Source organism: Zosterops lateralis (genome assembly GCF_965231275.1).
Source record: "Zosterops lateralis genome assembly, chromosome: 22".
Classification (NCBI taxonomy): Eukaryota; Metazoa; Chordata; class Aves; order Passeriformes; family Zosteropidae; genus Zosterops; species Zosterops lateralis.
Window position 1 is genome coordinate 3,521,085 of NC_139782.1, and position 242,472 is coordinate 3,763,556.

At 46.6% G+C, this 242,472-nt stretch overlaps 6 protein-coding genes and 2 long non-coding RNA genes across 20 annotated transcripts in view; 4 read left to right on the forward strand and 4 right to left on the reverse strand.

Annotated features, from left to right (window-relative positions):
* Window positions 1-31,276: 31,276 nt before the first annotated feature.
* On the reverse strand, window positions 31,277-42,252 carry LOC310918111. Its single transcript, XR_014591590.1, has 5 exons — window positions 42,190-42,252; window positions 39,023-39,157; window positions 38,337-38,360; window positions 35,180-35,317; window positions 31,277-32,212 (listed from the first exon to the last, which is right to left on the reverse strand). It is a non-coding gene; the product is annotated as an uncharacterized lncRNA (long non-coding RNA).
* A 104-nt stretch (window positions 42,253-42,356) lies between these two features.
* Window positions 42,357-129,663, forward strand: KAZN (kazrin, periplakin interacting protein). 5 transcript variants are annotated; one of them, XM_083876884.1, is made up of 9 exons: window positions 42,357-42,403; window positions 102,960-103,060; window positions 115,973-116,164; window positions 123,668-123,804; window positions 124,187-124,357; window positions 125,118-125,307; window positions 126,550-126,680; window positions 126,935-126,985; window positions 127,596-129,663. In XM_083876884.1, the coding sequence occupies exons 3-9, from the start codon at window positions 116,029-116,031 to the stop codon at window positions 127,761-127,763; spliced, it is 984 nt and encodes a 327-aa protein (XP_083733010.1). In that variant the 5' UTR covers window positions 42,357-42,403; window positions 102,960-103,060; window positions 115,973-116,028; the 3' UTR covers window positions 127,764-129,663. The 5 variants fall into 5 exon arrangements, with proteins under 5 accessions (XP_083733010.1, XP_083733007.1, XP_083733009.1 ...); XM_083876883.1 differs by lacking the exon at window positions 42,357-42,403 and adding an exon at window positions 55,550-55,891; XM_083876885.1 differs by lacking the exons at window positions 42,357-42,403; window positions 102,960-103,060 and adding exons at window positions 74,096-74,267; window positions 74,379-74,534.
* A 5,024-nt stretch (window positions 129,664-134,687) lies between these two features.
* Window positions 134,688-139,051, reverse strand: LOC310918251. Its single transcript, XR_014591618.1, has 3 exons — window positions 138,952-139,051; window positions 138,122-138,288; window positions 134,688-135,515 (listed from the first exon to the last, which is right to left on the reverse strand). It is a non-coding gene; the product is annotated as an uncharacterized lncRNA (long non-coding RNA).
* Window positions 136,102-148,456, forward strand: TMEM51 (transmembrane protein 51). Of its 3 annotated transcripts, none has more exons than XM_083877101.1 (3): window positions 136,102-136,153; window positions 144,381-144,811; window positions 147,304-148,456. In XM_083877101.1, the coding sequence occupies exons 2-3, from the start codon at window positions 144,474-144,476 to the stop codon at window positions 147,713-147,715; spliced, it is 750 nt and encodes a 249-aa protein (XP_083733227.1). In that variant the 5' UTR covers window positions 136,102-136,153; window positions 144,381-144,473; the 3' UTR covers window positions 147,716-148,456. The 3 variants fall into 3 exon arrangements, with proteins under 3 accessions (XP_083733227.1, XP_083733228.1, XP_083733226.1); XM_083877102.1 differs by lacking the exon at window positions 136,102-136,153 and adding an exon at window positions 142,069-142,171; XM_083877100.1 differs by lacking the exon at window positions 136,102-136,153 and adding an exon at window positions 143,345-143,453.
* Window positions 148,457-154,551: 6,095 nt separating this feature from the next.
* On the forward strand, window positions 154,552-155,771 carry MRPS16 (mitochondrial ribosomal protein S16). The gene is given in 4 exon segments (XM_083876863.1): window positions 154,552-154,712; window positions 154,714-154,772; window positions 154,847-155,107; window positions 155,181-155,771. Coding segments are annotated over 4 exon segments (528 nt in total). The 5' UTR covers window positions 154,552-154,647; the 3' UTR covers window positions 155,324-155,771.
* Window positions 155,772-161,702: 5,931 nt separating this feature from the next.
* Window positions 161,703-172,415, reverse strand: SLC45A1 (solute carrier family 45 member 1; the record flags this gene model as incomplete). Of its 5 annotated transcripts, none has more annotated exons than XM_083876684.1 (11): window positions 172,396-172,415; window positions 171,317-171,393; window positions 170,288-170,387; window positions 169,137-169,543; window positions 167,988-168,080; window positions 167,323-167,547; window positions 165,572-166,311; window positions 164,234-164,390; window positions 162,922-163,098; window positions 162,059-162,264; window positions 161,703-161,984 (listed from the first exon to the last, which is right to left on the reverse strand). In XM_083876684.1, exons 4-11 carry the CDS (start codon window positions 169,528-169,530, stop codon window positions 161,703-161,705), a joined length of 2,274 nt encoding a protein of 757 aa, XP_083732810.1. In that variant the 5' UTR covers window positions 169,531-169,543; window positions 170,288-170,387; window positions 171,317-171,393; window positions 172,396-172,415. The 5 variants fall into 5 exon arrangements, with proteins under 5 accessions (XP_083732810.1, XP_083732809.1, XP_083732811.1 ...); XM_083876683.1 differs by having other exon boundaries at window positions 170,288-170,417; window positions 172,396-172,414; XM_083876685.1 differs by lacking the exon at window positions 172,396-172,415 and adding an exon at window positions 171,508-171,809 and having other exon boundaries at window positions 170,288-170,417.
* A 49,563-nt stretch (window positions 172,416-221,978) lies between these two features.
* On the forward strand, window positions 221,979-231,910 carry ERRFI1 (ERBB receptor feedback inhibitor 1). Of its 2 annotated transcripts, none has more exons than XM_083876732.1 (4): window positions 221,979-222,042; window positions 228,384-228,580; window positions 228,710-228,786; window positions 229,384-231,910. In XM_083876732.1, exons 2-4 carry the CDS (start codon window positions 228,459-228,461, stop codon window positions 230,577-230,579), a joined length of 1,395 nt encoding a protein of 464 aa, XP_083732858.1. In that variant the 5' UTR covers window positions 221,979-222,042; window positions 228,384-228,458; the 3' UTR covers window positions 230,580-231,910. The 2 variants fall into 2 exon arrangements, with proteins under 2 accessions (XP_083732858.1, XP_083732859.1); XM_083876733.1 differs by lacking the exon at window positions 221,979-222,042 and adding an exon at window positions 222,261-222,553.
* Window positions 231,911-242,388: 10,478 nt separating this feature from the next.
* Window positions 242,389-242,472, reverse strand: part of PARK7 (Parkinsonism associated deglycase) — a 7,738-nt gene continuing 7,654 nt past the window's right edge. For both annotated transcript variants that reach the window (XM_083876811.1, XM_083876810.1), the window contains exon 7: window positions 242,389-242,472. This exon is cut by the window's right edge and continues 383 nt beyond it. The gene's annotated coding sequence lies outside the window, so the exon portion shown is untranslated.

The following is a 242,472-nucleotide window of genomic DNA, read 5'->3' on the forward strand; positions in this document are numbered from 1 at the left end:
AGGAAAGGAAAGGAAAGGAAAGGAAAGGAAAGGAAAGGAAAGGAAAGGAAAGGAAAGGAAAGGAAAGGAAAGGAAAGGAAAGGAAAGGAAAGGAAAGGAAAGGAAAGGAAAGGAAAGGAAAGGAAAGGAAAGGAAAGGAAAGGAAAGGAAAGGAAAGGAAAGGAAAGGCCCTGTCCGTGGCTCTCCTATCCCTGCCCACCTGTTCGTGCCACGCAAGAAGGAAAATTCCCTTTACAAACACCAGCTCAGAGAGCTTTCCCGCACAGACACTGCCCTTTTCTCCACAGCCACGGCTGCTGCTCGGGGCAGCTGTTTCCAATTCCAGCTGTGTAATTGCAGAGCAGCTCTCGGCCATCGCAGCAAGGCAGGGCTGTTCCTCGGAGAGACGCCAGGAGGGAATTCTTGGGAATATTTCCCTTCCCTCTCTCCCTGCCCCACCATTCCCCAGGCCCCACAAATTCTAACTTTCACACACCCAGGGAGGAACAGTCATTGTTATCTCAGGACCGTGAGCCAAGGAGAGAAATGAGAGGACAAAAGAGCAGCTTGTTTTGTTGGGGTTTTTTGTTTCCACTCTCCAGCTCTATCATTCCTACGTTCCTAACTCCATCTGCAATTCCAGCCTGCTTCAGGATATCTCTTGCCAGCCACGGGTGCCCTGTGGGATTACCCTTTCTTCTCCATTGTCTTTGCCTGCTTTGCTGCAGATAATAGGGAATAGAGCATCTTGCATCACAACCGTGCTTGGAAAAACACTGTGTGTGCAGTGCCTGTGCTGCCCAGCAAGGGATGGGTGCTGGGGTGGCACAGGAGAAATGCCTGGGGTGCAATTGGTGGGTTGGTGCAGTAAAAACCTTGTCATTGCTGTTGGGGTTCCACTGGTCCTCAGAGAAACGTCACAGACACCACAGCAGCAGAAATAAAGGGGCAATTTTTATTTCTTGTTAAAGCAGATGTGACTGGGCTGTGCTTGGGGTCTGAACCCCTCAAACTGGGGGGTGAGCTGCAGGGTTTCCTTTAGCAAGGTCTGAGCTGTGCTTGGGGTCTGAACCCCACAAATTGGGGGAATGAGCTGCAGGGTTTTCTTTAGCATGGGTTTGGCTGTGCCTTTGTAGTGGATAATCATCAAGGAATGTTCATTCTGTGGTTCTTTCCCCTAAGACACCCCATGTGTTTGGGTTGGGCTGCTCTCATCCATGACCTGGCCCAGCTGTGCCCCATTTCCCCTGCCAGGAGGTGACACAGGGAGGGCCCTGCACACCCTGCACTGGTTCCCACTGCCCTGATCCCTGGGCAGCCTTTTCTCCCCGCTCCAGGATTCCAGGAGTGGTAAGTGGTGTGTTTGTCTCCTTTTAGAATCACAGATTCTAAAGCCAGTGATTAGAAATCATTAAAAGCAACAGATTAGTTATTAACAAAGGCTTTGTGCCAGCTCTTGGGGCGTTGGGTGACATTTTCCAGCCTGGTCTGGCTCTGAGCCTCCCCATCCCTGTGTGCACTGCCCTGGTATTTACCACTTGCCCGTGGCTCTGGGGACTCACCTGTGGCACACTGAGAACTCTGGGGAGTGTTTAATTCAGAAACACTTCTCTTTAACTTTATACAGCTATTTATTTCCCATCCTTTATTTATTTCAATTGCGATTTGATTTACTCAGGAAGAGATTTGGGGTTTTTCCCCTCAAACTTTTCATGTACATTTAGTTTCTCTGCTGGACCTGGGCTCAAGCTTTGCCTCGTGGTTTCTGGCAGGAGACAGGGAGATATGAAGAGGTCACAGGAACCATTTGCTTAATAAGTTGTGTCTTCCTACCTACAGCTGTTAATGTTATGCTTAGCCCCTGAACCGTGAAAGGTTATAAATTACTTGTTTATCTACCTCATTTCTGGATGTTTCCATTCTCTGCGTGACATTCAGATCCCTTTTTCTGAATCATTCTGCTTTTGGGCACTTCAAATCACACGATGCTGCTTCTAATGGATCATTTTGAAAGTAAATTCAGGGTTTCAGCAGCTTATTTTTTCCCCAGCAGTATCAATTTCTGAGGCTTCTTTTCTTTTTTTTTTTGGATGACGTGTGTTGTCTAGTAAAATGGCAATAAAAATTTGGGAGAATATTTAGGGTGAGGTCTTTTTCCAGGGTGAATCCTAAATGTGAGGGCTCAGGGGAAACCCAGCTGGGTTATCCCCAGCAGCCTGGGCATTCCCAGGCCACTTTTATTTTTATTTATTTTTTCTTTCCAGCCAGGATTTTACACAGTGTCTAACTATCCAAGTGAGCAAGGAGAGGGGGAAAAATTGAGTAGGTTGGAGGATTATGTGAAATTCAGAGCAAGAAGAGCAGAGGAGGAAGAACAACAAAGTGCCCCAAGGCAAGGGAAGAGGCTGCAGGCAGAGAAGAGGATACAGGGATATTTTATCATTTCCTACCTCTTCAAAATCTTATTTCTCAAAACCCACCTGACAAGTTCAGCAGTTTCACTTAAAAAAAAAAATAAATCCTAAAGCTGTGAGAGACAAGTGGCAAAATTGGCACTGGGGGTTGTGAGACTGTTGGTCAGGCCATGTCCTGGGAAATCCAGATTAGAAAAAGTCATGGTTTTAAAGGTTGTTCTGAACTAATTAAATGCCACCAAATCACTCCAAAACTGTTCTAACATTTTAATGGAAATACTCTTAAATTTTTAAAGTTCATCTGAACATCCCTAAGGATGTATAAACCGTATGAACAGAGGATGATGGGCAAAAAGGGACAAAACAGGTGTTTAATAAAATCAGGGACATTTTTCAGTGTCTGGTTATAATAAATGGGTCGTGCAAAAAGAGTCCCTGAATTTCCTAACCCTAAAACTAATGTGAGACAAACCAAAATAACCTGTTCACCAAACTGAAACCAGAAAATCAAGCGAAACTTCTAATAGAATATTCCATTTTCCTCTGGGTCAGGCTGCATCACCACAACCCAACCACCTGGTTGTTTCAGGGGATACATAAAAATCTGCTAAATACATTTTATTGCCAAAACATTTCAAAGCAAAGTTTATTTGCTCACATTCTGTTGCTAATTCCTCTTGTAAATATTGTGTGAAGTGTTTGTTGTTCTTTTAAACTGTGAGCAGCTGTAGTGGTCTGGGAGACAGCACTAATGAACAGATGTGTATGGCAGGAAAAAAAAAAGCTATTATCTTCCTTTTGTTCACCAAAACTTGTTAATTTGGGACTGTTTGCATTTCAAGCTGCAATTTTGTTATACACCAAAGGTGTAATAGTGGGCTTTAGAAGCTGAGATAGGGAGGGTTTTTTGCCTTTAGTTTTCTTTTTCCCTTATTTACCTATCTGTAAAATGAAAATCTATGAATTATCGATTCCAACCCAGCTTCCTACTGGTTCTTTATGGTCTGCAAGAAACTCACATAAAATAGGCTGGGGAGAACTCGGCTGTAATGAGAGGAAAATGAGACTTCCCAAAACCCTAAACAATTTACATGAGCATCACTTATATAAGAAAACACAATAAGGAAAGAATTTGGCATCCCTGAACTTCTTTTTTTCATGCCTTTAGCTGACTGTGGTCTAATTGTGGCCTTACCAAATTAAGAGAAGCTTTTCTGGTGTTTCAGTAGGAACAGGCTTGGATATTGTTTGGATGGTTGTGGTTGTTGCTGTTCCCCATGAGATGTTTGGAAGCTCAGGAGAGACCTGCAAGAGGCAGAATTAAAAGGTTTCAATCAGGTTGGCATTGCTGGAGTGATTTATATCTTTAAACCACCATCAAAAGCTGGAAATCTGCTAAAAATCCATGTACAAGTGGTGTTGGACATCTTTAGCTATGCTCAAGAAACTGAGTTTTTGAGATGTTAAAGTCCTTGGGTGGAGATCAGGGGGCTCAGTCTGGGAATGGCCTGTTAATGGATCCATAACAAGAGATTGTGCAAAAGAAAATCAAATAATCTCCCTGATAATCCACAAAAATCTCCTGCAGATCCCTTTGTACTGCCACGGTGTGGAAGTGTGGAAATCCATCTGAGCACCATGGATCCAGAGAAGTCCAAACCAGGGGATTTGCACTCCTTTCCTCAGAGTTTTTTTGAAGATAAAATATACATACACTTATAACCATACATATATATGTGTATATATGTGTACACACACACACACACATATATATGTGTGTGTATATATATATGTATGTGTGTGTATATGTAAAATATAAATATACGTATCACTTTGGGGTGTATTTCCCCAGCCTGAATCTCACTTAATTTCATCCCTTTTATTTCTGGCTCTTGTCCCTCTTCAAACCATTAATTTCCTCCCTGTCTTTGGCACTGACACGTTGTCACCATGTTCAGCCTTGTGTGTCACCCCACTGCACCCCAACACCAGGGATCCCTTTTAACTCTGCTGTAATTGAATATTCCAGTTACAGGTCCCTGGGGTGACTCTGCTCCACCACCGCGTGGAGGTGAGAGGATTTTAGGGTCACCCAAGACCAGGTGATGTCCCTCCCTCATTTGCAATGGGAACCTGTTATTATGCAGCTCGAAAACCTACAGGCAGTTCAGGCACCTGCCTCATGCTGCAAACTCATATCTTATTTATTGTCCACCATTTAAATTAAGTCACATTTACTGTGTCTCCGAGGCATCTTTTTCCCCCTTGAATCTCTGTTTCCAATTATTTTCCCCCAGATGTCATTAGCTGGTATTTGCCAGGTTGCATCTCATTTTGTTTTCTGTCTTTTTGCTTAATAACAAAAAAACACGAGGGGTCACATTGGGGCAGTGGAACTAATGGGCAATCACGGATATTACGGAAGCTTGAAAAATTATTAAGGTGATGAAATCTTTCTAGTGCTACATGCTAATGAAAACCCAGCATGGGGCTGTTTCTGAGATAATCCTATTTCTGGGCTGATTGAAATATCATTGTGAGTGCTTTCTCCTAAATACATATGTGCTAAGGATCCATACATTTGGCTTCCCGTGAAATTGGAGTTTGCTTTTCATGAACCCGCCTATGAAATAGATTAGGGGGATGCTTGTAAAATCTTATTAAGCTGCTGTTGCTCGACATTTTGTGCCTGTGATGGAGGGAGAGTCTGGAGTGGGCAGTGGGGTAGGGCTGGGTGTGCTGCTCCTCCTGCCCACAGCCACCCACGCAGGGCTTTGCCCACAACACCAGATGGGGCTTAGGAGCCTGCTGCTCTGCAAGGAGCTGAGTCCAGAGGATTTTTAAAATATCTTGGGAAATGGCCATATTAATGGCCCTATCAGAATATTTCCTCTTGCCAGGATGTCGTGGTAATGTGGGGGCTGTGGGGAGGGAATATTTGCTGTGTGATCCCAGTTGCAGCTCCCAGCAATCACTGAGTGGTTGCTAAATGGAATTGGGGTGGTTTTGTGGCACTTTGGTGGTTAACAGGTTATCCCTGCCATGCCAGGCACTCAGGCTCCTCAGACCTCGGCTCACGGGATCACCACGGGCTCCTCATGGCCAGGGGAGTATGAAATGAAACACAAGGGAAGAGCTTTTCTCTGCATGACCCCGTCTCTGTGCTTTGGGTGACTTTTATTCACTCCACGGGCTGAGTAAAGTCCCAGTCTGGGCTTGGCTGGGATAAACATCTGTGGCTGAATAACTGCACTAATGCAGGGAACACATGATGAAAAGTGGGGCTTGTGAGCAGGGATTTTTTATTCAGTACAAGGAAAATTCTCTCCCCAGAATGAATGGCAGCTATTCATGTCAATGAGAGGAGAGATAAGGAGTCAGGACAATTTTACTAACCCTTAATAAGGCTCCCAATCTATTTATAAATGGCCATCCATGTGTGGCTCCGCTTTCAGCTGAGGATGGATGGCAATAGTTTAGTTCAACCACTTTTTTTTCCCCTCAGTGCTCTAAAACCACTATGGACTTTGTTGCTTTGTTGATTTTCCTTCAATCAGATGCTGATGCTGCTGCAGCTTGGTCCCTCCTCACCCCAGGGATGACTGCAGGGCTCTTGGGAATGCCTTCCCCACAAAGTCAAGACCTCTTCTCCTCCTCCTCTTCCTCCTGAGGACCCCTTGTTGTCACATCTGATCAATCCCCCTTTGATCCTCACTAACCCTTTCACCTGCATCATTGTCCTTCAGCTTCACCTTTCCACACACACATCACCTTCCCTTATCTACTGAGTTTAAGTTGCATTTGAGTGACATCAGCACCTGGAAGGATGAATCCTGTGGGATTAACACCTCCAAGAGCTGCAGCAGCACAGGAGGAGATGGTGGGTTCCTCCTGTGTCACTTTCTTTCCAGCTTTAGGGATTTGTGAGCTTGAAACAGTCTCTGATTGTCCAACAGATCATTCCTGTTTATTCCCCCAGGAGCAGGTCCCTTGATGCTGCTGTGACTCCCTTAAACAACAGCTTTAACTCTCTAAGTAATCTATAAAATGATAAAAATATTAATGGTGTGTCAAAATGTGTCTGTTTTGATATCCCAGTGGCATCCCAGTTTGGTCCAGGTGAAGCTGTTGGTGGAGGTGGCAGTGCAGGATAATAATATCCACCATCAATGTGGTTTATTGTCACTGAGGAAAAGCTTTCATTCTTGACTTCATGTGAATTGTTGTTGGTTTGTTGTGGGGTTTTTTTGGCTTTTTGTTTTTAATATATTGAGCTGCATTCTCAGAAATCACCCGATGAAATCTCTGGCCTGTTCTCTGTCTCAGGCACCCATAATGATAAATTTGGGCTCTAAAACTGCAATGCTGTTATCATGTACATTCCTGTAGTGCAATTTAGTGGCTTCAAATGTCCCAATTGTATATTTCTTTTATTTTTTTCTCTTCTTCCCCATATCTATTCACATCCTTTATAGTGCAGAAAATGAGATTTGTACACCTACTGAATAATCCCATGCACCAAACCCCATGTGGAGGGAAAGGACACCACTGTTGTACCTTCCACAGACCTTTCTTGGGTGTTTTTGTACCAGGCTGCAGTTTGAAATATTATAGGGAGGTTTAGGAGGAAGAAAGGTTTCTGCTTGGCTGCTGAGATAATTTTCTCTGGAATCATATCCTGGGAGGCTTCCCTTGATATTTTACATCACATGAAGCTGTGACCCCTTTGCCTTGGTGGCATATGTGTCTTAAAAACACGCTCTTTGCATAAAAGCCTTGGAAATGCTCTGAAGCCTGAGACTGCAGCAAGGACCAAATCCATGGGATGTTGTCATAACAACAAACAATCATTTGAAATGCAGATTTTTCACCTCTACTCTTTGGTTGTGATTGAAAGCTGTGGAGAATGGGGGATTTGCTGCACCGAGATTGTTCCTATTAGAATAAGAAGGTGATAATGGGAGCTGGTGGGATGCCCGAGGGATCAGGAGGATGATTTGTCAATACTCCTAAACCATAACACAGCTAAACCAAGAATTACTTGTGTTTCTGTGGTGGCCTATCCAGCTATTTCTGTTGAGCCTGTGAGACTGGTGTGACCACCAGGGAGTCTCTGGGATCTCTGGAACAAACAGATTTCCTGCAGGTAAAACCCAAACTCGCGACCCTCAGATAAACCTGTGGAAATTGCAGCATCTTTGGTGATTGTTTCCAAACAGTGTTAACATCCCTTGGAGCAGGTGAAGGGAGTTTGCTGGGTTATTTACAAATAGCTTTTGCTGCTAAAAAATGGTGTTTTCTTTTTGTGAGGGAGGAGTTGTGTGATCCCCCACATCTGTCACTCCATCAGCCACAGTTGCTGTCACCTCCTTTGGTTCTGGTTCTGGAGGTCAGGCTCAGCTCCCAGCCCAGCCCATCCCACAGGTGTTCCCCACATCCCCTCTGTAAATCCACAGCCTTCCCTGTGCTGCCATTGAATCCACGGGGTGCAGCCCTTCTTCCAGATGTGGAAAAAGCACTTTTATCTAAATTATCTCATTTCTTTTATGCATTCTTCTCTCCACCATTTAATGCGGGATGCAGGAACAAGCCTGGAGAGGGAGGGGTGAAAATACAGCCCAGGGCTGGCCACTGCCTCACTTTAATATTTCATATCCATATAAGAGACAATCACACTGTGCACGTGAACTCCAGCCTGTTTTCTCTGCCCTTTCTGCCTTCATTCGTGCTCCTTTTGTTACCTTTCATGTTTCATGATGCCTCAAATGTCAGAAACCTTCTTATTTTCCTTGATAGGTTTTGTGATTTCCTTAGTCATCCATATCTGTCCTCTCTCTTTTCTTGTTCTAATATCTCTGAGCAGCCAACTCATTTCCTGAGCTTTACACAAGGGCTTTTTCTTTTCCTTTTTTTTTATTTCTAATCTTCATTTCCTTTGTCTGTCCCTGTCCATCCTCTTTCCACTCCCTCATTTCTGCTTTTCCTGTTACACCAGCACTTTCCTCAGTCTGCCTGGGTAAAATCTAGCCAGTTTGATTTTTATAAAAGAATAATCATAAAGTGAATACACTTTGTATATCAACAGAGGCAAGATTTGTTCTGAGCAGTGTAAACATTCTTGAGATCTCAGAACCCTTGAAATGAATCTTCCACCCTTTAGAAAGGAGGTGCCAATGGCATTTGTTGGTGCTCTGGAGATGCTGGGCCAAGCACATCAGTAGCCTGCAGCTATTTCAGACTTATATTACCACATCATCTATAGAAACAGCTGTTAGACAGAAAAAAGATGGGGAAAAACCAGACACAAGCCTTAGCTGCAATTATTTCTAGTGGCAGGTGCAATCTCCAAAGCTGCAGAGATTTCTGCTTGCTTCAGATAAGTCTCTCAGCTTTGGATGTCTTTTTTGGAGCCTCTTTCAGCATTGCTTTGCTGCAAAGTGCTGGGACAGCCTGGTGGCTCTGGCCAGCTGGCCCAGTCTCAGGTCCAGGGTCCTGCCACCACCCCTCTGCTTCCCCTGCAATGCCCCAGGCTTGATTTGCACCCCACAAATTCAACTGCTTAACTGCCTTGTCTTCCTTAATAATAATTCTGGAATGAACAATTCTTATTCAATAATAATTTGGTGTTTAGGACAAATCACTGTTGCTGCAGCAAGGGCAGTGGTTTCATTAGGAGATTTTTATATGTAAAGTTATACTCTGTGTTTCACTCCTCGTGGTGGAATTTATTCCTCCTTCCCTCCCTTGTCTGCAGGGTCACAGTTGCAGCCTCTCTCCCTCCCATCTTTCTTAGCAAATACCAAAGCAACACATTCTTAATATTTCAGCAACATCTATTTCCTCTGTCAGCAATCCAATCCCACCGTGTCTCCAGAGGCTACTTGAGTCTCTTTCAATGATCCTTTTTTTGTATTCCACACTTGGAAAAAAAAATGGGGAAAAACACTATTTGTATTTGTCTTGAGCCTTAGTGCAATTCCCAGTTTCTGTCTGATGCTGCAGCTCTAAGCCCCCTGCCCAACTCTCCCTTCACCCTGTGCCCCCTTTGCTTCTGCCTCTGGTGGGTCAGGGCCTTCTTTCCCCTTTGATTATTCCTCCACTTCCCCATTCCTGCACATCACACATTTATTTATTTATTGCTACGTAACTCCAGGGCTTGACTATATTTTTTTGCGCTATTTTCACCCCTTCTGTGGCCTCGGTTGTTTTCCCCAATAATTTCATCCTAAGGCATTTTTGTTGCTGTGTTTTGCCCATCAGGAGGAAATCACAGCCCTGGGCTAATGAGAAGTGCTGGGTTTGTGTTACAGGAGGTGATGATGGGGTCAGGGGCCCGTGGGCACAGGCCACTGTGTGTTAACCAGTGTAATTCTGTGACACGAGAGTATTTCAGCTGAGAGGTGGATACAGATGAATAAAATCAGCCACAGGGACAGAAAAGCTTGGCAGGTTTCAGGTTATGCACTTATTCATCAAGCTGCATTCACAGGCAGATCCCACCCAGCCATGAATTTCTACTCAAAAGGTAAAATGTCTCCTCCCAGTGAATAAGGCTTGTGAACTTCTGCAGTTCTCCTCACAAGGCTTGAACACACGTGGCAGAGTCAGTGCTCTCTGCAGTTTTCCTCATCTGGGATGGGAAAATGGGTGTATTTTTCAATGGAAAAAAAAATCAACATAAAATCTCAGCACAGACAACACGAGTCAAGATGTATAAATTCCTGTGAGTGGATCAAAGTAAGTACTAGACTTCCCATTAAGGCTTGCTTTAAACTAAAAGTGTGCATTAAAAGCCCTAACAGGTTTATTTACAAGTAGTTTGATAACACATCTTAAACCACATTCCTCTTATTCCAGATAGGATCAGAGAGACAGGGTTTTACAGCTGGCCCTGTGCTGCTCTAGCATTTCCCCTGGCAGGATCAGATCAGCCAGGCACCAGTAATTAATTCCCTTACTGTGAATTCCTGGCTCAGGGCTCTGGGAGCTGAGCATTCCGAGTGGGACACCCTGGAGGGGCTCATCTGAATTCACTGCATGGGCACCAGGAGTATGAGAAACAGTGCTTGGAAAAAAACAGTATTTCCTGATACCTCCTGGGAATGTATCTGAATTTTGGTGCTTTGTCCTCAAACCAGAATTTGCATTTGATGTCATGCCCAGGATGTGTTTGATCCCAGTGTGAAGCGTGACACGGAGCGAGGCAGCAGCCAGGGAGCCTGGGGCTGCTTTTCTTTACCCAGCTCTGTGTTAATAGTCTCTCTTTCAGCATTTTTGCCCTTTTCCATGTAATCAAGACACCTCTCCAGAGCTTCCTTCGAGTTTGTGGGAGAGTCCAGGTTAAAGCTATTAAAACTGGTGGGTTTTTTAATCTGAAGCAGCAGAATTCTGTGTTTCCTTGTGCCAGCAGAGAGAGGCATTTGGACAGGCAGTGCTCCACAGAGAGAGGCAGCAGCTGGTCCAGGCCCTGCTGAGCCCTTCTGATATTCCCTTGAAGTGAAGAGATGTGGAGAGGCATCCACTGGGATCACAGACTGGCTTTCCACATCTGAAACAGCCACGGATAATCCCAGCTGGATCAAACACCATGGCCAGACTGCACTTCTTCCAGATGCTGGATGCTGCCATGGCTAATCTGCTTCTGGGCAGTACCTGCCCTTTTAACTCCTTGCTGTGTGCTGGGCACTGCACATGTGGGATTGTGTTGGCCAAAGAGGACACACAGCATTCCCTAATCCTTTTGGAGAAGTGTCACAAGTCACTGAGAGCCACTTCACTGGGAGCTGTGACGAGAATTGTTAATTCTCCTCTTTGCAGCATGAGAGAATTTCAGCCTGGATGGCTCTATTATGATGCTAAGGAGTCTAAAATAACACATTTTGAATGCTGATGTCATTTTACATCAAATACACGGCATCATCACTTTGGTGGCAGAAGAGGGACAGGGTGTGAAAGTCCTGATGTCCTGTGCAGCCTCAGAGTGCTCTGCAGTTACTGGGACTCTGTGGAATATTTCTGGCACTGCCAGCAGGTCTTGAGCTTCTGCAGTTCAAATAATTTGTTCATCATTTGGAAAGAGAATAAAGTTAGGTGAGATATGACAAAGAAATTCCTGGCTGTGAGGGTAGTGAGGCCCTGGCACAGGGTGCCCAGAGAAGCTGTGGCTGCCCCTGGATCCCTGGAAGTGCCCAAGGCCAGGTTGGAACAACCTGGGATGGTGGAAGATGTCCCTGGCCATGGCAGGGGTGGAACGGGATGAGCTTTAACATCCCTTCCCACCCAAACCATTCTGGGATTCAATGATATTTCCATCCAGTCCAAGAGAAAAACTATTTTTAGTCTCCTTTGTTCTCGCAGGTGTAGCTGAGGTGCTGCTAGAGAATTCTTGGTGTGCCCGAGGTTGGCAGAGCTGCAGGCAGGAGGCTCCCGGCGCTCCCGCACGTTTCCTCGGGCAGCTCTTGACAGCACCACGTTTGAGACAAGCGTCGATTTGTCTGTCAGTAATTTTGGCAGCTTCACAGCTCCTTTTAATCAGCTCTTTAAAGGCTTCACGGCTGGTGGCCAAGCTCCTGCTGCAGATTCAATGGAGCAATTTACTCTTCAGCTTCTTCTCCTGGATCTATTGCACGATGGCACGATGTGCTCCGAGGGGTGGGACAGAGCTCTGCTGTCCCTGCATCTCTGTCCCTGCATCTCTGTCCCTGCATCTCTGTCCCTGCAGGTGTTGGAGTCCAGGGCATGGGTAAAACCCCTCAAAATGCCCTGGGGGGTCTGGGACCCCAGGAAAGCATTGCTTTTGACTTCAGCCCATGGGAAAAACTCCCAACACTTAATGGATGAAAAGAGAACAAGAAAAAAATTAAATTGGATAGTAGTTAGTTTGTCACAGGGTGAAAATTTGTAGTTTTGGTGTTTTAGAATGGAAGTAGATAGAGTCAAGATGGAGAATTTTGGGCAGTGCCTTAAGTTCTTCTGCTTCTTCTTCTGCTCCATGTTCTGCTGTGACAGTGGCACAGAGACATTCGTAGAATGTGGGTGATGTAGAGAATTGCATGTCTAGAATTAGTAGTAATTATTGGTACAAAATTGTAAATATAGTACGTTTCAAGAGTTAATTGGGTTAGAAGTCCTTAAGAGAGCTTGGACACCAGGTCTGGTGCTCTTGGCAGTGGTGTCTCTCAGTGTGCTAAGCCTGGGGTTAGGTGGTGCACTGACCTTCAGATAAAAAATTTAATAAACACCTTTGAAGACTGAAATGCAAGTTCCACTCTTCTTTCCAACTCTGACACAGGACTTTGAAAAGGAAAAAAATCTTAATTAGCGGGATCTTGGACTCAAAACACAAGATCCCTGCATCTCTGTCCCTGCATCCTCTGACAGCCCTGCACTGGCACAGGGGGATGCAGAGCTTTGGGGAACATCAGGGTTCTGCTGGAGATGGAGCCAAATCCAGCAGCTGGGAGACAGCAAAGCACAGGGTGCATCTTCTTTGGTTTCTCATGGAGATGGTCAGCCTGCCACAGGAATAAGATAACCTTATCCATCCCTCTCACATGCACCAGGGAACATATTTTGTTCTAACTTGTCATTGTCAGCAGCAGCCCTGCTCTCTACAGCCACCTGAGAGGAGGTGGGGATCAGTCTCTTCTGTCATGTCTCAAATGAAAGGACAAGAGGAAATGGCCTTAAATTGTAGTCAGGGAGGTTCGGATTAGATATTATAATTTTTTTTTTCCCTAAAAGAGTGGTCAGGCATTGGAATCAGTTGCCCAAGAAGGTGATGGGGTTGCCATCTCTGGAAGTATTCAAGAGGCATCTGGATATGGCACTTGGGGATGGGGGACTGTGCTGTAATCCAGGCAACACATAATCAAGGTCCAGACCCAACTCCGGCATTTAAACAGCTCTTACTCCATCTTAAAGGTATGTTGTAATGATCTTTACGTTTTTGAGGACCAGCCCTAATGCTTCATTTTGGATTTTCTGTGTTCAGCAGAACAACTGCTGTTTCTTCTGCTGCTGAAAAGCTTAATTTCTCTGACTAAAACAAACCCCCAAGTCCTGTCTCTCTGATCCTGGGCTATTTGGCAGCGTGCTGGATATCACTCTATTCACAGGAGACATTATTACCAGGAATACAAGCAGGTTATTATTACTCATGCTCAGCCTGGGTTTTGATGGGTCTCTCCAGGATCTGTTTCTGTTCACTGTTTATTTTCATTGGTGGTTTGAAGGATACAAGTGATGATATGGTTACAGAACCTGCAGATGATTGGGGTGGGAGCAGTTTCAAGCCCTCTGGAGTCCAGAACTGCGACTCAGGTTGACCTTGGCTCGTGGTGTTTCTGCTCTGCACAAGATGAAATTCAGTATCAGCAAAGTCTTTTTCCTTAGTAGGGCAAAATCAGCTCTGAAAAGTGGGGAAAAGGTGATCTTGGCAGAAGTGTTTGCTAAAAGGATTTGGGGTTCACTCCAGATCACAGTAAATCCCCCTAGAGTTTAATAACCCTCAGTAGGTGGTTTGGGGCTGTGGTTGGAGCCTTGGAGCTCCTCTGCAGGGTCTTTAGGACTTGAATAAGAAGAGTTTGTTGGAAATTGTGAAGCCCCACACACTGAAAAAATGGCTGCAAGTTTTGAGGTTGTATTTTAAAGATGTATTTAGAATTTTTATTTATGATTTACTGCATTGTTGAAGATGAAGGTTATTTTCACAGGGTGCATGGTGGGGGCCAGTGCTTCTCTCAGAATAAGACAGGTTTTTACTGCATTTCTTAGCTTCAGCCAGTTAGAGAAGGTTTCATTTAATCATGGCAGGACTGACCCTATTATTAGACAAGTCCACCTCTGTTAGGTTTTCACTGGAATAAAATAGCACCTGACCCCATAACAGATTCCCTTTCAATGGACTACTGGCAGAGCTCCTTGTGAAGGCTCTCGTTCGAATAAATTCTTGGCAGAGCTCTGGATAATGAGATTTCCATTGAATAAGCTGTTAGCAGAGCACCTTTTAACTCAATTCAGGGGGTCAGAGAGGAGCCCTGAGAGCCAGGACTGTCCCATTGACAGCTGGGCTGCTGCAGACAAACATTCCTGTCCCCAGGAGCTGAAGATGTTTCCAGGTTTACTGGAACTGATATGTGAAGTGGGGTGACCCTGAGTATAAATTTTTGGGTAACGTCTCTCTATATAATTAAAAATCTTCTTTCCTTTATTTTTGGAGTTACTCAGGATTATTCCCTCAATTGTGTCCTACCTGGAGAGGTGGTAACAAGTGTCCAGGCACTGTGAGCAGAATATAAATCTTTCCCTTCCCAAAGATCATTTGTTATTCCAGCTTCCCATCTGAGTTTGGGATTATGAGTGGTCAGCTTTCATGCTACAAATCTGTGTAATGGGATTAAGGAGATAAGGACATGTAGAAAATGATTAGTGCTCTCCTGGGAGCCATTAATGGTTTGTTAAGTTCCTCACAGCAGTAACACCTACCGAGCTGCGTTGTGCAGGAAGAAACTTGCACTTCCTCTAATACTAATTTTAGAGAGGCTGTGGCTCTCTGGGCAATGAGTATTGATTCCTTGGAGATCTGCTGAGAATTGTTAAGCAGATAGATTCAATCAGAAGTGGGATTCTGGTTGTAGTGCAGATAATACAAAGAAAATCACACATTTCATTAAGTTTTTGGGGATGAAGATAGGCAGGGAAGATGAAAAACCTCAATTCCCTTCCTTTGGATCCTGGGCTGTCTGCACCTCTGCAGGACCAGAAGCTGCCTCTTCCAGATAACAGATTTTTTGGGGATAAAATGGCCACAAATTCCCGTATTTGAGATCCCAAGCTCCTCTTCAGCCACACAGAGACAACCAGTGGGGGCTGCATTGGGGCACCTGTGCTGCAGAGCATCATCTGGAATGTATTTGGGGCTCCCAGTGCAAACCAGGGAGTGCAATGGGGAAAAAGAGCTCCTCCACAAAGACCTTATTGAACATGCCAGGCACTGCAGCAAGAGCCCTTTCTCTGAAGGCAGCAGCCATCCTGCTCTGCTGTAGATAAGAGCTGCAGGATTAGTCCCTCCCCAAAGGGAAACCTTCCTCTTGCTCTGAGGTTTTGGTGTTTGGCACCAGCTGCTCTGCCAGGGGTGAGATCTGTGCTCAATCCTGTTTGTGTTGCAGCCAACGTGGATTTGGGATGTTCATGGAGCACATCAGAAATGTGTGTCCAGCTGAGTTATTGCTGTGCTGGATGGGAATTACAGCTGAGCTCAGGCAGAGGGACAGGGACCCCCTCTTGCTCCCCATCCTACAATTTCATCAGGCTCAGTGTTGTGTGAGCTTTGGATTGAGACACCATGTGGAGTTCTGTCATCTTCTGCAGGGAAGTCTGATCATCCCAATTGAATTTGGATATCACACAGTTTAAAACTGAATATGGTTATATCAAACTTTACACTTTTTTACACTCCCTGCTTTGTGGTGAAGGATGGATGCACAGTAAATCATAGAACATCCTGAGCTGGAAGGGACACAATGAGGACCATCTAACCCATGTAACTTGGTGAAGCAGGAAATGCTTTAAAATTCTGAAAAGTTTCCTGATTGGAAACACTAAGCTCAAGTGCAGGGCATGACAAGAGCAACAATGGCCAATGGTGAACAGAAAAAAAAATAAACATCAGCCCTCCAGGTTGGGTCCCTGATGCTGAAAGTAGAGGCTCCTTGAGGAAATTACATGGCTGGCAGCCAAAGGAGCTCTCGCTTCTTCAAATGCTTCCTAATTAAGTTCTGGCTATTAATCTGTATTCCTGGGTCAAAGTTCTTCTATGAAATAACAAATTATTATGAATCATCTCGAGGAAGAGGCAGGAGGTTGGTTTGGTTTGAAATCGGGTGTCACCAGCCCATGTGAAGTGGAAACAGGCTGGTTTGTGGCTGAGGCAGAGTGAAGGCTTTGAGTCTTTTTTAAATTGATCCTAAAGCTGTTTGGGCTCCCCTGTTCTCCAATGCACTGATTAAGGGTGATGATAGAATTATCTGGGGAAAAAAAAAATACAGCTGAGTGTCATTGCCATGCAGAGATGTCCCTGTGTCCCTCAGTGCAGGCTCTAACCCTGAGAACGGCTCATCCCCTCTCATATTTTTCATGAAGCCACTGCCATGGCATTGTTATTTACCCAGATAACTCTGCTCATGGCTAAGAGGACATCTCTACCACCAGCTGTGCCCAGGCAGGAGAACTTTGGTGAACTTTGGGCTCAGCCTTTTGGTAACCGTCATGGTAAAGCCAAGGGATGAAACTCATGCTTGAAATTAGAGACTTGCTGGAGCTGGGGGGTGTTTGGGACCAGGTCTTTCATCTCCTTTGGTACAAAGTGGAGCAGGATCTTGGAGGTGTCTTATAGGCACAACCATAATTTGTAAGGGTGTAATGTGACTCCTACATAATTTGGAGTGAGTGAGCTGGTCAGGAGGGAGTGATTCAAATCTCCCACCCTTTCATGACTGGCCTGATGCTCTCTGCTTTGTTCCAGCACAGCAGCCACAGCTCATGTCACTGTCCCCATCCTTACTTCCCCTGTATCCTACTGCAGGAAAAAAACACCTCACCACACTTAAGGAGGAGCTGTGTGAGTGCAATTTTCTCTAAACACCTAATTTCCTGGCAGGCCAATTGCACCTCTCCTCTAATATGCAGCTGTGACACTCTAATGACTGGTAAAGCACCATCCTGGGTGCCCTCCTGTCTCCATGGTGAGCAGCCACAGCACTCACCACTCTGCTCTGCCTCATCTTCCCTGACCCAAACCACTCACAAAATCCTGCTTTATTAGGCAAGAGAACCTTGCAGCAACTTGGTTTTTAAGCCAGGTGCTTGTTGTTCATTATCAACTGCCCCAAAGCTGAGCTCTGCCTTCCAGAATAGTGGATCCTTATGAACAGTCACTTTTAATAGTCTGAGATTTGACTTGGGAGGCTCAGGAGCCCAAAGATGGACTTTTTTTTCTTAGGGTTGAAAATATGGATGGAATTCAAAAGCAAGTGAGGAAAGAGGCTATAAAAGACCTCGCTGTTATTCACTTCTATGGGGCAATACACGTGATGAAAAGCTGGGAGGAGGAAAATATATCACTGGTAATTGAGACAAGCTGTGTGAAGAGAGGAACAGATAGAGGCCAAGAGAGATTCTCATGCTGGATTAAAAAAGAAGATTTAAAAAAAAAACCCACCAGCAGAGAAATGAAATTAAAATAGAAGAATGGAGGGTAGAGATTTATACATCTCTCATTAGGAAAATGAGCATTAAAATAAGATATTCTGGGCAAGTGAGCATTGGTACATTTAACAGCAGCTTTGTGGAGTGGTTCATGTAACTCATGGATCCAGTGACTGTCCAGACTGTGAGACAGAAGGGTGGCCTTGTGGGTTCACCCAGTGGAGCTACCAAGGGAATCACAATTAAAAACTGAAGAGCTGGCTCTGAAAACCCTGCTTTTGTCTCCTCACCCCTCCAGCCCAGCCCCTAGGAGAGAGGGAACCAGTGCACCTCTCCTCAGCCCCAGAGGTCAGTTCACACCAGGGTAATCTCACCTTTCTGGGCTTGGGTACCCACTGGTATAGCCCCATTTCTCCTCATTTCCATGGACAGAAGTGAGAACCTGTGTCTCCAGGCCAATGAAAACTCCTGTGTGCGACCCCCTTCTGCCCATGCTGGGTGTGCAGCTCAGGAGGGGGCAAGGAAAGCAAACCTGTTTTCCCTTTTTCTCCACCTCCTGCTGCTCTCCCCATCCCTAAATGAGACCTGCTGATGGCAGTTTGGGGGAGGTGGGTAGAGATGGTGTTCATTAATCCAGCTGTTGAAGGTTCCTTGGGTTCTGCCTAATCCTTTGTTTGCCCTCGTTCTGTATCAACTGTGAACACAAGCCATCAGTTTAATTAGCAGGAAATAGTCAGGAGCAGCAACACAGAGCATGGTGGAGCTTCCCCTCCTCACTCTGAGCAGATCACTCCAGTCTGGAGCTGTATTTTGAACTTTGGAGAAAGTGATGGGTGATGAGATAAAATGCAGTTCTACTGTTTGATGCTGCTTTTAGTTTCCACTGCAAAGCTGCAGCACTGGAAGGCTTGAACTTGGGCACAGCAGGGGACACGTGGATGTTCATGATCGTTCCCTTCTGCTGGAATTTTATTTTGCAGGATATACCCCAGGAATATATTGTTGCAGTAAAGGCAAAGGTTTTGAAGCCAAGAGAGGGATGGGAGCAGTTCAGAAATTCCCTTTGTGGCCCCCTGGTTTTGGAGTGGAAGGAAAAAGCAGGGAAGGTGGGCGATGAATCCCTGCCCAGTGCACTGCTCCTTCTGCTGCTTTGATGTGTAAATAACAGATAAAGGTACTGGATAGAGTTTTCCTGAGAAAAGAGAACTTTCAAAGTCTGTGTTGTTCGGCTTTGATAACCATTCTTTAGCCTATACCCAGAGTGTCCAGCACCACAGCATCTCCTCAGCCTTAGCCCAAGGTGTGATTCTGTGATCAAAGTGCAGCCTTTAACCAGCCTGTAGCAGTGAGTTGTTTCTCAGCATCTCTTTCCAGTAACACTGTTCTCTTTTAGTGCAGGTTTGTGATTCCATCCATGCTTGCAGCAGGAAATAACCCAGGTCAAATCAAGCCTTGCCTTTGCCCCTCTGCATCCTCAGCAGCAAAAGTCCTGTAAATCTCTTACAAGTAGAGTTTCCTCCTTTTCATTAATCTTGTAGTTTAAAATGACTTTGTAATGAAACCTTTTAGGACTTCAGTTCATCATGATCTTTTGTTAAAGAGCCTAACAAACCCCCTCCTAATTGCCAAACCATGAGAGATTCATTCTAGTGGGGAAAAACAAAGATTAAAAAATATCCCCAAAGGTGTGTGTGTGTGTGTGTGTGTGTGTGTGTGTGTGTGTGTGTGTGTTAGAGCTCACTTGTGGGCCCATTCCAACTCAGAATGTTCTGCGATCTGGCAATAAAGATTCAATATTTCAGCCTCTGGAGCTGTAATTTTTTTTCCCCAAGTAAATAATTTGACCAAGCACATGTTTCTGGATCTGCTCTGGCACAGAAAGCACGTGGGAAGATGCTGCTTCCAGGAGGCTCACGTGGATGGAGAAGGGTTTGTACCATGAAATCCCACTCTTTCAGAAACTGCTCAAATGCCATTACAGACAGCACACAATTAGTGCTCTGACTCTGAGCTGTTTGGGTGTAGCAGGATAATTCCCAGTTGCCAACTTTCTTCTCCATTCCCAGGCTGACTTTCAGCATCTCTTTGTTTCATGCAGCACGACTTTCTGAGTAATAGGAGATGATTTACTGGATGTCACATCTAAGCTTTGATGAGCTCTAAGGTGAATCTTCAATAAATTAAATGTTTTTCAAGAGCACAAATCTACACACAAAACTAAACAACAAATACCACCCTGGGGTTGCTGCCTGCCAAGCTCTTGATTTCCAGAATGTCAGTCCCTCAGCAAAATGATTTGCACTACACAATATTCAGCTTAGTTAGATATCCAGAAATGGTTTTTATAGTTAATATGTTTATTTTTTATAGTTATATTTATGCAATATTTGTTATACATTGTTCTTTATAGAGTCTATCATGGTTGTTTAGTATATTAAACAATATTAAATATTATTTGTACAGGGTTGTCTGTCCCTCTTGGAGACACCCAGGAGTGACATTTTGCTCCTTACAGCCACTGTGGCTTCAGCATCTCCCCACTGGTTTTTCATGTCTCCCTTTCCCTGTGAGAGTCCCTGTATTCCAGTCACTTCTTGGTTTTCCTGGCATAAACTGAACAGATTAAGTAATTTAAAGTCTGGATGACTCTTGATTAAGGTTTTTAGGATCACGCTTCAAATATCCTCCCTCTTCCTTTCCCAGCACATCCGTGCTGGGCTCTGTGTGTGGGATCTTCATGGAATCACAGTTTGGGTTGAAAGGGACCTTCAGGATCCTGTGGTTCCAATCCCCAGCTCTGGGTGGGTTAACGGGGTGGCAAATTGAGATGAAGGGATCGATGTGCTGTGTCCATGCTGAGGGATCAGCCTCTTCCTCTCTGTGCTTGCACATACAGATTAGGTGTGTTACAATAAATCAATGGCCTCGATTCCTGCAGAGGCACTGGAGGAATGGCAGGGCTGCAGGGATGGATAAAGCTGAGGTTTTATCACTCTTTCATCAGTAAACATTGCAAATGATCGATTAGACAGGGAAATGTTTGGGACAGCTTTTGATTATCAGGTTGTCAGGTTCTTCAGCCTCCCTGAGCTGCTCTGGGGCTGCCAGGGCTGCTCCAGCTGGGAGCATCTCATCCCTTGGCACAGACCAAGGGCTTCCATCCCTCCACCATCCCCGAGGGTGGGGCCTTTCTCTCCTTCCACCCATTCCTGGGCATGCTGCAATTATTGAAATCAAGCAGCTCGAAAATATCTCAGCAAACAGCACGGGTTTGGAATTAATCACAGTTTTAATTTGACAGAGAGTGATCCCACTCCGCTCACTGCGACGTCTCCTCTCCCCTCCCACCCACGGAGCCGCTGCAGGGTGTCTGAGGGAAATGAGACGTGCAGCCTTGCCCTGCCTGGTAAAAGCCTGTTTAAGTGATCAGCCATAGAGTTGGTTGGAATATTAGGCAGTAAAACAGGTTTTCTAGAAAATGAGATTGCCCCTGGCACTGGTAAATCCATTCGGAGATTCACGGAAGTCGGGTGGATACGGTGACATTTGGGAGGCAGAAGGTATTTTTCTTTCTTAATAATTCTGATATGGAGGGACTATAAATTAAGTAGTTTTCAAAGGTAGGACCTGATCCTGCTCTTGCTGTCGTTTCCTACTTGTTTTGGTCTCATTGATTTCATAGATTTTAATGCAGGGAAGGAAAGCTGGGATGTAATTTCTGAAGTAACACTAAAATCCAACCATCTCTCCTGCTTTCTGGTGGGGTCCATGTACAGGAAGAGTGACTGTTCCATCAAAACCCTGATGTTTTTATGGGAGGAAAAAGAACAAATGAGTGTTTTACCCAGACCAGGGCAGGACAAGGTCTCAGACATCTTTTGGGAAGGATCCTCATCCTGGCAGCACATTGAAGACCCCTGGAGTGGGTCTCTATCCAGGCTGGCTGGTTTACCCCAACACTTATTTCTCTGAATGGAGTGAGCTGAGAGATGTGTGCAATGTGTCGTTTTAGTAAATTAAGCGTTACAAATGCTGCTGCCACCCTTCCCCCCTCGCATATGTTCCTGCTTTTCCTGGTATTAAAAAAACAAATAGTCTGCAGAGCAAAACTCCTGAATCTTATTGCCTCACCCACCACTTCCCAACCCAGGAGAAGTCTTGTGTTGTAGGTACCAACTGGATGCTCTTGGTCCTGGTGGCACAGAAAGGGTCCATAACCACAAAATTCTGCACATTTGTGCCTCGTCCTTGCTCGATTTGCTTTTACATATTGCTGTGTTCCAAGAGGAAGAAACAAACAAATGCAGAGCTTTTTCCCCAGGGCTTCAACAACAGTTGGGAGGATTTGGATTACTGTTGGCTGGGATTAAGTGTCTGGTGTGGGCTTGAAGAGATGAACCCCAGCAGTGGCAGAGGACGTGGCTCTGGCAGCCTCCTGGCCCTTGGGTGTAGGAGGGGGTGAGTCTGGGAAAAGCAGGGTATTTCTATTCCTTATATCCAATATTTTATTCAGAATTGGGAATGAAGAAAGGTAAAGGGGTTCTTCAGACTGGAGAAGAGAAGGCTCCAGTGAGGCCTTAGAGCCCCCCAGAGTGCCTAAAGGGGCTCCAAGAAAGATGGAGAGACAGGACACAGGGAATGGCTTCCCATTGCCAGAGAGCAGGGTTAGAATGGATACGAGGAAGAAATTCTTCCCTCTGAGGGTGGTGAGGTCCTGGCAAAGAGTGCCCAGAGCATCTGAGGCTGCCCCTGGCTGGCAGTGCCCAAGGCCAGGTTGGATTGGAGCATCCTGGGATGGTGGAAGGTCTCCCTGCCCATGGCAGGGGTGGAAGGAGATGAGTTTTAAGGCTCCTTCCAGCACAAACCATTCTGTGATTCTGTGACTTTCCAAGGGTGCCAGGGCAGGCCCTGGGCAGGGAGGAGAGGAAATGGTGCAGGGCTGGCAGGAGCAGAGCAAAGGGGCTCTCTGGGTATGAGGGGGATGCAGAGCAGGTGTGAAAGGCAGCCCAAGGCTCCAGACTTGCACAGGGGGAAAAGCAATTCCTTCAGGCATTCCCCCAGCCTGCTCTGCATTACCCACTGCCAAATCCAGGGCAGCTTCAGCATAGAGCACACCTGGCACCCCTAATGCTCCCAGGGAGGATTGATGCTCCAACAAACCTCTCAGAACCCATGCCCTGACTTTTGGGAAGTGCTGAAGCACCTCTGGCTTCAAGCACAACCCCTGTGAGCTGTGGGTGTTTGCACCCCTGGCTCTGGCAGAGGGAGATGTGCTGGCTCCCCGTGCTGTGCCCAATTTCCAGAGATATTAAGAGGCTGCTGTTGAGCAAACTGCTCCAGCATCACCCTTGGGATGTGTGCCAAGGTTCAGCCTGGTGCAGTCTGAAAAGGGAAGATAGAGAACCTGGGGAGTGGAGATCCATCACGGAAGCACTGACAGTTGCTTAACTGAAATATTTTCAAGCCCTGATGGCAGGATAATTTTGTATATCTGACTTTATTTTTAGAGCTTGATTGATAGTCGCAAAGAGGGAAAAGGAGAGCTGGAATTTTCTTCCAAAGGAGCCTGCAAGCCCAGGTTTCCTGTTGTGCCATGTTACAGTTACTTCCAATATGATTCTTGTTTCTGATTAAAATAATTCACCGTGTTGCTGCAGCTGGCAGGAGGTTGGAGCAGTTTGTGCAATGCAAAATGTAATAAATGTTTCGGAAGGCAGGGAAAAATATTTAGCAAATCTGGAGTCGAGTCCCATCTCTCTTAATTTGGCTAAACAAGGTGGTAGATAAGGCTTTGGCTTTTGCAGAGCAGGAATTTCAATTACTTGCAGGAAGTTTGCAAATTAAGAAGAAGGAGGTTAACAATGAAAATAATTTCCTTAGGTTTGGAGCTCTGCAACGTGATTTGGAAGTGATTAAAATGATAAGCAACTCTGTAGTCCTTGCCAGTGCCTGTGCACTGCAGTTATTTATGGCAGGGAGTGCTGGGGAGCAGGACTCTGTCCTCTCCCAGCTGGTTGCTGCTGTTCTGGTGCCTCATGTAGCACGAAGGAGCTGTTGGTTCCCATTAGGATTTTGGCTAGGGCCGGCAAGCAGAGAGAATATTTTAAAAGCAGAATATTTGGAGATAAAGGCTGCAGGAGTAAGACATCAGCCTGTGGGAGCAGGTCTGACCTGCTGCCAGCCCAGGGCTCTGCAGGGACAGGAGCACCACGGGGCAGCTCCAGGTTGGGGACAGGATTATTGGGAGGCAAAGGTCAGAAGCTTGGAGGCAGATAATGCTGGAGTCATTTTTCCTGTGTCACATCTCCATTCCTCCTGACCTCTCACCACTCCTGATGCTCTGCCCTGCGTTGTCCCAATATCCTTGCAGGTTCCTTATGTCCAGTGGCACATAAGGAGTGGGTGGCACAGATCAGGCCAAGATAAGCAGGGATGTCACCTCCAGCTGTGTGTCTAAAAGCAGCTTTATTTCCTTTTTCTGGAGTGCCACTGAACAGAAGGACTCACCTCTGCCTGTGAAGCCACCCAGGCACTGGAGGGAGGCAGACACAACAGGCTCATGCCCAGGCAGCTCCTGAGGAGGTGCCATCTCCAACTCTTCTAGAGCCCCCTGGACTCACCTGGACATATCCAACACTTTGGTATTCCCGGGGAAAACCAAGGGCGTGTCAGAGGTGACTGTGTTACCAACCTTCTTGCTTTGGGACAAGTTCAGCCCACGCAGAGCTGCTGATACCAAAGAGACTCTGTGGGAAGGTTTGATCCAAGCCTGGATCCAACCAGGGAGCTCACACTCCATTTCATCTGATAAAGAGGCTAAAATAAGTATTGTTCCAAAAAGCTAAACATGAGCCATCATATTTAAGAAAAACACACACACACACACACACACACACACACACACAAAAAAAAAATCAGTATTAATTTCCATTGAAATGGAAATTGAGTGATTGTATTGTATAAATGCACTTAAGGAAAGTGGTTTTTTAGAACCCAAAGGCCAGGTTAGTCTACATTTGGATCCTCTGGATACTCCCAGCAGCTTTTTACAGGGGTGAGGTTGTCCTAAGGGGGCTGGGGAGTCCCAGAGCTGCCCTTGACCCATTGTACTGATATCTCCAGCAGCAGCAGGATTTTTAGGCATTTTTAGGCATCACATTTGTGCATGAAGCCCGTGGATAGAAAGCTCGCAGCCAAATTAAATAAAGTTACCAATGTTTTCAGTGTTATTTCATTTATTTTCTGTTCTGTTTTTCCTCACTCTCTCATTAGGCAGCAGCCACTCTGTGGCCACTTTCATTCTCTTCACATCAGCTGGTTGCATTGATAATCAATCTTTTGAAGCACAGGGTGTTTTCCGGGTTTGAATTCTTTGGATTTTATTAAATAAATGTGCATTTGTCTAGAATGGAAACTTTGCTCCTTATCAGGATCATCTGTCTTGGTGAAATGACTTGGAACAGCTGTTCCATGAAGCAAAATCTGATAGAAACACAGGGGCTGGATATAAACACAAACATTAGTCACTATGGAAACTAAAGTTACTGCAAGATGCCTCCAAAAAAGCTGTGTTTCTATATGTTTCTCATCCTAACCAAATATTCCCAAGGGATTTTGCCAGCCACTTCATTTGAAGCCGTCTGGGAATGTTCTGCCTGTGTGCACATGGATCACTGGGGAGCAGCACCACAGCTTTGGGTACCACAGGGCTCTGCTGTCACAATTGATGGGTTATTGATTTATCCCGATTCCTGGAGGCTGGTGAAGGACAAACCAGTGTTTAAAAACATCAAAAGGCAAAGCTGAATCTGGGGACTTGTGGAAATGAGAGCTCAAGCTTTAGGCTGTGGGTTTAACCCACTTCCAGCCCCATATCCCATCCCAGCAGGTATCTCTGTGCCGTGGAGGGGCTGTGCTGGGCTGTAATCTGGATAATCAGGAGGCTTTGCTCCTCCATCTGCCATTCCTGTGACCTCTCCATGCATTTTAAAAAAGATATTGATGAAGGAAGAAGCTCCATCCCCTGCCAGAAGGGCTGTGATTAAAACCCAGTTTCTCTGTTGACAGAGGAGCTGCATCTTTAGGCAACCCTTGGAGACTGTAAAAATAAATGTGATTGCTGGATGAGACTGGCACCTTGCAGAGATGAGCCAGCACAGGCAGGAAAGGAAGTTTTCCAGGTACAGAAATCACCAGGACAGGGCAAAACTGGGTCTGCTTGAAGGGAACAACTTGTGCAGCCATGGGTTGTGTGATGGCCCTGGGGCCGTGCAGCATCTGAACACAGCCCTAAGAGAGACCTTTCCCCTCTGCTTCCTTGGGCCTTTGTCTCCTTTTTGCAGGAGTTTTAAGAAAATCCTTGGTCTCCATAGCAACTGCTGGCTCCGTGGCTGGTGTGGCTTCCCACGGCACACGCGGGGACTGGGCACCTCCAAACCAGGCTGGGGCTCAGCTCCCCCAGAAACACTGCCCGAGGCTCTGTCTTCTCACCCCTCATGCCCTGCACTCTGGGCACCCACAGGGAGGCTCTGGACTGGCACCTTTTCTCCCTTCTCTTGACAGCCTGGCCAAGGTTTGGGTGCCTGCAGGGAGCAGAGCTGCAATTTCACATCATTAATGCACTTTATCCACCCAATCCCCACCCTCAGGCTGTTGCCACCCTTCCTTATTTGCCTGTCTTGGGCAAGGTGGGGAAACTTCCCCACTGAAAGGATGGTCAGGCATTAGAGCAGGGAATTGGTGGGTTCACCATGCCTTGAAGTGTCCAAAAATGAGTGAAGGTGGCACTTGGGGACAAGGTTTAGTGGTGTCAGTGGTGGGACTGGATGATCTCAGAGGGTTTTCCCAACCTAAATGATTCCATGATGATTTTTAGTTGCTGAATTCCTCCAGTGGAGCTGGACACACAGCACAGCAGAGCAATGCCTGGGACACTGTGTGTGAGGGTCTTGTCTCTCCCTTGACCAGCAGTCACTGCCAAAATACAATTCCCATTGGAAATTTAGATGGTGGGAGTATTTCTCCCTGTGTCTTTCTTCATAATTATTTTATCACTCATTAGCTTTACCCAAAATCCTCTTTTAAACTCAACCCCTCCTCTACTGCTCACCCACACGCTTTAGAACAGAAAACCTGAGAAGGAAAACAATCCCAAGCTGGTTGAATAGCCAGTTCCTGCTGAATCCGGCGAGATTTGGGGATCTGATTCACTCAGACTCCTCTGCAAACCCAGCCTGGCTGTTCTGTGAGCCCATCCCATGCCAGGCCGAGCCGGCTTGGCAGGCACCGGGCTCAGAGGAATAAATTACCCCGGGCTGTCAGCTCTTTCCCCCCGCTCCTCACAGGGATTGACCATCCCTGGGCAGAGCAGGGTGCACTGCTGGGGGGTCTGGCCTGGGGACAGTGTCCTTGTACCCACAGCAAACATTTGGAGCAAATAACAAATGTCAGGGGCTGTGAGCAGCAGCCCAAGCCAGGCAGGGGAGGAGGTTTGGGGCACTCAGCCCTCCCCAGGAGCCATTCACAGAGTCGCGGTTTGGCTGGAGGGAGCTCAGAGATGGTCTGGATGCAGCCCCTGCCCTGTGCCAGCCTGAGGAGATGTTTCCTGCATAACTAAACATGTTCTCTGTGCCTTCGGGATGCTCGAGCTGCGGGGACACCGCGTCCATCTCCCCTCCAGGGATGGGCTGAGAATTCTGCTCCGTTTGCTTTGCCTTCTCTCTGCATTTGCTGGCCCTTGGTACCCCCAAAGAGCTTCCTTTACAAAACAAAAACAACAACTATATATACATATATATATATAAATTAAGCTGACAGTGTAATAATAATTAGACTATTAACAAGAATAAGGGTAATTATATTTTTTAAAAATGGAGTCTTAATTCATTAATTCATTTACCTCCTTTTTTTTGTTGTTGTTGTTTTGGGGTTTTTTTGTTGTTTTTGTTTTTGTTTTTTGTTGTTGTTGTTGTTGGTTTAGGGTTTTTTTGTTGTTGTTGGTTTTTTGGTTTGTTTTTTTTTTTTTTAGGGGGGTTGTTTTTGGGTTTGTTTTTGTTTTTTGAGGGGGGTTTGTTTGTTTGTTGTTTGTTTGTTTTTGGAGTAGTGTTCAATCCTCAGGGCCCGGCTGAGCCAGGCACTGCAGTGCCTGTTTCCTATTTCAGTGCATCCCTAAGGGCAGGAGCCTGCAGTGAGCTCCCAGGTAGGATCGCAGGTAATGAGGCAGAGGTGAGAAACATTCCCTGGCACATCAGGAGAGAAGATAACCCCACAAGGGAAGGGAATTGCTTCCAAGGAAATGGTCTCACAGTCATGGCTGGTGGCCAGCACAGTGGTTGATCTGACTGGAGGCTCCTGAGTGTTTAATCCTGGGGTTTGTAGTGATGGGTTCAGGTTAGACAGAAGGCAGATTCCCCAAATCCAGCATCATCGGGTCTTTAATGTGCTCATGAGATTCCTCAGCTCTCTTCTCCTTTGGATAAGGGATGGTACAAAAAGGAAAAGGAGGAAAAAAGAGGCACATGATGTGAATTTATTTGCATCTTGCAACAATAATCCAGTCATTCCACCCAGAAAATGCCTGTTCTGCTTAATGCCCCTTTATGCAATTTTTTCTTTCATGGTGCCCAAGAGTTTGTTGGTTTGTTTATTTATTTACAGGTTCCTTTTGCTGGGGCGGAAAATGAGAGGCAGAAAATGAGGGGCAGAAAATGCCATTCCAATTTTTAAATTCAATTTTATTATGATTTATTTTGTGGCTTGGTTGGGGGTTGTCTGATTCCCCCGGGAAGTGGGAAAATCCCAGGTCCTGAAGTCCCAGCTCTGCTGCTGCAGAGATCCATTGGAGCAGGTCCCAACAGCTCCAAAGCAATTCCATTTCCTACAGCAAAAAAATGTTGGGGTGGTCACTTCCATCCCACCTTTACACCAGCCAATACTCCAACTCCATCCTCAAATGCCCCCCAAATCCCAGGCAGAAAACTGCATGTAACATTTTGCCTCTTTTGCATAAATTTCATCTGGAAAAGGCAAAATTGAGAGGATTTTGGAATGGGTGCCTTATTTCAGCTTCGCTTGCTAGAAACGATCCTGTTGCTCCGAGTAATTACACAATAAATTTGTGAGAGGGATATAAAGCCGTAAAAGCAGTGGTAATGGTTTGCAATTTAATAGCTGAATTGTAAATGAATTTTCCTATAGCAGCTTTAATGCAGCGGGCTGCTACAATTAAGAGAGCATTCTTTGGGGTGCCTTTAATTTTTTGTTGTTGTGAAGTTCAGTGCCATTAATTCCCTGGTTTAAAGAAACCAAATCGTTAGCCACTTCAAGCTGTAAAAGCCAACAAAATTTCGTCTTGGAAAAGGTGTTTTTACCCCATTTGGCTCTTGTACTTTCTTATAGTAGTGAGTGTGGGGTTGCACCATGTATTGAGTTTATGTCCTTCATCCCCTTTTCATTCTCATCCATCTTGCTCCTGTGGTATGTAACATTGGGGTGGAAAGATTTGGCCATGCAGGGAGACCCTGCTCACAGCATTTAGCATCTCTTCTTAATTTATTATTTGATAAAGGATTATTTAAATGGGGTATGTGTGTTTTGCAGTGCCCCCCCTCCAGCCTTGGGGCTCTCTGGGCACGGGGGGGTCCCTATTTTGCCCCCAGTGTGAGGATTTCTGTGAAGAAATGGAGCTCTCATATGTGCAAGAGCTCATCCCCATCCACAGTTCCCATTCCTTCCTCCTCCCCTCTCCAACTCTCTGGATTTCAAATGTCATTCCCAAGCAGCTCAAGTTTTTGGAAACAATCTCCCTGGAGTGGGTGGCCCCAGCACTGCCCCTTCCTGCAGCAATGTGAATTTATTTGCCTCATCAGGCTGCTCTTCTCCCTCTCACATTCCCCTAATTGCATCTTTCCTCTGCCACACCAGCATCCCCTCGGTGGCCTGTGCTGGAAGGAAATGCCATGAAATCCCCTATCTGATCTTGGAAGTGTCTTTGGGGCAACTGAAATTGTTGCTAATTATCGGTGGTGTGTAATTACGTTGCCAATGCCACCTGCTGTCCCCACGGAGGAGGAGGGAGCTGCAGCACCAGGGTGTGTTACCAGTGCAAATTGACACAGGCAGCCCTAATCTGGCTGTGGTGGGTGACAAATAAAGGCACAGTCTGTGCAAGAAGCTGATGGAGACCTGAACCTGCTCCGAGGGGTGACTCCAAATCCCCTCCTCCCATCACTGAATCCAGATTAAAGGGGATGTGTAAAATAGTACCTGTCCTAATGTGATTTTCTCTCCTGTGCATCCTTATTGTCATAACTTGAGCCTCAGTTTCAGGGTCTTCTTCATCCCCCAGCCCTTAAGAGTTGGGGCTCTTTGTGCTACACTCCACGGTGCAATGTGTAAATGTAGGAACATCTATGGACGGCAGGGACAAGGAAATCTGCAGACATGAGATATTCTAGAAACACATGGGTTTATTACAAGGGTCGTAGGTAAAAAGGGCTTTGCCTTCAGTCACCAGCCTGGGCTGGAGGGAACCCCAAAGAGAGAAGGAGAGAGGATATGAGGTGAGAGAAGTAAAAGAGCTAAAAGAGCTAATGGGTAAGAGAGGTAAGAGGAGTGCAGGGGTCAGAGAGCTGGGACCTTGTTACAATACATTATATCTCCTTTTGTGTTGAATATTCTAATTTACAGTAACCAACCAGCGCAAGATACAAAACCTACAGACTTTGCATGCAGCCCATGAGAACTGCTATATCACAATATCATCCTATATTCTAAACTCTAAAGAGACTTTTCTTATCCAGCTTTTCCCTGATGCCTTGGCAGGGTGGAGAGGGGCTGCATTCTTGGGTCCTTTTGTTTTCTGTCCTTCAACCCATCTCCAGCTCATCCCCATCTTCCTGCCTGCCATGATCACATCTCAAAGCTGCCCTTCATTTCTATTTCATTCACAGGTTTTACATCTCCAGTATTTCTTACCAGGCAATCATATCCACAAGCCCTTCCTGTCCCATCTTTCCCAACATGGACATTCCTGCCCCACTCCCAGCAGTTATTCCTCCATAACCATTAAAAACCTGCTCGCTCCTTGTGTTCCAGGCTGAGGCAGGTAACAGAGAAAAATGATTTAGTTGGGATTGGCCTGGAAGTGTGGCCAGTCAGTGCTGGATCAAGCAGGGGTAGCCTGGCCTTGCTGTGGGGCACAGATTTGTGGGGTGCTGAGTGACTGAGCAGAACAGGGTTCCCTATTGCAGAAACTGCTGCCTAACCCTTCCCAAAAACCCCCAGAGGTATCTTTGGGTGAGCTGGGGGCAGCACTGCCCTGCACAGCTGCCACGGAGGGGTGGGAAGGTGTTAACTGCTGTGGGGAGCAGGGATGGGATTTGCTCCAGGGCCATGGAATCTGCTGGGGGAGGCTGGGCCGTGGGTGCAGCTTTGGAGCATTCAGAGATGCAAATGGGGAGCAGGGAAAAAGGAGAATGTAAGGATCCATTGTGGAGCCTAAAGGCACTGCTGGAATCCGAGCTCGGAGCAAGGGATGGAGTCTGTGCCAGAGGACTGCAGGCACTAAAAACCCCTCAAAACCATGTTCCTGATGCACTTTAAATCTGTCTCCATTTGAAGCACTCTGTGTGAACACACCCGTGTGAGCTGGTGCCATTCTCAACTTTCTCAACGCGCTAAGAAAAATTAAGAGGAAAGTTTTTGATTTTTTTCACCCAGTGAAAAAGGTTGACCTTGAATTTTGCCACCTGCCACACGAGGCAGGCCGGTGAAACCTGTCCCAGCTGTGTGTTTGCTGGGATGGAGGTAATTCCTGTAGCCTGGGACGGTGTTTGAACAGCACCTGGCAGAGGAGCACCGCAGCCTTTTTATCTAACAAGCGCTCCAACAATATAAATATTTAAGTACAATAAACAATTATGATCAAGTTTCTTGGGTGACTGCACATAGCTAGTGAATTTAAAATTCATTTCCCATGGGTATTGAGGCTTCACATCCACTTTCTGTGGATGTTCATGCTAATAAAACTTCATTGCACAGAAAGAGAACACAAGAGGGATGCAAATATGACAAGGGCAAATTTGCTTAAGAGTTCAAATGAATATTCACCAACTTTTTATTATTTTTAAGTATTCATTCCTATTTGCTATAAAAAGATTATTTTATCTTTACTCTCCGAGCTCAGTGAAGCGTGTTTGAGGTATAATATGTATTTCCTTGTACTAATGGGAAGGTTTGTTACCAGCAAGTAAGGAGTGCATTTAAAAATGTGCTTTATCTTGAGGAAATGTCACTGCTGAATCCACTACTGATTACCACCGTCCTGATTAACATCTGTACTCCAACACACTTTGCACCCTAAGGCTGGGATCTCCCTGGGTTTTCCCTCCTTTAAAGCTGCAGATCTCAGATCCAGATCCTGACATTATTATTTCCCTCTGATTTTCCTTGCTCATCTTTCATCTCACGCTGCCCCCAGTTATGAGGGTGCTGGGGATGCTTTTCCTTCACACAAACTGAGATCCCCTGTGGAAGGACTTGGGGGTCACCGTGGCTCCATTTTGCCTGAGGCAGGAGGAGCACAGTTTTGACATCTTCATTTGATTTCTGTCCTGGAATTGGAAGAGATGCAAATTAGCAATAATGAATATTTTCATTAAAAGTGTCTAGACATTACATCTGAGAACAGAATAATGATACTTCTCCTTTATATAAAAAAAGTCTGAAGTAGACCCAGGATGATTTCTTCTTTTTTTATTTTGTCAGAAAAGATAACATTTACTTTAAAAAAAATGTAATTTGGTGTAAGTGAAATTAGGGTAATTGCTAATTATGTAACTGTAAATGAGGCAGATCTTTATCTTGAGCCAAGCTGGTCTGCTGCAGATTATGAACTGTTACTTTTACGAGGTGGCATCAGAAAGCAAAAAAATATTAGTGAAACAGTCCTAAGTGATTTCTCATGATTATCAAGAGCTTTTGAATAGTGAGGGGTGTGAGGCATGAGGGATGGGGCATCAACCCTTCTCATTGCATGGGTTTTATTCCAGAATGGTTTGGGCTAAAAGGGACTTTAAAGCTCATCTCATTCCAACCCTGCCATGGGCAGGGACACCTTCCACTGTCCCAGGGTGCTCCAAGCCCTGTCCAGCCTTGGACACTTCCAGGGATCCAGGGGCAGCCACAGCTCCTCTGGGCACCCTGTGCCAGGGCCTCATCACCCTCACAGCCAAGAATTTCTCCCGAATACCTTCCAGATAGATAGATAGATAGATAGATGTCTTCCTTCTCCTCTGTTCCATTTGCTGTGTCAGAGCAGGCTCCCACCTCCAGCCCTGCATTCCCCACACCTCAGGCTCACATCTTCATCAGGATTAAAGTTTTTCCAGCCTTATTGTCCCACCCTGGGCCTCCAGCACCGTGACAAACGGCACTTAACACCCAACAAAACTTCATCCCAGGGTGCTCAATTGGAACAGGTTTTATTTTCCATATGTACTGGGAGGAAGTTAATAATTCAAAACCCACCCTGGAGTCAAGTGCTGCAGAATGAAGTCAGGAACCTTATAGGATAAACATATTATCCTCACACAAGCTGCAGTACGTGGCTATTGGAAAAATTAAATGCACTTGAATAGCTTTGCAGATATATATCTGTCTCCATGAAACCTCCTGACAGTGAGCAAACAGAGGAGCTTGGCACTTGTCCTGCTTGGTTTAATTGCCTTTGGTGGTTTTATATCCATCACCTTCTGAAAACCCCTATGTAAACAATCCTGGCAGCTTCTTGTCCTGAAGACTTTGGGGTGATGGAGATGCTGGTACCCACAGAGCTCCTGCATCCACTGGAGCCTCCCAACATCCTTAGATTTTTCTAAGGAATCCATCCAGCTGTGCTTTTTAAAAAATATATTATTTATTTAGCCTTTGGGGGAGGGTAAGGGGGACATTATATATTTGCCCTTTCTCTGAGACCACTCAGAGTGGTCCCTCTGTCCACCTTTCCCTCTGAGGGTGGTGACCCCCTGGCACAGGGTGCCCAGAGCAGCTGTGCCTGCCCCTGGATCTCTAGAAATGTCCCAGGCCAGGTTGGACAGGGCTTGGAGCCACCTGGGATAGTGGAAGGTGCCCCTGCCCATGGCAGGGGATGGAACAAAATGAGCTTTAAGATCCCTTTAAAGGACTTTATGGTCCTTCCAGCCCAAACCACTCTGTGATTCTATGACAAGAACATCAGTATTCCCTTGCTCCACCAAGCCATCATCTGAAAGCATCTTCCCATTCTCTGGAGAAAACTTCCCCATTTTCATGAAAAGCTATTAATATAAATAATATTAATAAGCTCCACCTGCATTAGCAGAAGATAATGCTTCGAGCCTTCTGTCTAAGAGGACTGAGCTCCTCCTGGCATTCCAGCTGATGACCAGAGCAGCCCATCTGGGCCCAGAGATTGCTCCCAGCAGCAGCTGGAAATCAGCCCCAGGGACTTGTGTCTGGCTGTGGCAGCTCACAGCTCATCAGCCTGAGACAGAACTTTTCCCCCAAGTGGAGGAAGGGATCAAGAAGCTGTGGCAGCTTTGGGATTCCCCCCAGCCACAGCTGGGCAGTGATGCTGCAGGCTGGGATGGGAGCCTGGCTGCATGGCCCTTCCCTGGGGCAAAAAGCAGAAAAGGCAGGAATAATGGGACCTATTTGAGGTTATTTTAAGTGTCAGATATCAGAAGCAAAGTGAAATGCCCAAATGAGTTGACAGCAGCTCAATTTGATCCCTGCCATGGACTGACTTAGAGCCCGAATTTTTCAAAGGCTGATAATCGCCTTGGAATTGATTTTGTACCAAGATACTTTATCACATTCGTGTATTTGGTGTGGTTTGATGGGTTTTTTTAAGAACTAATCTATGTCCAAGTTAAACAGACTTTATTAGAAGACACATGTTTCCTGCCTTTCTCTGGCTGGGTGTTCCTGTAAGTTAAATCATGGTGAGATGAAGGAATTGTTCCTGATTTAACAGGAAAGCCTCACTCTGTTTCAGGGGCTGCAGGTGCCCTCTCCCACTGGGCCTTGGTCACACCCTGTCCCAGCCCACCTGCCCCTCAGTTTCCCCATCCTCTGGAATGATACCTGCAGCATCCTCCTACCCAACCCAAGAAAAATAACACTTGTGGATTATCTGATGGAGAGGGATTTCTCTCAGCCCTGAAAAAATGACATTTTTCACAGAGTAGCTGACTCCAGCCAAAATGTTACAAACCCTTAAAGGAATGGACATCAGTACACTCCAAGCCCCAAATTCACAGAACCAGGGAATCCATACTGACACCTCTAAAACATCACTGTAATTAAAGTAATATGTATATGTAGAAATATAATGCAAATTTTTCAGCTGCCTTCTCAAAGCTGAAACTTTATCTCGGTGTATTTTTAGGTCTTTCACAGGTTAGTGGGGAATGTAATTATAGGTTTGTAACCTTGTGCAATACAGGATTAGTCCACCCTGCTGGTAGCATCTTGAATAAAATGAGGGAAAATGGTGGGGAGGGGGAGAGAAAGGTTATTTTTTATTGTTCCACACTCACCAGCACATTCTGTTGTTGTGAGAGGGCCTGGATTGGCAGTGATGGGGAGATGCCCAAACCAAACCTGACCCAGGGCTGGTGCCACTGACAAAACAAGGGAGGGTGATGGCACTTAGAGCAGAACGTGTGTTCTTTCACCTGAAAGGAAAGACTAAATTCGGTTTCACTCTTGTCTGGATTGGGCTGTTTTGTCTCTGGAAGGTCCATGGGAATTTTGTGGATGTTCATGTCCTCCCTGCCTGCTGGGTGCCAATGGGGACAGGTGCTGTGCATGTTATAACCCCTCTCTATTATAATCTGGACTTCTCCATTTCTGAATGAATTTTAGGAATATTTCAGAGGACTGAACCACCCTTGACATCTTGTCTTTCACTTACTTGACAAATATTATAATAAAAACAAACCACATTTCTCTGTAGCACCTCCCATGCCCAGGATGCTCCAGCTGACCCTTCCCATGTGCTCTGCCCCTGTCCCTGTTTCCAGTTCTGTTTTCTGGGAAGGGAGCAAAGGGCTGCTGCTCTTCCACTGCTTCTGCCCGGTGGGGTTTATTGCCACAGCTGAAACAGATGGGTGCAAATATTTCTTTCTGCCACCTGCCCAAATTAGGACAGTGATCTCACCCGTAATCCACCAGGCTAAAACATCTGGAGCGCCGTGAAAATGCAAAGGAGTCTGAGTTTCACTGCGCCTCTGCTAATGTCAAATCTTCATGGGAATTGACTTCCCAGGACAAAGGAGCTGTCAGATGAATGCTGATGCTCCATTAATGACAGGGTAGGGTGACCCACCCCGGCGTGTGATGGTTGTTGCTGAGGGAAACACGGAGGCAAACCCATAATCACCTTTCCCGAATCTGTCCCACTAACACCTGGTTTGAGTGTATATTTGTCTGCTGATTGATCATAGGATTTTTTTTTTATGGCATCTATTATCCTGTTCTCTGAGCGCTTCACATTCCCCCTATTCCCTGAGGTTTTCACACGATCCTCGTTAGAGCAGGAGGTAAATCGGGGTTGTAAAGCCAAGGTCTCTGCAGGATCCCCCTTCTCCCTTTCCCAAGAGGACAGGGAAGACTTCCCAAGGGAAGTCTTGGAGGAGCAGCAGGACCTGATCTCCCAAATCACCCTGACAGTTCTGAAAAAGCCCAATGGCATCTTTGCTCCCTAATTTGTGATGGGGAAAGGAGGGGGAAATGGGATTTCATACAGCCTTCACCTGAAATGACAAGACAACAGGGAGTAGTTCCTTTCTCAGAAGGCAGGACTAGACTGGATATGAGGAAGAAATTCTTAACTTTGAGGGTGGTGAGGGCTGGCATAGAGAAGCTGTGGCTGCCCCTGGATCCCTGGAATTGTCCCAGGCCAGGTTGGGCAAGGCTTGGAGCACCCTGGGATAGTGGAAGGTGTTCCTGTCCATGGCAGGGGGTGGAACAAGATGGTCCTTGGGGTCTCCTCCAACCCAAACCATTCCATGAGTGTAGAAAGTGCTTCTATGGGTGCAGAAATCCCTGGGTGGGGATTTCTGGGGTAGAGACCACCATAAATCAGAGGTATTTTGCAGGAAACAGGAATGATCACAGCGCATCATCACTACTGTGTCCATGTGCCATGAAAGGGAGCACTTCACACACAGTTTGCAGTGGGGAATGTGTTAAAATAAGAGGGTGAACCAGAGTTAATTTTTTGTCAAGGTTTATGGATTGACTGGTAAGGTGAGAGTGGGGTCATCTTAGAAATGGCTGCAGCACATCAACCTTGCTTGAATGTGTGAGTTTTAATGGCTTAATCCACCCTTAATCCCTGGCAGGGACCAAGCCCAGCCAGGTAGGAGATGCACAACAGTTTATCTCTCTCACACAGTTCATCATCAGGGAGAAAACACTCCAAACCTGCACTGAATACAAACAGTTTTATGTTTAGCAGAGCCCCTGAACCTCCTGGGCAATCTGCCTTTGACAAGAAAGCAGAACCCAAAAACACGTTCCAAGTTTTGGGCCCATTGCAGCGAGAGCTCATCACTGAGGCTGATACCTGCTCGTGCAGAGCTGGCTGCTGACGTCTTCCCAATAAACATTTAAACACAGGGCCGAGCACACAGGGATTCGTGGCCTGCTGTAATTCATTAAACAAATGTTGGGTTTAATAGCCCCGCGCCCAAAGCTGGTGCCATGGATGCGCTCAGCTGTGAAATATGCTGTGGAAGTCACTCGTTTGCAAAGGGGTCTAGAAATCTGCTTCCTATTAACATAAAATGGGTTTACTGCAGGAAAAAAAAAAAAAAATCTCTGGGATCACATTTTTCTCTCAGTTATCCCTTCTCAGTGGGATTCCTTGAGGTTTGTGCTGGGTAACTGAGATGTGTCTAAGCTGGGGGGTTTGGAGCTGGGGTTTGTTTTGATCCATTAAGCTTGTATCTTGCTGCAGTGATGTAATTCCCCCAGTCTGAGACACTTTATAAACATTAATGGGTTTGTTTTCATGGTCCCCAGGGATGTGCAGCACAGGAAGGTCACCAGGACCATTTTACCCGCACAGAGAGAGAGATGGGGAAATGTGGCAAGGCAGCATCAACGGGGAGAAACAGAATATTCACTCCAATTTTTAACCTGCCCATCCTTAGCTCTGTTTGATTCAGTTTTAATAACTTATAAGTTAGTAACTTGTAAGTTGATAAGTTATTACAGCAGTCTCACATCAGCAAGGTTTGCATGAAGGTGCTGCTGTATACCCCAAGTGAGGAACAAAAGAGTTGGTATTTTATGAGTGAGAGGGGGGCGAAATGCAGTTATAAACACACCTTTGCAGAGAGAAAAAAAAATAAAATGTAGATATTAACAACTGCTTTAGCTTTGATGGGAATTGCTTAGTGGAGATGTGCTGGAAGAGACTGTGGAAGATGGACCATGCTGTGCTTTTCCTGGGGGTTGCTGCTGGAGTTGCTGGTTTCTTTGACTGGATCTGGATTTTCCTGGTGATAAATGGCCATACAGATGCCTCTGGTGATATTTGGATGGGGCCAATTGGAAGCTGGCCCTACAGAGTGCCAGGGCACAACAAACCCAAGGAACAGATCAAAAATCTCACTTTGGAGATCTTTTTCCCATCACAGAAGGTCCATTTTCGAGGATGTACCAAAAGAAGCTGGTGATACTCACAGCCCCTGCAGCTGGGAATTGTTCCTGCAAACAGAGATACATGGAGCAGATGAGGAATTAATGTAAATATACAGACAGAAGGCAATTTTTTTTGGAGGAAGCGAGGCGGAGGCAGATAAAAAGCGATCAGCAGAATTTACATAAGCCTTCCCCATCACAGAGGTCATCATTCTGCAGGATGACACATGGAAATTCATTTTTATTAAATTCTGGATGATTATTTAATTGGAAAAAGAAAGATTTAATTGAATCAAGTCAAAGGGCCCTATTAGATTACGTTCAACCTTAACACAGAAGGCTTTTCCCATTTAGTTAAACTGGTTCCTTTGCATATTGTACATATTAAACTATAAAAAGTGGTAATCTGAATAGCAAATTAAAGGGTTTGGAAGGCCTGAATGGTACTCATGTGCTTCTCAGCCCTTTTTCATCTTCTAAATCCTCTCATATTCCTTTTACTGCACTCCTTAGGTTGTAACAAGAGCGAAGATGAAGGGTAGAACTCTCAAATCTTCCTCCATCCATGTTTATTCCATTTACACACTCTTGAGGAACAGCCTGCCTGGATGGCACTATTAGAACACATTGCCCAAAGCTGAGGGTGTTTTCCAGATTTTCCAGGCTCCCCTTGCAGCACCTGAACAGATGCTGAGTGTAGTGAGGGTGAATGAAGATTTGTGACTTACTGGCACTCACTCAGCTTTCCTTTGTGTCCTTAGGAAATGTTCCCAATCTCTTTATGCCTCATCTGCATGGCCAGGGATTCCCCCATCCCTTTGGGACACAGACTCCTTGCAGAGCTGTCAACCTCCTGGTAAAAGCTGGAATTAAAAAATATATATATATAAAATTAAAAAAAAAAATCATCAAAGCAATTTTGGAAAATAATATGTTTCTTATTTTGGATCTTTAATTAGATTTTAATTTCCTTTTTTTTTTTTTTTTGTTAATTTAAAACTAGGAGGAGAAAGGGATTGAGGCACAATTCATTTCCTAAAGTTTCATTTTATCCCAGATTTCCAGCAAAGCCTTGGCCTTTTTTCACTGGGAGCTGGCACATCCCAGTTGGGTTGGGAATGCCCCATCCTTGTGCCTTTTCCTCTGGCTGATATTGCTGGATTGCTGTGACATTCTGTGCTCCTTCCAGGCAGAAGCTCAGAGAACTCAAATTCTGCTCTGAGAGATCGAAATCAATTTTAATGGATCCAGCTGTTCCCCAGGAAGCACAGGAGGAGGCATGGGAAAGGGGAGAAAATCCTCCAAGATATCTTCATGGGATTTCAGGAAGTCCTGAAAGTAGTAAAGTTTTTAGAGTGAGGTTTTTAACTTCCCTGTGAGGCCACAGCCAACTTTAGGACACATTTTTTAAAAACCACATGCTAACGTAGAAATTCTCTTTGTCAGTAAATTAAAAAAATTCCAGCTCTGACAGCGCAGCAACTCCACCAGTCTATTATTAAAGTTAGATTGAGTAAGAAACATCATTTGGAATTTGCCTTAGCAGCTAAATGTGTTCTTGGAAGGTTCAAATCAGCTTTAACCTGATTTTTTTTATGATTTAGGAAAAAAAAAAAAAAAAAGTGCCGGTTCTTTAAAGCCAAGTTCCTTTTTGCTGAAGCTTTATTTTTATTCAAGTGCAATGAGTAAGTTTTGCATACACTGGGATTGCACACTCGGGTTATCTGGTTACATACATCATTCTCCCATTTGCAAACACGGTTTGCAGCACATACTCATGCAAATTAGGTATGAAACTGGGCATTTATCTTGATTAGAATTCAGTTTCTTTATAAACTTAGGGAACTTTATCTCATTCAGGGATGGCTGCAGAGATGATGGGGAAAGAATTTCAGAAATTGCATTTATTCTCCTCTCGGGTTTTTTGTTGGCCCTCTGGGCATTCATTAATGAAAACAGACCTTTCCACTGATACTCCAAGTGCCCTGGCCCAGCACCCAGGTTGGGTGGAAACTCTGTCAGAAATAACTGTCCCTTGCAAAAGCCGCTGTGCTATTTCATTAATAAATGCTGAATTTTCTCTGTTTTACAATATCCAGATGGATTTAGATGGATGTAAGGACTAGATGCCACTTGGCAAGGACTCAATCCTTTTGACTCGTGGAGAGCTGGCTGTACCCAGGATCCAGATCAGACCTGAGGTTTTGGGGGGGTCCAGGCTGCTCTTGTTGATGATTTTCAGCAGATTGAAACAGCAGATTTACCCCATTTCTGCCCCCAAAATCTGCCTGGGGACTCTGCACACCAAACCCCCTGCTCCTGCAGTCCCTGGATGTGTGGGATGGTGCTGTGCTCCTGTTTTACCTCTCCTGGAGCCATCCCTGCAGCTCCAGAGAACAGGAGCCCATTTCTATCCCTTTTCCTGCATTTTGGATCAGGGCTCTGCAGCGCCAGTGGTGCTGCACAAGGACACCCTGAAGTTCAAAGAACTGCCCCAAATTTTCAGCTTGTTCAGCCAAAAGCCTGATTTTAGGCAACTATCAGAGTGTTTAGCAAACTGTGCAGGGCTGTTTCTCCCCCTTTCTCTGACTTTTCCCTTAGCGAGAGTCCTCACTCACCATCACACACCCACTCCTGTTCCTGAGGCTCCCACCCCACTGCCATGGGGGCTCCTGCCCAGTTCCTAAACCCATTAGTGAACTTTCCCAGGCACGGGTGGCTCAGGAGACAACTCACAGCAGGGCTGCCTGCACATTTGGGATGGAGGGATGGGTTAGGGAGGTACAGCCACCCGGGCCATGGTCTCCAAAGCATCCCCATCTATGGGGCTTGGAGCAACCTGGCGTGGTGAGAGGTGTCCCTGCCCATGGCAGGGGGTTGGAATGAGATGATCTTTAAGGTCCTTTCCAACACAAATCACTCTGCCATCCTGTAATTTCACTCCAGTGAGGACGAAGCCGTGTGCACGGGCAGGGTGGCAGCTCTGCAGCCTTGCTGCAGCCCTGGCAAACACACAAGTGGATCCCTCTGAGGGATGGATGAGGCACAGGGAAACATCCGCGCTCCCTCTAGCAGTCGCCAGCGAATGGATGATCCCAATAATTCTCGATTTTTCACCCTGGGCTTGTGCCACGCGAACCGCCAGCGTTAAGAGCTCTCGCACCAGCGCTGCTGCAGTGCTGACAGCGCTCAGGTGGCTCTTTCCCCCCGCCCCAAAATCCTTCCAGGGGGGATTTTAGGAGCCCATTTTCCTCCACCTGCTGCAGGCTGAACCCGAGCGCGGTTAGCAGAACGGTCCCTCATTCAGTGGCGTTTGGAGCTCACGGCGGGCACTGCAGCATCCCCGCGGCGGCCTGAGCTCCCCGGGGGGCTGCGGGAGGGTCTCGCTGGCAGCGCGGCGGGGGCAGTGCAGGGTCCCCGCCCCGCCCGGGAGGGGAGGGGAGGAGAAGGGAGGGACCCGGCCCGGCTCCCGCGCCCACCGCGGATGCCCCCGGCCCAGACCCCACCGCCTCCGCTCCGGCCCTGCCCGGGCTGCCGGGGGGGGCAGCAGGTAGGGGGTACCCCCAGCCCCCGCACAGCCTGTTCCCCCTGTTCCCCCTCTGCACAGACCCCGCTGCCTTCCCGCGCACAGCCCCGTGCAGAGCCCGCTCCCCTTGCACAGCCCCGCTCCCTTCGCACAGACCCCCTCCCCTCATCCCCGTCCCCCTCTCAGGGTCCCCCTCCCCTCCGCGCTGCCCGCACAGCTCCCCCTCCCCTTTGTCCCCCTGGCCGAGCCCCCCGAGCCCCCTCCCAGCCCCTCCCCTGGCGCCGCCCCCTGGCGCCGCCCCCTCCCCATCGCTGCTCCCCTCAGGCAGCCCCTCGCCCCCTCCCCTCCCCTCGCCGCTCCCTCTCTCACCTCTCTCTCTCTCCTCCTCTTCCTCCCTCCCCCCAGGCCAAAATCCTGCACATGATGGACGACAACAAGCAGCTGGCGCTGCGCATCGACGGGGCGCTGCAGGCGGCGGGCCAGGAGGTGACGGCGCTGCGCGCGGAGCTGGCGGCCACGGGCCGGCGCCTGGCCGAGCTGGGCAGCGACCCCGCCATGGAGCACGGCCCGCACGGCGCGCAAGGTGGGTCCGCTCGGGGTGAGGGGACAGGGGGCTCAGGGCAGCCGGCGGGGGTCTCTCCCAGCCCGCTGTCTCCGGCTCGGTGTTATTGTTCATTGTTTATTTCGGGGGGTGCCCGGCTGGGTGAGCAGTGAGGCTGTTCCGTGCTGCGGCTGCTGCCGGCGCCTCGCTGGGGAGGGACCTCCCCAAGCCCAAATCCCCGCTGCCCCCCACATCCTCCCGCCGCCGTCACCGCCCCCTCCATTCCCTCCCCATCCCCATCCCCATCCCCTGGCCGCACCCCGCCCCGAGGTGCCCCCCGCCCTTCCCTTCCCTTCCCCGGCCCGGCCGGCTCTCCCCGGTAATCCCGCGCCCTCAGCCGGTTTCGTAATTGGGTAGGAAAGCAGCCATGTTACCGCTGGGATCCGCGATCTGAGATCCGCGATCCGAGATCCGCGCTCCGCCCGGCCCGGGGCTGGGGGCTGCGGGGGCTGCGGGGGCTCACAGAGCCCACCCTGAGCCCGGCACCCCCGGCCCGCCACCCTGGGACACCCCTGTGCGATGGGGACACCCCTGTGCGATGGGGACACCCCTGAGCGATGGGGACACCCCTGTGCGATGGGGACACCCCTGAGCGATGGGGACACCCCTGTGCGATGGGGACACCCCTGTGCGATGGGGACACCCCTGTGCGGTGTGCCCACCCCCTGTGCCCCCTCCCCTCCCCAGCCCTGGAAAAGTTGTCTCCGTGCCCCGGGCCCGCCGTGGAAATGGGGCTGCGGGGGAAAGGGAAGAGACTTGGTGTGAAGGTTACAGAACTGAGCCCGGATCGCTCCCGTAGTGCTCGTGCTGCTCTCGCCAGGCTGAAATGCAGTTTCCTGCTCATTAAAGTGTGTTGTCATCGCTGATACGTTTGTATATGAATGCTTTTGTATTTACTAAATAATTACAGGCTTGCATGACAATTTACCCCGAGCAGCCCTGGTGTCAGAGCAGAAATAGTGCGAGCCCTCCCCCTTTCCCGATAACTGAATTTACACTCGTGTGATAAAACCGTCAGTAGCTGTTATTTACTCGTTACTTATTTACTGTATCTCTTCCGAGGGCGGTTCGGCGCTGTTTTAAATAACAGCAGCATTTTGGTGAAGCTTTTTGGAGCTTTTGGCAGGGCAGAGGTGCTGCCGGCAGGGTCTAATCACAGAATTACAGAACCACAGAACGCTTTGGGTTGTAAAGGATCGTGAAGGTTATTTTGCTCCAACCCCCCCTGCCATAGCTGGAACTGCTGTGATTGCATTGCTCGGTGTGGTGTTGTTCGTGGCAAACTGATCTAGAGGGGTTAATGAGTGGGTTTATTCCATCCAGCTTGTATTTCACTGTTTTGGTGCTGGGGGTGTGGGGTGTGAATTCCACTCACTCAGCTGAGCATCCTGGTTGCTGCGGGGATGTGGGAAGTGAAGTTACCTGTGTGGCCAGGGATTTCCTGAAATGCTGTGCAGAGGAGCCTGTTGGGATAATCTCAGCCACCCTCTGCTGTACACCACAGCCAGGCTGCCGAGGCTCTTGCTTTTATAAAAATCTGCTGAAAGGGCAGAAGGAGCACGGCCAGCCTCCGTCCTCCCCTGTGGAGCAGGGGCATCAGGAATGCAGATGGTGACACGCTGCACAGGGCATGCATGTGGAAATGCAGGCTTCCAGCCAGGAGAGCAGGTAAAACCCTTCGGCTGCTCATGCTCACACTGATTTCTGTGTGTGTGTTCAGTGTCTGGTTTTGTTTCCTCTCCAGGACACTTGTGGGGAGATGCACATTTCTGCAGCGTGTCCTGGCAAGGGACAGGGGGGTGTGTTCTCTGAGGTTAGGGTGCTTTATTTTTGTTTTCCTCTGAGGTTTTCTAATCTGTTGAGTGATGAAAAAACTCCTCTTTGTGTTCCTTTACTATCAGCATGCTGGAAAACAGTTGGTGCCCTGTAAAGGTGCCAAAGAAATGTGCTCTGTTCCCCAAAGCCTGAGTGTTTCTGCTTAATAACTCTGATTTCATGTGCTTTAGAGTTATGGGGTCACTGTGACGGGGGGAAAAGAGTGGCCCCACCCTCAGCCTGGTGGGAGAGTGGTACCTGCAGTGACTGCTGGAGTTGCTGGAGGGTTTGGTCCACCTTCCCGCTCTCTAAGCCGGGAAATTTGGCTCAGCGTGGTGATGACTGGGAGTCAGGAGAAAGGATGCTTCTGCAGCAAGGTGTGACTGCATGGCCATGTGGCTGGGGATGAGTCTTTGTCTTTCCCCATGAATTTAATGAGCTGTTATTAAAACTGTGATCTATCCAGCCCTGTACCACTGCTGTTGTAAGAGAAGCAAATCGTTTAAGTGTAAAATTGTATCTGAAGAGTGTTTTGTCTGTCACACTTAGGAAGGAAAAGGGGGAGAGTACTTGATCTCTGCAAAACCCACCAAGTGGATTCACTCTGCTTTGTGTTTCCTTCCTAAGTTTGGTACTATTGTTTATATGCTGCCATAACTGCTCTCCTACATCACTCTGTGTTTGTGTAGACAGGCCCAAGATATCTATAGTGAGCCGTATGCTTTTCCTCAAGGATTCAGAGACGACGCTCAGAAGGATGGGGTGAAAACAAGAATCTCTGAATAGCTCTGCTGTTGTGTGTCTCCTAAGTAGGAGGGCTGCCAAGCTGTTTGATTTATGCAAATATATTAAAGGCAGGCAGGAGGATGGGGAATAGGGTGGCAGCCTGCAAGTGCTGATTTGGGGTGTGCTGGTGGTGCTCGGGTGACAGGAGGATGCGTGGTGGGGTCTGCCTTGGTCCTGGAGGAAAAGCACGTGGTGGAACCATCAGGTCCCAGGATGGTTTGGCTTGGAAGGGGCTATAAAGATCACCCAGTTCCAATCCTCTTTCACAGGCAGGGACACTTTCCACTATCCCAGGGTGCTCCAAGCCCCATCCAGCCTGGCCTTGGACACTGCCAGGGGTCGTGGGGCAGCCACAGCTTCTCTGGGCACCCTGTGCCAGGGCCTCCCCATCCTCACCCTCCTCATTCCCAGGAGAATTCCTTCTCTGTGGAGGGAAGGAGCTCATGATCACAGTGCTGCAAGCAGCTGTTCCAGGTCAGTCCCAAGTTGTGTGGAAGGAGGTGAATGTGTGTCTCTGTGCCACGCTCAATCGGTAATTAATACTGAGCTTGTCAGATGTGTTATTTGCGTAATTATGGTGCAGCTTGAGACAGCTGGAGGTAATAACTCTGCCCCTTTTTAGCACTCTGAGACTTTTCTCCACTACAATGAGCTATTTTTGCCATGGCAAGGTGTGTTTTGAGGGCCTCTTTTCCTTAATTTCAATCAATAGTGGAAGAATTCTGCTGAGAGGGAGAGCAGGATGGTGGGTGTGCGTAGGTAGGCAGGGCTGGAACTTGCACATTTTTCCAGTCCTCAGCGTGAGTGTTAATCATTCAAACCTCTCAGCCCTGACAGTCTCTTTTAACCGGTGAGTTTGCTGGGAGAAGTATTTTGGCTGCAGCCTCTGTCTAAACTTGGATGCAGATCAGGGTGGAAATCAATACTTCATGTCCCCAGCTCTTAGCACAGCAATTACAGGCAGCGCTCAGTAACATCTCTGCAGCCGTGTGTCAGCACCCTCGTGTTGGCATCCTTGTTTGAGTTAGTATTGCTTAAATTGATTGGGAGCAGGAGATGTGCCCAGTGGTCTGGGCTGGGATGCTGCTGATGAGGTGGGGATGCAGCAGAGCATGCCTGCAGCAGGTCCCTGTCCACGCTGGCTGCACCTCTGGGCTTTTGGCTTCATGGCTTTGCCCAACCTACACCTGTATTTTCAGTAGTTTGGTTAAAAGCAGTATCTCTGTGGAAGTCTGAAGTCTGGTGATGACTTGCTGTGCTGCATCAGGTGTTTGGTCCATTCAGCCTCGTGTTTTTGCTTTAGTCTCCTTCCCACATTAAATAGAAAACACCTTAATTAATTAATGTTGGTAAAGTGCTTGAAGACGTAACGCGCAATCAATTGCTAAGTGTTATTAATAACACCTCGCTCAGCGTTTGGCTTTTCTCATGTCTGATTTCAGAGTGGTGGTGGCACACTGTGATCACCACGTCCTGCCCCGTGGCAGTGAGGATTGGTGGTGTTTGCAGTGGATGCTGCCAAAATTCAGCTGGGGATGGGGCAGAAGCTGCACCCTGCTCCTGGAAGAAAGGGTTTGCTCCTTGCTGTGCAGCGTAAGAAAGATTTCAGTTGTATCTTGGTTTGTGGTGATGCCAAGGGGCCAGGAGGACCTTTCTGCTCATGACAGCCTAAAATAGAGTTTTCTCTTTTTCCCTTTGATCTCAGTATCCTTTCATAGCTACAATGCAAAGACTTTGACTTTTGCCCAGGAGGCAATCAGTTACCTCTGTGCTGTTGCTATTTTGTGAGTAATCATCTCGGGCTGTTGAAAATATACCATTTTCATCTCTTCAGAAATCTTCCCTGTTATTTGTTCTTCCAGAGCTGGAGAGCTGATACTGTAAAGAAGCCTGAGGAATTTGGGCACTGCTGCCCAGTCGGTTATCAGGAGCATTTTTGTACCATGCTTATCACACAATCAAGGTCTTGCTGTACTATTACACTTTCTAATAATTTCCTACTTTGTTTCCCTTTGTCCTGTGTAGCTCAGGGAGCAACTAGTTTCATGCTCTAAAACAATTGTCTGTGCTGGGAAATAAATCTGTGCTTAGCAATGTTCCCATGGTTGCTTTAGACACCGGGAACTGGCTGCTGATAACACTCCAGATCCCTGCTACATCTTAGTCTTTGAAGATGTTAATTTAAATCTTTTCTGGAGCTTTCCTATTCAAAAGCCTCATCTGGCATGGTTAGCATAATATTTAGATTATCATTGCTTTAGGCTTTGTCCAAGGGAGTTATAATGAAGCTCCTAAGGATGAGTAAGCTCAAGTAAACTGAAGCTGAAGGAGGGCTTAATCCAGAGCTTTTGACTCACCAGTTTGAAGTATAACCATGCAAATGGTGTTAGATTAGCAGGTGGGGAGAGGGATGTAGAAATAAGTCCCAGCCTAAAGTTGGGGAAGATTAAGTGTGATTTTGTGGGTTGTGTTCAGGCGCTCTCAGATAATCACTGTTGGGGCTGGGTGTCATCCAAGAGGACAGTCTGTCCTCTCATTACTTATTCTTTTTTCCTCCAGATACATCAGGGGACTTGGTGTTCTCTGCCCCTGGGACTGAATATGGAATTCTCTGGGATGCCAAAAGAGGCTTTACAGCCTTGGGCAGGGGCTCCTGGCCCAGCCTTGGGGTGCAAACACCTTTCCTTGAGCGGTCCCTGCTCCTCTCAGCGCTTTGAGTACATCACTGTACTCCAGGCACTGAGCACTAGCACAATGTAGAGCAAAAACTTCAGTCTCCAGCTTGTTAAAATTCAATCCTCACAATTCCTCATTGCCAGCAAAGCGTGAGATCAGCGCTCTGGTCCTGACGCAGCATCTGCAGAACCCTGTGCTCGTGCTGCAGCAGGGCACACAAAACCCTGGGGAATCAGTCACCCAGGGGCCTCATTTTTCAGGATAAATCCTCACCCATGGGATGCTGAAGGCTCAGGGGGCTGCTTCTTGTTGTTTTGCAGTCTCTTCCTGGTTTTCATTTCTGTGTTGTTTCACTTGAGTCTTTGTGGGTGATGTTTTTGGGTATTGAGATGGATTTTGTGGAACCTCCAGCTGGATTATTCTGGTGTTTGGAAATGTATCCTGTGGTAGCAGGAGGTAGGATGGGTTCAGCTTTTTTTTAAAGGAACAAGAAGCAGTCTCACCAGAATATGGAAGTGGAATAACTGCTTTTGAAAACTTTGAAGCCTTTCTGTAGTCAGTTTGTCTGCAGGAGTTGCAAAGGTGAGGAAAGTCTCTTCCCAAGGTTTTCTGTCTGCACCCACAGCCAAGGTGGGTAACTGGAGGCCTGGAGGTGTGATGGGGAGGGTTTGGAGGTGTCTCCCCAGCACAAAAGGCTGAGGTTGAGTGATGGGGACAGGCTGTGATCTGAGGGGACCTGAGACAGCAGAGGCTCTCCAGGAGGACCCTGCATCTCTGCACAACAACTTGGCAGCGACATTGATCATGATTGAGTGTGACACTGGCTGGAGGCCACAACTCCCAGGGATATCCCGATACCCCTCAGTCCAGCTCTACTTCCATAATCTGATAAACTGCTGATTCCCCAATCTTGTTAGTGCTGTCTTTCCCCAAATCCCTGCAAGGAGCCTCTGGATGGGGGCAGAGCTGACCACAGGTGATGCAGGCTGGCTGTTCCCACCCAGACTCGGTGTGGGTGGCTTTTGGGTCAGGTTTCTGGTTTTCAGCTGGACTTGATAAAGCGATGTGTCTGTGTCTAAAAATTGCTGAACTGCAGAGACCTCTGCCTTGGAGTGCACAAGATGAGCTGCAGCAGAGAAATGTTTTTGCACAGAGCAATTAGGAGAAATGGGTTTTTGTCATGAGGATTTCTGACACTTGCTTGGTGGGAGAGCTGCAGTGGGCAGGGCTGTGTTTGCACAGAGAAATGGAGAAAAAAGCTCTTTTGCTGTTGCTTTTCAGATATGTGGTCAGTGACAGATTTTAAGTACATGAGGCTAGAATTTGCTTTTGGATCTCCTGGACAATGGGAAAGGAGCAGAGATGCCTACAGGTGTGGTGGCATCCTGGGCCTCCTGTGGGCACCCAACAGACTCAGAGTTTGGGAGAGGTTCACCCTTACTTTAAAGACAGAAGAGGGACTGAGTGATGCTCTGCTGTCCTGTGGTTCAGGCCTGGGCTCATCCCAGTCATGGAGAATCATCCTTGTCCCTCATTGCTTCTGCAGATGTTTCTTCTGGAAAGCGCTTCTGAGGGCATCTGTAAATCCATTTCTCATCCTTCTTGGTCCTTACAGAGTCATTCTGGCTCAGATATTTTCATGTCATTTCTTCCTCTAAATTAAGATTTCACAGGTTTTAGAGGCTGTGTCTGGGGACTGAACCTTTGGCTTTATCTGACAGGGAGCTGAAGTGTCACAGCTTTTCCTGCTGTTGTCCTGTGCCTTCCCTTCTTTGTTGTCTCACTTTGCTGGGTGGCATTTGGGAGGAGAATCCCAAACCTCTCCATCATCACCTCTGACAGAATGTGTGAGTGGGGAGTTAAATCACCTTTGTGCAGAAAGTAGTGTGTATTGGACGTGGGGAAAATTGTTGTTCAGTGTGAATATGTGGGATGTAAAGAGAGCAAGGGAGCACAATGGTGTCCTGATGCCTATCTGCAGGTTTTTCTCTGACTCCCTTTTGCAGCAGCAATCAAAGCTGGAGAGCTGACATGGCTGGGAAGTGTTTTTTTGCAGGAAAGGTGAAACAGAGCTTACACCTCTGCTCCAGCAGATCGAGGCCATTGACCATGTTTGAAACCCAGAACCTAAAACTTGAATCTTTTGAGTTTCTTTTGCCTTTTAATTCTTATCAAATCATGGCATTTGCAAAAGTGGACTCTGATTACTCTTTAATTTCAGCCAGAACATGAACCTGCCAACTATTCCCTCAGTCACTGTACAGCTAGAGAGTTTTCCAGTGGTGAGTGCCTGTGAGTGTGCACAGCACAGAGATGGTGAAGGCTGGCAGAGCACCCACTCTGCTCTAGGCTGTTGCTTTTAACTAAACTGTCCATCATCCTCCTTGGAAATTAATTGGGAAAAGTGCATGGGATCGCTGTTGGCCATCATCAGCTGAATGAGGATCCCAGTACTGGGACTGGGCAGCAGTCATGCCATGGCTAATTTCCCAATAACACTCTCCTTGCTCTCTTTTAAGAGCAGAATATCCCAAATGCTTAGTTTTGGCCTCATTGGCTTTTTCAGGTGTGCACAAGAGTATCCCATAATCTTTAGGGATGAGTTAAAAGGTACTTGTAAGATTCTGCTTTTGTTCCTTGGTTGGTTGGAGTGGTCTCTGCCTTCCCATCATAAAATGGCATTTTTTCCAGGACATTTCCAATTGTTGTAAGACACGGTTGTGGGTCGAAATTTGCTGCAGGCGCACAAGCACGGGAAGTGTTTGCCTGTTTTCCAGGGAGATTTGCTCTATTAGGGGTGGAAAGCAAAGCAAATTGATTTGAGGAATAGATTTGAAGAACTTGCTTTGGATGCTAAAGATTTAGATAGTCTAGCCACTCTCTTAAGCTGCAGGAGGGGAAAAATAACATTAGAAGGAAACCTGGAGGGCTTCTCTAAACGTTCTAGTGGACCATACTGAGATTTTCACTAGGAAAACCTCCACATGCAGCTGCATTTTGATGAGCAGCTGCCCTGTGATGTGGAAGGCAGGAGGGCACAGGCAGGGCTGCCAGAGGAGACCCTGGGGGATCTGTTTGCATCTTGGAGCCCTGTCCCCCTGCAGTGTTTCACTCCTCAACAAGGGTGTGAGGATGAGCAGAGCCCAGCTCAGAGTTACTTGTTGGGCTTTTGATTCTCCCTTGAAGCTGAACAACATCTTTGTGTGATTTTGTGTAACAGCAGCAGATTCAGAAAACAGATTCCTCATCCTGTGATGGTAAAATAGTCTCTCTCTGTGTGTTCATCATTGTTTGTTCTAGCCTTAAATGCACCCAATTATTTGCTTTTATGTTTGTCAATTATTGCATTATCTACTCCAGCAAAACCTGTTGTTTTATCCACTGCAGATTCTTAACATTAATTCCTTGACCTTTTATATCCCCTATAGTATATCCAGAGCAGCTAAATGGCTTTGCCCAAATTTGTCTTTTTTTTTTTTTTCCTGCTGAAATGATGGCTCAGGCAGGAACGAGGGAACCATTTCAGGTGCAGACACGGTGTGCTCCCCACCACATTTGCATCGTGTAATTGAATCTGCAAAGATCGTTTTTGTCATCCTTGGGAAGGGAGCTTGTTTTAAAGCCACACAGGGTTTGCTCAAATGAGCTTTAGTTTCCTGCATGATCTCCTTTCGTGGTCAGGAGAGGTCCAGGACTGACAGCTCAGGGTGAGAGGGCTGATTAATGGGGTTCTTAAATTTCCATGAAAAGCAGAGGGAGGTGGTGAGGCCAAAGCTATGCAGCTCCTCTGGGGGGAAAAAAAAACCTGCTTTAAAAATATTAAGCTCATAGAGAAACCACAGGAAGGCCACCTATTTAGTGAAAAAGCTGTATTTAATATCAAAAAATCTGGTTTGGGGTAGCACGTTGTAATATAAGCAAAGACTTTTCAAGATTTATTAACTGGAAGGTACCCAGGCAGTTGCGTTGGCTTCAGGATGGATTCCTGCAAGGCCCTGGTGTGCTGAGGCTGCTGTGCACGGGTGCTTTGGGTGGGTTGTTGCAGCTGCTGGGAACAGAGGAGCTGAGTGGATTGTCACCAGCTGTGCCCTTGTGGGCATGTCCCCAGCTCAGTGCCCAGCACTGTCTGCCCCAGTTTAGGAGCTGCTGAGTGCACAGGCATCAAAGGGAGAGAACGGGGTGAGCAGGGCGTGCTGGAACAGGGCTTATGAGCTGCCACCTTGCCCTGCTTGCCCATGTTCTCATGCCCCTGTCATTGCCTGGCTTTGCTCCAGCTCTGGGACTTGCTCACACTCCCAGAAGTTGCTCACAAGCTGCTCAGTCCTGCTGGAGTTGTGTAAAGTCCTGCAGTGAACCAGGACGGGCCTGTGGCCCTGGACAGCTGCTACAGGTGCTCTGAGTGTGGCACTGACAACAATCTGCTGTTCCTCTCAGGCAGAGCAAACCTTTAAAAAAGGCACTTTGCATTTTGCCACCTTTGCAGAGGTCCTTTTTATGTGCTTTTCCTCCTTGGACATGCATAATTTCCAGGGTATTTTGGTAAATGATGTGATTTAACACATCTCCCATGCCTTGCTTATCGCTGTCATTTCTGAGTGCACTCATTAGGGACCAGTTTGATTTGGGGTGTAATTCCTCTGACAGGCACATTTACTGAACATCTTTGATTCAGCATTTCACGTGTGGCAGGGTTTAATGGAAAGCACTTTAGTAAAGAGGTTTGAATACCTTGTAGGTTCCTTAAAGATTTTTTTTTTCCCCATTTAAATGGAGCTGTATTATCTTGGGCTAGGGATTTTTTTTTGATGCTGTTGTGGTTTGTGGACTGAAGTGCTTCTTCCATTGCTGTGGACCAGGGTGACTGTAGATCCTGGAAATAGCCTGATACAAAATCTGCATGTATGATTACAATTATATTTATTTTATTTTGGTTGGGGAAACGCATTAAAAAGCTGTGAGAGCTCTACCTGTTAATTAGTGTGACAATAGCGTGGTAATGACCACCCTGCAGGACTAAAACCCCATATTCAGATAAGCATTAGCTGTGCTTGTTGGCAGATAAACCATGCAGATAATATCAGAGGAGCAGAGCTGGCTGGGCTCTCAGTGACAGCCTGTCCATACTGTGATGTCAGCACAGGTGCCTTTGACCTCATCATGATCAGTCAAAGCTGGCTTTGCATTTCCCAGTGGGTTGGAATATTGTTCAGGGAGAAATCAGGTAAATCCTTCATAGTGAGACCATTTATGAGACCCTTGGGAGCAGTAAAAGCAGTATTTACACCCCTGAGATGTAAATTTGCAGGGCTGTGCCTATTTTATCAACGTGCTGATAGACCTGGTTCTTGGGCACTTGGTTCTTGGTGCTGCTGCCAAGGTTCCTGTAATTTTGAAGGGTTGTTTCCATACTTTGGTACCATCTTTACACCAGGAGGTGGCTCAGGGATAGAATTAAGGGAATTTGGTGTGAGACACCAGTGGGAAGATGTGTGACCTCATCCAGTTCTAGGCCCTGTGTGGCTGCAGGGACCTGTCCCTTGTCAGGACACAAATAAGGGACTTTGGGATTCCTGCTGCAAGAACCTGCCCGGTGTCACCTCAGCTGGGTGCTGGAAGTCACTCAGATACTTTCAAAACTGCTGGTGTTGGATCCTCCAGTGTGTTCTGAGCTGGGAGCAGCTGAGCTTTTGGATTTTCTCAATGAAGGAAAATTATCCAGGCCTTGAAGACTTGCTGTGATTTTTTTTCCGCTTCCTTTTAGTTGCAGCTGTGCATAAAGACTCCAAATTGGGGGGTATTTTGCTGAGCTGCAGATATTGTGAGGTAGCTCTCATTTGCTAATTCGCTTTTGGTTGTTTCTGCCGATGTAAGTACAAGCTTATTCTGCAGTGATGTTTTTTCATCTTTCCTGGACTTGAATCAGCAAATGAGTGTTGATATCCTTGTGAGGCAATCTGGTGAGGAGAGGGGGAAGCAGGAGAATGAAGTGATGCACTGAGGATAATTTTGCTCATCCTTTTTTATATCAATGGCCAGAGCCACTCATCAAACCAAGTGTCTTGAGTAAGAAGAGAGATGGATATTGTTGGCTTCAAGTGGATGGGTGTAGTGCTGGAGGTAACTGGCAAGAAGGTATTAAATACACTGTGGTTCCTTTGCAGCACTTTTTCAGCAAATCTTAACTTTCTTTAAGTGCCTGTGCATGGTTTAGAGGGTAATACCATTAATTAGAACAACAGGGAAGACTAATGTAAGAGTATAACCCTCTTTAGTACACTGGGTTTATCCTTGATTAGCAGAGCTGCTCTGATCTTATGGAAATCTGTGTACATGCCATTAGGAAAGCAGGATTAAGTTGGTCATTAATAACACCAAAATGTTTTCATTGTTGAAAATGAGTTTTTATTAAAAAGGTAAGGAAAATAAACTTTTGAATATAGATAAAAACATGAAGGTTTCTCTTTATTCCAGGGTGGGAAGAGGAGGTAAAGGTTACCACAGATGCTGTGGCTGAGGTTCAGAGTGAACCAAGCAGGATGCCAAAGTATTGTCCTGTATATTACAGCAAATTCTTTGTGAATTTTGCCCAAAACACTTCTGGATAGGGCTGAGGCCAGCGTGTGCTGCTGCAGCATCTCTGTTCCCCAGGGAGAGGAGGAAGGGCGTGCGGAGAGTGGCGTTACTCACAGGAGACTTGTTCCGGCTGTTATTAAAAGTATTATCACCATGAGGTGCTGGTCAGCGCTGAACTCCTTAGGCAGAGCACGGTGTGTGTGTGTGTGACAAGTGCCGCTGCCAGCACAGAATCCTGATGAGGATCCTGGGATCCTGCACGGCAATTTCCTCCCCGCCTGTTTATCCAGGCAAGCCCGGGCTTGTTGTGGTGCTTATTTCACCTCTTGTAGCTGATGGCTGGCAGGGAAGATCAGCTGCTTTGTGATGAAATCTTGAATGTATACACGTATTCTATATAGTTTTTGTTATTTAAATTTTTTTGTTTGTTTGTTGGGGGTTTTTTGTGGTTTTTGTTTGTTTTGTTGTTGTTGTTTTTTTGTTTTGTTGGGGGTTTGGGGGGGGTGTTTTTTTGGGGGGGGTTTTGTTTTGTTTTTGTTTGGGGTTTTTTGGGGTTTTTTTTTTAGTTTTTTGGTTTTGGTTTTGGGGCTTTTGTTGTTTGTTTTTTTGTTTGGTTTTTTTTGTTGTTGTTTTGGTTTGGTTTTTTTTGGTGTTTTTTTGTTTGTTTGTTTTTGTTTTGTTTTTTGGGGGGTTTTGTGGGGTTTGTTTGTTTGTTTGTTTTGTTTTTGGGTTTTTTTTTTTGGTTTTTTTTTTTTGTTTTTTGAGAAGAGCACCACCAGATTTTTGCAGAGGATGGCACCTGTGCAGGAATTTTAATCCTTGCTCTTCAGCATTTCTTTCGAGCCTATTTGCACAAAGGCTGCGGTGCCAGGGGAGCGTTCCCGGTGCTGTAACCTGTTGCAGGGGCCCGCCGTGCCTTTCCCTGCTCGGGCAATAAAGGCGGATCACCGGGAGCCGCGGCTGTGCTCGCACAGACACAAAACACCAGCTTTTATCAGCGCCCCGCCGGCACACCAGGGCAACAAAAGCCTTGGCGGGGACCCACATCTCCTCCTTCACTCGGGAGATTAAAAAGCTCTTGAGGCTTTTGGGTTTGTTGTGAAAGTTAATTGCGAAGCGCTCGGAGCTTGGCGGGGCTCCCGCGGCGAGACTCGTCACGCCGGGGCCGAGCCGGGGCGGCGCGGGCGGGTCTGTGCGGGCACCGGGACCGGCTCCTCCTGCCCGGGGCTCCCCAACGCTCCACACACCGCACAGCAGAGGCACAGGGCCCCCGGGGCTGCTCGCTCCGCACCGGGGGTAGCTGAGCCCAGGGCAGCGGGCGGGATGGTCCCACCCATCACCCGCATCTCCCCCGCTGTTGTATCGCCGCTGGGCTGTGCTTGGGAAGGGCTGCCCTGCCGTGCTTGCGTCAAATCGTATCTGGAGGTGCCTGCAAAGCACCTTAAGGGTGTTCCCAGCAGTGCTGGTTGCTCAGTGCCTCTCCCTGGCACGCTCAGGGAGCTGCTGCTGCCAAGTCTTGGTGTCCCGGAGCATCCGCTGCGACCTTCTCTGGGTGTTGGGGTTGTGACCCACATCCAGAGCCCTGATCCCTGAGGTTCTGCAGGTGAAGGCACTGAGGAGGTGAGTGCTGGCTGCTGTGTGAACCCAGCCTTGCCCTGTTCATTAGCATTGCAATGGGCTCCCCATGGGAACCCTGCACACTGCTGCTGCTCTCAGAGGTGGCACCTTCTTCTCAGCCAGAGCCTGCCCTGCACAGTCTGAGAGAGAGGCACAAGTAAAAGTCAAGCCATGTGATTGCAGGGGGACAAAGGTTTGTTGTTTTAGTTTATTTATTAATTTTTAAGATGCTTTCTGATGGCTTCTACTTGTGCACCAGGTAGCTGAGGGGTCTGGTGGACCTTGGACAGGTGCTCAGGTCACAGGCGTTCATGCTGGACATCTGTGGTGGACACTCAGGCTCTTCTCAGCCAGAGCCTGCCCAGCACAATCTGAGAGAAAAGCACAGTTAAAAGTCAAGCCATGTGATTACAAGGGGACAAGGTTTGTTGTGTGAATTTATTTATTAATTTTTAAGATGCTTTCTGATGGTTTCTACCTGTGCAGAGCCTTGTGCACCAGGCGGTTGAGGAGTCTGGTGGACAATAGATGGGTCACAAGTGTCCATGCTGGACATCTGTGGTGGACACTGAGGCTCTTCTTCACAGCCAGAGCCTGCTCAGCACAATCCTGAGAGAAAGGCACAAGTAAAAGTCAAGCCATGTGATTGCAGGGGGACAAAGCTTTGTTCTTTTTATTTATTAATTAATTTTTAAGATGCTTTCTGATAGTTTCTACTTGTACAGAACCTTGTGCACCAGGTAGTCGAGGAGTCTGGTGGACCTTGGACAGGTGCTCAGGTCACAGGTGTCTGTGCTGGACATCTGTGGTGGACACTCAGGCTCTTCTCAGCCAGAGGCTGCCCAGCAAAATCTGAGAGAACAAGTCAAGCCATGTGATTGCAGGGGGACAAAGGTTTGTTGTTCTCATTTATTTGTTAATTTTTAAGATGCTTTCTGATGGTTTCTACCTGTGCAGCACATTATGCACCAGGTAGCTGAGGGGCCTGGTGGACCTTGGACAGGTGCTCAGGTCACAGGTGTCCCTGCTGGACGTCTGTGGTGACACCAAGGCTCACTGTGCTGGGGCTGGTTTGGACAGGTTGGTCCAAGGTGGATGGTAACCATCTGTTGCTTTGTTTTCATCACAGCTTCATGAGAGTTTTGTTTTGTTTTGTTAGTGATTTTATTAATGCCAGGGGCTGTGTGTGGTGTGTGTTGGGTAAGCACATAGGGGCCAGCTCAACCCTAGAATCAGAGATTGGTCGGGGTTTTAAGGGACCTTAAAAACCATCCAGTTCCAATCCCCTGCTGTGGGCAGGGACACACCTCCACTAGACCAGGCTGCTCCAAGCCCCATCCAGCAATTCTCCTAAGAGGGGGCAAAAGATCCCAAACAGTCTCAAGGACAACAAACAGAGCATTCCCTATTTTAATCTCCATTCTTCATTTAAAATCAATAAAAATACTGCCCTTGTGGTATTTTTCTACCCAAGCTCTGATGAAACAAAAGTAAATATTACTGACCTGGCAGCACAAATGAAAGGAGAATGAGAAGCAATGTATGAAATGGACTGTCAGCCAGTTTTTGTTTTTCTGTGTTGGTCTTGTGGCATTTCTGTGGAAGAGGCCAGATACAAAGTTCCCTTGCATAATGCTCACATCACTGGAGTATGATTGTATCCGACCGTCACAGATTTATGTCTCAGTGAATTTCATCCCTCAGTTTGTGTGTCCTCTGACCTCTGGGGAATATCACAAATCCACTGTTATGGAGTACAATGGCACATTTGATTTATCAACTCCATTAATGATCTGGTTGAAGGGAGAAACAACACATTAATTAAATTCACAACTGGTGATAAACTTGGTGTTGCAAACGTCGGGCAGGGCAGTGATTTAGGACAGAAAGGGCAGGCAAGGCAAGCTGGGAACCAAATGCCACTGTGCTTGTGGTAGCTGGCAAAAATGTGGACATTGGGGATTTAGTGAGAAAATAATTCTTAGAATAAATGAAAGTGTTGGGTTGTCTGCAGTCTGCACAGATTGTGGCCAGAATCAGTGTTGGTGCTGCAGACTTTACCCCGGTGTGCATGTGAAAGGGGCAGTGCTGGGTGGTTACCTTCAGGACAAATCAATAGTTATAAAAACCCCCTTAACTTACAGGTTGTAAGGCGTTGAGGATTTTGGCACTGCTCTGTGGATGGCATTAACATAAATTCAGGCTGACCTGAGTGCACTGGGATGAAAACAAACATTTACCCTCAGAAAATCCTCCAGCTGAATGTGAATTTCACCGTTGGCTTTGGGCTGTTCGGTGTTTTGCATTTCTTTTCTGTGGGTTTCAGTAATGAAAACAAACCACTTGGCTTCACCTTGGGCTGCAGTTAACTTCTCCTCCAGTCCTTTTCTCTTTCCCATGCACTGACACACTCAGGGGTAGAGCTGCAAGTAGGCAAAAAGTTGTTCATTTTCAGTTTGGATTGAAAATGCTTTTTCTCCAATATAGTGCAAAACGCCTGAATTAAAGGCTGACTCTGTTCTCTGGAAGGATCTGCACATCCAAGCATTCCTGCATGAGATTCTGTGCCCCACCAGTTCCAGGCTTTGGTGTAAGCAGCCACATGCTCCAAGTTAAATTATTGGGTCTTGGCCCCTGCCCATGCATCACCCCCTCCCCTCTGCTCTTTGGGTTGTATTCCTGACCTTCCTAATTGTCTCCAGCTGAAACCCTCCCTTCAAAGTGAGCTCAGATGAAAAATATTTTAGTGTGAATTGTTAACACACTCTTTTGAGAGAGGACATCTTTTGAAAGGTGGAGTAAGCTAGAACATTAAATAAAAAATGCTTTATTTTAGTAAAGGTACCCGTTGATCACCTGTGAGGAGAAAAATGCTGTAAACCCAGCTGTGAGTTGCAGTGTATTGACCACTACCAGGGACAGTTAAACCAAAAGCCTCTTTTCTTTTTTCACTTAAGTTGGTGCAGGTTATTGGAGGGGAACATTTGGGGATGTGTTTACAAGGAATGCCATTGTTATTGAGGGCTGAGCTAAATAAAATTAATTTTGAACCGGAAGTGAGTTACCCTGTCCTTGTCATAACCTCTAGTCCACATGAACAGCACTCAAGTTATTAAAAGGCTGTTTTAAACTGAAGAAGAACTTCATCTTTCTCCTGGGTTGGAAGGAGGATGTTATTTTAAAGATCAATGACCTCTGTTCAGGTGCTGTTATACCATTTCAAAGACATGTAGAGTTTGGGATTTCTTTTATTTATTTAAAAATTATTTTACAATCAACAATTTGGTGGAGTTTTTTTTTTTTCCTCTACAGCTTTTTTGGTTTCTTTTTGTGCTACATTTTTTCTTCTGTGCTATACCTTGGGGTACAATTAGGAGTGTGTTCTGCAGCTGAGTGGTGTCAGGACTGCAGCAAGCATTAAAGCCTTCGAAAGGTAAATAATGCAGAGGGTGGAACAGCAGTAGTCCTGGTGGAAAAAAAAAGAAAGCCAACAGCACTTTTGGACTTTATTCACCCCTTGATGTTTGAAGACTGCAGAGAGAGATTGAGGGCTTGGAGAATCTTGCAGGCCTATGGATTTCTGTTACAGAATCTCTGCAAATATCACAGAATCCTAGAATGGTTTGGGTTGGAAGGGACCTTGAAGCTCACCCCATTCCACCCCTTGCCTTGGGCAGGGACACTTTCCACTATCCCAGGGGGTTCCAAGCCCTGTCTAGTCTGGCCATGGGCACTTCCAGGGATCCAGGGGCAGCTTTTGGATAGTGAGGGGTGTGAGGCATGAGGGATGGAGCATCACCCCTTCTCATTGCATGGGTTTTATCCCAGAATGGTTTGGGCTAAAAGGGACCTTAAAGCTCATCTCATTCCAACCCTGCCATGAGCAAGGGCACATTCCACTATCCCAGGGTGCTCCAAGCTCTGTCCAACCTTGGACACTCCCAGGGATCCAGGGGCAGCCACAGCTCCTCTGGGCACCTGTGCCAGGGCCCCACCACCCTCACAGCCAAGAATTCCTTCCTCATATCCCATCTAACCCTGTCTTATGTCAGGTTGGAGCCCAAGATCCGTGTGTTGTGTTGGTAACCATGGCAGGGTGGATAAGCAAAGGGCCAGACATGGTATCAGGGTGTGTTCCACCAGAAGCAAAGGCTTGAGCAGTCCTGGGATGGGGAAATGCCTCATTGCCCATGGAGGCACACATGGGATGGAGAGCTGGACCAAGAGCAGTGAGGGACAGGTTTAATGAGTGTGTCCCTCACTGCCCTCCCCACCTGGGGCTGTTATGTAGGGCAGGGGCTGAGCCTGGTGAACGTGCAGCACCAAGGGGCCTGGTGATATTAAAAAAAAAAAACAAAACCTGATAACGCTTCCTGTGTGGAGTGCTTGGAGACATCCCTTGTTCCCCTGGCTGTTATCTGTGCAGCATCCCTGTCCCCCATCCCATCTCCTCTTAACAAAGCAATTACATGCTCAGACGTGAGCTCACTCCCAGTGAGGGGCTCACTCCCAGTAAAGACCCTCCCCAGACTGGTGATGTGTCCTGGACAAAGCAACTCTGAGCAGCAAATACAATGCCTTAAATACGAGTTTTCAGCTTTTTTAAGGCAAATTGCATTCACTGGTTTGTGATGGGCTTCAAAAGTTTGTGTTGTTTGATGTGTTGGAGGAGATCAATCGCTATTTTGGAACATTAATTTATACAATTCAGATCACACTTGTAGGGATTTTTTTTTGTTTCCCAGCGTTTCTTGTTTTACTAATTGCAATTGTTTCACGTCCTCTAATCTATTATACTTTTTAATAAGGCATATAATTCATTATTTAGGTGGTAGTGTTCTGATAATTAGATGGGTTATTTTTGTCAGTGCTGATTAGTTGGTAAGTACAGATTAATATTTGAAGACTTGATGTGGTCTCTTGCTATTTGAGTTTCAAAGAGGTGATGTGGCACTTGTTTCATGATATTCCCAACAACTTCATCCCTTCCAGCCTGAGGAAAGTGCCGACAATTTGTAAAGAGGCTTTGAAAGCCTTTGGATCTTGTTTCCCCTGTAAAACTCATATTAGAAAAACGCCAGTGAGTGTAGGCTGGGGGTGATACACTGAAAGTGCAGCTCCCTGAGCAGACAGCAGCACCAGGTGCCACTGGGGTCTGTACCCTAAATGATTTTTGGGTGCACAAGCAATATCCTGCACACTGCAGGGCAGGGACCTGGCGTTTGCTGGTTTGTCCTAGAAAAGCCTTGCCCCTTCACAAATAGAAAGCCTTGGCCTTTTTTTTTTTCTGCCTGGAGTTAATTGCAGTGTGGGACAATGTGGCCTTTGTGTGCCTGTCCCTCTGCTGGGGACTGTTTCTCCTCTCCCCCCCACTGCAGAGCTGGCAGTCATTCCAGTCTCTCCCTCATACAGAAGCTGTTTGCAGGATTGAGACTTTTTTAGTTCATTTGCAGCCGGGTTAGTGAAGGGGTGTGGTGGCTGAGGGGACAGAGTGGGCACCTGCAGGCTGTCAGCAGTTGGGTGTGGATGTCTGGGGGGTCCAAACATCCCAGTATTCCCATTCCCCTGCAGACCAGAGTGAGAGAGGCAGTGGGTGGCTGCAGTGTAATTAAGAATGTGTTTCTGGAGCTGCAGCTTTCTGCCATGTCCAGTATGAACCGTGCTGCTGGGAGAGATGGTGGTGTTGGAGCTGAGCCATTGCATTATTTGAGACCAGATCTCTGGGAAGAGGGAATAAACCAAATGATTTTTAGTCACTTGGTCCTCCCTACCAAGGAAACCACAGTGCTCTTCAGTGGTTCCTCTTTACTGTAGACTCCTTCCACCCTCCCTGCTTTAGCAGATGGCTCCAAACACAAATAAGCCTCAGGGATGCCTGTCACTGCCTGTGACCCTGGGGAAAGCAGAAACCACATCGGAAATGAGCAGGGATAAGGAGATGCCGAACATTTTTCTTGAGCAAATAAATGTGGCAGAGGGAATGTCAGGATAAACTCTGTGCATTTATCAGTGCCGTGAGCACACCTCGGGCAATCCCTTTGCACCACCCCATGGTGCCAGGGGAGCTTCCTGCTCCTTGGTGGTTCAAGGGCACTTGTGTTAATGGATGATCCCTGTATCCACAAAGATGTTTTGGGGTTTGCATGTGTTTCCAGAGCCCCTCTGCCTGAGGATGGGAGCTGAAGTCATGGACATGCTCCCCTTCAAGCTGTTAGGGGTGAATTTGGCACTCACTGTGCCTCTCACATGGAGATGCAGCTGTGAGCAATGGTGTGATGGCTGTATGGATTTGGTGATGAGTTCACAGCCTAGTGGAAAAGCAGGGCAAGGAAAGGATTTATCAAAGTAGAAACAGAGGAGGGATGCTGAGAGCTTCCATATTTCTCCTGGTTTCAAGTCTGCTGGGCTGTAGAAATAAATCAGGGGCTCAGCAACTGCAACTGGGGGACAGCAGAGTCTGCCAGGAGAACAGAGCTGGAGCGAAGAAGACTAATGATGTCTCCATTGCCCCACTGCAGTTCTGTCAGGCAGCCTGGGAATTCCAGCCCCAATTCCCTCGAGCTGTGGTGCTGGAATTGGCACATCCCACAATAAATGTCTTGTGTTTATGCAAGACCTCTCTGCTGCTGGGGAGGGGGGTCAGAGTGTAAGTTGGTTGAACGGCCGGATTGCCCTGGTGTGTTTGCCACAGGATAATGGAAAATTCCTGTGAGGAGCTGTGCTTGATCTGGGGCCAGAGGGAACAGGATGAAGTCTATTCCACCAGCAGAATGATAGAGGACTACGCTGTGCATCTTCCGGCGGCTGCTGCCAATGTTTTCATAGGCTCGAGATTTTATTTTGGAGGAGAAGAGTATCAGCATGCAAGGCCAACCTGCAGCCCGTGCCAACTCCTTGCCGTGTGTCCTCTCACCCTGCCTGGGAGCCTTTCATTGCCCTGCACAATTGTGGAGAACCACGTGCAAAGAGCCCGTGACAGCTTCGTTTTCTGCTTCCCCAGGAGGATGGGAGGAATTTAGAGCTCTGGGGGTCCCTGTGGTCCTGACACAGCACACGGAGCACGTGAGCTCTGCTGACACACTCCAGAGCCTTTCAAGGGCTTCAGTGGCCTTTGCATCCTCCTGCTTCCCCTCAGTGGGTTTGGGTCCATGCTGCTGCATGAATATTACTAATTATCATCAGAATTTGTGGAGTTAAAGGGAATCTTAGAAAATTAGTGTCTAGTAAAAGCCTATGCGAGGAAGTTTTAATATCTCTCAGGACTTAGTGGCATTTTGGTGTTACAAACCCATTTGTGCTGCAAGGCTTTAGACTGAGGGATTCAACGTGCTGTTCTTAGACTGTTATCACTAATAAAATGGCTTTGCACTTTGATAGCCTTTCACTCCAGGATCTAAAAGTACTTTAAAAATGCTAATGAATTAAGCTTCCTGATAGCTTTTGAGTGCAGCTCTTTGTACATGCATTTGGTCCAAAGCCTAGTGAAGTCAGTGGAAAGTTGTCTGTGACATTAGCTCTGGCAAATCCTGTAACCTTTGTGTCCCTGCTTGTCCCATCCTCAGCCAGAGCTGATGGCACAGACATCTTCTCATGCCAGGAGCCCTCATCCTTTCCTCAGTGGGATTTTTTCCTTGTTTTTGTGCCTGGTTCCACTGCTGGGGAGCATGTGGGGTAGCAGTACTTTGAAGATAAGGGAGGGGGGTATACAGCTTTAGGGTTGTCTGCTGTGTCTGGTGTTGTCCTCTTACCACATCAGAGATTTAGGAGGAATCTGTGTTGGAAATAACATAAAATAATTCCATAAAAGAAAGCCTGTTATCCCAGCAGCAATGCAATGCAAAGCCATAGCTCTGTGCTCTTCATTTCCATTGTGGAAATCGCAGCAGTGATGGTTTCCTGCAGTGGGGAGATTTCCAGTCCAAGACCATTCAGTGGGCTTTATTCATTCACCCATTTTCAGTTTGTTGGAGGTTTGCCACGGGTTTAAACATTGGGGATCATGCTTTGGAGAAGACAGTTCCTTCTGCTGTGGGATGTAGCCAGGGACAGGAGCAGGGGAGGGCTGGGCTGTGAGGAGGAGTGGAGTGGTGCTGGTGGAGGCTCTTTTGATCCAGTTCATGGCTGTCAACAGAACTAGCAGGGGAATTCTTCTTATTGGTGTATTAAAGAGGATAAAAGCAGTTCTGCCCCTGGCAAAGCCGTAGACACCAGACACTGTGAACGTCCTGACTCCCTTTCCTCTTCCAGACGTGTGATGGGTCGTGTAATGTCCTTATGTCTGATCAGCCATGACAATCTGTATTTTATGGATTTTCACTCCTTGTCACCCTGTTACAATCTCCCCTCTCCCCTACCTTTCATTAATTGTCTCTCAAAACTATCTTGTCGCTGCTCTGATGATTTTTTCCAGTGGATAAGCCTGTCAGAGATAATCTGGTTTGCTGAATTTCCTTTCTGCTGGGCAATCTCCTTAATAGCTGCCTCAGAGGATTTTATCCTGTTTGGATGTTTAAGGATGTGACTTCAGATAAATATTCTGTTTCTCCATGGTTCTTCTGCTGATTAAGGTCTGTTCTTTCTCATAAAATACTTCTGAGCAGGAAGAGTTTCATGTAGACTTAGTGTGTGTTTGGTACTTCTGAGCAAACTGTGTTGGCCAAGATCCATCCAAATTCACTGTTGATTTTGGATGTGTCATCTTGGGCAGTTCAGGGGCCAATACAAAGGGAAGAAGAAAGATGAAGGAGAAAAGAGAGTTTTTAATCCTTAAATGTGACATTGCTTGCACAACAAGGTTTGTGGTTGTTGGGGTTTCTCCATGGGACAGCCCAGAGGGGATAAAAGAGTGATCAAAAGGCACATGGATCCTCTGTTTATCCATTCCCCAACTATGCAATAATTAATAGCATCACTTAATCTCTTTCAGAATTTTGTCAAACGTCAGGCATTTGCTATCACTGTGTCTTTTGAAAAAGCTAATTTTCAGCACTTTAAAAAACAAATCCTTTTCATTTGTGCTTTGAGAATGCTTTTTCTTTTCCCTGTCCAAATCAGCTCTGGATGGAGGGTCAAGAGATTACAGTTCTTTTCCCAGAGTTGCCAGAGAGCTGCTGAATGATCTTCAGCAATTTGTTTGATCTTTCTGCACCTCATTCTCACAAATAAGGATGCTGGTAATAACTTTCTATTGTTAAAGCTCTGGTAATAACTTCCCATTGTTAAAGCTCTTAAAGCTCTTGTATGGAAAATGCTATATAGGGACTTGGGGTAATTATTGTCATAATTTACAAGCAAAGGTGCTGGAAGTAAAAATTTCTGCAGTAGAGGAACTTTATTCTTAATAAAGGAAATTATTAGAATAATTTTGGCTGGAATGACCAATAAAATGTGGCTGAGGCAACTGCCTGTATTGATTTAATAGTTGACCTAGGGGGGAGTGTGTGGGTTTCCATTTGAGGCATCGTGGGAATAAAGGAAAGCCTGTGCTGACTCCAGCTGAATTTGGTCATGTCTCTCATCTGAACCGTGTATGAGTTCCTTGGACATAATGGCAGTATCCCATTCTGGCCATTATTAATGAAAACAAACCAAACACAAGTCCAACACCAAAACCCCAGTAAAAAACCCCAAACCCAGGGGTGTTTGTCCCACCACTGCTCCTTTGTGGCTGCTCAGGTGTCCTCATGTGTGAGAGCACCTTGCAGTAGAGGCAGGTGTAACACTGACTGTGCCTGTGGTATCCAGATCCAGCAGTTAGAGGTGATTTAGGATAATGAAGATGTAGGTAAGTTTGCTTTACACATTTCTCAACTCCTGGCTCCCCACCCTGTCCCTCATTGCCTCTAATTTTTACAGCTTGCTAAAAATAGGTTTTGGAGAAGACTTGGAGCTGTTGAGACAGAGACAAAGCAAGACTGTAAATCACTTGACAGCTCATTTCCTTATAGCAAATGTCCCACTCTTACAACTTCATGTTTAGATTTAAAAAGGAATAAAATGTAGCGAGGACTTGGTTTGGTTACTGTGTGTTTCCGTTGTGTTTCTTTTTCCTTTAATAAATAACAACAGAAGAAAATACCAGTGGCACAAATCTTATTGGAAATGGCTGAATTGGCATGATTTTTTATCTTTTAGACATGTCAGACCTGGGTGTTTTGGGTGCTGGGGTTGGGTTTGGAAGGTTGTGCACAGCTCTGTGTGAGGAGCAGAGATGCCACACTGAGTGCCACAAACACAACTGTGTCACCTGGTGGCACAGGATGGTGCCTCATCTTGTCTGCCAAGTCCTTTTACCCTTTGTAGTCACTGACTCTGCGCTCTGCAACCTTTTCAGTCCTATTCCTGCAGCCAGTGGGAGCTTTGCCAGTAATTCCAGTCAGGATAGGATAAAGCCCTTGACGGTCATTTCCTGTCCTTAGGCACGAAAGGCTTTCCCCAATTCTCTGCAAATGCCCCTTGATCTGAGGTGCTGCCATTGGGCAGGTCAGAGCATTATTCAGTGGCCAGGTTGGTTTTATTCCCTTGGGATATTTGCTTTGTGCTCTGCCTTGGGTTGAGAAAACAACAGCCACAGCTGGGGATGCATTTTTGGGAAGGCATGGGCAGTTCTTTCACAAGTCCTACATGTCCACCTCAGCCCTTAGTTTCAGAGGGATCTGGTGGAGGTTTCCCTGTTTTGATGAGTGTTGAAATTCCCCTGGCAGTGCCCTCTGCTCTGCTGCTGCTCCTGTTCCCCATGGCTGAACCATGGCTGAGCACAGATCGTGCCAAAGCTCCGCCGTGCAAACACAAGGCACGGGATCAAGGCCGTAATAACAGGCTGCATCTTCTGCTGTGGCAATGTGTGCCTCACATGTGTGAAATTAGAGCCTTGTCTTGTTTATCAGATCCATTATCCAAAGGTTGTGCTCGTTGGTCACAGCAAATATTTTGGTGGTGTTATATGTGGCTGGGTATTAGCAGTGTTCAATGGCAGCTTGGGAGGGATGAGTCCTGACAAGAGCATGGACAATGCTGTTCTTTCACCTGAGCTGCTGTTTCCCAACCTCGACACCTTTGCACGAAAAAATGCTCTGTGGCAGCCAGGGGTTACGGCGTTGCCTTAGAGCTGTTCTATCTATGTGGCGCAACAACAAGAAAAAGGAGTTATCATTGTCCCAGGAGGCAGAGAACAAATTCAGGTCCTGGTCTTGCATATGCTTATCCAGCTAATTAGCTTTACTCAATGGAGCCCATTCAGCTTGTAGCACTTGTCCTTCATCTGTTCAGGACCATGTGTGTGAATGCTCATTGAAACACACGGTCAATCGTGGTATTGTTGCACGTACATTATTGCTTATGTTCTTGCTGGAAGCCGGGAACAGTCTCTCCATTGTAGAAACCTTTTTTTTTAATATATAATACAGCTATTGCTGTGAAATGATGGGCTCAGGTAAATTTATTCTTTTCAATTCCTGGGTCTGAAACCGCTGAGCTCGGCTGTTTAAACAGGAAACAATATTTGTCATCACTTGGGTGGATGTGGCTCCAAATTCGGGTGTTGTGCCAGTTCCAGGACTTTGAGTAATGGACACATAATGAGTGATTACCCGATTGTTGTCGGGTGATTGTGTATCAGGACCTTTCTGTTTTAGCAATTAATCTGCTCGTTGATGAACACTCAACCAGCTCCTGCCAGGATCTCTTGTCATTTCAGTCACTTGGCAGCAAAAATCGCAATGAGACTTGTATCAAATCTTGAACTGGATTTTTGCTGATGCTGTTTAAGGATATAGAAGCACATAAAAATGAGCAAATCTTGTATTCAGTGGGAGAAAATGAATGCTGAGTGTGCCGAGCCGGGGTCAGTGCACCAGCTGCTTTTCGTTTGCTTCTAGATTAAAACTAACTTGTGATAGCGACAACTGAGCTTAAAAACCAGAATTTACATAATGATTCTGTGTTAATGATATTAAACATAATGGCACTAACAACAGCCCGTTAAAGGCAAATCCACAGAGATTTCTTTTTCCATTTGACCTTGAGTGCTGACGTTGGACTGGCTCGGCATCGCATTTTTTTTTCCCCATGTTTGAACTTGAAAGGTTCTTTAATACTCAGCTCAATGTTCCTGTTTTGCTTTTTAAATTCCTTATTATTTCCCATGGCTGCAGTGCAAACTGATACCCCGTGCCAGGTCATTTCCAGGACTTGGACCTGAATTAGATTCGGTAGCTGGAAGGCGCTGGGCCTCAGAAATGTTTGTACATGATTCAGTTCCTGGAGGACAAAGACTCATCCTTGGCCGTGCAGCATCCTTGTGCTTCCAGGCACTGTGAGAAAGAGAATTGTGGAGGCAGGCTGTTCCCAGGATAGTCCTGCTTAAAATTTCCCGCCTGCATGGCTAATTTTGAGTTTGTCTCCTTTCCCAGCCAGTTTCTCTCTCTGAATCTTTATCAGATGCTAATTAGCATTCGTTCCCACCCAGCCCCGGGATGTTTATTAAGGTTTTTGGGGAAAGCTTTGCTTCTGGCGCTGTTGCAGCCTTGTCAATGAAATCTGCCATAACCTCTCCACACCTCAGCTCCACCCCTTGTGTCCAGTCACCCTGAATTACTGAATTTCAGCCTCTCTCAGCTCAAGCATCTTGTCACAAGTAAAACTCCAGGATTAACAGGGGTATGGCAGGACCTGCAGCACTGGCAGAACTTCCAGCTGGAGATGCTGCTGGTTCTGCAGAGCCCAGGGAGTCACCAGGGGTGGTTGCAGACCAATTTTGTCCTGTAGTTTGAAACTCTTAAGCTGCTGCCTGCAGGGTCCGTGCTGTGTGTTACCCAAGTCAGCAGATGCCAACAGGCACTTACTGGCTGTTGCTCCCCAACTATTTTTATTTGCATGCCTGGAATTCCTGCTTTCAGCTCAGCAGCAATAAATGAGCCATTTGCATAATGAATGGTTTTAAAATCTGCATCCCTGCAGTGGCTTGAGCCTTGCCCTTCAGAAGGGCTTGTTTGCTGGGAGAAGGTGGCATAATTTAAAAAGCTAAACTCCTCTGGGAAATGGATATTTGGTTGGGAAATAGGTTATTTTTCAGCTAATTTCTTTCGTGGTTGCATAGTTTGAAGCAAGCAGAGAAAAGGCAGCGTGTTGCCCTGTGATAGTGGAGCAGGTGGGTGGTGTGCTCAGAGACAGGAGAATGTGAAAGAGGCAGATGGGAAGGAGATTTGGGCTAAAAAGGTGCAAGCAGTGCACCTGCAGAATAGTGGGGGAACACCAGGGGCACAGGTGCTGCACTGGGGTCTCCTTTCCACTTTTTCCACCACACAATGTGGTGTGCTGGTGTCCAGGAGCACAATAATGCACTGATCTTCAGTGCTTGGGAGGTGTCAGTCCCTTCTCATCCCAAAAGGAGGAACACAGCTTGTTCTAAAATGATCCAGATGAGGTGGGAGCTCTCTTGTGTCCCTGTGGATCCTTTTGGGATGACCCCAGTTGACACCATGAGGCCACCAAATGTCCAAGACCTCTGTGTCCTCCACCTGAAACTGGGGCATCTCCCAGACAATAGTGAGGTACTTCACTCCTCCCCTTCACTGGGATTATGGAGCAGGAAATGGGATTAGGAAACCCACCACCCCCAAAAAAGCCTGAGCCCTTGGGCACAAGGAATTTTCTGCTGTGTTAGTGCTGCCAAGAAGCCTTGCAGCTCGATGGATGATGGGTTTCCTAATAATTCCTAATAAATACAAAGCAGGAGGATGAATAATGCACAGCAATAACTCTCTGCAAACATTAGCATCCCACTCCTGCTGATAAGACGTTGCTCTCTTTCAAGTCCCTTAAAATGCTTTGCGTGTTCCCGGGACTCTTGTTGTAAAAAATTCTGCAAGGCATCAGTTTCTGTTTGTTTTCCTTTAAACTGCTTTCAAATTCCTATTTGCCGAGTCTGCTGAACACGTAGCGAGGAGGAAGAGAAAGAGATGTGGGGAGCCGAGTCCTTAATGGAAAATAAATGTGAATCAAAATCCAGCCCAAACCCTGTAATCTCTGCCCCATACAAGAAAGCTCCACTTCAAGGAATAAAAGTTGGGAAAAAATAGGTTGGATTTAATTGCTTTGGATGCTGTGGTACAGCGGCAGAAGTGCGAGCCGGCGATAAAAGCTGCAATTTAAAGCTCAGCAGCGGCGGGTTGGAAACGCCAGAGCTGGTGTGTGCAGGGGGGGAGATGGATACTTTATCCCTGGCACATCTCTGCTGAGTTAAGATAAATGTTGAGCTATTAAGTTCCTGAGAGCATTAAGAGGCTGGGAGAAGGTCACGTACTGCTTCCTCTGTTTTGGCTTCGCCTCTGCGCTGGGTTGTTTCCTTTGCTGAGCTGGAAGGAGGATTCATTTCTCCTCTGAGACTCTACCAAATGAGCCCCCCAAAAATGCAGGGGAGCTCACACAGCCCAGATCAGGGCTCTGGGGGTTGTTTCCTCCCATAAAAGCTCACAAAATCCTGGCTGAGCCAGCTGTGCCATGTGGGCAAGAGAGGGGGAACAGCTGGGATCTGTCTGTCCTTGGTAGGATGAGTTTGAAGGGTTTTAAAACCCCTGTTCACTTTCTCTGAACAACACCTGGTAGAGTTGTGATGATCAGTATGGTCCAGCCAGGTGGAAACAGAGCGTGAAGTGCCAACAACATCCAAAAAACCTTTGGGTATCCCCATTTCCTCTCTGTCTTGTCCCCTGAGGTGGAAAGAGGCAGAACAGTGGGGAAATAGGACAAGAGGAAATGACTGGATGAGAAGAAATGGCCTCAAGTTGCACCAGGGAGGTTTAGGCTGAATATTACGAAAAATTTCTTCACCAGAAAGGTTGTTCAGCTCTGGCACAGCTGCCCAGGGTAGTGGTGGAGTCCCCATCCCTGGAGGGAAAAAAGAAACGTGTACATGGGGACATGGGCTAGTGATGCCCTTGGCAGTGCTGGGTTCATGGTTGAGGATGTTGGAGAGCTTTTCCAACTAAATTGATTCTGAGATTCCATGGAAAACGCATAGAAGCCAAAAGCTCTGCTTTGTCTTCCTGCTCAAATCCTGATTTCTCTGTCCTTGGGAGGTTGGGGCCAGATAAAAGACTGAAGTGAGGGCGGACAGAGGAGGGGAAGAAGATGAATCTCCTGCATTCGTTATTCTGTATGCAAAGAACATCAAAAGCACTAATGGAAAGGCCTTTTTATATTTTTCATCAAAGCAGTGGTTCAGATTTGGCAGGCTGAGTTCGGATTGGTGAAATATTTATGAATGGAGCAGCTGTGGGCACTGCTTTAGGAGGACAGTGAGCAGTGCCCCCTCTCTCCTTCTCTCCCTCTTCCCTAAATATGTTTTTCCACTTGGTTCTTTTTTCTCCTCCTCTGCTTTAGCTGTGTTACTCCTGTTGGAGGAACTTGTAGATGACTCAGGTCTGAGTTTGCACACTGCAGGTAGGAAGGTGTGTTTATTTTTTGCTTCACTTAAGTCAGGAGAAAGGGATAAACCAAACCTTAGGGGTGGATGGGAAACAGCAATGGAAGTTGTTCTCTGGTTTCTTCTTCTGCTGCTTCCATATTAAACCTGAAAACCTTTTGAGTTATTTCTATAGCTAGTAATTCATTGTGGTTTGTTTTTTTTCCTGCTAACAAAGACAATCACACTGACCCAAATGAGTTATATCTTTTATTCTTCCCTAGTAATTACACCTATCCACGTGTAGGGAGCGTGAAATTATTTATGAAGGTGTTTTAATCCCAGTTTATTAACTCCTAATCTAGATTTATTTTTATCCTTTCTAATTTTGCATCATCACTTGGTGAGTAAGGTGGTTCAGAAATCACAGAGGAAGAGCTAATACTCAGTTTGCATTGAAATATCAGGTAGTTAGAAACAGCAGGTTCACAGAGGGAAACCTGGAGCAGTCCTGTGGTTGGGATTGGTGTAAACCAATGTGTCTATCTCACAGGCAGTGATACCTTCAGTTTATGTTAATAAAAATAAACTGCTTTTCCATCTGGCCTTGCCTAGAAGTTGGTAAACCCAGTGCTGTTACAAATCTGTGTTTTTCACAGTGGTGCTGTCACTACCCTTCCCTCCTGGAGATGGTGGGCAGGTAGCCAGGTGTCACCAGGGATGCTCAGTTTGGGATGCAGGGTGCTGAGGTGGAGTGATGGCAAGGAGCTGCTGTGGCTTTGAGGAGAAAATGGGAATTCTGGAGCACCTCCAGTGACTCTGTGTGTGTGTGTGTGCAATGCCTGAGGAGGAACACAGCTATTTAAAATTTGAAGCTGCATTTCCATCAGGGCATTGTGTTCTTTAAATATAGATCCTTTGAAATGTGATAACTTTGGTCATTGAAGGATAGTAACAGTGATTGTATAAATATTTATGTCATGTAAAACAGCACGAATCAGTGGTGCAGAACTGGGACAGCTCTTTGCAATTTTGAAAAGTTGGCTTGAAATCTCATGTTGTGACCAGATGTGTAGGTGGATCAGCCCATAAAAAATAGGAGCCATTGTCTGGGCTCACTTCTATTTTAAAAAGTGCATTAATGCACTTGAAAAGTGTCAAGTTCCAGGCTTGCAGTTTATGAAGCAGAGTTGCAGACTGAGGTTCACATGGGGACAGTGCTCCCCAGTATTCAGAGGGGGCACCCAAAGCATTCTCTGTGTGAGTGGAAAGCCCTGCCTGGTGTCCTGAGGTGCCACAAAGCCCCATCTCGACATGGCAAACAGAGGAAACATAACAGCACTTTGTGTTTGCTCTTTTAAGGTTTCTTTTTTCTTTTCTGTTGTATCCTAATATTACAAACCCTCCTAGCAGACTTTATTTAACCCTCGTGTTGATTTATCATCTGGTCAAACACCCTGTTGTCACTTGCCCTGTCCAAATCTGCTTTGTTAGGATGAGTTCTCCATGGAGGGGCCCTCACTGGCCTCAATGACCACCAGACCTGTTTGGTTCCCTCAGTCATGGTAAAAAATATTGCTGGTGATGCTTTCCCAGGTGTGTGGTACCAAAAGGGGGAGCACAAGTGGTCACCCCATTCCCAACCTCTCCTGGTGTCAGCAGTGCCAAGTGGGAGCCGTCCCTCATGTCACCAGCATGGTCATGGAGAGCAGAAATCCTTCCCCCACCAACCCAGCCATAGCTGGTGCCTAATGAAGATGTAAAACCTCACACTCTCAGCACGGCATCGACTCTCCAGTCCCAACACGGCTTCAGCGGGAAGGAGCAGGGCTGTTAATCCTCCTGACATCCCCTTTGAATACCGTCATATTTCAGCCCTGTTAAGCTGTTGGACTGTTGTTTATGGGCTTCATGCTGAAAGGAGGAGCTGTGCTGAGCCTGCAAAATGCTGCTTTGCTTCTGGAATGCTGGTCCTTACTGCAGCAACCCAGTCCCAAATCCTGCTCTGTGTCCGGCTGAGTGTTTGCCCCATGCAAATCCCACATGGTCAAGCATCACCTGCTGCTTGGAAATAATCACAGCTTCACACAGACCTGCTTGCTTGAGGGAAATACCAGTTTGTCCAGGGTAACCCTGTTTCCCCTTCCTTTTTTGGGCTGAAAAAGCCAAGCCAGTGTGTTCACTGCCTTCTTTCTCCCAGCCATTGTCTCACTGTGTCCTTCAAAGACAGATTGATTGAATTTGATTTTCTGTGGAGTCGTGGGTTGGTGTGTTCATTAACCTGCACGCTGCTCTTCTCCCTACCCTTGCACCCTTTGCATCCACAGCATCTTCCACAGCCTGTGCTTTATTAGTCAGGTTTTATGTCTTCCAGTTGGCATTCCAAACCCCAGGGCTTTCTCGTGTCCATCTTGCTTGCACATGTTTTCCTTAGCCTGTGGGGAGGAAAAATGCCTGTCTGCTGTTCTCTGCCACGTCTCAGTGCCAGCTTGGACATCTGTGCTGGGGAAACTGAGGCACGGTGGTGCTGGAACAGGGGGAGGTGGAAGGGTGCTGCGTGGTCAGTTGTGTTACCAGGACAAAAGTTGCATTTAGCTCAAAGCCAGACTTTTCAGCTGGGCCCCACTGACCCCCCTGACAGCTCTGGAGTCACCAAGCTGCAGCCACATTCAAGTCATAGTTTTGTCAAGAGTTTTGCAGTGAGTTTGAGATACCGCCCGTGTGAAAGGTGACAGGGGTGAATCCCAGCTAAGGCAAAGTCCTGCTCAGTGAATTTGCAGGTGCCTCCCCAGGCTGCAGCTCGAGCTGCTGACAGGAGCTGCTGGCAGTGATTTGTGGGGCAGGGAGTTTTCCTCCTTCCCCCTGCACAGTCTGTAATTCCCTAGTATTATAACATGTCATTTTTCTAGCATACCTGAGGAACCAGGATATAATATCTGAGCCTAGAGGGACAGCAACAATGGAACCTCCAAGGAGGTGAGAGGTGGAGAGATTAGAGCAAGAAACGAAGGTTGTAATTTATTTCTCTTTTCCATCCCTCTTAGCCTGGAAATTGGCCACATTCCTGGCGATCCCTTTATTTTACAGCTTCGAGCTTGTGTGTTTTTTTTAAAAAAGCCAGCGGATGCTGCCAGTTCCCATCACCTAATCAAAGCTGCTCTGTGGAAGGGCCGCCTCGTTATTACATCCCATTATAGCCTCCGGCAGCGGCTGTACTTCATAACCTCCCAGGAAAGCTGACAGGTAACCAATGAGATGCATATTCCAGTGACAACCTCCTGCCCCCCAGGGAGCTGGGACCCTCTTCAGCACCGGGGCTGGGCTCATTGTGGCTGGGTGCTTCCTGGGAAGCAGCTGGGACCATTGTCTGCCCGGCCGAGCACGAGGCCATGGAGCAGCGAGGTTTGCTCTTTTGTTCCCTTCTGATTTCATTGTCCATGAAATGCCTGTGTGTGTGTGTTGGCTTGATGGGAAAGGGAAGAAGACTCGGCCAGAGATGTGGGAATGGCTGAGCCAGAGAGGTGGAGGAGGAGATGGGGGGAGCTGGGAGTCTGGGGACAGATGGAGATGGGGGGGGGGGGGGGGGGGGGTGTCTGGCTAAATAATTTTATCATTGCAGGTTGGTATTGCACCTCAGCATGGGCTGATGGAGTATTAATTCCTACTTCATTTCACTGATGGGATCCCGCCTGCAGCGTAATGAGCCCACCTTTAAATCAATATAACCCAGTGCATGCCAGGCCTTGGGCACCAAGGGAAAAGGAGTTGTGCTGGTTTTGAATCAGTGTCTTCCCTTTATCACTCCCTGTGCTTGTTGGTTGTGTGTTATTGCTTGTCATGAATTATGGAGAAACTGAAATATTTGGGTGTTTTCTATTTTGGGGCTCGTGTCAGGGGCAGGGTGGGAGTGTCAGTCTGGATGTGGAGGGATGAGGGATAAACTGGGATTGGAAGGGATTTTGCAGTTGGCTGGAGCAGAGTTTGGCAGCTGTGATAACTTGGTGGATTTTAGTTACTTTTTGGTTTATTACTGAGTTACTTACGGGTACTTATTTTTTTGTAATGCAAAATCCAAGCAATGCTGAGCATGGCTGGTTCTGGTCTGGAGGCAGGTGCTGGTACATCCAAGGATGGTGATGCAGCAGAGAGCTGTGAGTGGTGTGTCCCCACATGGGCCTGGGGGCAATACTGGCTGTGGCATCTCATTCTGCAAGGAATGGAGGTGTCATTAGAGCAGCCCAAATAACTGTTACTGAGCACCCTCAGATAAGACCTGTGCATCTGTCTTAGGTGGTTTTGAGCATCCTTTGGTCTGTGTGGAGAGCTGGGAGTGTGAGCTCAGTGCTGTAAACTGGGTGTGTGGACAAGTGGAGTCTTTCTGCCATAGAAGTGAATTTTGTCTTCTCTGTCATCCTCTTGTCTCTGGTGATGTGGCAGCCAGAGGGATTCGGGGAGCACATTTTACTCAACAGAGTTTGCCTTCAAATCCTCCAGCTCCTGAATGTGACAATGTGACAGCTGCTAAATCACCTGTTATTATGCAGAGAACAAAGCTGTCCTCCAGGAACAAAGAAAGGAGAATGGTCTGTGACTGGGGGGGAAGGCAGAGCAGGCTGTGGCAAGGAGATGAAGCCAAGAGACACCAGCAAAGCTGCCAGGACTCAATGGGTAGACAAACCTCCCAGGGTGTAAATAAAACCCCAGCTGATGGTTGAAATAATGTCTGGATCCATCAGCACTGCTCCAGACATTGCCTGGCCATGTGCTGCAGCATCTAAAGACCAAGAAGGAGCCACACCCAGGCTTGGCTGCAATTGCTCAGTTTCTTCAAGACCATCCTGTGTGGTTGTAAGGAAAAATTTGGCTTAAACTTGGATTTCCAGCTGTTGTGCCTGGGTTTGCTGACCTGCTGTTGTGCTTGGGTTTGCTGACCTGCCCTCACACTGTGCAGTGCTGGGCTGTCCCTCAGGGCTCTGCTCTCAGTGAAATGACGCAGACAAAACCCCGACACTGATTTCCCCCAACAGCCTGTTTAGTACCTGAGCCTTCCCTGCCAGCTCAGCCAGCAAAGCAAGAGCTGCCTTTTGATGCTGGGGAGTTAATCCCTGCTCCCAGGCTGGCAGAGCTGCTGGACAGGAGCACAGAGCCAGCAGGGCAGCCCGGGAGCTGCTCCAGGCGCGGCCACAGCGCCCAGCAGGGGTCAAGGCTTTCTCTTGCACTTCTGCAAGTGCTGTCTAAATATTATTAATAATTAAGGCCTCAAGCTGGGCTGGATATGCTTCCTGGGGGGCTGCACTTAAGCAACTGCACCCAAGCTGGCAGATGCCACCTCCTCTGCCTGAAGGCCTTGGCCGTCCCCAGCAGTGGCCGACAGGAGCGGCGGTGGCAGTGGGAGCCCTCCTCAATATTTAAACACTATTGATGGGCTGGGATGGTACAAAACAGAAGTGTCTAGACAGAGCAGAAAGCAGAGAGGCTGTTTTCTGTCTGTGCAGGAAAAAACAGGCCGCTTTATTAGTTCTTCCTTTCGTTTCCAATGAAAAATGTTGTGGGTTTGCTGTTGATGCTGGGGGAAGAGCGTGGTTTTGCAGGAAAAGCTGCCTGGTGACTCTGGATGCCTTCAGGTCTCCCATCTTCCCCCAGCCCAGCAGCAGTGGGACATCTTCCCAGTGTGTCCAAAGATAGAGTGAGTAGCACTTCACGTTTTGCTGTTTTGTCAGTAATAATTAACTGAGAACTAGGAGGAAGTCTTGCGAAATAACTCTGGAAACTGAGCTCTTCAAGGAATTAAATGCATTGATGGAAAGAGAGAATCATTAGTCTGGAATAAAAATAAATGGCTCTTCCTGTAAATCTGCGTTTCAGGGGCAAAGGCAGACTGTAAATTCTTCTGCCACTACTGGAGCAGACAGTGCTCTGAAATAAAGCTCTTGCAAGGGAAATACTGTTTGTGACCACTGTAATTTAGATTATATATGTTAGAGAAGAGAGGGAGGCAGCTGCTGAAAGCCTGGTCTAAAAGTCACCGCTGAGCATTCTCTGAAGAAGAGGCTTTTTAAAGTTGCTGTAAAACATAAGGATAAAAGCAATTGAGCTCATTTTTCTCCAAGGACCATAACATCCTTTAAGGCTTAATTCTGCTTAATATTTTGTCTGTCCTCTCTGGGCTGTGTTGTTATGGTTTAATCTGTTGCAGTGCAGTTTGGTGAATTCAGAGACGTTTTGAGATAAATTTTCTTTTTGTTCCTGGGGGCTTTTTTTTATGCAGGAGCAAGAAGCAGGATTTTAGTGTAAATATTAAATGACGAGTGGTGTCCTGCTTGGGTGACTCCTGCCTGCCCCAAGTGACCCTTGGCTTTGATTACCTGCTCGGTTATCCTGCTTTATTCCTTTCTCCTGTCCCCCTGTTCAGATGATGTTTGACTCTCCATGCTGTCAGGGCAGGGAAATGAATAAATTTTATGTATCTATCTGTGCTGTCAATATTTGTGTCAGGAAAGCACTTGTGACATTTCTGAGAGAAGTCACAGTCTCTCTTCACTGACCTTTTATTTCTTCTGTGGATGGAGAGTTTCTTCTCAAATATCCTTTGCAATCTCTGTTTCAGCCACTGCTCACTCTCTTATCACTTTTGATACACTCACTATTAATCTTCCCACTTTTGCATCCACAAGAGCCTCCCTGCTCTTTAACCCTTGAGGGGCTGCCCGTGGCTCCTCTTGGGGATGGTAATAGCCCATTCTGGGCACTTCTGCTGGAGGGCATCATTAACAGCTGAGAATATTCATTTATTTCAAAACTGTTTTACTGCCTAATTGCACTTGTCTGGGAGCAAAATGTGTCCTGCCTGAGAGCACCTGGCAGCCTGGAGAGGCAAGAGGACACCCCTGATTTCCATTGATGTAGCATTTTGCCCATCCCCGAGTCCCTTGGAGCTACTGAAGTGACATGAAATTGCCCTCAGATCCATGGCCAGGCTTGGATGATGGAGTGACTGCAGCAGGGCCACGTTGCCAGTGCAATGCTGTGGTTCCTGCTGTTGTCCCCACAGCACTGCAAACCCAGTGGCACTGCAGCCCTGCAGCCTGGTGGGCCACACAGAGCTGTGTCCTTAACTTGCAGAGCAGGAATTTCCTAGTAGATGTTTTTGTTCCCTTTCCTGCCTCTTTTTTTCTCAATTATTTTATTCCATTTATCCCCATCCTTCAGTACCAAGTCGGTAGGTAGGCTTCTTGTAAACGCTGAAGGAAGAAGGCATGAGAGACTGTACACAACATTTTTGGCAGAAAAATGTTTGACATCCCCTTTGGTTTGGCTTTTTTTATTATTATTTTTTTAAGAAGAAAGAGAAATTACTGGCTTTTCACTGAAACTTCAAAGCAATAAGGGTTAGTTGCTGTGGTGGCCATCCACAGGAACCAAGTTTTCCCGCATCTGGGATGGCCCTTTCTGCCCTCTGCATGCCACACATTCCTGGTGTCCAGATGAGATGGGCTCTGGGAAGTCTCATTAGCTCCTCCTGACCCCCATGGCTTTGTGCCACTTTCCCAATACTTCTGACCTTGGAAAAAATTCCCCTTTTCTCTCAGATCCCTCTGCTCAGCTCTCAGTTTAGGAGGAGGCGTCCTGACACAGGGCAGTGGGAATAACTTCCTTGACTTTAATGGAATTTGAGGAGCTGACAGGGAGTTTCCTGGGCTGCTGATGGGAACAGATCACTCTGTTCTCATTCAGAATCCTGATTAAACCCACCCCCAGTGACCACTGCAAATGTTACCCTTTGCTTTAGAGGGTGATGTCCACTCTGGGTTTTTGTGAGCAGCACTTCAGGCTGTTCAGGTGGCACAGTGGAGCCCAGTGAGAGATAACCAGGAGAGGAGCAATGATTTGTCCTTGGAAAGCTCTGTGGGCGGTTCATGAGGAAAGGGGAGATGCATTGACTTGGACAGCTACTTATAGAAAACAGATGTGCAAGTTAGGGAACACAAGTGATAAATCTGAGCCCATATGGCGGCTCTCTCACAAGCATTTAGAGTCACAGCAGCCATGAGGGGCTGCTCAGTTCCTCCTGTGAAAGGAGAATTCCTCATCTCCTGTAGAACACCAGGATGGGTTTGTTTGGGTGGGTGTCCCCCAAGCCCCACTTTTGCTGGAGACCCACACCCTTCAGATGTTCCCCATGGGGAGGGAAGAGCAGGAATGTGAATGACTGGGACAGATTTGTGTTATTTCCTTGCCCAATGCCAGGGCTGAAGGCACGAACCAGTGCAGGACCTGTGCTGTTTTATCTAGCTGCCAGGAGCTTTCAGCACCACTCACACTTGGGTTGGATTTTAAGCCTAATTTCTTGCAAAAGAAGGAATTTCTTGCTGTCTCAGGGCCCTCCAGAGCTTCTCTGCAAGGCTGAGGGGTTTCTGTCCCTCCCTGTCACAACAGGCAGGACCCGTCAGTGAGGGATGCCTCAGAGGATCCTCAGTAGGATTTCTGTTCTTCTGGGTGAAATTTCAGCCTTTTCCCTTTCTCTCCCCTTTCCTGAGCTTATAAGAAAGGCAATTTCCAAGCTAGCTGTGATTCTATTATTTTCCTCATAACCCTCTGAAAACTGCTTTTCAAGCAAGTTGGGACTTAGTGGGCTGTGTAACCTCCTCTGCACTGGAAAGGCTCTTCTGCAGTCCTCCACCTCCTCTCATCCTGTGGCATCTCCTCCTCATCTGCTCTTCTGAAGTCCTTTGTATGGGAATCTGTTGGGTTTTATTGGCTATTGTCTTAAGTGCACAGTTTGTGAAATGAGAGTTCTTCCCCCACAATATCATAAGGAGATTAGAAAGAAAGCCTGGAAACAGAGAACTAATACATGTAGAACCTGAAGAAAGACTGCAGGAATGTATCATAAGGAGGCATTTTAAACTTTGGATCCCACTTTAACCCAATGATTACCATTCAAGTGTGGATCGCTTTGTATTTTTTTTTCCTCTGGGATTTCTTTTACAGAGATGGCTGTGGTGCAGTTTCCATGGTTTTTATCATTACCATGGTCTTGCTGCTGATCCCCTGGCCAGCTGACATTCCTGTTAGAGCAGGCCTGGGCTCTTGTTTTATTTCCATCTCCTTTTTGATATATTACTGCACCCTAAATTAATTTCTTACCAATCACATTTGCAGCCCTGTGAAGTGAATGGCTCTCTGGAGGGGACTATATTGTTAACACTGACAAATTTCATGATATAGCCCTGCACAAACAGGCATAGCCCGGGAAAAGAAGTAATTAAGGAGCCTGGTGCTCTTTGCAGCCTGGCTGAAGTCCATGTTCTCTCCCAGTGCTTTCAGAGAGTCCTGGTTTAGAAGGAAAACCACAAAGCACTCACTGAGGCCACAGGTGGGAGGAGTGGTGGGGAATGAGGTCCCAGGCAGAGCTCTGCCTTGCCAGGGTTCATGTTACCCTGTGGCATCTCTGCTCAAACTCAGACCTTGCCTGGAAGCTGATGTGGGCTCATCCAGGGATCTTTTCCACTCCCAGAGCAGATGTCCCTGCTGTCCTTCAGTGCAGGTGGGGCAGTGGAGAAGGGCTTTAACCTGACAGAGATTTAGATGAGATATTGGGAAGGAATTCCTCCCTGTGAGGGTGGGGGAGACCCTGGCACAGGCTGCCCAGAGAAGCTGTGGCTGCTCCATCCCTGGAAGTGTCCAGGGCCAGGCTGGATGGGGCTTCCCAAGTCTCTTCCACTCCAAACCATTCTATGACTCTCTGATATATTTTTTATTAATACGTATCTCTAGGTCTGTTGCAAGTCCAATCTGCTGCCACTGCTGTGCTCGCCAACATTGCCTTGTCTACTCCTCCTTCTCTGCCACCCCTCTGTGTTAATTTGGCATCCCACACCTTACCCTGAGTCATTTTGGAGAGAAGCCACCTGTTTGTCTTGCTTGTACCCTGCTCGGGTGTACGATGCTGACACCCTGCACATGGTCCTGGGATGCTCCAGAAATTCCCACCCCTGGCCCTCTGGGGGCTGGAAAGGAAACACACGTGTGTGGCACTTGTGAATGAAGGCACATTAAACTCAGAGGTGATGACAGCTATGCCAAATTACCTGTTAAAATGATCTCAGTAATTATAACAAGAGAGCCAAATGAGGATAACGGGCCATCTAATAGCAGAGGCAAGGCTGTAATTACTGAGTGGAAGCCTTTTAGAAACTTGCAGGGCTAAGGGCTTGCCTGTGAGAGAGCCTGGGAGAGAATTGTTTAATAAACTTGGTGAAACCCTGTCAATTACCATATTTTTAAAGACAATTTAGCGTTCACTTTAGATAAAGGTAGCACCATCCTCAAGAACTGCTTAACCCTGGATTTTTCAGATACATTTCTGGCGTTGCTGTGTTTTCTCAGAGTGTGAAGTAGGATTTTGTAATGTAAGGGAAGACTCTTCTCTTGTGCTTTGTTCGAGTTAAGCAGGCTTAAGGCTGGCTCTGAAGTATCCCAGGAACCGAGATGATCCGGGAGCTCAGATTGCCCCAGCCTCTTTGGAAATCCCAGCTGCTGTGCCTCCTGCTGAGGAGAAGTTCAGATGCTTTGCAGATGGCATTAAATCAAAATTCTTGTGGTCGTCCTCTCGGGCTCGGTTTGTCGGTGGCAGCGGTTCACGTAAGGGCAGGAATAACGTGGATCCTCTGCATCCTGCCTGGCACCAGTGCTCCCAGGCCTTCCTTGTGGTTATTCCAGCCAAGGAGGAGAGCTGGGCACATGCAGGGATTGGTGTCAGCTCTCTCCAGCCTTTGGAAGAGCAAAGGCTGGTGGTTGATGTCCCAGATGGTTCGACATGTATCTTGGCTCAGCTTGGATCAAGTCCTCAGCTGTAGGGTTTGGTGGGCTCATCCTGGAAGCCACAGATCCAGTACTTTCTGCCTGCTTTCTTTGGCAGTGGAAACAGTAAGAAAGCATGGAAATGGTGCCATTGGGGAGGCAGCATTCGCCGTGGTGGCTGGCATTGCTGAGCTCTGTTTGTATTGATTGGAGCAGAGGCAATTAAGAGCCTCCCACTGCTTTCACTGGAGGTGTTTCCACATAAGGAGGCTTGAAGCAGAGGGGAGGGCCATTACAGCATATAAACACTGCACAGGCTGGGGTCTAGAGGCATCTCATAGTCTCATTGAAGTCTAAAATATTCTGTAGTGACTGGCCAGGGGGCCAGCATGAAACACGTCTCAGGATTGTGTCTCATTGGCTTTGGAGTGTGTGGCTGGGAAAGCAGCCACCTCCTCCTCCTCCAGGGGATGGAGTGGGGAAATAGGGCTGGACCCTCCTCACTGGGCTTCATCTTAAGGAGTCTTCCTCCAGTGCAAATTTCTCAAAAGTTCCTTATTCCTGGGCTTGTTCTCAAGTCGGCCCATGTCCCATGAAAGTCTTTTTTTTGGAGGGTGGAAAATTACTTCTGTCTGCGAGGAAGCTGAAGCTGTGAGAGGATTGTTTGCACAGAAGTGGGGAGTCGCATTGCTTATAAATTGTCCTCATGGAGAATTTCATGGTTCTTTTCTTTAATTGCTTCTTTCTGCTCCGTTCCAGGTTCTGGGTTGGGTGTTGGCGTTGGCCATGGGCTCCGTCCTTGGCCACTGGGACTGTTTCATTCCCTGCTAGGAAATAGTTTCTTGTGTTTCCTGGCAAGAGTTCACAAGTATGAAATGTAAGATTTGGAAAGGGTTGTAGGAAGTTAATTTGATCACTTGGCAAGAGAGTGGGGTGATCCAGTTCTCATGTGTTTCTTTTAATCTGTGTAATTTTGCCTGGGAAGAAGAGAGTGGCAGTGAAGGAACTTGGCTCTCAGTGCATTAACACATCCCTTATTGTCCTGAGCTTGAACATCTCTCTTTAAACATGATATTCTCCAGTGGCCCTCAGAGACCCCAAATCCTGTTTAGACAAAGTAAGCCTTGATGAACCTGGCTGTTTCTGATTCAATAACGTGGCTGGGAGAGGGATGGTGTGAAAATAGTGGAGAAAAGAGTAAAAAATGCAGCCTCCTCTCACTGGTGTTACAATAGTCCTTCCCTCTTATGCAGGATTACTTGCTGGAATTTAAAAAATTGTGTTTATTTTAGTAGAAATGGGGATAGTTGTTTGTCTGACTGCTCCTGCCATGGTGCCAAACTCTCAGAAAGGGCAGCAGAGCTGCAGGTGTTCCCAGAAATGCCTTGTGGTGGGAGAGGGGCTGCAGCCCTGGGGCCTTGTCAGACCTGTGACATCAGTGAGAGCTGGTGGTGATGGGGTGGGAATCAAAGAATCATAGAATAATTTGGTTTGGAAAGGACCTTCAAAGGTCATCTATTCCAACTCCCAGGGGAGGGAAGGGTTGGAGGAGGGTGTTAATGAGGCAGAAACCTTCCCTGGCTTTGGGAGAGGAAACAGTCCCGGTGTGCTGGGTTGGGCAGGTAGGATTTGGTTGTGCCCTCCTCCAGAGAAAGGAAGTTTTGAAATTCAGCTGGAATTACAAAAATGCATCTACATATTTGCAACAAAGCAAACCACCCAAGCTGCCTTTCATTTTCACATTAAAACGATGCCTTTAGTCTCGGTTCTAATTCTGCTGGCATGAAAACTTGTTTGCTGCTATAATTGAGAAAAGGTGGAAGAAAACACGTTTTCTTTTGTTTTGCCTTCTTGTGCATTCAACAGCTTTGGGTACAGTTTTCTCCTGTGAGCTTTAGTGTCCTTTTAGTGAGGGATGAAGAGATGGGGGTGATACCTGGGAATGCTTAAAACTCATCCTGGGAACCAAGGGCAGGTTGGATGGGGCTTTGAGCAACTGGTCTAGTGAAAGGTGTCTCTGCCCATGGGAGAGGAAGGATTTGGATGATCTTAAGGGTCTCTTCCAATCCAAACCATGATCCTGTGAAACTGAGGATGGCTCTGCACACAGGAGCATTCAGTTTGATTTTTTCTGCTTTGATCTGTGCCAGAAGAAACTCTGCCCGAGTCTAATACTGCAAAAAGAGCAAAAGAGAGGAAAATCCAGCTGCAGACAGTGCTGGGTGACCCAAAGGGCTGAAACCAGGGCAGGTCTCTGGGCTATGCAGAGGGAGCAGCAGGGGCTGGGCTCAGTGGCCTCAGCCATGGCCAGCCCCAGCCAGAAAATACAAAGTATTGGCACACTAAGCCTCTTGTTTGCTCTAAGCTGTTTATTTTGCTGCTGAAGGATTGTATAATCTATTTGTCTGAGTGGAAGCAGCCAGAAAACCTCATGCTCTGAAATTCCTACCTACCTGTACTACACATATATATCTACTCATATATAGATAGATACATATATAATTTACTAAGCATGTATTTGCTAAGTGCACGTGTATTTACTGATGGGGGGCAGGGGGTATTTGTCTTTGATAGCACAGTGGGGCACAAACCCCAGGTCTAAGGCCAGGTCAGCACAAAGCAGGAATACAAAAAGCTCTCTGGAAGGCTGGCTCACATCCATTACAATATTACTAAATACCATAATCCTGTGAGCCTTTGCCTCATAATACGATAATGAGTTATTAAAGCTAAGGAGGGTACTTTGGGGAGGGAGAGTTGGAGGGTTTGGGGTTTTTTTTCTCCCCTCCTGCCAGGTCTGAGCCATTTCTCTTGGTGCTTCTCCATTCATGAGAGAATGGCTGCAGCAGTTTCAGAAGTGAACAATTTTAAAGGCTATAAAAATGCCAGTTTCTGAACATTGTGTGCCATTTCCAGACAAGATGAACTGTTGTACTCTGTTCCCTCAGCTACCAGCTCATTCCACAGCCCTTAGCTCCTCTCCAGGAAAATACCCAAGGCATTAGCTCAGAAACAGCCACGCTCCACCAGAGTTTGTGATCACAGCGTGGGCGGTGGGATAGGTGTTCCCAGGGCCACACGTGTGCTCTGCCCATTGTCAGCACCCAGCAAAGGGATGCTCTTGGAATAAAAACATTGGAGGCATCTTGCAGCCACCTCCCTGTCTCAGGTCTGTGTGTGTTTCCAGGAAAATCCTGGAAATTGTGGTGAGGAAATTGTGTTGTGTGAAGTGCCAGGACTGTGGAGGGGGAAGGAGCCCGTTCTTGCTTGCTTGGAAAATACAGCAAGAATTAAAAAAAAAAAAAAAAAAATCCAGAGGAATGTGCCAGCCATAATTTACAAGCTTGTTCACTTTGGTTTTGGGAGCACTTGGCAGCTCTGGGCTATATCCAAAGCAAAGGCAGGCACATAACCCTTCCACCCCAGAGTGGAGGGAGACTTGGGTGCTTTTTCATTGTGAAATACCCTTTATTTACCTTCCTTTCCTCTGATCAAAAATAAACATCTTGCAAAGTTTAGGTCTGTTAATGGTTTTTGCTTTGCTTGGGGTTTCAAAATCTTTTGGATGAGGATGTGGCTGCATCCCTTGTCCCAGCAGCCACCTCCTCCACCCTGATGCTGCAGCACCGGGCACAGCTCTCCAAATGCCATTGTCCAGCAGCATGAGGATATGTATTATTAACCATCAGTGGCAAGCTGGAAGCTGATAAAGATCTTTATTATTTTACAAGCACTATAATTACTACCTAGAGTTGTTTTCCTATAGTTTAAGTGCTCTCTTTCTCCTTTGGATATCCAGGATATACACATTTGTCCTCAGCTCCTTGAATATCACTGTAGGAACCAGTATTTCTCCCAGCACTCTGAATATGAAAACTTCACCTTCGAGGAGTTGTTCTTCTTCTCCCTCTAACAGTCAATGAAAAAACAAATCAAAGAAAGGGCAGAGGATGAGATTTGGCTTGATTTGCTCCAGTAATTGTTAATTAAAGTGCTGAAGGATCCCTCCACTTTGTATCAGGGAGAAGACAGAGCTCTGGTGGGGGGTGTCACAGAAGGAACCTGTACCCTTTGTCTTATCAGGAGGGTTATCAGATGTAGCAACACGTGTAACACCTTCCCAGGCATTTGTGTTCTCCTCTTGGGGTGGGGGATATTCCCAGTGGAAAGTGATGGACGAATTACAAAGTCATCAGTCCAAGCCTGGCTGTAAAGTGATAGGTGGGAGCTGGCAAAAAGCAAGTTGTTGTTTTCCATACTAAAAATAATAATATTGCCCCTGTAAGTGTAAATACACATTTAGAGCAGTGATTTCCAGGTAAATGTGCACAGATGCATCCCTGGCACAGGAGAGCAGAGGTGTGTGGGTGTAGGAATGGCAGTGCTTGGAGCTGCAGGCAGGGACGTGGGAGGGAGAGAGAGATAAATCCAGGGCTTTGTCCATTGCAGGGATGTAGAGAGGGCATTCCTGGGCATCATTTTTGAAATGTTTGTGCTTTGACCTGCCTCTCCTGATAAGGGAGGTGAAAAAGAAGGGGATTTATCCAGATGTGCAGCAGCCATCTCACCTGGCTGCACATCTGGGGGCAGCATGGAGTTATCTCTGGTCCCCCCACGCACGAGGTCCCTTTTGTGGTCACAGGAGCTGTGCCATCATTCTCCTCCCAAGGCCATCCCCTTGCCTTGTGTGTCCTGGCATTTTGGGCAGGTACTGAGCAGCTGCCTTGGGCGTGGTGGAGCTGGAGGAAAGGTGGGAGAGCGTATGCCAAGGGAGAATTGAAGGGGACAGGAGCTTTGCAGAAGGTGGCACAAGGATGAAGATACAATGCCCATGTTGGGACAGGGCAACACTCCTCAATCCTAATTTTTCCATTTTTTTGCTGTTTTTTTATTGAAATACAAGTATGTTCTGGTTTTTCACCTCCCATGTCATCCTTGGGGCACAGCAGGTGCTGTGTGAAGGACTCTCTGGTGGGTTTGGCTGATGTAAATATTGACAGGGATGTCTTTACCATGGGATGCACCTCAACTGCCCCCAGGGCACAGGAACACAGTGAATACCAAAGAGTGGGTGCAAAGGGTGATTGGTTCCCTGGTTTGATACAGCTGAGCTATTCCTTCCAGCTTTCCAGGCTCTGCCTCCCATGGCAAAGGCCCTTGCTGGGCATCACCTGTGCCAGTCTTTCCCAGCATCACTGCCAGGGACCCTCACCACACAGGTGACACTTCAGATGCCCATTCCAGCTGAACACTGACATAAATACACCATGAGTGCATTTTTCCCTCTGGATTTCAGAGATGTGATCCGTGCTGTTACAGCTGGCAAATGAGCAGATCAGAGTTCCCCTGTGGTAATGTATCTCTATCAATTTATTTCTCATTAAAAATCTTATGCGCTGCAATAAAGGCAATTGTGAGTTAACAGTGGAGCTTTATAACCTGTTAATTCAGGCCTCTGTTCCTACACAAAACCATCTTAGGCTGCTGGATGGGTTTAGAGGGAAACCAAATCAATCCAGCATCCCCCATCCTGCAGCTGCACAGTGCTGGGTGCAGAAGAAGGGAGAGAGTAAATCACTGCCTTTAGTGATTCTTACTAAAGAGTTTGATGAGGGGAGAGGGATTGATCTCTGGATGATCGGCATTACAGACAGTTTGGGTTTTTTTAATTCCCCTCCCTGCCTTCTGTGCAGATAAAAAGCCAAAGAGGTTTGGATTTGATGGAACCTATGGTGAAAATCTTTTTAATTAACAGTGGATTAGAACTGGAGCCGTGTTTCAGCTGGAATAGCAGACACCTGTTTTTTTCTGGGCAGCCAGGCAGGCTCCTGATTCTCACTTGTGAAGGCAGGAGAGTGCAGGGGGTTTTTATCCCATCCCATCCCATCCCATCCTTCACCCCTTACAGCATTTATTCTGCTTGTGCTAAAGAGAATTTTCCCCTCACCATTTTTATTTGGATCAAATCTCATTCATTGCCTACTAAAGTTCACTTCTGCCCTTTCTTTCTGGGGGTAGGGCTTTGCTGGGCTTTGCTCTCTTTAACTCCTTGAAGTTAGAGCCAGGTGGGGATCAATCTCTTCTCCTACATAAATGTGTGATAGGGCAAGAGAAATGGCCTCAGGTTGTACCAGGGGAGGTTTGGGTTGGATTTTAGGGAAAATTTCTTCACCAAAAGGGTTATCCAGCCCTGGAACAGCTGCCCAGGGCAGTGGTGGAGTTCCTATCCCTGGAAGATTTAAAAGACAGTAAATGTGGCACCAGGGGACATGGTTTAGTGGTGGTGCTGGGTTAGTGGTTGGACTGGGTCATTTTAGAGCGATTTTCCAGCCTAAATGATTCCATTCCCTGTGTCTCCCCATCGGGGCTCAGGGTGGGAGCAGGGTGCCCCTGCTGCAGGAGGGTCAGAAATGCCGTGTGCTGGTGCCAGATGTCCCCTCCCTGTCCCCTCCCTGCCGTCGATTGGGCTCTGTCACGTCTGGGGGCTCTCACCACGGTCCCGCCTTGCTCTAAGTGCAAAGGAAGGAAGAAAAATCAATTCCCATCAGCTGAACAGCGCCCTTTGATTTATTGCCAGTGGAGGAAGAAATTCTTTATCTCCTGGAAGGGATTGCTTTGGTGTTTGTTATTAGGGAGCACTGCTGGAACATCCCCCTTCCTCCAAACCCTGGTATTTTGATAACCTTTTACCAGCTTGAGGACATGTGGAGCACAGAAATGGTCTCCCCATGTGCAGTGAAAGGGGCAGTGTTAACCTGGTCTGCTGGGGTGGTCAGGGCTTTGGCCTTCCGCTGGCTGATGAAATTACCTGTGTTCCCTCGATTTCAGAGTCTGTTTTCTTGCACCTGGAGTTACTTTAGTGTGGCTTTTTGGCCTGCAGATTGAAAAGAGCATCCCTGTGCCAGGCAGAGGGGTTGCCTTGGTCCTCCTCACCTTCCACCACCACTCACCTCTGCCATCTGTATGAGTTGTTGTGCTGCTGCAGAGAATAGAGGGAAACACTCTGAGCTACACCCTTCAAAGTTTCCCCCATCCTTCATCTTCCAGCTGAGCTGCAGAGCAGGAGCAGGAGATGGGCACAGCAGAAGTCAGAATGCCTGCAGGGCAATGTTTTAATTACCTGTAATTGCTGAAGCAGGTTAGTGGCCAAATGAGCAAGTGCAGATGCACAGCTGGCCTGATGTGTTGGCAGTGAGTGTGAGCTGATAGCCTGACAGGGTGATCAGTGCTGAGTTTGTGTTTCTGCCAAAAAAACCTCTTGGCTTTTTTGAGGTTGCTTCTGGTCTCAGTTCAAGACCAGCAGTGGTGGGAGATGGGTGGCCATGGCTTGGTCTCAGTGGAAACACACACTGAATATTCTGTGCTGAAGTTGCACCAATCAACCCCTTTCCTACAGGGTGACTGATTTGCAGCTGGTTTTGTTATGTGGGTGATGCCAGGATTGTGTGATTCAGGGAAGGTGGAGAAAATTCAGACCACCTCAATCCCACTTAGTGTCAAAAACAGCTTGTCTCCCCTTTCAGTTCCTCTGATAACATTTATTTGTGCAGCTTCCTAGGACATCAAGGTTTTACATCATCCGCAATCCATCAGTTTAATTCTGTCTTTAAAGCAGTGATCATGAGTCTTAAAAAGGGAAAAAAAAAAAAAAAAAAAAAAAAAAAAAACCAACAAAAAAAAAACAAACAGCAGCCTGATAGGCAGAAGGGAACTTGTTTCCAGCCTCAGGCAATGCAGCCTCAGGCACCAAGTTCTCCTGGAGGGGATCCACCTGGGGTGCTTGTGCCACACCAACACTCCAAGGTTTTTGGGGCAAATCCCAGGTTTTTTTGGAGAGGAAGCTCAGTGCAAATGAACTCCAGGGCTCTGTGAACAAAGAGAATTTTGTTACAAACCACCTGTGGGTTGGTTTTGCATAGCTGGAGGTGATATCGACCCTGGGCTTAGATGAAGGTCCTGATTTCCAGCAACTGTTTTGAATACCTTCCCCGGGGTCTTTCCTCGTTGTTTGTTAGCGGGTAATGGGGAAAGTGGGAACACTGGAAGGGAAGGGTGGGTTTGGGAAGACCTGGCTGGCAGAGGATGCTGCCCAAAGCTATGGGAAGTGAGCAGAGCTGCCTGAGTGCTCCCCTGTCCCTGGGCTGTCCTCTGAAATTGATGGCCAGAGGTCAGCTCAGTGTAGGTTTGTGACAAAATCTCAATGTTTTATGAGTTAGGCATTTGAAATTTTTAATAGAGTTGCCATGAAGATAAATGGAACACGAGGCTGGTGATCCCAGGGGGCCTGACCATCAGTCTGGGTTGTGGTGGTGGATAAACCTCACAAATCCGGGGCTAGTTTGGTTAGTTTGGGCTGGATTTCTGTTTGGGGTGGAACTCAATTTGAACTGTTGCAGCTGATTTAATCCAGGTTTCTTTTGTGGGATTTCATGTGATTTCTGGTTTTGAGGACCTTGTATTGTGGTCTTTGTTGTTTCACTGGTGCTTTCATTCCTTGTGCATGAAACATCCCGAATCCTGCCATGGTAACCATAGAGAAAACCCCAAAACTGTAAAATTTAAAGGGGAAAAAGGCCAGTAGAGTCCAATGGACTTGTGCAGAGCTTGGGCAAGGACCAGAACATATCAAATGTGCTTGAGGGCAAGTTTTTTTTCTGCAGGATTTTACAATGGAAGGCAATTACTGAGCTGAACAGCATTTCTTAAGAAGATTATAATTCTGCATCCAGTGTGGACCAAGGGCATCTCAATCGGGCTGGAGGAGCTCTCAGGTGTATTGGAATCCAACCAGGTCATTAGTGGTGTTGCAGCATTAATTATTCTGAAAGCAAAAGGTTAATTTGAAGTTTTGTGGGTTGCAGAAGGTACTGGGGAGAGCAAAGCCTTTAATTTCGTGCCATCGTGTAGATGAAATAGGAAATGTATTTTTGCACGAATGGTTGGTGGAAATGGTTGGACGTGCTGGGTGCAAGGAGATGCAGGGGCTGTGAACCCTGCTGCTTTCTGGAAGATAAAATAAAAGCAAAACTCTTTCTTGTCTTTATTTTCCTAGTGTATCCTGGATTAAAAAAAAAAAAAAAAAAAGGCAGGAAGGATGGAGACTTGTCAAAATGAATTATTAACAAAGTCATACTTCACACTTCCTTCCAGTCCGAGGAAGCAAAGCATGTCCTTTGCTATGATACAGCCACTTTTTTTATCTCTTTTTTCATTTCCAAGGTTGCATTTGCAACCAGTGGGTATCCAGTTATTTTTGTGCAGTAACTCAGGAGTCTTGAGCTTTCTGCCACAGATCTTCAGAGAACAGTCAGAATCAATAGATAGTGTTTGTTTATTTTGATACAGCCAAGCAAGAGAGGAAGAAATAATCAGACAGGTGAGGGAAAACAGGGGCTTTGGCATATTTTGTTTATATATAGAGTTGTTTGGCTTGTTTTGGAAAAAATAAAATGAAGGCACCCATCAGATTGGATTCAGATTTCCAGCACGGATTCCAAAGGCACACGATGCTCCTGAGCACAAAGGCTGCCTTTCACACAGCTCAAAGGGAAGATTTGTGCTTCTCTTGCCAGCACTCCCCGAGGAATATTTGAATTATTACCATTCCCACCTGCCACTTCTGGCCCTGCAAAGGTGGTGGGCACTGGGGAGAAAATACAAACGGTGTGGGAACCCTGGAGACCTAGACTGTGATATTTCACTGAGGGTGAGGGTGGTATTTCACTGACCTGTGCTAAATGCTGTCTAAAATTCATCCCTGCTTGCTTGGTGCAGGAGGAGCTGCTGTGGCTCCATCACAGGCTCTTTGGCTGGTCCTGTGGCTCATCCTGCCACAGAGCCCCCCAAACCAGCACCCCTTTGCAGGAGCCCAGTGCTGGTGAGAGGCAGCTTGGGGAGGGGGAGAAGGCAGAGACCTCAATGCTGTGGAGCATCCATCTGGCCGTGGTGTAATTAAATTAATGAATCAAGAAGTAAAAATATCTCATAAATTCACCTCTGTGTGTGTGTGAATTAATCACAGCCCCATTCAGGTTTCTGTCTGCTCACCCACTCACAGCCCAGGTTGGTGCCTGCTCTCCCAGTGGATGATTCCCAAACCATCCGTGTCAGTGCAGGTTTGACACGGGGGCTCCGTGTTTATTCCCTGCTGGAAGGGAGGGAAAAGCAAACAGCAGGTGCCTCCATCTGCCTCTGGATGTCAATAAGGCTATTGATCAAAATATACCAGCCTGGAGGAGGTGATGGAGAGCTGTGCATCCTCTCCTGAGCAGCAGGGGCTTGGCTGCTGCGCCTGTCGTGGGCTAAAATGGGAATGTGAAGGTGCTGCTTCAATGCCACATGTTCCTCCTGTTCAGCAGAGGAAGGGCAGAATATCCCCAAATCCCTTACACTTATTAAAACAGGAGTTTGCTGCCAGGTCGGAGCTAAGTTTAAACATCTCATGATGCTTTTGGGAGAGCTGCCCTTTAAAAGCTGATTTTTTTTTTTATTCCCACTGCTCCAGCCCCTTGGTTTTAATACCAGCTTGCCTGAGGAACATTAACCTGTGGAGCAAAGAGGAGCACACAGGGTTCATTTTCACCTGGATATACCAGGCATGCAGGAATTATCACCAATTAAAATGTATTTGACATGATAGAAGCCAAACACATGCCTTGGCACGTTCCTTCCCTGTGTTTTTAGAGAGGTTCATAGAACTAAAATGGCTTGAGGATGCAGGAAATAAATTGAGAGGGTCTGCACCCCCAAGAGCACTGCTGGCAGCTGCATCCCCTCTGCTTGCAACCTCAGAAAGGTAAAAATCACCCCAAATTTGAGGTGATGATGTGTTTGCCTGGGGGGATTTGCAGCACCCACAGCTGGAGCACTCTGGGCAGCTCCAGGACCTGCAGCTCTATCCATGAGTCTGGGGTGTTGCCACATATCCCCTGTGTGTTGTCCCTTGGTTTAAAGGTTTATCCTACACCAGGACAGGGCTGTGGGCCTGTGTGGAACAGGAGGAAATGCAGGGGAGTTTGTTGTACAACCATTAAAAAGAGATTTTGTAGATGGTGATCTCCACTTCACCTCAATGCTCATCCAGATAGAGCAAGAGGGGGGGGGAAAAAAGGAGAAACCTGAACTCCCAGGTCAGACAGGGAAGGGTTGGAGGTCAAACAAGTTGGAAGTGCCCAAATGGAAATTCCCTGCCCATATATTCCCCATATTGCAGAGCTGGGCTGGCTGGTGCTGGTCAGCATCCTCCCCAGCCCTGGGATTAGGACGTGTGCCTGCGGGTGTGTAGGTGTCTAATGACATTAATAAAACCCTTTAGGATTTAGGAAGGTGGCCGTGTTCAAAGGGACTCTCAGTGGGATTTAGCCATCTAAACAGCTTTGGTGCTCCTGATAATCCTGCTTAATCTTGAATCTTAAATAGCTGCTGAAAGTGCACCCTGAAGTGAGGGATCCCAGTTCTGCGGCACCTCAGGGCAATCAGCTTGCAGAGGTGAAATGGGGGTCATTCTCTGGGCCCCCCAAATTACCTCCAGGCTGCCAGTGGGGAATGAAACTGAGCTCCATGCCTGCCACCTTTTTCCAGGAATTTCCCCATCCTCAGCTCAAACAGCATCCAGGAAGTGGATGTATTCTTAATTCTTAATTTAAAATAATGTTTTTTTCCCCTTGGCACAGCTTTTCCCATTTATTCTCGCTCCCCTACATTATCTCCTTTTCTCCTGCCTTTTGGCTGAAGTGGAACTGTTACAAAAAAAAAAAAAAAAAAAAAAAAAAATCCCAAACAAGCAGGAAATTTTGGGATAAGCTGCAAAAATTGACCTTGACTGAATGCAGGGGGAGTGAGAGGGAGACCAAAACGATGCCAGAGATAGTTGTAATTAGGTTAATGGCTTCAACTGAACTTGGAAGCCAAGTAAAGAGGGGAAAGGTTGCTCTGGAAATGAAAGGTGGAACCGGATGGCTGTGGAAATTGCCAGTGGGATTTGGGAGCTTCCCAAGTGTAGTTCTGATAGTTCTGTGGAGCTGCTGGGGAGGGGGAGTCTCACAATAAGGGATCAGGGAGCTGATGTTGGGAATTGTGTTGTCCTGGATGTGCTTTTTCCCTTGCTGGGGCTCCAAGCAGGCACTGGAGCTGTTATTCCCACAGGAATAGCCCCTGGTGTGGGTTTGGAGTTCTGTGTGGGAGCATGTTCCAGCTGGAGGAGCAGAATACAGGAAATGGGGGAAAAATTAAATTAAAATCTAGAGCAGGGGGAAATAGGCTCTTTAGGCTTACTGAGGCTGGATGATGGGACTTTGTGCGTTGGCTGCTCCCCTTTCCCAGGATCTCTTCCCCTGTGTGTTCAGAACTTTGCTTCTGCTGTGCTGGGGATGCAGGGAAGGCTCAGCTGTGAGAGCTGGGTCAGAGGAAAGAGAAAATAACTCAAACAAGCCCTTTCCTCTGTCTGTTTTTTCATGTGTTTGATGTGCAGATCACCAAGGGGAGGAAAAAAAAAACACTTGTGGAACCACAAATGTGTGGTTTGGGCATTTTCAGGGAGTTTTGTTTAAATGATACCCTAGGCAAAGGAACTGGGGCGTGAGCTGAAAGCAGCTTGGGTTAAACCCAGAGTTGCAGTGTCCAGGAGCTGAGCTGAGCTTGAGCCAGAGCTGCAGGAAGACACAACTCCAGGGAGTTCCAGGTGCTGGCAGGTGGCAGCTCAGGCTGGGAGCTGGAGGACCTCTCCTCTTTTCCATCCCAAATCTAGCATGAGCTTTTTAAACCACGCTCTAGTGCAGCCAATTCTCCCCTTATTCCCAGCACCTTTTATCCCAGGCCAGGAGAGGGGCTGGGGTGACACCTCCTTGCCCCCTGAACTCTCAGACCCACACTGAGGTTGGGGTTTATTCAGGTGGAGTTTGTGGAGGTGTCCCTTTTGCAGGAACAAACCTCATACCTGCAGCGAGGCGTTGGGCACGGTCGCTGCTGGGTTTTATCTGGCAGAGGATAAAATATTCCTTTCCAATGCACTTGGCAAACAAATGAGCGAGGCAGAAATACAGATTGTGTTTGCTAATGGCAACAGGCTGCCAAAGAATGTATGAACCGCTATTCACTGGGAGGGAAATTCCTCCCTTTCATGTGAGATGTCGGAGCTGCAGAGCCTGGGACTGCAGCTCTGCTGAAAAGCTGCTTCTTGCTCTGTTTTGCTGCAGGTTTTTTTGGTGGGGATGGGGGGGAATTAACTGCTGTGCTGAGGGTGGGGGGCTGGAGTGAGCAGAGCCCTGGCTGATGCTGATTCATGGTGAGATCCTCAGGGCCCCAGCAGATCTTTGGGCAGCAGAGATAAATGCCAGGGGTCTGTTGCATGGAGAGGAATTAGCTCTCTGTCTGTGTCTGTGGTGCTCTGGCTGCTCTGGGGAGAGCTGCTGCTTAGCTGCATCATCTAGGATGATTTTGGAGCTTAATCCAGTTAGATGGAGCATTCCCCAGCTCCCCACATCCTCCTGGGGCTTATTTCTGGGATGTTGAATGTCTTACAGTGAGGAGCATGAAGTTCCCTGTCCTTGGGCAGTCCGTGGTGCTGGTTCAGCTCCCCAGCATTTTCCATGGGAACATACAGCAGTGTGTGTGTGTTTATGTGCAGGAGGGTGTAGGGGGGATTTTAGGGTGAGTGATCCCTGAGGAAAAGGGGTCTCACCAGTTCCTGGGACACACTGGCTGGGGCTGAGCTGCCCCTCAGCTCCCCACATCCCCTGGGGACCACTCCATGGGTTTCCAGCTGGGAATGGTGTTTGACTTCGAAGTTAACATTTGCAGCTTTGGGGATAGGTAAGAGGAGAACTGGAGGATAGGGAGATGATGGAGGATATTCACATGTGGAATTATCTCTTGTAAATATTATTTTTTTGGAATATGCTTCCTTTCCCCCCTCCCTCCTTGTGGGTATTAATTTAAAACATGCTTTTGACTTCAAATTAAACAATGCACATTAAAAAGGCCTCCATGTATAAGTGAGTATTGTTAGACTGCAAAAAATTATTTTGGGGAGCCTGTCCAGAAGATGGAGAGGACCTGGGAAGTGCAGAGCAGGATCCAGAGGGGTTGGGGGGAATGTGCACATGAGCTGAGGGTACGGATGTGTATCCTGGACAGTAAAATCCTACACAAATGAGTCCATGAGCAAGAAGTGATTGTTCTGCAGAAAACAAGGGGGGAACAATCAATTTCCAGCCTTTGGAGGGTCTGAGCATCCCCTTGGCAGCCTCCCTTGTCCCTCCCTCACTGGATGCTGCAGAGTATAAAAGGGCTGGAATTGTTAAAATGGTGTGTTCAGGGGAATTCAGCCTCTCATGTGGTTTGTCCCAGTGACCCTTCAGCAGCAGCTGTGGAAGGTGATTGGCTTTGAGGCAATGACCTGGCCTGGGAACTGCCCCATGCAGATGGTTGGGATTCAGGCTGGGAGCTGGGATGATTCTCCATGGTTTTGGTGAGAACACAGCAGCTCCCAGAAATGCTTTGGCAGTGCTTGCAGAGCCATCAGCCCATCTTCCCTTGTGGGGTTTGCTTCCTCCCTCACTCCTAATCCCACACTGGTGCTTGCTCAGGTCATCCCTGTGCTGAAGGAAATGCTGTCAGCACTGAGACCCTGGGATTGCCTCTGTGCCCCATTATTGCCTCTGTGCTTCATCAGGGCAGGCACTGTTACTGCTCCCTCCAAAAATCCTCCTGAGGTATCCAAAAATTAGGGTTTAATTCACGTTTGCAACAGGTTTGCAGTTCCTCTGGGTTTACCTGTATCTTTCCTCAAATACCTGGTGTACTCAAAAGCCCAGTAGTAGGTGAAAGAGACTCAGTATCATGTATGGATTTCTCTGTTCCTGCCTCACTCTGTGTTTACCATGTGCCACCAGTACAATCCAAACTCATTATTTTCCCCACATGGCTCTTTTGATCTGTTTTTCTTCCCTTCCTCTGCTGCAATGGCAGAGCAGAGACCATGAGAAGTGGCTGGAGCAAATGCCATCTGTCTGGTCCTTGGCTCCAGACAATTTGGATTAAAATACATCTTAAAATTAAAAACCCAAGCCTTAAAATATTGTTGTCTTCCCAAGGATACCCTTTTCCTCCCTGGATTACATTTGGAGAGAGACTCCTGCCTGTAAATCTCCTTGTGCTGCTGTTGCAGAGTGGTGAAGGTTTATAAACCCCCTTGAAGGGATAAATGGGACCTGTTGGTATTAACTGAGCCCAAACAGTGACAGCTGCTGAGGAGGGTGAGAGGAACTTGCTCCCAAATATGCAATTCCCAGAGAAAAGCTGGTTTTGGGACAAACCTCATTGTCCTGCAGCACATCCTCATCTCTGTTCAAGTTGAGGAGAGCTTTGTGTGGTGCTGCCCTCTCACAACCAGGCTCAGGGCGATGAATAGCTCCAGGGAGCTTGGTTGGTGACCCCAAATCTAAAAATAAAATATTATAAAAATTTTAAAAAATCTTTCCTCAATTGCAAATCATTTCCCAGTGGTTCCCAAGTGAAACAACTGTGTAAAGCATCACAGGTTACATCCAGTCCTGCCCTATTTATGGCTGTGGAGGTGAAGGAGAGTTTCTTTTGGACACATTTTCTCTGGAGATGCTGCTTGGGATGCTGTAAGGATTTCCCTGGAGGGCAGAGGGCACTTCCAGCCCTCCTGGGTGTGCAGCCTCCCCTCAGGGCTGTTTTCAGCCTGTCCAGCTTGATTGCATCCACCAAGGAAGGGAATTTATGACCCTTTGCAGGTGGTTTATAGATGCCTTTTGCCATATAATAAACCTTAGTCACAGGACACCCAAATTTCCAGGTGTGTTCTCCAAACTCCCAAAATGCAGGTTGCCCTGGACATCTCTGGTGCTGTATTTTGATTTTCTCTGCAGTTCTTAGAGCTGCCAATGCCTGGAAAAACTGCCTTTGCTGAATTCCCCTGGAGCCCTGCTTTCCTTCCCTGGCCAGAGCTGGATCAAATAATATCTCTGCCACACTTTGGAGATAAGGCAGGAGCTGAGCAAACCTGCTACTATCTCTGCTTTAATTTTTCCTTGCAAATAGTGTGGAGCCAATGCCTCTCCGCCCAGATCAGCTCCTCTTATCAGAGGGATAATAACTGGCTCACTAACCAACATAATTCCTCTATAACCCCCAGCAATCTTTTGGGAGGATTTTGCAAGTGGCTGAAGAACAAGAGGAAAATCTCTGGCTCTGGGATTAATTGGTACAAAAATCAAGGCAGTATTTGACCATGTGCTTAAAAAAAATTAAAATAAATAAATTACTTTGTGTGTATAAATACAGTGACTGCATTTGCACTTCTTCCCTCTTAAGTGGCCCCTCAGTGGCTCCTGCAGATGCAGAGCCTGGTTGAAGTGTGCAGGAAATGAAGGTGCACAGGACCATGATCAAGTCTGGGATTTCAGGTGTCCACAGCTCCCAGGGCAGTGCTGCAAGTCTGAGGGAAGTATTTTGTGCTCATGGGCCGTGTCTCACTGTGGATGCTCTGGGGCTGTTCTGCAGCTGCATCACCTCCTCCAGGCTGTGCCCTGCTGCTGCTGCAAACTCTCCCAGGCACACACATCCACGCCTGGGCAAGCCTGACACCCCAGGGGATGAGTTTGTCTCCAAATCTTGATTTTTTCTATCTTTTTGAGTTCAGTTTGCTGGCAGTTTCCTTTCCATGGGTGTTAAAAGAGAGCTGGGCTGGCTGGGCTGCCAAAGAGCTTTGAGTTTCTTTCTTGATCCTTCTTTATTTTTTTTTTTCCTTCCCTTCCAATCAAAGGAGATCAATAGCAGCGAGCAGCACCAAATCTCAGCGTGTTGCACCATCGGATTCTTGTCCCAGGAACCGGCCGGGATTATCGGCTGTCTCTGCACTTTGAATTTTAATGGCATTAACTCTGCCCTAGTCATGTTCTCTTCAAATCCCATTTAAAGTTGCCTTTGTGAGGCAGGAGCAGACACCGCTCTCGGGCTGTCTTTTTTTTTTTTTTCTTTTTTTTTTTTTTCTTTTTTTTTTTTTTTCCCTCCTCCTCCCTCGCCTGCAGGAAATCACAACCAGAATTAAGAGACAGATTTTGAAGGTTAAAACTTCCCAGATTGTTTCCCTCTCAGTTGTCATTTCGGGACGGTTTTGTTTTCTTTCTGATTGCACCAAATATTTGTGCTCCTGTGGGGACTGTGGTGCGAGGGTGAATTTCCCTTAAGAAAATAAAGGGATTTTTTCCATCATTTTTGTGGCGTAGCTGGGGGGGGAAGTTGGTGAAAAGAGCAGTTACCAAAAGTGGCTCAACGTGGGGCTGGGCTGTGCCTCTCCTAAAGCTTCTGAATTATTTAAGGCATTGCTGAGACCTTTATATTTAGATATTGAAATTGAGGCCCTTTCACCCAGCCTGAATTTTAGATGCTTTTTCTTGTGGTCTCACAGGCGGCCCTTGAGAGAGGGGACTTGGCCAGCATCTAGTCCCATCACAAAACAGCTGGGTTATTTTAAAAAATATCCCTGTTTTACCAAGTTTTGAAGAATTTTGAGTCTTTGAAAACTTTTGGGTGCTCAGCAGTGTCTGGTGTGTGAATGATCAGTTATTTCTTTAATTTTCCCAGTAATAAACCTAATCCTGGAGTCATTGGGGTGTCCCTTCTCCCATCCTGGTCCCACACACTGGTGCTTGCAGCAAGTAGAAAGAATTGCATTTGCCTGTGGCTTTTTTTATCTCCTCCAAATCCCCCCCGTTGCTTTGGGTATTTTTTTTGTTATTATTGGCCTCGTTTTTTCAGTACAACAATGTTTTTTCTGGGAAAATGCCCAGTGCTGGGCACAGCTTGGGAGAGGTCCTGTGAGGGCAGTGTAGAAAAGGTGGATGACTTTGGAACCTTTATGTGAATAAATAGCAGGAAATAACATCTTTTTTGTCTTCCTCAAGTACCACATTGAAAACCCATACTTGAATTATTACTCTTGATCATATTTAGCTTTGAGTTAATACGATTGCTTCTTGGGTACCTGTCTCTTAGGATCATGTATTGCTTATTTTCATTTTCTAGCTCTGGCTGTTTGGAAATCGTGGTTTGGGTTATGAGGTACATGTGGAAGGGATAAGGGTTCCTGCTACTGGCTTTGCTTGCTGAGCTTTGTGCAGCACATGGGGGAAAATGCAAGTCTTTTCTGTACTGGTCATGGAAATTTGTTTATGAGATTTTCATGAGTCTGAGTTAAAAAAAAAAAAAAAGTTTGGGAAGAGAAGAAAGAAAAGAAGAATCCAGATGCAATCGTTGCTGTGAGATTTGTGATGAAGTGATGAAAACTGGCAGCTGCTGTTGTCGCACATCTTGCTCCAGCAAACTCTCCCTTCTCTCCCTCTTTACTCCTGTCCCATGTCTCTTCCCTGCTGCCCCTGGTTTATCCCTGGATGATCTCAGGGAATTTCAAGGATGTCATGTTGGAGCCAGGATTCCTCCTCATGGCAGTGTCACTGTGCCCTGGCTCCTCCTGTGCAAGAGTGGCAGGAATTGTCCAGGTCACCCAGAGCAGCTGTGGCTGCCCCTGGATCCCTGGAAATGTCCAGGGACAGGGCTTGGAGCAGCCTGGGACAGTGGAAGGTGTCCCTGCCCATGGCATGGGATGGAACAGGATGAGCTTTTAGGTCCCTGACACTGTTTTACACCACAACGACACAGACTCTGAGATTCAGGAGGCTGAAAATGACTCCTTTATTTTTGGGATGTGTCTCCCTTTTTATACTATTTTACACAGACCAATTTGATTGGTTAAACAAAGGCAAAACCTCTTCACTCACATTGGTCCGAGCAGAGGGACATCAAGAAGAAGTCACTCCTTGGAAAAGGAATGAATAACAAAGTTGCAGTTACGAAAAGACTTCTCATGTTTACAGAAAATTCCCCAGAAAAAGAATTTCAGAAAACCAAAACACCTCAGGCACGGAACCAGGGCTACGGGTCTCTTCCAGCTCAAACCATTCTGGGATTCTATGACCAAGTAGAACCAGGGCATGGAAGGGTTTGTACATCCCCCTGTGACCTTAACTGAGCACTGGGTATTTCCTGAGGAGCTTGGGTAGGCATTTAGTGCAGTTTAAAAATCAATGTGATCGTTCCACCAGCTATTTCCAGCCACGATGCAGCATCTGGGGTCACTGGGATCGTGTTTTCTTGGAGCTTGATGTTCTCACCTGCTCCCTGCTCACTCACCTGGTGCTCTGCTGCTGCAGGAATTGCTGTGCTTCACTTCCATGGGCTCTCCAGATGGACATTGCAGAGTGGCTTCCCCCAGGAAGCATCACTGCTTTGCTTCATCTGGATGGAAATAAAACACATGAGGAGTTTTTTTGTTGGTTGGTTGGTTTTTTTGTTGGTGTTTGTTTTTTTCTCTGCTCAGCTGGGTTTCAGTGCATCCTCGCACCATCTCTGGGATGTGTTTTTCCACCCCAACAAGAGGGTTGATCCACAGAGTGTTGAGCTCATTCCACAGGGATCCAGCCCCACATTCCAACCCACATGTCCCCACCCTGATGCTGCCAGACCTTGGGCTTGTGCTGCTGGCTTTGACATGCAGCTTCTGTGCCTTCTGCTGCCCCCTTTGGTTTTATTTTATTTTATTTTATTTAAAATTTCGATTTTATTCTGTTTTCCCAGCCCCAGGTTTGCCTGGTGCAGTGCCCTGATAACTCCATGAGAGCAGCTCCCTGCTGCCTCCAAGGACTGCAGCACAAGGCAAGATGAATAAAGGGCTGTCACCTTTATTAACTTTGCCACCTAGTGTGGTGTTTAATTCCAGGCAGGCACCCAGTGCAGCCCTCCCAGCTTTAAATGGCTTTTCCTGCCTTTGGGAATGTGTGTAAAATAGATGAGGCAGCATTACACCACCCATTGCCACACTCCCATCCAGTAACACTGTGGATATTTCAGAAAAACAAACATATTTTTAGTACTGGTTGGCATTTCCCTCCTCATTTTCAGACTGGACAACCCCATTTCCAGTACTAATTTGGGGTCAGTGTGGGTTTTTGGCCCAGAGAGGTTGTGAACTCCTGATCCCTGCAAGTGTCCAAGGTCAGGCTGGATGGGGCTTGGAGCAACCTGGGACAGTGGAAGGTGTCCCTGCCCATGGCAGGGGTTGAAATAAGATGTGCTTTAAGGTCCCTTACAACCCAAACCATTCTGTGATTTTATGGGCATGGGTATATTTATTTCATCACAGTCAGGTGTGCCATGATATTTACTGTGGCAGTAAGACTTCGGTGGAAAAATAAAGTAATTTAAAACCTCCAGGTGTTCAGTTTTTGTCCTGAACCTCCTGGCGGGGCAGAAAAAATTTCGCAGTGAAAAGTTGTAATAAGCATGGATTAGAAGTCCAGTAAGTGGTGCAGAATAGGCAAGTAAAATATTATCTCGCGTGATTCTTGGACACTTGGAAAAACCTTCAAGTTTATTTCATTTATTTAAAATAAGCAGGGGGAAATAAGGTTTTTGAAACAGGACTCGGGTCTTCAAGCTGAAGGGCTCAAAATGGGAGCAGGATGCACTGGGGCACCTGCAGAGCCTGATGTGGGCTCAGCCTTGGCTTCACACCTGCCAAGACCAGCCTTATCCTGTTCAATCAATATCAGCCCCCTCAGCATCAGAACTGGGGGAGTTTTCCTGCTGTCAGCCCATCACCTGCCACGAAATCGATGGGCAGGGAGGAAGCTGCTCGTGCCATCCGTGTCCGTGCTGCAGTGCAGTTATTTTTATCTATTATACATTGTTCTCAGTGGAATTATTCTGGCCCCAGCCTGTAGATAAGGGCTGTAACTAAATGAATGTGAGCTCTACCTTGAAGGTTAAATTGCTGCCTTGCAGGTTGGCGAGGAAGGTGGGGAGATGTTTACCCTCCTCCTCTGAAAAAACCCCATGAGCTCCGGCCCTGACCCGGCAATTTTGTTGAGTACTACTTGAAAAAGGCAAGTATTGCACTGAAATGCTGTGTTTAGTCCTCTGAATTGGTGGCTCTTCTTGATTAAGATGCCCACCCGCTGCCAGCTCTCAGGTGGGATCCCTCAGCACTGGAGGAGGCTGCCAATTTCCCCATAAATTTGGGAAAGCTCCTCACAGGCATCCCCGGGATGCAGGTTACAGCTGAGTGATGGGGTATTCTTGGGTTCTCCTCAAAAAAAGAAGTGGCAGCTTCAGAAAGTTATTTTGGCTGGTCTCAGTGGCACCATCATGGTAGTGCTGGTCCTGTGGACTGGACTGAGCCCAGCCCTGGTGTTGACATCTCCTGGGTGTGAAATGAATGATTATTGGCAGCAATACACCCAAGGAAAATGCTGCTGGTCCTGCCCTGAGTCACCCCTCCCTAGAGTTTGGTGTGGAAGGGATTAGGGTGAAAAAATCAGTAGGAAAACATACAGAAAATGGCAGAAATGGTGACTGCCCTACCCAGAGGTTAATTTTTCAGTTGGCAACCAACTTAGCTATATATTTATTCCTGGCTTAGCCAACAAGGAGGGGGTTGGTGATTGGAAGGCTACCATGGGATACACTGGGTGGGTAATATTGGGATTTACTTTACTGGAGGCTTCTCCTCACATCCTGGAGTCATTTCTCTGTTACTGTTTATAACTCAGCTCAAAGGGTTGGCCACTTAAGTGAACCCAGCAGGATGCAGCTCACAGTGTCCAGGTGAGCCTCCCTGGCTCCATCCTGCCAGGGGATGCAGGAATGTTGGGCTCCATGCAGGAATGTGGAGCTGCAGCTGTGGAGCAGTGGTTTATCTGCAGGTCCCCTTGGTTAACAAACACGGTTGCTGCAGGTCTTTAGGAGCTGTTAGCATGAACCATTAACTCTTCCTTTTAATTATTCAGGTTGCCTCTTTTAAATTTCTTTTTTAAGTGGAGCTAATAGGCTTTGCAGAGGAGGCTTCCAACCACAGCAGTTCCTCCCTGGAGGAGCCCTGTTTGTGCATTGCCAGCTAATCTCTTTTCTTCATTATCCCTTATCTTTCTCTAGCTGATTAATTGCTTTCAATTGATTTATAAATATTCTGTTGATACACACAGTGACGGGAGGGGAACGGGTTATGTCCAGGCTCAGGGGTCATTGATCCATGCAGCCCCTTGGGCTTTCCTAACCTGCCTCACAAATCCCAGCCAGCCTTTATTTCCCACTTGTGTTTTTTTTGTCTTTGTAATTCCTGCAAGCATCCAAAAATTGTGCTGTAGCATCACTTGGAGTCTGTGCACATGAACAAGCCTTGTGCCCTGTGAGTGACAGGTTTTGAGTGTAAAGAAATGGGGTTTGGATAAGTTATGGTTGTGTTGATGAATGCAGCAGGTTGTGTGGGTGTCATAAAAACCTATTTTCTATACTGAATTCCCTAATACACACACACATATATATATACATATACATATATATATATATATATATATATATGTATATGTATATATATGTATATAGGTGGAGTGGTTGATGAAGACACCAATAGAAACTCCAGGGCAGCCTAAAAAAAAAATTTTAAAAGGCAATAATACCTGATTATAAAGGTAGTGGCCAATATCAGAGTGGAGCTGCCCACCTTCAGCCTCATTCCAATCACACATGACACTGAGCAAAGCCATTTTTAGAAACAGCAGCACATTTATGAACAGGGATAAATCATTAACTTTTCCTGACAGACTTCCCATTTTTCCTGATATTTCTCTGCGTGCAGCCTGTTCCCCGACATCCCTGCTGGGGTGGCTGAACTGGGAGGCTCTGGGGACACCATGGCCCTTGGTGGCCTTGCAGTGGCATTCCTGGATGTGCTGCGGGGGAGATAAGGCTTCAACAAGAAAATATCTCCCAAAGTTTGAGACCCACCACACAGCTTTGACTGTTGCCTGATTATTATTTTGCTATTATTATTATTATTATTTTCCTGCTGTTTCCCTGTACAGTGACTGGTGGCACAGGCACAACCCCAACACGTGGCAGTATAATTACACGTTGCTAATGAGTGATTGCAGCTCCTTTAGCAGCCCAGCCTGACACTTTATCGGGTATTTGCAGGAGTCATGTAATTTTTTGTATCATCATATATGGTAATATATTCACTGCAGCGTGACATGGGATGAGGTTCAATGAATAATGTAAAACCCAGAATAACGCTGAATCTATATGAGATGCGCTTTTCCCCACAGCATTGTTTTAAAAAGGAAAATATTGATTCTGGTGGGGTTCAGCGGTTCAAAGCTCTCGCAGAACTCACGTTTTGCTGATCGATGCCCACCCTGTCCCTCCACAGCCACAAACGTGCAGCTGCCTGAGCCGTCCCTCGCCTCATTAGCGCTGGCACAGCTGGGGAGGGCAGGGAGGAGTCACTGACATTTGCAGCTGGATCCAGATGTTGCAGAAGCGCAGCAGGTTCTGTTGGGTTCAGGTGCCAGGTGAAACCTCCCTCTCTGTTAATACATCAAATTTTTTTCACCAGTTACTGTCTTTGAATGCAAATTATGTTGGATAATTTGTTTTCCTCTTTAACCAATTTCCCCCTATTCTGATCTGTGTCATTTATATTTGCGGGCCATTATCTTAGCCTCATTACAGCCTTTTAGCATTTGAATGAAAATATTGTAAAGAGCCCAGAAGTTAGACATAAAATGTCTGTGATGATAACTATAATCCTCATTAAAAAATTAAGAAACACAATTAAGAAACACAATGGAAATAACAGTGATGAGCTCAGGAAGTTGTACCAAATGAGATTGGAACCAATATGATGATGTTTGCCCTTTCCCCGTTGCTTTTTTGTGTCTTTAAAACAGTTTTGCCATGCTGTTTTAAAGAGGGGGAAAGTTGCTGTGTATGGCCTGGGTAGGGAGCTAACAAAAAAAATTAAGATTTTTCTCTCTATTGAGGCTTTCATTAATAACTGCACAAACTCTTGGTGATGCACGTGTGATTTTCAGGAGCTTAAAATACTCCGGCAGCACCGGAGGAGGAGGTGCAAAGCGGTGCCAAGTTCCTCAATGAAAATTACTCTCACCGCCCCTGGTTTTTGGAGCCAGATCGATGTTAATTAATCCTTGCCTCACATGTGAAGTTCTCCAACCTCACCGCCTCGGATTTTAACTCAGGAGAAGCAGATGGAGGTTCCCGAAGCGCCTCCGAAATTCCCAGCCGAGTGCTCTCCTCGATGACAATGCCAATTTGTCATGAGTGAAATGTTTGACAAAAATCTGTCATTTTTGAGAGAAGTTTTTCCTTGAAAGAAAAACCAGGGGGAAAAAAGAAATCAGCTCTGTTTTGAAACATGTCCTCACTCTGTTATCTTTATTTTGAGAAAGAGGGGGATGGAGAGGGGGGTTCCTGTTGCCGTGGGAGAGAAGTTTTTAGGGAGTTTTTCCAGGAAGCAGGTGGCATTTTGAAACAGGAGACCTCGTATGAGCTCTCCAGATTTTTCTGTTCCCGTGGTTTTTATGGACAGCTCTGTCCTTCAGGTCAAATGTGGCTCTAAAGGGCCAGCTCCTGTCTGAAGGCATCACAGGGATGTCACAGTGATATCACACCAACGTCACACTGATGTCACGGCAATGTCACACTGCTGTCACACAGATGTCACAACAATGTCACAGCGATGTCACGACGATGTCACACTGATGTCACAGCGATGTTACTACGATGTCACACTGATGTCACAGTGATGTCATGGCGATGCCATGCCGATGTCACAGCGATGTCACAGCAATGTCACGGTGATGTCATGCAGATGCCACGGTGATGTCATGCAGATGCCGCGGCGATGTCACACTGATGTCACACCAATGTCACAGTGATGTCACAGTGATGTCATTGCTATGTCACAATGATGTCTCAGTGATGTCACACTGACGTCACTGGGATGTCATGCTGATATCACATTGATGTCACACTGATGTCACAGCATTGTCACAGTGATGTCACAGCAATGTCACAGTAATATCACACCAATATCACACCAATGTCACTGTGATGTCACAGAGATATCACAGAGATGTCACAGTGGGTTTGATCAGCTCCTGTTCCGTGTTGCAGGGAGGGAGAGCTGTTCCCTTTGGAGCAGCAGTGCTGAAGCTGAGTTGCTTTTTCACAGAATCATAAGATCATCAAGGTTGCAAAAGCTCTGTTAAGATCATCCAGTCCAACCAGCACTGCCAAGGCCACTAACCCATGTCCCCAAATGTCACATCCTCATGTCTGTTAAATCTCTTCAGGACTGCGGACTCCACCACTGGCCTGTATTGCCAGTCTCTGCTGGGCCCTGCCTTTGTGGGTGATGCTTGGGATTTTTGGCAGAGTTGGGACAAATTTTGGTGGTGACCACCTGTAGCTTGCTTTGCTTCAGAACCATAACCCTGGTGAGACCTCCAGGCCCAGGAAGCTGGAGATGGGACACACGATGCAGGTTTGTGCTCTGATGGGGCTTGGCAAGTTTGGATCAGCCTGCAGAGACCTTCAGAGCCAGGCTTGGGTGGGAAGGGTCTCTCCTGGCCCAGAAGAAGTGTCTTGGCTCAGGAGGGCTGAAGGAGGCTGGCCAGTTTGGAATGCAGGGCCAGAGCCATCTGCATGACACCAGCACTTGTACCTTCCCCAGCACCAGCAGCAGCCTGAATGCACAGGGAGTGACTCCAGGGACAGAAATACCTCCCTGGCCTCAGCTTCCCCCTGGCTGAGGGACCATCACTGGGCACACAGCAATGGCTTCATCCAGAGCAAGGAGAGGAGACCAAGCCCCAACCCCAATTTAACCACAGGCAGAGGGTGATGCTGCCTGTCACAGGGACACACTCAGTGCCCAGAGCCCAGCAGCACCTCACAAACCTGCATGAGCCAGGTTTGACTTGAGCAGCACCGTTTTGCCATGTCATTAATCACAAGGGAAAAGGGGCAGGGAAATCCTTGCGGGTCCATCACCGGGTCAAAGAGCAGCTGAGCTGTGGATGTGAGTAACTCTGCCGGGCCACTATTAGTCAGCAGGAGTGAGGACTGAGCCCAGCCCAGCTCACCGGGCTGCTCTGCCAGGGAAAGAGGCTCCAAGGAGAGCTCTGGCCTTGTGCAATGCCTGTGACGTGCACACTCTCCTCCCTCTCAGTTCGGGCACTGCACCTCAGCACCTTCCCGTGCCGTGACAGCTCAGCGGGCCCCCTTTGCTCTGGGGTTACACAGGGCAGGATTGAGCCGCAGGTGCCCCGAGCCCGCGGTGCTTCCCGGCTCTGGGGAGGCTCGGGCGGCTCGGGCGGGCTGTGACTTGATCCCCGCCGAGGGAATTGTGCGGACAGGCTGCCATGGCAGGAGGTGACGCAGGGTTTTCCTGGCTTTCCCGGAGCTGAGGTAGGTGATGCCGGGCCGTGGGAGCAGAGCCGTGCCAGCCCTGCCCGCAGCTGAGTTTGCTGCTTGTTGCACAACAAAACCAACTCCCTTCGCCTGCCCGAGCCCTGGGAGGAAGAACAGGAGAGGGAGGGGACACTGGGAGGGTCACAGGGTGGGTGACAGCCTGGTGTATTGACCCTGGCCGTGGGTGCATTCCTTCCCAGCCAGGACAGCTCACCCCTCCCGCTGTTACATTGTCACCCACTTCCCCAAAGCGTCAAAGCCCCTGGACACGGGGTGTGCCTCAGTTTCCCCATGCCTGAGATGCTGCGGCTGGGTGCCTGCCAGAGGCTTGGTGCTGTTGTAAAGTGGAATATGGTGGGGGTTTTTTTTGTCTTGGAGTGTGTTTTGTGAGCTTTGTGCAAGCGCTGCTTCCTGGGCAGAGCAAGAGGTGTGGGGGGCTGCCCCCAGAGCATCCCCACACCAGCAGCTGGGAGGGTAACAGTGTGGAGACAGGCAAAAATTCATAAACCCAAAGGGCTTCTGCCCACTTCTTCATCGTTTTGGCTGTTGAATAAAATGTATAAAGCAGGTCTGCTGTGGAGAGCTTGGAAACAGGCAGCCCAGGCAGGTAATAGTGCACCGTGGACCACAGGGAACAGAAATATTCGTGTTAGGAAATGTTTCCTCACTGAAGGAGTGGTGAAGCATTGGAATGGGCTCCTCAGGGGAAGTGGGGGAGTCTCATCCCTCGAAGTGTTCAGAAACCCAGCAGATGGGACACTGTGCCATGTGGTTTAGTGGCCGTGGTGCTGTTTGGTTAAAAGCTGGGCTTGATCTTGGAAGTCTTTCCTTAATGATTCTCTGGAGAAGCCATACGGGTGTGCTGGGTCCCAGAGACTTTGGTCCTTCTGGTGTGTTTTCATGTGGCTTTTCTCACGGAAAGGCAGGTGATCTCTGCATTCTGAACAGGTTTTGCTTTGTCTCTGCTCACGCCATCCCGTATAAAATAACTAACAACTGCATTGCGAGAAAAATACACCGCACATTGTTTGCCTGGCTGGCCCGAGCCCTGCCCTGCACCGGGGCCGCCTCGCCTCCCTCCTGCCTCAGTTTCCCGCAGTGCCGCGGGCCGGGTGTCCCCACAGCGGTGGCTTTGGGGGCGCCGGGTGTGCGCTGGGCGATTCCAGCCGGGAATCATTTCCGCCGTGGATTCCTGCAGGGCTCCTCCTGAGGGGGCTCCTGGGGAGGTTTGTGGGCCCCATCCCGCTCGCCCGGGCCGTGCGGTGCGGGCAGAGCCGCTCCTCCTCCTCCTCCCAGCCGTGACATCAGGCGGGCGGCGGGAGGTCACACTCGGGGCGCAGGTACCGCTGGCCGCGCTTCCTTCCGCGCCCGCCGAGCGCCCCGGGCCGGATCCGCCAGCCGGGACCCCCCCCGGCCCCCGGCCCGCCGTGCCCCGCCATGAACTGGGAGCGGGAGGAGGAGAACGAGGCGCGGGGGACGCTGTCCCGGTGCCCGGCCCATTGTCCGCCCGGGCGGGCGCGGCGAGCGGCGGGCGATGCTCCGGCCAGGGCGCTGTGCCCCCGCCCGGCCCGCGCAGGTAAGAAGCTCCCAGAGGGTCCCGGAGGGTCCCCAGAGGGGTCACAGCCCCGGCGTGAGCGGCTTTCCTTCCCCTCGCTTTGTGCTCGGAGCTCGCTTCCTCCTGGGAGAGACAAAACAACGCCGGGGCCGGGGGAGGGAGGGAGGGTGGGGGGGGGTGGCCGCGCTGTCCCCACGCCCAGGGGACAGCCAGGGGCAGGGGCGAGGGGCTGAGTGTCCCCCCGGCAGGGGCTGGGGAGGGCCGGGGGGCGGATCCCGGTGCCCCATAGCCCATCCTGCCTCCCGGAGCTGGCGGGGGGCTCGGAGCCGGTCCCGGGGTTCCCGCGGGGGTCGCAGCCCCTCCCGGCCTGGGGCTCTTTGCCCTGGGGCTCCTTGCCCCGTGTGCTCCTGGCAGCCCCCACAAGCCCCAGCCTGGCCCCCCGAGCCCCTCTGCTCACCCTTGGTGCCTGCACAGGGGTTTGGAGGAGGTTTTATTTACTTACATCCACTGTGAGACACCCCCCAGCGTGTGGCCAGGGCAGAGCAGAGGCTGCATGCTGGAAATAATCCTTGTTTTTGGGGTGGGGAATGCCAGGGTAACTTGGCAGGTAGGGGGTGTGTGTACATCCTGCCCCAGCCGGGTGATGGGGCATGGGTCAGTGTGTGTGTGGGGCTGGGGGTCCTGTCCTGGAGCTGTGACTGTGTGGGGATACAGAGGACAAGCTGGTGTCCAACTCAGGAAATGCTCAGAAGTGGTGTTTGCAAGGATTTGCTCTCACTGGGTGAGAACTTTACCCTGAAGTTCTTATAGATTGTCTGTGGCCAGGTGCAACAGCTCACTCGTAGCATTGCAGCAACAGCACAGGCTGGAAATAAAAGCTTATTTATAATTAAGAGATAGGTGTGCAAAGCCAAAATTCATTTTATTAACCCAAGAGGCTCTGCTGAGCACCCTGGTACCCACCAGGAGGGAGCACTGGGTGGCTGACAGCTCTGAGGCCATGGTGTGCCACAGGGCTGCAGACTGTACTGAGGGATGTGCCTGGGATGCACAGCAGGACTGGGCTGAAATGGTGATTTACAACTGTCAGGTCCCTGTGCTTGTCCCCTGGAGGAGGTGATGCTGTGGGGTGAAGAGGGAGCTGATTTTGAGCCGCTGTGAGTTGAGTCCATCGTGGTGTCCAGGTGTTGAAGGGAGAGGTTGGATGTGATGGCTTTGCCCCAGCAAGTCCTGGGCAGTGGCAGTAGCTGGGTCCTCTCACAGATGGTTTGGGTTGGAGGGACCTTAAAGCCCATCTCATCCCACCCCCTGCCATGGGCAGGGACACCTTCCACTACCCCAGGGTGCTCCAAGCTCTGTCCAGCCTGGCAGCCACAGCTTGTCTGGGCACCCTGTGCCAGGGCCTCCCCACCCTCACAGGGAAGAACTTCTTCCTGATATCCCATCTAAGTGTGCCCTCTGTCAGTGGGAAGCCATTCCCCACTGTCCTGTCACTTCAGAACCCTTGTCAGAAGTCACTCTTCAGCTTCCTGCACCTTTGCACGGGGGAAGTCCCAAGCTAAGAAGCTATTTAAAAACCAGAGGTGATGAGATGCTCTTTAAAATACAAACCCAGCTCATCCCTGACTCTTGAATCTTTATTTTTTTTTTTCCAGTAAAGTTCTTTATGACCCTTGCATTTCTCATCCTAGGACAGAGGTGTGTGTACATGTATATTTATCTTGCTGATGTTCTGGATAAAAACTCACCCTTGACTTGTGCCCAGCAAAGCAAAAACCATCTCACCATCAAACTCACAAAAGCGGCACAAAATGCGGCTTTCACCTGAGATACTGATTCACCCTCACGAGCCTCGTCATTTGTTCTGCATCCATTTTTAATATGTCCCCTCCAAAGGTAGAAATGCGTGTACAGCAATCGTGTCAGCTGAGTTACATGAAAAAAAAAAAGGCTTTTAAATGGATGTCTTTAAAGTGATGCCTGTTCCAAGGCCAGTAAAAAGCTTTGCTGCTGCATGGAGGGTTGGTCTGCTGCCCAGAGGAGTCCAAGATGGGATTTGCAGGAGCAGGAGTGGAAACTTCAGCCCCAAATGCTGTCTAGAGATGTTCACTTTTTTTTTTTTTTTTTTTTTTAAAATCTCATTGGCATTGTCTGTTAACACCCATCAGTGGTTGAAGCATAAAGGATGCAGCATCCAGCAGTGTCATGGAAGTTTAATGTGATCAGCTAAAATATAATTAACAGCCAATTATTTCAGTGGGAATGGTAGTTTTCATCAGCTGGTCTGGGAAATGTTTAATGTGCATTAGCTTCATCTCTGCCCACTTGCAGCAGGTTTGGAAGGGGTTGGAATGAGTGATGGGGCTTGTCCATGCAAGGCAATACCTCCTTCTCCTCTGGGTGGTCAGGAATTACTAAAGGCACCCAAGTTCCCTTCCCCCCCACCCAAAAAAAAAAAAAAAAAAAAGAGGAGAGAAAATTTAAAAGGGACAAAAATATTGGGGGAAAAGTGTTGTGGAAGGTTTTTACATTGAGGTTGTTGCATTTATGAGGGGATTCCTAACGGCAGATTTAACTTTGTACCCTGATACAGTGATGCTTGCAAGAGTGAACTGAAAAAAAAAAAAAAGCCTTTAAAAAATACTCTCTTCTCTTGATTGCTTTTGCATCATGTTGGGGGCGTGTGTGGAGTCCCTTGTGAGGGGCACTGATCCCTGGTCCCTGCTAGAGAGGGCTGATGCTCACTTGAAATTCCTTTGCAGCTTCAAATAGAGGCACAGCTCCATCCAGCTCATAGGAATTACATGGAAATCCTCCCTCAGCCATCTGTATGTGGAAGAAATAGAGGCTGAAATGAGGTTCCTGAATAATTGACCCCATTTTCCCAGCTATTGGAACTTTCCTGTAACGATCACTAAGAGCTGCCTGCAAACAGGGTGTTTCAGGTCATTTATTTAGGTACTTAAACTTGGCAGAGCAGCAAGGAGTTTTCTCCCCCCTGCTTTAAAATGAAGCTAAAATTTCCCTTTCAAGCCGAGTCTCTTAATGCAAATTATGCCAATAACATGGGATTTCTCCATAGGACCCTTGAGAGCAGGAGGTGCTGGAAAGGTGGGATGGAAGCTTGGAGGAGAGTGATGGAGAGCAGACGCTCCATGCTGGGGAGGGGAAAGTGCTTTGAGGTGGAAAATTGGTGTGATTTTGGTGGGCAAAATACCAGGGGAAGCATTGGAGAGATGGAAATCCTGTACATGAGTGTCATTACAGATGTGTGCTCAGAGGATTTGTGGCTGCCCCATCCCTGGAAGTGCCCAAGGCCAGGCTGGACAGGGCTTGGAGCAGCCTGGGATAGTTGAAGGTGTCCCTGCCCATGGCAGGGAGTGAAACAAGATGAGCTTTAAGCTCCTTTCCAACCCAAACCAGTTTGTGATTCCATGACATTGGCAGGAGCCCTGAGAGGGAGTTGGAAAGAGGGATTTTCCTATCAAACCCTGCCTGCATGGATTGTGCTTTCCAATTTTATACATATATATATTTAAACCGGATTTGACTTTGCCATATATATAAAATATATATGTAGCAAATAACTATATATTGCAAAGCATAATCCTTTTTTCTACAGATACATATATATATGTATATCTCAAATTATATGTCAGAAAAAAGCAACAGTTTTGGATATATGACTGATCAATAATTCAGGTTCTCCATAGGCTTTGGCTTGCAGCCAGCAGCGTGGGGAGCATGTTGCTGCATGCTTCTCTCCAGATTACATCTGTAGCTTCTCATAGATCTCAGATTTTAATCCTTCAGCAGTTTCTGCCTGAATCAGGAGCTGAGTACTAAGTGGGGATGAGATTCCCTTGTTGCCTGTTTCGGAGGAGAGATGCTGTTCAGTTTTTTCAGTGCTTGACCAGAGGGGATCAGGGCATTTTTGGAGAGCTGCACTGGGCAGTGCATTATAGCACCTTGGGCCATGCCCAAGGACCCCTCTGGATTTTTTTACTGCAGAATTCCCCCCGGGCTGGCTGTCCTTGGTCTTGTTTCCCAGATCACTTCCTGCCATGTGGGGACTTTCTTGGTTCCCACCAAAATGCTGCAATTCACAGGAATCTTATCGGGATCAGTGCAGGCTGCCCTGCCCTGCCTCCATCCTCATCTGCTCGTTAATTTTTTTTCCCAGGAACAGCCCTTGGTGAAGTGGCATGTAAGGAAAGGTGAAAATGACTTATTAGTGGGGGGAAGAAAAAAAAAAAAAAAGCTATTTGTTGCAGCCAGGGATATTTTGTGGGGCTGCAGGGGACTTTCTGTGCCTGGGGAAGGCACTGGGTGGGTTTTGCACAGTAAATACTCCACTATGTGTGAGCCCTTCACATCCTCTCCGGGTTCCCAGAGGCTGGAGGGGACACGCTGCATTTCTTCCATCCCCTGGGGAAGATCCTGTTGGCCTTGGCCTCCTCCAGTTCTTGCTTTTTGCACGGATTTCAAGAAAACTCTTCAGGCTGCACCAAACCCGCCCCCCCAGCGCGGAGCTCGACTGTTCCTCATTAGTGACTTTATTGCTAAATAATTTACAGAATGGGGCCTTGCCAGTTTTCATTCGGGAAGCATTTCAAGTATGTGCAGCAGATTTTTATGCCTTCCTGGTGCAGCTGCCGGGAGCGGGGAGCTGCCTCTCCCTGTCCTGCCGCCGGCGTCACCTCCCGGAAAGGAAGCGGCCCCTGCACGTGCACAGGACCCAAGGAAGAGCCAAGGGGGAAATCCTTGTGTTGTTCCATGCCCAGTTGGTGTCCTCCAGGCTCGCTGCTGCACAGGGGCACTGGGGAAAGGGCACAGCCAGGGTGGTTTGATGAGGAGGTGTTTGGGTTTCGTTTCTGTTTCATTTTCCGGGTGACTGTGACGTGTGTGCTCATACGGGTCATGTTTTGTCCCCGCGTCCACGGTGGCAACACAAGAGGATGTGGATATCCTATCCCTGGAAGTGTTCAAGTCCAGGTTGGACTTAAAGCAACCTGGTCTAGTGGGAAGTAGACTGACTTACCCTCTGACTATGGTAGAGTGTAAGACTGGATGGTATTTAAGGTCCCTTCCAAGCCAAATCATTCCATGATTCTATGAAATCAATAAGCCAGTTTGGGATGCAAAAGGGCTTTTCTCCACTTGTTTTTAAAGGGGAGAGAAAGCAAAGCCAGACTTGGAGGGAGGATTGCAGCAGCACCTGCACAGCCCAAAAGTGTTTTGCAGGATGAGGGTGATGGGTGCAATGTGGGAAGAGCAGAAAAGCACTTTATTACACTAAACCGTGGGTGCAGCTGTAGGAAACAAGGTACTGGAACTTCTCTCCAGTGCCTGCTGTGGAGGGGATCCCAGCTGGTTCTGCCAGGATGCTCCTGCAGTGTAGCTGCTTGGAGGAGTGAGCAGTCACTGGGTGTAAATCTGCAAAATTCAGGATTTGGAGCTGTGGATGGAAGCGTCATCTTCCCTTTTCCAGTCTCACAGTGGTTTTGTTGAGTGTGCCCTGAGCAAGTGGGTGGCTGGAGGCAGAGCTGAGAGGTGTGGGAGCTTAGGAGACTGTTGGAGACCAGCCCTGTCTTTGGGATAGGAAAATCTTTCTTGGTTTCTTCTTACTATTACTATTACTATTTACTATTACTATTACATATTAACATCTATTTTTATTTTTTTAATGCAGAAGCCATCACCATCACTATTACATATTAACATCTATTTTTATTTTTTCAATGCAAAGCCATCACTTCCATCAAAGCAGAGACTCCCCACCTCCTTCCTAGTGCCTTCCCCACCCATCCTCCTCCTTCCCCAGTCCGTGGTGCAGGTTTTGGGCTGTGCAGAGCCAGCAGGGAGGGGCCAGCCCGGCAGCATTTCCCCGGGGTTGGAGTTTCCAGCAGGGGCTGTGCCGGGAGCCGTCGCTCACTTCCTCACATTGTGTGTCCTCTTCCTCCAGCGCTGCTGCGGGAGGAGGTGGCCCAGCTGCAGGAGGAGGTCCACCTGCTCCGGCAAATGAAGGAAATGCTGACCAAGGACCTGGAGGAGACCCACGGCAGCAAGTCCCCCGAGGTGCTCTCGTCCACCGAGCTGAAGGTGCAGCTGGCGCAGAAGGAGCAGGAGCTGGCGCGGGCCAAGGAGGCTCTGCAGGGTAAGGGCTGCACCTCCCTCTGCTGCAGCACCCTCAACTTACCAAAAAGTTAATTAATGAGGAAAGCTGTGCTTTTCACTGGGAGTCTGCAGGCAGTCCTGGTGGGGGTTGGTGTCCCTGGGACCTCCCTGCTCTCCTGGTCTGGCAAGGGCTGGTGTGGAGCTGGGAAGGACTGGGGTGCAGCAGTGGGCTGGGAAATGGGATGTGAGGGCTGATTGCAGCACTGCAAAGGAATTCTCCACAGCTGTAGAGTAGAGCCAAGGCAGCAGCTGAAATGCAGCTGGAGGTGGGGTTTGGGTTGGATTTGAGCCCCTCAGACTTGTAGGAGGGGAGCTGTGAGTTTCCTGATGGCTGCAACTTTCCTTGTCCCGCATGGAGCTACCTCCAGGTGACTGCAGGGTCCCCTCCTTCCTTCACCCCTGCCTTTGGGGGTCTTTGTGGCAGTCAGGGCTGTGCTCTCCTTTCCTCACCAGCACAGCAAGCCCTGGGACTTGTGGGTGTGTGGAGCAAAATACAACATTGCAGCTTTTCCACCCTAAACCCAAGCTGCCAATAAATCCAGGCAGGATGGTTTGTTAGCTGGGGCCAGGGGATGATCCTGAGCAGAGAAGGCTCTCACCCATCAAACCCTGGCAGCGCTGAGGCTCTAAATATCATCTCAAATCCCCAGCACAGCCAGTGTAACTTGCACTTGTCAGCTCGTGTTTGCGGATTATGAGGAGAAGCTGTCAGAAGTTTTCAGGCTCACAGGCTGAGAGGCACGTGGGGAGCTGTGGGGCCTCTGCGTCTCCCCCTGTTTGGGATGCTCCGAGGCACAGGGAAATGGGCTGAGTCAGTGTTTGGGGAAAGGACTTCAGAAAATTTTGTTATCGCTCTCTGATGTACAGAAACATCCCTTTGTATCAGCAACAGCCCAAACAGCTCCAAAATCCTGCCTCCCCCAACACCATCAGTGCAGCCTCAGGCAGCAGGAAATGCCCTGGGTTTATAGAACTGTAATTGGAGGAGAAAAACCGTAATTAGGGAATATTTGCTCCATGTGGATGGGGCAGGAAGGGAAGTGCTGATAAGTGCAAAATGTAGAAACAGAGAACTGTTAAAATACTAGTTAGAAAAAGAATAAGAGTAAGAAGTCATCTCAAAAGCTGCAGTGAGGTCGTATGTGCTTCTGTGGAGGATAGTCTAGAGAAAAAATGAGTTTGGCTTGAAAATTGTGAGTATTTAAGGAATATAGTATTGAGGTTTTATTAGGCTTTCACTTGGCAATATTCAAGCCTCTGAGCTTGGTTTTCCAGGACTTGTCTGCAAGTGTGGTGGCTAGGAAGAGAGAATCTCAGTTGCCACTTGGATGGGCACATAGAAAGAAGCTTTTTCTCAATTGATGCTTCTTCCCTGTCCTGCAATATTAAGAAGCTTCTGTGATTTTTGCGACAATTGTTCAGGCTGGATCTGGAGGCTCTGGGCAGCAGAGCAGGCTTGGCAGTGACTTAGATGGATAACTTGAAAACGAGATCAGCAGCTGCAGAGGGAAAAAAAATCCTTTTTCCTTTCCATGAAAAATTGTCCAGAGAGAAATGTAGCCAAAAATGGAGGGAAAACAGTGTCTGGTGACTGGTGTCTGCCAGGGGAGACAGATCTGCTGATGGACACACTGGGGACATCATGGCTCTGTAGTAAAGAACTGCAGGATAAAGCCCTGCCAGGAGCACAGGGAAACTTGGCCATGTAGTTTAGGGATCTGTGTCAGTTGTGTCCTGCAGCCAGAGCATCTCCCAAGAGCAGCTCCTCCTCAGAGCCTGCATTCCTGCATCCCCAGTCCCACATCCTCACCAAAGGCTGCCCCACATCCAGCAGCACTGGCTGCAGCATCCCTGTGCCTGCAGCAGCCCACAGTCCGTGGTGGGTCCTGTGGAATGTCATTAGCAGATAAATTATATGGAAATCTGTCATCATTGCTGGCTCTGAGCCTGGAAGTGCAGCGCAGCTGGTTCAGATGGATCTTGGCTTGGCTGGGCCATGCTGCAGAGGGAGGCAGAGAGAGTTTGCTGGTCGGGGGCTCCAGCAGTTTTTAAGAGCCTTTATTTTGGACAACCACACAGGGTTTTGTTTGTGGTGGTCTCCGTGGAGGGTGGGTTCATTGTCCCCCTTTGGAGGTGCATTTCCAGCCCTTGCCAACAGCATTTGGCACAGGGATAAAGCTGATAAGCCTGTGCTGCATCTTCCCTGTGCCGTGCTAACAAGTCCTTGCTGTGGAGGATAGGAGCAGGGGTCTGGCCCAGCACAGAGTGCTCTGCAAGAGCAACTGAACCAGTTTCTTTATTTCTGTCAGCATGTGCTTTGTGCATCTTTATTCCACTTTTTCCTGGGCTAATTCCATCTCTTGCACTTTTTTTTTAATCCACTAACATCCAATTAAAATCCCACAGTGCTACGTCCTACTGCCCTCTCCTCTTCAGCCATGGCTGGGACTCTGAATTGTGCTTCCAGCATTAGAGCAGTCATTATTTCCCCCTGGCTGGAAAGGTGTGGATGTGGTCTGGATTTCTGGTGTGGAAGTCCCTGATGGGAGAAGTTGCAGACAGCTTTATTACTGCTGGTCCTGCTGAGGGCAGGGACTGTGCCCAAGTGCCTGGGGGACTCCAGGAGCCTCTTGGCTGGGTGACATCCATGAGTGTATGGGCTGATGGCAGAAACCCCATTTCTGGGAAGGTTTATCCAATATGCTGGAGTTTGCCTGCGGGATTATCACACAGAGAGCAAACCTGGTTTGTTTCATTTTTGAGTGCCAGGGTGGAAACCTCAGGCTGGCCTTGCCTGCTGCTTGGAAAGGCATGAACCAGCTTCTTGTCTGCTCCACAAATGGGTTGTAGCCTGGTTTCCTGCCTCCCTCACCTTCAGCTCAAAGCTGTGACTCCCCAGGAATAGCATTTGGACTGGGGAAAGCCTCCTACAGAGACCCACAGCACCCTCAACTTGCTGCCATGAGGGGCTGGGTAACAAAGAGATGTGTGGACAGGTGTCCCAGTGAATGGATCACCCAGAAGAAGGGGGCTGTAACAGATGGATATCCCAGAAGGATGTGTGACCTGGCAGATGGGTGTCCCAGAAGATAGGTGTCCCACTGGATGGATGTCCTGACTGATGGATGTCCCACCATGGACCCAGCCAACGGAGCCATCTCCACTCTAAGGATATGGATCTCTACAGAAAACCTGTTGTTCTCCTTTAAAGACTCACCTGGAGTTTTCAGAAGTCATTCACCACCTTGTTGACTTCTGGGTCAGGTTTGGAAAGCCCTTGGCTGTTACCAGGTAAACTCCCCCAAGGAGAATTGCCTCACCTGAAATTTGCCTTTTTCCTGAGATTTGACACTGGGCTCTAATTTCTTGCCTGCTCTGTACCTCCACACACCCAGGAGTGAGTGCTGGCTCTGCCTGACACCACAAAACATTGATGTTTTCAACATCAGGATCTACCTGCTGGCGACAGCTGCCCTGGGGACTGCACGTGCCTCTTTAATTGCAAAGCAAGGAGCAGCACTGAGATCCTGATTTTATGGGTTAGTCATGGTGACAATATTGGATTTCATGGCTGCGAGGAAGAAACAGGAGAAATTAAGTCAATGTTAATAGGACAGGATGGGTTTGCACATTGCTGTTGCACGGGGCATCCCTGGGGTTCCAGCCCTGCTCCCCGAGGATGCCCTTCCGTGTGTTAGAAATTAGTGTGTGATTCAGTAACTGATAAAGTCACCTCTGATTCTTTTCCTGGCATGAAAATTCACATTGTGTGGGGTGAGAGGACTTAGAAGTGGATGGGAGTCACGAGAAGCTGCTCTTTAGGGTTCAAGGGTGTGCTGCATCTTCTGCCAGTGCCCTGGTGTGTGTCTGGGCATTGCTGCCTCATCCCAGGAGTGTCAGACTGGGCAGAGATGCTGCTTCTGTGGTTCAAACAGTAGTTTTTCATCTAATATCACATAATCAAGGTAGTTAAACTAATTATTACTCATATGTCCTCCAAGGGAACCTCGGCTGGATGGTGGGGCCTCCACCTCATAGGGCCAGGGGTTGGATGTCAGTGATCCTTGTGGATCCCTTCCACGACAGGATGTTCTGTAATTGATATCCCCTTAATCTGATACTATTAATTGCAAAGAGGGCAGGCAGTATTTAGAGCAGCCCCCATCCTTGGGGGAAATGCCTGGGTTTAGGATACAGGAGCTAATTCCCAGCTGGAAGCTGTTGGATGTGAGATCAGACTGGGGCCATGGGGTGGTGGCATTGCTGGGTGGCTCCAGCCCTGCTGCTGTCCCAGACAGGCCTGTGCCTCTCCAGTGGAGCAACTGGATTTTGGCTCCTCACACAGATCTGGGAATAAAAGGCGCTGAGGGGGTGGATTTTTAATTGTTTTGGCTGCAGGAGGAGCCCAGCACGGGGCTGGTCCCGTTACATCTCTGTGTCCATCATTCTTCTCCCAAAGGACTGAGGGGTGGATCGAGTGGCAGGAGGTGGAAGCTCAAATAACAGGAGGGCAGGGTGACCTGGTGCAGGTGGGGATGGTGGTGAGAGCTGGGGGGATTCACCCAGCTCATCCCAGCCCATCTCCCCCATCCCCTGCTGCCAAAGCCGGTGCTGAGCTGCCGAGTCCACGGGGGGCTGCTGGGTCCCCCCTCTCCTTCTGCCATGTGCTTTGGAGGGGAGGGGAAAATTAATAATGCAAGTCAGAGAAGTACTTTCCACTCGTGGCCTGGGTTTAGGATTTCTTGCTTCTTTTCTTGGGTTTATGAAGAGGTCAGGGGCTTGGCCAGAGCCCACTGTGCCGATGGGCTGGGGGAGTTCATTTGGATACTTGTGGGGGTTTGGGATACAGAAACCTGGCCCTGGATCAGCAGATTAAAGGAAAAAGCCATTTCACCTCCTCAGATGGCCCTGATAGTCAGGGAAAATCTGCTTTATCCCTCCTTGGCTGGCCATGGATTGCAAAGGCTCGTTTTCCTCGACCCAGTAATTAGCTGGGCTTGTTTGCTAAGGATGAATTAAGCTGCTGCAGTAAGTGGGGCTCGGTCCAGGAGCTGCTGGCAGCCCTCGCAGCTCACTTCTGCCTCACTTTTTATTTTTCTCCTGCCTTTTTCAATTAATTTCCTATTAATTTGGTTTGGAATGAAGTTCTCAAATGACTGATAAATCTTATTTAAGCTTAGGAGCTAATCACTCTTAGAGGAAGGAGAGTAATAGAGGAGAGCAAAAAAAAAGGTGTGCTAATTTCAGCAAATCTCTCAAATAATAAATGCAACAAATGGTAAATTGTCCTGTTGAGTTAATAGGAAAAAATCTGCTTTTTCAATACTCAAACCTCATAATCCTTTTGACACACTGACATAAATATTGGTAAATATTTGTATATCAATGCAAAATTCAACCTTGGGAGATAGTTACCCTTCTTCTACTAGTACTTCAGAGCATTTTCTTTTTTTTATTTTATTGGCAAGTGATTAAATGTTTTCTGTAAATCTTTAAGGGCCGTGAACACTGCCACTAATTAAAGGAGTTTGTATGCTATAGGGGACTCACTATTTAATTAAATTCATTAGGATTCTTGTGTCGCCTCCAGCATCAGAGATTGGCAAATGTGACTTAAACTTTTATAAGAGCCTCCCAGTATCCTTTAGGAAATTAAATTTTACATATATAGATATATATGTGTCTTTGGGGTCTGGATCTCACCCCAGTATGGTTCGGTCAACTTATAATTAATTTTTCTTTTTTACCAAGTTTTTAGTTCCTGTGAAAGAACTGGACAGGGGAAAGTGGTGGTTAAGGACACACAGGCAGCGGGAAAGGGCTTTTTCAAAGACATGGGTGTGGTTGTGATTGTTTTTAGAGGATTTCTGTAGTAATTTCCTAAAATGGGAAAAAAGTAAGGGAAGTCCTGGAAGAGGCAGAGTTGTCCCAGGAGGAGTTATGTTCATTGAAGTGGGCAAGGAAGACTCCCAGGAGCTCCTTGTCACAGGACAATGTGATTTTTTGTAGCATTTCCTACCTCATTTTCTGGTTTTCGGTGTTCTGATTTATCTCCAGTGCTTAATGGCAGAAGAGTTGGTCCAAAGAGTTTCATCTCATGGATTTTAACAGATAAAAATCTCCATAGTCCCAAGCATCTCCCTCTTTCTCCACTATTTAGTTTGATTTTTCCCCCATCTTTTTCTCCTCTCACCTGCAAACCCCCTCCTTTCCTTGATTGATTGTTCATCTTATCCCCATGTGTTGAGAGGAGCCCAGAGGTACCTTTTAAGCCCCCCAGATGAAGTGACTGATTACAGGGAGTAGAAAACACAGCGTGGGCTGAAACACCCACTGTGTTTTCTGTAATCTGATGGAGAAAAGTTGGATGTGTGCATAGAGACAGTCCCACTCACAAAGCTGTGATTTTTGTAATCTGATTTCTGTACTCTGATAGAGAGTTCTGTGATTTCTGTAATCTCATGGAGAAAGGTTGGATGTGTGCATGGAGACAGGTCCCACTCATGATGCTGCATCATCTTTTGGCATCTTTTGTAGTGTACACAGCCCCTGGTGGCTTTGGGGTTGTTTTTTCCTGCAGAGTTTTGGGGGCATTTAGGATTTTTTTGATAATACAAACAACAACTTTCAAGAGTCAATGATTCAATACAATGAGTGCAGGGAGAGTTGGAGGGGCAGGGGATGTTTCATGGCATCCCTGAGCAGCACTTGCTCAGGGTGGAAAAGCAGGAATATATTAACTAAATATTTGTGATCTGATTCCTAAACTGGGCATTATTTTGGTGGGGTGTATCTGGAGCAGGGAGCCACAGGGCACTTCTGCAGCACTGCCAAGGGACAGGTTCAGTTCTGGGTAAAGCATTGATGTACAGAAGTGACCAAAACTCCTACATGAGATTTCTGATTCTCCCTGGATTTCCAGCCTTCCCCAGCTGCCCCGGGGTTGGTGGTCAGCCAGCATCCCTCACTGGTGCAGTGAGGAGGGAAAACATGAAGGTTTTGGGTTCCTCTCAGGGCTGTTGAAACACCCATGACATCCCACATGCCTCTGCTCCATCCCCTCATCCCAACACGGCATCCCTGAGCTGGAAGGGGACACTCAGGGAGCCGTGCCCCGGGCCCGTGGGAGCGCTCTGGAATCCGCCTCGCTGCTAAAAATAAACCAGTTGTGGTTTATTTATCCTGGAAAGGGAGCAGCAGGTTTTCCTGCACCAGGCCCCGAGGCTGAGGCTGCAGTTTTGCTCCCAAACCTCCTTTTCCAGGGTCTGAGCTGCCCCTTGGAAGGATGGGCAGTGATGAGAAGCCACAGTGATGACGTGATGGGCATTTCTAGGGGCGCAGCAATGGGGGTGAATTGGATATCTTCTCCCAGCCAGCCCAGCCCCTAGGACTGTAACTTTGGTGCTTTTTCCTTGAAAAATAAAAGAGATGGAGTCAAGGGGCTGCCTGGCCTCCTATGCTGGAGTCACCCTCTCTCCCACAGCCATGAAGGCCGACCGCAAGCGCTTGAAGGGGGAGAAGACAGACCTGGTGAGCCAGATGCAGCAGCTGTACGCCACGCTGGAGAGCCGGGAGGAGCAGCTCCGCGACTTCATCCGCAACTACGAGCAGCACAGGAAAGTGAGTGCAGAGCCCAGCACCACAGACTCGTGGCACAGAGGCCAGGCAGCAGGTTGAGTGTGGAAAAAACCTGGTTTGTAATCTGGGAAAATCCCGCTAAAGCCCCAGCTGGGCTCTTGCTGGAGTTGGGATGGACCACAGCAGGTTAAGGTTAAACAAACACTGGAGGAAATAGAGCCAGACCTGGGGGATTTGAGGTAATTTTAACCAAGTGCACACTCTTTTTGGAGACTGGCTGCATTCTGGATCTCCCCAAAAAGGGTTGACATTCCTGCCAGCTCAGGGCTCTCATGGTTGGGTGGTCCTCAAGGGGGTTGTGACAGGGGGGTCTTTAGTAGCCCATGGATTTTCCCTTCCTGATGGGCACCCCGTGTCCCGGCAGGAGAGCGAGGACGCGGTGAAAGCCCTGGCGAAGGAGAAGGATCTCCTGGAGCGGGAGAAGTGGGAGCTGAGGCGGCAGGCCAAGGAGGCCACGGACCACGCCAGCGCCCTGCGCTCCCAGCTCGACCTGAAGGACAACCGCATGAAGGAGCTGGAGGCCGAGCTGGCCATGGTGAGCTGGTTAATTGATACATATCTGAGTGTTTGCTGCAGTGGTGTTGTAGCAGTGCATTTCCACGCTCAAACAAATGTTTCCAAACAAGGAAAAGGGGGTTCTGTAACACCCATGACTTTGAAGGAGAAGCACCAGAACTTTCTGTGTTTCATTCACCATTAGTTGACCCAGTGGCAGCACAGGGGCACTGGTTGGGCTTTGGAAATGTTTCCCAAAACCTGTAGCTGTTTCTATTGGCAGCAAGTCAAATTAGCCCCCCTAAAATATTAAGTATTTAAGAAGGAACTCAGGTACTTTTTTGAGGTGTCTTAGTCAGGTGTCAGATCCTTCTCTGGCACCTGTGCATGACTTTTGTTCTTTTGTTCCTGCATTGTTTGTTATTTTCTCTTCTATTAAAACCTTTGCTTTACAAAACACACCCAAGGAGCCATCTGGCAATATTATTAAGCCACTCTGGGAGGTTGCAGGTCAACCCTCAGACTTGATACATCTTCACAGGGCTCATTACACTCTGGCCACGTGTAAGACTGTATCATGGTTGCATTACTGCAATAATGAGAGGAAAATATTCCATCTCTCAAAAAGAGCTTGATATCCTTGGCACAGGGAGCATCACTCAAAAATAACTTGATATCCCTGGCACGGGGAGTGGCACAGTTGGGAGAGTGGGTTTGCTGTGCAGCGTGTTGCTGCTTGTTCTGCTGCTCCAAGAGATGTTCACATGGTTTTCCACCACCACCTTCATGTCGTTCTCCAGGCCAAGCAGTCCCTGGCCACGCTGACCAAGGACGTTCCCAAGCGCCATTCCTTGGCCATGCCGGGCGAGACGGTGCTGAACGGCAACCAGGAGTGGGTGATGCAGGCCGACCTCCCGCTGACCGCGGCCATCCGGCAGAGCCAGCAGACCCTCTACCACTCACACCCCCAGCACTCGGCCGACCGGCAAGGTGGGCACCCCATGGGTCAGGATGTGGGGAGTTATCAGGGCCAAACCCCTCATGGGGAGGGAAGGAGATGGTCAAAACTGCTCCTCGCCCAAATATGGTTTTGGAAGTTGATTGCGGGAGTTCAGGACCTCTGGGCTACCAACCAATGGGAAGCCATTTATTGTTTATATTAAGCTATTTTTATATATATTTTATATATTCTAAGTCAGTGGTCAATATATATATTTTTATATTTTTCATTAGGCTATTTTATATATTCTAAGTCAACTGTCAATATATATATTTATATCTTACATTAAGCTATTTTTATATATTTTATATATTCTAAGTCAATGGTCAATATATATATTTTTTATATTTTTCATTAGGCTATTTTATATATTCTAAGTCAACTGTCAATATATATATATTTATATCTTACATCAAGCTATTTTTATATATTTTATACATTCTAAGTCAACTGTAAATATATATATATTTATATTTTACACTAAGCTATTGTTATATATTTTATACATTCTAAGTCAACTGTCAATATATATATTTATATTTTACATTAAGCTATTTTTATGTATTTTATATATTCTAAGTCAATTGTCTATTTATATCTTACATTGAGCCATTTTTATATATTTTATATATTCTAAGTCAGCTGTCAATATCTATATTTTTATATTTTACACTAAGCTATTTTTATATATTATATACATTCTAAGTCAACTGTCAATATATTTTTATATTTTACACTAAGCTATTGTTATATATTTTATACATTCTAAGTCAACTGTCAATATATATATTTTACATTAAGCTATTTTTATATATTTTATATATTCTAAGTCAGCTGTCAATATATAATTTTTATATTTTACATTAAGCTATTTCTATATATTTTATATATTCTAAGTCAACTGTTCACATGATCACGCATTATTTGATTGGAGGCTCTACACTGTCCACATGTTCAGCACTTATCCTTCAGGACATGTGATTGGTCACAGTCCATCACCACATCAGGCCTCCTTTATCTAGTTCTTGCATTCTTGGTATTCTCTTTCTCAGGCTCTTCTTTCTTAATTTAGCACTGTTTTCTGTCCCAGTAACCTTGACAAACTGAGAGCTCTGACGAGACTAACTAAAGACGGTTAGGCTGGTGCACATTGTGGCCTAAGCCATTCAGATACATTTCTGCAGGAAGTGCACCTTTTATCTTTGGTGGTGTTAATTCCCTGTTTCCCGCAGCGGTCAGGGTGAGCCCCTGCCACTCCCGGCAGCCGTCCATCATCTCCGACGCCTCCGCGGCTGAGGGCGACCGGTCGTCCACGCCCAGTGACATCAACTCCCCCCGGCACCGAACGCACTCGCTCTGCAATGTGAGGGCCTGACTGTGGGGGCTGTGATCCCCTCCTTTGGGGAGATGGGCTCTGGGGGTTCCGTGGGGTCTGCACTTCCCAAAACAGCACTGGGTTTGGAATAGGGGGTGGGTTGGGGCTTGGCTGACCTGGAGTGCTGGTTTATCCCAGCCCCACTGCAGTTCAGCTGCACAAACGTTGCCTTTTGCCCTGGGGGTGGAGGGTTTGGGGCTGTATCAGGGTTGATTCAATGGATCCATCTCCTTGTGCCATAGGGGGACAGTCCTGGACCGGTACAGAAGAACTTGCACAATCCAATTGTACAGGTAGGGCACAAATCCTGCTTGTGAGACCCTTTCCTGTGCTAGAAAGTTCATGGGGGTGATGGGTCAGAGGTACCAGTTTGGGATGAATGGAAGTCATCCTGAATTTAAAGTCTGGGATGTCTCATATTCCCATAATTTGCCCCAAAGTCCAGGTAATGCCATAGGCATTCACTGAGCTCGGGCTTATTGCAAGTGTTGATTTTTATAAGGTCCAGCCAGAGCATGTTATTCTTCTGTATTTGGCCTTAAAACATTGGGACATTTTTGCAATCCAGACAGATGCTCTGACTATTTATTCTCAGAGCTGGAATCCCGATCCAGTTGAATTAAAGAGGCCAAAATCCCAGAACTGCGGAGGGGGGGCCCAATTTCACTGCAAATTCCACCACACGGATTTCAGGAATATTACTGTATTTTGGTCCAGGACCTTTACATTACTTTGGGCCTGGATGAAAATATTTTGTGGGATCTGGATGCAAACATTTTTTGGGACCTGTACCTAAATGTTTTGGGATTGGAATCACATGGTCCATCATCCTTGATGTGAGCAATGGGGAAAAGCAGTGAAGGACAAACCATATGCCCAAACTTGTGTCTTCTCCTCCCACAGTCTCTAGAAGACCTGGAAGACCAAAAACGGAAAAAGAAGAAAGAGAAGATGGGCTTTGGCTCCATCTCCAGGGTGTTTGCCCGCGGGAAGCAGCGCAAGTCCCTCGATCCCGGTCTCTTCGACGGGACGGCCCCCGACTACTACATCGAGGAGGACGCGGACTGGTGACGGCGCCGGAGGCTCTCCCGGCCCTGCACATGTACATATCCCACATCCCACACCCCGTCCCACCCGTGGACGTGTTACCTGTTGTCTTGGGAGCGATGCAGCTGTGTCGTAACTTCAGTTTTTTTCCCCCTTTTTTCTTTTTTTTTTTTTTTTTTTCTTTTTTTCTTTTCCCAACCCAGTAACTCCTTTGTTGTCACTTCAGTTTGTCAATTTGGGTAGGGGTTTTGTTTTTTTTCTTGTTTTGGGAGAGTTTTTTTGTTTCTTTTTTTTTTCTTGTTCTTTTGACAAAACTTGAAACTTGAAGGACTGCTGTGTCTCTGTAAATACGAGAAATATTGTGCACTTTGTGCTTGTGACGTCTCTTGTCCGAAACCCGCTGTTTTCCGGAGCCCAGCCCGCGGGATGTCCTCGCTTGGGGACGAAGGACCTGCCCAGCTGAGGGATCTTAAGAGAGAAAACACACAAAAAAACAACAACAAGAAAATCTCCTTCGCTGTGATGTCTTCCTGGCCGAGCCCCGCGGAGGCAACCCGGGCTGGTTGTTACGCCTGCCGGTCTGGAAATGAGTGTTTTAACGTTCCTTTTTAGTTGTTTTAATTTATTTGCACAAAAAAACCAGAGGAGCTATTCTAACTAAATTATTGCAGAAGTTTTGGGATTTTTATATTTTTCCACGTCGGTTGGGAATGGGGCGGGGAGGAGGAAAAGGGGGTGTTTGTACTGTACTGTCCTGGGAAGTTGCTGTTGGGGGGGATTGGGGCTGTGGACCCCCCAGCCCGGGCTCCCTCAGCTGCCCCAGGAGCACTTAACGCCTTGGAAAACGCAAACCTAAACACGTGCCGGGAAATCAGACTGGGGCAAGCCGGTGGGAGCTTTGTCTGTTGTTTTTCCCTGCTTTTGGGGGGGCTCACCCTTTGCTTCAAGTAAAATTTAGGGGGATCCGGCACGAGCTGGGAGCAGGGGAAAGGTGATATCCCATCTCCCAAGACGTTATCCCAGATAGGGCCGGCCACCCCGCCCCAGTTTGGGGTGTCCCTGCCGTCAGAGGGGGCTGGGGAAATCGGTACGAGTCCCCACTAGGGAGGTTTTTCTGGCTCTGGGGTGATTTGGAAGCACAGGTGGAGCTTGTTTTTCCAAATCCCTTTTGGAAATGCCCACAAACCAACCCCCCAGCGCGGCGGTCTCTTCCCCTCTCCACTAACACGTGCCGCGCTCTGCTTATGCCAAGATAAGTACCTTATGCTTTAATGCTTACAATATAATTTTAAGCTCTTAAAAAAAAATGTATTAAGATTTATTTAATGAACTATAATAGTGTATTATTTTTCTTAATTCCGAAAACATGCGCCCTGGTTGAAAAGAAAAAAAGAAAAAAAGGGTATTTTGTCTTAAATCACCCAACTAAACCGATGCCCTCGCGCTGTGTATTCCATTCCAAGGGATGATGCAGAGAGGCCATGGAGGGGGTGACAGAGGGACCAGTCCCCCTGGGCTTTCCTGGGGTGGCAGGGCAGGCTTTGCCCCATGGCATCTTTTCTCTGCAGAGAAGCATTTTTATACATTTTGTTGGGTTTTGTTTTTTTTTTTTGGGGGGGGGTTGTTGGTTTTATTTTGTTCTTTTTGCATTTTTTATAATTTAAACTCTAAACCACCAGAACAGATGAGCGATCTCCTTGTTATCGAGTAGTTTCCTTTGCATTTCAGCTTTTTTGTAAATTAGGAAGTAATTCTAAAAATTACTAAGAGGATGATTTATTTAAAAGAGAACTTTGCTAAATAGCATATGAATTATGGGTAACATTAGATTTAACTTTTCCCCCTGTGAGCGGGGGAGAATCCTTGAAGGCATGGATGCAAATATAAAATTATAAAAGATCTAAATAAAGCTTATTTTAAAGTATGGATGAACTCCATGTGGTTTAATTGGAGAGCCTGGACAGGTGTTGGCATCTTTGTTGTGGCACCAGGGTGCAAAAATCAAAATGTGATTTTTGGGGGCTCCAAGGTGATGGGAGGATTCAGGAGAAGGCTGAGCCAGCTTTTCCCAGGGCCAGCTCCCAGCCAAATGCCTGCTCCTGGATGCAATAATGCTGGCAGGAGGCTGGGACTGTCTGCATCCCTGTGAAATGAGGATTTCAAGGGTTTAAGGTAAGTAAGGACAGCCAGGAGATGTCCTGCTCAGATATGGAAAATATAATGAGAAGGACCAAGAAGAGCAGAAGGGATGGAGAAATCAGAATGTTGTGCCCCAACTGGATAAAATATTATTATCAATGTACAGGTTGATTTTATTATTATTATTATTGTTGTTGTTGTTACTATTATTCAGATGACATTGGTCACCTGTAGGGCTGTGCCAGCACTTCCAGTGGGACCTGGTGCCATTTTGGGGTCCATGGCCGTTTTGCAGGCTGGAGCAAAGGCAACCTGCAATGAGTTTCAAGCCCATAATCAGGGTACAGATCAAGAGACGTACCTTTCCTTCTTTTTCCTAATAGAAGCAGCCTCCTGGGTTTGGGAGCAGCTGCAGAGCAGGTAAAAGCCACCATAATCTGAAATGAGGAGAGCTGGAGCAAAGAAAAAAAAAAATCTCAGAAGACAGCTGGCTCTCCAACTCGATCACCTGCAGCTGGAATCCAGCATTAATGGGAACTACAAGTAGCATTAAAGGGCAACTGCTGAGCACAGCAAATGAGCTGGCACAGACTGTGGTGGGATTTGCTGCACTTAGAGCAGTTCCTCGCTGAGATTTGGTGTTGTCCTTTGTGCATAGCATGGGGTGCAGGTGCTCATCCATCCCATCTGTGGTTTTAAAAGTTTGGGGAGCCTTTTGGGAGCCAGGAAGGTGTCAGAGTGCCACACCAGTCCTGGTAAGGCTTCTGCCCCTTACGCCATAGGAACCCTGTGTAGGGTGACACAGGGGTCACCTATACCAGAACCACAGCAAGCAGAGGGGCCACACTCTGTGATATCCTGGGCTGTGGGACAGTTGTGTGGTGGCTTTGTCCCCCCTAACCTGCTCTTCCCTGGCAGTGGAGGCTGCAGGAGCCCCATCCCTGCTGCATCCCCCTCATCTCTGCTGCATCCCCATCTCACCAGCCCCATCCCTGCTGCATCCCCCTCTCACCATCCCCATCCCTACTGCATCCCCTCTCACCATCCCCATCCCTGCTGCGTCCCCCTCACATCATCCCCATCCCTGCTGCATCCCTCTCTCGTCAACCCCATCCCTGCTGCATCCCCCTCGCATCATCCCCATCCCTGCTGCATCCCCCTCGCATCATCCCCATCCCTGCTGCATCCTGCTCACATCATCCCCATCCCTACTGCATCCCCCTCGCATCATCCCCATCCCTGCTGCATCCTGCTCACATCATCCCCATCCCTGCTGCATCCTGCTCACATCATCCCCATCCCTGCTGCATCCCCCTCCCATCATCCCCATCCCTGCTGCATCCCCCTCGCATCATCCCCATCCCTGCTGCATCCTGCTCACATCATCCCCATCCCTGCTGCATCCCCCTCGCATCATCCCCATCCCTGCTGCATCCTGCTCACATCATCCCCATCCCTACTGCATCCTGCTCACATCATCCCCATCCCTGCTGCATCCTGCTCACATCATCCCCATCCCTGCTGCATCCCCCTCCCATCATCCCCATCCCTGCTGCATCCCCCTCATCCCTGTTGCATCCCCCTCTTATCAGCCCCATCTCTGCTGCATCCCCCTCTCATTATCCCCATCCCTGCAGCCTCCTCGCCGCTCTGGTTGCTGCAGGACCGTGCTGCGCTGCTGCCACCGTGTGAGCAGTCCCCGATCTCCTGCGCCCCCGCTGTGTTTGTTTTAGGTGTGACTCGCCCGCGTTGGTGCACTTTGCACCGCACACGTTGCTGGGCACACGCTCACAAGAGCTTTTTCTCTGGTGAGGACTTTAGACTGAGAAAGGCAAATATTCCAACGCCACATCAGGGCTTGGGGTGTTGTGTGGGGTGGCCAGGGTACCCTGCAGAGGGGACACCCCGTGTCCCAGCACCCTCTCCTGGTGTGTGACCCAGCTGTGCTGGTCCTGGCATCACATCTGGGTGAAATTACAACAGAACTGGGTTTACCTGCCGTGCCACAGCCTTGCACTGGTAACCTGTGGGTCAGGAATGGGGTCAAGAGGTCACAGCAGGGAAACAGGGGTGAGTCTGGGACATTTCCTGCCTCTATACTGACTCACCCCATAGCTTTATCTGGTGATCTCCCTGAGCTGGATTTTTGGAGATGAGCTAAACCAATGTACCCCAAACAGATGAATAAATCATCAGGAGGTTGGTGAGGTTTGGCATGGGGTCGGTCACAGAGTGTGTGTGATGGTATCTCCCCAAAAGCTGGTGTCAAAGGCTGCTGCTGAGCCTGCTGGTTTATTGCTCAGGACTGCTGAAAGGCTGGGAATGTGCCTGTCATTAATTCACCTATTTTTAGTGTTTTCCCCGAAGGAGTTTTCCACTGGTGCTGCTTTGTGTGTACAAAGCCAGAACTGGAAGTGTCTTTGAGCCCTGGCCTGTGCAGCCCAGGGGATGCAGCAGTGCCTGGTGGTATCCCCCAGTGCAAACATCCTTTGGGACGTCCTGCTCTGCCACTGTCCCTGCAGCTGGCCCCACTTCAGCCCCTGTCTTTACCTTCCCACTGCCCTACACAGCCACAAGCACCAGCAGAGCACAGACCGAGAGGCTCCGGGACACTGGAGCTGCAATAAACCCTCATTTCCAGGTAAGAAGGTTTCCTTGAAGTTTTATCACTGCTAATGATTGATTTCCCAGCATTTTCCTGTTCTTGGGCACCAGCCCTCATTCACCATCTGATCCTGATTTTGAAAAGCTGCATTAATCTCTGCTCAGCCCTTTTCAATAACCAGCTGCACAACACCACCACAGCTCTTCTCTTCCAGCCGTGCTCTCCTCAAACTCTGGATCTCCTAATCCCAAATCCTGCCCTGGCCAGAGCTTCACCAACGGGATGCAGCAGCTCCAAGAGGAAGCAGCAGGTTATTTACTGTTATTCCTGTGAGCACAGCAGCTTTATTTACAGTTTTCCAGCTGCAGACGTGTGTGTGCTTGGAGCGCAGACGGTGACCTGGCACTGGTTGAACTGGTTGTACTGGAAGCACCAGGTCCTGACAGCCTCGGGGACAGCAGATCCTCACCCCACCAGGAGATGCTGGCAGGTCCTGCCCTTCCACCGGGAGCGTGAGGAAATGCCTCCCAAGTGCCTGGTTTTCCTCTTTTTTTTTCCCCACCTGCATGGCAGGTTCCCAGCCTGCAGCCCTGCAGGGACTGTAAATTGGGGTGCAGAAACTAAGGCATGAGGAAGAGAGAGAAAAGTATAGACCAGAGTGTGTGGGCTGGGAATGGGATCTGAGGGAGCCCATCATGGAGCAGGCTGGGATGGATTTTCATCCTGGGGGCAAAGCTGGGGCCCTGCCTTGTTCCATTATACATTATATATATAATATTTTTGGTGTTAATTAGCTGTTAACTCTATTAATCATCAAATCACAGAATAGTTTGGATAGAGAGAGACCTTAGAGAGCATCTCATCCCACCCTGCCATGGGCAGGGACACCTCCCACTGTTCCAGCTTGCTCTAAACCTCATCCAGCCTGGCCTTGGACATTTCCAGGGATGGGGCAGCCACAGCTTCTCTGGGCACCCTGTGCCAGGGTCTCCCCACCCTAACAGGGAAGAATTTCTTCCTCATATCTAATCTAGATCTACACTCTGCCAGTTTGATCTCATATCACCTTGTTCTATCATTACATGGCTTTATAATAATATTATAAAGTATAATATAAATGTGCAATCTGGTGGCTCTGCTGACCTGCCCCCCAGGAATGGGCTTTGCCTCTTTCAGGACAAGCCATGCAGCTGTGGGTATCCAGGAGTCACTTGGAGCAGTGCTCTTGGCTCACTGTTGGGAAGTTTTGGGGAATCCAGAAACATGTCCAGGCTTCCACTGGTGAGTTTAATATACATATTGAGCACTTTCAAGCAGGAAAAAAGCAGGGAGCAATTTCTAAGGCAGGATAATGTGAGCCCCTGGCACCCCTGCAGGTAACAGGGCATCAGGTGCCCCTCTGAAAGGCCCTTTTGTTGCCTGCTGATGGCTCTGATGGGGCTCCAGTTTCCTCCTTGCCATTCCTGTGCTCTGTACCCTGCATACCTGGCTGGATAATCACCCTGGAGAAGTCCCAGCCTGGGACTGGGCAGGGAGTGTTTGCAGGGGGAGGGTCTGAGCTGCCAGAGATAAATCCCCACATTGGGATGGCTGCAGAGCTGGAAAGGGAAATGACCCAAGGGATGGATGTGAATATATTATCCCCCAGAGAATGTACATCAGGGAGAGGCAGGTGCTTTAGCAGCCATCCAAGGGGTGAAGGCAAGCCCCCCTTCCTTGATCCTGCTCCACTGCCACTGAAAAGCCCATTCCTGGCCAATATTCAGCTTTGTGGAGTGGGAACCCGAGAAACCACATTATGAATGTCCCCTCTGTGCTCACGGTCTCCAGGGCCTCTGCAGGAGGTGACCTGGCTCGGGCACGGAGCTCTCTCTGCACCAGATCAGTGACAGGGGCTGTGGGAAGGGCAGTTTCCCCCCACTTTCTTACAGAGAAAACAATTCCCTGTTATGTCCCCTGACTGCCAGGGCTGCCAGAGCTGCCTGGGCTGTCGGGTTTGTATTTGACACAGGAAGGTGGAGAAGGAGAGGGGGGAAATCCGCCTGAAGTGGGGAGGACTTGCCTGAGCCAGTGGCCAAGCCGGAAAATACAAAACAATCCATCCGAGGGAAAAACAAATAAATATGCAGTGATGTTTAATAATGATTTCTTTTTATAGCACAGCTCTTGGAGTTGCCCTTTGATTAGAAGGGGGAGGTATCGCTGCCGTGCACCAGGGCAGGTGAGTCAGTGGAAAATACCATTGGCTCCGTGCAGGTTTGTGCTCACAGGGAGAGATGCAGGGAAGCAAGGGGGTATTTCCCAAGCATCCTGAACACCAGTGGCCCCAAGGCAAGGCTGTGGAGCTGAGTCATGCCGGGTGATGTGACAACTTCCCAAGTTTCGTTTGGTTCACGATGGTTTTCTGCCTCCAAAAGGTCTCACAGGGCTCAAGGGACAGGAAAAACTGCAGTGGCTGGTCCAGCAGCTTAGTGATGCAGGTTTTTTGCTTGGATCAGGAGAAAAAACCCACCCTGAGTATCATCTCTGACAGGATTTGAGTCCTTGGTGGTGTTTATTATTACAGCTGGGTGTGAGATGAGACTGGAAAAGCATATCCTCGTTGCTGCTGGGCTGGCAGCCAAGGAGAGGGGACACTGGACACAGCATTAGCTGCACTGAAGTTTGCCAGAGCCCAGCTTTGCTCCCCGTGGGTCAGTCTGGAAACCATGGGAATGTCTGGCTATGAGGCCCAGGCGTGTGGCCAGGAGCCCTGGGAGGGCCATGCCTGGAATGGCTCTTCCCAGCGTGTGAGGGGTTAATGGGAGTGTTTATAGAGGGCACCTATAGAGGCTGATAAAAAACACTTTCCAGGCTCCCTGTGAGTGCAAGTTTGGCTTTGCTCTGTTGAATGCAGTGATGAGCCTGAGTGATTGGAGCTCCTCAAAATGGGGATTCTGCAAACAAAACTTGGAACTGGTGCAGGAACCAGGAACAGCTCATTGCTATAAGGCAGATTTACAAAGCAGGTCCATTGCAAGATGGGTTTTAAACTGTAAAATAATAATAAAAAAAACTTTCATTAAGTGTCGGGAACAGATTTTTCCATGGGAGGGTGGCGAGGTGCTGGCACAGGGCGCCCAGAGAAGCTGTGGCTGCCCCATCCCTGAAAGTGTCCAAGGCCGGGCTGGATGGGGCTGGAAGGGACCTGGGGTAGAAGGAAGGGGTCCCTGGGAGTGGAAGGGGTCCCTGCCATGGCAGGGTGGACTGGGATGGGCTTTAAGGTCCCTTCCCAACCCAAACCATTGCAGGTTTCAAGGAAAGCAGCGATGGGCACTGAGATACATCGAACAGCGATGGGCACTGAGATACATCAAACAAACCGCTCCGAGGGGTGCCCCGATCGGCACCGCCGCTGTGCCCCACACCGGCTCTGGGGGCTCTCCCCGGGGCTCTGGGGGCTCTCCCCGGGGCTCGGGGGCTCTCTCCGGTGCTCTGGGGGCTCTCCCCGGTGCTCTGGGGTGTCCCCGCTGTTGTGGCAGTCCGCCCCGCCCCGCGGTGTCCCGGGCTCCCCCGGAAAGGCTCCGGGGCGGGTTCGGGCCCGGCGGGGCCGCTCGGGAGGCGCCGCCCCGGGAGGGCCGGGCCTGAGGGCGGCGCGGCCCCGCAGGACCCACCGCGGCCGCCGGCGGAGGTACGTGGGGTCCGGGGGCCGGGAGGGGACGGGAGCCCCGCTCTGGGAGCCTTTAGAGCTCTGGGAGCCTTTAGAGCTCTGGGAGCGGGAGCGGGGCGGGCTGGGCTCGGTCCCGGGGGAGCGGGGCAGGGAGCGGGGCAGGGAACGGGGCAGGGAACGGGACCGGAGCGGAGCCGGAGCCGGGTCCGGATCGGGCTGAGCTGGAATCGCTTCCAGAGCTCGGGGAAACACCTGCACAGCGGGGGGAAACACCCCCAAAGCGGGAGCAAACACTCACAGAGCAGGGACGCGCGTTAGAGAGTTGGAGCGGCGGCGTTTGGGGAGGGCAGTGCCTTGGGGACACCCCTGGGGACAGCCCTGGGGACACCCCTGGGGACACCTTGGGGACACCCTGGGGACAGCCCTGGGGACACCCCTGGGGACACCTTGGGGACACCCCTGGGGACACCCTGGGGACACCCTGGGGACACCCCTGGGGACACCCTAGGGACACCCTGGGGACACCCCTGGGGACAGCCCTGGGGACACCCTGGGGACACCCCTGGGGACACCCCTGGGGACACGTGGGCTGGGGGCACCTCGGCAGCCCCGGCAGGCGCTGGGGTGGCCGTGCTGAGGGTGGGGGAAGAGTGGCTGTGCTTTGGGGAACCATCTCCCGGCACTTTGGGGAAGGATCAGCAGCCGGGATGGGGCTGAGCAATCCCCCAAACCCAACCCTGGTCCCCACAGGTGACAGGAGTGTCACTGACCCCAGTCCCTACAGGTGACAGGAGTGTCACTGATCCCCACAGGTGACGGAGTGTCACTGATCCAGCTCCCCACGGGTGACAGGAGTGTCACTGATCCGTACAGGTGACAGGAGTGTCGCTGATCCCTCTCCCCACAGGTGACAGCAGTGTCACTGATCCCAGGCCTGTGGCTGGCGATGTCTGTCCCCGGGTGGTGCAGGAGCTGTGTGAGCTGTTGGGAAAGCAAACAAAGCCCAGGGGAAGGACACCTGCACAGGCCAGGCCGGTCAATGGGGGCTTGGCCCTTCCTGTTGTGACATTCCCAGCAGAGAATGAGCAGTCTGGAGCTTTGAGGGGCTCAGCAAACCTGCAGGTGTCTCCCTGGTGTGTCCCAGAGTTGTTGTCTGCTGATGTTGGTGTTTGATTTTTGGAGGTGACGTGGTGGGCACAAGCTGAGCTCAGCATAACTGGGTTTGTTGGGAGGTGTGGATGTGTCAGCAGAAACCAGCAGTCCCATGAGCGTGTCCCGTGTGAGATGGGCTGCCCTGGGCTCTGTGTGGTGGTTATGGAGCCTGCTGAGATGAAGCTGCACCAGGAGGTGTGGTCCTGGCTTTCCTGGAAGCCTCTCCAGCAGACCTAGGCCACTGCCAGAGGGAATGCTGCCCAACACATCCCTCTGCAACAAATCCAAGCATCCTGCCCTGTCCACAGCCCTGGATGTCCTGGCATGGGAGCCAGAAAGGGAAACCTCCCAGGTGTCAGCAGAGAACGTGTGAGTGTGGGGCTGGTGAACCCAGCCCTGGACTCAGGTGACTCGGAAGTATGTGGAACACCTTTGATTTTAGCTGTGTAATTACACGGGCTGGAAAACCCTTGGCAAGGGAGGTGCCTGGGGAAGGAGGAATGTTTGGCCATCGGTGCCCTGCAGAGAGCTGAGTGTTACTGCCTGGCGCCGTGCTGGTGCTCTGGGAGATGCCAGAGGGCCAGGGCTGGGCAGGGCTGTCTGCTGCTCCCCTGCCTGGAGCCTGGCAGGAGGGACCCCTCCAGCAGCCCAGGTATGTGTCTGTGTCTGCCTCCCCATGCTGCTCCATGCTTTTCTTGTTCCCAGTGTATTTCACAGGCAGAAAGTGATGTCAGGGCTCTGTGGAAGCTGCTGAATATCCTGTGTGAGCAGTGCAGGTGGCTTGGAGCAACATAATCCCCAGCAAACCTCCATCCACATGAAAATTCCTGTGCCCACCTTGTGGAACAGGGCTGCTCTGTGCCTGGCTGCTCCGTGTCCCCAGGCTGGCTCCGTGTCCTCCAGCATCACCCCTCACTCCCTTCCTCACCTGGGGGCTCCTTGGCTGTCTGCAGTGGGTGTTCTTTGTGGTCATACTCGTTGGAAAAGCATGGGGAGAGGTGATGCTGTGTTGGGGGAAAAAAGGTGTTGCTGGAATTGCAGGCAGAGGATGGGGAAGACAGTGCTGGCGAGGCTGATGGTAGCATGAGGTGCCAGGTTAGTGGCTTGCAGGAAGGGGAGTTAATCATCCAGGAGCTCCAGTGGTGGGACAGGAGGTTCTTAAAGCACTGCAGAGGGGCTGGGAGGAAGCAGGAGTGCTGGGTTCCGCTCCAGAGGACATCAAAAGGGCACAGGGATAATGTCTCCCCGTGCAGTGGAGGAGGGTGTGTTATCTGGGCAAGAGGTCCCAGAACAAAAACCAGGGGGAGGCTGTGGAGGAAGGGCTTTATCTCAGCAAAAACAGCAGATGAGAATTTTTTAAAAAATAGTAATTCCAAACTCAAGAGGGGCAAAGTGGAGTCCAAAGGAAAGCAGGAAGGAGAAGGAGTCCAAGTGCTGGGATTTTCCCAGGCAAGTGTGCTTTCCCAGGCTTAGGTGCACAGGGAATTCAGCTCCCTGGAGGGAAGTGAGCACCTCTGTTGCCTGGAAAATAGATCTTCCCAGCAACATTAGAGTGGATATAAAAGCAAACCTTTACTTGAAAGCTTTCAGGTACACAATGTGGTGAAAATCACACATGGTATAGTAATTCTACAATTTTTGTCAGGTTAGTTGATTAGTATACTTACCACATACTCTGCAATGAAAAGGTTGGTTGATTCAGTAGTAATTCCTGGATCCTGCTACACTGGAAGCAGTACAGAGGCTTTTTTTTTTTTTTGCCCCACTCTTGTTTGCCTGTTCCATATTCTGTTTGGAAAACAGAACATCCTTGTAGTCAGTTCTCTTCTTGAAATAAGACTAAACAGTATTTTGGGAAAGTGTTTCTAAGGTTAGCTTATTGTTCCTAAATGTAGAGAAGAAAGATAGGAAAAGTACTAGAAGTTACAACCACGCATTAACAATCTACAAAGCTACAAATATATGAAAAATATAAAAAGCTAAAACTCTCAAGCATCACCCCAAGCCCCCTCCCTGGTTTAGCAGAGCTGGGCCTGAAAACATTAATGTGGCAGCTGGTCCCAGTGCCAGTCCCAGAACCTGGAGCAGGAAAAGGCACCAGGACAGTGTTTGCACAGCAACCAGGACACAGCCAGGGCTCGGTGGCCACGGCAGCATTGTCCCCAGGAACAAATGGCAACGTCCTGGAACACAAATGGAAAAGGACTCTGTGTCCCTGTCCATCACCTCCCTGCAGCAGGCGCCGCTCGGGTGGATGTAATGGAATTATGGGGAGAAGGAGCCCGGAGGGCAGTTTCTGGAAGGCAGTTTCTTGTATCTCAGTGGCAAAGGCCAAGGTGGTGGCTGCTGCACGGTTGTGATTACAGCTCTGGAGTTTGGCTGCCGTGGCCTGTGTGATCAGTGCCACTTCAGAAAGCCTTGGCAACTGTGCCCAGGGTTCCCAGGGACACAGCAGAGGCAGATGCAAATGGCTTGGGAATGGTCAGGCACCACTTTGTGGAGATGGGGTGTTTTGTGAGCCCTGTCCCTGGTGTTCTGCTGTGGGTTGCATCAATCTGAGCCTGGGAATGGGCTTTCCTGTGACACTCTTGTTTTGCAGGAAGTGGCAGAGCTGGAGGCCCTGGACTCCCTCTGGAGTGGGAGTGGGGGCAGAGCCTTGGGCAAGGTTTGAGGAAAACATCACACTTCCCCCAGTGCTGTCTACAGGGTACTGCTGAGGAGGGGTTGTTAAAAATTAAATTTAAGAAAAAAAGATGGTGAAATACCTCTTACATGTCTGTGAGGAATGCTGGGGGCAGTGGAGATGTGACGTGTTCTTTTGTGCTCCAGACAGGAAGTGTAAGCAAAACGTGGAGAAGCCCTGATGGTCTGCATGGGGCTGTCCCTCTGGATTACTGTCCCAGTGTGGGATGCTCTAAAATGGGCTGGGATTTGTCCAAAAGATCACAAATTGGCTAAATCAGCAGCAGTGCTTCTTTTTGTGACTCAGCTGGATTTCTCTGGCTGGTCCCTGCATCCCCTGGGCTGCATCTGGACAGAAACATCCCCATTCCTGGGGCAGGGGGGAACAGGGCAGCAAGAAGGGACTAAAAGAGAGAAATCATGGCAGGGAGTTGGAAGTAGATGGTCTTTAAGATCCCTTCCAAACCCAAACATTCTGGGACTCTGTGAAAATACCTCACCTGTTGCTTTTTAGGCCCCCACATGGAGTTTTGTGTTCCTGGTGGGTCGAAGCCCTGTGTAAGGAGAGCTCAGCATGAGGTTGTGGCCATGGCAGAAATGAGCTCCTGAGGATGTCCCAGGCCAGCAATTAGCAGGGAAGGGGATTAATGAGCAGGTTCTCTGGCTGGAAGCATGACTGGGAAGGGAGAGCCTTGTAATCTAACACAGAGGAGACTGGATTCTTCGGATGGTTGGAGAAGGGGTTTATTTCCCCCCAGAATTTTCCAGAAAATTAGTTGTATGACTGGTGATGGAGTCACCCTCTGGTTTCTGGAGGCAGGTGAGGGGCTGTGTCTCTGTCCTGGGGGGTGAGGAAGCCCTGGAGCTCATCCCATGAGCCTGGTGACTGTTCCCTGGCCCGCAGACTCATCTCTCGTGATCCTGTGACAAAGGTGCTGCTGCTGGAGCGTGAGTGGGCAGGTGATGTCAGGCAGGGGAAAATCCAAAGGTTGTGGAGGGCAGAGCAGTGTGGGCGCTGCTGAGGGCACCAGGGCTCTCGGGCTTCCTCCTGAGTCACCGGGATGTGAACACGGTCTGGGCTGACCTGGGCTCTGTCCCCCATGGAGGGGAAGCTGTTCCTGTTCCTGCTGCTCCACCGTGCCAAAGCCTTCGGGGCGTGTAGTGCTGGGAAAGGCTTTATCCCGGACCTCCCCATGCCCGATTAATGCTTGGAAATGTCGCAAGAGCATCCCAAAGGCTCCGGCTGCCGCGGGAGGAGGGGAGAGGTGCGGGGAGCCCGGGGGAGGTGTGCTGGGTGCCCCCTGGGCTCTGCAGCCCTGCCCCAGGAGTTTAATGGTTCGGAGATCCTGCTGTAAATCATTGCCAGGGCAGGGCAGGGGCGAGCAGGGAACGGGATGGAGACAGGTCTGGTTTACAGGGAAGGGGCTGGAGCACTCAGGCATCACTCACCCACCTGATGTGGGGACAAACTTTTTACAGGAAGGGACAAGGGGGGATGGTTTTAAAGCAAAAGAGGGATAATTTGGGTTGGACATTTAGGAAGAAATTCTTCCCTGTGAGGGGTGAGGCTCCGGCACAGGTTGCCCAGAGAAGCTGTGGCTGCCCCACCCCTAGAAATACTCAAGGCCAGATTGGATGGAGCTTGGAGCAACCTGGGATAGTGGAAAGTGTCTCTGTCCATGGCAGGGAGTGGGATGAGATGAGCTTTAAGGTCCCTTTCCACCCAAACCATTCTGTTATACTGGGATGAGCATCCAGACAGTGCTGGACTGAGGCAGAGACAGCAGCAGCTCCCTTCCTGGGATACTGATGTCACTGTTGGAGCAGAGATAGGAACAGCTCTGGAAAGCCAGGAGAGCAGCTAATTCAATGGAGAGATAGACTGGAACAGCAGGTCTCCTGCTTTAATCTGATTGCTGGGCTGATGGGTAGCACTGCAATGGATCTGTGAAAAACTTCCAGGCACTGGGGTGACGTAGGAGTTTAAATCCTGCCCACTTCCAGCACTGAGGTGCCTGAGGGATCCACAGGGGCTGTGAGCAGGCACAGAGATTTAGACACCACGGGTAGATGTGACCAGCCCTGTGTGTGTTCTGTGCCCACCGTGGGTGCAGTGGGATTTTCCTGCCCCAAGGCCAAGCTGTTCTCAAGTCTTGGCTGGCTGATGTGTTTGTGGCAAGAATGGGAGCTCAGCTGGATCATCAGGTGAGGGAAAAAAACCCCACAGGGCACAAGTGGAGAGCAAAACCTTTGTGTGGGAGAGCAGAGGCCAGTGCTGGTACCACCAGTCAAAGCCCTTGGGTGGGAGGATGGCTCTTGGGATGCAGGTGAGGACATTCTGGGTGCAGAGTTTTCCACATCCTCAACAGCTGCTCACTAGGATGGAATTGAAGCTGGGCTCAGGGGATAGCTTCCCCCAGGAGCACACAGAGCACAGCCCCAAGCTGGAGCTGGGCTGGGCAGGGAATGACGGGCTTGCCCCTGCCTGCCTGTGGCAGCTCCCACTGGGTTGGGATCCACAGCTCTTGGCTGTCCCACAACCCCAGAAAACCATGGCAGACGAGACTTTACCCTGCCCAGACCCATGTGGGGCCAGGGATGTGTCTAGAGGGGCTGGGACACCCCTCTGGGAGTCTCCAGAGCCGTGCTGGAGCCCAGGCAGGGAGCAGGGAAGTTCCTCAGCAGATTCCTCCTCCTGACGCTTGCGTGCGTGTCTTTTCCTGCTGCAGCCGCTCCGTTTCCTGGGAGTGCTGTTTTATTCTGGCCCTTGACCCTGCAAACTGGGCGTGCACTCAAGCTAAACAAGCAAACATGAAGCTTTTGAGCTCAGGAGGGTTGAGCTGAAGGGTGTGTGGGGGTGTGTGGATATAGCACCACTGACAGCACAGACCAGAGGCACCTCGAGCCCAGCCCAGCATCAAGAAGCCGGGGAGGGAAGGAGAGATCCCTGACATGGCACATCCATAAATCTGCAAGGCTCACTGGGATGGGGCAGTTCTCTTGTGGGGATGCACGCTGCCCACCCAGGGACTCGAGCCCAGGGATGTGAGTGGGCAGGAGATGTGGCTCCTGTGTGTGATAATTTTTTGTAAATTGAGCACATTTCATCCCGGTGACTCGGCAAACATTCAGAGGAGGAGTTTTCCACCCATGGCCTGGCTGGTGGGGAGTGTTTGTGCTCAGACATCCCCCAGGGATGCAGTGGGGACACTCAGCTCCAGCCTGTGTAGCTCCAGGGAGGGCCAGAGCCAGCCTGAAGTGAACCAGGGGCCCTACCAAGGGTTCACCATCCCGGCAGCCTTTGCCAGCAGCAGCTGGGGGAAGCCACAGAGTGGAGTTGGCTGAGAGAGAGGCAGTTTTGGTTTCTGTTCTCTGGGCAGGAAGGTGTTCCAGGGCAGGCAGCCAGCGCCGTGAGGAGCCCTGCTCCCTCTCAGACGGGATAAGAGGAGAAGCTGTTCAGCTAGAGATGCATTTCTGGAATTTCCAGGTTGGTTTGCATTGGCAACAGATCTTGAAATGGATTTTGACAGCCTTCTTTTGGTGCTGTGAAGCTGTCAGTTATCACACTCCTAAGGAGAGGCAATCTAAGCCCTGAGCAAACATCAGTGATTTGATTGTTTTCAAAGGTTGGTGGATATTACAGCTGTAATATGCACCAACCTTTGAAAGGTAGCAAAGGGTGGGGATGGGAAGAGCCAGGAAGGAGCGCTATCCTGACACGCACTCCTGAGGCACGGCAGCCTGAGATCCCAGTGCCAGTTGGGTGAATTGGTGTCGTGGTGGCTGCAGAGCCTTTTGCTGTTTGCCATGTACTCACCTCTGATGGGTCTTACAGTGGCCGGAGTGTAGTGAGTCCCCTGAAGATGTATCAGGTCTGAGGGTTGACCTGCAACCTCCCAGAGTGGCTGGGGATAATATTAATTATATATTTATAATTATATAAATTATATTATTATTATTAATATTATAATTATTTAAAATTTAATAATATTGCAATACAGCTCCTTGAGTGTGTTTTGTAAAGCAAAGTTTTTAATAAAAGAGAAAATAACAAACAATGCAGAAACAAAAGAACAAGAGAATAAAAGCCGTGCGCAGGTGCCAGAGAAGGGTCTGACACCCGAGACACCCCAAGAAGCCCTGAGCACCTCTATTCTCCTTAAATACTCAACGTTTCAGGAGGGATGGTTTATTTTGCTGCCAATAGAATCTTAGATACATTTCTGAGGAGCAGCTAAAGAGACCTCTCAAATTGGCATTTGGCCAATTACTGTCAGGACAGGAAAGACATTTCTGGGGGTCATTTACCTTACAAAAACAGCCAGGGGCGAGTCTTAAACCTCTTCCTATATGGACCCACCTGCTGGGGCGTGCAGTGCCTTCCTACCCATCACATCTCCCTGTCTGTCCCCAGAGCTCTCATCCTGCCCGGGGAGGAGCCCACACACATGCCAGCAGGGCTGCAGCCCCCGGAGCCATGCGGTGACGTGGGGACCCCTCAGCAGCCATGGCCCAGTCCCGGGCCAACGGGTCCCACTACGCCCTGACGGCCATTGGGCTGGGCATGCTGGTGCTGGGCATCATCATGGCCGTGTGGAACCTGGTGCCCGGCTTCGGGCCCCCCGACAAACCCGGCGGCAACAGCAGCAAACCCGACCGCGGCTCCGGGGGCATCCTCAAAAGCAAGACCTTCTCGGTGGCCTACGTGCTGGTGGGGGCAGGCCTGCTGCTGCTGCTGCTCTCCCTCTGCCTCAACGTCCGCGACAAGAAGAGGCAGAGCCAGGAACTGGCCGTGGCCCACGTGCAGCGCCAGGTGTCCACAGAGCCCTCGCAGCAGGAGGACAGGTGAGGAGGGGTCTGGGTGTACAGGCTTCTGTGGAGGGCAGGGAGAGGGAACTCTGCAGAGCTGAGATGTTCTAGGAACAAGTGGTTTTATTGCAAGGGTCGTGGGTGAAAAGGGCTTTGCCTTCAGTCACCAGCCTGGGCTGGAGGGAAGCCCCAAAGAGAGAGGGAGAGAGAGGGTGTGAGGTGAGGAAGGTAAAAAAGCTAAGAGGGGTAAGAGAGAGGTAAGAGAGAGAGAGAAAACCTTATTACAATCCATTCTATCTCCTTTTGTGTTGAATATTCTAATTTACAGTGACCAAACGGCACGAGATACAAAACCCACAAACTTTGTATGCAGCCCATGAGAACTGCTATATTAGCATGTCATCCTATATTCTAAACTCTAAAGACTACTTTTCTTATCTGCCTTTTCCCTGATGCCTTGGCAGGGTGGAGAGGGGCTGCATTCTTGGGTCCTTTTGTTTTCTGTCCTTCAACCCATCTCCAGCTGATCACCATCTCCCTGCCTGCCATGATCACATCTCAGAGCTGCCCTTCATTTCTATTTCACTCACAGGTTTTACATCTCCACTATTTCTTACCAGACAATCATATCCACAAGCCCTTCCTGTCCCATCTTTCCCAACATCTGGGGACAGAGGGAGTGGGGCTGGGTGTGGGATGAAAGCCAAGAGCTGCTGTTGTTACTCAGGAAGGTCTGGGGTGAGGAGGGGAAGGCAGCTTGTGCTGAGATAAGGAAGCCACATGCTGTGATTTGTGCACGGGAGACACAGTTTTCATGTTTGGATTCAGTGTTTATTAATTCTTATCTAAATTCTTATCTAAAGTACAGTCTCACGTGTCGTGAGTTCTAACTAACAAAAAACATAGAAATAGGTATAAAATACCTATTTTAAAATTAAAATTAAATTATTAAAATACCTAATAGAAATAGGTATAAAATAGGTAGAAATAGGTAGAAAATGGATGCCTCTGCCTCTTTCCAAGGTCTTTTAAAGCATAAACTATCCAATAATGAGATGACACCTATATTATTTATAATATATAACCCAATAACTGACCACCCAAGGTCTGCAATGCAGACCCTGTCACCCAATTAGAAGAAACCACACAAAGCCATAAAGAAGAAGGTGAAAAAGAAGGACTTAGCCTATGCCCAAAATCCTCCATCTTGGTTTATATATATTACTTTATTCTAAAACCTTAAACTCTTAACTTTTCCACCCTGTGATATCACACACTTCTATTCAAACTCCACACCCACAATCCCAGTTCTATCACTCAATTTTGGAAGCCTTCTCCATGGCCTCAGGTCAGTTGCAGTGGTTTTGGAGGGGTCAGTGCCTGTCAGCACAGAAAGCCTAAAATTCTCAGTGCCCAGGGTTCCAACAGATTTATGTCCTGGAGATGGGACAGGAATGACTCCAGCTGTATTTATGTAGCTGTAAGTGGAAGGGAGCCTGTTGGTGTGTGAGGTGGGGTCTGCACAGAGCTGTGGTCAAGGCAGCCTTGGGAGAGGTGCCACTCCTGGCTTGGTTGGCAACAGGAGAGAGCTGAGAGAACACTGGGCACTGTGGTGGGGGACAGAGAGCAGGAGGCTCCTGCCACAGGCTGGGAGAGCAGCCAGAGGGGCAGGAGAGGGGCTGGCTCTGCCTCCCTGGGTGCAGCCAAGGTGCCAATCAGCCTTGGAGACTGGAGTTTAGACCTGGAGAAAGTCTGTAGGGCTCTGCTGTTTGCTCAGGGAGCTTTGTGGAGCAGAGCAAAGGCTGCTGCCAGAGCAGGCACAGTCTGGACAAACACAGGCACAGGGGAAGTCCCTGTCCACCAGCACAGCTCCCTGTGCAGAGGGAGGCAGGGGAGCACTGGGACAATGTGGGGTGCAAGGGGACAGGAGGGGACAATGGCTCTGCTGGTTCTTGTCAGGGTCTGCAGATCCTCAGAGATTTTCCATGTTTTAATGGAAAGGTAAATTGCAGCAACCTGGGATAGTGGAAACTATCCCAATAAAAAATAATTATCCCAATAATAAAGAATAACAAAGAAATGGCATGTATTGTGTGCAGGTACCTGTGCATAGATGGTGGCATACAGCAGACTTGAATCTCTTTGCAGAAAAACTCAAGGTACCCAACCCATAAGACATCAGAATTACAAAGATAGATAGGTGATGTCCTTTTCTAATGTATTTTGACTGATTTTTGAGAGTGGAGAAGAGAAACTGATGTTCTCCTGCGGGAAGAAATCACTGCTGGGCAACAGAAAAAACTCTGTGGGCAGAGAAAGTGATGATCAAATACAGCCATAAGCCACAAGGAAATAAAATGTGTCTGAACTTAGGTGGGGTCATGATTTATTCTGTCAAGCAAAAGGAAACTGGCATATTACGTAGAAGGGCAAAAACTATTTCTGGTGGGGCGGGGTGCTTTTATTCTTTACTCTCCATCCCCTTCCCAAAACGATGTGCTACCCAACCTTAACTCTTTCCCCTCCAGCCAAGAAGAGGATGAAGACGTCTCTTCCCAATACTACGTGCCCAGCTACGAGGAGGTGATGAACACGGGCTACTCTGAGCCCAGAGACTCGGACAGGAGCAACAGGCTCAGCGTCTCCCTGCCCTCCTACGAGTCCCTGGCGGGGCTGGACGAGGCCAGCCCGGCTCCGGGGACGGCTGGGGCAGAGCAGGGCACAGAGAGGACGCCCAGCCGGCACAGCTCCCGCCTCAGCAAGCGCCTCAAGCCCCTCAAGGTCCGCAGGATCAAATCAGAGAAGCTGCACCTGAAGGACATCAGGCTGAACCTGGCGCAGGGCAACAGCAGCGTCCCCATCACCATAGAGCCCCTCACCCCCCCGCCCAAGTATGAGGAGATCCAGGAGAAAATGCCAGTGAGCCAGCAAATGCCTTAAAAAAGAAGAAAAAAAAAAAAAAAAAAGAATCTGTGATGCTGCTTGGTTGAGGGTTTTCTAAAACCTCCCATGCCAAGAGGGGCTTGGTGTGTGGGTGCAGAAGCAGCCAGGGCTCCCTGGGAGCTGCCACGGGGAGGACGTGATGTGGCACAAGGAAGGGACTCGTTTTCCCTGGGACTGGGTTTTGCAAAAGACTCTGGGAAAAGAAACCTGAACACCACAAGTTCTGCTGCTGTGAAGTAAATGAAGGCTGGACGTGCCAAAACTCACTTGTGGTGTGTGATATGAGACCACCCAGTGCATCCTCTCATCTCCTCTCCCCCTCACTTCCAGCAAGACTTTTCCAAGCCACCAAACTGATACTGCAGAAGGATTTTCCAAGTGGAAAAGTGAAATGTTTCTTTTTTTGGGGTGTCTTTTCTTTCTGAGGAAGGGGAAGCGCGTTGCCAGAGCAGCACCACGGCTTTCCCTGGCTCCCAACTGGGTTGGGCTGGTGGCCCAGAGCCAGCCCTGACTCCTGCCAAGGTCTCTGCTGGCTGGTGGGAAGCAGCTGAAAGGGGCTCCTCAGGGAGAGGATGGATTTCTTGCCTCCGTTGCTTTCCCTCTTGTGTTTCGTGCTCCATTCGAGGCAAGTGGGTGACTCTGGGGGGGTTGGGAGCTGTGTGTGCCAGTGCCAGGGGTGAAACCACTGCTGAGCATCCTGTGCAGGCAGACTGGCCTGAATAAATGTTTTGTACGTTGTGTTGGGGTGTGTGTGTTTTGTACATTGTGTGTGAGTGTGTTGTGTTATGCTCTGTGTGTGTTGTGTGTGTGTGTGTTGTGTACTTGGCCCTTCCCAAGGTTTGTGATCCATGGGCAGATGCTGCTCCCTGGGCATCCCAGCCCTGTGTGGGCTTCCAGCAAAACTATCACCCACAAAATCCATCAGCCCACGCAGCCACGGGCTCCCTGGGCCAGCCTGAGGTGGGATGTGCAGGTGGCTTTGCCAGTGTGATGCTGATATCAAAATCCTGGGATCATGTAGGTTGGAACAGATCTCCAAGGTCATCAAGTCCAACCAGTGACCAGCAGTGCCGTGTCCACCCCTGAGCCATGTCCATGTTATGGCTCAGCAGAGGTTGGCTTGGTGCTGTAGTTGATATAAGGCATGAGAGGAATCTAAGTGACCAAAACAAAGGCAGAGAAGAGATGCTGGCCCAAACCACCCAACAGTTTCTCTTGTTAATTATTATTTCCTATTGCATCTCCTAATTTCTGTTGTTTTGGACAAGGGCAGGGAGTGACAGGGCTGAAGTGAGTGGGTTCAAACTGGCAGAGATTTGCAGAGCAGCTCTACTTTGCCAAATCTGCGCCTTCCGCCTCGAAATGAAGCATGATGAAATCTTGCAGTACTTGTGAGGCCAGATTGGGGTTTGGTGGTGGCAAGTATGACTTTTTCCCTTTATTTTCTGCTGTAAAAGGATGTGTGGCAGCCTAGGACCAAGGAATACTGATGGAGAAGCACTGAGGGGTGACAGCATCCACCTGACAGCAATGTTTATCCCCTTGCCTGAGGCTGCAAGACCTGTTTCTGTTAGTGTGTGAGCATGATATGTAATAAAAAAATAAGTAAAATTTAGGGCAAAAGGGTTCTTTGGCAGCCCTGGCAGTGGCACAGCCCTTGGGGTTTGGGATCCACGTCCTCAAATATGACCCCAGCTGATGGAATCGCTGTGGCCACGTCAGCACCGAGCTGTGTTGTGCTGCCAGGAAAGTTGCTTGGGAAAAGGAGAGGGAAAAAAAAACACCAAAAAACCCAACCTAAACTAAATAAAACAAACAGGAAAACACCCCCAGGCAGGCAGCAATGGGCTGTAACGTGGCCACGGTTTCCAAGGCTACTGCAGCCACTCTGCCAGCCGGGACACAGCCGCTTCTGGGGTCAGTTTGGACAATTCTAGTGCGTGAGTTGGTTGAGCCACTCGTGGCTCAGGTTGTGTCTGAATGAGAAGTTGGATTCAGGTGAGGGGGGCAGGCAAGGTGAGCCTTTCCAAAGCTCTCAGGGTGTTTCCAACCGAAATCCAACACCACGATCATCAGGAGCCTCAGAGAGGCCACATTGTGCTGCAGGTAGGGCCGAGGCCACTGAGCATCCTAAAACGGGGGGAGGGTGGAGGGAAGGGAAGAGAATGTGCTGGAGGCCTCCGTGCAAAGTGTGGAGGTACCAGTTTGTGCTGGGGTTGATAACCAGAAAAGGGGTTTGGCAAAGCAGGGAAGAGCCTGGAGCCACCTCCAGCAGCATCCCCTGCCTGTCCCTTGCTTGCTCCCAGTCTGCAGGTGTAGCAGCTCGTCACGCAGCCCTCGAATTCTCCACCTCAGACAACAGCTTCATCCTGCAGGACTTCAACTCAGGGTGAGCCCGGGGGATGTCCTGAGCTTCAGCACGGCGGGAGCATCCTTGGAGCTGGTGGTGGATGGGGCTGCCCAGGTAGGGCTGGGGATGCCCGGGGAAGTGCCCAGGGAAAGGTGCCCAGATAAGGATGGGTGGGTTCTGCTGCCCAGGGAAGGGTGACCAGATAAGGGTGGGTGGGTTCTGCTACCCAGGGAGAGGTGTCCAGGTAAGGATGGGTGGGGATGTCCAGGAAAAGGTGCCCAAGGAAGGGTAGGTGGGTTCTGCTGCCCAGGGAAAGGTGCCCAGATAAGGGTGGGTGGGGATGTCCAGGGAAAGGTGCCCAGCAGAGGTGGGTGGGTGTTGCTGTCCAGGGAAGGCTCCAGAAGCAGGAACTCGCTCCCAGCTCCTCTGTGAGCAATTCTCGGGAAAGGCGTGGAGGCAAACGAGAATCTGGAGCTCCCTCTGCTGAAGAAACTCGGGCAGTTCGGTGGGGAAAAGGAAAAGCACGGGACAGGGCTGCGTTAGCAAAGGTAGATCTGGAAAATGTCCTTTCCCTCTATTTGCATTTTATGTTTCCTCCCAATCCACTTACTAAGAGGAAAGTTTGGGGGTTAGGTCAAACCTAGAGCAATTGAAAAGTTCCAATTTTTTTTTGTTTGGTTGGTTGGTTGATTGGTTGGTTTTTTTGTCATTTCGGCTCTTGAAGAATCCATGATGCTGCCTGTGTAAAGCTAGATCCTGCTGGAGCAGTGAGCAGTTGAATTCCCAAAGGCAGGATGCACACAGCCATGCAGAGCCTGGCCATGGGGTGCCTTTTCCTCTCCCTGTGATCCTCCTTTGAAGGAGCAGCTTTGAAGGCTGACCCTGCTGCCTGCAGGGAGGGAACCACCTCAGCTGTGAAGTGTCTGACAAGGGGAGGGATCACTCCTCTCCTCTCGAGTTTTAGAGGAACTTGTACGGAGGAGCAGCACCCGGCTGGGAATCACATCCTGCCGTGCCCAGACAGGGACACTGTAAGGATTTTGTGCAATCCTGCTGTGAGCCAGTGCCATGGGGAGCAGCAGGAGCAAAAGCAGCCGAGCTGGGATGTGCTCCAGGAGAAGGGAAGGTGCTGGACTAGCAGGGAACCTGCACTGGGGTCTGGGGTCCTGTTAACAGCTGGGTCCTGAAGGATCCACACCCAGGTCCAACCCCACACTGACAGATGTTTAATGCAGCCCTTATAACTGAGACCTTGGTGGTGGCTTGTCCCCACTGTCCTGGAAAGCTCTGCCATCAGGAGAACAGCAGTGTGCTGATTCCCAGTCTGAATGGGAAGGCAGAAGGGCAATGAGATTCACTGGAGTGAATGGGAGAAACAATGGGATGGGACCATGTGTGAGCCAGGAGAGCTGTGAAAGGAGTGCTGCTGGATCGTGCAAATGATGTGCAGAATTAGGGCCAGTCAGGTGGAGAGGGAAAAACTCAAAAAGCAGCAAACACCAATAATTTCCTTTTGTTTCAGCAAAGAGTCTGGATCCCCTGATTGAAATCTGATCCTTGGACAATGGAAATGGGAAAGGACTAAAACTGTGCTTCCACTGAGATCTGTGCCTGGGTTTTGTACAACACAGTGGGTGTGAACCCAGGGCTAAAATCCTTCCTAAAATCTTGCAGATAACATGGTGTTTTCCCATAGTAGATGTCCTGTCCTCCTTTGAAACGTTGCATAGGGTGGAGTGGGCAGCTCCAGGTGGTTGCAGAGCCCAAAGCCCAGACTCCTGCATCTCCTCTGTGCCTGCCCTCGCTGCAGTGGCAGCTTCCCCACGACTCCCTGGACAGCCCTGGAAGGTCACAGACCTCGCTAGAGAGGCCTGGGACCCGAAAAAGAGGGTCTGGGGTCTGTGCAGGGGGGTTTGACACCCTGGCACAGAGCCCAGGAAGACACAGGCTTTGATTTTGGTCCATGTGAAAAACTTCCAAGTAGAGAAGAATTGCAAGTCACAAATGTGTAACAAACAGTAGTGTAGTTAATCACCAAGTAAAAAGTTTTGTAGTTTTGAGTTTTTAGAATGTAGGTGCAAGGGGACAAGATAGAAGAATTAGAGTGTTGCCCTGAGTCCTTCTCCTTCTCCCTTGGCATCCATCCTCTGCAGTGACACGGGCACAAAGTAGTTTGATAGGATTGAGTCAAAGCAAAAATGAGCCTTCTAGTATAGTTACTGGGCAAGTACATAGTTATCTGTATAAAAGCAGAGTGACTTCCCATCACAGGGGGAATCACATCGTGTCTGAGCTGCTGTGAACACCTTGGCCGGGCACAAAGAACTTGCAAGATAAGAATTAATAAACAACGCGAGAAGCCAAGAAAACCAAGACCTTGAGACTCCACATCATTCTTGCACCAAGCACAGACTCAAAGCTGTCAGAAGTCAGAGAGGGCAGAGACAAAAAAAGACCCACTCCAACCACCAGCCTAGAATCTGGAGAAAAAGGAAACCAAAACCCAAGAAAGGAGCACCCAGAGCCCCCAACCGTGTTCCTCATTTGGTGCTGCCAAGGTGACCTGCGAGTGCCCGGGACAGGAGCACGGCCAGTGGCACCTCTCTGCACACCTTCAGCAGGACCTCTGCCCTGAGGCCAGGTACTCCATGGTGCCAGAACCAGACTTTTGTGTCCTGGTGTCCTCACAGAGCCACTTGATTGGAGCAGATTGAGCAACTGGGTGTGAGTCATTGTCCCCTGGAGCTGATCAAAATCCGTGTGTGGTCCCATGTGGGGTTTGGGTCAGGGAAGAAATGAGCTGTGACATCCCAAGGGGAATGCTGTTGCCCTTGCAGAGGGACATTTCCTCTTCCTTTTTCCTGGTGTGGGACCCAGGAGGGCCATGACTGACTTTATCTGCACCACTGTCTCCTGTGCCTATTCCCAACTCCTGTGTGAAGTTGGGTTTTTTCCTCCTTTGAAGTAGCTGCCTTGAGTGAAAGCACTTTAAAATAGATTTGAATCTGATGCACCTCTGGAAATAAAGTATGTAATAGAGCAGGGCTGAGGTGAGGGTTTGGGCCAGCAGCACAGCTGGAGACTTTTGGCATGAGTGTCATTGCCTGGTGCACAGTGCTGTGGTTTTCCTGCTGTGGGGTTGGGTGTTTTGAGCAGTCATAAGCAACACAAAGTCAGCAGTGAGGTGCCAAAGTGCAGAGTGGAGGCAGCACCGTTCAGTCCCCAGTGCTGAGCTGGAAATCTGCATCGAAGAAAAGGACACACACAGCCAGGGTAGCACAAACTCCTCTTTTAGGGAACAGCCCAAAGGATCCCAGTGCCCTAATGGCAGAGCTATTCCCATGTGGGAAGACAAAAAAGCCTCTCAGCTTTCTGAGGGGCTGGAAAATAAGGGCAGCCTCTCTCTTGTGTCTCTGCTGCTTTGAGGCTGTTTTGGTTCCCAGAGGTGAATTAACTCTCTCTGTTTGCACTCTAAGTGTCTTTTTTCTGTTGTTTCTCTGCTGGTTGTGAAGCAAACTCATGCCCTGAATAGTGGCCACTGCCTTGGAGCAGTTTTGGGATAAGGGAAAAGGATGCTGCAGGGAGCATTTCTGCTGCTTTCAGCCACCTCTCATGCTGATAATTTGCTTTCTTCCAGTCTCATCCAGCTCCTCTGGTGATGGTGTGGGGGGAGCTCCTTCCCTGGGGACTCACAAGGTGGATCTCCTCCTGTGGGAGAAGGTAATGCTGGGGAGGGAGTCCCCAAATCTCAGGATTTGGGTTAGTTCCAATGACAGAAACATCCTAACACTGGGAGATTTCTGTTTCCCCATGTAGTCACCTCTTCTAACATCTTCAAGCCACATCTCAACTCATATTTGCATTTGAAAGCTTTATAATTCCATATTCTGTATCTATATATTTATATTATAAATATATAAATATATATATTTATATATTCTATTTCTATATACTATTTCTATACACTATTTCTATATATGAAAAATTTGCATATTTCAAATGCAAATTACTTGCATTTGAAAGCCTTATAATTCTATATTTGGGATTTCTTATATTCGAAAATCCTGTACATGATACAGCAGATATGGGGGCGTTATTTTAAAATCAATTTTTTATATAAAGTAACATTATTTTTCCATATATATAAAATGCCAAACTTTGCAGTTTCAGTATTTTCATATATTTATATATATATATATATAATATCTCAGTATTTTGATATATTATTCATATACACACAGGCACATCCTCCCTATGAGTTTTCAGGCAATTTGGGGTGTAACCTCCCTTTTTGGGGAGCCTGTGATTCCTCACCCATCGCCATCTCAGCCCGGCTCTCCCGGTGACATTGGGATGCCCCAAATGACGTCATCACCCCACGGGGAGCTATTTTAAAAGCAACTTTTATATAGAGCAGCATCATTTGTCAATAGATATAAAAACTACAAACTTTGCACACCCTGCCTGTGAGTTTTCGGGCACTTTGGGGAGCAGTTGAATTCCCAAAGGGAATTCGTTTTTGTGGAGTCCGTGACTCCGCCACCTCAGCCCGACTCTCCCAGTGACATTATGATAGTCAATGACGTCATCACCCCATCGGACTCCAACTCCCGGCAGCCACCGCGCGGCTCCATCATGCTCCTCCTGCTTCACGTCATCCGTGCGCGCCGCGCGCGGGCCGTGCCGCCGCCATGGTGCAGCTCGGTGAGTGCGGCGGGCCCGGGGCAGCGCGGCCTCACCGCGCCCCGGCCGTGACCGCCCCGCTCTCTCTCCCGCAGGGAGCTGCCTCCTGAAGGGCAGCCGCGGCGGCCACGTCGTCATCCGCTTCGCGCTCGGGGGCTGCACCAACCGGCCCTTCTACCGCATCGTGGCGGCCAACAGCCGGCGCGCCCGCGACGGGAAGTACCTGGAGCAGCTCGGCTGCCTGGACCCGCTGCCCAACGCGCACGGCGAGAAGGTGGCGGGGCTCAACCTGGAGCGGCTGCGGTACTGGCTGGGCTGCGGCGCGCAGCTGTCCCGGCCCGCCGAGAAGCTCCTGGGTAGGCCTGGGGCGGGATTGGGGCGGGGATAGGGGCCCGGTTCGCTCCCGTTCTCACCGGCTCTCCCGGGCAGGGCTGGCGGGGTTCCTGCCGCTCCACCCCATGACGGTCACCGCCGCCGAGAGGCTGCGCCGGCGGCGACAGCGCGAACAGCAGCAGCCCCAGGCCGCCCCTGAGGACGGCTCGGCCGAGCCCGGCACCGGCACCGCGCCCTGAGCACGGCACGGCCCAGCCCGGTCGGGAGGGGCTGGAGCGGCCCGGGACAGCACCGACCCGCCCGGGACTGCACCGGGACTGCACCGGCCCGAGGACTCCTCCTGCCCTGTCAGCACGTCTGACCCCATTAAAACGTTACCTCTACACTCTACACCGTCCATCTGCTGCTTTCTCAGAGTTCACTGTGGCCGAATTTGGTGCATAAAAGAGGTTTTGCTGCTCTAATGCAGGCGCAGGACCATTCCATGCGTTTCCTAGGCATGGAAACCTGGCCAATTCTATTGTCTCCAGTGCTGTCCTCTGCCAGCTGCCACTGGCCTGCTGCACTTGTCAAGTGTTCTGACTCCTGGCTGTGATTTACTGTAAATAACAGTCCAGTGGTTCTGGGGAGGGCTGGCACAGGCAAATGCAAATGGAAGTGCAGCTGGTTTTCTGTTTACTTCCTCCAGAGAGGAGGAAGTAAAACAAACAAGTCCTACTGTTTAATCACGTATTTGACCCTGTATCAAGAGACAAGTCACCAAAGTCTCTCTCCTACTTTAGATGCACCCTGAGCTTTTTGGGTTTCCTTTGGTGCAGCTCTTAGATGATTCTACAAATATCAGGCAAAGACAAGTTTCCAGTTTTCCTTCTCAGTAAAGCTCGTAGTGTAACCAGCCCAGCAGAGCGTGAGCTGACAAAACACTTCAAGAAAAGGGCCTGCCTTGCTCTGACAATACTGAGAAAGAGTGGTTTTATTTCTGCTCCTGGATGAAAGATTAGGTGATTAAAAAGATATTATTGGAAGTGACTGAGTCTATGAAAAGGGGTACGAAAATTGCTTTTCTATTACACCTCCCTCTTTGCATTTGATACATTCAGCATCACATTTTCTATAAAATGGTAAGTCTGGTGCACTGGTTTCTAGGAAATTCCTTTCTACCTTACTCCAGATTTCCTTTCCTTGCTCCAAGGGGAAGGTTTGCCTCAGCAGTGTTTCTCTTACCATAATCCAGAGGTACCACACAGCTTTTCCTTTCTGGAGCTTTCCCCTTTGAACACAAGGTCTGTCTGTAATGTTTCTTTTAAGACAGTTCTGTGGAGCCCTGGCTTCTGGCCCAATTTTAAAAATGCAAACAAACACAAGCAAAACAAACCCCACACAACACCTCAACCTTACCTTGTTATTAAAGGAAGCATCCCACAGCCATCCACGAGGCAGTAAAAGAGCTGTTTTCATGCCCTTTCCCATACTAAGAGCTCTGGGCCTGTTCTGCAGTGCAGGAGGGTGAGGGACTGTTGGCATCACATTAATTTTTCATGACACAGTGGTTACAGGGGGTAAATGAAGGGAGTTCTAAGAAGAGAATCTGGCAATGCCTCACCTAAACTCCACTGCCCATGGAAGTTCTGGGTCTGTCTCTTCTTATGGACCAAATTAATAACTTTTTGCAGATGTATAAAGTGTTCCATGTAGGTCAGAAGAGCAGTTTGTGCAGCAAGGCACAGCCTCTAGGGCACTGCAGAGCCAGCCTGCTGTGGAACCAGTGGGGTTTGTGCACAGATGAACAGTTCTCTGTACCAGGACAGGACAGCTCAAGCTCTAAAAAAAAGAAAAATAGGCATGCTGGGCATATAAAGCATAATTCTCAGCTGCTGTGATGATGACAGCAGATGAAGGCTGAGAACAAATTAGTGAATATTTTTTAGTACCATGCAAATGGTGAGAGGTGCATGGCTGGGAGAAAGGGTGTGTCGGGAATTTGGTAGAGAAAAACAGCAGCAGGTAGTTGTGAGCACTGAATGCCATTTACACTTTGGATTGAACCTGCCTTTCAAAAGATAATTTGACATTTTCCTCTGGAGAAAAGAAGAGCCCGTGTTGTTCAAGGGGGGCAGTAGATCATAATGGAGTGCACAGGGATGTAGGTACAAGAACATGTTGCTGTAAACTTCACTAAATACTCCACAGCAAGAGCTTGGGCAAAAGGAGCAAACATTTCCCTGTCTTGGTAGGAAGAAGCATTGTTCTGACTCAGTTGTATTCCATCCCCTCTTCCCCAAAGAGTTGTGTGGGCTAAAAAAAATAACTGTAGTAAATCAAAAATAACTGAAAGGAATAGGCATAAAGCAGAGGCAGAGTAGGGTATCATCAGGCTGGCACACAGCAAAAGCCAGGCTGAAGCTGTGGTGAAGCTCAAACCTCCAGCACGTTAATTCTTCACAGCACTGACAGTAATTCTGTTACATTCCTCATGTTTAAGTAGCTCTGTAAGCTTGGTTAGCACTGTACTCACACAACCCAAAATCTTCATTTCTGCTCTGATGCTGTGATTTCCTCTGCTGGCTGTTCCATTGGCTATTGCAACAAGATTTGTTATCCATTTTTGAGAGAAAGCTATCCCTGGGTCCTAGAAAAAGCAAGAACAAAACAAACAAACCAGCTTACATACATGGCTGATAATGCATCACCCCCATTGCAGACTCTCCCCAGCCTGCAGGCTGCTACTCTGGGCACATCTTGCATTTGAATTCATGTCATTAACATTCCTCATTTCCTGCTTGCTTCCTGCTCCCCAGACTTCCATGTTCCCCACAGGATGAACCAACCTCCCCTTTGTTTACTGTTAACCCCCTTTGGGTCTGTGTTGTTGCCTTACAGACCTAAAAAGAACCTGCCCACCCCTGTGGCTGGGGACATTAGGCAGCAAGCTGCAATCACCAAAAAATCTCATTATTCCATGCATTTACCATTTCTGCATGGGATATATAAGGAAGAGTGTTGACAAGGCTTTTAACATTAAAAACTTCTTGTACAGCATAGAACACTGTCTCCTCAGAGCCTTCAAACACAGCAAGGATTGCAATACCAATTAAGGATTCCAGTAAAACACCTCCAGCCTGTCCCAGTGCTGCTGCCCTGCAGCTTTTGCTGCAGCCTGAAATTTGTCAACTGACCCTGCTACAGGAGCAGCAGCCTGGGGCACAGGAACAGCAATGGGAAGTTGCTGCAGCCATTTCCCCAGTGAACATCCACAAAAACCTCCCCTGCAGAAAAGCTGGGCTAAATGAATGATTATGAAATAGCAGCCACAGGTTTGGAAAATGTCTGTTTAGATAAACAGATGCTGGAGATCTGCCTTGGCATTTCAGCCCATGGTACTCAAAGAATTCTCAAGATGTGTATTGGACTTGTGCAATCCATTGGGTGTTGTTATGATAATGGCATCTAAAAGTTCCTCCTCTCTCCTGAGGCTGTTTTCCACTCTGAGGGAGGGAGAACATACATTAAGAAAGCTACCTTTTACACAAATCCTTTTTTTAATAAAGTGTATCTCCTACATAGTGCAAGATGCTTAATTATTCATTTGTAGAAAAATAAATTGGCTAGAGAACTCTTTTAAATGCTTCCCAGCATAGTTTATATATACATAGATACATACTATATTTATATTTATAATTTTTATTCTGTTTGATTCATGAAAAGACTTATTTTTCCAACCAAAGAACAGCAGAAGTTCTGAAATCATGAGGTTGTCTTTCTGAGTGACACAGCAGAGGCTGAGTGAGCTGCAGACATGCTGAAATGGTTACAGGTAGTTTAATTACAAACGTTAAGAAAACCAGTTAGGTCTTTTCTCCATCCCTCTCCCCATTTTCCCTGATTCTGTACATGTGTAACAAATACATTTACAAACATCCACAGACTATTGCCATGAAACAACCTTTAATGATATGGATTTCATAAAAATTAACCTTTAGGCATCACTGAAAAACAGCACAATGTAAAATCATTTTCCTGCCTAAACTCATGCATCTTTTTTTAATCAGTAACTTGCAAATTTAGACAGTATATTTGAAACCTTTGGATTCCAGAAGGGAAACATCACGTTGCAGCTCACAGTTCACCAGTGACCATATACAGTAATTTCTGCAAAATACAAAATGTCTGACAAAGGAAGAGAATAAGCAAATAAGCAATGCCTCTTTTTGAAGTTATTTCTAAGGATTTGGTGCCACTTCCAACTCTGCATGATGGAGACAGGCTCTGGATTTTTTCCAGACACCACTAGTATTGCTCAAAGCCCCAAATTAACACAGACTGATGCTGACTTAAAAGTACTATGCATGTACCACTACATAAATATATGTGCAAAGTAAAGTCCATATCCCATAAAACAGAAAATTTTGATATAGAGTCTGTTGGGCAAGGCATTCAGGCATAGCAATAGTTTTATAACTACATAAATGTAGTTGATATTATTTACAGATGGAAACGGAGACAAGCATTATCATCAAAAACATCACTGTTACGAATTTTTTGAAGATTTTCACTTGCAACAAAATGGTCTGCAACTCCAGCTACCTGGAAAAGTAAAGTGCTCACAATTCATTTAGTGCAATAATGCTGGCTGCAAAACTTAAGAGGAGAAAAAACAATTAAGAACTAATACTACAGTAGCTAGTGGGTCCAAACAAAAAATAAAATAAAATAAAAGTTTTGAGTTTAAAAGTTTGAGAAGGAAGAGAAATTAAGATTACAAAGCAGACTAACAAGAATAATTCTCCAAAGTCAAGTCTTGATTGTCAGAAATTAGAAGTGTCAAATTAGTTTCTCCTGCTATTTTGTCCCAGCTTTGTCCTGAAAATTCTTGGAGACAGCTGTCACATAATCAAGGAAATGGCAGAGATATTCCTGCAGATATGACACCATGTAAGCCCAAACAAAGAAATGAAAGATGAATGTACTCATCAGTCTGAGAGCTGACAGTCCTTTACCTCTGAGTGCTTGACTTCATAATTTCAGCAGTATTCCTCTGGTTGGGTCAATACTGAGTAATATGAAACTTGCTTCTAAAATATAATAATTGGGAGCAGATGATAAAAATGAGGGGTTCTTATGTATTAAGTTATGTATTCTGCTTTCAGCACTGGATTACAGTAAACCACAACAACTAAAGATTACACATGTTATTTCACCTTGGCATCATAGATCAGAATAAACTCAGGTGAACAGTGAAGTACAACCCATTTAAAAGGAGTGACTCTCCAGACAGAGAATACCATTCTTCTGGATCTAGGGACCAAATATAATCTCTACAGGGGTGCCATGCACAGCACATGTGAACACCAAAATGCTCACCAGCCTTGGTAAAACTTGGCTGCCTACCCAAATACAGAGGCAGATTGACAGGGGCTTTAGAAATAGTTTTATTAATGATTTAAAATTAACACCCAGCCTTAACTAGAACTTGTAAAAATTCTCACACACCACCTTCTAAAATCAGAGTAATTAAGAAACCTCTCAGATAAAAAAACCCAAAGCCCTTTTACTGGTTTCACTGAGATGTGGGAGATGCAGCTCTAATTGACAAGCACTTAGTCACTGATCCCCCAGACTTCAGAATGCCCCAAGGTAGAATTGTATAAACAAGAATGATGTGATGCAGGCTTTCATACATATGATTTTTCTTGTAAGTTCTTGAGAGTGACCTTCTGCCTAAGGAAGGTTGATGGGAAAAGACCTTTCTCCCCAGAACTGGGCTATGGACAACAGCCATGTTGGATTGTGGACAAATCCTCCTGCTAAGTCATCATAAACCCCTGTAGTCTTAATTAAACTCTAATGAGGAAGGAAATATGCACGTACGGGCAAACATCACCAAGGACCACAGCAGGGACCCTCCCAAATGGGGTGTGGGAGCCAGGCCACAGCACTGTCAGCCCATGGTGGTGTCTGGCAGCAGTTCTGACAGAGGACCAGAACCTCATGGCACTTGACAGAGGACTTACACCACCCAAGCCAGACCAGCTGCTCCCAGCCTTCCCAGAGTTTTGAAAAGCGCCCTCCAGAGCCAGGCCTTCCGCAAGCAGAGGCTGTAGGCTGGACCTGCAGCTCCCAAAAGCCTCGCAGGAATCACCATTAGCCTTGGCGACCAAGGCTGCTGTGCCTGGCCAGGAGGTGGCACCTCCTGCCCCAACACTGTCCCCATTCCCAGGTGGCAGTCAGTCCCTGCAGCAGCGCAGGCAGCCCGGCAGCTCGCTGCCACTCGAGAGTGATGTTGTCCTTCCCAGGCACCAGACTTTGGGGTCCTGGGCCCTGGCAGTGATCCCCCGGGAGCTGCAGGGCACGGCCCCGCCGCCTCCTGCCGCTGCGGCCCCGGGGGCACCGACAGGGCTCTGCCAGCCCAGGGGGAGGACGAGCAGCAGTGCCAGGCGCCGCTGACTCACCCCTCGCCTTCCCACGGCCAGGGGAAAGCCCAGCAAAGCCGGCACAGACCTTTCCTTCCGTGTGCCAAGCGCAGCGCTGCCGTGCCGGGGGCGCGCAGCCCGTCCTGGGGCGATAGGGAGGCCGGGGGTGAGGAAATGAGGCAGCAGAGGCTGTGGCAGCTTCTCCCCTTTATTCGTTCCGCGCACGGGGCAGGAGCGGGCGCTGCTCCTCGGCGGGCGGCAGCTCCTCGGCCGGCAGCAGCTCGTAGGTGACGCACAGGGAGGAGAAGAGGCAGCCCAGGAAGGACACCAGGCTGGAGAAGTACATGGCACTGCTGGCGCTGCCCACGGCCGCCGTCAGCGGCCCCATGGCCACGGCCACCAGGATCTGCGCCAGGAAGTACTGGCAGCTCAGCAGGGAGATGTCAACGCCCATCCCGCGCCGTGTGCCCTCCGCCTGCGAGCCCACGAACTGCGGGGACACAGGCACAGAGTGAGGGAGGGGGTGTCCCGCGGCTCCTGTCCCCTCCCCGGCCCGGGGCTCACCTCTCGGCTCTGGTAGTAGTCGCAGAGCAGGGAGTAGGGCAGCGTGCAGAGCGTGGCGAACAGGATGCCGTAGGTAGCGCACAGGGACAGCAGCACGTAGACGTTCCTGGAGAGCGTGGCCAGGCCCGTGCCCAGCCCGAAGGCCAAATAGGCCACAAAGTACAGTGTCCGTGTGCTGAACCGCTCCTCCAGCTTCTCCAGCACGGCTGCAAGGAAATGGTACAGCTTTCGGGGTGAACTGCAGCCCTCCCCACTGCCCCGGTCAGAGGGGCCGAGGGGCACAGCTTTGGTGAGGCAGCCACATCCCACTACAGCTCTGAGGAGGTGGTGGCTTGCACTGAGTGCCAAGGACCCCTTCCAAATCCAAATCCGGCTGCCACAATGCAGCTTTGCTGCCCCATGTGCACAGAGGGCAGGGCAGGGCTGAAGCCTGGCAGTGCCCCTGTCCCAGAGGGGTCAATGGGAACTGGGGGGGTGGGCAGGCAGAGGTGTGACACACATGGCAAAGTGCTGGGGTGGCACTTGACACCTGAGTGCTCTGCCTGGGACACCCAGGGTGGTGCTGCACCAGAATTGTGCCTGTGGTGACTGCATACACCTCTGCATTCAATGTACACTGAAAATGCCACTTGTGAAAGGAACCACATCCTGAGAGAGATGTGTTTTCACTGGATTGCTGACCTCACCTAATGTCAGTGCAGGCCAAGCTAAGTAGCAGAGATGACAGGATAAAAACACTCTGCCAGGGCACTTGTGCCATGTGGTAGGCTGGGTGCAACATAAACCACCTTTGGTGTTGCAGAAACACCACCTTTAAGAAATGTATCCTTTCCCAAAGCAGTAAAGACAGCTGTAGCAAGTACCTGAATAGAAAGCAGCACTGAATGCATAGATGCACATCCCCCAGCAGCCCATGGTGACCCCAGTGTTGTACTTCTGATACTCATCTGAGTTGTGAGGTGCTTTTGGGTTCCCTTGGAACACTACTTCTCCCATGAAGTCAGTATAGAAGAGTAACATCCCCTCAAATGAAAGCCACCCTGAAAGAAGCGAGAAGTAAGCTATTAGGATTTCAGAATATGTTTCCCCTTGTAAGCTTACATGGATGTTATCAGGTATATTACAAATCACACCCTAGGACAGGTTGTGCAACCTGAGTGTTACATAATATCCAACCAACATTTATCTGAGACCGCTGCTCCCTGTGCATAATGCTGCAATGTTTGTTAAAGACATTCAGGCTTTTAAAGACCAAGATTTACCATTTGAATTCCTAAGTGGAAACCTCAAGGCTTGACTAAAGGCCACAAAATACTGGTTTAGCAAGACAGAAAAATAGATGACAGCAGTCTGAGCTGTCTTCAGGTTCTGACAGGTCACAGTGCTCAGTTTAACAGAGTGGCTCATCCCGTAGTAATTTCAGGTTGCTGTTATCCTCCCACGTAGGACTGGAAGGAGTCTTCTTATGTCATGGTTGCAGCCTCCAGAGTGCCTCTGACACAGTGAAAAACTCTGCTCACAAATTGGCACCAAGGCCATTGATGTAGACAATCCCTTAATTCCTTTCACAGCCAATGAGTATTAATTATCTGGTCCCTTCTTTCCAATTTTGTGTAAACTGGAATGACTGCAAGCCCTTCCTAAACACCAGTCACACACTGGTTAAGAGTAAAGGTAACAATATGTTGGTTACAGGCACTCCTGCAATGCCACATTCCAAACCTCCTCTTGGCCTGTTCTGGGACCCTTGTACATGAGCAGCCAAAGGGAGGAAAGTAAATGCTAGTCTCAGGGAATAAGCATGGAAATGCAACTAATCTCATCTTTCTGCTTGGTGTGAACATTCCCCATAAGATGTGCTGATTTAGGCTGTTGTTGTTCCCTTTCTAGGAACACAGGCTTTACTTTGTTGGGGTGTTTTGTGGGTTTTTTTTTGGTTTTGTTTTGTTTTGTTTTTTTTTTTTTTGGTTTTTGTTTTGTTTTGTTTTGTTTTGTTGGTTTTTTTTCCCTCTAAGTGTTCTAAGAAGGTACCTCACTGGTATCTATATGGAAGAAATCAAACTGTCACTGGTTGCCACTAGTTACCAGCCATTGCAGCAATAGATAAAACACTGAGAAAGGTTCACCCGAGGTAGAGTCCTTCCTGGTGGAGGCAGGAGGGGGCTTTGGCAGTACCTAGGAAGTGGTTGATGCAGAGGTTACGGAGAGCCTTGGGCATGTGGCAGATGGTGGAGCAAAGCAGCTTCACGGACAGGGGCTGCTCCGCGGTGTCGGCCGATGGCTCGTTCAGCTCGCTCTCGTACTTCACCCCGTTCAGCAGGATGTTAGCAACCTGCACCAGAACAACTGCCAGGTCAACAAGCACAGCAAGGGAAGCACAAACAATCCTTTAAGCAGATGGATGCAATATTGCACACCTATCTGATCATCTGAAAGTTAAACTCTGCTGCTGGAGTACGTTGACTTGGAGATTAAGTGGTGTATTGGACTGGAACAAGTGACAAATGGCTGCACTGCACTGTGGCTGTCAGTATGCTTGAAACAGTTCTCTTCCCTTCACTAGGGAACTTGGGAACAACATTCAGATGCAACAGGCACAATGGGAATGCATAAATTCCATTGCATTTATAGGAGCTGTGCCCACTTTCAGGTGAATGTGGATCCTGAAGTTTTAGAGACACTGAGGAAGAAGAGGATGAGTTTAATTGAAACACTTTATAATTGCTTGCTAACCTTGATGCTCTACCTCAGTGTGCCCAGTATGTAAAATCCTGGCCCTAACAAAGTCTGCTCTCACAAACTGGGTCAAAGTACAGCAACAACAAACAAAACAAACAAAAAAACACCACCCCCAAAAATTAAAATAAAATTAAAAATCCCCAAACCAAACAAACAAACAAAAAAAACAAAAACAAAAACAAAAACAAAAACAGAGGACCATTTACCTCATCCCAGATCATAAAAAAATGGGCCAGCATGCAGAGGTCTCAGACATTCCAAGTTACCACCAACAGTGGGAGGTGAGGTCAGAGTCTTATCCCTCAGTAAGGGAAAGTTCACCTCCCTGATGGAGCCAGATGTAATGACTGCCATAAGGAGAAGCTCATGGGAGAATCCTATCCCTGGCCCTATTTTGCAGGTCTTTCTGTGGAAAGGGAAGATACAGGCTCAATAAAAATGTGACCTTTTCTGCTCTCCTGTGGTAGTTCCCTTGGTAGTGAAGCAGGACTAAAAATACTGACCTAACTCTCACAACTGGCCCAGTTAAGAGGGGGACATTCCCATTCCTGCCATCTTAACAAAGGCAGCTGACAGACTGTCAGCCATAATTCACACTCTACCCACTACTTTACTGATAGTCATAGCAGGTGTGCTGTTCCCATCATGATTTTTATGAGGAAGCTGTCACAAGAGTCTTTAATGAATAATCTGTGCACCACACATTTAAAACTATATGGAGATATTAAAAACACTCATGTTTACACGGTCACATCACTGATTTCCTGCTCTTACCTGTTGGCTGAAGGTCACATTTCTTCTTCTGTTATTCTCTGGGCAGTGTCCTGTTACAGCATCTGGAATGGCCAAGGTCTGAGGTCTTTTCAAGATCCCCGATGACCGTGGCTTTATTGCATCCAGTGAGCCCACTCTCAGCACATCACTATCAGCCCCTGATGTTAAGCTGCTCTCCCCTTGCTCCAGAATTCCATTTGCTCCATGGTAAAAGCCATCAGGCACCCGAGGAAAGCTGACACTGACAGGCTGCCTGGACAAACTAGCTGGAAATGTCACGTAACTACTATGCCCGCCTGTAAAACAGTCTATAAGCACACTGTCAATATTTGAAGTCCCAAAGGATGATGCAAACTCATTAATTCCCGTCAAAGAATTGTCTCTGCTGATAAAACTCCCGTATTTTGGCGTGAGTGGGCTCATGGGGGAAACAGGACTCGTGAAACTTGCATGTAAGTTAGCTGAGTTATGAGAAGCAGAGTTTTCATTTACACTCTCCTCAAAGAAGAAAGGTGGAGAAGGAGGGAGAGGAAGACTTGGACTTTTCATCACCTTTTTCTTCCTGTTAGAGGACTTTAAGGGTCTCTCTGGAATGCTAACTAGAGTCAGCACAGTAGCAATAGTCAGTACAACTGAGGTGAAGACATAGATGACACGAAGTTGCCCTCCTACAGCTTTTCCAAAACTGGTTTTATCCCAGTGTATTCCTCCAACAACATAACCAAAGCCACCTCCAAGACCTGGTGGAAAAACAGAGCTAGGATTATCTTCCCTATCCAGTCCCACGAGTCAGCAGCAGCACAGCATCACTTGTCTAATGAATCATGAGTAGAATCTGACATTTCTGTTTTACCATTTGACCTCTTTTCACTTCAAATGCACTAATAAACAGCTGTGCCACAAGGACAGTCTGGATGTACCAACACGGTACAGAAAGAGGAAGAAAGTGCTGTGAAAGTGATGATACAAATAATTAAAATTTATAATTTTTCTTTGCCAAGAACAAAACACCTTACCTTTAGCTATTTCAGTCCGTAAACAGAAGTGTCCACCAGCCTTGTGACAAGGCTCTGCAATCATTCAGCTAAGACTGTTTTCCTGAAAGTGAAAATCCATTTTCCTCATATGAGGAATGCAGACCTAACTAAGACAGATCCAATCACTTCAGAAGTGCAGCAAGTTCATTGCCCAGCATTGTGTTGACAGTGCACAAAACTGCCACTGTGTTACTACCGACGAACAGGGGAGTTTTGAGAGCACCTCTCTCTCTCCATTCACATGGTGAAAGTCTAACAACACTCTCCTCTCTTACTCACAAACACATTCAAGAGTTTGGAATAGTCTCCTAGAACAGGGCAGCACAGCAATTGAAGATGACAGCAGTGAGGGATCAACAGCACCCAGTATGCACTTTCGCCTCCAACAGAGCAACTACAAGACACATATTCCACACCTGCAGGAAGCCAAACCTCCTCCCTAAAGGGATAATTTTGTTTCCATATATCTTACAAAATATGTGAGGGACCTTCAGGTGAACAACACAAAACTGTACCTTGTTTGAGTTGAGGTAGTTACAAAAGCCTTTTGCAATACACAGATTTTTAAGGTTTTTTATGGTTAATTAGTGATATCTATCAGTATTTGTTCATTATGCTTGTTCAGGAAAAGACCAGTGTTTACACCCTGCTCTCTCACAGCAGGACTTGTTTACTCAAGGTTTACACCTCCCAGGAAGCACCAGGAAGACGTACCTGCTAACAGAGCATGGATGTTGAGGCCCCTGTCCTGATCCACTGGGCTGCACACATCCATCATGTAGGCATGACTGGGATTGTCTGCTGAATCTGCACTGAAGTCCATGAGGACAACACCACAGACCGTAAGGATGATCCCCCATTTGTGGTTATTCTCAGTGTCAGACAAGGCACTCCCTATATCTTTGCCATTCAGCATGAGTGAGAGCCCAAGCAATGCTCCTGGGAACAAAACCAAAACAAAATCAGTCACTGTTGGTAAGCAAGACCTGCAGAGCTCCACACTCCAGAAGCATTATCCTACTGCACAGCCTTGCAGCAAGCACTATTGCTCTTGTCCATATCAATGCAGCCTGGGAAGTTAGTGTGGCTTATAGGATACACACAATCCTTTTCCACTACTCAAGCTTAACAAATGTGTAGAGTTTACTTTGGCCAAAAACATCCACATTCTTGACCCTCAAAACATCCTTTCAGGCTCTGAAAAGCTTTATGTGTGGATATCCAAAGCATCAGCTCAGTTGTCACTCACCATCTTCTTCAGACCACAACACCCAACACCTCAGGAGCATTTTGTTCACTTAGTGCCACAAGGGATGGCACAGAAGAGAGATGCACAACTCTTTTTTAAGTGTTATGCCCATCACTTCTAAAAGACACACCTACTGCTAAAACCAGAATGAAAGGTCTTCTCCTCCCAAATCTTGATGTGCATCTGTCACTCCAGGCTCCCAGCAAAGGCTGTAGTAAAAACCCTAGAAAAAAGGAATCACCAATGAACAGGATCTTCCTACAAGTCTGTCTCACAGAGGAGTTAAAACAGGTATGCCTTAAAAGGCAGTTAAGGCAGGACAGCAGAGTGCAGTGACATCCCCAGGCAGCACTGGTCACCCAGGGGCACACACTGCACACTGCCCAGGACAGGGACTGAGTAACATCCATGTGCTGCTGCTCACCGCAGGGCACTTCACTCTGCATCAGTAACACAGTTTGACACCAGGTGAGCAGTCAGAGTACAAGTTACACATTCTTAAGCATCTGCTCCTTACAAGCTATTCCATTTATCCCATATCAAATGTGAGATCCCCTGCAGGATCACCTTGGAAAACAGCAGGAAGCAAATATGCAAGTAGGAAAGGTGCCTGTATTAATCTGTGCCAGCGTGTTAGGAGGGGCCTGTCTCTTCTTCTGAAGCACATGTTGTGAGTACAAGAACAGGCAGAACAAAATTTTCCAAGTAGTATCCATAGTAATGGATACACTCCCAGCCCTGCCTCTGTGCTAAACAAGTAATTCAATGCCTTATCATCAGTGGCCAATGCTCTTTCATCATTGGAACACCTCCTTTGTTTCAGAAAGTTAAACAGGAGAAGGCAATCTCATTCTGCTTTTTTTCACACACCCTTGAAAACTGTCTCTGTGCTTTTTTTCATGAGGACATAAACTGATACACCAATCTTCTTATGCTTGTTTTTAAGTACAGGAACAGACCAACCAAAGCTTACCCTCACACCAGTTTTACGAGGTTGAGAAGCTATTAAAATAACAGACCTTTTGAGCACGTTGGTCTTATTTCAGGCAGGCACAGCAGGAATTATACTCCTATTTGTTTGTCCAAAAATCTGGTTAGTACTTCTTAACCTCGAGAGAATATATTCATGATAGTGCACAAAACTGTGCATGAGTTGACAGTGCACAAAACTGCCACTGTGTTATTACTCACATGGTAGCTGAGGTATTGCCAACAAAAAATAAAAAAAAACTTGTAGTGGAAAAAATAAGAGGGGAGAAACAGCACCAAGAAAAGTTACCTAATATAGGGCTGATGAACCACACCATTCCATACAGCTGGTCTGGGAGCCCCATCTGGAGCAGCACAGGGGTAACATAGGCTGTTTCCATGGCATAGCTGAATTCAAGCCCAAAGAGGATGCACCCATTGAAAAGGAGCTCCAAGAAGGACCTCTGAGGCTGCAGATCCCCAAAGTCCACCAGGTCGATGGGACACGGCGTGTTGGGCGGCGGCGGCGGCGAGGGCCGGATGTGTTTCCTCCTCTTTGGGTGCCTCTTGAAGTTGTTGGCCCGGTGACTGATGTGCCGTGTGGGCAGGCCAGAGTAGCCTGGGGACCTCCAGACCTCCTGGGAGGCCACACCTGACAGCAGAGCAGCATCGCTGACAGGGCTCGGTGCCGACGGTGGGATCATCACGGCTGCGGGTCTAGAAGACAAAGAGCTCAGGACAAAAGGGTTGAGGTAACAAAAACATTGCTTCATTTTTTTTTTTTTTACTGGAGTTCAAGTCATTTCTCAACGTTTCACATATGAAGTGTGCTAGTTACAACCTCTTCTTTCATCTCTTGATGGAAACCATTTGTGTTTTATGGGCATACCTCTGCAACTTTGCACAAATGAGACACCAGAGATACTGTCTGGGTTACCCAGGTACTTGCCTACCATCACAGGGGATTAAGATTGAAATATTTAAAACAATTAACAGACACAAATGTCATACTTCCCAGAAGTTCCCAATGGGCCAGCAAAGGGTTTACATTTATGAAGAATTCACTTGAGATAAACCCACTCAAGCTAAAAAAATAAATCACGATCTCACTCTATGTTTACAATAATGCAAAGCTGTGGCCTGGCAGCAAATTCCAGACCCCTGCTGCAACATGAAATCACTTTGGCAAAAAATCCTTTTGCTACTGATCCTACCACTCCTGCTGCCTGTGCTGATGCCAAGGCTTAATGCAACACCTTTTTCTCAATGACCAAGTTTGGTTTTATTCCTATTTCCATTCCTGAATTCAGCAGAGATATCTCCACTGCTAGGACAGGGTCTGATCCTGAGGAATTGAATCATGAGAAGAAGATACATATCCCACAAGTCACCCTCAGAACTGCTACTCTTCTTTCAGTGCTTAATGGTACCCAAGTGCTGAATAGGCTCCTTGGATCTTACCAGAATCACTCCTGTAGCCAAAATGTGCACAGTGTGGTTGGTAAAACAGCCAAATGGTTTCCAAAATAGCACATCAGATAGATGCCAACAGATCTGCTGCCTAAAGGAACCACATGTGATTTCTTGATTCCTTTTTCCAGAAATGAAAACAGCTCATGAGTACAGCCTGACCTTTTCTTTATGCCTCCTTGCCCACAGACCAAAGCTGCTGCTGGACGAGAACAGCTCCACATCACCCCATCCCTCTTCAGAAAACCCTCACAACTGCACACTAGTGTGTAAAACAAGTCTCTTACTTTTCTGATTACAGTTTCCCTGGGGGGGAAAAAAATCCCAGCTCTTCTACTCTTTGGCTGTACAGCACTCCCCTAAATCTCATGTTTTCTGCTTCTTTGTCTGGCTCATTTAATACACTGGTATTCCTTCCTGTAGCCCTCAGCCTACACAAAGCCACAATTTATTGCATATCCCCAACAATCACCAAAAGCAGAACTCCATAAGCCCACATTTACCACCACACTAACCCAAGCATTGTTAAGCATGGTGGATGATGCCTACACAGACCAATCCTTCCATGCAGGGATCCAGAGACACTGCACAACACAAAACTGACTGCCAAGCACCTCATGGGAGATTTCAGTTGGAATAAACTGAGTGCATTTGGGGGCCAAGGAGGATAAGGAAGGATGAGAGTAAAAAGACATCTATTGAAATATTTCTAACATTGTATCAAGGGTTTCCTCGAGACTGCTTCTCCTCAGACCACGGTGTACATCATGCAAGAGAGAAGAACAGCCAATTCATAATCCCAGCTGCACATCTGGACAACCCTCACCTCACCAGCACCAACAGCAAGCTGCATTTTGCTGGGAAAGCTCATTAGCCACAAAGTCCCATACAAGGAGCAGCAGAAAGAGAAGTGTACAGAGACTTCATGAAGATGCCTGCACTGGTGTTCCCCTTGACACCGTTTCTGCAAATTACTCAAAACTTCTTATGACCCATGTCTCTCACAAGCAGAGTACTTACTTTGCAGAGCAACTTTATCAGCCTCCAGGACAAAGTAATTTCCTCACAATGAGAATTTGTTAAAAATGAGGAGATACCTGAAAGAAGACAGAATGAAAACCCAATCAGATTCATGACAGTTGCTCTAACAACCCTTTCACAGAGCCATGACAATGAAGAGGAGCTAGCAGCCCCCTTCAGTACTATTATACCTTGCCATTTGCACAGAGGGTGTTATCTCCTTATCTTCATCTATCAGTTTCATTTCATACTACATCCTCCTTATCTTTCTGCTCTTTACTGTGTGAATGCAAAGCGATTGCATTCCAAGTCATAAGTGGCAACGTTTCAGTGATATAAGGAAAGAACCCCTTTGCATGGCTCAAAAATACACATGGTGATGTGCAATTACTTGAAATGAAAGGCTGTTATTGGCAGCATGTCACTGGTCCAGCAGATCAGTGTAAAACTATAAATTGAGTCTATATCCTTAATCCCCCATTTTCCTCAACTCACTGGCTGTTCACAGGAAGACATCTCAAACCTGCCCTGGGGTAAATCTACACGGTGACCACAACAGCGGCACGGCAGGAAACCTCTCCCTTAGTGTGGCTGCTGGCCCTTAGTGTCAACAGTTATTCGGGATTTATGGCACTTGACATCTGTTATACCAACAACTGCACATCACAATCTGCAAGGCAAATGTGTGTGTGCACAGGCAAAGGTGTGTGCACAGGCAAAGGTGTGTGCACAGGCACTGTGCTTGGCTCGCCCGCTCTCCCCGCTCCTCCCGGGCACCGCTAGGCCGAGAATAAGTCTTATTTACTTTTCTGGCAAAATCTGGTTCCAGTTTTTCTACCGAGGGCTCCAAAATCCCCCCAGTCATGGGCGCCGCGAAGGGGAAGGCCGGCCCTGACCCTGGTGCTGACCCAGCCCCCGCCTGCCCATCCTTTGTGCGGGGCCGGGCAGGAGCCGCTCCGGCAGCGCCCCCGCCCCAGGCCGGCCCCTCACGACCCCTCAGACCCCGGGCCTCGTCCCGCCCCGGCCACCGGCGCTCAGCGCCCCCCGCTCCCCCGGCCCGGCCGCTGCCGCCGCCTCACCTGCCCGGCCCGGCCCGGCCCGCAGTGCGCCGTGACGCCGCCGGCCCCGCCCCGCCCCGCCCGCCGCTCTCCGCCGGCAGCGACAGCGGCCGCCCCCGCCCGAGCCGAGCCGAGCCGAGCCGAGCCGAGCCGAGCCGAGCCGAGCCGAGCCGAGGGACAGCTCCGAGCCCGCCCGAGCCGAGCCGAGCCGAGCCGAGCCGAGCCGAGCCGAGCCGAGCCGAGCCGAGCCGAGCCGAGGGACAGCTCCGAGCCCGCCCGAGCCGAGCCGAGCCGAGCCGAGCCGAGCCGAGCCGAGCCGAGCCGAGCCGAGCCGAGCCGAGCCGAGGGACAGCTCCGAGCCCGCCCGAGCCGAGCCGAGCCCAGCCGAGCCCAGCCGAGCCCAGCCGAGCCAAACCGCGGGACAGCCCCGGGCCCCGCACCGCCCCCCGGAGCGCCCCCGGGCTCCGCTCCCCCCCGGGCACGGCCGTACCCCCCGGTCCCGGTGCCGCACCGCTCGCTCTCTGTACCGCCCCCGCCCCGGCAGACGCGGCTCCTTCCCAAATTGGCACCGATGAGGCGCATCGTGATAGTAAGATATTTTTTTTAGCTTAGGGTGCTGAGATATTTTTTGATAGGCCTGTAGAGCAGATGACACAGAACATGCTGCACTTCTCTGTTTAACAGTTTTCCCCTTCCTAGGCTAAAGAAATTTTATTTCTTTATTTTGGGCTTGTGTGTTCAAATTTCCTCATGGTTTGCAAAGGAAGGTACAATTAGGTAGTGCAGGCTGCTCTGCTTTTTAAATAAAACTTAAAATTCAGAGCTTTAATCATTAAGCATTCTTAATTTTACCTTCAGAGGTAACTGCAAGAATCCCTAGTATATATATTAGTATTTAGGTCTTGTAGAATTTATTCTGTCAGGAAGATGCACATAAATCACTAGTCATAGCAGGAATAAACGGAATTGTGCCATTTGTCTGTAGAAAACCAGCTGTAATTCATGCGATAGAGGGTGCAATCACATTTGGAAAAGACCAAATGTCTGAGGCAAGGAGGGTTCAGCTAAGGGACAAGCTTAAAGCCTGACAAGAAATTGTGAGAAATTGGGATAATCTTGCAGCACACAAGGACAGGCACAAGAGATCACTGCGCATTTTTATTGCCACAGATTTCCTGCCACCTGATCTGTGTTGTTCAACTTTTTTATGTCAGTCTGGCCATGATATTGGTCAAGTCTTTTTCATCAGTGTTTGTGTGTTAAGACAGCATTGTAAGAGACCTGTGTACAACACTTGGGTTATTGACTCACAGCATGACATTCACAGGGCAGAAAGGGGTTTGTACTTGTCTAAATTAAAAGTGAGAGTGTGTTCCTCACCTATCCTCAAATGTTCTGCCTCAAAACCCACAAGCCAAACAGCATGTCTGTCACCCCTGACTTTCTTGCTTTCAAGTGTTTGAACCTCTGCAGCACCATTCTCACGCTGCTTCATGTAAACAATGTGTATTCTTAGAATTTATCAGTATGTTTTACATAGTTGTTCTCTGAGAGAGAATTTGACTGATGGTCATAGTGACCAATGGAGTCAGGAGGTTGTGACCTCCTTGGGCCAATCTGGGCCCTCTGTACAAAGTGTATATAAGTAGAATTGGAGTCAGATAATAAAGAACCTTCCATGTTTGACCCTGCTGCTGCCTGCTGTCCTCTGTGAGGGTCCACACCACGTCGCAACTTGTTACCCCTCTAAAGGCAAGAGTAACAGGTCTGCAGTCCCAGCAAAACCCTTCCCTTCACTGCTTTCTAAGACAGGGCTCTCTGTAAGGACCTTGTTCCCGAGATGACCCTCAGGTATGTGCCTGATTGTGGCAGATTAAGTGAAACTGAGCAAGAAGCTTGTCACGCCCTGGCCTTGTTGCACTGTTGTTGTCAGCAATTTGATACAGTGCACCTTTCCACCTCCTTCTCCCCTGTCAAAATGCTCGTGCAAGATAAGCTAAATAGAGATGAGAGAGGGAATCCAATGTAATAGATGTCATATTTGAGTAATGCAATAATCTGAAAAACAGACTTATTTGCCCCAAAGAACATGTGTTCCATGCCAGACACCACTGCAGGCTTCTACTGAGAATGCTCCAGGTTCCCCATTTGACATACATTCTACCCCCAGTCCTCCTGGCAGATTTGAAGCTGTTTTGGTGCTGAGATGTCCCTCACCTGTCTGTGCTCAGCTTTTCCTTTTGCCTCCCCAGATATGAAGCTTTGGAGTCTCCACCAACCCAGCCTTGCCACATGCCACTTCTCAGTGCTGATCCACATGGCTGTGGCCACAACAGGATGCTGTGTCTGCACCCAGGTCTCATCCACAATATCCACAATATTCACTGCTCCACTTGCTGCCTATTGAGAGAACAAACTGGTTTTAGAAGCCACATTCATAACGAACCGATTAAAATCACTGCAGTTGCTTTGGAAGAAAATAATCACATTCTCATTCAAAACCACAAGTTGACAGCATCCCTTTTTATTTACCTACCCCCAGTGTCACAGCCACTGGAAAGATCCTTCATGCTCTGAGCAGAAAAGGCGAAAAACAAAAAGAATAAATAAAAAAAGAAGATTTGAAACCCTGAGGATGAAGGACAGGAACAGAAGCAGGTCCAGCCAGGTGGCACAGCTGGTAAGAGAACATGAGCAGGCAGGTCTGCTGCCAGAACGATCAGACAGGTGGGGCAAGAGACAGCAGTGCTGGGAGGAGCCATTGCCATCAGAAATACTTGTAGGAACACCAGCTACTTCTCACCCAGCTTCTGGTGCTCAGGGACAGCTACATGGGCTGGGACTGTGGCTGTCACACACCCACAGTTGTTAACTGCCTGCTTGGCTTTGCCACCCCTGCAGTGACCACAACTGAATGGTCAGATTACAGAGAATACAGCACAACAACTCCTGCTCCCACCAGCCTCAGTCCAACAACCATCCATGTGCCAGAGCTCTGCAAACACTGGGAAAATAAAAACCATACTTAAAAGTCCCATTCCTTGTCATCAAGGATGACTTTTTGTTCCACCTGGGTTATATCATTAATGCTGGCAGGCAGTCATGGCCATTTTATACAATGATTTTTCCTTGTAAGTGTATTTGAGACATTAAACTCATGTTTATTCCGTGGTCAATTAAATAAAATTGTCTGCTCAAAACTTACTTAAAGATTAACTCTTACACCATTTAGCACAGTTTGTCCACTTGGGGACAGTGGGACAAGTAACTCTAGTCCTTCCCAGGGTAACAACAAAGGAGAGAACAAAAGCCATTCCTGCTGTGCATTCATTTATTAGCATCCTTTGGGCTTTAGACAAAACAGAAACCACAAATCTCCTCTCCTCTGTGAGCTTGCACATAAATTGCTGTTGAAGTGTAAAGTTACTCTTTTACTTTGTACTAATTTAACCCAACACTGTTCAAAAGAGCAGGGTTTGGTGGTGAATACCTACTGCCATGAATCTGCACTGTTCCCTCCTAACTTCTCTGGGTGCAAGATGCATTCACTAAACACTTTTGTTAAGTCCTTCCACAAAGCAGCTTCTGACAGCAGATTCATCTCTGCTCATTTTCAGCTTGATGTTAGGCTTTCTGTTTCATTTGTCATCAGGCCTCATTATTTGTTTTGCTCAGATCAGACCATTCCTCCATTTCTTGGAAACCTCTTTTACTATCCCCATAATCCTTTCCTCTGAAGCAGACATTAGCTCCAGTCGAGTGAAACTCTGTGCAAGAACCAATAGAGAGTATGTTGTTCTCCCTGTTGAAGAACAGGGTTTCAGTTCTGTGGTGTTGGGTGTTTCTTTTTCTCCTTTTGTCTTTAAATTAATTTAAAACATCTTTCAGTTTTGTTCAGTGGATCCACAGTGTTGTTCTGTGATCCATCTGGAACTGGCAGCTTCTTTTCCAAACATGACTTGATGTTTTGAGGGGGAGAGATACAAAGTCCATAGCAAACAGACTTGCCATGGAAGTTGTTTGGTGCTTGGGGGCTGCTGCTTCAGAACACCCAAAGGCCACATGAATGCTGGAACAAAGCATTAAAACTTATTTAAAATTAGTTCAGCTAATGACAAAAATTGCTAGAGTTAGGATCATGGAATATCTGAAGCTGGAACTGACCCATAATGATCAAGTCCAAGTTCCTGCTCATCACAGGTCCACCTAAAACTAAACCTTATAACAAGACATTCCTTGAGCTCTGACAGGTGCCATGGTGACTTTCCTGGGGAGCCTGTTCTGGTGGCTGACCATCCTCTCAGTGAAGAACCTCCTCCTAATGTCCAATCTGAGCTTCCCCTGGCTCAGCTTCATTCCATGACCTCGTGTCCTATTGTTGGTTACCACTGGAGTTACATAGATGAATACAGGTGTTCATCATACAGGCTGACATTCCTCTAATTCCCAGTTGTACCTACCCCTTCCACAGTCCACTTTTCCAGATCATTTCTAGAGCCAGTCCCAGCTTGCCTTCTTCCCTTGAACTCTCCCTGTACATCTATTCCAGGCAGATGAAAACTTTTGTTAAATCCAAATGAAATGTGCTTTCCACAATATTTATGCTATACCAATTGAAGAAAAAAAAGTATATTTCTGTAAATGCCCAGTCGTGCCAATAAGGTCTATAGCCTGTAGTATTGAACACAGTGCATATACCGAGTAGGACAGAAAAATAGCAGCAAGTTCAAACAAGGTGAGGAGCATCTCAATTAAATGTTCTTAATGCTTATATGGTAAGATGAGCTTACCACGTAAATTACACCGCCCCAGCATCCCTTACCTGCCAACTGAGTAGGTGTAAAGAAGTTGGTGGGCAGTTAATACAATGTAAGAACATAAAGAAACCTTGGATGTGCCAGTCTGCACACCACCTCCATATCTGGCCCTCAGCACATTGTCATATGACTTTAATAGCCCAGATAAATCAGTTCCTGAACCGAACTCCTACACTGGCTATATTAATGGATGCAATTAAGCATTTAAAAAGACACCCGAATTTTTACTAAGAAAAAGGTACACAACCAAAAAGCCCATACCTAAGGCACCACCAGAAATAAGAACCAGCATTTTACTGCAGAATGAAAGGCAATGCTAACAGCACTCATCTATTAGCATTAAAATTGAGTTGTTAATTCATTGAGAGAATAAATTCAACATAGAAAATTACTGTAGAATATACGAACATCAGTCTTTAGTATTCAGGAAAATTTCATCAATGTCACACTTCACCTAAACCATTCAAGTGTTGTGCACTGACAGCCAAACAATTTTTCTTCCAGTGGTTTGTACTTGATTTGACTCATGTTTCAGGTCAAACATTTCCACAGCAGCAGCACATATATATTCACTCCTTTGCTGCCCGGAGCTTTCTGCAGACTGCTCAACAAACACTTCTATTTACTTCAATAGAACAAACTAGTGCTGCCCTCAGAATAATATGAGGACGTTCATCCAGCTCCTGCCCTCACCAACCACCCCTTCAATAGCTGGTGTTTCACTGGCAATGAAAACCCAACACTGTTCAGAGAATTAGTCACTAGAGGGCACTTAGAGAATCCAGAAGACTGAGAATGTGCTTGGGATCAGAAGGCCATGAGAGTTTAAACAGTCCCAATGATGAGATTTGCATTAACTTCCTAAGCAAACTCCTCCGACCAATACTTTAAGATACAAAACCAGGAAAATATATTTGATTATGACCTTTATCATATTTTGCCTTTCCATCAACTGAATGAAAGAAGTCTGGGGAAAAACTCTCCTCCGAGGCAACACACAGACTAAACTACATTGGCCATGCACTTCTAGACAAATGTTGAACAAAAGTGTTAATTGCCGGCATGTAAGATACAAATCCTGTGAGGCTGTTTCTGCTGGGTGCAGCTTCAGGGAAAGAGGTGCAGGAACACACAAACCAGTGTGGCAAACTCACTGAAATACAGCATTTCCTTTCACTGCAGTGCCTCAAATTGACTATGCATTTCACAAGAGACAAGGATGTGATTATGCCCCAGAGGCCCTGCAGATTTTATTCTGTATTCTCAAACCACTGAAAGGTGACAAGTGTGATGTCAGGAGAGCAGGAGCAAAAGTCCTGGGCAGTGGAACTTGCAGTCACCCAGAGCAGGCCCAAGCTGTATATATTTGACCTCTAAACTTAATTCTCATTTAAAGATAGAGCACAAATAAAGACTACTCTCATCCCTGCTGTGTTACCTGAACAGCTCAATTCTTTGCTTCTTGCACCAATTGTAAGCTGCAGCTCTCAGCCCAGTACCTCCTGTCTTTTGTAAGATTAAAATTTTCTTGGCTACCAAGAGCCTTTTTTCTGTACACTTGTGATCTTCTGCTAGAGAAAAAAGCAGAATTTATGATCAGCGAGTTCTGCAAAACCTCAGATCATTGCTTTTGTGCAGGGCAGCACAAGGAAGTGTTGGCCACTGCTGTGCCAAGGGCTGACAGGAAGAAGTGGTGAGATGAGGTGAGCACAGGTCACAGCACCTGGCCATGAGTGAGGGTGGTGAACAGTGACCCTGACAGGTCTGTCACACACTATCAAAGCATTGCTGCACTGGGCTGTGTTCTCTAGCAGGGGTTTGGGCTGGCTTAGTGCCCAGACAGAGATGGGGCACTCAGAGCTCACAAAAAAAAGCAGAATGGCACTGAGTGGGACTTGGTGGACACTGCAGGAAGACGGAAGGTGTGCCTGCTTCTTCCTAAGCATTCATTAAAACTCTGATTTATAAATTGGCTCTGTACCTTGTCTAAATTGACTTTGGAAGCCTCTGGGAAATAGTGCCCCACTTCCTTGTGTTTGCCACAGGGGAAATGAGAAACCACTGGGTCCCTGGGGCTAATTACTTTCTTCAAAACCCAGCATTGCTGCTTCTGACTCAGCGCAGCATTCAATTTTCTGCTGAGATTGTATCTATATCGCATTACAGGATGAGTTGCAATAGCACCTGATGTTAATTGCAGTGCACAGACTGCTCCCTTCTCTCCTTTACACCAGTTATCAAGAAAAACCGGAAAGTCCACTTCTGCTGGTTTTAATTTAGCCTCTTCCACCCATACAGAGTGCCTGTCAGACAGGAGAGGCAGGGGCTGTCATCCTTCTTTCTGCCTGAAAATATCTAACAACAAGGTTGAGACGAGCTGGATGTCTACATGTAGCTGTCTACATTCCATCCCAAACAATCAGGTACTTTATGGAGACAGAGATGTTGGGATGCACGACAGCCACTCTGTAAACAGATACAGACAGGTGCCATAACATTCCTGGATTGCCCCAAAGCCAGACAAGCATTCCTTGCCTCTTGCATCCACTGAAAGCAGAGAAAAGGACAGAGATGAAGTAACAGAAAAATAACATCCCTCAGCTGCTCTTGAAGCTTGTCAGTCTCTTTCAGGGCCTATACCTGCCTAAAACACCAAAGCAACCCTCAAACACATGAGAATCCAAAGCCACAGAAACAAGCAGGGGCATTGTGACTGGACAAGAGCATATGGCTCAGCAAATTGTCCTGTGAGAACGAAATCTGAGAACATTTGTTGGGTCATGAGTAAAATTTACCTTTTCCTGGAGCACAGTGAAAGAGATGAAGGGGTTTAACATCTTATTATTATTTTGTTTCCCTCCTAAATGTCCACCTCTGACAGTGGCATTCTAGCACTCACCATGTATCATATAAATGTTTGTTTCTGACAAGTTATTTGCTAGCCTGTCATTTCCTAGCCTATCATTTCCCACTCCCTTTCTCCCAGCAGCAACCAGGACTTCTGTCATTTTCAAGTGTTAACCAACATTGGCCACTTGTTTGGCATCATATGTACATAGAACAATGATAGGGATTTGTTATATGTGCCCCACGTTCAGTGCACACTGAATGAACAGCATTAGAAGAAAATTAATTAATTGGTCTCCTGGAAAGCAATGCCTCTGGGACTAGCACTGGGGGCTTTGGATATTTTTGGGTGAGATCCCACTAAAACAACAGGAGGGCAGCCAGGGTAGATCAGACAGCAGTGCTGTTTCCAACAGTGGACAGTCTGCCTTTACTTCTACTGGTGTAAATAACCTATTCACCTGGCCATGCAATTTGTTGAGTGTTTCCAGGTGAGTCAAAGTGCTGTAAGCATCTCCTCTCACCTGATTTCTTACCCTTTAACCAAAGGCCCTTTCCCTCTTTGGCAGCCCATTATTTTCTACTCTGTTCCCCTCAGTAGTAACAAACTCACTCTGACTGGAGTCCAACTTGCAACATAATGTTTCCAACCTGGAGTTGCTCTGGGATTTGCCTTCACTCTCTTAGGACAGAGGAGGTAAAGAAAAAAAAGAACAGAACACTCTGTCAAATAAACATTTGCTAATGCTCTTGAGCAAGAGAAATTGAACAGGTAGCAAACAGATTAACTATCTGCTACAGCAAATAAACAGCAGCAAAGGTGCCCTGGACACTCTTTAGATGGTATTTCTGCATTGAGCCTGATACTCTGAAATATTAATCGATCTCTGCAACAAGAGCTGTGATCTTTATATACAAAATTGGAGGTCAGACCTCAAAATAATATAATTAATCTCCTGCCTGGTATAATAAAATCAGGGTTGCTTTTTTTCTTTTTTCTTTCTTCTTTTTTTTTCTCTCTCTCATGAAGAATAAGTGATTTTTGCAGGTACATCATTACTCAGTTTATCAGTAGAATTATAATCTCCTTGGGCATAGGACTAGCAGAGCTTGCTGAGAATCCATGGGTTTGATTCTAAGTGAAAGGTTAATGCCACTTCTAGGTCAGTTTTATGTCTGAAGATTGAACATGGTAAATGAGCAATTGGTTCCTCTCTTACACGAAGGGATCTGATTGCAGCCCTGGAACACCTTTACCACCACGGAGCATTTTTCCTTCTAGGCCTGGAACAGATGAAAATGACTCTGCAGCCTGAGTGAAGCTCTAGGTCACAAAACTGAAAAATACCATTGAAAACCTCAGGGTGGAGAATGGCAGAAATTATTTCAGAGCTGACAAATATTTTGCACTTATCTAATTAAAGAATTTTCTCTGTTGAATTCCTGCATGAGACACACAGCAAAAGCTTCTATAGCTACTGGTTCAACCTAGGGCCAAAAATTAAAGCTAAACAAATTGAAATTACAAGTAAAATGGTTTTTTAGAGCTAGAAAAGATCAATTGATGCAATAAGATATTGAGGGAAGCAGTAAACATGCACAGGTCTCTGAAATTATGTGTTAATCAAAGAGGAAGAGAGAACATGGATGGAAGATGTTTTTGCCCTATGAGAGCTCAGCCCATGAGAGCACTGATCCCTTGCAGCCATAAGGATGAGAACTTATCTAAACAATCCCTTCCTAAAGACAGTAGGGACAGAGTTAGATCCACTCCACACCAAGTTACCATCTTTTGCAAAGTCAAGAAAATCTCCTTCTGAAGTGTTACAGTGAGAGAGGACACGATAATCTCAAGCCAGTTCCTTCAAACAGACCATATTCCCTTGGCTCCCATTTTCACATTGAGGCTGACAAACCTTCCTGTGCACAAGGGGCAAATGCTTCCAGCCTCCCACACGTGGTTTTTTTAATTAAAAATTCAAGTGCACCCGGAGATTCGCTTAAGTGATCAGGTTACATGGAGGCAATAAAATGGGAGAACTTTTTGATCAAAGATAAAGTGAACATCCTAAGATACTAGAATATAGGTTCATTTAAACTGCAAGTATCAATTAGATGTCTTCACTGAGAGTTCCAGAGATCAGATTTCACAGCTGAAGGACGGAGATGAAAACTGGTATATTTATACAAGTAGACTTTTATCACTATTTTGTCTCTGGGCAAGTTGGACAGGAGATAAACAGGTTTGATAAAAGTGTCTTGCTGCAACTTTTGCACGGCTTCTCAAGCAACCCACTTGCCTAAAGAGAAACAAATCTAGTCCATGAAGCACAGTCAGACCATACCCTTTACTTTCCATGGGTCATACTAAAAGTAAAGCCTAGAGAGCCAGTTCTCAGATACAGGAACACATAGTCTTAACATAATATTGGTCCTGGGAACTTTCCTTCTCCTTTCCTCCACATTTTCCTCATCAGAAGAGATGACCAGGGCTAGTCTCTCCCTCAGTTTTAAAACGTACTGGACAACACTGAGTCTGGATTTCTCCTCAGAATTTCCCTTGAGAATTTCAAAAGGGCAGAAACAGAACACTGTGAACAGATGTGGTTTTTACCATTGACAAATTCTGTAGCTAAAACAATGATCTGTGTACTGGTAGCTCCACACAGGAAGCAGGATCTGGAATTCTGATACATTTTTATCACATGTATCACTCCCAGAATTGCCAAGCTGGACAGCTGGCAAAGCCAAATGTCACATCAATATTCTCAGAAAACAGATGCATTTCAGATTGCCTCTACTTGTCACACCAAGTGCATCTTCACTATCATTATCTTTGTTGCTCTTCTCCAAAATGGAATTTGCTCCCATTCACAATTCTGTATAAACCCATCAGCATTTGGACACTCCAACTTCTCTCACCCCTTCATGGATATTTACAGGTGCAACACACCCAACTGGAAAGAAAGAGTTTTATTATGTGTTTGTTATCTCAGCCACTGCTACAAACTCCTGATGGGAGACTGCACAGAAAGGACGAGTAGGGAAGGGAGGATTTATTGAACAGACTGTCCACAATCACAGTGTCTCCTCAAAAACCCCAACTGTCACCTTCTTCTGTGCTCAGTTGACAGAAGTCATGGATGTCACATCCTCAAAAGCTGAGAGCAGCTGCTTCTCTCTTTGTTTTGCAGAATGCACCTGGGTAGCAGCACACACATTACATAATAGTAAATCAGAAACTGAAAGGAGGCGGATTGCTAAACCCTTCTAAGAGGATGAGATTTTTAATTTCCATCACCTGATAATTTAATTGCTCAATTAACTCTGCCTGAATGCCTTGGCTGTGGAAGACAAATGTTCCCTTGCAGGTCATGGAAAACCAGACAGGAGGCAAGTAAGCAATGCAAAGGTAAATGACTCCTCTACAGCAAACCAAGTGCATCATCCAATTGTATTTTCTCTCCTGCTCTGCTCCTCGTGTTTTAGGGACAGAACAGGCACCAGACAAATATAAGACCATAAAACTCTGCTGAAGCCAGTATCATAGGTCTCACCAACATGGTTTAAATCCAAAACTTTCTTAGCCAATTCAAACCTAGCTTGGACATTTCTTTTCCATTTCTGAGACTCCATATTATGCCTAATTTAGGTAGCAGGGTAATCTCCTCCTTGAGGAGGACTTTGAAACATCTGTTGCATCACTGAGCATTATACTCTTGTTTTTCTTTCTCCAAGAAGCCAGTGGAAATGATGCCACTAAAGTGGCACTTACTGACCATCCTGGGGCAGAGGGGGACTGACTGAGGGCCTGTGGATGTAATTCTTGTCCATCAGCAGACCATATCTCAGAGGGCTTCAGTTCCAATGAACGTGCCTGTAACCATTATTGCAGCAAACTACACATAATTTAATCATTCCTTCTTTCATAAATAGAGCAGTCAAGTTCATAAACCTGTGTCTCTGCTCTTCATGTCAAAACCTGAGTGCTTCTGTGCAATTTATGAAATCATGTTAGATTATTTATTTATATTTCTCATTTATAAGGTAGTGGGGGGAAATTTCTATTAAAAATAATTTAAAATTGCTTAGGGATATAGGAGAGTCTGTATCTCTAGAGACTTTTACGATTGTCTGCCAGGATGCTTGAGAGCATGTTAATGTTATTAGATCCTGCCTTGGGCCAAGGAGATAACACAGAGGAACTCTGTGACCTTGCAAGATCTTTCCTAGCTATTCCTGGAACCACTGAATGGCAACAGCCTGGAAAAGCAGCAAACTAAAACTTAATAAAAGAGACACTTCTAGTCTATGTTCTTTGGAAGAAAAAAAAAGAAAGGCAAAGAGGCTAGAAAAGCCTACATCTAACAAAGTAATGAAAGAGAGAAGAGTTTACAATTGAAATCAGTGAGTACTAAAGGGAAAAACATCCTCTGCTACATGATCCCTACTTAAGGTCTTCTCATGAATGTCGTCATTAAATCCCTACCCATATTATAATTTTAAACAGCTCCTTCAACCTCCATTTGTGAACTTCCCCCTGGTAGTGCTCCTTTCTATCCTCATGAGAGCTCACATTAAGTCATTCCACAATGAGCCTTCCCTAAATTCCTCCCTGAAGCCACCTCTAAAACATGTAGGGGTGAAACAGAATTGACTTGGCAGATTACTGACCCCCTTTTGCTCATATTTAGGATGCAGTGTCTCCTGAATTCTTGGTCATTAGAAATCATCAGCCTGTTGATTCTACAAGTACTCACCATGCTAGAAAATCCTGTTTCTGCCTCATGCCATGCAAAGCCTGACTAGATGTTACTTTGACCTGAAAAACAAGAAACTAAGTAGGTTTGTAGCCAAACCTCGAGCTGCTGACTGTATCTGTGTCAGGAAAAGGTGCATCTTTAGCAATGACAAATTATATTTAGAATATGTCTTTTCTTAGACAGATCCTTTAAATCAGAGCAGTTCAAAAGAGGTGAATTTAATTAGAAAACATTTATCCCAAATGTCATAATGACAATCTTGGAAATCCAAGATTAATGAAAGCCAGAAAGAAGCTAAAAATAGCACCAACCATACGTAACCAGCTTGGGAAACAGGTAACAGAAGGAAGAGGCAATGAGGAACTGGGAAAGAAACCCAAACCAAAACACCCCCCCACCTTTCAGCAGACAATCAGGAGTGTACATCAGTTTAAAAACAAATGCACCAATCTATGAAAACGTCTGCAATAATCAGATTGTCCATTATGACATTCATAGGGTAAAATCTCCCAACAGTAATACAGAAAAGGCAGATATTTCTCATAGTTATTTATTTTTTGGAATCAAGATATGATGCATATCATATCATACCATATCATAGTTTAAAACAAACTCAGAGTGACATTTATAAATAGTACTCAAAGTGGGATATTATTGAGCCGTCCTGGAGCCCTGTGAGATGTCTGAAGATCTCATTGCCAATGCTCATTTTCTGCAAGTCATTAAAAAATAAGGAAGCTTCATAGGTCAGAGAGAAAAACTAATCTTTAGAAGGACAATCCAGGACTAAGACCTCTCTCAAGTATTTGGAGACAATGGCCAAGAGATAGCAAAAATAACTCTAAGTCTGCACCATGGAAAATGTATTTAAAAACAGGAAGAAGTTTAAGTGTCATTAAGAAATTTAGAGGCTTTGCAAGGAGAGACAAAAAAAAAAGGAAACAAAAAAAATATTACTTATGGCCTCTGACTAGAACTTCTCTGCTAGTAAACAAAATATTGTGACATCAGTAGAGACAGGACTCCAAGTAAAAGCAATTTTACTTTCAAAATGTTTGGATTAAGGAAATGCAATTGTAGCTTAATTTGTTTGGGATACCGTCAGAAAACTGCCTTTAAGATGACAAATTTGCCTTTTTACTCCACCTAACTTATGGAAAATCTGCAGAGCATTTCAGTATGAAGATAGAACATTCTGCAAGGACTTGATGATTGTTACTTTACATATGAAAAGTGTTTCTATTCCATTCTTTGAGATTTTATCATGCAAATCATGCAGAAATGGGTGACTGAACCTTCCAAAAGACTTAACGTAATTTTTACTCTGTTTGCTTAAGCAAATACTCTGATACCTGTCACCAGTTCAAATTTAATCTTGTCCCAAGGCTAGAAAACAGGTCACAGTAAGTTATGTTTGCCTTTTTGTTGTGAAACTTCAATGCATTTTCATATCAAAGACACATGAAATAATTTCTAGGCCAGCTGATTTCACTGGTACCTCTTGACTGCTACAGGATTCTAAAATATTTGCCTTTTTTTGAAGAATGCAAGCACTGAAAGATAATTTGGTCCTTTAATTGTTACATTACCTAGGGACAATTTCTCTAAATGAGCCTGAAAGAAGTGCCAAGTTTTAATTTCACCATTACATGCAAACCTGAACCAGAGCTTCCCAGAAAGCCCCACAGTTCTAATGTTTGAGATCTACAAGCACTGAGTCGGAAGCTCATCAGCTTTCAAGCACATTTCCACGTTTAAAAAGCAGTTGTGCAGACCCAACACAAATGAATAGGTGGAAAGCCACGGGAAACCAGAGCACCACCAATTACCTGCAACTGAACACTGTTCCTCAGAGAGACAGTCACAGAAGCAGTTGGAAAAGGCCTCTGAGATCATCAAGCCCATCAAGCCCATGACCCAACGCCACCTTGTCACCCAGACCATGGCACTGAGTCCTGTCTCTCCTTAAACACCTCCAGGGATGGTGACTCCACCGTCTCCCTGGGCAGCTCATTCCCACACCTGACCACCCTTTGTGAAGAACTTCCTCCTAAAGTCCAGCTTAAACCTCCCCTCGTGCAGCTTAAGGCCGTGTCCTCTCGTTCTGTGCTGTTCCCTGGGAGCAGAGCCTGACCCCACCTGGCTGCACCCTCCTGTCTGGGAGTTGTGGAGAGGGATGAGGTCTCTCCTGAGCCTCCTCTTCTCCAGGATAAACAACCCCAGCTCCCTCAGCCATTCCTCACAGGACTGTCTGTGAAGGGTGACTGTTTGGGACACCCTTCACTGACTGGCGAAGGGTGTCTCAGACCCCTCACCAGCCTTGTTGCCCTTCTCTGGACATGCTCCAGCCCCTCCATGTCCTTCCTAAATTGAGGGTCCAGAACTGGGCACAGCACTCGAGGTGCTGCCCAACCAGTGCTGAGTACAGGGACTTCCCTGGTCCTGCTGGCCACACCATTCCTGACCCCAGAGGCTGGTGAAAGGAGGCTGTTTTTGGGGACTGTGCCGACTGTGTTTGGGGGTCTGTGCTGGATGTGTTTGGGGTCTGTCCCGGCTGTGTTTGGGCACTGTGCTGGCTGTGTTTGGGCACTATGCTGGCTGTGTTTGGGGTCTGTCCCGGCTGTGTTTGGAGCCTATGCTGGCTGTATTTGGGGTCTGTGTTTGGGCACTGTCCCGGCTGTGTTTGGGGGCTGTCCCGGCTGTGTTTGGGGGCTGTGTCTGGGCACTGTCCCGGCTGTGTCTGGGCCCTGTCCCGGCTGTGTCCGGGCACTGTCCCGGCTGTGTCTGGGCCCTGCCCCGGCTGTGTCTGGGCCCTGTCCCGGCTGTGTTTGGGCCCTGTCCCGGCTGTGTTTGGGCCCTGTCCCGGCTGTGTTTGGGCCCTGTCCCGGCTGTGTTTGGGCACTGTCCCGGCTGTGTCTGGGCCCTGTCCCGGCTGTGTTTGGGCCCTGTCCCGGCTGTGTTTGGGCACTGTCCCGGCTGTGTCTGGGCCCTGCCCCGGCTGTGTTTGGGCCCTGCCCCGGCTGTGTCCGGGCCCTGTCCCGGCTGTGTCTGGGCACTGTCCCGGCTGTGTCCGGACCCTGTCCCGGCTATGGGTTGTCCCTGCGGGCACCAGCGGCCGGCGCTGCCCCGTGCGGGCCCGGTGTGGCTCAGGCGGAGTCTCTCAGGGCTCTTGCCCGGCCCGCCCGGTTGGGCCGCTCGGTGACTCAGGGATTTGTCACCCCCCGGTCCCGGCCGGCACCTCGGGCATCCCCCGGAGCCCCGGGACGTGCCGCTCCACAGAGCTCTCCCGGCTTTTAGTGCAATCTCCTGCCCAGAGCGCCTCGGGGAAACCTCCCTTCCAGCATTAACTACGAGGAATAAGTTAACAAAGCAGAGCGAAGAAACGCTTTAACAATATCTCCCGCTGTGGATGAGGAAGAGCGGAGTGTATCTGACTGACTGACAGCGGGATGGGTGGGAGGCAGCTCTGCCAGGGAGGAGGCGGCTCCGCAGGGATGCTCTGGGCACTGCAGGAAAAGCTGTTCCTTTCCAGCAGCAGCGCCTTGCCCGTCAGGGATCTGACACCCACTGCTCCCACAGCTCCTCTCCCCCCGGCTAAAATGCATGTTTAATGGAATGAGCCTGGAACACTAAAGAGGAGTTAAACTGCAGCTACAGCTCTCTGTTTGGCTAAAAAGTGTTAAATACCAATGCAAAAATTTACAATATTTGTGTAATCTTGGGAAGGATGACCCCAAATATATATATAAAGTCATTTGTAATAAAGTAACCTTCTGTGAAAAGTGGATGAGAATGGGCCTGGTGTGCCCTTTCCGGAGATGCACACACTGTCCAGAGAGCAGGATGCAGGTTTTGTGACAGGCCACCAGGATTCACACACGTTCACAGGTTCACTGGCACCTCAGCCCTTTGCTGGCAGAGGAGAGGAGAAGTGCAGCCTCCCAGGAAAAGGCATGAATATGGACAGGATGGGAGACAGCCACTCCAGCACTGATTGAATTTCCTGAAGAAACTTTTGGAGAGTGAAAGGTTTCCTCCTGGGGAGAAGGGGCACAGGGCTCTCTGTTTCTACTTCTTATAAACAGGTTTTATTCTTCAGGAAAATACAGCAAGTAAAATACTTACACAGTGAAGATTCATGGATCTGTCCAGGTTCTGGGGTCAAAGGCATGCAAACACTAAGGAGCAGAACCTCCGAGTGCTATCAACAACTGCAAAAAAAAAGTTAATTTTGTTTCAATTATCTTCTGTAAGGGGCAGACATGACCAGCCAAGACTTCTCCATCTTATCTACGTGCTTATGATCAATTTTTTTTGTCAGCTGCTATTCAAGTGCTCCACAAGCCTTCAAACACCCTACACCCTTCACCTCATGCCTCAATTACATGTATCCTCACCACAAATCAGAGTGAGTCAAGGTCTGCCCACACAGATCGTGGCCTAGACAGCTGCTGATCAGGATGTGGAGGACTCAGCCACATCCTGAACATGGAAGAGGCCACAAAGTAGGACAGACAGGATGGCACTGACAGGCATGTGAGTCAGAACTCAGGGGAGAAATGAAGATACTGTTGACAGCACGATGAGCCTGGAGGCAACGGGGAGCCTCATTTCTAGACACATAGAGAATGGTGAATCAAGATAAAACCCCTCTGCAGCAGATGCTATAACACTCTCTCAGGACATGTTCCTGAGCACAGAGTCTCACTGGGATGTGTTTATACCCCTGCCAGGACCTGTGTGAACAGCTCCTTAACACAGGAGAGAAGGCTTCAGAGAATCTTTTGTGATTATTAGTTATGTTGGAACAGACTGGACCTTTGTCTCTGTGTTAACTTTTTGAGTCAACTCCATGGGTCACCAGCCAGAAAACCCAACATGAAATGCAGTCTGGTGTTTTGTTAATAATATACTCTGTGTTTGTTCATGTTCTTTAATCACATGGGTTTTGCTCTGTGGAACATCCTGTCTCTCTGGCCTAAGCCAGTTCAGAAGTAAAGATGCTTTGGACTGAATCCAGACAGCACATACATTTTTGTCTTACTCTGGAAACCCTGTGTCAATTAAAAACTATTCAGCAGAGTTTGTATTACTGTATTTGCCTGAAGAATAAAAGGAACATGTTTATAAGACATAGAAACAGACAGCCCTGTGCCCTCCCTCCTCCAAGAGGAAACCCTTCACTTTCCAAAACCAAAAGGCTAACATAAATTAATTTAGTAAAATTAACTGTTCATAACAAGTTATTCATCTAATGCTACTGCTGTGTTTCCAATATATCAGCAAACGTGGTAACTGCTTCTTTTTCTGTATTTCCATACTAAGGTCACAGCATTAATATTTCATACTAAAGTGCTTGGTTTGTCTGGTTTTGTGCAGAAGGTTTTGGGGATTTGGATATGTTGAATTAATCTCTAAAACTTGTATTGTGTTTCTACTTCTGAGTTTTAGTTAAACCACCAAATATGGCTCCAAATCACTGCCACTGTTGGGAGCAGAACATATTATACATAAACTTACTACTAAACTTTCTAACACCTCAGATCTCTGGATATCTGACAGAACCTCTGGGTTTTACCACTGCTGCCTCCTGAACTCTGCAAACTGGGCAATATGCACAATAGCCACTGGAGAATAGTGCCAGTGCAGCAAATCCTCCTCCAAGTCCCATCTGACTCATGCCTTCACAAGTTGGATAACAGGTTTTTGTTCAGCCACGTTGATTTCCACCATGTCACTCAGAGTTTACAGAGCACCTCGGTGCTTCACCTTCTGCCCTATTTGGAATATGCAATGGATAAACTACAGAAGCTGTGTCAGCACACTCAGGGGGACAGGATCCATAGAAGACACAATTAAACCAACCAGCACAACAACAAAAGAAAAGCCCCTCAAGATTTCCAGATTCCAAAAGTACAAATAAACTGTAACTCAAAATCTATACTAATGTGGAGTTATATTTTATAATAAGAACAAGCAAATAAATGTATTCCAGAGATGCCATTTCAAACCAAGTGCACATATTATTTGTAACAAAGAAATATTGTGATGTAAAGGAACCAGAACTGACCATCAGGAATTTGCAATAAATGTTTCACATGGACATTTTATTCTGAAGAGACCTATTCTGAAACTAAGCACATAAATTAACCAAGAATTAGCAAAGTCACTGCAAACCAACTTATCCATTCCAAGAATGTTTAGCCATGTTCCCCACAGAGTGTTTGATTCCTGCCTTACAGGCAATATTCAAGTTAGTCTTCATTGTGGAACAGGTACAAGTGTGCCCTTACTATTAACTCTCATGTTGGATATTAGCCATAAAATGGCACAACTCCTTATTGCCAGAGATCCACTATTAAATGGGATTTGTGGGTTTAATCTTTCATCATAAAATAGATTAAATCTGCACCTTCATAGAAGTATGAGCATATAATGCTAATAAGAGACTACTCATCCTACACAAAAATAATCAAATATACGATTGCTGGGTTTCTGTGCAACCATTTTTGTTTTTCTGGTGGGAGACAATATTTCTTATATATATTTTAAAAAGCTAAGGCTAATTAAGACACACTGCTTATCCAGTAAGAATGCTGGTCAAATGCTGGAGCAATAATGAGAAGGGATCTGCTCACAGTTACATCTTAATTGTTAATTATTAGGTAAATATTAGGACATACAGAAATGGTAAATAGGTGATCTGGTAACTCAGGACTTTTTATTCCAAGGAATACTATTCGCTGAGGAAAAAAATTTACTTCATACAACCTGAGTTCTCATTTCCAGTAAAAATCTTCTCCTGTTAACAAGAGAAAAATGGAACTAACATACCTTTCTTTTCTCCTTTGTTATCCTACAATTTCACTTCATGAAAATTCAGGTAGCATGGACATGTCTGTGCACCTTTGGAGAGTAAAAGATCAGTGTAAAACCCACTCCCAAAACTCAAAGTAACAGTTATGGACCTGGCAGTCTGTATCTGGATTTAAGCCTTGTTAGACCCAGTGTGACAGATACTGTCCACCCTGAGCCTGTGTGACTGCAGCTGCTGTGAAAATTTCATGACAGTAAAACCAACTGAAGAAATAACAGCACAATACTCTTGTCCATAAGGCATTTTTTTTTTTAGGCTTGCATAAACCTCCTGTAGCGTGTTTAAATTACTGTTCTTTTTTACAACTGTGGGAGACAGAACAAAGAAATGGCTTTGTTCAGAGTTCCACAAAAAGCAGAGTAGAGCTCCTCAGGGCAGCAGAGAGCAGATGTTTCTGGATGTACACACAGATGGCTGAATAGCTGAAGACTGGGAAATAGGCAGGAGTAAAAAATTAACCTGAATTTTCTGGGTTTGTACATACCTTCTGTCCTCTCCAGGAGAGGACAGGCCCTCTGCCATTTCCTTCCCACCTGTGCACATTTCTGTGACCCAAATCCCCCTCCCCTGTAGCAAGGTTCTTGTGCAGGTAAAACCTTTGTCTGCCTCTTGTCCTGCCCCAGTGTTTTGAGACTCCAAAAGGTTTCTGCACCTTCACTTGAAAAGCTACACACACATCAAACCTCTACAGAGCTGACTTTTTTTAAGCAACGAAACTTGTCAGACAGGTGGATCTTGAAAAAGAAAATCATTAGAATTTAAATCTGGAGAAGACTAATGGAGTACTCTGCTGTGATCTGACACCACAGATACCTGAAGTTTTACACAGTCACTTCTGGAGGCAAAGAGCAAGTGTGAGCTGGATAAAATCCTCAGGAAGAGACCCAGACAGTATTGATAAATTTCAAATGACTGTACAGTCACAGTAGGAAGCACTAGTGACAAATCATCCTCATTTTTCCAATACTTTGCCTTTAGAAATAGTGAATTAAATTCTTTTCTTCAAGGAAAGGCTTTTTGTTCATATTTATATCTATCTATATCTATATCTATTCTATCTTAGATCCTGACCATTTCCAAGTAGTTTTTAATGCTATAGTGTATTAAAAAAAAAAAAAAAAAGGCACCTGGAGTCAGTCCTACAAACCTCCTTATTCAAAACATTATTTAAAAACCCAAACAAACAGCTTTAAAACTTCCATACTTGAGATAGAGCTAAACAAACAAATGCCTGTGTTTTGTTTCAAGTCTGAATACTTAGGGCTGGATGAACTCCAGACAGCCTGAGTGAATTTAAACAGGCCAGAAGAATCATAAATTTTGCTTCTATAAAAAAAGAAGTGTGTGTTTTGCTTGCCAACAGGACACCAAGAAACCTTCCCACGGGGGAAGGAGATGAACAATAGTTTTTAAGCCTTCCATCTGCACAGTTTTATGTTATATTTATGTTATATTTTGAGAAGCTAAAATAATCCTTTGGAGCTAAAGGTCTAAAGCAGAGAGATCATCTCCCTGAAAGAATAAAGAGCAAAAGCACTGAACACGACTTGCAGTGCTGAACACACAGAAGGGTCACACACACACAGACAATGCCACCCTGCACTCAGGTTACCCCTGGGATGAACAGCCAAGAGCTGCTCCCCCAAAGGCACTAAAGGATGAGACTTTTTCACTGTCTCCATGTGAGATGACTCCTCTTCTACATTAGAGCCTCTAAAGCCAATTCACTAGTTTATCAGATAAGCAGAACTACCATTAAAATAAATGTATTTCCAGGCTGTCCCTTTCTACTTGCAAAGTTTATTTTCTACATGTACAGCAGAAAGGCAGGACAAAAATGTTCTCATGGCCTGGAAATGGGCAAGGTCAGGGGTAGTGCAAGAGTATCAGCAAGGGCTTCCTCAGCAGGTTCTGCAGACTCCAACACTGTGACAAACCATCACAAGGCACAGTTGAAGGCTGGTGTGAACTGTTAAACCTGGAACAAGGGAACAATCTACATGCATGTGAGTTGGGTGAACATTAAGCTCAGGTACATTTATAGCATTTTAGGAGTTATGGGTTTATTCCTGCTCAGAGGCTCACCTCAGCTGGGAATGCAGTGTCATGACAGTCCCATGAAATCGAGGAAACAAGTTTGGAAATGATTCCTTTTTGTACAAGGAATACAGCTCAGAAATTCCATCCTGGCATTGTTCTGTTAGTAAAGAAATCGTATCCAACCATTCCCAACAACTCTCATAGAAGGACTTTGAAGACTTCAGTATTGCAAATTGATTTTCTATGCTACAAACAAAATACTTCTGAAAGTGCTCTGACCATGGGTGACCCTCAGCAGCCCTGCTGCATCCAGGACACTTCTAGCCACACACTACTTGTATTTCTGCTTAAACTTGGGTCTTGCCCAAAGAAAGGCCTGGCTTTCTTCCACTGCAGCTCCATTAGCATTGCCAGCAAAGAGAATTTATGCAGAGCAAAGGGACTGGAGTTCCTTCTACAATAGGGCAAATTGTCTCAGGCTGCCACATTCAGTTAAATGTTTACTTTGTTGTTTCACAACTCAACAGGAAAGGAAAGGTCAGACAGGCCCTGCTGCAGAACAAAGATGTTGTCATTCATTTATTCACCTCAAGCCAAGATTTCAGTGGGAGACTTCTGCTTTCCAGTTTTTTTCTCCTCTTCCTCTGGGAGACAGACACCATGTAGTAAATTAACACTCCAGCAATTCTACCAGCCTGGTTTCATATTCTAAAAGAAACATTAGATGTCAAAGCATTCTGTACAGGTCCTGAAAGAGGAATATTGCCAGGATTTGTTCACCAAGACTGGCTAACAGAGGAAGATTAATGTCTTGAGACTACCCATGAATACCATCCTTTTTGGCACACTTGAAAATGAGATCTATAGCACAGATAGAGCCATAAGTGTGCAGCTTCCTGTGACACAAAATTTCTCTTGGCTTGAAGTAGTGGAGACCCTATTCAAATTCAGAGTCTTCCAGAAGATGCTTTTGGCAGCACAAGGGTAAAATAAGAACAACTGTTTAACAGGAATGAGACTGTTATTCTTGACTTGCTATGAATGGAAAACCTGCAGTTTCACTCTCAGTTGATGAAGCATGAATGCACATGACAGACACTTGGACATCTATTCCAATAAATATAGCCAAAATCCTTCTTAACCTGTGCATATTTCTTTCTCTGTTCAATTAACACAAGGAACAGAGATCAGAAAATGAAAACCCATCACAATAGTAATCAAACTATTATTGTGAAGGGAAATATGTGTGGGTGAAATAAGCAGAATGCAATTCTCAACTAATGGCAAAGATGCTCTGAACCTGTAAAGGAAATGTGGATTATTTACTCCTGGCATGAATAAATGGTGCTCTGATGAAACTTGCCCCACACTGTTTGTGATGGTGTGAGTGGCCAGATGGCTGTTGGGACAGTGCTTTGATGGGATGAGTCACATCCCAGCAACACCTGTTTCTTTCCACTGGCTACTGAGGAAACCGAGATAACCAGCACCAAGAAAAAGTCTGTGTTTGAACAGGCAAGTCCTTCCTGCTTTGTTTCTTCCTGAGCTAAATCTGCAGTTCATAGATTAAACAATAACTCTAGGACCTGAAGAGACTGCTGTGCCTGCAGAGTCTGGGAGATTTCATCTTTCTGAAAGACCTCAAAGACACAATCTCGTACCATTTCCAGCATACACTGGGGAATCCCAAACTGGGAGTGCAGGGAGGAGTTTGGAGATGACAGAGAACAGAAAACAAAACCACAGCTGACTGAGCAGATGTGATTTAGCCAAACCTTCCACCTTTGGAGCTGCTTACACAAATGAAGCAGTGCTTGTTCTGTAGCTGGTTAAAAGTATGTGAGCCCTGTTCAAACTGGTGAGCAACCTGTTCATCCTTCTGAGAGGGCAAGCATGTATCTGACTCCCAGACTCATTAAATAAGCTAAAAAAATCCCTCATTGACCTAAGGCGGCAACAGGATCTGACTGGAGAAGCACAGATTTCCTAAAAACTCTCAGTCTATAAACATATGTCAGCCACATATGTCACTGATGCAGAGAAAATCCCTGGACACGACTCAAAACTTTTCCTCGTAAAGGTGATGGCCACATTCCTGGGCCAGATATTCTGGCTGCAAGTATTGTCTTTGTCACTGGATAAGAATTTTTCATTCCCAGCAACCCATACCAGTAGAGTCCTGAGTTCTCTAGGAGACAGGCAGAGATCAGGTTTTTACAGATGAGACCTGATCAGCCAGACCAGGCTCTTCACTTCAAAGTGGTCAGAAGTCTTCGAGTTCATGTATGACTATGGATATATTTTACCAAGCAGGATTTTCATTCCCAAGTCAATACTATTACATTAGCAAAGAAAGTAGTTTCCTATACAAACTGTCTTGTATCACATATATCCCGGTCAAACAGCATTTTAAGCTGTGTTTGAAGACTGCAACACCACCACTGAAAACTTGCAAATGGGTAATATGATACAGAGTGCTTTAACAATATTGCTGCAAGATTATTCCATTCTAATTCCACCAAATCACTTCATGTTACATTCTGAAACTGAGATGTGAAAGGGCTTTTACAGTACTGCATTCATAAATTCATATTATGTAAAAGAAGTACTGACCTCAGGTCACGGAAATAATGCAAGCAGATTTAGAACTTTGTTCATTAGATCCTGTACAAAATGAAAGAGATTTCATTTTTCTCTACAATTACTCAGAAAAACCATGACACAATAAAAAAAATTTGTCAGCGGGATTTCTCGTAACATTGGGTATCTGCCATGTTACTCAAGAATTCCATGTATCTCAGTCTCTTGGCTAACACAGAATTTAAACAGGAACACCCACAGTGGTTTTTAGAACATACCAGAATATTTTATTCCAAAAACCACAAGGACAAGCCCTCTGCTTTACAAACTTACATGTACTTGTGTGTTTCATTTGGCTGACTGTAAATCCAGCTTTTCAGAGCTGAATCATTACAGTTTGATGACACTAAATAAAGGGTAGTGACTCATGCTTTCATGCAAACAAGTGGGCAAAGTAGAACGTCAGAGACAGAAATGAGCCGTGTTCTTTTAGGACACTGACCCTCATCTTTTGATTCTTCTCAGAAGGGAAATTTGAGAGCACAGAGAAGCAGCAGCACAGAACAAACATCAAAGACATTTTGCAAAGAGCCTGAAGAAACTGCACCCCTGTAGAGCACAGAGTTGTCCTGCTCATCACACAGTGCAGACTCCAATAAAATGAAGAGGGTGGTGGGGACACCACTTTAGCTTTCTGTAAGCCTCAGCATGGCAATTTTGGCTGTGATCCAAAGCCTGGGTGTACAACCTCAACTCTGTTGTGCTGAGACTGCTGTTGAGACATAAGAAAGTGTAAGAGCATTACAAGGTAAAATCATGGACAAAGTGTAATAATCAAGACATGAATAACAGTCCAATGAGGAAGGGAAGAAATACTGACATGAAAAGGTAACACAAAGCCAAAAAATCTAACAAAAAAGAGATTGCAAGGAATTTTCATGTTTGGTGCCACTTCTGCTCTCTGTGAGATCCCAGTGCTCCTGCAGATGTTCATGAAAGTGCTCTTCTCCTTTGATTACCATTCACTGAATTCCTATTAGAATCAGTGAAAAGCACTGGAATGAAAATGAGTGCCATACATCCTTTACAGCCCTCCACATGATTCACAAAAAATTATTTTAAAGTTATAAAATTGTTCATCTGTGGGGGTGAGTCAGAGAACCAGCAAGTGACTCGTTTTCCGGACCATCTGCATGGACATCACAGAGTTTTATCAGGATTCCTACAAGACCAAAACTATTTCTGAGGCTGATTGCTTTGGGACACAAACTATGTTGTCAGCTGATTAAAAAGATACTGTAAGAAGGAGAGAGGTGAGGCTCAGGGTACTGAGGACAAACACACAGTTTCACTGGCCATATTTACTTTTACACATACGTGGTGGACGTATTTCCAACAGCCTATTGCCACACAACTGAATGCAAACAACAGTTAGCTGATGTTGTGACAGGCAAATAAACCCTCACACTGTTATGATTGCAAGCATAAATACTCAAAGCTATTGATTACAAAGATGAACATCATCCACCATTTGGTAATACCTAGGAATGACTATGGAAAAACATTTTAAAACACCTACATTGGTATATATCAACATATGTTGGTATGTTCTAAAAACTACTGTGAGTGTTCCTGTTTAAATTCTGTGTTGGCCAAGAGACTGAGATCTGTAAAGGTCTTCCAGGCACCTTTGTTTTTTACTCTGGGTTGATTTTTTTCCCCCTCAAAAACTTAACTGGGTACTAATAAAGGTATATCAGTATTAAACCTCTTTGTGGATACCAAATACTGCTACAAAGTCAACATCACCCAAACAGGATATAATTTCTATACATATGCCACAGTCATATACTGCAATGCATTCTCTAAGCAAGTGAAAAGTAAACTTCATTTTTCTTAGAGCTTTATTCCTGTTCAGTCTTTAATGCCTCTTTCTTTTTAAGAAGTGGCTCATAATAGTATGTAGGTGGAATCTGGAAATGAAAGGCTGTTCCACAATCATGGTTACACTGCATGCTGAGAAGTTAATTTTATTATTCATGCATTCCCAGAAAAGGCCAGAAGGACATGGGCACAACTACAAAACACATTCTGTACTTGTTTTCATATGGGAATTATTTCTCATCAGCAGGAAGGCAAAGCTTTATTGATCTGTCAGAAATCATCAAGGGGCCATTCACCCTGTCATGACGAAATCAGAGTAAAACTACATCTGAATGAATTTTTCAGATTGCAAAAGGATGGTTAGGAACCAGAGGGAGAGTGTAGTGTTCCAGATTCTGAAGTTTGTGGAATCTAGGCTCATACTACAACACTATTATACTATTATAAATAGTGTGCTTTTACTTATCTTTAGTAACAACAGCATGATGGCAGGAAACTGTGACCATATTGATAAAAAAACTCTTGGTGTTTAACAGTATAATAGCCAACTCTGGTTACATTTTTTGCATGAATTGCCAGAGAATACAGCTATATTGAGAGATTAAGCATTCCTTTGAAATGTACCTTCATACTCTCAATAGGTGTGTTTGCAACCCCAGGCAAACTGAACTGAAAATAAGCAATGTGAGCTAGAGTACACATTGTGACATAGAAAATACCAACGATGTTGTCAATCAGCTTTTCAGACATGAAACAGATTCTAGAAAAGCTGTCTCTTAGCATTTGTGGTTGGCAGCAACCAATAGCCCAAAGCATTCGGCTGACAATGAATGAGCAGGAGAGAGAAGTGCTTGAGTAGCTCTGACCTGCTGAGTCCTGCACACCACAGTGAGGTGCTAGAGACCAGGACTGCTCGGTCTGCACTCCCAGATGACTGTGCAGAGCAGCCAGCTCTGGAGCAGCGCCTGTTCACCCACGCTGCCCTCACCTTTACCTGAGAGAGGCATCTCACTGTGCACTGCCCATCCCGCCAGCTCGGTGCCCACACAGGATTGTGGTGAACATTCTCACACCACCTGCACAAACCCAAAAGGAAGAACTGCAGGGATATATAAATGGTGCACAAGGACAAATTCTACCCACTCTGTGCTTTTCTTTCACAACACACAGGTCCAAGGGTATATGGGCAGCTGTACAGGCTGCCAGTTTACAATCATGTCACACCAACGCCAGGGAAAGGTTGCCCCACTGTTTGATCTAACTACAGCCTTGGACTAAAGCTTTTAGGCTCCATCCAGCAATAGTGGTTATCAGCTTGCTCTTTACAATGAAACTCCCTGTTCCCAAAAAGGAGCCAGGAGTTTCACTGATGCAGCAGTAACACAGAAATATAGAGGGTGATTCTCAACTACATATGTAAAGTTCAAAGTAATTTCTTGCTAACCTTGCCTCTTTAAAAAACTTTCTAAACATAATTTGGCACTGTATTTTAAGTTGACCACAGGAAGCACAAAACGGGAAAGTCCAGGAGAAGCCTTGTCTTCCCCTCAGGCACTTCCTGTACTAGTGACAAAAGCATAATGCAAAGTTGCTAAGAAAGTGCTTCATGTTTAGGTTACACTTTGTCTTCCTTTTAGGCAAGAAATATTTGTTCATCAAAAATGCCCACCTCTGCATCACTGTGTCTGGTTAGACTCTGAGCTTTTGGGAACACAACTCTGATAAAGTAAGTTAAGGAGTAAACTCAGATAAAAAAACTCCGAGAATGACCCAGTGACTCTTTTTCCTCTCATTTTTTAAGCACACTGGGTGCTTAAGAGTGATTTGGTATCAGCCTTTGATGAAAGAAAATCACCTATACTCCAGTCCACTAGCCCTGTAATCTCTTAGGTAATGGAAGGAAAAGCTCAAAGGTCCCTTTAAGGAGAAAGCAGATAATTCAAGCATTCCCACGTTATAAACAGACACAACAAACAATTGGAACGGCCACAAATTGTTCCCTGATATTCACACTTATGCAATGTGCCTGATCATGTTTACAGTGAATTCCCTTTTCCTGTTCAGACATCTAGGCAATAAAGGCAAAAATATGCAAAAGACAAAACATTCAAAAAACGTTTTTCACAAGTATTAATCTCTTCCTTCACATGCTGTCTCTAAGATAGTCTTATTTTAAACTCTGTTTTAGCAGAATGTGTAATGCACTAAGTCTCAATGTATGTTTGCTCCAGCCATGACTTGACCCTAAAGAGAAGTAAGAGTTTGGTGTGTGCTAGTAATTCATTTTTCATCTCTGCTTCATTTCCATAGACAGAAGAGGAACATGCACACAGCAGGTAGACAGAGCATGCTCTGTTTTGGGTACCTGACCTGGATGACTGGAGAAGCAGGATCCTGAAGTGTCTGCTCCTTAATCTGGACACAGCATCTGATCTGTGCTGCACATCCAACAGGGATGCTCCTCCACACTGTTCCCTATTCTCACTGAAATCTCTGCATCCTAAGTCATCAGCACTCTTCTCCACTGTTCCCCACAGCTCCTGACAGTCTTGAATAAGAGAAAACTAGGCAGCAAAGATTATGTCCTTAACTATGACGGTCATTGTATTTGTATTCACACAACTGACAAAGAAAGAGGAGAGGAATAAAAAAATCAGCACTTGACTTAGTGTCTGCCATAGGTTTTAGTGAAAACTTCAGGATGTTCTCACAGCTCACTGGAAGAGCAGGACACAGGTTTTCCCTTTAGGTGAACACGGAGTCTCCCATCTCATGATGGTTGTTACCACAAAGGCATGATCCGTGTGCATGTATCTGTGAATTTACTGATATTCAACACTGTCCACAGAGCCTTCAATACTCCTTCCTCCAAAAGTGCCAGTCATTTCACCCAGCTCTTGCAACCGGGAGAGGTTACAAGAGGTTACAACTGGAGAGGAGAGCTTTTCTGTCATAAAAGGAAACACTACCTGTGTTCAAATCCTTCGGCAATAAGTAATTGACTCTTCTGTTATTACAGAGGGCATTTTCTAGAAGGCCTAGGCAGGTGTTGGGCAAACTGCAGCAGAGGAATCTTGCTTGTGCTGAGAGATTCCAGAGTCCAAAAGACAGATAAATGTACAGGAGCCAGCCTTGGGCTCCAGCTGTAACAACATTTCTCTCCACACTGAGAGACAGATACTGTGCCTGATAAAAACAAGAATCATGCAGGGAAAGTCGCTTTCTAAATCACCTTCTAAACCACAAATCAAGGAGTTCCGGGACTTTGACTAGTGCAGCTAATGGGCACACAACAAAAGGCATGACAGCTCCTGGGGCAAGTAGAGATAAGCTCTCTTAAATGCCCACGGTCTTTCAGCTCCTTAAGAGCATCTTGGTAACATCAATTCAAACCACATCAGTTCCTCTAATAATCCACATTAAAACAGTTCTAATGCTTCATTCCTACTGAAGGAAGCTATTTGCCTGACTTTTTGCCTGCCTAGATTGTCAGTGTTCTCTCTCCACTGTCTTCTCACCAAGGCCTAGCTCCACTGACACAATTCCTCCACATGATAAACCCACCATGCTCAATTTGCAAACCCTTTCAGATTGAAACTTTCCTCTGCAGATGCTGAGAGCATCCATAACCTCATGGTCAGGCAACACCAAAATGACAGGGGAATGTGTGCCCACAGCAGTGTGTCATGGACAACTGACCAAGGGAAGTTCTGCACAACACAGGGCAGTTACTGTGCAGGGGCAGGGGCAGGAGCAGCAAAGACAGGCAAGTTTGAACACAGATTAATTCATAACAAATGTCACCATGTGTGAAAAGTCATGGTCACTTTGGTGATTTTACAAACAGTGAAGACCAGCACTCCTGACTGAAAAGACCACGCCAGTTAAATGTATTCCAGCAGAAACTCTTTTAGAAAGGATATTCTGTTACATTCTGGCTTCCAAACTGCAGTTGCTTTGCTGAGAGATGATTTTTTCATTTTAACCTAGAGAAATATGCAAATTTACACAAGAATACAGTAAACAGATCTTCCAGCGGCAGTATTTTTATGTGTCAAGATCAAATTCAGTTATGTCTTGATGAATCTTAATAGTAAGGTAGGGATTTTTGACTTCAGAACAGAGAGTATTCCTCTTGATTTAACACATGGAGTATGGAAGATAGATATCTGTCTGTCCTGTGTCTTAAATCCTTTGAGATCTGCCACAACTCAAACACAGATAGTATAATCATGGGCAAGCTTAAAATTAGATAAACAAAGAAACAAAAATCTTTTAAGATTTTTTAACCTTAAGATTCTTAACCTTTTAGGAAGGTTTTGTTTATATTTACAACCTGCTGTCACTTATGTGGGGATGCAGGAGAAACTCAAAACCTGCAGCCTATATTCTACATAAAGAGCTCTGCTAAATGTAGGGAAAAAAGCATTCTGCATTTATACTTATATATTTCTTCTAAAGCTTTACTGAAAACCTGTAAACATTCAGTTCCACCATTCTGAGTTTTTATATGGTAGGCAATTAAAATATACAAGAAAGTGAGTATATCTATAATTTATTTGGAGGAATACAACAGAGTATCATTCTCCTACTTTCTCAGGCATGCCTTCCAATATGAGAATCCTCTCTTAGCAATTACAGATCCAGGTAATTGTCTCCCTGATGATGCAAGTGTTCCTTAAAACTACAGGCAACATTCTGTTCCTGATGGTACTGATTGACAGACTCACAAAAACTAGAGGAAAACAAGACATTAAAACTGCTGTTAACTGTCTTTGTTGAACAATGCTATGCTTATTTTGCTCTCAAATAATTGGGTTTTCTAGGGACAAATGTACCTCAGAATGAGTGTATTACACCTGAAGACTAATTCTCCCAGGCTGCTCTTTTCCCTTTCCATACAGCATTCTGCTTTATAGATAATAACTACTGCTTCCTGTACACAAAGCCATGTAAAATGGTATTTCAGGAAATAATGGATTTTTTTTTTTAACCTACAAAATAAATACCACACCCCAAACACACCCCCTAACTTGTTTTCTATTTGAGACTCATAGACTGCCTGCAGGTACTGCTGTCCTCATTCTGCCTCTGGGAAAGGTGATAAATCTTATCAAGAAGTAATTAGGACAGAGAGCAAAATGTAATGTCAGCTGAGCCAAGGTAGATATACTCTGTTAGAGTTTCCTTTTCCAACACTTCCCTCTTACCACTGCCTACTTACCAACTAAACTGACCAAGTGAGTCAGTCATTGCAGCAAAGTGATGTAATGCATGAAAACTTTGAACTAGTAACCTCCAATATTCTTTGAATGCTCTGGAATAACCTCTGCATTAGTCAGGGAGCAGCAAGTACAGTTTGCTGCTGCCTTAGTGAGTCACGAACAAAAAAAACTTGGCATCTTCCACAGGTCTGTGTTACCCTCCTCCTCAGGTTCTTCCATGACAAGCCAATGTTTCCCAAACTGGGCATGTAACACGAGCACATCTGTCATCTGTGATTCTGGCTGCATCCCTGCTGGATCCTGCCAGTGACTCATCTGTGTGTGCCCCAATCACCCAGAGCTCCTGATCTGCTCTCCTCTGTGTTTACATGCCCCTATCCAATAAAAAGGTGCATTCTGCCTTGGGTATTTACCCAGCTAACCTTCACCTGAAGACAACCTGAGTGTCTAAACAATAGAGCCTTATGCTTCCTGTAGGTGCTTTGTGTCTGCAGACATCCAGTTCCTCATGAAATCCACTGAATTACCAACAGCATTTGCCCAGTTATGGGGTCTTCACCAGCTTAGACAGTCCTTCTGTAAAGAGCCAAACTTCAAAACCTCACCTTGAGAGATGCTCCTGACAGTTGCTCCTTCAAGCAGTTGGCACTGGAGATTAGTACCAGACCCACTCAAAACATCTGGAGATTTGTCAACACCAAACATCCACCAGATTGTCTCTTACAGATCTTTCCTTGCAGAAATTGCCAAAAGAACCTTTTGAAGGCTTTTGACTTACTTAATACAAGCACTAAACGCAGTCTAGAGACATCTGGCAGTGCCTGGGAAGGCGAGATATAATTAGTATCAAATGTAATACAGGATTGCCCATTGTATTTAACTGCAGACTAAAATGGATTCAGACAACACTGAGTTGAGTGTGTCACTGGTAAGGTCTGAAAAGATGAGGACAGTTTCGTTTGGTCTTTGTTGTTTGAGGTGTTTTTAATAAAGACAGAATTGGTCCAAGAGTTGAGCATAAGAGAGTGAGCATCTTTCAAACAAGGAATTCCAGCTAGAACAGATGTTTGCCTCTTCCTAATGCAGCACTCTTCAAGCTGGTTTTTGTCTCAGTCACTACAGACATTAGACCTCAATGGACAGGCATAAAGATTTGCAGCTATTGAAATAACAATTTTATAAAATTTTATCTCTCTACACAAAGCACAAAAGCAAAGGTTTGATATCCTTCCTGGTTTTCTGATGCTGTACACGTCTGCATGGATCATCAAGACAAAAAACCCAGACTGAAACTGCAGCAATCCCACAACAGTCCCAAAAGACAAGTTTATGTGAGGTAATCCTGTGCAAGAAGTTCTTAAGAAAAAAGCAGAAAGAACTCCCAAGAGCACTCTTCTTTTCTTCTCCATAAAAAAAATCAAGAGATTTTAAACTTCTAATTACTAAAAATTTAACTCAAAATTGCAAACAGATTTCATAAAAGAGGCCAGGCAAAAAACATTTTAGTATTTGCTGAATTCTAACATTAAAAAAGCATTTATTTATTTTAAATCTAAATACTTGGAAGCTGACAAGACCAGGATGCAGGCAAGCTGTGCTGCAGGCAAGCTGTGCTGTTTTTACTCACCAGCTCCAGTAAGCCTAGAACGTTCCCTTCTCAACAACACAGGCCCAGATTTCTTAAATCTGAGGTGGAATTAAAAGGAATTAGCATGTTCAATTAAGAAAAAGAATCTGCTGTTATCTATGCAGCTGGGAATTTGTGTGTATTTGGACAAGAGATTTGGGTTAATGCTTCTCCAGCTTCTACAATTTCTACAGTTACATCAGAGTGGTCAATAAGCTTAAATGAAAAAAAGAACAAATATTAATGAGTAAAAATGTCAGTTTCTTACACTGCTGAATGAAGCAGCCTCACTAACTGCATGTGCTCTTTGTAAGCAGGCAAAGACATCTTGTCTGACACATCTGTGGTTCCCAACATCCTCTGAGTCAGGAGTGAAGCTCCAGCTCCTGCACAGCCCCAATATCCGGTGTTTGCAACAGGGCTGTGGGTGCAGACTGACAAGGGAGAAATCAAACAGCTGAGCAATGAATTCTCCTCTGATCCATACACACTGGGCCATTTGCATCACCTCCTGCTCAGACAGGACTAGTCCAGGCTCACCATCATCTGAGCATCTCCAATTTTTGCCTTGTGTTAGCATGTATCTATTTCTCTTCTTCAACAGCAGCTTTGGGGACTTCTATTTAATTATCCTTAAATATTCAGGTATCCTGATAGTGTTTCAGCTTTCATAAAAATCAGCTCGGAATCTTTGCACTGCTAATCCTTTATGGTCATGACCTCATTTTAGACAGCATTGGAGAAGGCAAATATTAGGAGTACACCTTGCCATGCCAACTTTCAACAAAACAGATGTTCATTAACCCACGCTGGCTGTTCCTTACAGAACCTCTCCATTCCCTTGGTCTCTTTGCTCAGCAAGCAGCACAAATGGTTTGCTGCCAGAACCACTAGTGGCTCAGTAAGCATTCCAGCTTTCCCACTCAGCATTCCAAGCAGAGGAATCAGCCACAGAGGGTTTTTTCCTTTCCTCTGATTAACACACTCCTATGAAAGTTTGCACATGGCAAGCGCTGCACGTATTTTGGTACGATAACAAACATCTGGCAGGCAGAGGCTGGAGTGATGGAAATCACCTTATTGGTTCTGCTGGAGACAAACTACAAAAGAGGCCACGAGGTGAGGACAGTCCTGAAGTTAACACATTTATGACAGCAAGGGAAACTGCAAAGTAAACTTGAACTGCCTGCTGTGACAACTCCAGAAGCTTTTTGCTGAGCCCAAATGCAAATAACTGCTCTAACTTCCTAACAATGAATAATGGCAGTAATTGTCTAAGAACAGAAAGAGGGAGTCTCTCCATTGCTAGTAGCAATACAGGAGTAGATATTCTGGACCAAAAAAAAAAGGATCCATCTAATTCTGTGTCTTGCCTAAGGGAGGTCGGTCCCAACACCAACTTCCTTAAGAAGGATAGAAAAAAAAAAAAAGAAAAGAGCCCTACAGGTAAGAGCTTTCCTTCGGGAGAGAGACCTAACCTGGTTATCAAATTTCCTTTGTGTAATTCCCCATCACTTTCAGCCAAAAAGGCCAACACCCACTGTACTCTCAGTGATCCCCCTGGCTCCAAGGCCTCTCTCTGATGTGAGATCACCACCACTGCTTATACCAGGGCCTCTTAAAGGTCTTGCTCCCACTTCATAACCTTGGCCAATATCTGAAATAGTCGTTTTATGACTAGGGAAAATTAATCCTTCAGCAAGGAGAATAAACAGGTGACCACAGGAGGGGACTGCTGGTGAGACAGAATCAACCAAAAGTGGAGATTTCAATCCTTATGAAATTCTCTCCTGTGGGGTTTAGAGAACAGCCTCTCCCAGCTGCAGGCAGGATACAAGTGGGATACACGGCTCAGCAAGCTGCCCTCCTATCCACAAGGGTTTACCTGCTCTGAAGAAAATGTCTCCAAGAATTCTGCTGGCTAGTTATAATGGTGCTTTAAATACACAGTACTGCAAGAGGCTAGACAAATAAAAGTAAGAATTGCTGGTCACAGGTGGTCTTTCTGAGACTGGAGTAACCCTTTGGAAAGGACTATGGGCAGATTGCATATCACTCCTACCAACACCAAGCACTTCTGGACTGACCCTTCTGATACACTCCTAGGAGTTAGTGAGAGTCTTCAGAAGGCTGGCAGTGCCCTGGAACCCACATAAACCAAGTTTGAAGCAGCCTTGAAGAATCCATATGGCACAATCTTTCTCATTCAATTAAACACAAATGACGTACAACTGTGTTTTTTCAGTTTCCACAGAAAAGCAGCACTGGAAGTGACAGTTTGGCTCAGCTTTTCTCTCATTTCTGTTTTGTAGTCTAGTTTCTTCAGAGACAGCAGCCAGATCTAACATACTTAAGAGGAGTAGCCTCTTCTGAATCCTATCCAACCTGAAATACTGGCTTTGTTGGCCAGAGGCCCAGGTGAGGCTGTAACTGTGACACTACATGCAATACCTTTGCTTAACCTTTTCCCTCCCAAACTGCCAGAATGTATTTCAGCTGTTTTGACATCTTAGCAACAGAGATCACTTCACATACAGCTTTTTATTTCACTTTCCGTTTGAGCATGCCTAATGCCCTGCTCTGCAGCCACTACCTCAGTGCAGTCCCTTCCAAGCTGTGAGTCAGAGGCTGTGCCTTGCGAGGGCTCAGTCTCCCCAGAGGCCCCAGGGCCAGAGGCTGCTGTGCCAAGAGCCTCCAGCCTGTGCTGGGGAGGGGCTCAGCAGCTCCCTCACCTTTGGACAACTGCTCGCTCTGTTCCACCCTTCCTGACTCAGCCTCAAAAAACAGCCAAGAGAACTAGGTCCTTTTCTTTCCTTTTCTTACTATTTGTCCAAATAGGAGTCTACAGGGCCAGGCACAAACAGAATACAGGTTCTTTGAACAGGTTTATTTTCAGAGAATCCTGCAACTTCATTGCAAGGTGTTTATAAACATTTCTTCAGCCATGACATAGCTAGCTGACTGCAAAAAAAAGCTAAACTAAATACTCAAATAAATTCCTGGGACACATCAGCAGCTGGGTCCTGCAGTTGTGAATCTCATTGTCTTTAAACACAGCAGCTGTTGGGGAGTTTCTGTCCTTAGCTCCTTATTGGGGAAAACATTTTCTTTCCAAATTCAGCAAGAAATTTGAAGAAGGCTTCATTTGCCATAACAAACTCTTACAGTAATATGTGTAATTCCTCATGCTAGGAGTTTCAGAAGGCAACTTTTCTTCAGTTAAACATTGTGTAGGTTTTAAAAATCATGAAAGCAAACAATGCACATGTATTCTGGGTAGGGTCACATCTGGAAAAACAGAATTTGAGCAAGCTGGACAAAGGTGCTTCTAAAGTTTTCTCTTTTCCTATGCTTAGTACACACTGGATTGTATGACAATTCACAGTGGGAGAGACCTTGGGAGGTCTCTGTTCCAACATCCTTCTCCAGGCAGGATCACCAGCCATTAGGCCAGACCAAATTGCTCAGGGCTTGATTCAGTCTGATCTTGAAACCCTCCATGGGCAGCACAGCCCCTTGGAGGTACCTGTTCCAATGCTTCACTGTGAGAAAGTCCCCCTTACACACACCCACAGAAACGTGTCTCTTCAACCACAGAAATTCTCCTTCTGACAATTTCCTCCCTTAGTTTCCTGGCTGTCATAGAAACACTCAGATCCCTGTTCTCATCTAACTCCTCCTTGCCCCCTCATTCCTTTTGCTCACCCTTGACTTCTCACTTTCACCACACCATCCCCCACACCTTCCTGCCTTTTGCTTAGAAATGGTCTTGGGATTTCTTGCTCTGGTCCCCTCATCAGTTTACTCATTAAATCTTCTCAGCAATAAGAATTCCTGCAGGTACATGCAAAGAAAGATCCCATGTCTCCTTTTCTGCTTGAATTCCTCAGTGCAAGATGAAGGATGACCAGAACTCCACTCTGCCAGTAACTGCATCTACTGAAGTCTCTGCTTCCTCATTGCAAAGCATTCCTCATGGGGTCACAAAAAATCTCTCATAAGCAGACACAAGGAATAACAACTACCTCCTTGCCTTCAGTTCCTGCCCTGGAGATTACCAGACACAGCAGTGCAGATGAAGCCACAACTTCTACTGTGAGACAATATTATCATGACTCTTGTGCCATGTGCTAACTTCTACCTGCTTCTGCCTGAAGTTCTGCTTTAGAACTTCAGGCAGATGGCAGATGTGGTCCAGCTGTGGAAACCATCCCTGAAGGAATTCCAGGTGAGTAGCAGCATGAGGAAAATCCTGACAGATTGCTTCCCCACCCAAGGGGAAAAGGATTTCAACAACAAAAAAGATTACAGACTGGGATATCCCAGCTACCTTAAATCTGACTTGAGCAGTCAAGTCTTACTTCAGGTGACTCAGGGTTACTCAGCTATCAGGTCAAATTATCAAATCAACCCTTTCACTCTGACACCAAGAAATAATGACGCTCGTGACAATTCTTCCTGTTCACTTGCTTGCCAAACAACCTTGTTGATATCTTCTTTTATATAACTTTAAAGGCATAGAATATTCTTAGGCATTTCCATTTTGTAGCAGAGGAAGAACTCCCTCTCTCTGAGCAGAGGGAAAAAATTCATGAACTGACCATAACCACACTCCCTCTCTCCTTGCACCACTGGGGTGGTTGTAGAGCTGAGGAGGGAAAGAGGGAAGAAGGTGTTTTTAAGGTTTTATTTTACTTCTCATTATCCTGCTCTTGATTTTGTGAGTAATAAATTCAATTGATATCTCTAATTCAAGCCTGTTTTGCCTGGGATGGTACTTGGTGAGTAATATCTCCCAGTTGTTATCTCAACTCATGAATCCTTCATTACATTTTCTCTCCCCTGTCCAGGTGTGGAGGGCAGTGGCAGAGAGGCTTTGGTGGGTGCCTGGCATCCAGCCAGGATCAACTCCCTGCACTCTGTAACACACAGCAATTACTTGGCAAACAAACAGGTAAGGAAGGTCCTATCCCTGGGACAATTACCAAGACTTTTCTTCTTGAGCATATTACAGTGGAGTTGCCTACTCAAAAACTTGTTTATCCCTCCCTGGCCATGTGTTTTAATATTCCACTGTAAGTTTTATTTTACACCAAGCATGATTTGTTTTTTTATAACACATAACACATTACTCAGCTCCATCCCTATGTTCTGTCCCCAGCAGAAGCCACCAGTAAACATGAAAGCAAAACATGTTAGAAATGGGGCAGGACACTCTCTGTCCATTGCCCGTTAGGGATTCACCAGCTGGCTCCAGTGACCTGTCACAGATGATAAGCTGATGGTTCCCTTCCTGCTCCAAGCCCTCTTCCTCATCCTCCTTTCTGGGACACAAAGACGTGCTGGACCAGCCCCTCAGCCACCATGAGCTCACCCTGCCCCAAAGGGGCACCTTTACTGGTGACTCCTCTGAAACACCCACTGCTTAAAGCCACGTGCTCCTTAAACTGTGTTTGTTTTAAAATAGCCCATAACCAACTCATCCTACAAACTGAATCAAGAACCTCCACGCCTTAAATCATAAAGCATACCCTCCACTAACTCCTGGAAAAATGCCCAGAAAGAAAACTAAGAAGCCAGAAAACATCTGACATGCTGACTTGCTGCTCATGTTCCTGCTTAGCACTCAAGTGGGGCAGCTGCCCCAGCCCAGCAGAAGGAATAACATCCTAATCCACTGTACTTAGAGCAATTGGATGGCTGTTCCCACTAACATAAGCATACATTTTTATACTTGAAGGAGATGAACTAAAAAAGTTTAAAAAATTATTATTTTTCCTTCCAACCAATAACACAGTGATCACAAACAAGCAATGGCGGTTGCCATTTCTCAGAGAAATTTCTGCAGGAGCAAAATTTTGTAAGTCCATCAAAACCATCAATATACATAAATTCAATGGAAATGTAACATGCTAAAGTTAATACACTGACTACTAAAGTTAATACATGGACTACTCTACAGTGCAGAGAAGGTAACTCCTATGCCCTCTGCTTGCTTTAGGGAGCAGGGAAGCTTCAGTGCAGGTAACACAAACTAATTATGGCAAACCAGTGTGAGCCAGGCCTAGGCAATGCTGAGCTGAGAACTGGCAGTTCAGTTGAGTCAGCCCAACAGCCCTCCACAACCAGTGGCTCAAACTGGGGCAGCTGCCAAAAACAGACAATAAAAAGTAGAAGGACACAGTGGCTCTGATCTCTGCACAAGGACAATGCAGAGAGAAAGGTAACTACAATGGTGAAAGGAATAGGAGTTCAGAGGGGAGACCAATGGGGCTGAGATTTCCATCAGGAGCAGTGAAAGGGTACAGGAGATTGGAGGGATTACAACAAAACTCATAAAGACAATAAACAAGCTGAATATGCAGCTCTCACCATGTGTATTTTGCCAAAGCCTGTAACTGTAGGAGTAGGGGCTCCTGCAGAAACCAGCAGCAAACTGGATTAGAGCAGATAAAATACTTTTTTTACACTATGAGCAAGAAACTCACAGATCCTGCTACCAGCAGCAGCTGCGGAGGTGGCTGCACTCAGCAGGTTCAAAATGGGACCAAAGGCATGGAAAAACTGTTCTGTAACCAGCAAATACAGGACCAGGCAGAGACCGTCATGGCCCCTGGGAGAGTGCAGGACTGGACACAAAAGCATCCAGGCTTGTAAGCTTTCCTCAAAGTAGCCTTTGCTATTGCAGGAGTTCAATTACTGGCCTAGATGGACTGTGGTTCTGACCCATTAGAGCATTTCTCATGTTACACTTATTCCCCCCACACACATCTCTGGGCTTTTATTGAATCCAAAGCCAAGCAGAAGACTGAAATTCAGAACTTCAATTAGTGCACTGTTTCGGTATTCACACACACACACGAGATCCTGAATGGATGTTACTTTCATTACACATATTTCTGGATTATCTTTTTTTTCCATTGAAATGTGGGCTGTCTTTTGGGAGTCAGCCAGCTGCCTTCAGGAGACAATGCTGCTGAACTGCTGTCAGCTGCTGCACTGGAACACAATACCATCTGACAGACAAGAAAAACAATTTTTAACGTACTTACCACGAATATGCCAGAGGTTAGCACCAGTGTCAGTTGTGTGTTAGACAAGAAAGTGCTTTCTTATACAGCAATCAACTTGGGAAAAGCTAAAAATAACATAATTGCAGAGTATTGTGCAGCCATCCTCTTGCATGTGAGCATTTCTATATGTGAAGATTATTTTCAAAGCTATAAAAAGAGTTTTTAAGGGAAATCAACCCATCAGCAAAAAATCCATCCTCTGCATAAAGCCCAGATTCTCCATTGATACACAGACAGCATCTTTCCCTGCTAGAGAGCGAAAATATTAAAAAATCTTGGAGAATAGGCTTGTATTACTAGAAATAATTTAATAGCAAAAACTTCATGGAGGCTTTACTTTGAAACTATTGCTTCCCACAAGACCAGAAAACTCGGGAGATCACACCAGAATTAGAAAGTGCCTGCGTGACAAGTCTGAGATTGAGCCACATACCTTTCCTTCCTCAAAAGACTATTTTGATAGCAGACTTAGTTCAGCTTATTTACAGGTTTGCAGGTCACTTTTTAACTTGTCAAAACATATGCCAGGCATGTGTGCAGCAGCCAGATAACTTATAATTTAAGTAATTTCTGAAAACAACATGCAGAAACAAACATTTAATACAGATGATTATCACTTATACTTTGATTTTGGCTTCATACTACTATCTTTGCATCACTGTATTTAATTACACTCCACATTTCCTTCATGAGTCATCGTTGCATAACAAACCTGATAGCCACTTTATGGGTGTGTTGCAGGTTTGCACAATTAACTGAGTCTATTGGACTGGAAATGACGATTTGTATTAACTGAAAAGATCATGTGGCTGCACAGTTTGTGGGTGTTGGTTTATTAGAATGGAAAGTGCCAATTAGAGAAGAAGAAAACAAAGACAAACTAATGATGTTTTAAAGAGAAGTACCTATGACTTCCTGGAAATGCTAAAGTTTATCTGGGATAGGATTCCCAGGTGCTAAATTACAAAGAAAATTATTCTTCCTCTGTTCATAAGCACATAGGAATGGCAAAGGAGGAAGGACAGGCAATGGAGGGAGAACAAAACACAGAAAACCCCAGGAATAGGACAAGAGTTTCCATGGCAAGGCCACCACCACTGTCACCACCACCTTGCAGCCCCTGCCCAGCAAAGTCTGCTCAAGCTGGGCACAAAGATGCAGCAGGGACTCATTGGGGACCATCTGCTCTGCTCTGAACCATAAAGACACTCAGCAGATCCCAGGAGGAAGAGAAGAGGTTTCCATCAACAAATACCAGCTCCCAAAACTGCAGTGACCCCACAGAAGATTGAAGAGAGTGCAGGGCTCAAGGCAGCAGCAATTTCTAGACTTGAGGGTTTTGGCCATGCAGGTGCAGCCTCATCACACAGACCCTGCACCACTGCAGAGCTATTTCCAGCCATGCAACAGGAATATTTTTCTCCTCTCCTTATTTTAAGCTCAAACTCTATTCAATCATACTTTACTCTTCATACCGACTTTCAACATCTCCATCTCATCACCACAAATCCTTACCAAAAATATAAACACCAGATGCCTCCAAACTGACTAAAGGTTATATATTCAACTAAGGTACTCACACTATTTTGATTAACAATTGAAAGGCAATACTTATGATGGAACAAACACCATATAATTTAAGTACTTAAAGATGTACTAAAAACTCAACTTATTTAGTTGCTCAAAATTCTCACGAATTATTCTGCAATGTACATAAACCAAATAAATTTCATAAATTAATTATACCTCATAAATTTCTTAAATTTCAACACAGAAGTGAGTTCAGATCAGTATTTGAAAAAAAATACCCAACATTGATACAGTTCGATGTGGTAATTAAAGGAGGAAAAAGTATTTTTAGGTGGAGTTTTTGGGAGGGGCTGAGGGGAGGAATGGAGAAACATACAGAATCAGACTCTTCCCTTAATTTGTATTTTTATAAATCTAGAGGCAACATTTTAAATCCTTCTAAATAAATATTTAAAATAGCTATTAGCTATTAAATTCTAAGAGCCAAAATTCAGGTACGTTGATTAACCTATTTCCCTAGCAAAATCATTAGAGATTCACTTCTCAGAAAATTAGTGTTTTACTAGTAGGCACAAATCCACTCAGGTGAGTGGCTTTAGGCTCTGGAATTAAAGATGTCATTCATAAAGAGACAATAAAACACATGTCAGATTTTGACATGCCAAAAAACCCTCAGAAGCGAGTTCACCAGCACTGTCTCAGTTTGTTGGGGGTGTCTGTGGTACAGGATGAGTAGTGCAAATACAAACACACATCTCAAAATACAAATGCTCAGCAGACACTTGTGTCCCCTTCCACATGCTCCACATAGGCAGAATCCTAAATATGAATAAAATTAACTTTATACTACTCGGGAATCAAGTTACCAAACTATTAATTTCTACAATGATACACTTAGAACTGTTTCCAAATACTGCTTCTATATATACATCTTTTCCACTGAAATTACTGGTTCAGAATGAGAACCAGATGAGCTCTACTCCCACTGTCCTTCCTGCTCAGTCTGCTCTTACCTTCCTGGCTCACCAAAGCCACTCACTGTTCCACCTTCAAATCTTATAAAATATGTGGAATCATTTTACCCTCCTTTCAGAGGTCTCAAAAACACCCATGTGATACACAAAGCATCTCAAGCTTCCCTGGGTAATGTTTTGTGGGGGTTTTTTTTCCCCATGTGATCCACAAGGCATCTCAAGCTTCCCTGGGTGATTTTTTTTTTAACAGCCTGCTATACTTCTAGAAGGCTGTCACTTCTGTTTACTCTTTTTTCTTAGAGATCACAGGGATGGATATTGATGATATTTTTCGGGGAATTCATTCAGCACAGGTAGCTCAGGGTGCAGCTACAGTTTAGGGAGAGCTCTGGGTGGCCAGAGCACCAAGCAAGAGGTTGTGAACTGCTGACCCTCAGCACAACAAAGGGCCTGGGGACTGTGGCCCAGCCAGGGGAGGGACACTCAGAGACAGCAGCACAACCCTTTGACTTTTGCATGCTTAGACTGGGAGGATATAAAAGCCCCTTTGTCTGGGGTCCCTTCTCAGAGGCACCATCTCAAGCTGTTATTTTGTTATTTAGTTATTTTGCCAAGATTACATTATTTCATGGGTCAGGATGTCTGAGACTCTGTGATGGGAAGCCTGGTATGACTGTGGAAATGTGGGTGTGTAGCTGCAAAGGGGCCTTGGTCCCTGCTCAGGTGGTGCAAGTGTGACTGCCAGAGTGGCTCCTGGATGGTCAGACAGGGATATTTCCTTAAGATACTCTATAAATAAAGTATTTTATCAAAAGAATGGGCTATGGCATTTTATCTTTAATAGCTAAAAATGACAGAACAAGGCACAGAAAAAGGCATAGAGAAACAAAGAGCTGACTCCTACAATTGCTTCCAGTCTCAGTGAAGCTCATGATCTAAATTATGACTGTAAAAGACTGATGACTTCTAGGTTTGCCAGTACAAATACACAACAGTTACAGATCCCAACAAGGTTTAGGAATTTTTCAAGAGTTCCTGTTTGGTCCTGAAAACAAGGCTCTAGTTGTTTTGAAGAAGAAACACCTCTACCTACAAAATATTGTGTGAATGTACCCAGTAGTTGTCAGACCACTTAGCTTTGCCACGAAGACAACATCTATGTACTGAGTGCAGTGGGATGACCATGACAAAAAAAGCACACTGAAAAAGGAACAGTGTGGTAGGCAAAGGTAACAGAGTACAACACGTTCTTGTGAAGGCTGAAAAGGAACTTCAGTGGTGCTGCAGACCCTAACACTGCACATCGGTGGATTCCGGGAACTTCCCCCAAAGTGTCATTATGCACAACACTAGAGTTGTGTGAAACACCGTGCCTAAAGGGCATAAAAACTCAACTGAGCCATCAGCTGACAACGAGTCCTCCGGCTCTGCAGAGAGGGAGATGGGATGCACCAGAGCAGTTAAACTGGGATTTGAGTTGGCTCCTCTGCTGATGTGCTCAGCGTCCTGTTCCAGTGGGACATCTCTCAGCACAGCCCTAAAAGCACACAATGCCCTAAAAGCACACAATCTTAACTGATTAAGTGAGCTCCGGGGATTTCACCAGACTAAAGCTCAGCTTCCTGATGACCAGTTTACATGCACAGTTTACATGCCCAAGAGCAAGAATGAACTCAGTTTGGGAGGACCGTGTAACAATGTCTCTACAGCAGGAGGAAGAAGGCAACGCTTCTGTGAGTTGTTCAAATATTACAGAATGGATGGTAAAAAACAGATGCGGCTGTGGCCATTTCTGGGAAACACAAGTGTGAACAACCGGCTATTTTTAATTTATCGAGTTCCATTCCAGTCTAAGCTGCTACAGACTCCAGTGTCAATATTTGTGTCCTTTTTTGATCTCTTCCCTCACTCAGCTTATGCTTATGTGCTGAAAAAGCCTGAGCACATGATTACCCCATTCAGGCAACGTGCCTTTGAAATGGCTTTTTAATCTTGACTCTCCACTCCCTGACAGACTGAATTTTGCAGTATGTCTGTATTCCCTGTCTAGACACTTGAATATGCTAACCTCTAATTTAGCCCTCCTTTACTGACCCATGAGTTTCCTCCCTTCTGTGGGTCTTCTGGCTAAACTGGAAATGCAAGACACTCATTCTGCCCTACACCTGGCTGGTGCAACTGCATTCATACAAATCTGACCAGTGAAGTATGCACATTCCTCATTCACAGCAACAAGGAATCCTTACACTGAAAAAGTTTTGTAGCACTCTCCTAACCCTGTTCCCTTCTTCGTGGCCTCTAGACTCAAAGAACAGCACAGTCTTTTCTTGAAAGGATTCAGGTTATAACTGCAGAGACAAAGGCCTGAGCTGAATCTTGTAAGCAGAAATAAATCATTGTACACTCAGCTATGTAAACAAAAAATTATGGAAAAGCCTGACTGAAATATAAAAGGGAATGAAAAATACAGATGCATTCCAACAGCAGCTGTACTGCCCCAAATCCCAAGGTCCACCAAATCCAATATTGCCTTAGCAGGGGTTAAAAAAGGAAACAAATGTTAAGGCAGTGGGCAACTTCCTCTCCCAGTTCCCAGCAGTCTGCTACAAGGCACTTTCCCTAGAGCCTTAATGGATTTTTCTTTCATCAGGCTTTCTGTGACTAGTTTTTGAAGCAAGTAAAACTTCTGGTATTTGCAGCATTCAGACAGAGATGTAATCAAGGTACACAGACAAGAACTCACAAAAGCCATGCTGTATTTCCACTTTTAGATAGTATGTTTGCATCACAAACCACTTCCACATGCCCGGAGCATAAAAGATTTGCTATCTGTGTCAGCTTCTACAGATGGCTTAAGAGGCAAATTAGCATTATCCAATTGCTTTAAAGTCTTGTATAGGGACAATTCAAACAAAGACTGAGTAATGGCCCCTGTTCAAAGCAGCATTTCAGCATCAGGTCTGTACAGTTGCACCGTATGTTACCCTTTTTATGCGAGTGTCTGCACTGCTGATGTGTGAATGCCTTAAACTCGTTGCCTCTGCCCCTTCCCTACATTCCTCTATCCCACAGGAAGCACCACGGGACATGCCCTGTACAGTAAGAATAGAAGTATAAAGGTTAACTGCTTTTAATTTGGGAGATATTCTTCCACTCCTGTACCAGCACATCAGGTTTTGGCCACTGCACCAGTCTCTGACTTCTTGTCAGTTCAGTGAGACTACAGCCATTCTAAAGTGTCCCATATGGATTGTTTCTTCCCCCTGGAATAAACATCCTTAAGTTGCTTTCCCTCAGTTTAGGGTGGTACATGTGCAAAACTGAGGTAACTAAGAATTTGATTATCTACATAGTTTGTTTATGTTTCCATGCCAGAGAGTACCACCAGAGTCCTTAACCTCATCGTTCATATGTAGATCCACTCTGCCAGATTACCACAAAACAGAACAGAAGACAAGTACCTGAGTAAGATAAAATGCAACTACATGAGGATTGCATAGTTTAACTCCTACTGGGCACATCCTGATCCTGCTTGAGGCAAAGGCCGTGATTTTAAGAAAGAGGTAAGAGCCACAGGATAACTAATTTGTTTTGCAAGTCAGCATCCAAGCCAGGGCCTATGTCTTGAATTTTAATGCTGAATAATGACAGAATTCAGGATTTCTCATGATGGAAAGACTTATTCATAAACCACCTTCTGCACTGCTTTTTGCCAGGTTTGCTTGTCCCAGGCAGTGTCTTCCAAAAGGGTTCATAAAGGCTACATTTGAAATAACTTGTGACACACGATCTTGGCTCTGCAGAAGCACCTCTGGAAGTGCAACAGAAACGTATCCACACCACCCTCCCTCACATAACTAGTCATGCAAAAACTAACACCACAGCATCCAACTTGCACTTTGTTTACCTCTCTTCAGGAAAGCTTTTCCTCTCTGATGACTGACCACAATTAGCTTTTCTAGTCATTAACAAGGCCAAAAAGAAAAGTGTCTAAGCTACTCATTCCCTTTCAGGCAACCAGACAGGAGGCAATGCTTACCAGAAAGCATGGAAAAAAACCCCCAAGCCTGCTCAAGAGCATCTACCACAAATAAGTATGATTAAGCAATAACACAGCAGCAACTACTGTAAAACAAAGTTGTTGTTTATAGAAGGTGGCTTTAAAAAAATCACAATAATATAAAGAATGACTCTACAGCTTTACCTAAGATTCTGTATTAAAACACATACCTATTATTTTCCACTAAGTCTTCCAGTATTAAGTTTTTTGTAATTTTCTAGTTCCCTAAGAAGATTTTGCCTTTTGCTTCTCCAGTTGCTGCTTTACATGTAGATGCCTTTCTCCTCAAAACAAACAGAAGGAGAACTGAAAATTTTAAGTGTTGAAAACAGGAAATATGAACGGGACTAAGATCATTGGAAAGGTAGAAGCTGCAAAGCAAGCTAGAAACAGGACAACTAATCAAAGGACATGAAGTATCTCTGGGATTCCCTCTGAAAAGAGAATCCTCGAATTAAAGGTATTACCATGAATGAAAGTCCATGTTATTATTTTTGTCCCAGAATTCTGACATTTCATTTATTAAATACAGAAAACTCTGCTATCCATCTCCAAACCTGCTACAGGAGAGGTTTAAGGCCTCTCATGATACCAACTGAGCTGTTGTTTTTAGCAGACTTGTTATTAGTATTGATGACCCATGGTGTCGAAGACTTCTCAGGAGCTAATCTTCAGGGCACTGAGCAAATTACAAAATGTGGTTTACACATGCCTACAGAACTATGAGATGGTTGCAAAGAAGGGAGAGAAATGGGAAAGTAACTGTTGGTGCAGAATTCAATTTCCTCTGTCCTCAAGTCAGCACAGAAACTACTGCAAGTGACACCATTACTAAACGTTTTTATTCAGTATAACAATCAGAAATTTAAGGCATGGAGTTTTTGTGAACAAAGGCCATAAGTAAATTTATTTAACAGTAAGAGACAAAAATTTCATACAATTACATGCACATGAACTAACTCCAAAATTATCTAACAAAACAAAACAAGGGCTGCTGATAGACGTTCAGAGGCCACAGGGTAACACCTGTAGGGAACAGCAGAAAGACCTTTTCCTGAACCAAAGATTCTCAGTAAACAAGTAAAGAAGCCAAACATCTATTATTCCTCATGTTCCACTACAGAGACACTACAGGAGTTTGTCCTACTGAAGTCACATCAACACTCTGTGAAAAACATTTTAAAGACAAGTTTGTCCTTTGTATCCATTCATTACAACATTTAGGGCTTTTTGCATATCAGTCAGGATGTAAATCAACACATCAGAATCCAAAAAATAAAAAAAGAAAAAAAATAAAATAAAGGAAAAAAATTGAATTACTTTCTCCTCATTCAACCAGGACAATTTAAACTTGAGATAACTCATGCTGCAAGGCCAGCTTATCCACAGAAATAATTAGTCATGGTCTTCAAGTCCAGAACAATGGAAGTACAGCAAATACTTGGAAGCAGCCTTTGAGCACGTACAGTTCAGCACAAGCCACTGCCACCAGAACACAAACATCCTGCAGTCACTGTTAAGTGTGCCCCAATTAATCAGAATCACAAACCCAGGCTCTGCTCTCCTCCTTCCTTTTGATGGCTTCTACTTCCCCTTATACCCTTTTCACTTTCTCTCACCTGCATAACACGTCCAGTGATCTTTAGAGGACCTCTTCGTTATTTTTTCACACTGGAAATCTCTCCTAGGTTATAGCCCTGCTCTTTTTTCCTCACATCACCTGTATTTTACAAGAGTACAACAGTTCTTATGATAAAAATTCCCATTAGGAAATCTTATTATCCCTGAGAGCAAGGGCAGATGAGGGAAGCTTTCATCAGAGGCCAAAAGAAACCGTAAAGAGAAAAGAGAATTCAACTACAGAAATGCATCACATCATGCACTGAAATCAAGCATTCATCTGTCTTAAAATATCACTAACTATTCCAGTGCAAAGAGCTAGACAGAAGACACATTTTGTTAATCCTATTGTTAGCACCTCTCAGTGCTGGGAGTTTCAAGAGTCCCACGTTGGTATTTCTTTCTCCAACAAAGAAATGATTGCAGTGTGGAGCAAAACTGATCAAAAGCCTGATTCTTATTCTTTATGCTGTAATGAACAGCATCACTTCTAACAGCTTTCGAGTCTTTAAACAGCAGCTTTCACCATGAATCCTCCTTTTCTGATGAGTGTGGTTTATTTATCACCACAAATAATAGATACAAAATACTGTCAAATCCTGATAGCCCACCCATATTTTCTCGAGATGCCAAATAAACCATCACACACGAAGACGGATTTATTTCAACACAAACACGCCTATTTCAATAAAACTGACATTCACAGGGACCAATTCCTACAACAGTGAAAGGTTTGGTGTTTCCTCTCCTTCTGGTAACACTGAAGGACAGGGATTCCCCCATGACAGCAAAACACCCGGTCACTGCACGCGTGGGCAAAGCCTAGCAGCACCGGACACGGTTACGAGAAAACCATGAGGAACCGACGGGGAGAAAAAAAACACGGGGGAGGGAAATGCGGGGGAGAAAAGCGCGGGGGAGGTATAAAAACACGGGGGAGGACAAACACGGGGAGCCACCGCCTCCGTCCCGTCCCGGGCCCCCCGCCCCCGGCCCGCCCGCCCGGGCCCCGCGCCGGGAGAGCGAGCGCTCCCTGCTGCCCGCGGGGACGGCTCCGAGCCCGGGGAAGGCGGAGGGAGATTCCCCCCAGAGATGGGCACTGAGGTGCCCTGACAGCCCCGGGTAAAGGACGGCGACCGGCCGGCGGGACACAGAACGAGCGGCTGCCGCCCCCGGGAATGCGGGGACAGAAGAAGCCGGGGGCGGCGGGGAGCTGCCCTGAGGATTAGCGCAGCGGCCAGGGAAAGCCAAACAGAGGGCCAGGGCAGGACGCCGAGCGCTGGAGAACGGAGCAGCACCGGCACAGCATCCCCGCCGCTCTGAGCCCGAGCCCCTCAGCTCGCCACGGCTCTTCATCCCCGCCCGGCGAACGCCGCTCTCACGGAGCCCGGAGGCGGGCGGTCCCAGGCTGGGGCGGAGGGGTATGCCGAGGTGGAGGCGCCCGGAGGACGCCCCGAGGGCCGAGCAGCGGCAGCACCGCCCGGGCCCCGCCGGGGAAGCGCCTCGGCCCCCGCACCCGGCGGAACCGGAAGCCGCCTCACGGCCACGCGCGCGCCCCCGCCCCTTTAAGGCCTCCCGTGATGGACGAGGCGCGCGGAGCGGGGCGGGGCGAGGGGAGAGGCGGGGCCACCCCGCGGCTCCGCCCCCCTCCATAAGAGCGGCGGCCGGCGCGCGCCGCGGCAGTGACCGGCGCTGGGGCGGCGCATGCGTGTGGTGCCGGCGGCCGCGCGGAGCTGCGCGACACTGTCGGGGTGAGTGAGCGGCGCCTCCCGCGCCCCTCGCGGCCACGGCGGGCCCCGCGCCCGCCCGGCCCGACAGCGCTGCCCTCCTGCCTGCCCGCGGCTCCGTGCTGTCCCGTCCCGTCCCCTCCCTGCCGCGCTGGGGAGAGCAGCGGGGGCCGGCGGATCGGGCGGCACGCGCGAGTCGGTCGGGCCGCGGCGCTGGGGGTTGGCCGGGCCCGTGTGTCGGGGCCGCGGGGCGGGCGGGGGATGGCGGCCCGCACCGGGAGGAGCCGGGAGCCCGTTCGGTGCCGCGGTGCTGAGGGCAGTGGGGGGGCGGCAGGGCCGCTCCGCCGGCCCCGGGGCTGCCGGGGGGTCTTGGTGTGCGGCGGGAGCCCCTCTGAGCGGGACGAGACCCGCCCGCGGTCAGCGGAGCCCGTGGCCGCGTTCTTGGAAACGAACGTGGCGTGCCACGCGTTTTCTTCCTGAGCCGAAACAGTATCAGGGTTCTCTCAGTCGCTCCCGAGCTGCTCCTCTCCCTCCCGTGAGTAAACAAGAGACCGCACTGTGGGTTCGGGCTCTGCGCTTCGCACTCTAATTTAGCCCGGCTTAATTTAGAATAAACATTTCTTTGTGACTTAATACCTCATTACGCACTTATCCTCGATTTTCTAAAATAGCCGGTCTGTGGTGGTTAAATCTGGAGACGTGGCTGTGTCCTTTGGTACTGACAGCGGGGCTGTGACAGCAGGAGGGACCCGGGGACTCCAGTGGCCACCGCAGCGCTGGCCAGGGGCTCTGTGCAGGGTTTTGAAGTAATGAGCAAAAAAGTCCTTCTGCTTGATCCAAAGATAACAGTACCTCGTTACGTGTTAACTGGATGGGGACGAGGTCTCTTTGGTCACTTTGGGAATACCTGAATCCTTGCTGTGCTGGAATGGCAGGTGAATGATGCCTCTGCATCATAAATGCATTTGTGAATTGCACTTGTAATCCAGTTAAACTGCTCAATTCGCCTGTGTTATCTACTCAGTTTACTTTATACACAAACCTAGCTTTCTTTCCTTAGCAATTTACCTACATGGGATAATTTTCTGAATTTTCTTTTTATAGACACATACCTGTTGAGCTGGGGATATGTGTTCTTGGTGAAGCCCTGTGTCTGCCATGCTCTGCAGTATAGGCCTTAATTCAGAGAAAAACAGTTCCAGTTCTCTGGAGTAGAAAAAAAGAATTAAAACTTATCACAGTGTGTCTAACACTATGCTTATGAGACTGAGTCAGCTAGAAAGGAATTTTTATTTCCTGAATGCAAGCTGTCTATATTCACATTAAAATTTTCAGGAGGGTGAAGTACCATACCTTAAGCATGCATCTGAAATCTGACAAGCAGAGGCAAGGCAATTGTCTTGCTATTTAATTATTAGTTTTCTACTGGCAATTTACAGGTTACTCCCATTCACTGTGTAGGACTGTGAAATGGTAGCCCAAATTTCAACTGAACTTAAACTCCTTGATGAACTATGGTTCTTTGAATGTATTTTAGATAGCTGACTGTTAGAATCTAAACACAAAGTTTGTTCAGGTGATTTGTCTGTTGTATACCCATAGGATTAGTTTTATTTGCCAACACCCATGATTTGACTGTTCAGTGATCATATTTTTTTTTTATCACAGAATGGTCCATTTCTGGTCGACAGAATGTGTAGAAAAATACCTCAAAGTTAAGAATGTAATTCATTTATACAATAACTGTGAAAATAATTTCTATAAATGCAAATACCTTCTGAGGCCTGTATCTGAGCATGCTTTAGCCTGTGACTCAGGAATACTGAACTGCACTGTGGAGGTTTGGTGCATAGTAAAGAAGATCTCATTATTTATTCAGTGAATAGATTAAAACTCACCTTCTCATGAGGCTCTTTCTGCTAAGAGTTGGTTACTCAGCATTCATCTAGCTGCAAAGACAGAAGTACTTGAGGGGTAAGAACTAGAAAAACAGAATTTTTAACATTTTTAAAAAGTGTTTGGAGTTCCAGAAAGTATATTAACAGCACTTAAGTTTTTAATGTCCAATACTTAGAAATCCAAAATACTTAAATATGAAAAGGGGTGGCTCTATCTCAGGTACTTATGTTAAATAGAAAGTCAGAGGAGAAAAAGGAAATTACATCACATTGTCAAATAAGGAACAGCTAGCTGGAGTGGATGACTTGCAGTGCAAAAATGTGCCCCTCCTCCTGTGAATTGCTTCTGAGATTTGTTAAAGATAATGTGGTGGCAAGGTGAGCAAAAATAGGTTGTGGATTTAAGGTAGACACGTTTCTTCCCCTCCCAGAAGGGGTAAGTAGGTCTTATTTTTTTCCTTCCCCTCTTCCCCATTTCTTACAAGAATTATTATAAGCTCCTTGTCGAGAGTGCTGCCTTTATAAAACCTGTCCAGAGTTTGTCCAGGCATTCAGAAATCTGTACAGCGAGGTGCTGTATTCCATATCCATTAAGTGAAACATTCTAGAGCTTGCTTTGGTCTCCTGTGCATACCAGAAGGGTTTTCTTTGTTATGAACTTAACCTGCCTCAAATATTTGGTTGCATTGGGGCTGGGAAAAGAGGGAACAGAGTAATAAGATTCTGTGTGTGATTAGTGATAGGTAATAGGTTGAGCTAAAATATATGCAAATGCTTCTTAGTTTCTAAACAGAGGATTACTGTTGTTTTAACACAAGTATTTATTAATATGTATCTGTCTGAAAACTGTACACTTGGGATATTTGCTGTAATTCAACTTACCACAAAAATCTCTCCACTATGTGGAAAGTTCTCACTATGCAGATAGCTACTGTTTATGGATACATTTGACTATTTTCAGCTTACACATAGCCATCCTGAAGTCTGAAGGTATATTTGGCTTTGTAAAAAAAATTTAAAAGATCAATCTCCTCTCCAATGCTTGCTGTTATTGGTATTTGTTAACACAAGCAGACCTGGATGATTCCAAATGCCTCCTTTTCACCTTTACCTTGCCTTACAGGGGAGGGTGTCAGCAGCTTCCTAATGCACCAGCAAATCTTCCAGTGGTCTTGGCTTGTAAATGCCCTATAGAAATCACCGGCCATACTTGTAGTTTGTGCTCCATTTCTTTCCAATAACACAAACTGTAACATCTTCAAAAGTGCTTCCATCTTCCTAAATGCCATAAACTGCATAAGTAGGTCAGACAAGCAGAGTAACTGAATGAAAGCCCATTCTGTGCAAATGAGCAGCACACAAATGTGATTCATTTCTGTGTAGTGTCCATTTTCTTTAGCAAATATAGTTGGATGTTATTTATGGCTAAGTTTAGATCCTTAAACTTTTAAAGAGGCAGAACTGGGACAGCAGTTAACAATGAAAACTGTTGATGTTTGTATCTTCATGGCTGACTTTTGTAAATTTTTTTTACCAATTACTGGAATATAACATGTTCTACTCAGCTTTAGTCAGAGCATGCTGTCTAAAATACAAACTTTGTATTCAATTACTGTTCTCATGTCTCCCTCTTAAGGTACAGACTTTAAACAAGCTTATGCATAAAATAGAAGCACCATTTCTCTAGACTCCACTGAAAAAGTAACAAGGTGGTTTAGTGAAAGCACTGCCTCTCTTGATATCCTAGCTTAAGGCACAGAGGACACTTTCATAACTCTTGGAAATGTCAAGGCAGATCACCTGTGAATTTGCAGAGAGGTCATTGATGAATGAACCAAGATTTATGGCTGTATAAATTGTGCCTTATTAAAAAAAAAATAAAGACTGATTGAAACAAGTGAAAATTACCTTTTCCTAGAGTATGTAAATATTTAAGTCTGTTTCAGATGTTGAGCTTAGCATTCCAGAGAGATTTCAGAGAGGTGATTGTGCAACTGTAGTCTTGAGAGCTGAGATTTAGACAGCATTCAGAGAGCTGACACAGTAATTACTGGTAGTGGTTTATGCGTGGGATTTGGTGGAGGTTGGGCTTCCTAACAAGCCCTGCAAGGGTTGTATGTTATCACAGCAGGCACGTTACATGTGCTCCCAAACTGCAGCACTTGTTCCCCCTCCTCTCATCTTTTGTATCATAATCGATGTCTCATGGTCCTGTCAGATCTTGTGCACACACTGAGGTGGAGTACAGTCATTTGATAACTAATCAGTGTTCTGTGCCAGCACTTTTTAAACTTGGGACTTGCATTTGACTTCAGAAATATTGAAATGGATAGCAGGCATGAGCCTTAAGCTCTCTTAATTAATTTTCTTTCTTTTGTAGATTTGTTGTTAATAGGGTAGGACTTGTGAGGCACAAAACAATCACTGTTCAATACAGTGTGAGCTGATAAGGTGGATGTTTTATTTGGGAATTAAGCTAATATGAAATCATTTTAGAATTGGTGCTGTATGTGTACTGTGCTGCTTAAGTCATTTTGACAAATGGGTATCTCTAGTTTTCTGCTCCCCTGAAGACAGTGGTGCTGCTTGCACTTACAGGACTGTGTTATTGCTTCCTGAGGCTCTGTGCTTTTATTTAATTTTGCTATGAAATACCTGCAGTTGCTGTTACTGGGAAGGGTCCAGCTGAACTGTGTTATGCAAAAATTTCCAGGGTTAAGCTGTCTTTTTAAGGAGGTTGTCTGAAGAGGAGGAATATGGTCTTTACTAAAATCAGGAGGGCTGAATGAAGTAGGACTGTGCTGCAATACATAGAGCACTGATTTGGCCCTCGCTTCCTTCTATTAAAATCTCCTGTCTGGAGTTATTCTGAAATGCCTGCCTAAAATATATTTGGTATCTGGCAGTGAGTAAAACAATCCCACTTCTGTTGACACAGACAGTCACGATTGAGAAAACCTCACAGCTCTTAAAGAGAATGGGATTAGGTCTCACACATCATAAACAAACATACGGTCAGAAGTTGCTGTTTTCTTAAGATGATCAATACTGGACACAATTCAAAATTGAAAGAACACAGTGGAGTTGTTCTTTCTCAAACAATTAGTTATAAATTGCAAATAGTGATGCTGGATTGCCAACTAATCCTCAGGCACCTGGTTTACAGTCCTGCTTAGGAGTCTGCCTATTCCTCATGCTGCAGACAAGTATAATGGATCTTTCCTCCTAAAAGAAGATTACACAAATGCATAGAATTCCTGGTTTTGGGGAGATTTACCATAAGCATAAACTGCTTTCTGTGTCTGTACTGCATTTTCTTGCTGCACCACACTGTGAAGGAGTTTTCTTGCCATGTTTGCTGAGCCCTGATATAACCAGCCCTCAGTTGTTGGTTGACTTTTTTTAGATGGAATTCTTTTGGTGGAAGGATATGGACAAATTCACATTAATATTATATACTCATAGTATTGATTCTCAAGAGAGATAAAATTAAACTGTTTTGGATGGGGTTTGGTGGATGGGGGGGTTGTATGTTTTTTTTAAACACACCATATTGCACTTGCGGAATGTAGGATATTTGTGTAGATGAAGCAGAGACCCAGAAAACACCTTTTTTATAGTCTTGGACTTAATTTCTCCTGTGTTCAGAATGCTGACTAATTTTACATTGCCCCTTCCCCTCCCTGATGAATTTCCTAAACAAAGTCCTGTGAGTCGATTTGTTCTGTAGACTGTGATTACTTATTCAATATAAAGCAATTGCCAACATGTTTTTTTTCTGCCATAAATGGGCCAGATAAAGCATTCTTCACACATTCAAAATAGATTTGAATGCAGAAGGGCAGTTTCAGCTGAGATAATTTCAAATCACTAGATTTTCAATTTGCTTGAAATAGCTGGAAGACTTGAGGCTGTTTTAAATGATCTTACTGTTTAATTACTTAAAAACAGTTACTGTTTTATGTAAAAGAAGTTTTAGAATTCTAATTCAAGTAATCAATATTTCTGTTTATTGGTGCAAAGGCTATGGAAGATAATACTTAACAGCAGACTAGGCTGTTATGTGTTGGCTACACTGAAAAATCTTTAGCAGAAACATACAATTGAAGACAGCTACTGGAATGTTAGATTCTTCTAGAAAACTTTTCGAAAGAACTTTTTTTTGCATGAATAACTAGTAGTTTATGTTCAAGAACTGAAGTGGGATACGCAACTGCCATGTATCAATACCTTAACATTTTTTCCCGTTTTTCTGTGCAGTGTAGTTCTTCAAGAGAACTTACCTGTTTTGTATTTTAATTTTGCGATCAGACTGAAAACAAGAAGTTTGGTCAAATTTTCCAGTTGGGAAGAGTTAGGACAGGAGGCCTTTCTACAGAGCTGTTTAATTCCTTGAATACTGAAATTTCAGATGAGACATAGAACATCAGGTTTGCATTTCTGATATTTATGTCCTCTCTCTTGAAGGGAATGAAAACTGTAGGAAACCTGCCAAGTCCTGAATATCAAGGGTTGTGAGACATCCTCAGAGAACACTGTACCATGTCAACTGCAGGAGTTGCTGCTCAGGAGATGAGAGTCCCCTTAAAAACCGGATTTCTTCACACCAGTCAAGGCATGGGCAGTCTGAAAACCTGCTGGAGTACCCACAGTGGATTTGAAAAGTGAGTGAGGCTAAACTTTATCTACTTCATCTTCAAGTCTATGGAATGAGTGTTACAGATACTCGTGCCAGCACACACCTACGGTTCATTTACAGAGAAGGCTCTTTTTTTTTTCTTTTTTCTTTTTAGTACTTTCTTTAATGTGGACCCTATAGCAGTGACATATAATTTAAACCCATCGGCCGAGCAACATTTGCCATCCATGGGTGAGTACAGAGGGTGACAACACGGTGTGTTGGGAAGCGCCGGGGGTTTGTCTCCGCGGGCCCCGGGCCGTGCTGCCCCCTGCTGCCAGCTCGGGAAACTGCGCCCATTCGGCTCCCACAGGCAAAACCATGTTTAAATTACAAATAGTTAAACAAAAATATATACACACACACACTCCCCTCCCATTCGCCGTTTACATAGGAGGCCTCTGAGCTGCCATTACACTTTTGACAGAAAAAAATATTTGGTAAAAAAGAAAGCACTTGTTCTGTTGTATGTATCTCAGTTGTATCCCATAAGACTGTACCCCAGTCTTATGCTGGGATCTCTGTAGCTCTCCTGCTTGTGCTTGTGGTCTCTTGAACTACCTCATTTAACTGCAGCACTGGTCTAAAGCAATAAGATAATCTGCTACTATTGTAACTAAATGCATAAATTCACAACCAGATGAGATCTGCAATACCCACATTTCACTACATGGAGACATTTAACAGACATTGCTTGCTGTTGCATTAGAACAAATTAAATATGCGTGGCAGAGTCATGTGCTAGAGTGTTCTTAGAAAAGTGTCTCTAAGAATTTCTCACCTTTTTAGGGCACTCATCCAACCAGGCTTCCATGAATGACCACATTGCTGGAAGTTGCATCCATGTCCCATCTCAGAAATCCAGTCCTCCTCCTGTAAGTCCCAAAAATGAACAGCCAATTTCAAGGTACGACGACCATCTCGTTCCTGGCTTTAGTAAACTGTCGTTAACCATGGGCTGTGTTTCTGAAGAAACACCTCCTCACATGCCAATAAAAAATGGACCAATTCAGTTTCTGTCTGCGTCTTCTAATGATCGCAGCTGCAGGCCACTGCCCCCTCTGCCTATATCTGAAGACTTTACTCCAGATGAGGTTGACAAAGAGGTAGAATTCCTGACTAGCTCAGATACTGACTTTTTGTTAGAAGACTATGAACTTCCTTCTTTTAAATCCAGTGCTCCTAGCCGTCGGAGCTTTAGGGGCTGTGGACAGATCAACTATGCGTATTTTGATGCTCCAACAGGACCAAAACCAGAAGATGCCAACCCCACACAAAGCCTAAACGTGTACATATCCAGTATTTGTCCTCCCCCACAGCAGCTGCACCGACGCCTGCGAAGGTCCCATTCTGGGCCAGCTGGGTCTCTCAATAAACCCATAGTAAGATTAACTGGACACTTAAACAGGTCATCTCCAACTTCTGATGAAGATAAACCAGAGGTTCCACCAAGGGTTCCCATCCCCCCGAGGGCTCTCAAACCAGACTACAGAAGGTGGTCAGCAGAAGTGGCTTCCAGTGCATACAGTGATGAAGACAGGCCTCCCAAGGTGCCCCCCAGAGAACCTTTGTCACGCAGCAATTCCCGCACCCCCAGTCCCAAGAGCCTCCCATCATACCTCAATGGGGTCATGCCCCCCACACAGAGCTTTGCCCCTGACCCTAAGTATGTCAGCAGCAAAGCTCTACAAAGACAAAATAGTGAAGGATCTGCCAACAGGGTCCCTTGCATTCTTCCAATTATTGAAAATGGTAAGAAGGCCAGTTCAACACACTACTATCTGCTACCAGAGAGACCTCCATATTTGGACAAATTTGACAAATTCTTCAGAGAAGCAGAGGAGAGGAGCTCTAACACTGAAGTTCAGTCATGGTCTGGTGACTGCACAGCCACCTCAGCCCCGATAAAACTGGACTCAAAACCCAGAATGGACATAGGTGGTCCCCTGAAACGAAAACACCTGTCCTACGTGGTTTCCCCTTAGTGTCTGGGAGCACAGTCTCAGCTCAGTTGTTTGGGATGGAGCTGAACTTTATCATGTTACAAAGTTCTTATGGTTGACAGATAATGAAGTAGGAGCAGTTTGTCCTCTTGAGAACTGAAAAGTGGATGGTAAAGTCCTCTTATGCTGCATATATTCGATATGTTTCTTAAGACTTTTTTTGTCTTGGTATGTAAGCTGAAAACCTACGAAGATTCCGCCGAAACGTGGAGGGATAGTAGTCACAGTTGGCCAGTTGTTTGCTACCTAGATGAACATGTTTGGTAGTCAACATTATTAAAAAAAAATAATTTAAAAATTGATCTTTGCTTAAGAGTCACTTGTAAAGCAGATGACAGACCAAGTAATGCAGTACAGTTTTTGTATCAGCTATTTTCCAAAATTTCTTTTACACAGTAATTCTGCTGAGAACAGACAGTCCTCTTTTACTAGGATATGTCTGAGAAGAAGGTAAATGCGAGATCTGATACCCACTTCAAGACTTGGCAGGCATATTGGAAATGCATTTTGAAAGATTAATCTATCTTATAAATTAATTTGATGCTAATAGAGTTTTAAAGTGAGTTAGGTTTTGTGAATTCAGTTGCTAGACACACTTGGCTCAATTTTGCAGTTTTTCCTAGAAGAGACTTGGACCAGCTATTGCTAAGCCTCTGCTGCTGCTCTTTTCCTGCTGGATCCTAGAAATGTGTGAATGTGTCCTGAGCAGCCACAGGGTTGCTGTTATGTAGGCAGTAACAACTATGTGCTCACCTAGAGTCTGAAATTATGGCTGTATTAAATACAGAAACACAGCACAAGCTGGTCTTGTGTTCTGGTTTCTGTTCAGTATTTTAGGGGAGAAGGAGGAGGAGGGTATGAGGAAAAAAAACATGATTCCATTTATGAACAGTGTCAGTCCCATCTCTTGCTGCTTCAGATGCTGCTTCTTGCTGTTTAATTTTTCCTCACTGTGCCTCAGCCATTCACTGAAGTTCACTGAGGTGCCACCTTAGCAGTTTCTTGTGCTCAGTTTGGTTACATTTATCCTCTTACAGAAAGGCACAAAAGAAAGGGTGCTCATTAACAGGGGTACAGAAGATGAATGTGTTCCTCCTGACAGAAGTAAACAAGGTGTTTACAGTTTAAACTGCTGAATGAGATGTTTGAGCTATTTTAAAGCTTACTTTTTGTTTTAGTACAAACTAAATGAAGGTGAAATACATGCTATAGAAATGCACTGATATTTCTGCATCGTGTACAGTATTGAGTAAAAAATAATTCACTTTGTATTTTGAATATTGTCATGTCTTGAGTTTAATAAAGTTATAAAATACTTATTTATGATACATTTTGGTTTTTGCTTTATTGAATATTGAATGCAATTGCATTTTAGTTATGTGTTTACTGGAAAGTTCAAAGTTAGTAATGTTAAATGTGTAACAGATTTTGAATTCAGCTTGCATGTAATTAGAGTTAAGATTTCTGCAGAAGTGTTCAATAACTCACATTGCACACCATTACTTTTAATTCCACCCTACTACGTGGTAGCATGGTATCTATGGTTTTATGCTGACCATAAAACACCCCATAAGATTAAGTTATCTGGTCTAACATTATTAATGATTTTCTTTCTTTCTAGAGTCGCCTATAGCATGTTAGCCACCATCACACAGAAAGGAGAGGGCAGTAGTGTTCCTGTCTTCAATTTCTCACCTGGTAGAAAAAAGCATTGTTAAGAGGGGAAAGAAATTGTGAATACTTACCACAAAACAAATGTATTTCACCATGGTATGCAAGCCATGGATAAGGTTACTGAGGATAGAAAGCATCACACAACTTTGATCCTCTGGCTGTGTATGCAGACAAATACTTGCCTTGATCTGGCAGTTTGGATGTTTCTGTCACTGGGCTTATTTCAGAATTTAACAGGCTACCATCCTGGGAATTGCACTGGATGTGAAAACTGTCAGATTCAGTTTTTCAGTAATGCCCAATGCCTTGGCTCTTACACGTTTGAGGATTGCTAAGATTCATTTAGGAAGGTGCTTAAACACCTACAGCTGTGCCATAGCCCTAAGAGCCCAATGCAGATCAGCTTCAAAACATAAACAAGTTACCTAATCCTGTGCAAGGCTGTCAGCTCATATGCAGCCAACTGAAAGCTCTGCTTTCCCTCCACCCCCTGGATTTTTCTAAGATGAAAAGGTAAAATCTCTACTTAAAACTGCTCATATTTAAGGGGAAGGCTGCAAGTCTAGGGACCCCAAAATAACGTAAAATCTCAGCTGCACCATCACTGCTGCAGCAGATTGACACTGCCATGCTGCAGCTCTTCCCTTGCAGAGTGCTGGAGCTGGCACAGACTCAGCAGCTGCCATTCCAGTAGAACTCTATTTAAACCCAAGTAACTGCCCTACAAATCTCTCCTGGCTTTTGCCTCTGGGTCCCACTCCATTCCTGATACTCCACATTTTTAGCTTAAACATATCTGGTATAAAATAGGGTATTACAACACTTCCAGCCTTGTGTTCCAGCATGTATTTTCATTTCTGTTAGCAGCAGAGGTGCCCTAAGGAACAGCTAATGCAGCAGTTCAGTGTTTAAGTAACTTGGCTGTTTTATCTTTAAAATTCTGTAGTAATGAGGTCTCACTGAGGACTTGGGCCACAAGTCAGTGGTTCTTTTTGTGAAGGGGTCACTGACAAAATCAGGTGGAAGCCTTGCATATATTCTTAGACACCACATTCCTGTGCTTTGGGAAAGAGTCTGCATGATCCAAAAACTCTATTTCGTTTTCCAAGTGAGTAATTAAGGCTGTAGAGCTGTGGGGGAAGCTTTACAAGTTCTGGCCAGAAGACATTTCTCTGCTCATCCCCTGGCACATGATAAGACTTGTCAGGACACAACATGCTTTTGCAACAGCCTCATCACATGTTTGAATATTTAGAGTTTGGACTCACCTGGGCAAGGCCTGACAGCTTGCCTCTGAGAGCTAGATTTGACTGGAATAATCACACTTCAAAGCAGTTACAACTTGATAAACTGAAGGAATTTGTGTTGAAGCAGGGAAGAAAGATGTGCGTGTGTGGAGAGGCAGTGCTGCTCACAGCACCTGATTCAAGGAGCAGGTTACACACACTGCTCCCCTGCCCTCAGCACTCTCCGCTGTGCCTCAGGAGCCTGTTGTGACCACCCAGCCTCAGTGAGGATTCCTTGGTGCCAGGAGGAGCAGCTGTGCTGGGCCAAAGGGGTTGTACCACAGCAAACCCCAGAGGGCTGGATCCAGCACAGCCCTACAGCAAACCCAGGATCACTGAGAGGTGTCTGGCAGCAAAGCTGCTGGGAATGGGAGCAGAGTGCGGGGTGACCTCTCCCCCAGGCTCAAAACCAGTGATAGCACAAGCAAAAGCACAATGAGTAACGACTGACAGCAAAAAGCATCTGTCATACTCATCCTGGGCAAGGGTTGGTGTTGCCTGGTGCTGCTTGGCTGCTCTGCTGTTTGCAGAACACCCTTTACTTGGTGAGTTTGACTGGCAAATCAACCCAGAGGAGCTGAGTCTGGCTGGTAACTAAAGGAAAGGATGTTTGCTTCAGTGTAACTTTTCCTGAAAAGAAGAGGCTGTGTTAGTACCAGGCAACTTAAAAAACCAATTAGCTTAACTTCACCATATTAACTTGCTGTTAAACAGATAAAGTCAGTAAATAACACAGAGCTGTAGCTGATCATCAGCTTCTTTTGCATCACAAGAGATAAACCAGAAAGTAAACCTGATTCGGAAGTATGCTGATTGACAACATAATTAAAATCTGCAGTCATTTAAATGGACTGATTGTTGTTGCTGTCATTAAGAGTTTTCCATTCACTCCCAGACTGCAGCAGGCCCAATTAGTACCACCCTGAAAGTGCAGAAGAGCACTCAACAACATCACATTTGCTCCTCCTGCAGCTTTGGTTTGATTTTTAAACAGTCTGAGTGAAGTGTTGAGTTTGACATGAGAAAGGAAAGCATCCTTCTAGTCCAGGACAAAGACACCAGTTTTGCAAGGGCAGTTACTACAGTAGAGTAGTTGCTGATGGTGTTCAAACCAAGTCTTGTCAAGAATTCAGGGTTAAGATGATGGCCAGATCAGTCATGGTGGAATTCCCAGCCTTCAAACGCATGATTACAGACTGTGGCACTTATAAACACTTCTAATATTATTACAAGATGTATGTTAAATACATACTCTCTGGATTATGTCAAGAAGGAAATTGGAGATGAAGGTAAACCCTCATTTTATCTGCTTGTAGGCACTCTGCAGTTAGGTAACCTATTGATTTTCTCTGGGTGTACTCAATGTTCCTGGGGTAAACTTTTGTTTTTAAAGTAGGCTAATCTTTGCATTTCCTGTCAGCTTGCTTTTCAGAACAGTTTGTATTTATTTAAAACTGAAAACATACAGCAAATGTTCTGCTTCACACAACTTCCTGGCACTGAAAATCTAGCACACAACGTTTAATTATACTTATTAGTATTTGTTAAATAGCACTGCAGAAATTTCTGGCTGCTGAGCTTGTGATTAGCATTTGTAAACTGAAAGAGGTGTTACCCCCACCCATCCTGCATCATAATTCAGGCCTTGCATAATCCCCACCCAAATGCCTATTTTCATCCACAGAGCTCATTAATTTTTCTGAATCATAAAATGGAAGCCACACCCGTGATTGCTCATAGACTGTTGCTATATTATTTATATATTGGTGTGCACCTTGATCCCAGTTGTGGTTAATTTTGGAAAAGGTGTTAGGTATTCCAAATTTTAAGTGGCATGCCGCTGAAACATGGGAACCATGACTGCTATTCATTTCCTTCCAAAGTGATTCAGAGGAAGAGATGCTTCTTTCTGAAGATTAAAACTGTTGTCCACAAATTATTAACATGTGAAAGCCACAAAGGAAGAAAAGTGCAATACACTGCTGTGAAACACCGGAAGGAAAACCAAGCCAGATTATCCCACCATACCCACTGTGAATCTGCTAAGGATGCTAATTACTCATCACATTATGCTATTATAACATACATGGAGGCCCTCCATGCACAGAGTCTCTGGATCAAGCATGGGGTCATCAGGCCTGACACAGAATAGCTTCTCCTGCCCGCCACCTCCCCAGGTGACCAAGTGACATCTTCCTGTTACCTGTATTTATTTTACCTTTGTTAATGTGTTTATTATTTTCACAACCACTTCAAGGACAGGGTCAGCACTGCTGAGTGCCTTGTGGAAGGCAGCTGGAACACACAACTAACCCCATAAACTTTGCAGTGGTGAGGTGTGAGGCTCTCCAGGAACTTTGCAGCTTCAAGGAAGTTCACACAAAGGACCACATCAGGTCATGCCATGTTGAGTCCAGCTGCTCCATGGCAAGGTGCAAGGGAGATAAAAGTGAATAAGAATTTGGCCTCTGACAGGTTACTCATTGCCCTGCAATCCCTGTATTGTCATCTACTGCCTGTTAAGCAAGGTCCAGAGGAAAGAACCATATTAGGCTGCACCTGGTGACTTCACTGGTCTCAGATAATTTTGATAAGTTATTCAAGGAAAGTTTTCCTGCATCCCAGTTGCAGACCCCAGCACTCAGAGTTTAAGCAATTAAAACTGGGACTGGGCTGCTGTGATGCAGAATCTGCACAGCACCAGCACAGCAATAGGCACGTGGCAGTGCAGAGGCCTCCAACACAGGGGAGAGATGAGATTACACACCCTGACACATTCTGTTCTCATGGGATTCCACTGCTAGTGGGAGGAACGGTTGTCTTTTCAGAGTAATTTCTCATCATGGTGAAAAAAACCCAATAAAGGAAAGTAATTGCTTTGTTAAAAGCCATGGGGACAGACAGCCCTGTCTGAGACACTTTTAAAAATGAATGTCAGCAAGGTGAGTGTCAGTGAGCTCCTACCTAACACAGAGGCTGAGGGAGAGCTGTCATGGAGCTCTGAAGAAGGGCTAGCCTGAAGGATGAACTATTTAGTTCCTGAATTCAAGTTAAATGGTTTAGTGCTAGTGTTTTGTTAAAGGCTGACAGTCTAAACATTCCTATGGTTAAGGGTGAGGGGACCTCTTGAGGACATTTTCTTCTATAGTCAATCATATCATGGCCTGGATGCAATACACAACTGTTCCATAGGAATAGCCAAGGACTCCATCCCTCCACAGGGAATATTTCCACTGGAGGAGCAAGCAGAGACAGACACAGCAGGCACAGGCATGGCCAGCAGTCCAACCTGAGCTGGAGGTGACGCAGCACAGGCACAGGAGAGCTGGAGATTGCTCAGCCTCTGGGGCTGCTGACACCTCCCAGGCCATTGCAGGGTGCTCTGGACATGCTGCCTCTCGCAGGCCACACTTCTCCTGTCATCTGAGCTTAATTGGACCAACTTGATCAAAAGCAGTCTCCACGATAAGACAGGATGCTACAGCATGCCCTGGAGCGGCACGATGAGTAAGGCAGCTGTTTTACAAGCAGTTCAGTTCACAGTGTAACACACCTGAGCTTTATGTTGGGCCAGTCAGTCACCTGCAAGGGACCAACCAATGCAACACAATTGCAGAACCCTGGCTTTCTCCAGCAGCACAACAGGAGGCAGGCAGGCTCGCTGGCTCCAGCTCTGGAGGATTTCATGACACTGAATATTCCCCTGAGAGGCTTCCTCTGTGCAAGGTCACATACAAGTGGCCAAGACAAAAAGCTAGAGAGGCCAAAGCCTCCAACTCCTCTTCATGACCTGTGGAAATGGCTGTGGAGAGCAAGGCTTCATCTGTTCTCCTCATTATGGGTGATTGGGACAGAATCATCACTGGGCACCAGCCAGGGAATGTCACCCTAAGTGCCCTTTCTTTCTTTTTAAAATTATTATTAAAGTTGTTAATGCTCTGTAGTTTTCCAAAGAGGAGGGAGGAAAAAAAATAATTTGCTGCAGGGGATTTATTTGGGACACAGCAAAGCCTGTGTCTCTGTGAGCCCATCCAAGAGCTTAGAGCTTCATTATTATTAATTTACTAGTACAAGCATTCATTTGCCTTCTAAAGACTGAGAGGAAGGTAAAATAATCCTTTGCAAAACACCGTGGAAGAACAACTGAGTAATATATCACATGTGGTCATGAGAAAAGTCAGCACAGATAAATGCATCATCTGTTGCCAGTTCTCTCAGAGACTACAAGAGCAGATTTCCTGTGAAAAATGGAAATGATTGTGCTGTGCCCATCAATGATCAGACTCATCACCACCCAAGGCAGCAGCTTATTTCCTGCCTATCTGCCAGTCACTATCTTGCCTAGCTGGTGACTTCAGTGTGAGAGTGCTTCTTCCACGTCATATATAACATAATATGGGAGAAAGTATGAGTCTGAGATCAGAGCTGCACGTATGTGGAAGTAGCACGTGTTTCTCAGGAGATCTCATTAAAACTTGAAAATATTTCAATACACCATCAATATTTAGAAATCAGATGCATTTGCACAGAAATGTGTCCCTAGTCCTGGGGGGAAACTTCCATCAGCTGTGGAAGACTTTGGTGTTACCAGTGTTACACAAGTCTCACTAGACCCAACTCTGCCCTTTAGAATATGAGTACTTCCATGAGATCTTCAGACAACTTTCCTTCTTCCTCCCTCTACCATTAGTGGAAAGGCCTTGAATTAAATTGTAAAAGTACGGAAGTATCTACATGACTTGGAGGGCCATAAACCCTGTGTAGGGAGGAATTATTTAAGGTTGTACAAAGGGTATAATTAGAAGCTGCTGAATGAAGCAAAGCAAACGAACAAGCCCAAGTATAAAAGCTTCCTCTCAATCTGTGATGCCTTCGAGCACACAGAACAATCTTGTAGAGAGCAGAAAGGCTGCTAGAGCTGCTACAGAGACTGAGTGTGGCACAGAGCACTGCAACCCCAAACTGCTGCACCACCCAGAGCAGCCCTAAGTGCACCTCAATGTGGAAGAATTGTGTTACCTAAAACACAGGATTGCTGGTTTTCCCAAGTCTGGACTCAGTTCTGGAGCCTATCATGGGTGTCAGCATTGCTTCCCAAAGTGTGGCCACCAAAATATAAGCCAGAAATGCTGCCTAGTCCCTTAAATAATAATGTATTATTATTTAAGTCTTTATAATAAGAATGAGCGTCAGGATACAGAGACTGGGCTCAATTCCCTCCCATCTGGGCTGTGTGGCTGGGCCTGCTCTGCACACAGAGCTCTGCCAAGTGTCCACAGATGCTTCTGGAAGACAGGAGTGAGGTCTGCCCTGCAATGCCATGCTGAGTGAAGGAGCTGGGCCAGTGTCTGAGCCAGCACCACTGCAGGGATTCCCACAACCTGCTCCTTGCCCCTGACCTTCCCTGGATGCTTCTCAAGAGGTGGCAGGAAGAGGCTGAAGGCCAGATAAATTGTGTCAGCAAGGACAGCTTGTCCCTTTTTGCTGTTCTTCCCAGAAAACTTCTGATTTCCTGCCAAGTGATAATGCTGCAAGAACTGTAGAATATCCATCGAAGCTGACAAATCAGGGCAGTAGGGTGACACATCTGCTTTCATTTTGTTTTTCCTTTCTCTACATACCACATGCAAGACCATTCTAAACGTGCTAAAATATTATCTACAATTTTGGACAGCAATTTATCAATTTGCCCAGTGTTTTGTTGCTTATTTTTCAAACTTCTAATGTTGCATCCCATGCCCTACTAAAATGTAGTCTCCATATAACAGCAACACATCTCTTCCTCTGGAGGTAGAATATGAGAACATGAATGGATGCAGTGCTAGGGATTGTTTCTGTTGAGATCTTCCTACTTCTCTGTCACATCTTTCCAGCCAAGTCTTGGGTCATCCAGGCTGCTGGAAGACAGGTATTTGTCATAATTTTGGGATCGCTGCTTATGTTTGCATCATGATGCAGTTTTTTGTTGAAAGGACAAACAAAATAACCAGATTAAGTAACCATTCTTTGTTCTGACAGTCACAGTGGGCTTCATACCAAATGGTAAGCATATACATAAATGGCTAGCAAGCTGTCCAAGGCTTGTGATTATTGGATAAAGCATATTCCCTAGTGTGCTTTTACAGCTTTAAGTACTAGTGTGCAGGCTGGTTTGTATCCGTTACGGTTTGTCTCCATCCATTTTAGAAGTAAATATTTGTAAAATAGTTAAATATTTTAATAGTAAACCTTTGTCTCTCTAGAAAAGCATCCCTTCTTTTTTGCTGAGAGGGACATATTCCTGAGACAGGATTTGCTCCTGCCCACAGTACAGTGCTGTGCACTTCAGCTTCCACTTTTGAAAGAAACTTGCAAAGAACTGCAACAAAACCAGACTATTCACTCTCCAAATGTTTCTTCTGCCTCTTCTTCAGTAAGAAGCTTGTCAGTCTGAATGAAAATATTTCTCATCACTGCAAGCATTCACTGATGGCTTCAGCATCTATGCCCTCTTGTGTACATTCCTGCTCCTAAGCCATGTAATACTTCTCAATTCCCTAAGAGAACTCATTCTCAATGGTGCATTCAAGCCCACAGAACAATCAGAATCAGGAGAAAAAAAACCTACATCACTTTTTAGAGATGATCCAAGGCACACAGCAGACACCAGCTGGCTGCCTTCCTGTCAGGAAAACAACCAACCCCCAAACCCTCCAGGTGCCAGGGAACAAAATGCTAATTGTTAAATGGAGAAGAGTGGATGAATTCCCTTCAGTTTAAGCTGAGCTCAGTGGCAGCAATACTCAATTACCACAGGGTCTGAAACTAAAGCTTGCAAATAATAAAAAGGCACAAAGTTTTTAGTGTACATGAAACAATGAGCAGAAAAGTACCTCAGCTCATCTTTCAGCAGCAGGTAAAAGAGGATTTTATGAAAAAAGATACTGAAATGTGAAGAAAAAAGTATTTTGCTAATTTTTTTTCCCCTTGAATCAGCAACTTCCTTCTTAACACTCACCCTTAAGGGGAAAATGAGCCTCATCTTAGTTCATACACTTGCTTACCCTAACTGAAAGACCAAGTTAATGACACAGAAAGAGAACCCAAGTAAATTCATGTTTGCTGGACATCTGCAATGTAAAAGGCTGAGAACAGGGTCAGCTGTATGAAGGTAATTGTGTAATGCAAGCAGCACTACAATATTTTATTTACCAGGTCTTTTGCTGAACACAGTGGAAGAATCTGCAAGTTAAGCAGATACATCCATGGGCTCTAGGCTCATTTCTCTGAGTGTTTTTCCTATTACCATTTTAATGGGAGTGGGAAAACCCAAATATACACACTGAAAACCTCATTTCTGTAAATTGAACTCCCTCAGCCTTGGAGAAAAAAAAATTATAATCAAATTTATGGCCACTTTGCTAATGCTTTGTATTAAAATATTTCTGCAAGACTAAAAACAATACAAGCATGGAAATACTTTCCTTCTAATGTTACAAAGCAGTGCTGCCACCCAGGAATGGAGAGCTTTTCCTGTATCCTGAATCATGCCTATTTACAAACCAAGTAATTATTCCAGATTCTAGGACAAAGACTCTTTCCATCATTTGGTTTACATTTGCATGGCAATACCAGTTAGATGTGCAGATTTACCACACAAACATGTAAAATCTTACACAGATTACAATTTTTGCATATCTTGAGCATATTTCAAAGCTAGAGAAACATGAAATATTTCCTAAACAAATTAAGAGACAGAGCACAGAGTTGAAGCAGTTCTTCCAGTAGTTATTAACAACACAGACATTTTTTAATTCTAAATTTGCAAAAGTATCCATGTATTTCATTACGAAAATGCAGTAATTGAGAATGAACTTGTTTCCTATTAAAATAAGCAATCATAAAGGCTCCTATGCAGTCATTTTCCAAAGTTCAGACTATGCACTTCAGATGTATGCAGAACCAGATCTCCAGATGCTGGGGTAACTTCAGAGTCCAGTGAGGTGCCATCCTTAAGCAGGATTGCTGACAGAGCCAGGTAACACCAGAATGATTTGGTGAAAGAAAGGCAGCAAAGATGGAAATTGATGCCAAGTTCTTAATTCTCATGGGAATACAGCTCCATTACTTCCTCCAGAGACCTGTCCTGCAACTCCTCTAAACTGACAAAGGCTCACTTAAGCCAGGCTTGTAGCAACTTCCAATTTTTAGTAAGCAGAAACAAGCACTGCTACTTGTGGCATTTTACCAAATCCAAACTTCATGCTTTATGCTGATTACTAGCTGCCCAAATAGCTCAATGGATCTGCAATCATTTAATGCAGAAGACAAATTTCAAGGTATCATGTTCAACCTGGATGAACTCTGGAGTGCTTGACAAGGTATGAATATTCACACTTTTAATTTAGTTCCAACACTGTCGGGAAATTAATACTGGTTATTTGCCTTATTTGTGCACAAGAAATTAAACATTGTTTTAACTAATTCCAGGTTACAATTTAATAATCTATGTCACGAAACCAGAGATTATCCAGAGTTGGAAGAGACTCATGAAGGTCATCAAAACCAACTCCTGACTCCACACAGGGCAACCTAAAAGTTAAACCATACAGCCAAGAGAAGGGTTGTGAGAAGTTTTGCCCAAACACTTCTGGAATGTTGGCAGGCCTAGGGCCATGACCACCTCCTCCCTAGGGAGCTTGTTCCAGTGCTTGGCCACCTTCTCATTTCAGCTCAGACTTCAGAAGAACTGTGTGAGAATCTAAACAGATGTTGTTTTGAAGAGTACAGGATGGTAAAAAGGTTTCAGGGGTCTGGGTTGGGAGAAAACACAGAAACGAACAACACACCAGTAGGGATGCTCCATTTTTATTTATTCAGCAAACATTTTTCCATGTGATTTTTAAATGCCATCCAAGAACTAATTAGGATTATTA

Bases quoted from the DNA above. Each gene is read 5' to 3' on its own strand.
- KAZN (XM_083876881.1), top strand. From the start codon at position 42,376: ATGGAGCACGGCCCGCACGGCGCGCAAG. The intron at 124,358-125,117 runs GTGAGCTGGTTA...GTCGTTCTCCAG, and splicing joins TGGAGGCCGAGCTGGCCATG to GCCAAGCAGTCCCTGGCCAC. The intron at 126,681-126,934 runs GTGAGGGCCTGA...CTTGTGCCATAG, and splicing joins GAACGCACTCGCTCTGCAAT to GGGGACAGTCCTGGACCGGT.
- TMEM51 (XM_083877101.1), top strand. From the start codon at position 144,474: ATGGCCCAGTCCCGGGCCAACGGGTCCCACTACGCCCTGACGGCCATT. The intron at 144,812-147,303 runs GTGAGGAGGGGT...TTTCCCCTCCAG, and splicing joins CCCTCGCAGCAGGAGGACAG to CCAAGAAGAGGATGAAGACG.
- ERRFI1 (XM_083876732.1), top strand. From the start codon at position 228,459: ATGTCAACTGCAGGAGTTGCTGCTCAGGAGATGAGAGTCCCCTTAAAA. The intron at 228,581-228,709 runs GTGAGTGAGGCT...TTTTCTTTTTAG, and splicing joins ACCCACAGTGGATTTGAAAA to TACTTTCTTTAATGTGGACC. The intron at 228,787-229,383 runs GTGAGTACAGAG...TCACCTTTTTAG, and splicing joins GCAACATTTGCCATCCATGG to GGCACTCATCCAACCAGGCT.